The sequence below is a fragment of the Paramisgurnus dabryanus genome, chromosome 20, assembly GCF_030506205.2.
Source record: "Paramisgurnus dabryanus chromosome 20, PD_genome_1.1, whole genome shotgun sequence".
Lineage (NCBI taxonomy): Eukaryota > Metazoa > Chordata > Actinopteri > Cypriniformes > Cobitidae > Paramisgurnus > Paramisgurnus dabryanus.
Genome location: NC_133356.1, coordinates 27,491,859 through 27,780,216, shown reverse-complemented (window position 1 = coordinate 27,780,216; position 288,358 = coordinate 27,491,859). Strand labels below are relative to the sequence as shown.

The window sequence follows — 288,358 nt, the reverse complement described above, 5'->3', positions numbered from 1 at the left end:
GAGGTGTGAGGTGAAACACAAACACGCGAAAATTCTCAGGGCAGCCGCAAATGTCGAAATTTCAGTCAAAACCGTTCTATTTCACCATAAACAATCTGAAAACAGGGCTTTAAGTCTTAAATACCGAACTTGTCCTTTAAGAAAAAAGGCACAAAAGTTGTCACTGGGATGGTATCTTTTAAAAAGGTCCTAATATGTAAAATTTTTGTATAGACATATAACCTTGAGGTACCAGTATGTACCCCTAAGGTGCCAATGTGTGCTGTTGATGTACCAATATGCATCCTTTAGGTACAAAAGTGTACTTTCTGAAAAGGTACCGCACCAACTTTTGTACCTTTTTCTGAGAGAATAGAATAGAATGGCATTATTGTCAGTGAGTGCGTTTACATACATAAAATAAGTGGATAACTAATATAACTAACTATGTAGAATGACATCACTGCCTGTAGTACATATTCTCGTTCAAAAATCCGACGGGAAATCTAGTCTTAAGATATACTGTTGTATATTTTTTCTCATGTCTGCAATACGTGTAAATGTAACATGAGCTTTTACTTTCGCAGTTTCTCTGCCAACTGCTTGAGTCGAAAGCAGACTTTTATGCGCTACTTTGCGCTTACTTTCGCATGTGAAGTTAATCTTTCACACTTGGAGACATGCGCACATGAACAAAACTGTGAGAAAGTTGGTTAATGTGTTTACATGCAACGCAAAATCAGGATTATGATAAAAAAACCTACACGTGCCGGTTTTTGCTTACGCCGTTTATGGGTTTAAACAACGCTGTCTCACGATAATTTGTGTATATTTTACGAGTTGGCTAATTCCTATTAATTCATACGACTGCATTCATAAGTTTTTGCGATTTGCCTTGATCCCTGTTAGGGGTTCGGTTTTGTTGTTTTTTTTTCATGAGAATTTGGTATGGCAGGTGGGCGGGTATAATAGTGATATATTATTATTATTGCAATTGTTTCACCTACACTGTAAAAATAATTTGTTGGTTCAACTTAAATAAAGTAAGTTACCTGGTTGCCTTAAAATGTCCCTATAAAATATTAGCTAAATGTGTAGCGGATCTAGATCTAGAATCTAGAGGATTTTTTAGAATTTTAGAAAAGAACCGCCTTCACCAATTTTTTTTAAAAATGCTATTGCGCAACACTCCTGATTGACAAAGACCAATAGTCTTGATGATCCACCCGGAAAAAGAAAATCCTCCGCAATACCTTTAATTTAAAACAGTTTTGTCAACTAATATATTTAACCCTGGAGAACCCACGGGTCAAATCTGGCCAATGTTTATTAATGCTAAGAGAAGAGTTCTTGGGTTCTCCAGGGTTAAGTTGAATTAACTCAAACTTTTAAGGCATCCAGGTAACTTACTTTTTTAGGTTAAACCAACTTGTTATTTTTTTTAAGTAGATGGGAACCAAATTATAGAGGATTTAAAAAAAGGTATGGTGGAGTTAAATGCGTCCATCAAGTACTGATTGGATGGTTTGAAGTTGGGCCATGTTGCTAATCGCTGTGATCTTTTCCCGGACCCCGCCCACCTGCCATACCATATGACCGAAAGTAAAGAGAGATCGTTTTGAGGAGGAGAGAAGATTTGCATTTTTGATTTAAGATTATGATGGCACATGAATAAAAAAATAAAAAATAAAATTAAGCTTACAGATAAGTCATTTATTAAAAAAAACACACAATACTCCAAAACAAATGACATTTTTTCATTTTATTTTCATTGCGACTTTAAGTCTCCCGAGCTATGAAAAAGCAATATCAGAGCAATGATTTCCTCTATGAGTCCTGTAGCTGAATGAAAGGAGGTTGGATCTTGTCATAGACAGACATACAATACAGACAGAGGAAGGGTGCACGCGTTCGCCCCCAGAACTGTCGGCTACTGTTAATGGCAGAGATAAAGAAACAGATTCTCATCAGTCAGGCGTCTATAAAGACTCTGTTAGACTGGGAGAGAGCGAACACACAGCAGCATTAGAATGCATGGGTTGTTTGGCGTTCACATCCCAGTACCAGCTCACCAGTGGAACCGATGGGCAGTGACATCCTCGCATCCACACACAGACATTCACTTATCATCCCCCTCCTCTGCCTCGGCTTAAACAGACCAGCCTTTCTCACAACCTTCACACAATGGTCTGAGTGTACCAAACCCAATGGACAGATTGAATATGTGTGTGTGTTTGTGTGTGTGAAACAGAAAGGACATAAATGCAGATCTGGGTGTGCTTCTTGCAAACAAAACAAAGAAGGGCTTTTCACTTTCTCCAGACTTCTTTGAAATGCCTGGCGTGCTTTGGATTACAAACATGTATCTTTTTTTTTGTGTTGCCTGGCCATCCTTGCAGTGTGAGCCTTTGCCTGTGATTATTTTGATCTTTCCTACCGGAATGAAATCTTAATATTATGGCAATTATTTCACCTACACTGTAAATTAGTAATATTTGAGTAAAAAATTAGTTAACTCAAAAAAAGTTTTGTCAGCTAATATATTTAAGTTGAATTAACTAAATTTAAAGGGAATCAGGTAAGTTAAAGTAAAAAACAAAAATGTTATGTCATAACAAGTTGCCTACTACATTTTTGGGAACCGGGAGCTATTTGAGCATAGATCTGTTAACCAGACACATCAAACAGGTCAACATCATTTCTGCCTAAAGGGGAGATGGGAAGCACCGTTGGAATGGTATCACCCACTGCGGTAATCGCATGACTTTTAGGCTGTGGGTATGATCAGTGGGCGAGGGGAAGACGGGGGGCATTGTTTAGTTAAACAATAGCAAATTTTCAGATGCTTGTACAATCCCAAAGGAACAGATGTGAACAGTGCTTGGACTGTACTGTTGCATAGCAGAGCAAGGTCATGAGACAAAACAATGTTTTCACATGTTCTTACAGAGAGCAGACTCTCGTTTTGTATTCCTCGCTTCAAATTCAGCATTTCATAATCCGTCTGAAACTGCGGTTTTCCACAGAAAGGTTTCCACAATGAGAATTTTGTGTTTAATTTAGAATCATCCCTTTCCACCTCTTGCTTCTCTCTCACTCTCTCTCTCCCACATGATTGAAAGAAATCCCCCTCCTCAATTTCCCACTTTTAGGAGCCTAATCCCTCAGACACACAGCATGTGTAGCATCTCGATCGTTACACAAACCTTTAAAGCGGTTACTCTGTGTTTTGCACAGCCAGGGCTTCAGGCCCATTTAAAGAAAACAGGGAAATCAATATTTCTTATTAGGAATCCCTGCTGTTGTGCCTGAGGCGCTCCTTTCCTTCTACGTTTTCTTTCTGCTTTTTATTTTCTCACACTTTTACTTTGTTTTTTCTAAGCTTCTTTCTTTTGTGCCAATGAAGGAAATATTTATTATTTGGCCATGGTTATAATCTTAATGCTTCCCAAATATTGACGTGAGACCATGGGTTCCAGTTATGGACTGCAGTGTTTTACCTAATGTTAGCATCGAGCGCGGATACAATGCAGTCAATCTGCATGCAAAGCAATGTCGTGCATTGGAATACAAATCTTCTATTTAAATACAAATCCGACTGACTTCAGATCCTTCCTCGTTCTGATTCCCATTATGTTAGGCGTGCATAATTCAGTCCTGAAAGCCCTAAGTATGCCCAGGCGGAAACTGCAGACTTGTTTCGATTTTCTGTGCAGATTTTGAGAGGAAACACTTTAACGTGTTAAATCGAGGGAGCTATTGATAGTTTTGAAAACATCAGTTGAAAACCTCAAATTATTAAATATTTGTTAAACAAGGGGTTGTAGAATTTAACAGGGTTTGCAGACTTTTTAAGCTTTTAATCTGCTTAACTTTAACAATGTGTCCTGATTTTTGTTGTATTTAATTAAAACAATACAATAACAAATATCTAAACTAGCTGATTACATTTTTGGAGCAGCAAAAGCAAAACTTGTGATTTTACTATAAATATATAGAAAGGCCCAATTCAATTTATACCCCTTACTCATACACCTTCCCCTACCTCTCCATTAAGCACGTTCACGTGAAGGACTAGGGATTTCCCAATTCTCTTTTAGGTGGAGGGGTAGGTGAAGGGCAAGATAGCCCTTCAAACAAAGATTTTTCAGCACCTCACTTCAAACGAAAGGGTAAGAAATTTTCCAACATGGCTGCTCATACGATTATTATTCTTTTTTTTATTCAATTTATATTGGTACATTTAATCTTGTGTTCATATTTACAGTCATGTAATTAAAAGAAATGTTCCCGTTAAGTTTGCTAGAATTGACCACGTTACTAATTGCACAATAGGACAGCAACAAAGACAAATGTAACGTCCAGAACAAGATCACATTCTGTGTCCACTGGTCTGATTTTGTCCTTTTTCCCCTGGTCTGATAGGGTCCAGTTTCCCCATATACTGATCGCGTCCAGGTTCCCCTGGTCTGATAGCGTCCAGTTTCCTTTGGTCTGATAGCGTCCAGTTTCCCCTGATCTGATAGCGTCCAGTTTCCCCTGATCTGATTGCATTCAGTTTCCCTGGTCTGATCGCATCCAGTTTCCCTTGGTCTGATAGCGTCCAGTTTCCCCAAGTCTGATTGCGTCCTGGTTCCCCTGGTCTGATAGCGTCCAGTTTCCCCTGGTCTGATCGCATTCAGTTTTCCTGGTCTGATCGCATCCAGTTTCCCTTGGTCTGATAGCGTCCAGTTTCCCCAAGTCTGATAGCGTCCTGGTTCCCCTGGTCTGATAGCATCCAGTTTCCCCTGGTCTGATCGCATTCAGTTTCCCCTGGTCTGATAGTGTCCAGTTTACCCCAGTCTGATCGCATTCAGTTTCCCCTGGTCTGATAGTGTCCAGTTTACCCCAGTCTGATCGCATTCAGTTTCCCCTGGTCTGATCGCATCCATTTTCCCCTGGTTTCATAGCATCCAGTTTCCCCTGGTCTGATCGCTTCCAGTTCCCCTGGTCTGATAGCATCTAGTTTCCCACGGTCTTATTGCGTCCAGTTTCCACGGGTCTGATAGCGTCCAGTTTCCCCTGGTCTGACAGTGTCCAGTTTTCCCTGGTCTGATCATGTCCAGTTTCCCCTGGTCTGATAGTCTCCAGTTTCCCCTGGTCTTAATCGCATTCAGTTTCCACGGGTCTGATAGCGTCCAGTTTCCCCTGGTCTGACAGTGTCCAGTTTTCCCTGGTCTGATCATGTCCAGTTTCCCCTGGTCTGATAGTCTCCAGTTTCCCCTGGTCTTAATCGCATTCAGTTTCCTCTGGTCTGATTGCGTCCAGTTTCCCCTGGTCTAATCATGTCCAGTTTCCCCTGGTCTGATAGCGTCCAGTTTCCCCTGGTCTGATCGCATTAAGTTTCCCCAGGTCTGATTGCATCCAGTTTCCCCTGGTCTGATGACTTCCAGTGTCCCCAGGTATGATTGCGTCCTGGTTCCCCTGGTCTGATAGCGTCCAGTTTCCCCTGGTCTGATCACATTCAGTTTCCCCTGGTCTGATTGCATCCAGTTTCCCCTGGTCTGATAGCGTCTAGTTTCCTCCGATCTTATTGCGTCCAGTTTCCTCTGGTCTGATAGTATCCAGTTTACCCCAGTCTGATCTATCCCGGTTCCTCCCGGTCTGATCCCATTCTGGAGGCAGCTAACCAGGGAAAACTCCCTGTGCTTCAGATTGCCAGTCAACTACAGCAATTGCAAACAGACTGGGGAAACCGAAACATGAATAGATGGAGGGGGAAAGCATCAGAGGGATGTGTGGTGTGCTGCTTTTGGGCTTCCAGAGCCACTTTTAAGCTGTAACTAAACTTATATGACTACAGGTGAAGGCGGCATCTTTTAAATTTGTGATAAACATTGCATCTACTTTGATGTAGGACATATGATGTAGTGGCGTCTCATTTTTAGAAGAATATTTTTTACATCATCACAGGGTGAAAAGGGGAAGGGGTAGGCGTAGGGGTATAACATAGAATTGTAATTGGGCCTAAATGTTTCTTGACCATAGGAACTAGAGTTGGGAACCAGCAGGAACCATGTGATATGATATTACATTAATATTTAGGTTGTGGTGAAATAATATTGGTTTATGACTCTGTCCTCTTCCAAAAATGATACCATAGATCAGGAATGCCCAAGCTCAGTCCTGGAGGGCCAGTGTCCTACAGAGTTTAGCTCCAACCCTAATCGAACACACCTGAAGCCAATTAAGACCTGAAGGTCTTACTAAGGCCATTTCTCAATATGTGTTTTTGCCTGTACTTGTGTTCTTGTGGCATCAGTCGTGATTCAAGTACTGTTCCAAATCCAAGTTCACATCAAGTCAAGTTCACATAACATGTGTTCTTGATCTGCCCATTTTATCGAGGATGCATCAAAAGGTGACTTGTGCGGACTTATGACAGCCAAGTTTTCCAGAATGCATTTCACGTCAACGGTAATGGAACTGAAAACCTTCACAATATTTGAAATATTACTCTTTCTATGTCATAAAATGTAGTCTTAAAAGCTGTTCAATACATTAAAGCTACAAGCACATTCATGTGTTGCCTTAACCACATTTTCAAAACAAAAACAAGCAGGGTTTTTGCTTTTTATTTATTTTGTTTTATTGTTAAAATACATTAAAATTAGAATAGCCACGACTGCACGTATTGGTTAGACTGAATGATGACATAGAGTACTGCTGTTCCATTTGTGGTGTAATTGGACTCGCGTTCTCGGCAGTTCGTTCTTCTGAACTAAGAAGTGCGAACTAGGAAGGACAAATTTGGCAGTCTTGGTATTGAGAAACTAGAAACTTTCAGGCAGGTGTGCTAAGACAAGTTGGAGCTTAACTCTGCAGGACACCAGCCCTCCAGGACTGAGTTTGGGCACACGGAAACACAATATGTTGCCCTGAGGACATCTCTCACTTGGCTTTATCAGAGTACATATCTGTAACCACTTCCACAGATAATCTTTGGTCTAATGGCAACCCAACCTCTCTTCCGTCACGTAAGCAAAACCGCAACCGTTGAGTGCATGAAGTGTCCAGAGTTGCACACTTAAAATTTTCAGTCCATCATTTGGGTACTTAAAGTACACTTTCGTTTGTGGTATTTACAGCATGAACACACTACTTGCACTATTATCCTAGAAAATGGCGGAGAGTAGTGCATAAGTGTGCCATTTGGGACTGACTTAATTTTTCCTATATCCAGTTCTAGAATGTATACAATGCTTATTTAGTAAACACTCCTACGTGTCGTTTTTGAAGGAAATGACACACAACCTATACTGTCGTTGTGGATTGGAGGATATGAACATTTCTTATCCTCATGTTTAGTGTTTAGTTGTTAAAAATTTGATATTTGTTCCTATTTTATCTGCATTGCTTTGTGGAATTATATTCTCAACCTAATTCTTTTCTAATTTAGATCTATAATAAGAGATAATATGTATGTGTTGGTCGACTGTAATATTAAAGCATTTTTTTTACCTTCTCACAGACTCTCATTAATCTTCAAGTTCCTCTACATATTGGGGCAGTTTTCCAGACTAATTTAGATTAATCAAGGACTAGGTCTTACATTTAAGTAGTTTTTACTAAGAAACCTTACAAAAAACAATACTGTGCATCTTGGGACACAACAATGGCACTGATGTATGTTAAGATACGTCTTAAATTAAGGCACTTCAAACATGCATTTTTGTCTGGAACTAAAATAGCCCCTGTCCAGGAAACCACCCCATTATGTTAAAAATGTAACTAAAAAGAGAATAACTGAATTTTTTTTTTTTTGGGGGGGGGGGGGTAAATATTGCAATAGTATTTCTTCCCCCTGTACAACTGTGGGACCCCTTATTTAAAGAATGAAGTGTCTATTCAGGAACAGATTTCATGTGTGCCTTGATTTGTTAAAACTTGTCATGTGAGTTCAGAATGTTCCCAAGAGTCCAGCCGCGTCTGTTCTTGCATGTTCCTTAAATTTATTGCATCTTTGTATTGTAAAGGTGACGTGTGACTCTCCCAAGTGTGTGTCCCTAGCTATAGGCACGCTAAGTGCATTTAAAGGGAAAGCAGTGGTGATAGAGGCCCTGTCTGTTCCAGGGATAATTGGGTTGTTTCTTTTGTTTCCCCACAGGTTTCTCTCCCTCTCTTTCTCTATTTACTTAGTAAAAGAAAATTGTTTACTAGGGACAGCGGAGGGGGCACTGGAAGACGATTTGGGGGGGTACCAGCTTTTCATTGTGATTGATTGAGAGGGCCATGGGAAAGGGCCATTGGGATAATACACGAGTTTCACGGCCGTCCATTTCAGTGCCTGTTTTAAAGGCTGAGCCGATATTGTAAAGGCCAGCCAGAAAAAGACAAGCAAAGGCGCTAAGGGCTATTATTTGTAAATGGGCCAGTCATACATTGTTACATGATGTCCAGATTTAGTCAGTAAAACATATTGCTGTTGATGTTTAAAATGTTAATTTACTACTAAAGTTTTAAATATTTAAAATGCGCAAAGGGTTTAATGATCTCTATCTCTATATAAATAACTGTTTAGTAGGGTACACCCAAAATGAAACTTTTACTATTATTGACCCCTGATGTTGTTTTACCCATGTATACAGTGGTATAAAGTGGTATAAAGTGTTGACCCTATCCAGATTTCTTATGTTTTTGAATATTTGTCCAGCCCAGTCTCAGAAAATGATGTACCTATAGACACGTAATTTTTGTATTCTTATTTTTTATTCTTTTATTCTTTTGTGATAATGTCACAAATTTCCACATTTTTTCGTGATTGTATCACAAATTTCTGTTTCTGTGTCATTGTCACATATTGGGTACTCTGTTTTTCCTATTTTTTTTACCATTTTCGCTTCGGTATAGGGTTAGATTTGCATAAAATGACATCCTTACCCAAATCCATCTCTAACCCTAACGCCGGGCGAGAATGGTTTAAAAATTAGAAAATGTATAAACCAATACTTAAAGTGACATCCTAACGCAAACACGAAATCTTACCCCTTAACCGCAGTGACAATGGTATGTAAATAGGAAAAAGCAGTTGAGTAACCAATACGTGACAATGACACGTGCATCACGAAAAAACGTGGACATTCGTGACAGTATCACTTAAAAGAGTAAAAAAATTACATAATTTTGTGAGACTTGGTAGATTTGTCACACTTTAATGTTTGGGTCATCAAACTATTTTAAATATTACAAAAGTGTTTGCCCCCTAAACCTAATTACTGGTTGGGCCACCTTTAGAAGCAACAACTGCAGTCAAGCATTTGCGATAACTTGCAATGAGTCTGTTATAGCGCTGTGAAGGAATTTTGGCCCACTCATCTTTGCAGAATTGTTGTAATTTAGCCACACTGAAGGGTTTTCAAGCATGAACCGCCTTTTTAAGGTCATGCCACAGCATCTTAATAGGATTGAGTTCAGGACTTCGTCTAGGCCACTCCAAAGTCGTCACTTGTTTTTCTTCAGCCATTCAGAGGCGGACTTGCTGGTGTGTTTTGGATCATTGTCCTGCTGCAGAATTCAAGTTCGCTTTAGCTTGATGTCACGAAATGATGGCCGGACATTGAACTTCAGGATTTTTTGGTAGACGGCATGGCTTCATTTATCACAGCAAGTCAGCAGACAAAACAGCCACAAACCATTACACTACCACCACCATATTTCACTGTTGGTATGATGTTCTTTTTCTGAAATGCAGTGTTACTTTTAGATGCAATAGGACACACACCTTCCAAAAGGTTACACTTTTGTCTCATCAGTCCACAGAGTATTTTCCCAAAAGTTCATCAAGATGATTTCTGGCAAAACTGAGATGAGCCTTTACGTTTTTTTTTTTTTTTTTGCTCAGCAGCGTTTTTTGTCTTGGAACTCTGCCATGTAGACCTTTTTTTGCCGTCTCTTTCTTATGGTGGAATCATTAACACTGACATAAACTGAGGCAAGTGAGGCCTGCAGTTCTTTGGATGTTGTTGTGAGGTTTGTGACCTCTTAGTTGAGTCGTCACTGCGCTCTTAGGGTAATTTTGGTTGGCCGGCCACTCCTGGAAAGGTTCGCCACTGTTCCATGTTTCTGCCATTTGTGAATAATCCCAAAGCTTTAGAAATGGCTTTATAACCTTTTCCAGACTGATAGAGCTCAATAATTTTTTTTCTCATGTGTTTCTGAATATATTTGGATCTTGGCATGATGTGTAGTTTTTGAGGATCTTTTGGTCTGCTTCACTTTGTCAGGCAGGTCCTATTTAAGCGATTTCTTGATTGCGAACAGGTGTGGCTAGAGAAACTGAACCCAGGTGTGATAATCCACAGTTATGTTATACATTTGGTGCCAGGAAAGGATACTGCCCCCCATTGACAGCTTTTGTGCCTTTTCTGAGAGTGTACCTTATGAGGAACAGATTTATGTATAGGCTATTGACTGATAACCAGCTCTGCCATTGCATATCAATGGCATTCAGCATATGACTTTAAACACGGATTTCTAATGTGTGGAAAAAGATTAGCCTAAATATTCCACCTTAAATCTCTGCTGAAAATTTCAATTTATTCCCTTAATCAATAATGAAAACAGCTTGAATGTGGATGTCATATTCTGTTATCGATTATTAACAAGAAGAGTTTAAATTTGGTTAATAAAACATGCAGTTTATATTTTGTCTGTTCAATAACTGATATGCATATAGTAAAGTGCGTCTCTACCTTGGACTTCTTCATGATGTTACAGAGCATCTCCATCCGCAGTGCTACACCAAGCGTAATACGAGATGGTAATTACAGATAGACTTTCAGACCCATGGGAGAGAAAACACCTCGGGTCTCATTAGATCACTCACTGGCCCATCTCATCCCTTCAGCTTCACTTCCCTACCTTATCCTTTCTCATTCTGATGGTGTATTATATTCCTTATGATTATCTTTCTCCACCTTTGCTATTGCAATTCATTTCAAACCTTCATCTTTTCATCAATAATCTTAGTAAGGCACATTCACATTTTCTTATTTAGCATGATGTAAAAAGGAAAACCTTGCTCTATTGTTTCATGTGAACCAAATGCTTTATAATACTTAATACTGTTTAGAGAAATTTGTATTTGTGAAATATAAGGCAACATCCGCATCCAAATACACACATACGCTGGATAATATCACTATGTATATTGTGCAATGGTAAAAATGTATCAGTTGGGCTACATCAGGTTTATTTTTAAAGTAAGTTTCTGTATAGCCCATCAATAACAAGGCATGGTGCAACACTATAATGGGGTAAATTGTCAACTTTAAACTTCTATTTTAACAAAAAACTTAACGTACAACCACATTTATACATTTTTGTACAATTTGCTTTTGCCCCTGTGGAATTGGGGTTAGGGTGTTTTTGTACAATTCACTTTGTACGAAATCATACAAATTAGCCAACTCGTAAAGTATGTAAGATTTTTTTGTGAGATCAGGCTATATTACAACCCAACAGGTTGGGATTCTCATGATTTTGACCCAATGGTGGGTTAAAAATAAACTAGCATTTATTTTAGAGTTTAATTTGTGGATATTTTTTTTTAACCTTTTAATTCCAGGATTAAGTCTTTGACTATGTGTTTTTTTTTCAAAATCTAGGATGAAGTCCTTCACTTTAATGACAACAGTTAATCCATTTAGTTGCATTCAACTCTGTGTGAGATTGACAAGACCAAGGGCGTTTCATTGATCAAACCCCCTGATTGATTATTGATCAGTGGTTTGTGCTGAAAGACCAGTGAACCTACTGCCCTCAAGACAAGCTATCAGAGATACACACAAGAGGAGGCTTAGATGAGAAGAATCTGATCTCTGTTATCATTTCTGCCACTTGCACCTGAGGAGCGACGTCTGATTGTTGTGAATCCTCGGGATTTGAGTTGCATCACTCACCTCAAAATGTACAGGAAAAGACCGTCAGAGTTCACAGATGTGTCACTCAGAGAAAGGCTTGACCTTATTGGTTTGGTTAAAGGAGATCATCAAAACATTTTAAACATGAAAGAAATTAGATGAGATAAAAGTCTTATCATATTAGTGGCTTAATATTGCTCGTGGGCAATTCCCTGCAAATGTCAGCCTTACCATGAAAAAATTAACCTTAGCTCAGATGTCAATATTTGATGGTTCATGTGAGGATGTTTTTAAAGAGCCCGCATATTGCTAAAAAGAATGTTATTTGGTGTAATGCAATATATTTTGCGTGGTTTATAATAAAAAAACTTTATATAATCAACATGTTGATTTGTGCAAATCTCATTGTTCTGAAAATCGCAGTGTGCTCCAATTGGCCAGCCATCCAATGCATTGTGATTGAGCTGAATACCTCTAGCCAGTTACGGAAATGTGATGGTTTTTACAATACTTTATTTGGAAGATCAGCTCCCATCATGAGATAATATCCTCTTTACTTTCTTATCAATACAAGCCCAAATCTGATCCAGAAAATGCAGATGACCAAGCTGATCGATTAATATGGGATGAAATTAGACTCAAAATAATTAACAAATACACACATTTATCTGTGAACTTGAACATTACATGTATTTTACCATCCACGAGCAAATGTCTTGAGATTTGAATATGTGAAATTCAGAATTTAAATAAATGTGTGTGAATTTGTACAAATTGAAACATATATATGTAAATAAAAATGCTTTATTTTGTATTCAAATATCATAGTTTGCACATGCAAAAAAGAGATGTGCATTTTTTTATGAATTTGTTTTATTTATAATTATTTTGAATTTAATTTCAACCTATAGATTAAAGGGACAGTATGTAGGATTGTGGCCAAAACTGGTATTGCAATAACAAAACTTGTGGCTAAAACTGGTACTGCAATCACACAACTAGTGGCCAATACACAAAATGACAACATAAACATCAGTTGAGGGCTGCAACTCCACTTTTTAAATGACAATATCCTGGCCAGACCACTGTTGTCAGTGATATAAGTTTTTGAAATGAAAATTATTTTTTTAATGTCTAGTGACATATCAGGGCCATTTTATGATTAATTGATATAAATTTCTTACATACTGTTCCTTTAACTTTGTCAGCGCAGCTTGAGCAGAACGTAACAGATTGGAAAGGATACTAAAAAATTAAATCATGTCTGGGTTGGAGTATATACATATACTCATGTATATTAACTTACCTCAAGTAGACAATGTAGAGTGATATTTTACTGATGACTGGCATTAAACATTATCATCAAGGTTTATAGGAAAGTATACAAAAATGGTGTACTATACTGGTAACAAATACATTCTCTGTATTTGTTTAAATAAACTTTATTAAACTTTTTTGCCAAAACAACATGCCAGATGTTTGATATTCTATACATTAAGCAAAATCAACAGTGATGAAGATGTTTGATTTATTATTTTATTTCATATTTTTCAGACGTCTAGTACATTTTCACTGACAGCCCAAAATTTGCTCTGATTTAGCCTAGACATCTGGGGCACGTTCAAGTTCAAAACGGTGCACAACGTTTTGCTACAGTTTCCGGGTTGAACGACATGTTTTCTGGAAATGGTGGACCATGCAGCATGATTTGAGATACGTTTTCTCTTGTTTGGTGGGTGTGTCAGCACTGCAGTCCAATCAGCAGCAACATGTAAATAAGCCACGCGGTACTTAAGAGACAGCTCACACAATGGGTTTATGTTCTTTCATTCAGGGGTGTGTTTCCCGAACAGCGACATAACTCTCTGCTGAACCATAGGACGATGCATAGTTGGAGAAACGAACTACCTTATCACGTTTCCTGAAAGCATAGTAACTTTGTCACACATTCGTCATTTGAACCATGTTGGTTTAACAATGATGATTGATGAATTGATGATGTCAAATTGGAGGTGAAGTACCAATTAATCTGTGCAAATCGATTTAATGTCAGATAACTGCTCTAAACAACATATAATATTGCATCGGAAGACTGATTTTGTTAAAATGATTTAGTTATCTGTTGTTTATTTTCAAGATAATTAATTCATGCGCAAGATCACTTTTATATCACTCCTCCCAGCTTAAATAAGGATGTTTATATGATCATTTTAACATGAAGCTCCAGAAAAATATGTGTAATATGTTTGTAAATCCATTCTCATGCAAAATTATACTGAATAGTACAACAATTTAGGCAAAAAGGTTTTCACAAGCAATTCGTTGTGTTCATGTCCCGAACGAAGCCTGTTGAGTGCTCTTTGAAACAAGCTTGGGAAACATTTCGTTTCAAAGGACAAACTGACCTACATGCCCGTATAAGCCATACTGAAAGCCTCAAAAGCAAACCCTTTAGCTAAGGTAAGTTTAAGTCTTTACTGTACTGTGATTGAATTGTTGGGACATTCTGCAGCATAAATACAAAGAATGAAATATTACTGTCAGAACAGTTTGCACCGCTCTTGATAAACCTCTCTCTGGTGCAGACAGCCAGAGGCAATGTGATTGTTCAAAGGCAAAAAAAAAGACGACTCTGAGCCCTCAGCCTGTCTCCAGAGAGAAGCGTGACATACTCGGTTTGAAAACCAGGCGAGGTTTAACCGATAGATAGACAAATCATAATGCGCATCCGTTTCAATTGCAGGTCACACAAGATCAAAGTCAAACCTGCTTCATTCATCTCTTTGAAAAACACAACAACACACACATACACGTGGGTCGCCAAATTTTGGTCCAGTCAAAAAACCTGTGTGTGTGTATATGTGTTTTTTAGAAAGCTTTGCGGGACTGATAGAAAGGGCTATTAAGCTACACTGGGGAAACATGTTTACCTGCTGTCAGCGTTGCAGTATACATAGATCATTGTCATTGAAATGAGAAGCAACAACAATCAAACAGAAAAGGTAATTACATTTTACCTTTCGGTGAGATGGAATTGATTCAGTTAGCCAGGGAACATCAGAGGGAATCAGAGCGCCTGTTCAAGATTCGATGATGAAGATCACTTTTAATGCACTCTGACAGCCCAATGAATTGGGAGCCGAGCATCACGGCCCTGTCTAAAATGGAAAGGGAAAAGAAAAATATATAAACAAATCTCTCTTTAATCAGGCCACAGTTGGTGACTTATACACACAGACAAGAAGCTTCCCTTTTTGTTGACAAAAATGCCAGGAAAAACGCCTTACAGTATATGAGCCCTGGAGACAGAATGTACTGCAACAAATAAACCACCATCATAATGCCAAATATATATTTTAGGTAAGATGTGGTAATATCAAAAAATCTGTTTTCATTTGTTGTTGTCCCCCATCACTACACCAAGTGTACAAACGTAAACAAATTTTTTTTTAAATGTAGTTTTGGCAAAATTCCACTTGTAAGTGAGCATAACTAAGCTCTCTGAAGAGCAGTGGCGGCTCGTGACTCCTCATCCGAGGGGCGCGAATTCAAAATAAGTGTTCGGAGTATCATGTGTGTGGTTCCCTTTTCCATAATATGTGTCCTGCATGTTTAGAGATCATGTGTGCATCACGTGTTTTGTCAAAATAAGTGCCTGCTGCACACGCATCAAAACCGTTTATGATAAAAGAGACGCTCATGTTACAAAAGACACTCCCTTAACATTAAACTCTGATTACGCATGAGATTATGCGAGTATCTGGCAAACGCGAGCGTCTCTTTTATCATAAACCCCTTGACGCGTCTGCAGCAGGCACTTATTTTGGCAGGACACGTGATGCACATACGATCTCTCAAAACCCAGAACACATATTTTGAAATTACGTACCACACACATGACGGGCTACATACATGTTGTGACGAACTTCGCATCGTGCGCCCTCAGAAAAAGAAGTCACCGGCCGCCACTGCTGAAGAGCATGACACACTCACTCTGAAGTGCACTTGACATGAGTATAAAGAAAGCATGGTGTATTTTTGGTACACTACACTAAAGTCATAGCCTGACGTTGTCATACTCAATTCTAGGCAGAATTTGAGTCTGATACCACTCCATTTGGCTATGATTATGAGGCGTGTCTCAACCGAAAAATGCCTCTGCACTCAATTGGATAGACCTATGACCAATCAGAGCAACGGAGTGTGTGACGTATGTTGAAATGACGTCTTTTGCAGCCTGACCGAACTGCTAGTTATTTCGCTACAATGACACTAACATCGTGTTTATACGAAGTCTGATTTAGCGAACGTACATCAACACCTACTATGTTTACAACATTTAATTTATATTACAACATTAAGTATTTACTAAGTCATACAGTAAGACTATCTCTTACCATTTGTACATTAGGTGAACTTCATCCACGACGATGCCCATTACGTTGGCTTGAAAAATATCGGAGCCTAGCATGTCCCTCCACTTATTCAGCAGACACAATTCTGGGGTTCCGAAAAGAAGCTGGCAACAACCGCTAATTATATCCAACTCGTCGTCCACGCTGAGTTTCATCGCCGTGATACCCATTTCAGTTGCTTCTTTAACTTGGTCCTCCATAAGTGCAACCAAATTTTGCCGAATCCCGTACGAAGGACGGCAAAAACATATTTTTGATCAACCGTTGATCGCGTTTCTCTGTTCCTCTTTTAAAATCAATGCTCTGTCGATATCTTTTAGAACAGACTCAATGTCAGAATCCACACATCTGAATTCTACAGCGGCAGCCATTTTGTTGTAAATAGATTCAACACACGCGCTCTTTGGTGACGTGGTTGATTACTGTTGATCATCTGTCCATCATCGTATAAAGCCCGCCCTGACAATTTGATTGGTCGACCAGCTTTGGGTCTCGCATAGTAGCTCCTCAACGGAGAAACCCCAGACCGATCTTCCAGTCCTCAAAATGTTGTGGGTTGGGCTAAGATCGGCTGGCACCCAGGCTACTAAAGTCATACTTTACTTTTAAAAATCAAAAGTTGTCCTGCTGATATAACAACAAAATTTATGCTGTTGTGGCAAATTTGTTGTATTTTAATTTGTGTACTCTACTGCATTTAGTAAAAACAAACAAACATGATATATATATATAAGTAATATACTGTATATCCTGTACTTGCTCAGTGGTAGAGCTTTGTGTTAACAATGCAAAAGGTCATGGGTTCAATCATGACATAACTATAAGCGGCAAAAAATATGGACATAGTGTCTGTGACGTCACTCGTAGGTTTGTGAAGAGCTTTATTAAAGCCAATAGTAGGCGGTGCCTGCCGTCGCCATCTTGGCCGCGAATCACTCGCGAATAACTAAAAATGTGTAAAGAGGCGGACATGGATGAAGCTGAAGTGGCTGGTTGCTGAAACCACGCCTGCCAAGCTAGACTATAATGACAGTAGTGACAGTTCACCCATCACTCAAGTGGCCACGCCCTTAATTATGCAGAACTTTAAGGCTTAATATTTTTTAAACGGATGAGTTACAAAAAAATTCACCCCCTCACAGTTATCATGAAGAGTAAAATTTGCTACCAAAAACTCTTTATGTACCAGACTGTAAACATATTTATTTCTGCGTTTATTTTTGCCTATTTTAACATAGAGGTCTATGGGAATTGACTCCCTTTTGGCCTATTGGCCCACCAATGAATTGCAGTTTAAGTCACTTCTGTATTAATTTCATCAGAGAGATCGGAAGGTTGCCCCTCGCAAGGAACACACAAACTGATAAAAATACCTTGTATACCTTGTAGTGCACTGTACAGTAAGCCGCTTTGGATAAAAGTGTCTGCCAAATGCATAAATGTAAATGTAAATCATGCGAGGCAGTATGTCCAAATTCATAGTATTTAAAAAGCAGCATGTAAAAAGTTTTCTGATGATGACATACCGTATTGATTACGGCTAGATTTTTAAGTTTGCATTCAATGCACACTATTATACTGTGAGGCCATAGGAGAAGAAGCCTTCACCTTCAAAAAAGTTATCAAGAAGATATCAAAAAAAATGTATGGCTTGTGATTTGATTGAACACATAATACATTTCGCTCATAGTTATTGTGATTATGCATAAATCAAAGGAAATATGGGTCATATGACAATCAAAACATGGCACATACAGCATGCGCCATAGTCTGCTTGTGAACCCAGAATAAAATCGTTTGTTTTGTTTTCTTATTATGAAGTGTTCTCGTCACTTCATAATATTATTATTGAACTACTGATTGCACATGGACCTTTTTGGCAATGCTAATCATTCTTTTTTGGGCTTGATTTTGACAATCAAATTGCAGTATGAGACAGTCACAAGCCGGTTTCCATCAAAAATATCTAAAAAAGTGTTCTGAAGAAAATTGAAGGACTTTGTGGTTTAGAACGACACAGGGGTAAGAGATTTATGATAAAATTATAATTTTGGGGTGAAGTAACCCTTTAACTACCAGAGTGAACGCTACATCATCTCATTAATATTCATAAGCCTGGCTGATAAGTTTAACATGTCCCTTGGCATCAGACAATGGCACCAGTTTTAAAATGTAATGTAAGTGTGAATTATGAATGATCTTTTTACAAACTCATTCTCTAACAACAACAGACGTTACGATGGTGTCATTCGATGGGCAATACAGACCGTACCATTCATATTCTCATGAGCAGTCGTTTGTGCAGAGGATTTCTAAATGAGGCCAGTGGTAAACACAGTGAGCTAACAGCACATTGACATCCGTCTCACGTACAACGAGAGGAACATTCAGCCTGGGCCAAACAGCAACGGCTCTGAGTTTGGATGTTGGCCTTTCTTCCTCAAGTCTTTCTATTCATGCATCAATCCATCCGTCCATCCTTTAATTTCCCAGATGTACTTTATGATCAGGCCAAAGTCTTTGGATAAACATTCGGAGAACACTAGATGTGATGGTTCCTCCTTTACAGACACTTGGTTTACTGAAACAAAATGTACAGAAGGCTGCATGCAGAAAAGATTGATTTCAATTTAAGCACTTTTAAGTGTTACGGAGAAGAAAGTGTCAACAGAGAACACTTGGCTTTACCATATACTGTGTGAGGCATTGCTGATTATTTTATTTAACCTGTAATCATTTTATTTAATCTCTCTTTTTGACGGTCAATTGTTGAAGTAATAAAACAAGCATATTTTATACACCAAGACTACGCAAACCCACACGAGAAGTCCACAAAAACGTGAATCCATAGAAAATATGCAGATATACGGTTTCTCTCGTGATGAACTCATTCAATCTCTCTCTCTCTCTCTCTCTCTCTCTCTCTCTCTCTCTCTCTCTCTCTCTCTCTCTCCTCTGGGCACAGCTGATTCTATACAGTCTGTAGTGATAGCATCAGCCGTGCGTGTTTTGACTGGCTGTGTGTGTTGTCTATGTCTATTCTCTTCTTATCTCTGATGGCTTTCCGCGCAGGGTGGCGCGGCCTGCGGAGAGACAGAGCGCTGTCGGAGTGTTGTCATTTACAGAAGCAGTGCATCGCAGGCCCAATGCAATTTTCCCACGTGCTGAAGGCGATCCATCAGCTGCTAAATCTACAACAGCTAATGGAAAAGGAGAAAAGGGTACGACAGAATTTAGGGGGAAATACATAAACGACAAGAACGAAAGGGATAGATGGGAGTTTATAAAGATAAACTGTTTTCCTGGTGTAAAGGAAGGGCAGCGTGCTTAGACACAGATGGGATGCTTTTAAGGAAGACATCTTTTTCGCTACAGCAACAGTTCATAGTGACTGACAAGCTACCGAAAGGACCACGAAAAATATTACCGTATTTTCCGGACTATAAGTCACACTTTTTTCATAGTTTGGCTGGTCTTGCGATTTATATTCAGGTGTGACTTACACTCACCTAAAGGATTATTAGGAACACCATACTAATACTGTGTTAGACCCCCCTTTCGCCTTCAAAACTGCCTTAATTCTATGTGCCCTTGATTTTTTAGAAATGTTGGCCCATATTTATAGGATAGCATCATGCAGTTGATGGAGATTTGTGGGATGCACATCCAGGTCACGAAGCTCCCGTTCCACCACATCCCAAAGATGCTCTATTGGGTTGAGATCTGGTGACTGTGGGGGCCATTTTAGTACAGTGAACTCATTGTCATGTTCAAGAAACCAATTTAAAATCATTCAAGCTTTGTGACATGATGCATTATCCTGCTGGAAGCAGCCATCAGAGGATGGATACTTGGTGGTCATAAAGGGATGGACATGGTCAGAAACAATGATCAGGTAGGCCGTGGCATTTAAACGATGCCCAATTGGCACTAAGGGGCCTAAAGTGTGCCATGAAAACATCCCCCACACCATTACACCATCACCAGCCTGCACAGTGGTAAAAAGGCATGATGGATCCATGTTCTCATTCTGTTTACGCCATATTCTGAATTTACCATCTGAACGAAATTCTGGTGAGCTCGTGCAAATTGTAGCCTCTTTGTCCTATTTGTAATGGAGATGAGTGGTACCCGGTGGGGTCTTCTGCTGTTGTAGCCCATCCACCTCAAGGTTGTGCGTGTTGTGGCTTCACAAATGCTTTGCTGCATACCTCAGTTGTAACAAGTGGTTATTTCAGTCAAAGTTGCTCTTTTATCAGTTTGAATCAGTCGGCCCATTCTCCTCTGACCTCTAGCATCAACAAGGCATTTTCGCCCACAGGACTGTCGCATACTGGATGTTTTTCCTTTGTAAACCCTAGAAATGGTTGTGTGTGAAAATCCTAGTAACTGAGCAGATTGTGAAATACTCAGACCAGCCCGTCTGGCACCAACAACCATGCCACGCTCAAAATTGCTTAAATCACATTTCTTTCCAATTCTGACGTTCAGTTTGGAGTTCAGCAGATTGTCTTGACCAGGACCACACCCCTAAATGCATTGAAGCAACTGCCATGTGATTGGTTGATTAGATAATTGCATTAATGAGAGATTGAACAGGCGTTCCTAATCCTTTAGGTGAGTGTATATGTCAAAATTATTTCATATGAACCAAGAAACAACATTACCGTCTACAGCCGAGAGACTCCGCTCTATGCTGCTCCTGTATTTTGGAACTTGATTTGGTTTGTCATGTTAATTTAGCATATTCAGCCTCTCATGTATGTTCTGTATGTTATTGTTTAAAATGTAAATAACTGTTTATGTTACTTTAACATCTACAGACATCTATTCAGCCTGCTGTTCTTTGCTTTTGTTTAGTTGAAAAACTTGCCTTTCCAGATTATATGTCTGTTCTTTGGCTTGGATTTTTGAAATCTTTTTCTAAATAAATGCAACGTATAGTCCAGTGTAACTTCTATATTTTTTCCTCTTCAAAACGCATTTTTGACTGATTGACTTATACTCCGGAGCGTCTTATAGTCCGGAAAATACGGTATGTAACAGCTTGTCACGACACACACAAGAACCAATGAGATTTTAAAAGTTATCGACAAGCCGTCATTTTTGATTCAGGCGCTGACTCTACATGCATCTGTGTGTCGCATACCGTAAAACTTCAAATAATAGCCGGGTCCCAAATAGACGCCTGTCTCTTTTAGACGCCTGGTGTGACGACAGGTTTGGGTAAATAAACGCCTGTCTCAAATAAAGGCCTGGTCTGTTTTTTAGTTTCGGGTTGTATTTAATCTTCTAAAACCCGTCAGATAGTCTGTTTAAGACAGTTCTATGGTGCAGATTACACACGCTAAAGTTTTGATTACCGGTAGATGTCACGTGAAAGACGCAGTCGTTCCATTACTCATCACTATGACAACACAACGAGCTTCGTCGCCAGGATTGAGGTGATGATGACAGTAGCGAAGAGGCAATCGGGAGTCGGGACTTTTCCCTTTGGGCCAGTAGTGTTTTGAGGCCGCTGATAATAGCCGGGCTTTCAGTCTTTTGTCATGCATGCACTCCCGCCACACATTGTATTTCTCGCGCGGAAACACTATTTATCATATTTAATATGCTGCAGCGCCAAAATGTATCTGGCCGCACTGCTCTCTCTCTCTCTATCAAGCCCGTCTTCCCTAGAGTTCTAGTCGAGCGAGCCAATACAAAAAAAGAGAAAGAGGCTACACAATAGCCAATCAGAAAATAGCACTGTTGTATCTGGGTAAGATTTCACGCAACAACCAATAAAAAAAACATATCCTTGTTTGCTATATTTATACTGCCAATAATTTAAGACTGTTGTTATTACACAAACTAATTTGTTAAACACATTCAAATTAAAAATAAAACGTAATATGTGGTAACCTCCTGATGTCATGCTGGAACAATTAAATTAAAAGCCTGTCTCTTATAGACGCCTGTCTCTTTTAGACGCCTGGTGTGATGATAGGTTTGGGAAAATAAAAGCCCGGGCTATTATTTGAAGTTTTACGGTAACTGAGGTTGTTAGGAGGCGTTCCTACTTCTGGTAGTCCTAGTAACATCTACAAATGAGGAACTGTCCTCTCAGTAAATGACGAAAGACGTGAACTCCACTGCTTCACTCTCATTGGTGGTCACTCCCGAAAGTCCTATAGAAATGTTCTCAACCTTGTCACATAGCTGGACATGCCCACTTCCTGCCGCCAACGGTCACTGGCTGCGTCTCAATCAGCTCTCTTGTTTAGTCATTAGCAGTAAGTGACCATTGACTTCCATAGTCAGAATAAAATATTTTGGAAGTATTGTGATAAATTACTAAGAAAATATTTTGATAAATGATGGTAAGCACACAGTTGACGGTACCCATTAAATTCCATCTTTTTTTTATTCCTATTATGGAAGTCTATGGGCACTTACTGCTGTGTGTTTACCATCATTTCTCAAAATATCTTCTTGGTAACACTTTATTTTACGACCCGCAAAGTACCGCGTAATTAAACCGAATTTACAGCGTACCTATTTGTAACAACAGAGTACCTCTACAGTACGTACTTGTAGTTATAAGGGAATAATATTTTAAGTTTGGGGTAATAAGGGGGTAAGAATATATGGAAAATTATTCTCTAAGTATTTCATAACTACAGTGTACCTATTGTAATATTACGTGGTATGTATGACTTACGTCTATGGGTAATATGGTCTATGTGTAATATGTTTTTTTTTTCATATTTGCTACTTACCTGATGAAGTGTTTTGAATAGCCTACAGTTGATGTCTACAAGCCACGTCGGCAAATAAAATATAACACACAATAAAAATAATAGCAACTTGTACCTCTTTGATCTGTATATGTATACAGGAGTTACCAGGTAACTCTTATATTTGCGGGCTGTAAACTAAAGTGGGGCTTATTCCCCGATTGTTCGGTGTATGTACCAGGTAACTCACATATTTGCGGGCTGTAAACTAAAGTGGTGCTTTGTTCACCTCTTGTTATAGGGTAAATACCATAAACATACAGAATATTGTTATTTTTATTTTAAAACAACTTATTTCAAAACATCTTTAAAACACTATAATTAAGCCAACACTTAATGTTTATTATCACATAACTTTTATTTAAAATAAAAAGTCATGACAATTTTTCATTGTTTTTGCGGCTTGGCCTCCTCTGTTGGTGTTCTTGTCCACTCGGATGATGAGTTGATGTCGTCTCACAAATGCTGTTCTGCATTACATATAAAAAACATAAATGAAAGCCTTCAGTAAATGTTTCTTCACTGTGCCTTGACAGAAACAGAGTTTTCTAAGCCAGTTACGTTTATAAATTTTAGGCTTACTTATGTGCTAGCTAACCGGCTACCGTTAGCTAACAACTTTCTTGAAAAACAGTGTTTGAAATGCGTGAGTCATGTATTAACAAAACCAGTCACCTTATCCAGCATGCGGAACCTGCTAACATCACTCGCAGCTGTACTCCACAGTGTAGAACGTTTTTAAAACCTCTTAAAGAAATTTCACCTCAGGATCGCGTTCCAGCAAACCTCCTGCAGACGACCGCGCGCTCTACACCTGCGCAGTAACCTACGCATGTAGTCGTCTTTTGCTTTAGCGGGAGCTGATATCTGCTGTTGTTTCATTCTGGTTTGCCATTTCATAAATTATATTTGGCTAAAATACTTGTGTTTACAGTAAATAAACTGCAAAGCACCACTTCAAATATGTCCGCGAATGTAGGAGTTTCCTGGTAAATAGGGAATAAGTTGCTATTTTTATTGTACTTACCTTAAAAAAAAGATAACCACATTAAATCAGCTGGACTTTTGTTATTAAAAGCAAGTAATATAGGCTACTAAAATAAAAGTGATATGCTGTTATATTTATTTGCCGATGTGGCTCGTAGACATTGACTGTATACAACATTCAGTAGTCAATATGAAAAATTCACAATAAAAAATAAATAAAACATAATTTCCCCATAGACTTGACTAAGTCATACATACCACGTAATATTACAATAGGTACCCTGTTGTTATAAAATACTTAGAGTATAAATAATTTATAATTCTTCATATTCTTACCCCCTTATTACCCCAAACTTAAAATATTATTCCCTTATACCTACAGGTTACCTACCCTGTTGTTACAAATAGGTACGCTGTAAATTCGGTTTAATTACGCGGTACTTTGCGGGTCGTAAAATAAAGTGTTACCATCTTCTTTTGTGTTCATCAGAAAAAAGAAATTCATACAGGTTAAGAACAACATGAGGACGAGGAAATGATGACACAGTTTTCATTTTAAAGTGAACTATCCTTTTCAATATTTAAAGTGTTTGTCGAGGGTTTTTGTGTTTATCTTTTTGAAAGTCAATATGCATCTAATCTAGCTAAGTCAAGTAAAATTACTCAAATTAAAGTCATTTTAGGATGCCAAAGTCAAGTTTAATCATATAAAATGTATTTTACCAACAGCAAATTGTGGCCAGTGAAAATGCTGAGTGGCTAGTAACCTGGAAAACAGCTAGCCACTTTGGCTGGTGAGCAAAAAAGTTCATGTCAAGGCCTGGATGTATGTGCTTACTGGAGTTTTAACGTGTTTAAAATGACATGATTTTAAAGGGGACAGAGAATGAAAAAACATTTTAACCTTGTCTTTGTTGAATAATGGTGGTCTACCCGCATTCACAAACATACAAAAAGTGCTAAACATGCTAAACATCTCAGTCTCAGAGAAATTCCTCTTTTAGAAATGTCAGCCAGAAAACGGCCCAATCTGAAAAACTGATGCTTATGACATCACAGGCATCTCACTGCCCCTCCACTTTAAAATAATTGGCTACATTTTTTGATTGGCAGCAAAGTCAGCCAATCAGTAATGAGATTGCAAGTTAAGCCAGTAGGGGGAGCAATTAGGTGCAAAACCTGAGAGAGGTTTTTAGGAAGCTTCTAAGGCATTACAGACCCAAACAACAAAATTTTTTGTCTACATGTCACATCACAGAACAAGGATAAATACCCAGTTCAATCATTCTATGTCACCTTTAATATAACATTATAAATTTGTGTTCAACTCTTAATAGATCTGGTTTGGTATTAGGAGTTTAAAATATATATTTTCATATTTAATTTTCATCTTTTTAAGCTTACAAACAGAGCACAATGTGTGAAGGAAACACATATAAGACTTTTTCTCTGTCTTTATCAAGTCATCGAAGCCTTAGATGAAAAGACTTAATCTGCTCAGTATCTCATGTGGGTTTTCATAGTCTCGCTTCAGTGATGCTTTTCTGTGGCCGACTGCTAACTTTCTTCACATCTCAAACTGGACTTAAGAAACTGTGACTTTTGGGCAACACGGGATGAAAAATAACTATTCTAGTTTTAGTGAAACTCTTTTTGTGATGGAAATTAATGCAACATAGGAAAAGTAGGACATAATGTTTATGTTCGGGTGAACTATTTTTAACTAGTTTTCTTAAAAACCTTTATATTTACATCATCCTCTTTTTTTGCTTTGAAGCAGGGTACACAGTGCAATCCCGATAATCCGCATGCATCACCATCACGTCTGAGGTGCGTCATCCGTCTGCAAAACTGTGATCTCATCGCCACCATCTCTCACGTCCAGACAGCTGAGAGGTTTTGTGTGGAGAGGAATGCAGAATGGCACAGTTCACCGCATGTGATAACACAAACAGGCCCAGGATGGAGAATGCAGATTTCTGGAGAGACTTTGAACACGGCTATCAAAACAACGCTGGGTGAATCTGGAGAGGAACACTTTACATTTATCAGTAGTTTGGATTCATATTGCATGTCCTTTGTAGGTTTCTCTTTTATAATAATTCGTAGGCTAGTATTGGACTGTAACACAAACACCAAATGGGGTTTGCTTAAGTACTTAAAAATGAGCATAATGTGGCTGACACCATGCCTGATCTTCAAGGTGTCTTTGTTATCTTTAAGCTTTTAGCTTCTTTCTTTTTTAAACCTGTAATGGATGACTGAATGGTAAGATCAAATCAATTCCCAAATTGTTCATTAAAATCCTCCTGTACACTTTTCATCCTTGCGAAAGTAAGCAGTTGACTTTTAGCACAAACTGCATAAAACATATTTAGATGAGCTTGTAGTTGCAGTTATGACAATTGTTTTTTAACAGTAAGAACCAAAAGGTGAGCTGTCAAATCTCAAAGTCATCTACACAAAACCACCCATAAATGTTTTCATCTCGTAGAGAAACGTTGTATCCATGCTGCGTTCCACTTCAAAGAATAGACAGACACGAAAAGACAAGAAAATAAATTGCTTGCGGTGCTCTCAGGGCCTGGAGGAGACATTGCTGTAGGAAGACCTACTGTCCCCATTTCTGACCTTCTAGCTGGCACATTTACTGTCTACCCTCATGTGCCCTTTCACGGAGATCAGAATAGAAACAAGTCATTGTAAAGCAGAGGGATTGTTTGCAGTAACTGGTATCAGCCCCACCTATTATAGCTTTACTACTCAATTATTATGTCACAACCCTACAGCTATGGTCACATAATGTTCTTACTGTGCATACAGTACTGTATTTCTTATGGGTGATGGCTGAAGAACTATAATAAACGACCCTTAATATCTCAGAGCAAAGAGAATCATTCAAATTTTACAGGGATGAATATTTGAAGAGTTTGTTTCCAAAACACAATATATCCATTTTGGATAATTTGGGTACAAATGTTTTCTATACCAAGAAAGTGACAAGACGAAAACCACTATTTTCTGTTACAAACTTTCACATCGCATCTTTTGGTCATAATAACATTTAAAATTTAAATCCAAAATTTGATTTTCAAAGATTTATTATAAAAGCTGATTATTTTTTACGTTTTTTTTCCAAAGTGCTATAAATCTTTTGAACCAATATATAAATGAGTATTCATCCTTGCTATTTTTTAGTCATTTAGTTGACTAGTGGTATACACTGATTAAAAAAATAAACATTAATGGCATTAATCAAAACACTTACTTTGTCATATTAAGAACACTGTCATCGCTGCTGTCATCCTTGGGACATTGTCGCTGAACTTTTTTGACAGCGATCAGCTGTAAAATGTTTTGGTTCTGCCCAATTTTTGTTGACTTTGCGTAAAATAATGTAACGTTTTTCATAAGATCTCCTGGGGTCAATGAGAAGCTTCATGCTGTCGTGTGAGAACAAGCAACAGCCGGCATTTTCCGTCTTCTGAGTGCCTCTCGCATAAATTATTCGATTTTGATGGCTTACGTTTCTTTTCCGCCACAGAAAACCACCACAGGCTTATCAATGCCATCAACATTACTATTTTGTTTAAGTTTGTTTGTTGATCACAAAGTACAAAGTAGATGAGGAAAACTAGGACGCGTGGAATGGTGCGTTGTGATTTGTTGAGTGGATTTATTGCGTTCTGCAGAGAAGGAGAAGTGGCGTTTGTAGCGGTTTGAAAAGAAGGTAGAAAAGATGACAGAATAACACTGTGGATATCGGATTTTGCATACAGTAAAATGAAGAATTTACTTTTTAATATTGACCTGATACAATACTGATTTTGGCGGTAACTCATTTTTTTTAAAATGGCATTTATCACGTTTTGGAATCAAACTCTTCATTTTTTTGCGCTCTGATCTGCATTAAAGTGTTTTTTATTTTTTTATTTTTTAGGAATACACTTTTTGTTTTACACAACATTTCTTTGGATCAACTGTGCTCAACCCACCATGGACCCCAAGGATGGGCAAATGCAAAGCAATTTCAGTTCACTCTAAACTGAGTTGTTTTGGGGTTTTTTATTTAATAAAATGTTTAGATTAAATCTTGTCTGTTCTTGTGTAATCTCATAGTGGATTTGATTATGTGCTGTATATAACTGGTTTAGTTTCATGGTTGAAGTTCCAACAGTCTCCAAATTCCATTGTGAGAGTTGGTTAACACTCTTGTCTTATTATTAAATCCAATTAAAAAACGACATTGTAAAAAATGCATTAGAAGTTAAAACAATTTGGTTATGTAAATCAATTCAACTTACTATTTTAAGTTTAGACATAACATAATTTATAAAAACTATAAAATTGTTTAACTTAATTTGAAAAGTTAAAATAACATAAAAATGTAAGTTAATTTGATTTAATTTTTACAGTTACAATAATTTGCTATCCTGTCAGTGAAATACAGGATAAAGTCTCATAATGTGAGATTAGGAGAATCAAAGTTTGTTTTTTTACTCACTGATTTAACAACAGCCTCTTCCACACAGTAATTCCAGTAAATTACCATAAAATTACCAGAATTACTTTACCAGTAAATACACAATGTGCTGTTCACAGACACAACTTTCCTTCTTTTAAATGATAAGACGACTTTAACGCATCAGTACCATAGTACTGATAAACTCCATTTATCCTCCATGCGGCAAGGCAAATATGTACATCAAATGCACGCTGTCCGGATTTTTGGCCGAAGCTGTCAGTGTGTTCTGACATTGTACATGCCCATAACAGTAATCCTATTCAATGTTCACAAATAGCATCATAATTACTACACTGTAAAAATTGAAAGCTGCTACTTAAAAAACACATAAAAAATTAAATTTTATAAAATTAAATTTTCTCGCTTAAAGTTAAAAATAAATTTAAAATTACTTCAATTGGGAAAACCTAAAATATTTAAGCATTTTCAACTTAAATGTTTCACTTAAAGTAAACTTTACATTTTTAGGTGTTAACAATTAAATACATTTTTAAGTTGATCCAACTTTTACTTTTTACAGTGTGGTAATTACACAACTTTTATGGTCCCAGCAATATATCATTATTTTGGTCCCTCAAAGAACAATTGTTCACACATGATCTCTTAACGGTAATTTACCAGTAATTTTAATTGTATCATTTATATTCAAAGATTGCCATGCTGCTTCACATGGCTTATTGATTTTTCTGTACTTTGTTTCTATTCCATGTAAAGCTGCTTTGTAACAATGAACAACTGTAAAAGCACTATATAAATAAAATTGTATTAAATTAAGTAGAATTTTACAGTTACTGATATGTGAGAAGCAGCTGTTGATATCAATCTTTGAAATGATCTTACTCAGTCAATATTAAAGATATCAAGTTTATATTTTCAATGAATATTCTTAACATTATGTAGGTTGATTTTATTTAGAACATATATCACAAAAAAATGACAATACAAATATAGACAGGTTACTTCAATATATTGTCTTATGTTTCTTAAAAAAAAAAAAAAAAACTGTTACTTGTCTCACGCAGCTGCACACCAAAATTTTAAATTGGAAAAAATGTCTTTATAGAATATGAAATTTGGAGAATTTTTTGTGTCCTCCTTTCTTTTTATTAAACCAGTGACCCTGTGTAAGCAAAGGTGTCAACTTCTAAGGAATGTAGTGCGGGCAGCTGTTTATTCAGATGAGCAGACAGCTGTAATGAAATCTCTCTACAGAGGATTGAAATCATTTGCAAGTGTTGAAAGGGTTTGACCTTCAAGATCTTTCCTCCTGCACCAGACGTGATTTATGAAGGGCTGGCTGCCCACCGCACCAAGTTAACCTGCCTGTTGCCAGGGATTCCCCAGCATCTCAGCAGGAACGCTTGGCTTGGAGACATCTGAAGGTTTTCAGGTAATCTGAGGTCTGTCGCTGGAGACGTGACCTGGGGGAAGTTCGATCAAGAGGAAACATTCAGGTTCAGAAAGAGCAGAGACCCCACACATACCATGTACTTCCTTATGTGTGATGAAATATTGTGAAAACGTACAGACAAAAAAAAAAACACAACACATTGTGTTCGTCACTCAGACACTCAAGTGTCATAATTTGAAAGAAAATGTATTGAAAAATTAATGTACAGCCATAGTCTCACCATCAAATCCCTGACCGGTGATCATTATTGATCTTTTGAACCCTGATGGTCGGCACTTTGTATCAAAGCTACAAACACCAGGTTCTCAAAAATCCCCTGAAATCTGTATGTTTCTGTATCTGACATTGAATTGTACATGAAGGGTTGCTGATGCAATGTTAAAACCTATTGCATGAGGAAAGGTCTGCCTTACCCCCCAAAAAATGAGATTTGGAAGCTGTGTGTTCACAGCTTAGGAGATTTATTGACTTATTTTTTTGTTTTTGTATCAACTTTGATGTTGCACCTTAAACGCTATAAGAGACAAAAAATCTACAGCAGATGACTTTGGGTCGGATCCATGCCAAAGTCGCCAGCTCCTATGCAACATTGGAGTCGTATGCTTTCTGGGACATAGGGGTGGGCGATATGGAACAATATATCACGATAGGTTTAGGCAAAATCACGATTTCACGCTTTTATCAGCGTTCTTTTTCATGTTGTTTTTTTATTTTGCCATTACTGAGCCTTCGTACAGACATACTAAAGCCCCCATTTAAAAATGCAGTCCTACAAGCTAACAGAATATATGCGTGAAATGTGCACAGACAGTACGCGTACAACAGCGGGCAGTGTGTAATATCACTACGCCTGCTGCAGCCATGTTACAGCAGCAAAGTCCTTGATTATTATGCCAGAATGAGAGTATAGTTCCTAGCCATATCTGCCTAGAAAATCGCAACCTTAAATTTTCCGTCGGTCTTAGTACACGATGTAACTACAGAAGAGTCAAGTTTTAAATAGGAAAAATATTGAAACTCTTTGGTTATTTTTTAGCGCAATGCTAATGGTCTAATCAGATTCAATGAATTGAAATTTGGCTCCTCTTGTGATGTCAGAAGGGGATAATACCACCACTTAATCTGCTCTATTTTAGTGTAGAGATCAACTCATTGCATTTAAAACGACACACCCAAAACTGTTTTTGCTCACACCTACAAAGTGGCAATTTTAAAATACTATAATAAATTATCTGTGGGGTATTTTGAGCTGAAAATCCACATACATTCTCAAGGGACACCAAAGATTTATTTCACATTTTAAAAAATTTCCCCTTTAAGAGCATTCTCTTTAAATCTGAGCACATTGAGACATGGTTGAGATTCCTTTTGAGACTTTTGGGATTACTGGATTCTTTTTCTCATGAGACGTCTGCAAGTACACAGGAGACTTAATCAAAACTCTCCATTTGTTCTCCGTCCAACCTCACGGCAAGAGAACCAACTGAGACATTAAAGAGATCCCATTTGTAATTTTCCAGGCTGTTCTCCTCCGGTCTCTCTTGGATCACAGCGTGCCAGAGACGGCAAAAGAAGACTTCACGCATGGACAGCTACCGGATTAAGTCACTTTCTCACAGGAGCGCATTCGTCATTGTAATTAGCCTTAATCATGGGGGGGATGCGGGCTCTCCGAACGGGAGGGGGGATAGGGCTGCGTGAGGCGCTGAATGTGTCAGCAGTCGATTCATTGCCAGTTTTCATTTGAATTTGAATCTCCACAGTGGCCGACCGAAAAACAAAGATTCAGCGTTAAGATTCTTCTCGACTCGTACGCTCCCCTCCCAGTTTCATGAAGACTAGATTGTATTCTCTTTACTTGAATGACACATAGGGGCTCTATGCAATACTACTGCCAAAGGGGGTGAAGACTCAAACCACTGCCTTTCTGGCTTATACACTTACACACAATTCCCCGCTCAAAGGAGACCTTTCATATTGAACACGCACTCACAGAAAGCAATTCTGCATTTCCACCCATGTGATCATTCATCCGGGCAATGCAGTGATATTATTTCATTCTCTGTACTGTATTCAACAGGTCCGCCAGGCCGGTCGAAAATATGACTGCTCACACACGGTGTTTCTCGTGCATTCCCAATGATAATTATTCAGTGTTAAAACGATTAGAGTATCTGACAGGCTCGGGTTCGAGGAAACAGTGATTAATGGAGAACCTTGCAAGCTCCTATTTTAATAATTAATAGGATAACGTGATGATTGCGGCAAACTCCTTAATGTTATTACACTTGCAAATGAGATTTTTGACGTGAAAGAAACCAAAGCCTTCATTTGTGCTTCTGTCCAAGTAAATCATATTTTAAATGGTTCTTGCATAATTCATACAATCTGCTGAGAAAACACCTATGAAATATGGAGATTTTCCATATTAGATTTTGCATATTTTTTGTTCCTCACGTCTCCATTTTCATTTGAAGTTTAGGATGACACACACTTATATTAAAAATAAATGTGTTTTAAAGGTTCTTTACAGGGATGCCATAGAAAAACCATTGTTAGGCTATATATGTTTTTGGACACTATGGGTGTCATGCATCAGTGAAACACATTGAATTGCACCTATGGTTACTCTGCTCGGACACCTGTGTGAATTTTAGTGACGTCCTTGGCATCAGATGGTTAAATGCAAATGCAAAACTTTCAAAGTTAAGATAGTTTTATAAAAACCTTAATCATCATTTACTTGCAGATGATACTTGGATTGATATTTTGTTATCAAAAGCAATAAACTTCATGCATTTTAAATTTGTGGCTTAAGTGTCCAGATATGTTGTGCTCTGTGCGTGATGGAAATAAATTTTTTGATTGAAGTTACTGTCAAAGAGATGCATTCAATGCATAACAAATACTTGTTAGTGACCCCAGCAGCACCAGACTTACATCGCCATCTACTGGTGGGAGCTCTTTTGTACCCCAACACTTGAATTGAAGTTGAATCGCAGAATAAGCAAACAAATACAAGGCACTCACCACCAAATCCTTCAAACACCGATCAGTTGAAAATAACCCTGTGGTTGTTGTCATCCAGGAAATTTTCTTTGAAATAAGACGTTGAGTGTTCAAAGAGAGGACCACATTCTAGGGCAAATCACTGTTATTTGTTGCTTCGGAATGGCAAACTAGAGAGAAAAGCATCTTCTTCTTGGACGTTTATTAAAATTGTACCATCTGTGGCGTCAGGAAAAAATAAAAAATGTGAAAAACACATAAAAAAAAAACCAATAAATGCATATCCAAAGAAGAAAAGAACAACTGTGATCGTTGCAAACCAGCAGGTGCATGCATCACATAAAAGTGTTACTTTGATCCTATAACAGAAAATAGGCCTATACAGTCAAGGCCAGCAAAATTTGTTGATATTGATACATTTTGAGGAATGAATGTGCAGTAATTTTTATGAAAAAAGCATAGTGTAAATATACAGCTTTGTCTCTGAACTCTCAAAGTGCATCTGAAAAGTTTTCTTCTGGCTTTAAGAATTTAAGCACCTGTGGGTGAGGACTTTTAAGACCATCTTAGATTATGAAAAGCACCAGGAGTCCCATACTCATTCCATTCGTATAAATAAACATCTTACGCCTAACCTATAAAAAGCATCTATGCTATCTTTCTCCATACTGCATCTCACGAGCCTCTATCTCCCTATTTCCCTTTGGTATTATTATTTCACCTTTGCGCTGCCATTTAGTGAATATTGATGATGTGTCTGACGATGCTGTGCATGTGGCTTTGACCGGACGACATCAAGAGGATCTTGATTCATGCGGACAAATAAAAGCATCAAAGGCAACGTATTGATTTCATAGTCAGCCACTGCAGCAGACACACTGGCGAGACCTTTTTCCTTGTTTCCCTTGTTTTACATGAACTATAAAAATATGCCCAACTATAGCACGGAAACCACAGAGATGGTTGTCTTTGCTGAAGGCAGAGAAAGACATTACGCATTCAATTATTAATTGGACTGAAGTCAGATGCGCTGGCCTGCCGAGACATATGAATCAATGTCTGGTTTTGTGATGACGCGTGGCATTTGGGTTTCGCACAGGAGACAGGATGATGCGACCGAATGCTGTGTCCTTTTGCATTCCTAAAGTTTAGTTTACACCGTCAGCCTATATTATTCTGTTACTGAGGATTTGTATCTACAGCATAGACACAGGTCTCTTAAAAGGTATCAACGTGTGACTTGGAGGTTGACATGAGTGTTAAAGTGACAGTGAGACAAATACATCAACATTCACTCACCCACAGTTAAATCTCTGCCTTTATCACTTTTTCAATGGGTTTATGTGAGGGACAACACAAAAGAAAGGAATCAAGAATGTTTTAACTTCATTGTTTACACTTTGTTGTTGTTGCAAACCCATATATTGCTATTTGTTACATGCAGTGTTGGTTATAAGTTACATAAAAAGTCATTAATGTTGCATAAATGTGTTCCTGACGCTCAGGTACTGGAACTTAAGCATTAGCAATGCCAAAGTTCAATGGTTTGCCAAATGGTATGCGAAAATAAATGGCTTGAATACACTGTAAGTTGCACTCCAAAAAATAATAATGAATTGTGTCAACTGGTTCCACGCAATTTGTTTAAGTAACAAACAAAAGTTCAGTTTACAAAAGTTCAAGTAAACTTACCAAACCTTAGTAGTGTTATTGTACATGAAATATTTAATTAATGATGCGAAAAATATGAATAATGACATAATATAAACTCCACCCCTTTTAATTAGGATTATTTATTAATCCATTAATGATAGTGCAGCGGCTCAATAAACTAATCTGATAGACCGTTTTACTACAGCTTACTAAATATATCACAACATATTTAAAAATAAATATTACATTTAAAACCATTTGTTTGTTGCTGTTCTAAAAATATAGTTCATTGACTTATACTTGGCCACTTTTTACTCATGTACCTAAGGGTGCTACACTTTTGCAAGAGGGTGCCAGAACAACAATTACCCATAATGCAATGCAACATCATCAGCCAGTCTGTATTGGCTTATTTATTTGTTAATTTTATGCAACAATGTTATGTTGGCTGAACAAATAATTTTTAAGCAAAGCTGACAAGACACACTTTTTTGTTGAATTACCTCAATTGAATTAAGTTCACATTGTTAAATTTTTTGTGTGCTTTTAATATAAACGTCTGCCAAATGTGTAAATGAAATGTTTTTAATTGAATTAAAATTGACATTCAGTCAACATTGTATTGTATTGTTTCAACCGGAAAATTTGAAAGGAAAACACCACCGTTTTTCAATACTATGTTCTTACCTCAATTAGATTAATTAATATACCAAGCCCCTAAGGTGACATTAGAGTAAAAAAACTAAAGTTAAGTTTCATGTGCTTACGTAATAGTTTCACATGAGCACACAAAACTAAACTTTATTTAATTTTTGCTCCATGTTCCATTAGGGACTCTGTAGTACAGCACTGTACAGGGGATCATGAAAGTTACATGAGTAGTTACACGAGTAAGTATGGGGGCACAAAATAAAACGTGGCGATTTTTTAAGCGGAAAAAAGGGAACTATATTGTATGGTGGAGGAACACTTCGACCTCGGCGCGCAGTAACATCATCACTCCTACTCCCCTTATCGCTCAAACTTCCCTCAATATTACTGCGCCAGAGGTCAAAGTGATGCAAACTAAGTGCTCTTCCGCCATACAATATAGTTCTTATTTTTATCAACTTAAAAATTCGTCACGTTTTATTTTGTGCCACCATACTTACTCGTGTAACTACTCATGTAACAGTCTTTAAATAGGAAAAACATGGAAGTGTTTGGTGGCTTCTAAATTTATCCCTGTTTGGATCCTAAGGAATTAATGGGGCTAGGCTAAATGCTAACACATACACAACCGGGTGTGCCTCATAAGGCTTGAAAAGTGAAGCCGCTTGCTCTTTGATCGCCCCCTGGTGGCTGGTTGCAGTACAAGTCATAAACCCCACCCTCTCCATTCAAACGAATGGGACTCTGCTCTAAAAAAAAAAAATTTTACACTTCCAATAAAAGTTTCCGAAAGATGGTTTTGGTCCTTTCAGGTAGTTGATATCACGCTGATATATGTTCAATTGTTCTTTGTCAAAAATAAAGGTACAAAGCTGTCACTGGTGGAGTACCCTTAAAAAGAGGTCCTTATATGTACCATTAAGGTACAAATATGTATCTTTGAACTGCCAATATGTACCTTTAAGGTACTAATATTCACTTTTTGGGTACAAAGGTGTACCTTTTTGAAAGGGAACTGTCCCAGTGACAGCTTTTGTACCTTTATATGAGAGTGTAGTAAGTTGATGCTATAGAAACGGGGCGTGTCGTTATGAATGGCGTGGTTGAATTGGGCGCGCAAACGTTTGGGCATAAGTTTGATACCGCGGCTCCGCCTCTGGCTCCACGGACGATTCCATCTGCGCATGCCTTGGCTCCAAACTGAAGTTTTTACGTAACATGGCGGCGCCCATGGTCGGACATTTTTGGCTTCAATTCATTACAACGGAGGGAGGCGACGTCGGGTCTTCCATCTTTTTTACAGTCTATGTTCACAACACGCTGTACAAAGATGAAGTGCACACATTATAAAAAGGCAGGGATGTATTAATTCATCTAAGTTAAGATAAGAACATGGTAAAATATTGAAAAACTGAGGTATTTTCCTTTAATTGAATGAATTAACCATAGCCTTATATTCAGTATAGTTATAAAGTTGTGTACTGTGTTGTTGTTGTTGTTGTATAATGAGGGCAGGATTTATATGATAAAAAGATGTCAGTTGATTGTAGCTTAAATTCTGAATTGTCAAATTACATTTTGCCCTTGCTTCAGAGCAGAGAAGTGTGTCGGTGTGTCTTAATGTCAGCTTTAATCATCTGACCTGTTGTGGCCTTAAAGATGCAATTTGACATTAAATGTATAATTGCTGACCTTCACTGTCTTTAATGTGTTAATGAGAGTTAAAATGAACAGAGAAAAGAAATGTATTTGAATTTTTATTGGTCTGACATTTACATCATAGGCAGATGTTAGTCAATGTCAGTCTCCCCTTACGAAAAAGAAGTACACTTCAAGTTAATTTTATTAAGTATACTTAAGTAATGTTGGAGTATAGTTTTAAGTATACTTTATGTAGTAAGTGTACTAACATTTATGTTCTAGTAGTATACTTGTAAGTGTACTGCTTGAATACCGCTTGGGACTAAATTGGCCCACTTTTAGTATATAAAAGTATACTTCTAAGTGTACTATAAGTGTAAGAGTAGTCAACTTTAAGTGTACAACTAGTGCACAATTAGTTCTTCATTTGTAATGCAAGTGAACTCATGAGTATACTAGTAGTTTTCTAGACTTATACTTCAAGTGTGCATGCAAATATTCTGTTAGTGTACTCTTAGTAAACTCGAAGTTACTTATTGTGTGCTGCAGGTATACTTCCAAGTGTTCTTTTAATATACTTTTAGTTAACTAGTAGTTTACTAGTCATATACTTCAAGTGTACATGCAAGTGTTCTGTTAGTGTACTCTTAGTTAACTAGTAGGTTACTTATTATGTGCTGCAGGTATACTTCCAAGTGTTCTTTTAATATACTTTTAGTTAACTAGTAGTTTATTAGTCATATACTTCAAGTGTACATGCAGAAGTGTTCTGTTAGTGTACTCTTAGTAAACTAGTATGTAACTTATTGTATACTGCTTGTGTAACAAAGCACTTTGACACTGAGGATCCATCTGCAGGTTTTTATTAAACACACTCATATTCCAACAGGCAAGGTCACACAACAGCAAACACAGCAATGTAAGGCAGGCAAATCTCGTAGTCATGAAACAGGCAACATACTCATAAACCGGGTAAAACAAATAAAGATCAATAAATACAGATAGATAAGCAGGCAGGCAAACCACTCAGCAATGACAGCTGGTACAAATCAAGACTTTGCACTGACTGAATGTTTCCAGAGAGTTTATATAGGCTGTCCAATGAGTTTCAGGTGCAGATTAATCAGTCCAGGCATGCGGGATTATGGGAAATGGAGTCCAGAACAAAAGTTAATATTCAGGGGGTTCAGCCATATATATAGATATATATACAACCTCAAATCAGAAAAAGTTGGGACACTGTAGAAATTGTGAGTAAAAAAGGAATGGAATAATTTACAAATCTCATAAACGTATATTTTATTCACAATAGAATATAGATAACATATCAAATGTTGAAGTGAGACATTTTGAAATGTCATTCCAAATATTGTCTCAATTTGGATTTTATGAGAGCTACACATTCCAAAAAAAGTTGGGACAGGTAGCAATAAGAGTATAAAAGTTAAATGTACATAAGGAACAACTAAAGGACCAATTTGCAACTTAATTGGCAACATGATTGGGTATAAAACGTGTGGCAGTGCCTCTCAGAAGTCAAGATGGGCAGAGATAGTCTATATTCTATTGTGAATAAAATATAAATTTATGAGATTTGCAAATTATTCCATTCCTTTTTTACTCACAATTTCTACAGTGTCCACTGTAGTGTCCCAATATATATATATTTTTTTCTTTTTTTATTGTTTGATTATCTCACTGATAGCATACGAAAGATTTAGCTTCAAATTGAAAGTACAATTAAGGTATATGTCAGGTATAAAAATTAATACACAGGAACAATTTATTGTACTTTATATATAATATAAATATATATATATATTATAATATAAATTATATTTAATATATATATATATAGTATGATGTTAAGTTCACTTAAAGTAAAGTTGAGTAGTAAACTACTAGTTAACTAAAAGTATAGTAAAAGAATACTTGCAAGTAAACCTGCAGCACACAATTAATAACCTACTAGTTTACTAACACTAAAGATTCTCCATGAAGATAATACACATTTGTACTGTACACTACATATACTTTCAAAATTTACTTAAAATATACTGTTTCTAAAGGATGCTAAATAATGTATTTTATAAATATGCTGTCAGTGCATTATTATAATGATAACTTTAACAGATAAAGTATACCTAAAATAAACTTTAAAATAAGTTCAAATTAGTATACTTTAAAAATTGCACAGAACTTTAACTCCAAGTATATTTTTTTAAAGTATACTTTTAGAAAATATATTAAATTATAATTATTTTGAAATATATTAAAAGTTTAATTGTAAGCAAATATGTTGTAAGCATACTTTCAATATATTAAAAGTTGGTACATGCTAAGTTAAATATACTTGAAATACAATAAAGTATATTTATTTTTTACCAGGGCTATTCATATGGCTTTTTGCAGCTTTCTTGATGTAGCTTTCGTTGTTGCATTTTTACTTAATACTTTTAAGTATATGTCAGTAAACAAGTATAGGCCAAATATACTTAGACATTTCGGTCAGTATAGGTCAAGTATACTTTAGTACAATTTAAGTATATTTCTGAGAAGTACCTAAAGTACATTTTAGAGAGGTACATAAAAAGTAAACTGAAAGTATACTTTTTTATTTTAAGTTTAAAAGAAGTATACTTATAGCACACTTGAATTAACTTCTTTTTCGTAAGGGTCTCTTTCTGTATTCTCTGTTTAACCTGGACTCGACAAAGTGATTGAAATACATCTAAAAGATATCTTGCATCTGTGGGATCACAATCTTCCAAACTCTGAATAAACTGAATGTAACTGAATAGAAATAATCAATATCTGAATGACTAATAGAAATTAATTTCTAATTTTTGAGTACAAAGTACATCCTAACATATACTAGTTTACAGCATAATATGGCAGCTATAAAAAATTTCAACTTTAATCTTAACAAAGTTGTGATAAAAATTATCATAAATTGTCCCGATTTGTCACTTGTGCAGTACCATACAAAAGATCCTAATATGTAACATTTATGTACAGATATGTATATATTTGGTACCAATACAGTACACTTACGCAATGATTGCCAACAAAACAGACATTTGATGCAGGTTAACTTACTGCCTGCGACGCATGACTCGGTTGTTTTATCACTGGGACCGCACCATTTCAACAAAATCTAACGTTAAACAAACACACACGCACAACTTCGCTGCTACCATGGAAAAACAAACGCCATCCATTGTTCCCATAATCCTGGGTTCTTTATAAGATATACAAGCTTAATTCTTTCCCTGCAATTGACAAGTTATCTTGTCAATAAAGAGAAAACGCCTCCCTGCCAATGATGAGTTTTCAGGCCAATCAATACTCTGCTATGATCCACTAGGTACCCAACTTATAAAACACAAACTTTTGTGAAAATCATTTAATAATGCTGCTGCTGGCTGGCAACTTTGTTCAAAAATGCTGGCGGGGAAAGAGTTAATTTCCATTATAAACAAAAAAAACACACTTCTTTGGTAATGTTAATTTCGTTACTACTGGGTGCCCATATAAGGACTTCCACGGGTCTTCCAGCAATTCTGAAACCGAAATTCATTTTCATATGCTGGGACCCTAAAGAGAAAGGTCAAAGCAATGCAAAAACACAGAATAGCGACTGTAGAAAGCAAAATTTCGAAGATTTTGTTTAATTAAAAAAATTAATTTTAAGGTCCAAAAAGAAGACATGGATGTATGGTCACCCTACGTAAAAAAAATCACACCTCTCTTTAAAGGCACACAGTTTGATGTATTGTTCATGTCCAGACAGGTTAAGGTCACATCTTACCAGCCAGTTTCAACAAACTTGATTTTGGTTGGGGATGTGACACCTCCTGACTGTTTTCGCTACAATCTCATTCTCGTCTGTATGGGGACTGTCACACTCAATGATTAAGAATGGAAGAAGATGACAGACTAACTGACTATCTCTGACTTTTTTCCGATTTCATGCCACGTACTGCAAAGTCCCGTTTTGTCAGTAAATCAATGTGAAGTTCTTCAAAATAAGAACAGCAGTGAGAGCATAAACTCTCTGCATTTTAGGATGTTTGTAATGAAGTAACTGTACACTGTGAATGTGGGTAATTGTGTATGTTCAACATTAATGAAACAAAGATTTATTTTAAATCCACATTTAAATGCGTTTTGCTTAAAGATTACACATGGCAAACAATTGCCGTTTGCAATGTGGTTTTGTGTGCACTGAGGTAAATTTTGGATTTTATTCGGATTGTTGCACAGTACTCATTGGTTACTGCAATAAAAAGACCAATAAAATGAAATGATAATGTTAAACATGCTGTTCAATTGCCAGGTCCAGTAATCCAGAAGAAAGTTGAGTCGCTGAGGCTTTCAAGAGTAGGTTGCCAACAATTTAATGGCTAAAACCCTGACAAATATCTTCATAATACCTACAAGAGTTACTCTTAAACATAAACTTTTAAAGTGACTCAGTGGGTAGCACTGTTGCCTCACAGCGCAACAAAGCAAATTACTTCAACAGTAGATAAATGACTTTAATGTATTTTATTAAACTTTGCAACACAACAGAATGAATCAGTTAAGTGTGAATACTTTGTATATTCACTCTGGATCCCAATGAGAAAATGATTGTGATGGGAAATGATTTGTGTTGAAGCTAAAATTACTAGCATTCCTCAGGGATCTGCTTTTACTGGTTGCTTTTGTATGTTTGTCAGATAGCCGCTTTATTATTCAGAAAACAAAAGCAACCTGTACATGTTACAAAACTCGCTCTCTTTGCCATGAGCGAACACATTTATCCTGACAAACAGCGTGTGCAAGACACAAGCTCACCGGTGCACACACACATATGCAACAAAATTTCCAACATAACAAGTCCCTCGTCATGGATATGCGTGGTATATTTGTCACTTACAGCAACGGCCCTGCTGCCGTTTCCTGGATCCGAAGCAGATCTCTGACAGCTTGGAGATGATCCCGGTACCAATCTGGCCCATTCGTGCCAATGGGAAGCAGGCCAGGATGGCATCTGCGGAGGGGAAAAGCGACATTGCGACAACAGTTGGAGGAAGATGGAGGGACAGAACGAGCGACACAGCAGTTCCTCAGCATTGCCAGGGCTGTCAGACCATTAAAAAGCCAAATGATGATGAATGAGAGAGATCAGCCTGTCGGAAAAAGCCCCCCTGGCTGTCATCAGAGAGCTCCCCCACTCTCAATCCTCATTGTACTTTTTGAAGGGTTTTTCCTCCCGAATCATTCGCATCTCGATCCCAGACTCACCTCTCAGATACATGCTGATCGTGTTGATGATTGGGTGTCAGAAATTGAATTATCGCTTATGGCGATAACAGACGCGAACAAATGTTTTTTGTGGCTTTATCTGTTGGGACGTAAAAGAGCAGAAGAAATATTGAATGAAAGAGTGGGCTTGCATGGGACCTGTAAATCATGCACAGAAAATGGATAAGAGCTTCTAAATATGAGTGGGGCTTTCCAGAACAGAGGCTGAGAGCAAGTTATAATGAAAAGCTAAGAGAAATTGTTTAGGTGCTTTGAACTAAAGTGGTGGTCTGGGACAGAACTGCATGACTGTAATCTAGTAGAGATATTTATTGTACATAACTGTGAGCATTGAAGGGTCCAGGAGGACCTGCTGGTTTGTTTAATATAGTGGGAGGTTGCTATTAAGACTTCTGGATTTAACTGCTGCTTTCCATACCGTCGATCATTCAGTACTAATTGGTTGACTTGATTGTTTGGTGTGTCAGAGACTGCATTAGACTAGTTCAGATAATATAATTTAGTTTTTATTGATGACCATAGATCTGAGACTGGACGTGTCAGTACAGGTGTTCCTCAGGGCTCAATACTTGGCCCCTTGCTATTTAGTCTTTATATTTTTCCACTTGGTCAATTTTTAAGATCGCTTGGCTTTAACTAGTGTACCATATGCCGACAACACACAGATTTATATTCACTTTAACCCAGGTCAAGATTTAAAAATTTTCCATCTTTCACACTGCATTTCAGAAATTAAGTTATGGATGTCTGACAATTTCCTTTTTTTAATAGCTCCAAAATAGAAGTTATGCTTCTCGGCTCTTCCTATCAACTGCGCAGTGCTGGGTCATTAGATCTACTTGATGGTGCTGCTATGGTGCTCCAAATTGGAGTTATTTTTTATCCCACCCTGTCATTTGGGCCTTTTGTGCTGAATACTATAAAGACCTAATTTTTCCATCTAAGAAATATTGCTCGTATTTGACCAATATTCGGTTGCTGAAACGTTGATTAATTAATTTGTTTTCTCATGCAACGATTATTGCAAATCCCTTCTTATAAGACTTTCATTTTATATCAACAAACTTGCTGCAAGAATGCAAGAATATTGTCACACTGCAAAAAAATAACTTTTACTTATCATTTTTGTCTTGTTTTCAGTAAAAAAAAAATCTTAAATTAAGATTTATTTTCTTGATGAGCAAAATGACCTAGGAAAATCTAGTCTAGTTTTTAGACCAAAAATATATAATGTAAACAAATTTGTGCTTAAAACATGCAAAAAAAACTGCCAATGGAATATTTTTTTAACTTGAATAAAGTGTTTATGAAAAATTAAACTTATTTCAAGAAATTTTTTCTTATTCCATTGGCAGATAATTTTGCTTGTTTTAAGCACTACTTTAATTTAAGTTTATATTTTTGGTCTAAAAACTAGATTTATTTTCCAAGGTCATTTTGCTCATCAAGAAAATAAATCTTAATTTAAAAATTTTATTGACATTTTTACTGAAAACAAGACAAAGATACTAAGTAAGAAAGTCATTTTGTGCAGTGTAGTACTTACACTTCAAAAAATGCTTTTCAAGAAATAAATTCTTAGAATTTTTGTCTTGTTTTCATTACAAATCTCAAAAAAATCTTAAATTAAGATGCTTTTTCTTGATGAGCAAAACGACCCAAGAAAATAAGTCTGAACCCAAGAAAAAAAGTTTAGACCAAAAATCTAAAATTTAAGTGATTTTGTGCATAAAACAAGCATAAACATTTTTCTAAAACACTAAATTCAAGAAACATTTAAGAAAAATTAACTTACCCCATTGGCAGAATTTTTTGCTTGTTTTACGCACAAAATCACTTAAATTTGATATTTAAATCTAGAGGTTTTTGTTGGGTCATTTTGCTCATCAATAAAAAGCATCTTAATTTAAGAATTTTTAGATATTTCTACTAAAAAAAAGACAAAAATACTAAGAATTCTCTTGAAAATAATTTTTTGCAGTGTGTAAGGGACGTTTATTGCAATCCTCTTAAAGAAATCCCTTCCATCAGGGATTTCTACTCCCTCAGGGAAACCCTCACTTAAGGATTTTCATGCATCCGAGCACAGGTGTTCAAGTTACTTAAAAAAGTGAATTATTTGAAACAACATTCACTTCTGTATATTTCTTAGATGTGTCCACCCAATGCACCAAATGTAGAAATTGATGTGAAGAAGCAAAAGCGAAACAGCGAGTGAAGGGAACTCATATAACAATGAAAAACTACTTCAAGAAAACAAAACCTTTGGAAAAGGTCAAAGCCGGATAAGTGCAGTATAAAAGAAAGACAAAAGGTGAGACATGGGATGCTAGAAGCACACATCCTAAAGAGTCAGCTATGGTGAAGAAGCTCCATGCTGCGAGAGAGAACAGCTTTGCCCATGGCGACATCGATCCTCATATTGACCGAATCCTCTCGTACCTGCCTTTATCTTACTATACAGCTCAGTGAGGGTCTGACTCCCAGAGGAACAATGGCCATTGAGAGGACAAAGAGCCTGTGGCAGGCGAAACACGTCTCGGTTTATTCATCACCGATCAAAGGAGAACACCACAGATTACACTGACATTTAGTCTTTGACTCTACATATAGATGACACCTGCTGCAACAGATGTAGTCCTTTGTCATCTTCAGATATTTAGGTGAAGCAATATGACTCTTGTTGCAAGAGGTTTTTGTAAGATCTTATGCAGATCTTCTCTAGAAAAAGCAAAACAAAATGCCCTTTTAGAAATTCTGGGCTTTAATGCACAGCTCAGTGCAAGTACCATGCATCGCTTGGACATCCAAATGAAAAACATTAAGGTCAAGGTAAAGATACATGTGAGATTAAAACAAAACAATAGCCCTGGCCTTGATAAATTGCAAAAAACAAAAAAAAAAAAAAAAAAACACTTTACTGTCTCAGAATGCTCTTGGTAAATTTAAAGTCACCATGAAAATAAAATGAAAAACTGTAACTTGTTTTGGAATATTGTGGTATTTTTTAACAAATGATTATAAAGATTGGAAGAGCTAAATTTTCAAAAATATCTGAATATGTGTTTGTATTAGAAAGGATGGACATATGTAACTCGGATGGATTAAAAGTGACTAAATCATGGGGTCATTTTAATTTTTGGTCTAACTATCTCTTTAAGAGCCTTAATATACTTCAAGACAACAGTACAAAGCTTAATCAAAGATTATTTAACCTAGGTTAATCATAAACCAATTTTCTCTAAACCCGGTAAATATTGTAAGGTTATCTAAGGATTAAAGCATTAAAAACAGACTTCACTTCGTCGACTCTCTCTTACATGTCAACAGAGGTCACTAACTTAAATTACAACTCTTCACTCATTACAGCTATGACTTTGAGCTATTGATTTTCTTCTCAACCTCAGTACCTGAACCTGAATGAACTGTGGCAGTGCTGTAAGATTTGCTATTTATTCTCAATAAAGGAATAGTTTACCTCAAAAATTTAATTCTGTCTTTATTTACTCATCCTCAAGTTGTTACAAAATTGTAAATAAAATTATTTTTCTGCTGAAGTCAAATTAATATATTTTGAGGAATGTTTGTAATCAAACTATTTTGGAGCACCACTGACTTCCATAGCATTTTTTCCTGTCATAGGTGCTCCAAAACGGCATGATTACAAACATTCCTCAAAAAAAATCCTCCTTTGTGTTTAGCAAAACAAATTTATACCAAAACTTGAGGGGGAGTAAATGATGATCGAATTATCCTTTTTTTTGGGTGAACTACCCAGATTTGAGGAACTGATGTGTGGCTTTTACATGTAGAGATACTAAAAGGTAAATTCAGCAGTCTCTGCAAACATACTTCTTTTCTATGAAAATGATAATCATCTTAGATGGTCTCGTAGGAAAACTGAGTGCTTAGGGCTGCCTCGACCCACACTATTGTGCCCTTGAGAAAGGCACTTAACCTCAGGTTTCTCCAGGGGTCTCCTGTAATATCCTATGAGATGTCCCTGGAAATTGAACTTGTATGGTAAAAAGTGACAGAGACAAATTCTGCTGCCGCTGGTCATTTTGGCAATAAATAAAGATGATATAAATATATCTTTAATATATACTCTTAAAAATAAAGGTGCTTAAAAGGTTCTTTACAGCCATGCCATAGAAGAACCATTTTTGTGGTTCATTCAGTCAAAATTTCTTAGAAAAAAACCCCATTTCTTTTATATCTTTTTATCCATGGTTTCACAGGATGTGACCGAACATAACTTCTGGTCTCTGTTTATTAAATTATCTGACTAGTGGCTAAACTTGGGAACAAAAACCTGGTCGAAAATAACGAATGTTGACACGCGTCAAAACCGTTTATGATAAAAGAGACATTCACAAACACGCGCAAGACACTCCTTTAACAGGAAACTCTGATTACGCACAAGTTTATGTGAGTATCTGGCAAACGCGAGCGTCTCTTTTATCATAAACCCTTTAGACGCATCTGCAGCAGGCACTTATTTTGACAAGACAGTTATTTTGCTTGTTATCAGAAATAAACTGCTCTAAAAGGATTCTGCTGTTATTGATTTTTTGTGGAAGTTTACCGGAAGTTACACTTATTCCCGTTTGTTTATGTTGTCAGTGTATAAACCGTCTATACTTTGTCACTGCTAAGAAACTTTCGTGTAAACAAAAAGGGTTCAGCTATGGTAAAGTACCTTTAGTTTTGTAACTGTGAGCATTGTTCATGAACAAAGGAATAGATAAACTATTAATAATAAAATAAATAAAAAAGTTTATTTAAAAATGTGAACACATTTAAATGTTTCTGGCATTTTTACATCTCAATCATTTATTTTCTGACTTCTGCGATTTTTAAAAATGTTTGACATTTTACAACGCAAAACTACATCCTGAGCAACACGAATTATTGGGCAAATTATGTCACCTTTTATATTGACAGACATACAAATGATGGTTCTGAGAAAGGCACTTGTAGAGCCAACATTTCAAATGCTTCTATATTAAAACAAGATTATTGACAGCTATGTATTAGCTATGTGAGTCAGAAACGCACTAAAGGAACTAAAGTCTTACTGAAAAGTCTTTTAAGTTTCGGTCATTAGTCCTTTGACAGGATGCTTTGACAGGAAGCGACTAAATGAAAAACAAAACAACAAGAAAGTGCAAAAAGTGTATTAAGTGTAGGATTGATGTTTTATCTATATACTTCATCCTTCTCAGGTCCCATTTAACATGCACAAAATGACAGGATAGTTAGCTAACTGTCACACTCTTAGATCAGAATGCCAAGACTGATAGACAGTTCAGTTTTACACTGGTAAATGTGATGTTGTGCTGGCATTCATGTCACTTGAACGTCCATCTACACAGTCATTCCATCAGGAATTGAAATTGAGAACATGATTGTTTTTGGAGCACCTCAGGTGTAGTAAACAATATGAATATCACATGAGAGAAACATTTTTTACTCATATGAACGTAAAATCAAATTAACTTGTATTGTTATTAAAATGATCTGTTTTTCAATCAGCTATTCCTGGAAAATGAAACATCTTAAAAAATTCTCCCTTGAAGGAAAAGGCAAAATATTTTAATCTGTCATCTAGCTCATTAATATGCAAATTGAATCCTGTTTAGTCAGTCATTTTACCATGCGACTTAGGTTGTTATATGCCACATCATATTTGTAGAGATGTAGAAAACATAACATTGATGCCTTTTCAATTTGAATATTAATGAGGTTTAAATCATTTGCTGGTCTGATTTAGCAGGTTCTTGTATTTATTAAAGCGTACACAACAAACATTGCAATAAGAGAGATCTTTATACAAGGCATACAATCCTATTTGGAAAAGTTAAATGGCTCTATATTTGCATTTAATAATGCGATCTGATGACAGGGTAAATCAAACTATGCAATGAACTTCAGAGTTAAAGACCAAGTAAATTGTGACCAAGTAAAAAAACATATGAGAAGCAACAGTGGCGTAGCGTCTGGGCATGCAGGGTATGCACGTGCAAATGGGCCCGGGCCAATAGGGGGCCCGCCCCAGCTTTAAAAAAAAAAAAATTTTCAATTAAATTTTTATTTGTGGCTGCAATAAATATATTTTTGTATGCATATCATGTGTAGTGATTTCTCATTTCTCCATAATGTCTAATTTCTTTGTTATTTTTTGTTTGCGTTTATAATTTTTTTTGCACTGCGTGGCTGCTGTAGACTACTACGCCGTATTTTTTTACACTACGCATTGCCGCCCCCCCCAAAAAAAATGAAACACAGTGTGAGAGGTTACTATAGCGGCTATCTACCGTACATGAACATTAAGGATGGACAAATATAAACATAAAAGTGGGGCCTTAAAGAGAAAAAAGAATGCGGAGAAGTTAGTCACGAGTCAAAAACTACCCAAAACATTTAGTTTTTCTTTATTTAAATCTACCCTTTAAAGTAAAAAAGTAAAGTAAAAATATTTGACTACCTTATTAAAAGTATATGTTGTTAACAGACCTGCACTCCACAGCTAACAGTGCCAACGGGCAAGGTTGGGGGGGCTTTGGCTTAAGGGGGCCCGTACATTTTTTTTGCATATGGGCCCACGACTGACTTGCTACGCCACTGAGAAGCAACATGAGTTTTCAGTTGCTTGGATAGTGACTTTTCAAGGTTATGTAATGTGACAGTTTTTGGGACATTGTCTGTTTTTGGCGAGGCCAATGCTAATCTGGGAAACCATTCAGCTGTTTATATTTTTGCAAAATAGCAATTCTAAGACAGCAACTATGAAACAGTTTGATCCAAATGAAACCAATTTGGATGCATGTGACAACAAACAATACTGATCTGCTAAGGTTCATGACATTGTTGATGTTCAAATCTGTTTATGCTTTCAATTAAACTAGGATCTGCTAAATCTATGACAACTTCAAGATTAATGGTAAACCAATTAAAATGAATCACAAGTAGTTTTTTCACTTTTTCCAGCTGGGACATCCAATTGCAATTTTCTACATTCTGTTTTCAATTTTTAATAAAATAAAATTGAATATCAAATAAAATGTTTGCTTGTTTTTAATATTTTGCTAATTGCAAATGCCTTGAAAACAAACCTCGATATAGCAATAAACCCTGCACAGATAATTTGTATATTTGTCCAGGTAAACATGCAAAAAATTACTTTCTTACTAGTATTTTTTCTTTTTTTTTCAGTAGAAATATCTAACAATTCTTAAATTAAAATGATTTTTCTTAATGAGCAAAATCACCTAAGAAAATAAGTCTAGTTTTAGATAAAACTAGTGAGAAAAAAATCTTGAAATAAGTAAATTTTTTCTTAAACACTTTAGTAAATATTTTTGCTTTTTTTAAGGACACATTCACTTAAATTGTATATGTATTGTCAAAAATCTAGACTTATTTTTTTTTAGATAATTTGCTCATAAAGAAAATACATCTTGATTTAAGAATGAGTTATGCATCTGAGAACATTTTGTTTAGTCCCAGTGACAGCTTTTGTAGCTTTTCCTGACAGTGTATGTTGAACAGGGATTATATTAGAGGCTTTTTCACAATCATTAACCAAGAAAAATAAACCAGACCAAATCAATTTCAATTTTTTATGGTTCCTTAAGACAGTGAAATTAAAATTCCAAGCCTGAGATTAAAAGTTACTAGAAACAGAAGGTTATTGTACTCCATGCAGGTCATAATGCAATCAAAAGAATATTTTGCATTATTTTGCATTTTTTCGAACAAAAAGTCCCCCATTTACATTTGTACATCGGGCAGTCTTGTTTGATATATACGTTGACAATACTGCAACAACATGGAGTGGCCAATGCGGCAACGTATGGTTACAAGAGCAACACCGTAATACCTATTAAAAAATAAATTAATTATATTATAAATTAAAGTAAAAATACAGTATTTAGGCAAAACTACAATTAGACAAACCTATGCAGGGATTTTTTATTTTAGTTTAAAATAATCTATGATTCGAATGATTTGTTCAATTCTATACTCCAAACTACAATTAATTTACATTTTCTTTGCTATAACTGCTGAGTACACTGTAAAAAAATGCAGCACTAAATTAATACACCTTGGTTTTGCAAGTCAATTCAACCTTTAATTTTAAGTTTTGGCTTAAAAAAGTTGACATAACTTAAAAATTCAAGTTAAAATTGTTTAAATTTTTGCATATTTTTCTACAGTCTACATAAATAAAAAGTATAAAGCCACACAAGCACACATTCCACAAATTAAAGGATTATATATAAAAAAACATTCATTTAAAACGATTATTTTTATAAATTATAATATTTTCTATTTTCTATAAAAACGTATTTAATAGGGAAATTATAGAAAAAAAACTAAAAATAAATACAAACCAAATGCATAATTATGTTTTTTTTTAAAACTACGCTACAAATTCAGTCGTGTTGCAGGCACCTTTCCTAATCTCTTTGCACTTCTAATAACTTTATTTAATGTTTCTTTTAGCATCAGTACGCGCTATTTTTCTGTTATTTCCCTTTAAAAAAGACGCTTCTTTTTCTCCATCACATCAACTTCCTGTGTGACGTTTACCAAATCCGGAAATGTAGTTTTTACCATCTACTACTTACACGAAGACACATATGAACAATTACTCTTTATTCTGTAGCTGAAATAAGTTTCTAGAAATGAATTAAACCAATAGTTCGTCATTGTTATGATAAATCATCGACTTACCGCTGGAATGTTTATGTTGTAAGACTCCATTTCCCAGGAACCCCTTCGGTTTGTAGCCGCCGCACGGGTGCGAAATGACAACAAACAAGAAAGTCACACTGTAGTGAATCTCAGCAGAAGATATCACATCATGATCGGTAAGCAGTTGTTTATCTACGATACATTAGACGAAGACAGTCAGTATATACTATACTAAACCAGCAGTGTGCTTGTTTCTTACATTTTAAAGCAGCGCTGTACGTCATTTGACATTGAACCTACCTACGTTAAAGGTTTGACAGGTGTCACTGCCAGCACGTGTAACTTAGTCGTAGCTTAGTTTAGCAGGGTAAATAGGCTTTCACTTGAATTAGGCTATTTTTGTTTAGGGACAAGCTAGTATAGGACTCAACTAAATAGGAAGTGTGTTCTCAGAGGTTAATATATTACATTTCAGATGTTTGAATGTAATTTATTTTTTACAGCTAATTCAAATTAGCCTACTATTTAAAACTCTTATTAATAATTTCGTATCTTTTACAAAGTATGTTATTCCTCCTAGTTTTATTCTTCCCATGCAACCACCTGGTTTCCTATTGGTATGCAATACCCACCTTTCCTAATCCAGTCAATTCCTGATGGATACCACCATCATGTTTACCCTAGGGCTGGGCGGTATATCAAGTTTTGCTAATATATCAGTATTATTTCTGATATATTAGCAAATATATTGCTTATGGGACCATCTATATCCGTATGGTCTGATATAACCTTCCTTCTTTGCAACAGAAGCTCGGCACACATAAGATTTGCAACCAGTTTGCATGTTTTACAGCTGTACATTTTTAAACAAGGAGGAAATCCCTGTCTTAAATGTTTTAATAAAGGTGCTTGTAAATCACACATGAGGCTTTGACTTGCATGTAAACATTTATTCCACTATGTAATACAGAGATATGTTTCATATATTGCCGCTCATCCCAAAATTACAGAGATTTGGATCAATATCGCCCAGCCCTAGTCTGCCATACATTTCTGACTTTAAAGGTCTTTGAGATGTTTAATAATGTAGTTAATAGCTTATCAATAATCTTTCAATTCAAGACGGCTGGCCACTATACTTCATTGAGTAAATGTGAACAGACAAAACTCTCTTCCAATCAAATATCATGAACACTATTATTTATCATTTAACGTGATTAATCAGTGACTTTGACAACATGCATTTATTTTATTAAGTAAGTTTTGCAATAGGCTACACGACAAGTATGTCAAGCAGTGGTGCCTTTGAAGTGTCTTACAAACACATCGGTCCAGCAGAATGCACTTTATAATTGCAATTTGCACAATAATTGTTTGACCTTGATTATCTTGTTTTTGTAATTGTTTAAATCAAAAACTTAAATTGAAATTCAAAAATGATCAATTGCACAGGATAAATTCATATCAATGTTGAACCTGAAAAACAAATCGTTAGAGCTTCTCTTTTGAACTGCTCAGCTCTGAATAAGATGTATTGATTACGTCTTTTTAAATGTGTCAAGCATGTCGGTACGGAGCTCAGTGATTCCCCAGAGACAGGGATTTGGTATGAGTGAACTGACTGGCGCTTGTCTGGCAGGATGAGTATGAATCAAGCAGCACGCCTCCAGCCTCAGGCACAGCATCTATTGCTATTGTAACTATATCTGTGCCAATAGTCATGTCACGTAGGTCTGTATTTATATTGACTTGTCAGCGAGGATAACTACTCCACTCTTGTCTCGCAGAGCCAGAACATGTACAGGTCTACGAATTAATGTTTTTTTAAAGTGGGCTAAATCTTGTGCAGGAAAAATATTTTAAGTTACAATAACAATGTGTGACATGAATTTTTAATGCACTTAAATAATGCATTCTAACTAAAATATTGCATTATTTGTTTTTAGAATCAAAGCTGCAATCCTTAATGTCATTAAGTTAAAAAAACAAATGAACTGATCGACTGGCCAGAGACCATAATTTGCAGATTTTACACACATGCTCGGCGTTGACTAGTAACCAGACATCAGTCTCATGACTTTCTGATTGCGAGCTGGTCATTTTGTTGCCAGCGGTGCAAGCAATAACGTCACAAACACCTACAGCCGCATGTAAACATGATGTTGCATGATGTCGTTTTTCCAATGCTTAGTACCCCACGGGTCAGGTCAGGTCGTGTCAGCTCATTTTACTTTGGCTCGGTAAGCTTTTCCATTGAGTTTACAGTAGTATCACTTCGGAGTGGAAGGGATTATAGGCGTGTTGGTATATTGCACTGCCTACAGCTGTGACTTCATACAAGTGAGAGCGTTGTTGGAATGCTATACATCCCCATACATTTATTTATTTCTCAGTCTGCCACAAAATTAAATTTGACCACCATAAATAAATGTTTGCACATCACGTTTATCACTACCTCTGTCTCACATGACAGTTTCTGTACAAACACCTGTGGCATCAGTCGACGGGCTCCGCTGAGCCTCATTGCAAAAAAGTAGTGCATGCGGAGTGGACGTTCGTGTAGCGAATGTGCCGCCGCAAACCACAAGCCTGGAAAACCCTGGTATGGTGTTCCTGATTCTCAGCCTGTGGATGTTTTTCATCATTAAAAGTTTGGGAACTAATAACAAAGCACAGATGACAACAGGCTTGCTCGAGACAGTGTACGCATGAAGGTAAAGCTAATCTTGCAATTAGCAATGACGCTGGAAGTGACGATTCTTTCAGACCAATCAGTGATCAACAGTGTTTTCACATCACGTTTTAGTATAAGCTCTGCTCGTTTGTAACCCCAAAAAGTATCTGTACCCAGTTGAAAAGTCTCCAAAAGTGAGCTGACCCAACCCGACTCGTAGGGTACTACACAATGAAAGCCGAAGAAAAATAACTCCATCAGCCAAACTGAGTAGGTTGTACTTTTTCGACGTTACCTGAGTTGTTTAATCTTGTGTTATGTCAGACATGCAGCCTGTTATACAAGCTGATCCTGAAGCAGCAATCAATTTTATAACTCTAACATAAGATTAATGTCTGAGTGAGTCTAAGAACAATTTAGTTTGAGAGTTGTTTAAATGAAAGAAGATCCTATAATTTAAAGGAATATTCCACTTTCATAAAAACCCAGATGTCACCCAAGATGTTTATGTCTGTCTTTGTTCAGTCAAAAAGAAATTCAAAAAGGATTTTTCTCCATATAATGGACTTTTATTGACCTCAACAGTTAGCAGATTCAATGCAGTTTAAAATTGCAGTTTCAATGCAGCTTTAAAGGGCTCTAAACGATCCCAACCGAGGTCTTATCTAGCGAAATGATCGTCGTTTTCTCCAAAAATAAGTAATTTTTAACCACAACGTCTTGTCTTGCACTGGCCTTGTGATTAGAGCTGGGCAAAAATTGCCTGCGATTCTCATCAGTAAAGCCGGTTCATTGATTAGTCTTAAATCGCCATCATCAGAGAAGCTAGGCATTAAGCTTTTGCTTAGCTTCTTGAAATATGGCTTTGTGTAGTAAATGCCGTTCCATTTGAAAGCAGGTGATGGCGATTTGCTACTAATCACTGAACCGGCTTTACTGATGAGATACGCATGAGAATAGCAGGCGTTTTTTTGCCCAGCTCTACATTTTTGTTTGTGTATACTGTCAGTTATAGTTAAAGAAAACCAGAATCTATAAAAAAAATGTATTGGCTGGTCACACTTACCAAAAAACAAACAAAAAAACAAACAAAACGGAAATATGAATCAACCAAGAAAATTGGTGTTTCTCTGGTTAAATAATTAATACGTAAAAAAAAACTGTACCCCGATTCTGATAATCTCATAACTGCTGTTGTAAATGATTTATAATTTGCTTCGTCGGGTCGGATTTTGCGGGAAATATAACTTGAACTTATTGCGTCATTGTCACATCTGTAAACAGAAAGAAGGGGACCTGGCTAGGGCTGTCACGATTATGACATTTGACTGACGGTTAATTGTCTAAGAAATTGTGGCGATTATGACGATTAATTGTCTGTTTTATTGCTTTGACATTTAATTCTCATACATTTTTTTGTTTGTTCATTAAATAATGTTCACACATTGTTGTGATTATTTAAATTAAATATTTCGCAAGGTTTACCTGCCAGTAAATACTAATAAACATAACATATTTAAAAGTATTTAATGAATATATTTTTTAAAAACGGAAAATTCTTTATAATAAATAAACACAATAAAGTGTCTAAAAAATAACTGAAAATAAAAATGCTATCAAAATAAATTGACTATACCAGAAAAGGCCTCCACATTTCTGTAGTGGCTGCAAAAAATCAATTTCTTACAGATCCTTAACAATAGCATCCTTCACTTCCCTAAATTTGGAATTGCTGTTTTGGAAATGTGTGTTTTTCCTGGCAGTTCATACTGCTTATTAAAGTTTTGTAGCATTGGGTGTTTTTTAGAGAGATGTTCAATCATTGAGGTGATATGAAATCATCGCAATGAGGTCAAACAATTGCGATGAGACGATTATTTAATCATTGTGACAGCCCTAGACCCAGCTACGATATTGCATGTGTGTGCTGCTGCAGATGGTGAAGAGTTTGTAGCTTCTTCTCAAGTTGCTTAGAATTTTTACTTATGTAGATGGCAACGTAATCTCAAAAATTTTAAGTGACGATCATCTGGGCAATATAATGTAAACATGTCAGTGTATTACATCCTTACATCTGGGGGGATTATCTTTTGTTAAAGCAATACAACTCAAACTGTGGAGAGCATCTAATAAAAAAAAAGGAATTTTTGTGTATTTGACTTTTAGGATGTTTTTCTAACTATCATGTACTCCGCTCTGATGTGGTGATCGCAGACATCAGATTCATCCTCTCAGAGTAGCGGGGAGAAGCTCAGCGCACGTAGAGAAAATGACTCTGTAAATAACTGCAATTTTATGTTTCAAACAGAGATGCCAAAAGTTAAGGATTGCAGTTTTAACAGCTTGACATTAAAACTGTATATAGTTCAAGAAACAACATAAAGCTGAGTGACTCATTTTGTCTTATAATGTTTTTCATAAAAAGACATTTTTTAATTGTTTAGCCAAACGTATTTGGTGTGACATTTAAAATTCATTCATTGGTCTGACACTAAAAAGTTAAATTGTATTTAAGTACACTCAATTATGAATTCTGAAGTTACTTTATATCCTGTATTGTTGCCCCAAATGTTTCTTAAATGTCAGTTATCTCTGTATGAAAAAGTGAAGTGTCTGTTTTACTCTTTTGAGAGTCTTTTGTGAGACAGCTTTGAGCTAAGAGACGTGGTGCAGGCTGAAGATTTAGAAATAGAAACTCAGATAAAGCAGTTAGTTGAGTAAGTAAATAAGTCTGCTCTGTTATACCTTCTGCTGCTGTCCCTGCGCTGAACGCAAAGAGGTCTCTGTATAGCTATAGCTGACCCTTACCTCTGTCCCGTGACATATTTTGCAGCATCTCTCCTCCATCCCATTGCCTCTCATAAGAAGGGGGAGGGTACTCTGGGTTCAGACTAATATTCCAAGCTTGGAGCCCTCCCTTTGGACAGCACGCCAAATATGCTTTATTAGTTTATTTCATATTTGATTACATGTTAATGCAAACTCATGAAAGAGTATTCAGCACCATTGTAAATGTTTCGGGGTACAACATTTAAACATATTTATCTTTTTGATCACTTTTTATCCCACTGTTGATTGCCGATGACCATTCCGATATTTAGAAATCAGGGCAGCTGATGGCCGATATATGCAGTCATCTTGGCCGATACTGTTTGTTTGGATGCCGATTTTCTGTTTGCACATAATAATTAAAATGTCTTCATAATGAGCAGAAATTTTGTATAAATGTCACTATTCAAGCCAAAGTATTAAAAAAAGACGTTTTCTTTTAATATTCCAAAAATCACTATGACAGAAAAGAGAAATAATAAATGAAAACTGAGTAAACTTGTCCATATTTAAAGTTTTTCCATATTTTAAATAGTAAACAAACTCATCAAAACAACTACCCATTTCTGGTGTTTTTCTTTGTTGGGCACATCTTTTTCAGAAACTTTTTTTTAAATATTTATTTTGAAATAATAATAATTATGGCATTATATTTTATACATTTTTGTAATTGGAGCTTGTGATAATTATGTATTAGTTGCATCTTTAAACAAACAGTAATTCGGATTTTTGCATATTATAATATTTGAACTAAATAATCTTTATAATCTGAACTAAATGTCTGCGCAACACACAGCCATGGTTGCCAGCTTCACCTATCAAAACCATTCTAATGGACATTCAAAACTAACCCAAAAGCATCCCAATGACTATTCACAGTCCAAATACCAATAACTAATAAATGAAATCCTTTCATCTTAAAAACAACCCACAGAGAAGAGTTTAAACAGTAGCCAAATCTGAACTCGGAAAAAATCAGAGGACTTGGCAACCTCATCCAGCGCACAGCAGCTCTCGTTGAGTACACGCTTTACATCTGGATAAATGTACAAAGTTGAGTTGGAGAAAGTTGTTTGAATCAAAAAACGCTTTTGAAATTCAGGAGCCTCTCTGATTGGTGGTTCTCACGAGTTGCAATATCTACAATGCTTTGATGAATAAGTTAATTAAGGGGTGCTTCACTTTTTGCATGTAAAATCACATGGAAAATGCGACAGCGGCACTTTCCTCCTTCTTTTCCAACTTTTGGGCGCTCCAAGTTAATCGTTAGTGTTGTGACAAATAATCGTGCGCGTTTTCTCAATTAATGAATTTTAATGAATAACGGTAAAAATGCCGCAACATCCAAAGGCCAGAGGACGCTTTCATGCAGAAACTCCATTTGTGCCACAGAAGAAGAACCATTACTGTGCGTTTACACCAGCCGCAGTAGAGGTGGCAAAAACGCGCTAGTGTAGTTGGATGCTTGAACATTTGAGTTCCCTTTCAGTCGGTCACTACGACGTCACGTCGTGACCGACGAATTGGGAACCGCTCCGCGGGTGACCTATCTACTTCGAGAAACTATAAAAACGCCAATGAACTTGGCATGCAGGTATTTGCATAATGCCGGCGCCGCCCCGCCAGGTGCGTATATAAGCCGCAGGTGCACAATACCAAATTAGCTTTTTGCTTCGAAGCCGGCAGACATCTGCTCTCGAGAAGCGTATACTGATCTTCGTAGATCCCTGTTCTTGGAGGAAAAAGATCTCAGCTTGCTGAAGTTGGTTGGGCAAAGACACCTCAGCGGAGGCTCGCAGTGTTTTCTCCACCCTTTCTCTCTCTCTCTCTCTCTCTCTGTCTCTTTTAGGACTTGAGTTGAGTGAGTGCGTTTGCCTCTCCCTGTGTGTTTCACCAGCTCGCACAAAAAGAGTGATTTCCCTAAAAGAGCAGCACGTTTGAGCTTTGTGTCTTTTTAAAGACAGTCACTCATTCGTGTCACAGTCGGGTGCGTCTTTTTAAAGATGGCATTCCGCCCGTGTTCCGTTTCTGGATGCGGTGTGTTCATCGCCCCCCGGGATGGCCACGAGCGCTGTGTTTCGTGTCTGGGGCTCCAGCACGCAGAGGCAGCGTTGCGTGATAGTTCATGCTCCACTTGTGAGGGCATGACTATGGCGGATTTGCGGAGACGGGTGTCGTTTCTCCGGGAACGGCACCCGCCTTCCAAGTCTGGTGCTGCTAAGGGCGCAGCTACCAAACTTGCGAAGGATGACCTCCGTATAACGGTGCTGGGTCGGTCTGCTGGTTCGTCCAGCAGCTCCCAGCGCCCTGATCCGTTGCCAGCGGAGGTCCCGATGGAGACGAGCGGCCCGTGTTCTACGGTGTCCTCGCGCTCTGTCGAGCCTCCACCGGACGCGATGTCCACCGTAACGTCGGAGGGGGGGTTGTCAGCCTCGGATGTCGATCCAGATCCGCTCCCGCCTTCGGGTCGGGTTGCGGGTCCTGCGTTCGACCCCGAGATGGCAGCCATGCTCGCTCGGGCGGCGGCGGCGGTCGGCTTGGAGTGGACTGAACCTCCCCCACCTGAACCGTCCCGCCTCGATGATTGGTACTTCGGGGGTGCCAGGGCTTCTCAGTCCTCGCCCCCGGTGCCCTTCTTCCCCGAGGTACATGAAGAGCTGACGCGGTCGTGGAAAACCCCGTTTTCCGCCCGGAACCGGCCGTTTCAGCCTTCACCCCTCACCTCTCTCGAGGGTGGAGATGCCAGGGGGTATACTGGTATCCCGTCAGTGGAGCGGCCGGTCGCGATGCAGTTGTGTCCGGCCGGTGTCGCTTCCTCCTGGCGGGACCAGCCTACTCTCCCCTCACGGGCTTGTAAGCAGTCTTCGGCGCTGACCGGTGCTGCTTACAAAGCTTGTGGGGAGGCAGCCTCTGCCCTGCATGCCATGGCATTGCTGCAGGTTCATCAGGCTAAGGCTCTGAGGGACCTGCACGCGGGAGGTCACGACTCGGCGGAGTTCTCTGAACTGCGTGCGGCCACTGATCTGGCGCTTCGTGCGACCAAGGTCACCGCACGCGCCGTCGGGCGTGCGATGTCTACCCTGGTAGTCCAGGAACGCCATCTCTGGCTGTGTCTGGCGGACATGAAGGATGCTGATAAAACCCGGCTCCTGAATGCTCCGGTTTCCCAGACCGGCCTGTTCGGCGAGACGGTCGAGGAGTTTGCGCAGCAATTCTCCGCGGCCAAGAAGCAGACTGAGGCCATAGCTCAAATCATGCCACGTCGGAAGCGTCCTGCGCCTGCCCCATCCACGTCGGCGCCTCAGCCTGCTCCTCGCCGAGGGCGTCCTGCGGCGGCCGCCTCCGTTCCTCCCCGGGGCTCTTCTAAGAAGCGAGGAACCGGTCGTCAGCAGCCCGCCCCGCCCGCTCAGCCCGCTCCGAAGGGTGGAAAGAGGAGATCGAAGCGGCCCTGAGACGGGCGACCTAGAGATGGAGGGGATCGCTCTTCGGGAGATGGTGAAGGCACCACTCCCCCCACCGGAGGAGGGCCGGTTGGGGAATCTTTTGTTTCATTTTTCTGTTCCGCCGACTTTTCAGTCGGCACCCACAAATTCACAAAAAGAGCGAATTCCACTTCCATCTCTAGGTCTTCAGATAAGCGCCGGAGATACGAGCGGGCTCATAACCCCCCCTCGTTCTCCGACTCATCAGAGGAGAACGAGAGCGGCGCTCGGGCTCATAACCCCTCCGCGCTCTCCAACTTCTCAGGCGGTAGGAGACAGCTACGGGCTCATAACCCATCGTCTCCCTCCTCCTTCGCCAGAGGGTGCATCGAGTGGTGAGAGGTGTCTTCAGCAGAGCCTCCCTTACTCAACCACCCAGCAACGGACTCAGGTGAGTGTTATCACACACAACACTGCTGTCGGTGCGGCCGTTACGCACACACCGGCGATCACCTCCGTTGCGCCCGCCGCGGGTACACCGATCGTGCCTTTAGTCCCCCTCGCACGGTGTCTGGGGGCGTGGAAACAGCTTCCCAGCCCGTCGCGTTGGCTTTTACGCACGATTCGTCTCGGCTATGCGATCCAATTTGCCCGGCGTCCCCCCAAATTCTCCGGCGTTCGTTTCACTACGGTGAGAGCTGCCGATGCGCACGTCCTCCGTGCGGAGATCGCTGTCTTATTGGCGAAAGACGCGATCGAGCCGGTCCCTCCAGCCGAGATGAGGTCGGGGTTTTACAGCCCTTACTTTATTGTACCCAAGAAAAGCGGCGGCTTGCGACCGATCCTGGACCTGCGTTCGCTGAACCGTGCACTTCACAGAATGCCGTTCAAGATGCTGACGCCCAAGCGCATATTTCCATGCATTCGTCCAAACGATTGGTTCGCATCCATCGACCTGAAGGACGCGTACTTCCACGTATCGATTCTCCCCCGGCACAGGCCGTTTCTCCGCTTTGCGTTCGAGGGGCGAGCATACCAGTACAAAGTCCTCCCATTCGGGCTCTCTCTGTCTCCCCGTGTATTCACCAAAGTAGTGGAGGGGGCTTTAAAACCCCTGAGAGAGAAAGGTGTGCGCATTCTCGCGTATTTAGACGATTGGCTCATAATAGCTCAAACACGTCAGACGCTGTGCGATCACAGAGATTTAACTCTAAAACACCTCGCTCGTTTGGGTCTTCGGGTCAACTGGGAAAAGAGCAAGCTTTGCCCCGTGCAGAGAATCTCTTTTCTCGGGATGGAACTGGACTCGATCGATTTGACAGCTCGTCTAACAGAAGCGCGTGTACAGTCGATTCTGACTTGCCTGAATACATTCAAGAGCAAGAGCGCGGTCCCGCTGAAACAATTTCAGAAGCTCCTGGGGCATATGGCAGCAGCCGCAGCTGTAACTCCGCTCGGACTGCTTCATATGCGACCGCTTCAGCATTGGCTTCACGATCGAGTCCCGAGGAGAGCGTGGCTGCGCGGCATTCACCGTGTTATCATTACACCTGCGTGTCGTCGCACTTTCACTCCGTGGTCAGACCGTGCGTTTCTCCGAGCCGGTGTGCCTCTGAGACAGGTCTCCAGGCATGCAATAGTATGCACAGATGCTTCGGACACGGGGTGGGGGGCCACGTACGATGGGCTTGCGGCTTCGGGGGTCTGGACGGCACCCCAGCTGCATTGGCACATAAATTGCCGAGAAATGTGGGCTGTATATCTTGCGCTCGTCCGTTTCAGCAACGAGTTACAGGGCAAAGATGTATTAGTTCGCACAGACAACACTGCGACCGTGGCGTACATCAATCGTCAAGGCGGTTTACGCTCGCGTCACCTGTCGCATCTCGCCCGTCATCTCCTCACTTGGAGTCAGAAGAATTTGAGGTCTCTTCGTGCCATTTACATCCCGGGCGCGCTCAATGTAGAGGCGGATGCGCTCTCTCGGGCTGCGCGTCCCTGCGAATGGCGACTCCACCCCATTGCGGTTCAGCAGATTTGGAGACGTTTCGGCAAAGCGCAGATAGATCTGTTTGCTTCCCCAGAGACGACCCATTGTCGCCTGTTCTATTCACTAGCCGACGACTCGCTCGGCGTGGATGCATTGGCACACAGCTGGCCGCGAAACATGCGCAAATACGCGTTCCCTCCGGTGAGCCTCATTGCGCAAACCCTATGCAAAATCCGGGAGGACGAGGAGAGCGTGCTGTTGGTGGCACCGTATTGGACAACCAGGAGTTGGTTTCCAGAACTCTCTCTCCTCGCGACAGCCCCTCCTTGGAAGATTCCCCTGAGGAAGGACCTTCTTTCTCAACAAGAGGGCACATTATGGCACCCGCGCCCCGACCTGTGGAACCTCCATGTGTGGTCTCTGGACGGGGCACGGAGGATTTGAGTGATTTACCGCAAGAGGTATCTAACACTATTGCTGCAGTGCGAGCGCCGTCTACGAGACAGGCTTACGCGCTTAAATGGAACCTGTTTGTCGACTGGTGTTCTTCCCAAAGTGAAAACCCCCGAGAATGCCCGATTAGTGTTGTGCTTCTATATCTCCAGCGCCGTTTGGAGAATAGGCTGTCACCATCCACTATTAAAGTCGATATCGCTGCGATATCAGCTCACCATTCACCCGTAAACGGTAGAACAGTGGGTCAGCACGACCTGGTCATTAGATTTCTCAGAGGCGCTCGAAGACTGAATCCTTCGCGTCCTCCCTCTATTCCTCCTTGGGACCTGTCCTTGGTGCTGAAATCACTCCAGGAAGCCCCATTTGAGCCTCTGCATAGTGTGAGTGTTAAATTTCTTACTATGAAAACATTAACTCTCCTTGCTTTGGCTTCTGTTAAGAGGATAGGGGATATTCATGCATTTTCGGTCGACGAATCGTGCCTTCAGTTCGGGCCGGCTGCATCCAGCGTAACACTGAGACCCCGGCCCGGCTTTGTGCCCAAAGTTCCCACCACTCCTTTCAGAGATCAAGTGGTGAACCTCCAAGCGCTGCCTTTGGAGGAGGCAGACCCAGCCACGGCTTTGTTATGCCCTGTTCGTGCACTACGTGTGTATATAGACAGGACGCAAAGCTTTAGGACCTCAGACCAGCTCTTTATTTGTTTCGGTGGTCAGCAGAAAGGGAAAGCTGTCACCAAGCAGAGGATGTCCCATTGGATTGTGGATACTATAGCCTTGCATATCAAAAGCAGAATGTGCCTTGTCCGTTTAATTTACGTGCTCACTCTACACGCAGTGTGGCATCATCTTGGGCACTGGCTCGCGGTTCCTCGCTAACAGATATTTGTAGAGCTGCAGGCTGGGCGACACCTAATACGTTCACAAGATTCTATAGTGTTCGTGTCGAACCGGTTTCCACTTGGGTTCTTTCTACTAACTAGTTAAGAATGCCGAGGGTCGGCTCGTGTGTCGGCTTGGAGCCTCTATTTTGGTGCTGCACATCTGCACCAATATGGAAGGCCTTCGGGGCAAAAACGTCTAAAAAACTGTTTTTGCCTCTCCTCCACCGCCCTGATAGCTGGTGTTGCGGAGCATCCGCTGTCAACCTATCACTGATGTATTCTCTGTAAACCTGTGTAGGCTAGGCGTCCACATTTGTCCCCTACGTGGGGTTCATTTGTGTGTTACTCCGTGGGGTACTAATCCTCCACGTTTTCCTTAGCAGAGCCTGCTCTGCATCTCTCTGCATACTATGTTTTGTTCAGAGACTTTTTATGAGCAACCTATCGGTTGTTTCATATTTTTATGTCATCCATTCAACCTTCTTAGGGGATGGCTTCCGCAGTGTTCTAGCTCCGCTCAGTTTAGACGCTTCCCCAGTTCGCTGCTTCACTATCGTGGGTTGAGGAACAGGTAGTGACCGGCCTTCTGCATTTCGCCTTAGGTTCCGCCCCTTACGTGGAGGGCGGAGGGCTTTTACAGACACTGGAAGGGTTCAGCTGCAGTGGCGTTTTGGTAGGGATTCCCAATTCGTCGGTCACGACGTGACGTCGTAGTGACCGACTGAAAGGGAACGTCTCGGTTACGTATGTAACCCTCGTTCCCTGAAGGAAGGGAACGGAGACGTCACGTCCCGTCGCCACAGTTTGCTGTTCCATTGCTGTTTTCAGGCCGGGCACTGCTGCTCGGCTTCTCAGCAATAATATAGCTAATTTGGTATTGTGCACCTGCGGCTTATATACGCACCTGGCGGGGCGGCGCCGGCATTATGCAAATACCTGCATGCCAAGTTCATTGGCGTTTTTATAGTTTCTCGAAGTAGATAGGTCACCCGCGGAGCGGTTCCCAATTCGTCGGTCACGACGTGACGTCTCCGTTCCCTTCCTTCAGGGAACGAGGGTTACATACGTAACCGAGACGTTCACTCGTTTCATTCTCGCGTGAAAGCTGCGCGTGATTCGAGAAATTCACGCTGAAATTCGCATCATGGGAGGGGCTCCTGCGACTCAGCTGAGACTCCGCCACTCCACTCGCTTCCTGTAATCACGTCACTTCTACAGCAAGGTCCTTATTGGTTAACGCGGCACAGAAATTCGCGAAGTTCAGATTTTTGAATGCGCGCATTTCCCGCTGCAACGCTCAATTTGTGCGGAACGCTCCGCGCCATCCGTGCTGCAGGATGCCTTATCGCTTCTTTGCATTGACTTAACATGTAAATCATCCGCACTTGCTGCCTTTGCCGCGGCTGGTGTAAACGCAGCATTACAAACACTACTCCAGGAAATGTCTAGAGGCATATTTAAATCGCTGTTCTTCAGATTGAAAGAATATTTTGAATGATTGTGTTTGACGAGTTTTTAAATGTACATTGTAAACGACTTGGACTCGTAATGATTTTAGATTGATAAGGACTTCCTACTGATCAAAGACCTGTAGTACACACACAAGCTGCGCATGAAAAGGGTTAGGTACGTTTTCAGATCTCACGGATCTGTCTGTGCAGGACTGCGTGAAGTCAAACACAGCTTTCTTTTGTATGCATCAGATGGTCAGTTACAGACTCTGGATGACACCTAGGTTTGAAGTACTGTAACTGCCCTGGAGCAGATTTTATCCTGGAAAAACAACCACCACGCTAGTGCTTAAGGACTCTCACAATATGAGCTGACAAATAGACAAAGTAGTTAAAGATTGAATCGGGCTGGTTTTGCCATCCAATGTGGCTGAGATCCAAAACATGTGGCTTTAGACCTGTGCTGTCCTCTGGTGGAGATGAAGAAAGTCAGATTGACAGTAGATATCTGCCTAAAGTAAAAGTGATGGTCGGTTGGGTGCAAGAATATATGCTTATAAAATCAGTAAGAAAGAGAGAAAGAGAAATTTAGTGTCAAAGGGGAGAGCGAGAGAGAGAGAGAGAGAGAGAGAGCTCAGCGTGTTGGTCGTCTCCCGGGATAGGAGTTCAGAGGGACAGGATTATTTACTCTCTGTGTTTGGATTCCAAGGAGAGAATAAATTGCTATTGATTTTTGCAGTTAAGTGTCTTTCCTGCCTCTAGACTGTCTGTGGGCAAAGAATAATTTACTTTAATATGTATCCACATTCGTCATGGCTCTTTTTCCTCTATGTCCAAAGCGGAAGTTATCTTTGGCGTGGCACGCTTTGACTTATTCTCGCTGTCAGCGCCCAGAGACGCTGTGTGAGTGAATGATTTACTGTAAGTGATTCTGAATGCGTAAAGGAAAGATGGAGGAATTTGCAACTTTTAGAGGATTTGCATTATTCTGTTTATAAAACAAAATCATTCAAATTGGGTTACAGGCAGTGTGCACAGCCTGTGCTCAAATCCATTGAGGCTGCGGGTCACCATTTAAACTGAATAAGTAGGCTTACTGTATTTATTGCTAATGTTTAATCATAGACAGACAATTTCATAACTAATGTATTTACATTTAATATAGATGCCTAAAAAGTAAAACAAGATGAGTGGTCTTATGATTGATATAAAAAAATTAACATTTGGTTGATTTTTAGTACTGTAGCATGGTTGTAGTACATTGCGGTTCAGGGTTTCCCGCAGAAAATTTGTTATTTAAGATGGTAGGGTTGGGCGTGTGGGCGGGTCCGAGGGTGTGGCAATCAAAATAAAAATTACCTCTAATGGGAATAGCTGCGTGATGAAGTGAAACTAAAGGGTTAATAAACACAAACTAAAGCAGATGTTGTAGAACGTCTGCCGAATGATGATAGATACTAGAGCGCAAAAATGGTAAAAACTGATTATTTCCGACTATTAATTACATTATCTTAAAGGAGTGTAAGTACTGTAGCATGTTAATAATGCACATGAATAAAGTGAGCAAGAGCGCTCAACAGTTATATCTAATCAACAGGCACGTGAAACCTAGCTAACGGGTTGCTCAAACAACAAAATCACCAGCTAACTTACTTTAAATTTGCAACTAATACAATAACAGGCTTAAAAAACCCCAAAACACAACTCCACTTACAGTTCTCACGGACATGCGTTTTATCAACAGACCACGTGTTTATTTCATTTTGGTGTGAAGCATGTCCACGCTATTCTCCAAGATGTTTATCAACTGGCTAGTTATCCTCTAGACAGTGACGACCACGTCTTTTTCATTTCGGCCGTGTGGCGCGCGTCTCCGCTCGCGGTGTGAAGCAATTTTTTTTTTTTTGACGACCTAGTTAAGGCGGTAGGGTTTCCAAGCTTAGGCGGGCCACCCGAATTGAAATGTGCTGTGGGAAACCCTGCGGTTACTGTGACAGCCAAAACACATCGGCCTATTAGGGCTGTCACTTTTTATTCGATATTCGAATATGCATTCGAACATGACGTGAAATATCCGTATTCGAACTATAAATAAACCATCCGGTTTTTTAATTGCCATGTATAGCGAATTTTTTACAGTAAAACCTTGTAATAGGAAGGATGCTGATAGTGAGACCGACAACGGCAACTGTGCGCAAGAGAGGGAATCAAATGGGACCTAAATGAACCTCATGTGCATGTCAAGATAGAATTATAGTTTTTATATAAAATGACATATTGTTTATAGTGTTAAATATTATAGCAGAATAAAAAGCTTGTGTTAATACGTTCACATTATGAAATTAGCATGTATGAAGATAATTTCATCATGTTTACAACGCAATGTAAACTTTATATTAAACAACAACAGCATTTGTCTTGTAAACGGATTTGAAATGATCATGTGCTGACTGTTGCGCGTCACATTGACGACAAGTGAGCTCTGCTTAAAGCGGTAAGTTTAATTTCATCTCAAGTATCAAAGGGTTTGTGCTCTCTATCATTGAAAACGGGCAAGCAAACAGCACGCGCAGGGTTAATGTACTTGTGAATGACGGCTCACAAACGCGCGGGATAGGCTTTGTATGTGTGCTTGTCAATGACGGGCATTAAATCCGCGGAGTTTTCTGCCGAAATCTGCAGGCGCGAATTCCGTTTGCGTCTGCCTATATAGTCCTGCTGCTATTTAAGTTGTCACGTTATTGTTTGTAACTGTTCTGAATAATTTTTTTATATAGTTTGTTATAAGTTGATAACCTGCTGTTTCAAACATTAAGTAAAAAAGTAATCCAGACAACCCTGTTTATGACTGTCACTGTTAATAATTTTGTGATTGAACCTCCATTACGGTGGGTTTTTGATGCGCGTGAGGGGGCGCCTAGATATTCGAATATATTCTGATACATTGCATGATATTCGAAATCCGTTCGAATTTGATTTTTCTCAAAAGTGACAGCCCTACGGCTTATATGTAATTTAAATTTTAATTGTTTTTAAATTGTATTTGTTTCATGTTTTCAGTTCATAAGAAATGCTTTTTGATTACTGAAATTTTAATTCAACAATTAAAACCAGAATCACAGAATTTGAGAATAAAAAAATGTATGTGTAAAATGTTAGCTACAGGTCCTTGAATTCTTGCCTGGCTGTCAAACCTCTCCACACAGTTTTGATCCATGGTCATCATCTCCCCTCGTCTTTAACAAATCAAACATTTTATTTTGGACAAGGTATTTGTTTTAGAGATCAGTTTAGCCATTAGCCAGACCGGTAAATAAATACAGACCAGAAGTTCACATCGGTTCAGACGCGTAACTGCAACAAAGCTAGTGCGTCAGATGAAACGTCTATATTTATATCATCCAGCCACTTTTGCCATACAATTTTTACTGATGTTGGATACTTCAAATGCAACTTTGCATACAATGTTGAACAATAACAGCAAAATTGTGAAACAATGCCAGCTATCTTCGTTTTAGTTTTCCATCAGCAAAAATTCAGTTAATTTTCCACTGAACATGGAAATTCAGACTCATTTTCCATTTACACCTTTAAAACTTTTGGAGCTTTTTATAACCCAGTGACCTTTAAAGAGAACAAATTTGACGATTTACTGCCAGACTCTTTACTTCTTTTCAGGCTGCCAAGAGGGAATTCAAAAAGCATCTATTTTAATCACATATTACCATTCAGTAGTTCTTTTAGCTCTTTATCTAAGTCCTGATATGTCTTTTCAGTCATATTTCCGCTTATTGGTTCCACCCGAGGTACAGAAAGAGAAGAGACTTTGAGAAATCTGGGCTTTGGTGTGTACTGGCAGAAAGGAAATTGGTGTGTCAATCACAGAGTTTCATATCTCCGAGCTGGCTGTCAAGAGAATCAGAGAAATGGATGGAGACACTGAAAGTAAAGAGTGGCAATAAACAGCATAGGTTGGAGAAAGTGAGTAAAGCGATAGATACCACGGCACGGCTGTAAGTACCGGTATCTAATTACCTCGACACGTTCCAGAGCCGTGGTGAAATTGAACAGGATAATGACTGTACTGCTGTCAATCAATACTAGCTGCAGGGTCAGTGGACTTGCACGAAAATGTTTGTCGCCCGAGTTTAATGTCTATCATTAGGTTACTTTTAAGGGTCTATGAGGTTGTTTAAGTCTTGAATGCTGTCATTTCTGAGGATAATGGATTACTTGCGTCTGCGATAAATAACAGGCCTATAGAGGTTGGAACAAGATGCATATATTTTTGTACCGTGATTATTTAAGTATATCTGGAGACTTTATTTTCCTCCTAGGCACAAAGTATTCATTGATGGATGGGCAGTGTTTCTGAAACCCCTCAGGTTTGAATACGCGGCCTTGCTTCTGGTCTACATACTAAAATGGTTTTTTCTTTCATTGCACCCTTAGGACCCCATTCCCATTCTCTGAACACCTCACTTTGATCCATTTTCCTTGAATTAATGTTGTATTGTTTAGTCAATGATTAGACCTAGGAATAATTTCATGGTTCAGTTGTGCCGATGAGTGAATAGCCACCTGAACATACCGGGCGCCTTCTCTGAACGACCGGCTTTATAATTAAAAGTTGAGGATGGGGCCTGGAAAACAAATTCTGCCTGAAATTGGAATTGGTTACACAGACTCTTATGCAAATATGAGACGAAGGCAGCGATCGCAGCCTCGGGCCTAATATGAAGGATGCAAGCAGGACACAGGTGAAAAAACACTTGCTGGAAAATAACGGAATGAAAAAATCTACAGTGCATCGAAAATATAAGAGAAGCAAGAAAACCGATTCAATCTGTAACTCTTGGATTTAAAATAAAATTAAGTATATAAACACATTTAGCCTCTGTAAAATATAATACATGACTGATAACATAATTGCAGGTATATTTGGTGTCCAAATGTTTTTCAGCTTTTTTTAAATGGTTATATTTTTAACTATTTTTATAAATTGGTACTCATTGTAATGAATCACAAGATGTCACAGGCTATAACAATATAATATTTTATTAGTTTTTCTGATTAGGGAAGGGGTGTCAAACTCAAGGCCCCTCATTTTATCTGGGCCGCAAGAGCTTACAAATTATGTTACTTATGTGGACGAGAGCTTACAAATTATTTTATTTTTATTAGAAATGTTCTTTTTTGCAGGTTATTTCCTACAATGATTTTTTTAGCAGCCACCAAAACAAATTTTTGTCCCGCCAAAGTCTTTTTTGATAATGTAAGGTAATTATAGTTGTTGCGCAATACTGTGGCCGTGTCTCAATGCGAAGGCTGCTGCCTCTGGAGGTCGCATTTCTAGGCTGTATACATCATCAAGTCTTGTTTCAGAATATTAACAGTTATAAAGTTGACTTGTTATTCTTATTTAATAGTAAATTGTTTAATATGCTTATGACTTGCAAATGCAATGGTTAGTTTACTTAAATAAACCAGGCTTGATGACGTATGCAGCCTGCATATGCGACCTCCGCAGGCTGTAGCCTAGATTGAGAAACGGCTAGTATCTGCTCTTTCTTTCTCTCCCTCATGAAAACAGATACAGGATAGTAAAAGGTCGGAAGACCAAATCCTATCCAGCAAGGAAATGTTTTCCATCTCGTTTACAGAAATGTTTTGCGATGTCCAGCTGGGATTAGTTTACAATGTGTCTATTTCCGCTAAATGCAGAATGATGCTGATGTGGCCCAGGATGAAATTTAGTTTGTCACCCCTGGTTAAGGGCTGCTGTAGAAACATGACAACGACTTCCATATAAGGGGACCCGCGGTGTATGTAGGTAAAAACGCTCATTCTATGGTAATAAAAACAATACAGTTAAAGGCGCTTTAAGCGAATTGACGCGTTTTAGACCATAAAACATTTTTTGTTACATACAGCAAACATCTCCTCACTATCTGCTTGCTGCCTGTCCGCTGATCAAACTGTAAAAAAACGCGATCTCTGTAGACAGCCCAGGCTTCACAAACGGCAATAACAACATATTGGCCAAACCTAGCACCACAAAACAAAACAAAGTGTTCCAGCCAATAAACGACAAAAAGGATTTGGGGGTGGGGGTTGGGCGCGTTCATGAAAGCACGGAAGGGAGGGGGAGGGGGGGAGTTAGCTACGCTCCGTCTGTTTGAAAACAATTCAAACGTCAACAAAAACTAACGTCTCGCAGATTCGCTTAGAGCGCCTTTAATTGTGTAAAGTCTTTACACTATACACCACTGATAATATGCTTTAGTTATACTGCATTCTGTCAAGAGATCCTTCTAAAAGTTACACAATGCGCCTTTAATGCATTTGTTAACATAAGATTGAACAATACTTCTGCAGCACTTATGTATCTTTATATATCTTTGTTAATTTTAGTATTTACTAATAAGTTTTTTTTTACATATGATTATTAATTAATTGATGATTTATTATTGACGATTAATAGATTTTACATTGACATTTTGAAATTTACTTTCTGTGAAGCAGCTGCATGGTACATTCTAAGCATCCAAAACTAAACAATATTATGTAAACAACAAATAATTATATACCAAATGTATAATATAATATATAATTATATATATTATAATTATATACCAAATGAGGCAAGGGTGTATACAGGGTTTCCCACAGAAAATGTGTTAGTTAAGGTGGTAGGGTTGGGTGAGTGGGCGGGGCTGGGGCATGACAATCAAATACTTTTATTTCACTCTAAAAACAAACGGTGCTATATAGCACCAAAAATGGTTCTTTGCTCGTAATCATAGAAGAACAGTTTTTAGTGCCATATAGCACCAGTGAAGCACCTCTGTAGAACCATATGGGGGCCATTTAGCACCACTATAGCACCACATATGGTTCTACATAGCACTATGTGGTTCTACACAGGTGCTTCACCGGTGCTATATGGCACTAAAACTGTTCTTCTATGATTACGCGCAAAGAACCACTTTTGGTGCTTTTTAGCATCGTTTGTTTACTAGATTATTAATTAATTAAATGTTTTTACCTCTTAACACGAATAGCTGCGTGATGAAGTGAAACTAAAGGGTTAATAAACTCAAACTAAAGCAGATGTTGTAGAACGTCTGGCGAACGATGATAGATAGCGCAAAAATTGTAAAAACTGATTATTTCCCACTATTAATTACATTATCTTAAAGGAGTGTAACTACTGTACTGTAGCATGAAAATAATGCACATGAATAAAAGTGAGCAAGAGCGCTCAACAATTATATCTAATCAACAGGCACATGAAACCTAGCTAGCAGGTTGTTCAAACAACAAAATCACCAGCTAACTTCCTTTAAATTTGCAAGAACTATAGACTAATACAATAACAGGCTTAAATAACCCAAAACATAAGTCCACCTACAGTTCTCATGGACACGTGTTTTATCAACTGGCTATCCTCCAGTCATGACGGACCACGTCTTTATCTCATTTCGGCCATGTGACGCGCGTGCATGCTCGCAGTGTGAAGCGTGTCCGCGCTATACTGTGAGATTTTTATCAACTGGCTAGTTATTCTTCAGACAGTGATGGTCCGGACCACATCTTTCTCATTTCGGTGTGAAGCGCCCCCGCGCTGTTCTCCGAGATGCACTTGACAGACTTTTGTGCAGCAATTTTTTTTAATTTTTTTTTGGATGACATAGTTAAGGCGGTAGGATTTCCCAGCTTAGGCGGGCCGCCCGAACTGGAAAGTGCTGCGGGAAACCCTGCTGTTTAGTTACATTCAAGCTGTTTTAAAGCATGAAGAAATTACTGTGACAGGTAAATCTTTATATATGCTATTATAATGCTGAAAGATGCATAATTACTGGATAAAATTATCAACCACAGTGGGACTTTAACATTACAACCTTATTGTAAAGTGCTACCATTTCTGTTGTAGAGCTCTTATACTTTTCCATTTTTTTTCATGCTAAGATTGTTTCCTTTGATATGTATTTCTTTACTGTCAAGTACCTCTTTGTGATTATAAATGGCTCAGTGATGCAGGCCCTCAGGTGTCACAGACACAGGCTTAATCTCATTCCTTAATTATCACTGTTAATGATCTGCCTTTCCACCCAATCTGTGTCGCTGTGATTGGCCATGACAGACAGACAGTCACACTTTTGTGTCCAAAGCCATCAACACCATTCGGTCCGCCTGTCAGTTTGGGAGGTGATGTCACTAGATGCGAATCATTGATGTTTATGATGTGATTTGAGGAACTAGCCAGAAACGGATATCTTAGATCTTAGTGTATGAGATCATTATATCATTATAAAGTTTGACACTTTTTAATACTAGGTCAAAACCCAACTCATCCTCCGTCTGCTTATACCACTTTTCACAGTTTGCACAAAGTAGCTTTACAGAAAATGCACTTTGGCACAAAAACAGCAGGAATAAATTCTATAGAAATACTAAACAGACATTAAAATCTAACCATCCATCTTCAATCTAGGTAATACAAGAGGAAAGGATATTTGTTCTTGCTCACCTGATGAATGGTGCTCAGCAAAATCAATTTGTCCAGATACCTTTGGTCTTGTCCTCCAGCCCTCTCTGCCTTACCTAACCACCCCACTCTTTCCTCCATTTGGATGGATGGATAGCACCAAAAAATTGTTCTGTATCACCACCCCTATTGATTTGTGGCACAAACAAGCTGTCTATTTTTGACCATCATATCTTTGAAAGTAAAGAGGTGGAGAGTGAGAAAGCCTTACAGTAATATTTGTTCTCTTAATTGCTCAAATGGAGTTGTGGAATGGAAGAATCTATCTTCTTTATTGTTATGGTAGAGGAAATTAAAGGTACTGGAGTTGGCTATATTTTATGGTGCTTTTGTCAGTGTTGAAGCTTTGCTTTATTGCTAATCAATGGCAAACTGAGCCTACAGAGCCCAAAGAAAGTGGCCAGCAATGTCAGCCGATATTCCACATGTGTCTTTACAGTAAACACCTTCTTATTTTCATGAACATGCGTAATAGGTATGTGAAAAATTGCTTAACACATTACAACCAGCTGAAACATTTTAAGATCAGAGTCAACACACTTAAAAGTTAGTTCACTCAAAATGAAGGTTTTGCATTTAGTTGCCCCTCATGTAGCAAAGTCTTTGAGTTCGGAGAGCTTCTATTGAGATGACTGTGAATGCTAATGTCCATAAACCTCTTTGAGATGAATTAGTTCATCTCTCGCATTGAACAGTCAGGTAGACTATAAGTCGACCCTCATCGTTCCCTTCATAAATGCTTTTCCGATACCTCCAACCTTCTCGTCGTCTTCTTTTACCTCCTCATCTCTGTCTGGCTCCAGCACTAAACAGTCCCCAGACTCAATTTCTCTCATGAGCTGCAGTATAGAATTAAGCCAATCTGTCTTCATATTACTGCCTGTGTGCGGCCTAGATTGATCTGGCCGCCCGCCACTCCGGGCGAACACAAATCATTGCTGGTCATGAAACCTCGGTCGCCCCTCTTTTGATTGACAGTGTTCTGCGTCATCTATCTTGAACCCTTTTCTTCTCTCTGCTTTCTCGAAATTACAGTCTCGCCATGTTATCTGTAAATAACACACACTTCATTATAAGATGGCTGGCAGGTAAATTTTCTTTTTCCCGAGCTGCTAAATAGAGCAGTATTCTTAAGATTCAGAAAAGACTACATCTATAGATAATCAGAAACGCTGTGAAGAAAAGATGGAGTATGAATATAATTTTTTATATTTCATGCATTTTGCAGTTGTCTGCTAGGACCAAGTCACATTTTGCAATAAAATCCAAATGAATGGGAAGATTGATCATGTTCAGTAAATAAGTCTTTGATCAGGCCATTTAAATAACTGATGTGAAACATTTCAGTATTCAGTGAGAACAGCAGGAACACTGCAGGATTAAATAAGACTTCACATGATCTGCATATTTTTGCATTTTCCTGTTCGCTCTGCTCTTGGTAACATCTTAATATAAATTTGTTAGATGGTTCAAACCACATTTCCACTGTCATGGTCCCATGAAACCAGAACATGGGCTGTTTGGATAGCGAAAGTAATGTGAACTGTGCAGGGCTCTAATCTTAACATTTGAGAGGGGTGGCACTTGTGCCACTGGGACTTAATTTGGTAGCACCAGTCACGAATTGGGGCAAGAAAGAAACAAAAGCTGAAACTACATCTAAATGTGTTTAATGCATCAAAATGCATATTACCAATTAATACAGATAATTTCTTTTTTATGGAAAAGCCTTAGGATCTTTACCATACAGTACTTCTAATTAATACATCTTTTATAAAAAGTTAAACTTACCGTATGCTTCGAAATCTTTATTTTTTACGTCTTTTAACTAACTTTACTGATTAAAGGCAGTGTAACACATTTTGAAAAATGCTAACGGTAGCCGCCTAGCAATGAAATCCCGATCCCACCCTCAAGTCAAATCGCCATCTAAAGTCACGCCTCTTTCCAAACACATGAACATGCACAGATCAGACGGTCACATCTCATGTCTCATTCAGCAGTGAGAAAACTTTGCAGTATAAAGTCGAATAACACTTCCAAAATAACCAAATTGGTTTACATCAGAATTAGTTTAGCACACGTTCGGTTGTGTAGACGTAGTAACTATATCGTTACGCTAATCCGTAAACGAACACAAATTTCATAAGCAACACAATGTTTCATCAAAGTAGAATATCTGAATCCATCTCAGTACAAACATATCGCGTACCTACCTTACCAAAATAAACAGTGCAACGACCCTTTCAGACCCTTTGCCTCCTGTAGCTGTTTCATCTCGTGGTAAAGCAGTAAAGTTACAGATGTTAATTTGGGTTTTTGCTCTTGCTGATCCAGTCAGTTTTTGCTGTTGTTGTTATAAAAGATGTCTTTCATCGTGTGCCTCCTGTGTTGGTTGTCAATTCAGCAGAAAAGTTTGCTGTTCTCACTGTTTACAGACAGGAGGTGAGCACACGTGAACGCGCCGATGACGTATGGTGTCTGCGTGGACTCGCTGTGCGGTGGGCATTCAAATTACGCTTACGTATGAGGGACAAAAATGGAAACGTCCGTTCGGACCGAAATCTATGATTTGTTGAACATTTTTTGGTCCTACGCCTTTCACAGATGACATAAATTTCTACAAATACATTTAAACAACTTAACACAGTGATTGCTGTCAGGATGTGAGGAGACTTTTAACCAGCATAACAAAAAATGTTTCAGGATCAAATCTGTTACCCTACCTTTAAGTAAATATTTTATTCTCAATGTGTCAACTATAATAGCATTATATTATATAGACTAATGTCTTTGTTTTAAATGCACTTTACATTTAGCACTGTTGGACCTCAATGCCACATTACAGTCATGCAAAAATAATGCGTCACTTCTTCACAGATAGACGCTTCTGAGTATCCATCAATCATAAAAGGTATATCAGGGTCGAATCAGGATAATGCATGTTTTTGCTTTACATTGGCAGTGTGTGAAACCCAAGACAGCTGACTTGTTGCCTTGCTGCCTCATGAGGCAATGACTTCTGTGGCATGAAGGCAGCTCTGGGAAATGCATTCGGACAGCCTTCAGAGGCAGCGTAATGGAATTCAGTTTGAAATATAAACAGAGAACACCTTTGTAATAACTAATCTAGGGGTGGGCTGCGATTCTCATGCGTGTCTTATCATTAAAGCCGATTTCGTGAATAGTAATGAATCGCCATCACCTGCTTTCAAATGAAGTGGCATTCACTAGCCGTATTTCACACAGAAGATCATTCATCAAGATCATTCATAATTGTGGACAAATTGTCTTCAATCGTTGCCGAGCTTCTCTGTGAAATACGGCTCTGTGTAGTAAATGCCGCTCCATCTGAAAGCAGGTGATGGCGATTTACTACTAATCACCGAACCAGCTTTACTGATTAGATACGCATGACAATCACAGGCGATTCATTGCCCTCCCCTAAACAAGTCCTATATTTGAAAACTGCAATTTCAGTAAAAACTTATTTCTTTCTAGAAATACAATCAAAAGGTGTAAAAATATAGCTTTATTTGCACTAAATTTGTGCTCCAGATGCTTTCTTGGCCACGGTTTTATTTTTTAAACTTGACCAGGCTCGACCAATCACATTTCCCGCGTACACACGCGCATAGAATTGTGGGACAACAGAATGAAGGTATGTCAGGAGTCAGAAAGTACAGTAAACATCGGATTCAGACGTACCTTGATGCCTTCATGGCTTGAAATGCTGCCTCCGAAGGCAGCATTTTAGAGATTCCGGACGTAGCCATTGTGTCCACCACGAACCCAATAAATTGAGCTCACGTGTTGTCATTTTAGTACGCGGGTGTTTAGTTTTTCTTTTGAAGTATTTCGGAATTGTGAACGGCATCTAGCTTCCTCGTTTATCTCATCCTGCAGCATCTTACAGCATTGAGAGGGGCTGTTTCTCGTGTCATATGAAACTTATATGCTTTGTACTCTTCATGTGGAGCTTTGTAGTTTCGTTTCAAGTTTGAACAGTGTATGTGTTACTGCCCTGACCTAGCAAATTCTCCCAACTATACTGCACGGCGATGGCCTCACTTGTGCTTTACCGCTGGTGGGAGCGCCTGACTGTTCAGATAAAAGGTGGGAATTGAACGTGGGATGGGATGCATCAGGGGAGACACTGGATGAGCTATACTGTAGATGTAATCGCTTGTGTATTAGAACATTTCTGAGTTTTAGAAATAAAAAATATATACCAATCAGTTTTGCAAGTGGCACCAGTGCGACCGCTTAAAAAAATTAGTACCACCTGGAAAAAATATGGTCACAAAAAGTCTACAGCCCTGCTTTGACACTGTGGTATATCACGTTTCATTGTTGTGGTTGGCTTTTTGTGGCTTCAACGGTAGATGATGACTATAGAAACACCAAGGTTATGGGATGCAGGACCAGGCAGAATCCATGAGTTGTTTTTTGTTTCAGTTTGTTTAGTTTCATTTCCGTTTTGGTTTGCTTTGCTTAAATTTTTCTTTTGGGAATTGCACAGCCAGCCGGTTCTCATCACAGAATAAACCCTATCAGGGTAATGTGTTGTACACCCTAAAGGGGTTACCGGCTTGGTTGTACATTATCCCACCAATTACATGGCTAATTGCCACATGAGTAAATAATTGGGTAGAAAATACTGATTTAAAATATTTTATTAGCTCATTTGTAACAAATGCAAACCTTCCTCAAAAAAAAAAAAAAATTTCCTAGCAACAAGGGCATTTTCAAGCCGAGACATTACATGAGGAAAATAGAAGGAATTTGGTTTAATCATTTGTAAATAAAATTTCATACTTGCTATATTTCTATTGAATTGATTTGCATAAACTGGATCTGTCAAGATGACTCGAAGTGCCCGAATGAGGCTTTGATAGTAGTTTTAGCTGTTGTTTTAGGGGATAACACACCTTAGAAAGTTACATCTGACCAATCAGAATCAAGCATTTCAGAGAACCATGTATTAAACATGAATTGCAAAGTAACATTAAAAACTTCATAACTTTTTCTAAGTTTAGCAAACTTCATACTATTCAAAACTTTCTTGAGAACCACATTCAATCGGTGGTTCTCAAAATATCTGTAGCAGTACATTTGAAGATTCAGGTTGGATTGGTTCTAGATTTTGGCCTCTCTGTAATCCGGCCCACTGGCGCGGTGATGATTGCATTCTGTCAGTCTGGCTGTCTGACGAAAAACACTGACAGTCCAAGCACGTCGAGAGATGAGCTCAGAAAACTGACTCCTGCTGTGATGAAACATGACAAAGGGGGAATTTACTCATTTGTTATCCTCCTGGAAGGCAGACAAAACAAAGAGAGAGATTATGGAAATCAGCACGACGGCACACGTCACCCCCGACCTGCCCTGACTGTGGCTCCGCACTTAGCTCGGGCTTATCTTCGTCTCAGCTGTCAGTATGGTCATTGCTGTTCCTAACATAATCAGTGGAAAAGTCAGAATGAAAATAGACCGGTAGCCCAGACATTAAAGCTTGCACGGTAGTACTGCAAGAAGAAATCTAGCAGTAATGATGTGTTTAATATAAAGGAAGGATTGGATTTTATCACGGGTTGAACATGATGTACATTCTGTCATTGTCCCGTTTCCATAAAGGAACACTTCACAGTAAGGTACTATACAGTATGTGGGTGATTCTCACGAAAACTTGGTTTTAAAAATGTCAAGCATGAAAATGTAAAAATTGCTTAAATTTACTTTTTTTCCCACCAGACATTGAAAAACAAAGTCTGGAGTAAATGGGAACATTAATTTAAACACTTTTACTTATCATTTAACACTTTTTGTAACATAATTAAAAAAATTAGTCCTAAAAAATCTCATTACCGCAACAGTCAGAAAACATCAACACTGACATATTTTCAAAATGACATGACAAACCTGAAAGAACATAATTTGGAGATTCTGCACATGCATTTAAAATCAAAGTATTATGCTTCTATTAATTAAATTAACATTTAATAAGCATCTGTTGCGGTAATGATAATCAAAATGTCGTGTAAGCATTCTGACAAGACAATATTTCAAATTAACTGTAAAAAAATGATCTTACCTGGTAGCCATCTTGAAGTAACTGGTCCATGTGCTTGGTCACTCAAAATCAAACTTTATTAAAATTCTGTGCTTAAACTGTTCTCAAAAAGTGTTGCAGAGGATGAGAACATCAGGCATGGACACATCATTTTCCTAATCTTTCTTCATTATTATTATACATGAATATTCAGTAAATATTTTTTCTGTCATCTAAAGTAGTCTAGCAAAACATCCATTTATTTTTTTTCTAAATATTTTTGTGTTAATTTGATTAAATTACAACATAACGCATGTTCAAACACAGCTGGACACATTGCGGTAATGAGAATTTCAGCAGAAAATGAGATAAAATTGACAAATTATAAATTGTTATGTTGAAATCACACATTGTGCAAGGTAGAACACAGTATTGTGTTAATTCTGATGCTTTTTAATATTACTATATTACACATTTTATAGCTAAAATCATTAGTGCCGTGGTGTTTCAATGGTTTCGTGAGAATCACCCATGTGTGTCAAGCCCAAAAAGGACAAAAAATTCACCAAAATGTGAAGAAAGTTTAGCTTTGCATGGCAAACTGAAATATGGAAAATTATCTAAATAAGATTTCTGTATTCTGTATACTGTGAGGCTAAGTAAAAAATGACCACATTTTCATTATTCGGTAAACTGTTCCTTTATTTGTGTACTAAATCAGGCACAAAGCAAAGTAAAGATTGTTTCCTCTTCTAGGGCATCTAAGTGCACGCTTTTCCCTTGTCCTCTTCTCTAATATAAATTCTTGTATTTTTGGCCTGCTGCCGGTTCAATGTCATTTGTCTCCAAATGTGGTTGACAAAATGCCTTTATTAGAGAATGTCATGCTTTAACAACGAGCAATCACTCAACCTGCACTTAAAGAGCCAAACAAGAAGCTTAGCTTTCTGCCGTTTAGTGGCAATCAGTGCAAGTCTCGCCTCTTCTGTGTTCAAGTCAACAATATCACCAGATGCAATTTTCCTGGAAGAGTTATGGCTGGGTGATATTGAGTCTACATGGCCAAATCTTTCTCTTCCTGTCCTTTTCAGAGTGTTTGTTTGTTTTCGAAAGGAGAAAGAGAGATGAATTGTGCACCCAGCAGACAAATACAACCGTGGGTCCTGTTGTAGAGTTCTTAATATGTTTACGGTCACATACAGCTATTGATGTTTATTAGCAATAGTTACATTCTATTATCAAAGTGACTACCTTAAATTAAAAAATTCACAACCAAGTTTAGAATTTTTTGTCAGTTAAGTGAGCTTGACCACAGTAGTTGTCTGTAGCATCATACAATGTGATAGACTTGTTTATTAAAAGAAGTGATGTCAACGACGTGCGTTCAGAAAGCAGGTAGAGCAGCAACACTCTTAAAAATGCTGAGTTAAATTAATGCAGACATTGTTTATATTTGACCCAACAATGACCCAAGATTTTGGGTTGATACAATAGGTTAAATTACAACCTAACAGGTTGGGTTTATCCCTGTTTGACCCAACTCTGGGTTGTACAGCAATACTCTTGAGTTTGCCATGAAATTGCTTTTGGTGCTCATATGGCATTAAAAATAAAATATGTTCTAGCCATATCAGAGTTTTACAAGTTTACGACTTTTACGTCAAAATTTTCACTTTCTTGTTGTACAATGTCTGCGGTGTGTGTGGATTGAGGAGACTTGACACTAGAGAAAATGTCCTAACAATAAACTTTCATTAAAGTAACATGAAGAACAGGCAGACTCGCTTGGACACACACATACCCTATTGGAGACCGAAGAAAACTGGGAAAACAGGCAAACTTAAAGGATTACTCCACTTTCATAAAAAATCTGGATCATTTACTCATCCCATATCATCCGAGATGTTTATGTCTTTCTTTGTTCAGTTGAGAAGAAATTAAGTTTTTTGAGGAAAAACATTTCAGGATTTTTCTCCATATAGTGGACTTTAGTGGACATCAACAGTTTCAATGCAGTTTAAAATTACAGTTTCAGTGCTTCTTCAAAGGACTCTAAACGATCCTAACCGAGACATAAGGGTCTTATCTAGCAAAACTCAGAGAAATTGGAGAGTTCCTTCTCTGGCCTCCATCATATGGAAAAACAAACAATGGCAGCAACATCAGGAGAAAAATATAGTTAAGTGTCATACACTCGAAAAAATGCTGTTCTTTTCAACCCAGCCTTTGGTCAAAAAAGTGTGAACCCCACCCGCTGGGTTTTAATTTGACATACGCAGGGTTGCTTCAACCCAAAAACTGGGTTTGTCCCTTTTTAACCCAATGTCTGGTTGAAAATAACCCACCATTTTTTTGTGTGTAATAGTAGTGTCAACCTCATAATATTTTGGTTTACTAATTACATTTTTTATTATTATTGTGTATTTGGCTTTTGTCCATTTATACTACAAGTCTTAAAGGTAGGGTAACAGATTTGATCCTGAAACACTTTTTGTTATGCTGGTTAAAAGTCTCCTCACATCCTGATAGCAATCCCTGTGTTAAGTTGTTTAAATGTATTTGTAGAAATTTATGTCATCTGTGAAAGGCGTAGGACCAAAACAATTTTCAACAAATCATAGATTTCGGTCCGAACGGACGTTTCCATTTTTGTCCCTCATACGTAAGCGTAATTTGAATTCCCACCGCGTAGCGAGTCCACGCAGACACCATACGTCATTGGCGCGTTCACGTGCGCTCACCTCCTTAAGGCAAAATTAATGTGTACATAAATGAAAAAAACATTCAAAACAAATTCTTTAAGTTGTTGCAATATTTCAGAACACAACATCAGTTGTGGTACGACCTTGTGGTGTATTATTTTGCTATCATTCATTATTTACATCATTTATTTGTTTTTGTCACTATCGCTATTGTAAAGGGTGATGTTTATTGTATCACGAGAATAGAAAAGACATAAAATAATACACCTTCATATAGACAATACTCAATCCAGTCTCGTAAAATAAAGTGTAACACCTGTTACAGCCCTCAATCTCAAACATTAAGACTGTGTGAATGCAGCCAATGTGGATTTTTAACCATTTGATTTGTGCTGATCTTCTCATACATTGATGTTCTATTTCAGTGTTTCCCATACATAGGCTCTACTTGGGCGCTGCGCCCAGGTAAATTGCGACCCGCCCAGGTAAAAAAAATCACTTTACGAATTTCCGTATTTTCTGAACTCGACTAGATGACCCGTGTTTTGGAGAGAGAGAGAGAGAGAGAGAGAGAGAGAGAGAGAGAGAGAGAGAGAGAGCGCGAAAGAGAGAGCGCGAGAGAGAGGTGGGGGTCGGGTGACCGTGAAGATGATGCACGCGTCATAAACTCATCATCCAGCGCTGCAAACTGGATCAACTGCAGCAGCACATACGGAGCAGCCAGGGAACTACACTGCGACCAAAATGGTCGCATATGCTTATGTGCATATGTGTTTATAGCATCCAAGTTGGCTTCATTTTGCGTGCAAGCACGTTGTGTCTCTCCGGTTGAGCGTCCGTTCACGTGCTCTCTGTTTCTCAATGAATTGGGCGCGACGCGAAGCAACCTCAGTGTCACATTGTATCCTTTCATGTTTCTGAACTTGAGCAGAGTTTTACCATTAGAGGTCTTTCTTCACTGAGGACGCGGCACCCGTACGGTTCCGGGTTTATATTTTAAATGGTCAGATGGGTCCGGGTCGGTCCTAGTTCATTACTTCGGGTCCCAAGTCTGATTAATATTGTGTGTAAAACCCGAGTCCATCGGAGAACGGCCGTGAGCGCTACCGCACTAAAGCTCGAGTGCTGTTTTAGCCTGCCTCCGGTTTCTATGGCGATAGCAACTGGCTCTTGTCACGACCACGCGCCGCTTCATTTTCTTTATCCCATTTTTTTATAATCTTACTATTAATAGACAATATCTTTACTAAACTCTAAACAGTTTGCACAGAGATTGTAGCAAAAAGCAGGGCTAATACTGAATGAGCAAAGCTCTAGCTGACTCAGGATATAAAAAACGCAAAGCTGTAATGTAAAGTCTGTCATCGGGACAGCAAGTAGACTTGTAAATCTGAAATAATGAGTGGATTAAGCTTTTTTTAATCGGAAAAAGAGTAATAGAAAGCAGAAGCAGTAAAAGTGCCTATCTTATAGAAGTTATTAACATTATAACTAGGGCCGGGACTTTAACGCGTTAATTAAGATTAATTAATTACACAAAAATAACGCGTTAACATTTTTTAACGCATTTTAATCGCACTTATTTTTGCACCGCGGAACATTTCTCATGAGTTTCGGCGGACCGATTATACTGGAGCACCAACTAGCGTTCATGACTTCACAACAAACCACAGTGAACATGAACCAAGAGGCTGATGAGATCGCTTTGGTTGGCCCCGTGGATGGGAATTTTTTTTATAAAAAACGAACGGATGTAAGCGTCGATAAAAGCATGGTTGTGTGTAAGCTATGCAACAAGGAATTCACATATCACCGCAGCACATCGAGCATCTCAATGCAAAACATACAGCAGCTAGCGTGGACATTAGCCCGACTCCGGGCACAACGACTTATTCGGACGGGATTAGTTTTACATAGGGATGTGGGGTAAAGCAAGTTTTTATCAGAGCTTCTCGGTGATTTTAGTCCAGTCCGAATGCTCCATGTCAGTAATCATTACGGGCAATGTCAGTAAAGATTACGGCGTCTTTTACCTTCTGTAAAAAGGTCCGGAGAAATTACCTCAGGTAATACAAATCCAGTGCGAATAGACCAGCTGTAAATATACACGTAAATCGCGTCATTTCCTTTTAATTTGCGGGTTTCTTTTAAATATAAAAGCGCTTAAAGAAGCGTTTACTTGCGTTCTAGACGGAGAAACAAGTCAGTTACAAGTCAGTTTCTGAATAAAACACGACACAAACTTTAAAAAAAAAGTCAAATTTACTTCTCAGAGGCATGGAACTGTTTATGAAACTGACGTTCTCCCCAAACTGAAATTAAACACAGTGTTTCGCGTTTTCCTTGTCTGTGTCATGTTGTTTGCACATCTGATATCTGGAAGCAAGGTAACGTGCACGTGAAGACGAGAGGTGACGCGCTGCGCCAACGAGTTACCCCTCCCACTTCTGAATGTTTTACAGAGATTTCTAATCCCGTCCGAATTGACCATTAATATTACCGACGTCCTGTGGTAAAATTACATTACGCCATCTACCCCTGTAAAACCAATCCTGTCCGAATAGGGCTCAATAAACAATATTTTGTTGCTTAAGCTTATGTATTCAGTCATTATTATTCATGGTACACTCTAAGAACGAATGTGTTAAAAACAACACATTAGTGTTGATTCTGGGACAACACACTAACTGCGTCGTCCTGGAATCCACCCATCTCTGTGTTATTATTGAAACAACACATTTTGTGTTACTTTTAACACAACATGTGTTATACTTGAACACAAAATCAAGACAAAATGACTCATAATGTGTTAAAATTACACATAATGTGTTAAAAGCTTACAGCACAATGATGTGTATAAAATTAACACATCCTTTCTAAGAGTGTATACTAAAATCCATGTAAAAAATTACTTCTTAATGTTCTCAGGTCAAATATTTATATGCGATTAAAATGCGATTAATTTAGATTAATTAATTACAAAGCCTCTAATTAATTAGATTAATTTTTTTAATCGAGTCCCGGCCCTAATTATAACATCAGTCACAATTATAATCTATAGACCTGCACTGTCTATATAGGCTATAGTATACATAGTATTGTATATAATTGAGTTTGATAAAAGGGGTCATCAAATTGCTTCATATATCAGTGCAAAAACATAAAGTGTTTTCGTGGTGCTTTGACAAACAGTGTCAGCTTTGTTTATGGCAAAAAAAGTTTGGGGTGGTTAGATTAATGAACTATAATGTGAAATTAATATGAATGTTTTATAAATCAAAGTATTGTGTTGTGTCACACATTATTAGTTCTTTGTTACATGTATAGTAGACCATTTTTTGTCGGTGGATAATAATGATTGCCCTTTTCACCAGCTACCACCACAAGTAAATTTCAGATCTGTGGGAAACACTGTATATGTTATATTTCTTTTAAAGGGGCCCTTCCACATAAAACCGTTTTACTTGTATTTTTTGATATGTGTTAGGTCCATATGTGTTTGTGTTGTGTCGTGAATGTGAAAATTAACTTCCACCTCCTCTGTCAGCTCTAGCCACTGAAAAGAAATAAGCGGAGAAATCAGGTCAGTTTGAAAAGCTGATCAGTGTGACGTGGAATTGATCGAGGTCATTACTATTCATGAGCTCTCCAACTTGAGACCGCGCCCACATAATACGTGAAGTTCAGTGAGTTTTCATAACAAATTACAGCAAGGATGGCTGAACGTATTCGGGCCATTGTTTTTCGTCGAGAGACATCATTTCTATTAAACGAGGGAATCATAACAGTTGCTACATGTTTGGATGCTCAGAAGAACGGTGGATTTGAAGAGAGACTGCGATTAAAAAGCAATGTTCCTCTATAAATATTGGATCCGGGCAGAATGGCGCAGCTTATGTGAGTAAAACACTTTAGTACTATGTGTCACTATCAGTGGCGGCCGGAACTTCTCTTCCGAGGGACGCGATTCACGCGAATTCATGCTGCACACACGTCAAAAGTGTTTATGATAAAAGACACGTGTGTGTATGTGCGTGTTTGTGCGTGCGTGCGCGCGCTGCTACATGCACATCGAAAGGGTTTACGAAAAAAGACGTGTGTGTGTGTTTTTGGTGCGTGCGCGCGCTGCTACACCCGCATCCAAAGGGTTTATGATAAAAGACACGTGTATGTGCGTGCGTGGGTTTACGATAAAAGACATGCGTGTGTGTGTGTTCAAAGGGTTTATGATAAAATGTGTGTGTGTGTGTAAGAAAGACACCGTGTCTTCAAAGTCGTCAATGCAGCCCACCCATCAAAACGGATCATTTCTCTAACCAGCCTCAAAACCAGGGTACAAAATGGCCTATTACTTATTGCTTTTGATGTTTTTGGATGTAAAAACCATGCAAACGTCATGACTAGACCTCAGACAACAGTATAAAACAATAAAAAAAACGACAGAGGAAGGGCACCTTTAATTTAGTATGAATGAATATTTCATCATAAATAGTTATATTTTGGTGTAGTAAATAAACACCTTCACTTTATTCCTACAGTTTACTTTTACCATGATGCACAGTTTTATTGTGGGATTTCTTTCAGATCACTCATTTTTCGATTTCCGAGTTTATCTCTGCGCCTCTGGGGCTCCGAAAAGGTTGGCTCGTTTCAATTAAAATAATAAGCAGACATGATAACAAGAAAATTCCTTCTACACCAAATCACATTCATCTTAATGAAGAGAATTGTGGATTTTTAGGGAAGAGACCGTGTGGGCTGAATGTCAAGATGGATATTTGTTTTGTCCTCATCCCCTGTCCATCAAATTGTGTGTCCAGTTCGCTTTCACGTGAGGTCTGCTGCGACATTTGTTTGACTGCTCAGTTAAATTTATTTCATTCTGACTAGTGTCTTCTTGGCTGTGTCAAAATAGCCCTCTATACACTCATTCACTATTCCCTACATTAATCCACTGATATAGTTCACTCGAAGGATTGAATAAAAACAAGTGAGTGAGTTGGGACACTTGAGTTCGCCAGAAACCACGCAGTGCAGGCGCCATCTTTCGCCAAATGCGACAATTCATTCGGCGCAAATTTTGGTGGAAGAGTATTGGCTAGCTGTGAGTGTACATCGTTGGTTGTACACTCAATATTGCGGTTCATTTGTGAGTTGAATAAGTGCAGTCAATAATGTACTATGATTTTCGGACACTTTCTAGCTATTTCGGATACAGCCTTTGTTTTCTTTACCATATATCCTGTTAAAACAGCATATATTATATATACCATGTAAAAATATTTCAATTCCAGTTTTAACCTGTTTATACTGTATGTGCAGTATTTCAATACCCATTATCCTGTTTATATATGCCTTTTAAACTGTATCCTGTTTAATAGCTAATAGCCTGTATACCCTATCCAGTTTTCACTACCCTGTATCTGGGGTCTTCTCCAGCCGGTCCATTTAAAGAAATTTTGTCTGGACCTTGAAATATAGAAACCTTTTTGTAAATGACCACATAGTATAAAATAAACAGGTTTTGAACAAATATATTAAACCTATTTCCTTGTTTTATTTTTTCTCTTCTCTTAGTATATGTCCGGTTTAATTCCAGTCATGGGTTCCCGGTGGAGTTGGAACAGGGTGCGAGTGTAGCTGACCTGAAAGAGGCAGTGGGGCGTCTACAGGGCGTTGAACCCGGTCACCTGCGGGTGATTTTTGCTGGACGAGAGCTCTGCAGTGAATCAACACTTCAGGTGACCTCCTAGTCCTTTCATTTGTCTTTTTTCTCTCTCTTTTTAAATTCATGTTTTTGGATAATTAGATTTCTCTTCGTAAAATAAGAACATCTTGTCTTAGTGTGAGGGTCAAACCTGGTATTAGACTGAGACATCTTGTTATTAAAAAACTATTTATGTAGCAATCGCCCTTACATTTCTTGTAGTTTCTGAACTCTCTACTGCACAATGTAACCCTGAGGCAACACAATAGTCCCTTTCACACATACAGTACAGTCTTTACTGGTAATTTACTGGTAAATTGCAGTTAACAGGTCAATGTGTGAACAGAACCTTTCAGGTAAATCATTGCTGCCAATTCACCAGTAAGAGAGGTTGTAAGATTACCAGTAATTTACTGGTAACATTATGTGTGAACAAAAAATATAGATTACCGGCATTTATAATGGACAACGTCAGACTGCTCTGACAGCTTCGGGCCAATCATAACGTTTTGATACAGATGACGCGTTTACCCCCGCTCTGTTTATGGACGTTTCCACACACAAGTCACACTTAAAAGTCGGGAACACCTGAAGTTAACATCCATATTTCTTCACCAAAGTTGTTTAAAACAGCTTACCATCTATTTGCCGAATTGCTGATGTCCTTAGCATGGCCTCTGTGAAGCCTAATGTGCAAACAGTACTGTTGTTTAAGACGCAGGTTTCTTTGATGTCGCCTAAAGCAATGTTGTTTGGTCACGAGCAGCTTTGCGACCATCAGCGTTTGTCACAAATGTGAAAAAAACTAAATACGGCCTATGGATATGAAGTCATAAACCCGCCATTGTTTACAAATACAACACTGAACTCGCTGCGCGCCACAGGTAACTTCCCCTTTCTCTAAGTTTACCGGTATTTTGATACTGATGTTTGAATGACATCTTACTGGTAAAAAGACAGAACTTCACTGCGTGTGTTAACAGCACATTTTTGTATTTACTGTTCATTCTGGAAAATTCATGGTAATTTACCAAAATGACTGTGTGAAAGAGGCTATCATCTAATGATCCTGCGCAAGTGTGCGTTCTTGGGGTTCTGAGATGTGTTAAGTTGTGTTCGACTTATATACTGTGATATACTGAGCACATGGTGACAAAAACGATTGGCACGTCGTGCAAATGAGCGGTAAAATCTCGGTTGCGTAATTTGTTTTGTTGCGGGTGCCCTGCACTTACGAGTGTGAAGCCTACCTTTTATAGAAATGAATGAAAAGACGTTATAGGTTTTTCAGGTATCATAGACTTCGTATAGTCCAACAAAAAATCAAATCCAAATGATGTTGTGTGTCAGTAAATTGCATCAGAAACCTTTACTTTTCACATTCTGCTGTCAAATCGCTCTCAGTTATTGACACCAGCCGCAGGTTTTCATTCTTACTTGAATCAATATGCTTTATATTCACTTAAATTATAAAAGGAAATTATAGTGTTTCAATAAGAAATTAATTTACATGCATATTTCCCTCTGCATTGTGCAGTGAATTTACAGGAGCACAGATAAAACTGTCCTTAATTAAAATAGATTTAACCTGGAGTTGTGTTGTTTTTGTGTGTGTGTGTGTGTGTTTTGTTTGTGTTTGTTGTGACTAACAGGTTCTTTGCAAACGTTTAGCTCCAGGGTCTTACAGTATATTTGTGTTTCTCACAGTCAAACCCTGTAATGCTAAAATAAACTCATTCTTAATTTCACCTGTTTTATGTCTTACCACACTTACAAATATTTAACACATACATAAGTGAAGTTTTTTGGGGGTGGGGTTGTGGTAAATCCAATAAAAGAACAAAGTAGTAAGTACAACCCCTACAATATTTACATAATAATCATTTAGAAAACATGTATACTTTACACAACTATTGGTGATATGTCTGACGATCGTCGATTCATGATACTATCTTCTACCTGCCAGGTAGTGGTCCTCCAGAGGACTTTTCACAGTTCATTGAGTAGGTCCTTACGAAATGCAATTTCCCATTCACCATCTAGAAAAAGCAAGAGCTCCTCACTGAGTCCGTCCCGGAGCCAGAACTGGCCAGGATGTTCACCATGGGACTGGAGCCGATTGTCAAACTCCTTGAGGAGTGCAAAGCCAATCCCCACCCATATCCCTGCCCCTGGTCTCATTCCACAGCTACCTGTAATGGGTATGCTGGATGACCTGATCCTGATGTGTCTCTCCCACCCCTTCACTCCTGCTCTTTTCTGGTTCCGCCCTGTTTTAAATCTCCTGTACCCTCGCAGGTTCCACCCAGTCCTGAATCTTTGGTGCCCCTGTTGGTTCTGTCTAATCCCTAAATCTCCTTTGCTGGTTCTAGACTAGCTCCGTCCTGCTTTTTGGCTCGCTCCCTGCCTCCGTATCCACCAGGGGCTCCTCAGCTCCGGCCTCCTGACGCTTCCACTCAGCCTCGTGCCCCTTAGTTACAAACTCGGCTCTCTAGAGTGGATTCCCTGGCTGCTCCTCATTCCTCCGGGCCCATGACTCCTTCTCGCCCTGTCAGTGTTTCGGCTCCACCTTGGCTCTCTGCTACCTCTGCTCCTCTGTGGTCCATCATCCCGGAGGCTCCAACGTGCTCCCTTGCCCTTACTGCTCTACCTTGGTCTGTCGCTGCTCTATTTCCATTTATTTACAAATACAGTTTGCCTTTGCATTATTCCTTATATATACTCCTTTTTGACAATAGAAGTATTTAAACTGTTTTAATTTGCATGTAACTGCACCTCTTACAAAAGCATTGAGACACATTATAATCACAAAGTCACAAAATTTGTATGAAGCATAAAGTTACAAGCTACGTAGGGCCAAGTTGATCACTTCTGAGACTTAACATAGTCAGCAAGTTAGCAGCGTTTTGCAACACAACTTTTGTAATTTTTGTTTTAGATGTTGCCAGTCCCTTCTTGTCTGTGCTATTTCAGTTTCTGTCTTGTCTGTCATTTATTCACTGTCATTTCTTCCCACCGTGTGCGGTTTCGTTTTTTCAGCTCCATGCTGTTCTCAAATTTGTCTTCGCTTTTCTTATTTTTTGCTGTCTCTCTTGTATTCTTGTCTGACCCATTGTCTCTGTTATTGTCTCTCTGTTATTACCACTATTTTTCAAAGTGCTCTCCCCCTTTCTCTCTTTCTCGTCCTCTTTCCGTTGCACTCCTTTCTCCCTCTGAAGGAGCAATACAGATGAAGGACAGTGCTCTGAGGATTACCACATGCATTTAGTCTAAAGGACTGTACTTGTCTAAGAGAAAACATTGTGGCAGTTGTTTCCCGCCTCACGAGGAGCCAGCCACCATCTTATTTCAACCTCATGCTCCGTGTTTTTCGCCACACTTTCGCGACTAACAATGTGTTACTAAAATCTTGCGCATAGATAAAGGAATCGCTTACTAAAACCAACCCTTGACCCTTGTCGTCAAATTAATTTAAAATCAAATCACCTTTATTGTCACATCACCAACTGCAGCAGAAGTGCTGTGGTTAGTGAAATTTTTGTGAGCGTGCTCCGAACAGTGCAGATACAATTAGACATGCTAAAAATAATAATATATGTTAAGGGGCCCTATCTTGCACCCAGCGCAATTGACTTTGTCAGTGACGCATGTATCATTCGTATTTTGCGCCGGCGCACAGCGGGGTTTTTCCCTCCACAGATGCACGTCAGCAAACTAGGGAATGAACTTGCGCTCCCTGGGCGGTTCAGCGCAAAAAGGAGGCGTGTTCCGGCGCAAACCATCTGTTATGCTATTTTGCAGTTTCAAAAAACAATTGCGCTACTAACCAAAAAAAACTAGTCTAAAGTCAGTGGCGCGTTGCGCGTGGTTCATTATGCTATTTTAAGGGCGCATGCTTGACCATAATGTATAGCGTGCACAATGCGCACACACTTTGCTTATCTAATCTACACAGATGCAACAGTTATTTTTGCAAATCATAAATTGTTACACTTAAAAATATTAACACATGAGATAAGGGGAATCATAGTGGTGAGCATTGTGGTGATAGTTTTTATTTATTCTCATGCAAATAACGATTAAAATATTTTCATAACTTTGTTGTGTGGCTGTATTACGTTTATTTTATGTAAATAATAGTTAAAATGTTTTCATAAGAAACCTTAATGTATATGAACTTGATTTGTAAGAGTACTTTGGGGTTGGACCTTGCTTGCGTTTCTTGGGTCCGATTTCAAAGCCCCCAAACCCTTTCAGCGGTGAGGGTGGACGCAGCGATGTCCTCTGCTGGCGTTAAGTCCTGAGGCAGATCCACCTCCCGTTTCACGGCGTGCCCGATTTATGCTGGCAAGCGTGGGATTCCCCCGTACAAGGACGTCGGTCTCCTCGGCTGTGAACCGCTCCTGGCGTGCGCCTGGTAAATCCGTCATAATAATAGCAACCCGCCATGGAACTTGCGCCCTTGCGTTTAAAGGGAATGTTGGCTAGCGTTCTGATTGGTTTATTTGACGTTACGCCCAAACCACACCTATGAATAATGAACCTACTTCAGACCAACCCCTTATTGATTTGCGCCCGGCGCAAAAGTTATTTCTCACGCCGGGAAAATAGCAACAGCGCCCAAGATCCGCCCACAAACTCACTTGCGCGTTGCGCTTCGCACTTGCGTTTCAGATCGTTAAAATAGAGCCCAAGATGTTATTGTTGACACAGCATGAAATATACACAGTATACACTATGCATGGTCACAATTGGACACACATTTGAACATTCACAAAAAGTACAAAATAAACAAAAAAAGTAATATAAAAACTATACATGTGTAGTACATATAAGGCTGTGGGGTAGTGCAAATGAAAGATGGTGGCATGTAGATTATATTAAAGGTGACGTAGAATGTAAAACCTAGGCATATATGAATAATAAGAGTTACATGGTAACAAAGAGTATAGAAGCACAAGAGGGGAAACTCAATAGAACGTTCCATTGCATCACCAGCGCCCAGCAGCGAATCCACCATTTTGGAATGTAAGCGAATCGGGAGTCAACTAGAAGTAATGGCAATATCAGCTACTTTGTACATTAAAAGATCAAATTCAAATTGAATGATGATAACACAGAATAACATACAATCAGACCAGTGATCATTAATCCCTTTTTACAGCTTATTTTCAGATATTTAGACAAGTCTTCCACTTTTATATAGGCTAATTTTACATAGATACATACATACTGACATAAACTCATCCACACATAATATTTTGGCTCCATATACATACACATATACACACATATACATCTGAATTGCTCGAAATGGATTAAGTAAAAAAAACACAGCCACTGTCCAAAAGTGGCAATTATACTGTAGGATAACAGACAGAACAATGCATCATGTTCTATAAGATTATAATGTTTGTATCGGGATCCAGGGGATTAATATGTACAAAATATATTTCATACCTAGTGGAGTTGGTAAGTAATAATAGTAGTAAATGTGTAAAGTAGCATAAAATAGAATTACATAATAAAGCAAGAAAAAAATACCTCAAATGTGTATCTATTTAATGATTGGATTCCACAACTGATAACAACAACAAATCAACACACAAGACAATACAGCGTTTCATGTAGGTGTAGCAAGTGAACAAAATTTTAATTTAAGAAACTTACTATTGCGCTTCTGATTTGGCTGTGAGATTCGCTGAGAATGAATTGAGAATGAATTGGCTGTGAGAATTTTCATTCCAAAATGGCGGCCGCGCTACTGAAGTGCCACATAGTGACTGTTGCCAAAAACGAATGAGAGTTTCCCCTCTTGTGCTTCTATACTCTTTGATGGTAATGACATATTGTGAGCCTCAAACACGATTGTTTCCTCATTCTTAAGTAAACCTCACATGCCAAAACAGGAAAACAGGCCAATCTTAACATAACACCAACTGTGACGTTACAGTAGAGATGTACGCCCCAACCTAAATTAATTACAATGTTGTTACAATACTAAACACAAAGTGGCCGTCGTTGAGTTACCGCTATATGCTAATTAATACTATAAGTTAGCGAATAGGTTGAAGTTCTACTATTGACGTTACAATTACAGTTTTGCAGGTCCATACTCAAAAAAATACACAAAAACTTACCACTCAGAAACATCCATTATCAATCTCCAAACTATTATTAACTATTATTTTTCATAATCTGTATCTTCATCTGATACAGGCTCAAACATAAGGTCTGTTTACACACACAGAGCTTCTCAAAAGAGCCAATCAGAGCAGAGCTCAACATTATTATTCATGACCCTTTCAAATAAGGTAATAATAGACCATTTAATTCAGAGGCAAATCCTAGGGTTGTAAATAGACATGTTAAACATCTCTGGATAATTTTTGCACTTAATTAAGCCACATAACTTCTATGTTGATATCAGAGAACAATTTAACAGATTATTTTAATGCATTTTTGGCACCTTTAAAGTGCGTTGTGTGCTCCAGTATAGTTTAGTTGTTTGTTTTATGATGTGTAGTAAAATGCAGTGAATGGTGTGGGATATGTGTGGTGATTTATCAGTTGTAGCTGTTCAGGAGTCTGATGGATTGAGGAAAGAAACTGTCTCTCATTTCAGGGAAAATATCCTCATCGTCAGATCCCTACGCTGTGTCTTTTTCTGACACAAATCTTTTTTAGCTTTTCTAAACTCAGATTTCCCATTAATGCAGGCGAGTGATTCTCACAAAATCCAGATTTAGAAGGTGTCCAGAATCAGAATTTTTTTTAAAGCCCTTGAAGGCAATTTTAATGTCTGAACTTACTATAACCATTATTTTTAGAGGATTAAAAAAATATTTCCTATAGAATTATTTAAATTTTTTAGATTATCATTATCAAAAATTATCATTACCGCAACATGATATTACATTAAATATATGCATTTACAAACTCATGTTTCGGTAATGAGAACTAAAATGTTGTCTAGGTACTTTGACAAACAAAATTTCAACTTTTATCTGGAGAGAAAAAATAAGAACTGCTTACCTGGAGCCATCTTGAGTGTCACAGTCAATTATGTCCCTTCCAACTAATTTTTTTGTGAAAATGTTAGTTCCTTGAGGGCTTAAACAATGATTGAAAGTTGTTGCAGAGGATGAGAAAATTGGTCTTGGACACATTTATATTTCTTTTTAATGATCACCAAATACCACATGTTTCTTTACTGTAAATGTTTATAGTTTAACATTCACTGAAACTTTTTCTTTTTTAGATTTTTTAATTATAAATATTTCCATGTCACCCAGTCATTGACACGTTGCGGTAATGAAAATGGTCCCCTTAAATGTAAAAAAAAAAAAAAAACTAAATTTAAACTGCAAGCAGTGATGGAAGGGCCCTCACACACATGACACCGCCACGCCGTGGCATAAGAATTAAAGGGAACAGTAGTAGATAGGCATTTAAGCATGTAAACATAGGTGAACTATTTAAAAGTGTAGTATAATGTGCCACATTGCCTGTTGCTAATTACAAATTACAGCGAGGTAGCATCGTGTAAGATAGCATGAGAGAGAGAGAGAGAGAGAGAGTGAGTGAGCGAGCGAGTGTGTGTGTGTGTGTGTGTGTGTGTGTGTGTGTGTGAGTATGATTGACTACATGTAAATATTGGCACGTAGATGTGTTCAGTCCAGGACTCTTATTGATCATGTAAAATGTAGGGCAGATCTGACTTTGAATAATCAGTGTAAAACATGTTACTTCTTGTTGCCAGCAGGTGGCGCTATGGCCATAAGTGAATATTGGCATGTAGATGTGTTCAGTCCTGGACTCTTGTCAATTATGTAAAGTTTGGGACAGATCAGACATTGCATAATCATTGTAAACATGTCACTTCCTGTTGCCAGCTGGTGGCGCTATAACTATAAGCGACTATTGGCGTGTAGATGTGTTCAGTCCAGGACTCTTATCAATCATGTGGAGTTTGTGACTGATCAGACATTGCATAATTAGTGTAAACATGTCACTTCCTGTTGTCAGCTGGTGGCGCTATGACCATAAGTGACTATTGACATGAAGATGTGTTCAGTTCAGGACTCTTATCACTCATGTGAAGTTTGGAACAAACGACATTGCATAATCATTGTAAGCATGTCACTTCCTGTTGCCAGCTGGTGGCGCTATAACTATAAGTGACTATTGACATGAAGATGTGTTGAGTTCAGTACTCTTAGCAATCATGTGAAGTTTGGGACAAATCCGACATTGCATTATCATTGTAAACATGTTACTTCCTGTTACCAGCTGGTGGCGCTATGACCATAACTGACTATTGGAATCATAAGTGACTGTAGATGTATATAGATGCTATAGAGCCATTTTCCCACGCCTAATTCCAAAGCACACACCACATGTAAATTTTCATCACTCTTGACATCTGTGCAAAAGCTCATGAGTTTTCGAGTATGTTTAGGCCCTCTAAAGTCCCGCTGAAGTCGGAGAAGAAAAAAAAAATAATAATAACTCCTTGAAGAACAATAGGGTCCTCACACCCCGGTGTGCTCGGGCCCTAATTAGTTTGTATGATGTCATTTGAAATTATGTGCAAAATAGTTCATGAAGAGATGTTTGTAACTGTAAGCTTCTTATTTTGATAGCATCTACTTTTATATCAAAATGTTTCATGACACCTTATAAGTCTAATTTCGCGAGAATCACCCAGATGTCATATGGACCACTTTACGAAAGCCTACTCTAATGGTGCATTTTTGCAGCTTAACAGCTTGTGGTGACTAAACACTTTCTGTTTACAATATGTAATGTCATGTGTCAGATAGCCTTTACAATTTCACCTGTGTTGTGTTTCACAGAAGAAAGTTGGGACATCTTGAAGGTGACTAAGTGATGACAGAGTTTTTATTTTTGGTTGAATCATCCCTTTGACATTCTTCAAAATGAAACAGCATGTCATGGTGAAGGAGAGTCTTCCACATTGCCAAGATTTGTGACACATCCATATTTCAACTTTCAGTTTTAATAAAAAAAAAAAAGAAAGTCTGCTAATCAACAGTTGATATTCGGCTCACTACCCTGGCCCATCATTTCAACATGAAATGTAAGTGAATACTTTGTGTCCTGGTGCACAACACTGACCATAAATGACCTTGAGACAATGTCCAGACTCTCTTGGGCTGCTTATGATTCTGGATGAAAGGAAAATTGATTGTCTCCTTTGCTTTCAGAATTGAAATGCAGTCACTGACTGTCTTTAAAAAGTCAGGTCATTGCTAATGCACACCGTCCCTGTCTTTAAATGACTGACTTGTTGATTGGTTCTCCCGAGAGAGTGTCATAACTGAAAAAGGTTATATTTGTAAAATGAATGCACTTTCTGCTCATCGGCAAAACAGTATAGCTCTGTCCCCAAAGCTGGCAGATTTCAAAAATAAGATACATCAATAAAAGGTTAGCACCAACTTGGGATGTTTAAAACTACTGCTGCATCCCAATTTGTATCTATTCATCATAAATAGTTTTTAGAGAATTAGAATTATTGTGCTGCAGATTGTGTGGTATGTTGAAATGAGGATCCCTAAAGGGGACGTTTCACAAGACTGTTTTAAAATGTGAAATAAATCTTTGGTGTCCCCAGAGTACATATGTGCAGTTTTAGCAAAAATTTGCTGTTTTGGGGTGTGTCCTTTTAAATGCAAATGAGCTGATCTCTGCACTGTGCTATGATTGGATAGTGCAGATTGGGCGGCGGGGGGGGGGGGGGGCATTATCCCCTTCTGACATCCCAAGGGGAACCAAATTTCAATGAGCTATTTTTTCACATGCTTGCAAAGAATGGTTTACCAAAACTAAGTTACTGGGTTGACATTTTTTTAACATTTTCTTGGTTGGTAGAAATATTGGGACCCAATTATAGCACTTAAACATGGAAAAAGTCAGATTTTCATTATATGTCTCCTTTAAAGTACACAGAAGGTCTTCGCATTTTGGTAAAAGTTTAAAGTGTACATCCATGCAGACTCGAATGGCTGATATTATCCACAACTTATTAATGGTGAACTTTTCACCGTCAGAAAAGAAGGGACAAAAGCTATCACTGGGATGGTTCCTTTTTAAAGGCCCTAACATGTACCATTTAGGTCAGATATATACATTTGAGGTACAAATCTGTACTTTTAAGCTAAATGTTTACTTTTTTAAATGTGGGCCATGCACCCCAATGACAGTTTTTTGAGAGAAGTTACTAATGCAGTATTTCTTTCTAATAACAAGTTGTGTTTCTTGTTCATGTTTGTTAGTACTTTACAGGTTATTTTGTGCTGTAACACATCCTGAAGTTTGCCTTGTAAGAGTTTTTTTAAGAATAAAAGTAAAACGGGTTTAAATGTCAGGAGTTCCTGTTGGGATGAAAGTAATACTTGTTACCGCTGCTAATACTGTTGCATTATTTTAAAGGTCACGTTTTTTCTGATCCCATTTTTTAAACCCTAGTTGGTGTGTGATGTTGCTATAATAGCATAAATGATACCTGTAAAATAATAAAGCTCAAAGTTCACTGCCAGGCGATATATTTTCTTTAACAGAATTTCCCTTTCAAAGATACTGAGAACGGCCGGTTTGGACTACAGTCCTCTACTTCCTGCTTTAATGACTTCATTAGAAAAGTTTTTTGACTAAACTCCGCCCACAGGAATCTATCGAATCACAACACATTAAACAAACTACACAATCAGAGCTCGATACGTATTTCTGAAGGAGGGACTTCATAAAACAAGGAAGACATCAGCCTGTTTTTAGGACAGTGAAAACAGTGCTATAGAGATAAGTCAATTAAAAATAAACCACATTTTTTTACACGTGAAACATAAACACATTATATTGCACGCTGTAAACACAACGGGACCTTTAAGAATTTATTATATGCTCATTTAATTAAATTTTCATAGTGTTTATATGGTTGAACAATGTTTTTTCTCAACATTTCAAGTTTGTACTGTCGGATTGCTTTTGAAAGATTTGATGAAACTTAAATTAAAAATGAAAATGTAATTTAATAATTTTTTGCAAAGATAAAGGACAAAATATGTTTGCAGTTACATATAAACAAGGTTATAGTCATGTATATTTATTAAAAACAGTGTAACACAAGTGTAACACAAAAATCTTTCTTGTTCTGTTGTGTTACTTTCGTCCCAGATGACAGGGTCAAAATTATATATATATATGTACATATAACATTATCTTATAAAATTATGTTTTTCTGAAAAATGGCACTTTCGCCCCCACTCTCAAATATAAATGTAAGTTAGTTGTGCTTTACTAAATTAAAGACCCCCTATAACATTGCTTAAAACAACGTTATTTTGTTTATTTGCTGTAATACAATGTTTTGGTGTGGTTTTGGTTCAAAAAACTTATTTTCCACATACTGTACATCAGTTTACCCAATTATGGAAATTCAATCACTATTTTTTAAATTTTTTATTTAAAACACAAATTGAGGATGTATGAAGATTCTGTACGATATCTTTAACCATAACAGCATAAATGTTTGTGACTCAATTGAGGACAGCAGATTTGGGCAAACTGTTCCTTTAAATGCCCACTAAAGGACTTTTTAAGATTAATAGAGAAGTATCAGGCTTTGAACATGCTTACAATGCTTATCTTCAAGCAAAAAGGTTTTCGCCACATCCAGAGAAGTAATTTAAGAACCGTGTTTCTTAAATCAAATGAATCCTTCAGGAGTTGTTCAGTATTAAAGTGCTTATAATTGATACCTTTGTCATTTTACTGCCACATGCTTTTACCTTTATCTTATGGCTTTCACCGTGAGATACACGCTCTTTGTCAGCGCTGTGCTGTGATTGGCATGTTTATACTTTTACCTGCTTTTTCCTGCCAGTTTGAGGTGTGCACGCACGTGTGATTAGTTGAATTTGTGAGAGTACCTAAGACTGCAAAGTTTGAGCTTTTCTGTTATCAGACTTGAGTCAGAAATAAAACACAACAGGATGAAAGATCCTCTCATAATGGGCTTTTGAGACCGCATCACCACAGAATTACAATTCCTATCACCTGAACACAGTGATTCACACAAAAATTTTATGTGAGCAATTCTTACAGTACTTTGACATGAAGTATTGTGATATAAGAAATAGCAAGGCTGTTGCCAAGTGTGTGAGAGACCTAGACCGTAAAATAAATTATTTTTAATTAAGTGTGAAATACTGGCAGCTGCCAGACATTCACTGGTGAGGAGTTATGGGGTGAAATGGGCATTATGGTGTGAAACTTTGGTGTGAGTACTATATATTGTATAGGTCACAAGTTTGTTTTTAAACAATAAATTAATAAAACAATAAATGTGTTTAATCAAACCCTGAACTTTATTTAATTGTATTTCTGGATATGTCCTTTAAAACAACACATATAGCTTTAGCTGTAGTCTTTAAATGTATTGCCATATCAAATGTAATTTAAATTGTATATTTTTTTAAGATTAAGCTTATTTTATTTAGTTATATACATTAGTGGCTTCAAAACAGCTATTTCTACAAAGCAGCATTATTGCTCAGGACAAAAGATTCAAGGCACGTCAACATACAAAACATATGGAAACATCCTATTTTAAGCTTTTAGCATCATTTAAAGAGTGAAACTATTATGAAGCACAAAACAAATCCTGAAGCAGTAAAAACAACCTTAGCATGTCTTGTTTAAAGTCCCCCTGTTGTCATGTAACCAATCATATCAACACAATTGAATGCGTGAATCTGTAGTTCAAGTTTTAAATATTATGTATGGATTCCGCATAGTCTTGGTGCTAAAATGAAGCGCTTAAAAATGAGTGCTGCAAATGCTCAGTTCACGCATCCATTGTGTGAAACCAAACTTACAGTATCAGTTATGTGTCTGAAACTGACGAATGTAGCATCTATTAACATATACTTCTTGAATCTTTGGTTCAAGTTGGTGCGAAATAGTGGAGGCAGGGACTAATTCACATATTCATTTTTACAATATGGTCCATGCTGTGCGATTGAGTAGAGGCGGGGACTAATTTGCATATTCATACATCCGCGTATACTAAATGAGCCAAGTGTGTGCATGAAGAAATTACTGTGACAGGTAAAACTTATATATACTGTATAGGGCTGCAACTAACGATTATTTTAATAATCGATTAATCTGTCGATTATTTTTCCGATTAATCGATGAATCGGATAAAAAGAAACAAGAAAAGGATTAATTTCCAACCCCTTATTCAAAACAACTAAAATCTTTAGAAATTACACAAACATGTTGCTCCTTGAACATACCTGAGCTGTTAATAATAATAAAATAAAATAAAAATGGACTAACACAAAAAAATACACATTTATGCTTTACATCTGCCAAATATATAGACCTTTTTAAAATGCATTTCCCATCAAGAAGCCTCTCTTGATGGCATCAAAAAGGTAGTATACGAGTATACTCTCAGAAATAAAGGTACAAAAGTTGTCACTGGGACAGTACCCTTTCAAAAAGTGCATATTAGTACTTCAAAAGTACATATTGGCAGTTCAATGATACATATTTGTACCTAAATAGTACATATTAGGACCTTTTATAAAGGGTACTGCCCCAGTGACAGCTTTGTACCTTTATATTTGACTTCATGTGTTTTCTCTGATCGGATAGCTATCTCATTTGTTAAAACTGTTCCACTAACATTTGGCCACATAAATGCGTCTTGTGAAAACGGAAAATGCATCTTGTGAAAACGAAAAATGCGTCTTCTACTTCCCTGCAAAATGCAAATACACCATTCATTACTTCGCCTAAAAAAATTTAAGACGATGTTTATGCAAAAAATGCGGCATGTTGTACTGTATGTTGGGCCGGGCACGTGCGTATCCTTGCTCGCCATGATCTGAAGCGCGCAGTACAGAGCAGCAGGAGAGTGACGGCGCGGTACAGGTCCATGACGGGGAAAAGCGTTAATACAACTCTCTCTCAAAGTTTTACTCCGTTCACGCTTATAACTAAAGCTTTTTTTTTTATTATTAAACTTCTCTGCGTCACGCGACACAATGAATCGATTATGAAATTCGTTGCCAACTCTTTTAGTAATCAATTTTTATCGATTTAATCGATTCGTTGTTGCAGCCCTAATACTGTATGCTTTTATACAACAGTTCTTTCTGGTTCTCGAATTTGATTGGTTAAGAGCCCTTTTCAGCCATGCAATATTCTACTGATAACATAACAGTAACCGCTTCACTTGTCACCGTTTGTATCATTACGCCACCCAATCAGAAGTGATTATCCCTATGCCCTAATCCCTTCGAAGATCAGAGCTCTTGCATGTTAAACTTTCGAGGGAGAAGTGCAATAATGTCACATCGTGTGGACGATTAAAATGCACTTGCCAAATAAAGCAATGAAAACAATAATTTTCTCTTATTTGGGGCAACTGTTTACGCATCCCTCCTACTTGAAGTGCCCTTAAAAGGATGCAAAAATGCTGTTTGGAACTTGATTATTTTTGCATGACGTGACTTCTACTAATTTTAAAACTACACTTTGTGACCAAGAAACGGTAATATTAAGAAAGGGCTATTCAGTGTATTGAGTTATTATGACATTCAAAACAGCCGAAAGTGTTACCTGCCATTCTGAACTTCAGATCCGTGGCAGAAGAAAGTAGTTCCCCAACAAAGAGGCTTTAAAAATCACTCCGTTGTTGTTTTCTAGTTTTCTTTTTTTAAACGTGTGGTGTCGAACTGTATGAAAGCAATATCGCTCTCGGAGTTGTGTGATATAGCTCTATATCATCACGGCTGTGATTGCCTCCTCTACTCGACCTGCGGCCTCTGGCCTTATCACAGCCGTGATGATACTACTTACAGAAATGTAACTAATTGATTATGTAACAGGTTGTTTGCAGTGGTATGTTTTTCAGTAGTGTTGTTTGTCCTTTTCTGTGACAGGGCTGTGATCTCCCTGAACAAAGCACGGTTCACGTGGTTCTGCCGCCCTCCGGTTCAGCTCAGCGTTCTGAGCTGGTTTTACAGCGTAGACTGGACGATGGGGTGGCTAGCTTGACCAGACTCGACCTCAGTCCCTCTCGTCTGACCACTGCATCTGAAGGTCTGGCTTTTATTCTGGAGACAGATGCCTCCGGTCAAAGAAACCCCTCCAGGCATGCAGGTAACTTGTGTAGGACTGTGTTTGAGTATGTGTTTTTAATGTGTGTATGAATCTGTCCAACTATCAGTTTAAACAACCCAGCATTGGGTCATTTTAAACCCAGCGGTGTGTTATGACGAATGTTTACCCAGCCATGAGTTGAAACAACCCAGCATTTTTAGAGTGAAGATAAGTATATATTTTATATTTTTTGTATATTTCTGTTCATGGGGACTTTAAGATCAACCCTCACATACATAAATAAAAATATTAAATTATTCCTTAACTTATTCCTCAAGTCATCGTGATTAAAACTTGGTGCGGGCTGTTAGGACAGCCCAGTACAACCTCTGTAGCCAATCATATTTTATTAAAGGGGACGTTTCACAAGACTTTTTAAGATGTCAAATAAACCTTTGGTGTCCCCAGAGTACAAATGTGAAGTTCTAGCTCAAAATATCATATAGATCATTTATTATAGCATGTTAATATTGTCACTTTGCAAGTGTGAGCATAAATGTGCTGTTTTGGGTGTGTCCTTTAAAATGCAAATGAGCTGATCTCTGCACTAAATGTCAGTGGTGTGGTTGGATAGTGCGGTATTATCCCCTTCTGACATCACAAGGGGAGCCACATTTTAATTTAGCCACTATTTTTTAGAGACTTGTTTACCAAAACTAAGTTTCAGGGTTGATCTTTTTTATTACATTTTCGAGGTTGATAGAAGGTCACCAACCTTTTTGTGAGCAAGGGCTACCACAATGAATAAAACAGTTTGGATGGGTACTTTTTTGATATAGTATATTCAAAACTTTTTTGTTTTGCTTGTTGATTTTATTTCAGTTTACTTTTTAATATGTTTTATAATTGTTTAATATGTTAATATACATAAAAGAAGCCACGCTAATATAAAAAATATGTAATAAATGAATATTAAAATTGAGGCTATTTATACAATGTGCTTTGGCGGCCAACTCACAGACTCCGTGTGGACAACCTGTGTGCATGTCCTGTACCTGAAACAACCTTGGACAGTTTGTTTAGCACAATTAAAGCCATTTAAGAAAAAACTTTTAATTGTTGATTGAAATATTTTTGCCATTGTGATTTTAGCACACAAATTTTGAGATATTTGTCTTTCCCCATTTAAATAGACTGGACTTTTTAGTCTTGGATGACTGAAATAACTGCCCTGAGGTGGCTTCCCTAAAGGGATTTTGATAGTATCCACCTATTGGGTTTTTAAACCTACCTGTTATACCCAATATTTAGACATCACTATTCTCAACAAACCACAATTCCTTTGTGCAAACAGTATATTTTCCTTCTATTTAAGTACGCTTTACTGCCAAAGCCTTTTGTACCCTATTTCCAGCAGTAATATGCAGTTTTCAATAAAAAGACATGAATGGATTTGCAAGCACACAGGTTGGTGGGACGGATGCTGTCGTTTGCCACAATGGCACTGCTTTTACAAGCTGTCCTCTGCCCGCCCTTCCTATTCAACCTGACTCTGGCTGGCGGCCCGTTCGGTTACTTAGTCCAATCACACCGGCTCTTTCATCCAACCCTTCCCCTATAAAAGCATTAGCATAATGGAGGAATGCTGCAGAAATCATAAATAACAGGGTGCCTGTCTTATAAAACCCACTCTGTTCGATTTATTGTCTGCTGTGTCAAGGTACCATGTACCTTTTTGCTGCCCTATGCTTTTAGCTCTAATGAGAATGCAGCTCGCAGGTGTGTGTGTTCATGAGTGATTTAAAACGGAGTGGCGCAGACGAATAGGACAAGTCATCTTTAAACTAAATCATAAGCCAAGATGTCTGTATGTTCTTTTGTAGCTGATTGGGTGCGGAGCTTTTTGTCCTGGGATTGTGGCGGCTTGCTGAAGCATTAGCGCATCTGCTGCTCGATGCTGCGAGCAACCCACTTGTGGTTTCTCAAAACATCGGACAGCTGTAAGCTCAGGAGGATGAAAAGTGAGGGATCTAAATCAAAATCAACCAAAAGCTGCATTTATCAGGGCATGATGTTCCAGCCAAAAAAAAGAGTCTAAAAAATTGCTTGATTTAGAAATTCGTGATTTCAATCTTAAATATAATCTTACTCAGTATTTATTAAATATATTAAGGTTATATTTTCACAGAATGTTATTTGCTTTATTAGGATGATTGTATGTAGATAACAGTAAATAAAAAATACTTTAGCTAGGTTATTACAGACTAGGGGCCCTATTTTAACGATCTGAAACGCAAGTGCGAGTGCAAGTGAGTTTGTGGGCGGATCTTGGGCGCTGTTGCTATTTTCCCGGCGTAAGAAATAACTCTTGCGCCAGGCGCAAATTAATAAGGGGTTGGTCTGAAGTAGGTTCATTATTCATAGGTGTGGTTTGGGCGTAACCTCAAATAAACCAATCAGAACGCTATCCAACATTCCCTTTAAACGCAAGGGTGCAAGTTCCATGGCGGGTTGCTATTATTATGACGGATTTACCAGGCGTACGCCAGGAGCGGTTCACAGCCGAGGAGACCGACGTTCTTGTAAGAGCAGTCAAAGACAGAGAAGTTGTTTTGTATGGGGATGGGAGAAATCCGCCCAAATCAGCGTAGGTTAAACAGGTGTGAGAGGAAATAGCCACAATTGTCTCATCAGCTGGCATCCCCATCGTTGCGCCAAGCGCTACAATGATGTCAGGAGACGGGGGAATCCCAAGCTTGCCAGCATAAACCGGGCACGCCGTGTATCGGGAGGTGGATCTGCCTCTACACAGCACCTGACGCCAGCAGAGGACATCGCTGCGTCCACCCTCACCGCTGAAAGGGTTTGGGGGCTTTGAAATCGGACCCAAGAAACGCAAGCAAGGTCCAACCCCAAAGTACACTTACAAACAATGTTCATATACATTAAGGTTTCTTATGAAAACATTGTAATTATTATTTACTTAAAATAAACGTAATACAGCCACACAACAAACTTATGAAAATATTTTAATAAGTTATTTGCATGAGAATTTTTTAGCGCAGCCACACAATAATTAAAAACTATCACCACAATGCTCACCACTATGATTCCCCTTATCTCGTGTATTAATATTTTTTATTGTAGCAATTTATGATTTGCAAAAATAACTGTTGCATTTGTGTAGATTGGATGCAAAGTGTATGCGCGTTGTGCACGCTATACATTATGGTCAAGCATGCGCCCTTAAAATAGCATAATGAGCAACGCGCTATGCACCACTGACTTTAAATGTTTTTTTTTCTGGTCAGTGGCGCAATTGTTTTTTGAAACTGCAAAATAGCATCAGGGATGGTTTGTGCCGGAACACGCCTCTTTTTTTGCGCTGAACCGCCCAGGGAGCGCAAGTTCATTCGCTAGTTTGCCGACGTGCGTCTGTGGAGGGAAAAACCCGCTGTGCGCCGGTGCAAAATACGAATGATACATGCGTCACTGACAAAGTCAATTGCGCTGGGTGCAAGATAGGGCCCTAGGACACAATTGTTTCCAAACTGGTTTCCCAAGGATCTGTAGTGACACTTCTCTTACATTTGTCTCATTCATTTTCTTGAAGCAAAGATCACAATACAGTGTTACTGTAGCTCAGTTGGTAGAGCATTGGGTTGGCAACAAAGCGCATGGGTTCGATATCAGGCAACACACACAGATAAAATGTACAGCCTGAATGCACTGGATGAAAGTGCCTATGTTAATCTTAAGTGTTTTTCTTACAGAATCCAGAGTCCACAGCAGTTTTTATGTATTCTGTAAAACCATCTGCAAATCCATCCAGCCTGGAAAGCTACGAGTTCGCTGCAAAGACTGCAAACAGGGCACCCTCACACTCAGCAGGGTATGTACTGTACACACACTATACATTCAGTCTCACATGCCTGCATTTATGTACTAACAATGTCTAAACTGGTGAAATGTACTGTTGTACTATGTTTTGCATTATATAAGTTGCAAGTTTACAAACAACGCGTGACAGTAAGTTGGGCACGTTCAATATGTCTACACTGACAAATTTGCTATACTCGTGTTTGAAACAGAACAGAGAAAAGTTGAGAAAAAAAATAAAGCTGTCGATTGTTACGAATTTAAAAAATAATACAATTGTGAATGTCTGCAGGGAAGTCTGAAACTGGCTGAAAGTGCATCTGCAGACCCTCTACAATACATAAATGCATATCCAGTCTCATCATCTAATGATGAAATTTGGGGCATCAAAGTTTGATTTCAGTCATTGATTTTACATTTATTTCAGTATTTGACATGGTCTTACTCAGTTAATATTAAAGAGCACGTTATTTTTAACAACATTGCAACGTTCCCTCAAGTTTTATAACTAACAGTAGCCTAAAGTTAGAAGAAAAGAACAAAACCATGTCTCGCCACCCCAACACAGGCTGTCATAAGTACCCCCCTCCTTTCCGCATCTGGCAAGTTTTATCTTTCCGTTCCGTATGGACTTTCCATCCCATTGTGTGGGCAGCATTCCCACCTCTCTGCTTTCTGTTGCTGTTTGGGAAGACTGACTGACACTTTGCTGAGCCGCACCTGCCTTTTCTTCCCGCTCGCGGTGGTCTTCAGCGCAGAGAAGCTGTTTGTCCACTGTCCCTGAGCCAAGGCCGCCCAATTTCCATCCCAATCATGTGATGCGTCTGGCTCTTAACAGCCCTGGGCCTGGAATGAGTTCCAGTTCATCTCATCCAAATCTCTACAGAGAACTTTCTCCTAATATGAAAAGAAGCAGACAGCAAATTTTATACATTAGCTTTAAGAGCACTTAATGCGGGCCTTTGGTAATATTAAGCACTTGAAATAGATAGTTTTTTTGTATTATATTATTCAAATTGTAATGAAATTCCACTCAAAAGACAAAAAATGTTTCAGACAACATTTCTGACTTTGTGTATTATATACATGTACAATGATGTGTCGAGGTCAGATGTATGTTTTAAATTAACCTCTTTTCACAAATTTTGCCGTTTTAAAGTTAGGGCTGTGCAAAAAATCGACTGCGATTATCATGCGCGTGTCATCAGTAAAGCCGGTTCGGTGATTAGTATTAAATCGCCATCAGCTGCTTTCAGATGGAGCGGCATTTATTACACAGACCCGTAGTTCACCGAGAAGCTAGGCAAAATTGGGTTCATAATCGAGGAAAATCGATTCCGATTTTCTATGCGATTTTGCCTAGCTTCTCGGTGAACTACGGGTCTGCAGGGCTCAAAATTAACTTTTTTATTTGGTAGCACTGGTGCTCCCAACTTTAAAGAGTTAGGAGCACCAGCAAAAATTTAGGCGCATCCATCCAAAAATTAAAAAGCACCAAAACTACAATGTATATGTTAATAGATTTATTTTATTAAAAATAAAACGCCACCATGGCCAGCATTTAAAATTTGGTCTTCTATTTATTTTATTTTATTTTTTGCTGCATAGATTCCAAAATTAATACACAAATGCTGTTGAAATAGTATAGCAATAATAATTTAACAATTACAGGTAAAATGATTTAGATTACAATAGAAAATCTAGCAAACACGTAAAACACTGATTAACTGGGACATTACAAAAGTGACCTTAATATAGAAGGTTAATATATATATATTGGTATGGATAACTGCATTACCAGGATGCTATTACTACTAAATAGACAATGTTTTAAAAAAATACTATAAAAACATACCATCATTGTCGTGTTCCACATCAACATGGACCACAAGGATGTTTGTCAGATGTCCATTCACCAGCCATGCGCACATACACTATCAAACACTCTTTGACAGACAGGTCGGTGTCTCCATCAATAATGAACACATTTGTCATGACACTACTAGTGTTTTTGGCACTTTCGCCATGTTTAAACAAGGTCTGGCGCTTAAAATGTTTTGATTCCGCCACCAATGCCGTTTTACAAGATTTACAGTAAACACAGTAAGTTCGAGCCATTTTCATAGCGGAGACACACGTAATCTTTAAGCCACTCTCTCTGAAAGGTTTAACGTCAAGTCATATTTTCCGGTGGTGGAGTCGCATTTGAATCCGGATCGTCGTTATTAATTACAGTAGTAACATTGGCTGTAGTCGGCTCGTTCTCGTCATGCTCGGGGTTCGTCTTTCACTTTTCGCGCTTCACGTACCAACGTAGCACGGCAACAAGGAATGACTGACGCTCATATAAGCCAATCTGCGGTCTTCATTAAACGTAAGAACTTAATGGTGAAATTTGATTGGTTATGTAACGTTGGAGAGAACTGAACCTGGCAGAGCAGCACGCAGCATCACAATCTAAATCAAGTCGCACCACACAACAAAATGGGCAGTCGCACAAATGCTCCCAAATATATTTTAAGGTCGCACAGATTAAATTTCGGTCGCATATGCGACCAAAATAGTCGCAATTTCGAGCCCTGGGTCTGTGTAATAAATGCCGCTCCATCTGAAAGCAGCTGATGGCGATTTACTTCTAATCACGGAACCGCCTTTACTGATGACACGTGCATGATAATCGCAGTCGATTTTTTGCACAGCCCTAATTAAAGTTGTAAAACTGTATTTACCTAAGCATAGATGAATAATAAGAGTGCTGTACATGCTAATAACATATCATAAGCCTTAAACACGATTGTTTCCTCTTTATGTAAACTTTGTGCACGCAAGAGACTGCTGGAAAAAAGATCAATATCAACATAACACCAACAGTGACATTACAGTCAAGATACACGCCTCAACATTCAATTAATTACAATGTTATTACAATGCTAAAACAAATTTGTTACTGCTAGGTTAGCGCTATATGCTAGTTAATGATATATGCTAGCGTTTAGGCTGAAGTTCTACTATTCACGTTACAGTTACGTTTTGGAGGTCCATACTGAAAAAAAGAAACGTCCATTAACAATCTTTAAATAATTGATTATTCCTCAAATTCGATGTCTTCGTCTGATATAGGCTCAAACATAAGGCCTTCTTACACACACACAGAGCTACTCAAAAGAGCTGCTCTGTGAAACATCCAATCAGAGCAGAGCTCAACATTACTATTCATGACCCTTTCAAATAAGGTAATAATAGACCATTTTATTCTATGGGCAACTCCTAGGGTTGTTTATGGACATGTCCATCTCTGGATCATTTTTGCACTTAAAGCCACATACCTTCTGTGTAGACATCAGAGAACAATTTAACAGATTATTTTAATGTATTTTTTGGCACCTTTAAATTCCTGGTTGCTATGGATACAGTTATATGTGGTGCTGTTTCAGCCTCTCAAGACTTTAGTCACAATAGTTTAGAAATTAGGACAAAAGCATTGTTATGACAACTATAAGAAAATGCTTAATTTGTGACTTTTATTTTTCTCTTTTCGTTATGAAGTATCCTTACTTTATTCACACAGATCATGAATATCAGTGTTGGGAAAGTTCACTTTATACATTAACTAGTTCAGTTCACAGTTCACAAATTTTCACTTCATAGTTCATATTTCAAAATTTTGAACTTCACAGTTCCAAAAATGAACTAATTTATAGTTATTTTTCCCCATATTATTTTTTTTTAATTATTGCCATCATAGCCCATATAGAACCACAGACAGCAATCATTTGATCAGTTTTAACACTGAAACTAAATGCATCAGATTTCATGTTCATATCCAACTTTAAATCCTTATCCAACCAGGGTTTACATTAGCATTGACTGTCTTTTAATTTTTGTATTTGCTTGCACATACCTTAAAATGCTAGCCGAGTGCTTTAAGGGGGTTTTCTGGGCGAGAAGCGCTGTGAGGCGTCGTGTGTAGGACAACTCGCAGGTATTGCACACCGCACGTGCACGTTAAATAGCGTGAGGTTAGTAAGAGTCTATTTCAATATCCAGAATATACGTTAGCAGCCTATGTTAATCGTTAACGATTTAGGACAACTATGATGTTATTTAATGTCAAACTATGTGAGTGGCGCAGCAGGGATTTCAGCAGTCTCCAGTGCGTCACCTCCATGCTGCTCTTTGTTTTGATGACGCATGCAGCCGCGGGTGTTGCCAGATTGGGTGTTTTTTCTGCTACACATTAAGGCCTGTTTACAGTGTGTTTTAGCCAGGTTTTCGCCTGGAAGACTCTATAGAAATCTGGCACCCTATTGAACGACGTTAAACTGAAAAAGCGTGTCGTTCACAAGAACCAGAATGAACGAGTTCACCTTGTGTTCATCAGGCAGTAATACAGTACGTTCAGTTCACATTTGCCCAAAATATGAACAAGTTCATGAACTTTCGTACAATATACTCATTCAGGCACAACACTGATGAATATTAATTAGGCTGTGTGACATTCGCCAGCACTGATTTGCTGATGGCTGATGGAGTTTGTCTGTCCATTGTGAGATTACTGTTAACCGGCGGCACGTAACTTCAGCCTGCAGCCGAAAAATACACTGGCAGAGGCTTCTGCTTGCCACTGAAATCCGCTGTTTTATGAGCCAAAGAAAACGAAACCATTTCTAAACATGATTATCCAGCAGAAGGTGGTGGAGCATATTTTGTCATTTTTTTAAAGCAGTGAAGGTAAACACCACAAATCCAATTATTACACGCTCTTTCATAGCATCGTTAAGGTGCCAATTTGTTATTTTATGGCAATCTCTAGTGATGAAAAGTACATATTGTGTCTTTAATGTTTCACACAGAGGGCACTAAAGGTATTGTTCACCCAAAAAATTAAATTATGTCATAATTTTCCCACTCTCATGTTGTTACAAACCTTTATAAATTTCATTTTTGTGATGATCACGAAGGAAGATATTTCGAGGAATGTTTTTAACCAAACCGATCATGGGCCCCATTCACTTCTATAGTAGGAAAATAAAGGGAGTGAATGGGGCTGATGACTGGTTTGGTTACAAACATTCCTCAAAATATCTTCCTCCGTGTTCATCAAAACAAAGACATTTATAAAGGTTTGAAACAACATGAAGGGGAGTAAATGATGACAGAATTTTCATTTTTGGGTGAACTATCCCTTTAACATTTCACATTAAGTCTCAAGTCTCAAGTCTCAATTTATTTATAAAGCACGATTAAAAACAACTCCAGTTGACCAATGTGCTGTACAATGATATAATGACTAATAAAAAAAAAAATTGACATTAGTCAAAGTTGATGCTACTGCAAAAAAAAAAAAAAAAAATTCCAATACAAAATTTTTAAGATGACACGTATGCTCATTTACTTCAAACAGAGCCAAAGCAGCAATAGTTACATTTAATCCTAGACCATACATTTTAATACAACTTTTAGACTACATATTTAACTATTGTTTTGTACATGTATTTACAAGTAGGCTATTTTGTTGGGTACACTAAAATGCTGAGCTGTTTTAACCAATGGCTGGGTGAAATGTGGACATACTCAACACACTGATCTAAATTAACCTAGAAAATATTTGACCCAACCATAGGTTAAAAAAAACTGCATTTTGAGTTAAAACAACATGAACTTTGGGTTGAAATTAACCTATGCTGGGTTTTTTCAACTCAAAATGTTGGGTTGAATTAACTGATAGTTGGTCAAATATATACATTGTCCTTGTTCATTTAACCCAACCGTTGGGTTTCTCCATGTTTACCCAATTATGCGTTGCACAACCCAGCATTTTTTATTAGAGAGTAACTAAGTATGCTGTAAGTGCCATACTTTAAAATGAGTAACAACCATTTCTCAACCAAATAAAAACCTTTTAAACAACAAAGACGTGATGTTGTTGTTAACCACCAAACTCCACCCAAACACGTGGAATATTTGGTGTGTGTGCTTCAATCCTGTTTTCTCTGGATGCGTGCAGTGTTTGCTGTGCTTTTCTGGCTGTGTTTTCATTAACTTTAAATGTCTTTAATGAGCTGGGGGAACGCAAGCAAAGTCGACCAACCAGATGTTGGAATCAGTTGTGTATGTATCAGATAGGTACAAGAAAGTAGAATTCTCAGAGCTGGTTTGGAGACACAGCCCTGTTTGTTAAACAATAATGTAATTAAGGCTTTGTGAGAGCGCGATGTTCATTTTCCTCCATCGAGAAAAAACATCCAGAGAGGGTGGGGAGGTATGACTGATGCGAACAATGCGGGAGGTGTGTTCGTGAATAATTCATAGGCGTTTTTCTCATTAATCATTTACGTTTGCGGCGTGCGCGCGTGCGTTTGTTTTGAGCCAGCGTGCCAGGGGTCTGTGTGACCTTTCCTTGCTGTCTCTAAGCAGGTGTCTTTGTGTAATCTCCGGGCTCCTCCACCACGGCACGACGGTCTCATCCCTACGCCCTCCCTTTCTCTCGCCCCCTCCTGCTCCCCCTGTGGGCGAGTAATGATTTTCTTAACCTTTTCTCTTGCTTATTAAGGGCCCTGTCAGAATGTTTAAATGCTTATGCTAATCAGGCACGGTTGGAGTCGGGCGGGGGGCGGACGTTGTCCCAAAACAATTATGGATGGAGAGAGTGTCTTAATCTGGCAGAAGGACAAAAAAGTGTGTGCGAAGGAAGGAAAGGCGGCAGGTAGAGAATGAGACTGGCTGTTTTTAAAGCCACATTTATTCAGAATTGAGTCTGTCAGTATTTACTCGCAATTATGTCACTCCAAATTTTTTACGGAAGCACAAAAAGAAGAAATTAAACCTGGAACGTCAAGATTGAATGGAATTTAATTTTCATTTTAATTGAAAGTCATTTTTGATTTTCAATGAGTCATAATATTAACACAACTGGGATTTGAGAGACTTTCACTGAAGTAATGACGACAACAAAATTTTCAACCTACTCTCGCATCACTATTATGGACTACTTGTATGGTTCTTTTATTCTGCTTTTCAGAGGTTTAGAGATATTTTCGATAATACAATTCTAACTTTCTGTAAACTATTCCTAGATTATGAAAGTATTTTGGGGGTAAACAGAAGCGTGGGAGTTCTTGTAATGTTTCAAAGTCTTGTGTCTTTGATATATTTCTCTTTGAGTTGAACAGTTCTTCTCTCTTTGTCCTTACTCTGTTCCTCAAGCCTCGCTTGCCCTTTACTTGTCTTCCAATTACCATCATTCTCTTCATCTTTCTGTGACTGACGTATGTGTCGTCTCTCTGATCTGTGGTGTCTCCAGGGGCCGTGTTGCTGGGATGATGTGCTTCTCCCTAACAGGATTCATGGAGTTTGTCAGTCACAAGACTGCAATGGCAGAGTGGCGGTGAGATGGCAACTTTTGTTTATAATATTATATTCTCTATACTTTAGCTTCTTACCTGTTGGTCTGTTTTGATGATTTCAGATGATGTTGAGCAGCTGTCATCAGGTCAAAGGCTGCGTCCTACGGTGGTCGCATTTGTCGGCCACATAATATCATCGAGGTTGTCTTATTTCATAAAAGCAAACGTTACATTTCAAAGTGGAAAGGAAAAAACTGTGATTACACCTCAAATAAATGTTATTTTTTAAAATTTTCCTAAAATAATACGACATTGATGATGAAAGTAGCCAACAAATGCAACATCTGGGGGATGCAGCCTTCGAAATGAGAACTGGCTGGAAGACCAAAACCAGCTTAAAGGACTAGTTCACCACAAACTAACTCTTAGCACATATTTTACTCACCCTCAACCCATCCTAGGTGTATGACTTTTTCTTTCAGTAGGGGTGTAACAGATCACGAATCACAGTTCGGCTTGCATGTGATTCGCGGATATACCCAAACTTAAATTGGGAAAGTTGATCATTTGCACGTGTTTCAAAGGCTTGGAAATGTTAACATTCAAGTGATTTTTAACAATTTAACCACAAGAAGGTGCTAAAGTGAGCAGTTTTCTGTACGGACAACCACACATGCGATTGAATTTGTCCGGTCCAACTCAGACATGATCATATCTATGCACTGCAAAGATCAGAACTTTTGATGTGTAAACTAGAAAGAGTTGCACTACTGTGTCTTATACTGTAGTCGATTAAAATACAAAAAAATTTGGTGAATAGAGCAATGAAAAGCAACGTAATTTTCACTTTATGTGGAGTGACTGTTTGGGCCCTATTTTAACGATCTGAAACGCAAGGGCGAAGCACAATGCGCAAGTGACTTTGTGGGCGGATCTTGGGCGCTGTTGCTATTTTCCCGGCGGGAGAAATAACTCTTGCGCCGGGCGCAAATCAATAAGGGGTTGGTCTGAAGTAGGTTCACTATTCATAGGTGAGGTTTGGGCGTAACGTCAAATAAACCAATCAGAACGCTATTCAACATTCCCTTTAAACGCAAGGGCGCAAGTTCCATGGCGGGTTGCTATTATTATAACGGATTTACCAGGCACACGCCAGGAGCGGTTCACAGCCGAGGAGACCGACGTTCTTGTAAGAACTGTCAAAGAGAGAGAAGTTGTTTTGTATGGGGATGGGAGAAACCCCCCCAAATCAGCGTAGGTTAAACAGGCGTGAGAGGAAATAGCCACAATTGTCTCATAAGCTGGCATCCCCATCGTTGCGCCAAGCGCTACAATCATGTCAGGAGACGGGGAATCCCAAGCTTGCCAGCATAAATCGGGCACGCCGTGTAACGGGAGGTGGATCTGCCTCTACACATGACCTGACGCCAGCAGAGGACATCGCTGCGTCCACCCTCACCGCTGAAAGGGTTTGGGGGCTTTGAAATCGGACCCAAGAAATGCCAGCAAGGTCCAACCCCAAAGTACACTTACAAATCAAGTTCATATACATTAAGGTTTCTTATTAAAACATTTTCATTATTATTTACATAAAATAAACGTAATACAGCCACACATCAAACTTATGAAAATATTTTAATCGTTATTTGCATGAGAATTTTTTAACGCAGCCACACAATAAATAAAAACTATCACCACAATGCTCACCACTATGATTCCCCTTATCTCATGTGTTAATATTTTTTATTGTAACAATTTATGATTTGCAAAAATAACTGTTGCATCTGTGTAGATTAGATAAGCAAAGTGTGTGCGCGTTGTGCACGCTATACATTATGGTCAAGCATGCGCCCTTAAAATAGCATAATGAACCACGCGCAACGCGCCACTGACTTTAAACTAGTTTTTTTTTGGTCAGTGGCGCAATTGTTTTTTGAAACTGCAAAATAGCATCATGGATGGTTTGCGCCGCAACACGCCTCCTTTTTTTGTGCTGAACCGCCCAGGGAGCGCAAGTTCATTCGCTAGTTTGCCGACGTGCGTCTGTGGAGGGAAAAACCCGCTGTGCGCCGGTGCAAAATACGAATGATACATGCGTCACTGACAAAGTCGTTTGCGCTGGGTGCAAGATAGGGCCCTTTATGTCTTTTTCCTGGAATTTGCCCTCCGTCTGCGTGTGCTTTTATGTGCACTCAAAAATGCACACACGGAGAGACGCGTTTCAAAAAGCAAGCAAACATAAAAACTTTCTGTTCTTGACAGGATACATACAAAACAATTATCTCGAAAGAAAATATACCATTATTCTTTTTCTAATACAACATGTGTTTATGTCTTAAGCGTATGTATAGATTAGAGTAAAAAAACAGATCCAAGCTTATCTTAAGGAGTCGGTAACCTCAATTAACCTACTTAAGTCTGTGTCATTAATGTTAATCAAACAACCCAAGACAAAGAGAAAATCACTTATGTAGCTCTAAAATAATAATTGTATTTAATTTATACAATAAAGACAGCGTTTTTATTCATTTGATTCGATTTCTGTACCTAATGCCACTTTTAGACCTTACTTAATGTGCAACTTTCTTCTTTTTTATAAATGTTTGTAATTTCTTCTATTTAAGATTTTTCTACCCATTTTTTGCTAACCCAAAAAAACGTAATGGGATCAGAACTGTGAGTTTTGTGATCCGGTACACCCCATCTTTCAGCCAAACACAGTCAGAGTAGAATATTAAATAATATCATGGCTCTTTTCAGATTTATAATGGCATTGGATGTTACTCCAATTTTAAAGCATAACAAGGAGAGCAGAAAATAATAGGAAGAAGAAAGGAGAATGGAATCACTGCAGATTTGAACCCGCATCTTCAGTGTGAGCACCACAGCTCAAGGCATCTAAAGTATATGAGTTTACCACTACACTGCAAAAAATGTCTTTCTTTCTTAGTATTTTTGTCTTGTTTTCAGTACAAATATTTACAAATTCTAAAATCAAGATGTATTTTCTGACCTGAAAAATAAGTCTAGTTTTTAGACAAAAACACAACATTTAAGGGATTTTGGACAGCATTGTAGGCTGTGGCTTCATAAAAACAAAATAAAAACAAATAATTCTTCCGGCAAGTAATAAAGTTCATTACCCTAACTGTATTTCGTTTACAGTCACAGGTGTGCATTTATTGCCATTCCACATCTCTGAATGCTGCTGATCCAATGAAAATTTAAAGTCGTCAGCATTCATTTTATAAATCCACATTTTCAATGAAGACACAATATTTGTTGTGAATTTTATCCATCTGGTCTGTAAATTCACCGTTTTGCTTCGCAATAGTATGCACTTCCATTGCTTTGACCAGATCGGTAGGTGAGTAATACTTCCCTCATGCTGGAAATCCATAAAACACACTGTGGTCGAGCGGTTTTAGACTGTTAGCGGGGCATTGCAAGACGCTACATCTCATTTGTTCTCCTTGCAGGAGTTCTACCTGAAATGTGCTGCTCACCCCACCTGTGATAATGACACTTCGGTAGCTCTGGACTTGATCATGCCCAACACACGCAGCGTCCCCTGCATTGCCTGCACTGACATCATGTAAGTGTTATTTCTATGTGTTTACAGCTGTGTCTCGTTTCACAATCTCGTTGCATGATCCAGTTACAGTAAATAAAGGAAAAATATTTAAAAATTTGGAGTGATTCAAAAATAAAACGTGTTTTTCTGATTTAATTTAATGTGATCCTTTTGCTTTAAGAGTTATTTCAGTTACAGTTGTCAGCAGTGGCGCTTCCAGCTGGTATGATGTCCTAGGGTGAACCCCCCTTCAGCGCCCCCTAATCTCACCTAACCTAGTCTGATACCCTAAATGCATTTGTTGCACAATTTCAACTAACCCCGTGTTTCTGAGTGAAATGTGTTTTGGTGTTTGACACGGCACTGCGTTTGACATCAGCAAGTACCGCAAGAGCAATCCAAAAGCATTGAAAGCTGTTTGCCATCTCTTACAGTTCTTTAATGCCTTATGTATTAAAGGGATAGTTCACCCAAAAATTCTGTCATAATTTTCTCACTGTCCTGTTGTTACAAACCTGTATAAATAAATTTTTTGTGTTGAACACGAAGGAAAATATTTTAAAGGTGACATAGAATGATTGAACGGGGTATGTATCCTTGTTCTGTGATGTGACATGTAGACAAAAAAATTTTTGTTTGGCTCTGTAATGCCTTAGAAGCTTCCTAAAAACCTCTCTCAGCTCTATTAGGGTGGGGGGTTTTAAACAAGTGGTTTTGCACCTATTTGGCTCCCCCTACTGGCTTAACTTGCAATCTCATTACTGATTGGCTGACTTTGCTGCCTCTCTAAAAATGTAGCCAATTATTTTAAAGTGGAGGGGCAGTGAGATGCCTGTGATGTCATAAGCATCAGTTTTTCAGATTGGGCCGTTTTCTGGCTGACATTTCTAAAAGAGGAATTTCTATGAGACTGAGATGTTTAGCATGTCTAGCACTTTTTGTATGTTCGTGAATGCGGGTAGACTACCATTATTCAACAAAGACAAGGTAAAAATGTTTTTTTATTCTATGTCCCCTTTAAGGAATGTTTGTAACCAAACTGATCATGAGCCCCATTTACTTCCATAGTAAGATACAAGGATACTATGAAAGTGAATGGGGCTGATGGTTTGGATTCCTTAAAATATCTTGCTTTGTGTTAATCACAAAAAATAAATGTATACAGGTTTGTAACAACATAAGGGGTTAGTAAATAATGAGAGAATTTTCATTTTTGGGTGAACTATTCCTTTAAGTTGGACAATCAAGTGACCTCTCCGAGTGGTCGCATACTATAACTTGTATAAATTATTGACGTGTGGTTCAAATGAGCATTGAAAACTTTATCACGCATTTCGATTGGTTATTCGCAGGCACTCCATGCCAGCCCCTTTAAAATGTCACCCATCCATAAATCCACCACTGGTTGACAACAACCGACAGATATAAAAAGCAACTGGCTGGTCATAAACAACTAAGCACGCAACACATTAGATGTGAAAACCAACAATTGATACAAACACTGCGAAAAACAAGCTGCCCACCCAGTGTTCTCCTACTGTGCTACCCTTCATACGCTGATTCTTTTAGCGGGGCGGTCTTATGAAACTCTTTACCTGCTGCTGAGGCACAGAGGCGGACGGGCAGGCGCCTGGAGACACCAGACAATGGAGCCCAATCACCAAGAACCACCATTCAAATCAAGGGCTGATTGAAGTAGCACCGCAATTACCTTCCTGAGAAGGGCTTTGTTTTTCCACCGTCCTCCACTCTTCTCCGTCCACAGAAATCTCCTCCATTTGTTTAAAAGGGCACTGAGAAGGACAGGGTTAGTGTCTCACAATAGAGACAGAAGAGGGGTCAAAGCCGTGCAACACAGGGTGACTTACAGTCGAGTGAATCTGGGTCTGAGTGTGAAGGAGTTCTTGAGCAACCAGAAGGACATTGGAGGAGTGTGTTTTTCACACGCTTGAGGAGAATCTTCAAGGGGTTTTTGAACAACATATATAACATGATTGTCATTCAAAACCGTTTTGAAAGATGTGCAACATGATCTAAACCATCACAACTCGCCCCTCTGCATATCAACCATACGCTTATGGATGCATCCCTCTGTAGGGGTGGGTGGGGGATTACTTCATTTTGGTATTGCAGGCAAGCAAAAATAAGGTTTTTGAGAATCTCATGTTCTATCTACAGTGAGGAAAATAAGTATTTGAACACCCTGCTAGCTTAGAAATCATGGAGGGGTCTGAAATTGTCATCGTAGGTGCATGTCCACTGTGAGAGACATAATCTAAAAAAATCCAGAAATCACAATGTATGCTTTTTTAAACTATTTATTTGTATGATACAGCTGCACATAAGTCTTTGAACACCTGTCTATCAGCTAGACTTTCTGACCCTCAAAGACCTGTGTAAGATAATTTCCTAAATAAGATAGCACCTCCCCAAAGGACACTGCATGGGGGCAAAGTGAGTGCGCGGGAAAAGCCACTCTCCACGATTCACAGTGGACTTCCCACTGAGACACATTTGGGTTTCAAAGACACACCTTTAGGGTGTCATACATTTGTATTCTTTTCTCTAAAAGCAAACTGTATATGAAATGCTACATGCACAAAGAATCTAAAATCTGTATCTTATTTGTTTTCTATTGGAATGTCTCATTGCAAGTGGTTACAGGTCCCACTCATATAACAACAGAATTCAATGTTATGTGAAACTTCATTCAATGTTGATAGACACCTCCCTTTCTAAGCATAAACCAATCACCCACTGTATACAGATTAAGGACAGCCCTTAGTTTTACCAACAACCAATCAGTACCAAATTCCTATATGCCTTGTTCTCTGGTTATTTAAGGAGATGTGTAGAAGATTTAGGGGGACTTTCAATATCGAGAAATGCACCCCCATGATGCTGTCCTGGCACAGCATCATGTATTGTTATTTTACTTTGAGGAATCTGTAACCAGATCTTCATCTCATTACCAGGTATGCAATGGGTTTTTGTTTGATTTTCGTATTCGAATTGGAATGTAAATTGGCTTCTGAATTATGTTTTCTTACCTGGTTAATAAATTGTTACATTTGAATTCATTCTATCTTCTCTGTTTCATTAACTATTCTAAGTTACTACAGATATTACGAGATCCTTTATCACCATAAATCTACGACCGGGGTATAAATTCATGCTAATTGTCTATACCGATGAACTTAGAGGTTCAGCCATTACTTTACTATATGTGGACTATCAGATGATAAGTCAGGACCTCTGATCAGTATCTCTACTATAATTATAGTTTTGAGTTCTGTATTAAGTTGGATATAGTTGGCTGGGTTGCATGATATTTTCTAATGATAATTAAGGGCACGCCAGCATGGGGCAGTTGCTTCAACCATTTCCTCTGGTTACACGGATAGACTAATTATTTAACCCTAACTAAGTTGTGGGTAATTGTAATGATTATTCGAGGACTATATAAGTCAGGACCTCTGGTGCGGTTAAGTTTAATTATTTAACCCTAACTAAGTTGAGGGTAATTGTAATGATTATTCGAGGGCTATATAAGTCAGGACCTCTGGTGTGGTTGAGTTTATGGTTCAGAACCCGCACAACGGCCGGTGTGGGCTGATATGATATTGGTAATCGAATGAATGAGTCCAATGTTAACATGAGTAAATAGAATGGTCAAATGTTTATCCAAATTCCAAAATTACATCAATTTGATTCATATTACAATACGTTTTATATCTTTGGAGTCAGATTATAAAGTTGCGTAATGTTAAAACCGGAAGCACCGGAAAAGACCGAATGCGCTATAAACCGGCCATACCGTTTGGATTCCGTCGTTGGGCCAAGCGGATGGATGGGGTCATTTTTGGACCTCCTTACAAAGTGGTGATTCCCGGGACGTGATATTCAACCAGTGGAAATCTTATCAAAATGTACAAAGTACGACTGATTCGATCCCTGGAGAATAAGAGTCTTTTCATGGAGCTAAAGGTTTGAACTTCTTCTATTTCTTCAGCTGATGTGGTAAGTCAATCTTTTCTTTGCCTTTTAAAAATGTTTGAGGGAATGTTTTAAACATCCCACATTTATTAAATAGGTTGTAAATATACCTAATGTTAGACTGGAAATCAAATCCGGTGGGGCTTTAAGAATGAAATGAAACCACATTATTAGGAAATGCTGTGTGATGTTAAATGAAGAATGAATTGCTTTGCTCTGTTAAGATCTTTTGTTTACATGCCTACGGAAAACAAAAGATCGTCTTACATTGGAGTTAAATCATCCAAAATTTGTTCTGATTCTCAAACAAGGAAAACATCTAGAATCTAAATTTAAATCACCAAATTCTACACAATTGTTTTTGTTGTGACAGCAAATGCACAACCTAGAAAAGATAGCTAACAAACTTTAACAATTAAAAAATGATGTTGGATGATTTAAACTAATGCAATTAATGTGTTTGCATGTGAAAGGAGGACTTGGACAGTTGAGATGTGATAAGCTTACAGATAGGAAGGTTTTTAAATGCTGCATTTGTATGTAGATGTGATGTTTGACAATCAAGGGTAGCTATCTGTCTGCAGATCTACCATTTGTATGGATATGTAATGTTTGACTATCAAGGGTAGCTCTCCGGGGAGTCTACTGTATTCAAGGTTGTGAGTGAGCCTTCTAAAAGATCACTCTGGACTGAATGAGGATGAAATCAGGAAGTCATATTACAATTACAAACTTCACATTCAATGTATTCCTCCGTTGATGAGATACAATTAAACAAAATCTAAAATTGTTGCAGGAAAATATAATGTTTTTCTAGGCCAACACAAATGGTCTTATCTCTCACTGTGAGACACCCAACTGAGATGAAAGGGCTTACCCCCCACTCAGATAACGGGCTATCCATTGTTCCCAAGAGAGAACATTGTTTTTAAGAGAGACAATTGTCTGTAACCATATTTTTCCTTCTGTAAATCAATCTAAGTGTTATTTAAGAACTTGATAAACACCAGGACTGTTAAAAGTTCATGGCTTAGTCTTTCCCTATGAGTCTGTGAAAATTGTTTAAAGACAGTTTTGTACAGCTTTATAGAGATGTGAAAGGCCACAAAAATTTTAGTCTTGAAACTGTTGTAGGAATACATTAGCATGAACCAATGAAAATCTGTGCCTCACACCAGTCTGTCCAGGGCTGACACCTTTTCACATTCAAATATATTGATACAGGAACATCTTGCAAATTCAGACACACAAACATCAGTCTGGTAATCCTTAAGAGATCAGTAACAAATGTATTTTTAATTAATCCTGTTTTTAATATAATACAATCTACATTGTGATCAAGTTGCAATATCCATTATATTGTAATGGCCAAACAGGCCTCAGATGGTAAAATGTGGTTTATTACATGTATGTATACTATATGGAGTAACTTGCACAGGCCAAACTAACAGAATTGGTCCACCACCCAGTTTGTCAAGGAGCGGAGTACGCTGTCACGTGCCGCCATGTTTTAACACACAAAATTAATGTGACACTCATGATAGTGAACCAAATCTCCTTCACTGGAAATCTTTAACCCATTTTTTAATCTAATACAGAGGTCTATTTTAATCATTTGGTAACTAAACCTATGATAAATGCTGAACACATCAAACAAAAGAGTCCTTTTGGGTCAGAGATCTGAAGCAGTCAAAGGTGTGATGAGCTGATGAATTGCCCACAGGTCTGACTGAACTGAGCAACTTAAAATGAAGCCATTTGAGCTTATGGAAAAGTTCTCCAGCAGAAATGGAGTTTGAATGCTCACAGCAGACTGCAAGGGTTTATATGCTTTCACAGCTTAAAGTAATTTGCTGTCGGACTACACTGCAATAGCAGTAGTCAATAAAAAAAAACAACTCTGACCAAAGGATGTAAAGCTAATTTAATCTCTGAAAATAAATTTGCAAAATAATATGACAATGGTACATCTATTCCCTAATGACTGATCACCAAAAGGAGAAATTGTACCGCATGTCTTAATGCAAATTGCATAAAGGGTTAAAAACTAACTGCTTCTCTGTTTGTCTTTTTATCAGGTTGAAAGCTGTAAATCCTGGCCAGAGATGTCTGGCCACATGAAAGACAGCGAACCCTGCAGAAAAAACATTCTAGAAAACTGAGGATGGGTGCGAAGACATTCAAAGGCCATTTTACACCTCACTACACTATACCATCATGAATAGACATGGCCTCAAAATTTGCAACACTAATTGTTAGAGATAAAATCCACCCATCTTTCAGACAAACACTGACTGTACAGCACACACATTGACTAAAACAATCTCGTAACACATCTGGTATAGACGTAAAGACTATCCAGACATAAACACTACACACCACACAACATATTCCAAACTTAACACTACATTTAAAATCAACATTCTCCTGTTACACAAACAGGGACATCTAATCCAACACAAATTCTAAGTGATATCATTCACACCCATATTAGCAAAACTACAACATTCATAAGAAACTTACATGGCAAAGTCACACTTTGATGATTACGTTTCTAATTGCAATAACAAACTTACTGTCTAAATCTCAAATCAATAATCTGACTGTTGTTGTCATAAGTGAGGACCTGTTGGCGCCCTGATCCTCAACTTATCACTAAACAACAGCACAAACAATTTTCATGAATCAATCAAACCATTTACATCTCAACTCCTAATATCAAATGTGACTTAGCCGACATATCAGATACACACCTATATAAGTATTCACATATCTCTACACTCATACACCTACTTATACACGCAAACACATTGAAATCTGAGATTCTAAATCTTCAAATGTATGGACTATACATACACATTCACATACAGATACATATACACATAGGCACATACCTGCACACATAGAAATCTAACATGAGATTCTGAATCTTCAATTGTGCTCATGGACTCAACATGTTCTGAACATATTCTTAGTTAATCTTAGGCCTACAAGGTGCTTATATTAGAAAATTCAGAGTTCCCTCAACATTCATGATAGATGTGTGCATGGTATGATTACAACATTATGTGCTTATTATTATTATTATTATTATTATATATGGTCTACCATGCCCATACCTAAATCTATTGTAGCAATATTTTACTATCACGTTTATTGATACACCCTATGAGATGCATTACCAAATTTTACTTTAACATGTTCCGTTATTTTTTTTTTTTTACATGACCCAATATATGCATACCTGAATGTTATTTAACACTTTCTGGTTTTTATTTTTTTTTACTTTCACATGACCCAATATGCATACCTGAAGAAGGTTATTTTTACATTTTCTGGGTTTTATTTTCATACAATCTATAATATGCATACCTGAAGATCATTTTAACCATTCCTGGGTTTTATTTTCATACAATCTGCAACATGCATATCTCAAGGTTATTTTAACATTTTATTTTCTGGGTTTTATTTTTATAATATGCATACCTCAATGTTATGCATTGTTGTTTTAACCTGATCTTTTGCATCTTCTTCTTCAATATCCAGAGACCAAGTACATTTAAATTCAACTAAACTCCAAATACAACAGTGGGAAAGAACATTGGTAATTTTATAGATCAGATATATTTGACCTGGTGAGACCGTACCACTTGCACTTTCCACATCAAGGTATCATGTGCTATGTTTTTTATTTATCAGGGTACCCGCGGAGTCTTAAAAGTCTTGAAAAAGTATTGAATTTCATTTTCCCATATTAAGGCCTTAAAAGGTATTGAATTTCACCTCAAAGTCTTGAATTTTTCACGGAGGTCTTAATTTTTCAAATGATCAATAGATTTATATGCTGTTAATTCATATACAAAACTCACGTGCACGAAAACCACGTGCGAGCGATAGATACGATCGCAGAACACTATCCATGTTCGGAAAAGCATCTTAGCAAGCGCGCAGAACACTATTCGCGCGCGGGAAAGCATTCTTGCGTGTTCACAGAACACTATTCGCTCGCAGAAAAACGTCCTCCCGAGAGCGCACCTCTGTTCAAAGCGCACAAACACAGCCACGCGAGCAAAATAAAAAGTTAAGTAAAAAGGCTGGGATGATAAAGTAAAGGTTGGGAGACGCACTTGCTCGATCAAGTTGACTTTGGGACTGTGGGGGCGTGACAATGACGGGTGTCCAAGCACCTGTGATCGGTTGTTTGATTTAATCAGTGACACACACAATCTTCTGTTCCACAATGTCTCTAGTAAATCTAGATAGAGAAGACACGTTTTAATATGATCATTATGTCAAGAAGGTAATTTATATGTTAAACAAAAGTCTGTAATCCATGCAATAATAAGCTGCAAACAATAACACAAATTTGAAAGCTATTATGTTTTTTTTGTTTACTGTTTAATTAGATAATATCAACTTGCAATATATACTATAGGCTACATATTTACATTGTCACACTAAGTTAGCATTAGAAAACTTTAGTATGGTCCTGTATAAAGATTAACAGAAAGGATTAACAGAAATATATATATATATATATATATATATATATATATATATATATATATATATATATATATATATATATATATATATATATATATATGAGCTTGTGTCCAGTTTTTTGTTTGGTGCAGTGAACAGATTTCTTGTCTTTTTAGGGTCAAAATAGCATAACATTTTAATTTGTTGTTGTGTTTGAGGGGTTTTTGTTTCATTTGCCATAATATGGTTAATTTTGTTTGTCAGTATTGTTCTGGTTCAGATTATTACTGATGAGTGTTATTAGATGTTGTTATTATCTTAACTATATTAAACATAAAAAAAATTAATACCTTAAAATTGGTGTTATTGTTTGGTTTGCAGATTATTTCATGGATCAAACAAGGCTATTGTTTTAACGTAAATTACCTTCTCCGACATAATGGTCATATTAAAACGTGGCGGGCTGCACAAGATAAAGAGGAGGGCTGCATGTGGCCCCTGGCCCTCCAGTTGCCCATTCCTGATTTAGGGATTTTTAAATTTACAATAAATGTACATTTAAATCTATTTAATCTATTTGATTGTTGGTTTTGATTGTTGGGTAAAGATAAGGGTTAAGCCATTTGGGCCTTGGACTCAGCCTTTCAGAGGCATGTTGTCATGAATGTTCCAACACTTGTAAATAGTAATTATTTGAGGTATATTACGTTATTTAAAATGATTTATTCTACCCGAATGGGTGCGATGTAGGTATTAAATTTCATTTGAAGTGGTATTAAAAAGGTCTTAAAAAGCCTTGAATTTAGGTTTGACAATCCTGGGGGTACCCTGTTTATTTTATTTATGGTTTACCCTATGAATCTCTTGATAATGTTGCTGAGTCTATCAGTACTGATCAATGTTCAATCAATGAATGGTCCTTAAGATGTGCAGGTGTTTCACACAGTGATGTATTGTCAATGACATGATCCCCACCTGACGATGTCTGAAATCAGAGGAGATCACCGTTCAGAGGTGACAACTTTCTTCAAAGGGACAGAACGTCTAAAAACAGGTGGTTTTTTCGCAAAAGAATGGGACATTCATTGAACAAAGCACACAGGCCTTGGTTGACACACTGAACTTGAACACTACGAACACTACAGAGATTGGACACCACCAAGAGCTAACATCTTACTGTATGTTGATCTCATCGGGACTGTTATGTTCTCCGATATGATCAAGCGGCGGAGCTGTAAGATAATTTCCTAAATAAGATAGCACCTCCCCAAAGGACACTGCATGGGGGCAAAGTGAGTGCGCGGGAAAAGCCACTCTCCACGATTCACAGTGGACTTCCCACTGAGACACATTTGGGTTTCAAAGACACACCTTTAGGGTGTCATACATTTGTATTCTTTTCTCTAAAAGCAAACTGTATATGAAATGCTACATGCACAAAGAATCTAAAATCTGTATCTTATTTGTTTTCTATTGGAATGTCTCATTGCAAGTGGTTACAGGTCCCACTCATATAACAACAGAATTCAATGTTATGTGAAACTTCATTCAATGTTGATAGACACCTCCCTTTATAAGCATAAACCAATCACCCACTGTATACAGATTAAGGACAGCCCTTAGTTTTACCAACAACCAATCAGTACCAAATTCCTATATGCCTTGTTCTCTGGTTATTTAAGGAGATGTGTAGAAGATTTAGGGGGACTTTCAATATCGAGAAATGCACCCCCATGATGCTGTCCTGGCACAGCATCATGTATTGTTATTTTACTTTGAGGAATCTGTAACCAGATCTTCATCTCATTACCAGGTATGCAATGGGTTTTTGTTTGATTTTCGTATTCGAATTGGAATGTAAATTGGCTTCTGAATTATGTTTTCTTACCTGGTTAATAAATTGTTACATTTGAATTCATTCTATCTTCTCTGTTTCATTAACTATTCTAAGTTACTACAGATATTACGAGATCCTTTATCACCATAAATCTACGACCGGGGTATAAATTCATGCTAATTGTCTATACCGATGAACTTAGAGGTTCAGCCATTACTTTACTATATGTGGACTATCAGATGATAAGTCAGGACCTCTGATCAGTATCTCTACTATAATTATAGTTTTGAGTTCTGTATTAAGTTGGATATAGTTGGCTGGGTTGCATAATATTTTCTAATGATAATTAAGGGCACGCCAGCATGGGGCAGTTGCTTCAACCATTTCCTCTGGTTACACGGATAGACTAATTATTTAACCCTAACTAAGTTGTGGGTAATTGTAATGATTATTCGAGGACTATATAAGTCAGGACCTCTGGTGCGGTTAAGTTTAATTATTTAACCCTAACTAAGTTGAGGGTAATTGTAATGATTATTCGAGGGCTATATAAGTCAGGACCTCTGGTGTGGTTGAGTTTATGGTTCAGAACCCGCACAACGGCCGGTGTGGGCTGATATGATATTGGTAATCGAATGAATGAGTCCAATGTTAACATGAGTAAATAGAATGGTCAAATGTTTATCCAAATTCCAAAATTACATCAATTTGATTCATATTACAATACGTTTTATATCTTTGGAGTCAGATTATAAAGTTGCGTAATGTTAAAACCGGAAGCACCGGAAAAGACCGAATGCGCTATAAACCGGCCATACCGTTTGGATTCCGTCGTTGGGCCAAGCGGATGGATGGGGTCATTTTTGGACCTCCTTACACCTGTTAGTCTGCCTTAAAAATGTCCACCTCCACTTCATTTATTATCCTAAATTAGATGCACCTGTTAGCTGCATAAAGACACCTGTCCACCCCATACAATCAGTAAGAACCCAACTACTAACATGGCCAAGACCAAAGAGCTGTCCAAAGACACTAGAGACAAAATTGAACACCTCCACAAGGCTGGAAAGGGCTACGGGGAAATTGCCAAGCAGCTTGGTGAAAAAAGGTCCTCTGTTGGAGCAATCATTAGAAAATGGAAGAAGCTAAACATGACTGTCAATCTCCCTCAGACTGGGGCATCATGCAAGATCTCACCTTGTGGGGTCTCAACGATCCTAAGTAAGGTGAGAAATCAGCCCAGAACTACACGGGAGGAGCTGGTCAATGACCTGAAAAGAGCTGGGACCAGCGTTTCCAAGGTTACTGTTGGTAATACACTAAGATGTCATGGTTTCAAATCATGCATGGCACGGAAGGTTCCCCTGCTTAAACCCGCACATGTTCAGGCCCGTCTTAAGTTTGCCAATGACCATTTGGATGACCCAGAGGAGTCATGGGAGAAAGTCACGTGGTCAGATGAGACCGAAATAGAACTTTTTGGTCATAATTCCACTAAACGTGTTTAGAGGAAGAAGAATGATGAGCACCATCCCAAGAACAGGGTCGAGGCTGGGTCCTCCAACATGACAATGACCGGAAGCTCACAGCCAGGATAACCAAGGAGTGGCTCTGTAAGAAGCATATCAACTGACTGATGTAGAGAAGATCTGTGTGGAGGAGTTGGCCAAAATCCCTTCTGCAGTGTGTGCAAACCTGGTGAAAAACTACAAGAAACATTTGACATCTGTAATTGCAAACAAAGGCTACTGTCCTAAATATTAACATTGATTTTCTCAGTTGTTAAAATACTTATTTGCAGCTTTATCATACAAATAAATAGTTAAAAAATCATACATTATGATTTCTAGGTTTTATATATTTTTTAGATTATGTCTCTCACAGTGGACGTGCACCTACGGTGACAATTTCAGACCCCTCCATGATTTCTAAGTAGGAGAACTTGCAAAATAGCAGTTCAAATACTTATTTTCCTCAATGTATAATTCATTATGGTTGCGTTCGGTTTACAGATCTTTATGGGTCTACTTAGATCTGAAAAGCCGAGGTCCAATCTGAAACCCGAGCGGATTCGAGTCTAAAAGTTTCACGTGTGCCTCGGACATTGGTCGGGTATAATAATTGCATCATCGGTTTTCGGGTTATTTAAAATGAATGTGTTTTTGCCAAACGGACCCGAGATGACCGGAACTTGCGTGTGTGAATCAACTACTTTTCCTTGTCTCGGGTCGGGTCTTTCTTTAAAAAAGATTGACGCACATTGGGTTTGGGTAAAAAGTGATTCTTGTCATTCGGGACGGTTTTTTCTTTGGACCCGAGTTGACCTCTTCTTCGGTTTACAAACCTCACCACTAATTGCAGTCATGCCAAATAAAGTAACCAGAAAATATTAGTCCGCTGCTTTAATCTTGCTATCTGAGATCTGACCAGCAAGATTGTGCAATGAAAATTACTCTCAGTCAGAACAAATTTTGTCTGTGACTTTAAGCTTAGAAGTACATATTTTGCCAAATCCCTTTAGGGAATTTGGCACCAAAAACTATGCAGACAGTGCTAATAAACAGAAATATCAGCAGGTGCGACTCGTATTGAGCCAGCATTTACTCTTTTAGTGTGACCACCTCAATTACGGTCACTTTGAACTAGTTAGGAAAACACGTTTTTAACACTTAAAATATGATGCAATGCTGTGTAATGAGCTACCGTGCGTGTTTTCAGACATCACTGTGTTTTGCAGGAGTCCAGTTCTGGTGTTTCAGTGTGCCGAGCGTCACGTGATCTGCCTGGAGTGCTTCTATCTGTACTGTGTGACCAGACTGAACGAGCGACAGTTTATCCACGAGCCGCTGGTGGGCTACTCACTGCCCTGCGCAGGTAAACGTGCATTTAGTGCACACATTTGAATGGATATTCGCGTATGTGTGTGTGCGTTTCATACAAGAGTGTGTTTCTCGCTGTGTGCGCGTGCACGCTGTTTGGCAGTGATTGATGGTGCTGTGTTGGTGGCTGCAGTGAAAAGAAGATACTATCAAATTGTTCTCCTTCACTCACATACACACATACACTCTCTTTGAGCCCCCGCCGTGCCCTCGCTGGCCCACCACATCCGTTAATGCCACCCGGTAATGGGGCTCCGGGGAGAGGCATTGACCCCCCATCAGCCGGGACACCCTACCAATCTCTCACACTTTCGGTATCTACCTCTGTCCTGCATTCACACTTCCATCATTTGTCTTGCTGCCATTCTCCTCTGCTTGCTATTTTGACCATTTTTTGTCTCTTCTTTCCTGCTTTTACAACCCCCTGCAGAATCCTGTCCCCCTTGGACACAAAAAGGTAGCCTTTTATAATGCCGGATCAAAAACAGTGTTAGGCTTAAAGCACATTAACTTATCCAAAAATTACTAGTAGTTTAATTGTGTAATTACATTATATAAAATGTTTGAATCCAGAGAAAGTTGCCATTTTAACTAGAGATGTACCCGATATAAATAAAATTCCACCGATATCCGATTATTCGGAGCGATATCTGCCAAGGCCAAAACTTTGGTTGTTTTATTAAAGGCGGAGTGCACTATTTCTGAAAAACGCTTTGGAAAAGAGAGTCGGGCCGACTACCAAATCACACTTGTAGCCAATCAGCAGTAAGGGGCGTGTCTACTAACCGACTATCAAAAGAGGGTCCAGATTCTCTTGGGGAAGGAATGTGTTTGTTTAGGGGATTTCAAATGTCAACATTGGCTTTCAGAGATCATGCATCAATTTAATTTAACTAAATTAAATTGACATTTTCTTAAGGTTATTCATTGTCATAATGACCATTAATATTGAACATTAAACTACAGTAGTGATGTTTCTTAACATTTACTTTACACAGCGCTCAAATTCATTTCATTTTCCAGTTTTTTTTTTGATCAAGAGGATATATCAGCCGTGACTATCAGCTGATAGATGATAGTGAGAAAAATAGCCTGATTATTGGTTGATATATTGGTGCATCTCTAATTTCAACCAGTGTAACGTGCCTCCTTAATCCGCTGTTAATGGCATCATGTCTGTGTTATTTTTTGTTTCTGCTTTTTTTGCCATAGAAAGGTATGTTCGATTACATGCCGAGTTGTGCAGATCGAAGAAATAAATGTAGGGTTAACCGTCAGAAAAACATCTGTGTGTGTTTGAGATTTTTTCTTAAATTACACATGTGATTTTTAGGGGTGTAACGGTACGTGTATTCGAACCGGACCGTTTCGGTTCAGGGCTTTCGGCACGGTGCACGCGTGCACCGAAAGGCCGAATGCATTTTGTGTGCGCCTGTGCGGAACATAATACGTGCGTTTCCGCACGAACATATTAAGTGGCGGAAGTCTCCGCGTTCAGCGCAAGGCTGCGTCCGAAACCGCATACTGTATAGTAGGTACTGAATTAGATGAAGTACCTACTTAATTGCCGTTAAAACAGTAGGTACTGTATAGTATGAATCCTGGTAGTATGAATGAGATTCGGACGTACTACATCCGCCATCTTGCTACATCACGTGACATACGTCGTCATCACGTCATGTCATTTCAGCGCGAAAACAGCCGCGTGCCTCTTCTTCTTCGTTGGATAACTCCTCGTCCGGGGCATCATGGGATAGTGAAGCGTCCATCGTATGCACACTGCAAAATCTAACCGGAAGTAGTAGGTCATCCGGGTACTTTTCGCATACTGTTTTTTGAATACTATGTATTCGGACATACTACTCGCCTCGCCTACTGCTTTTCGCGTACTATATAGTATGTAGTAGGCGGTTTCGGACGCAGCACTAGTCTTCTGTCAAACATATAACATAATTCGGCCCGCAGAAAGATTTTTATTTACTTAGTTGTATATCCGTTTGATTATTGGTGTAAACGTTTACGTGTCATATCTAAAAGCGCATGTTAAACGCGTGTCAACGCGCTGCTTTGTTCTTTCAAAAGTGCGTGAGAGGATGCACGTCTTTCGTTGCTACGCATTCATGAGACGCGCTTTCTGTGACAGCGAGAATAAGGAATGCGTGATCAGATTTTTCATCTGCACATCACGTCAATCATATCATTGTCACAATGCGATCAGCTGGTCGGGACAGAGAAGAGCTGTAACCCGGGCTTACTCAGCTGCTACTCAGCTACGGAGGGGTTCGTTAGTAAAGTCACAGGCAGCTTACATTGATGACACAAGCAAAGATTAGGATAAACGTGCAAAAGATCAAAGATGGCTATGTATGCAGCTCACTAATCTCAAAATGAGTGTATAATAAGTATATCATCATGTTGCTTGCTATGCAGTTACACATAGAGCAGTAATATTATTTTTTATACAGAGATGGTACATAGCCAAATCAATACTGTGAGTTAAACAATCCAAAATAAATCAAAACAGAAAATTTTTGGTGGCAAAAATGTAGGCTAATAGTTCATTAATGTATTCAGGAATTGAATTTGTTAGTTCAAGGTTTTAGTAGAAAAAGTTTAAGAGAAGGTTAAGAAAAGAGTTACCTTCTGTTTTAAAATAATGTAAAAAAGAACTTTGCAGTAGTATTTTATTTATTATTTTTTCATTTTATATATATATTATATGTTATATTTTAATAAAAACTGTTTAAAAAAAAGTGTAAACAAATTGTAAAAAAAAGTTTATAGTAATAAACAACCTGCAGTTTAATGTTTGCATTTTTCCCTTACTGTACCGAAAATGAACCGAACCGTGGCTTCAAAACCGGGGTTCGCACCGAACCGTGATTTTTGCGTACCGTTACACCCCTAGTGATTTTAATGTACCCATTGCAGGACTGAGATTGGCTGCTTCACTTTAACTTAGGTTTTACGTATATAAGTAGAACAATGAGACTTTTAAGGAGAGATTCAGTGTTTTATGCTTCTTCTCTATCAGATTGGAAGTAACGAGTAACTAACTACTTGAGTAGTTTTTTCATCTATACTTTTTTTTACTCTTTCTCAAGTAAATCATTAGATTGATACTTTACCTTTACTTGAGTAATTTTTTGTATAAGTACTTGTATTTTTACTTGAGTACAGAATTTGGGTACTCTACCCACCTCTGCAAACATTAAAGGTAAAGTTCACTCGCAGTGATGTTTATATATTTGTTGTTATATATTTGTGAGGTTTGTGTGCGTATTTGCGTTGCTGTTGTGACAGCGTGTCTTTGGGGTCCATCTATCACCGTGTGTGTGGCTACAGACAGGAAAAGGTCAGACATCAGACTTAAATGCCATTTCCACTTTTAAACAACTTTCAACAGTCCAGTCAAAGCACGCTTGTCCTGAAGGCGCAGATGAAAGAAGCCGGCCACCTCCGCCAAATGTGAAGAAATGATCGGCTGCCGCAGATAAGCAGAGTCGTGCGTTTTTTCTCAGGAAATCGAGCAGATACCAAGCGTAACCTTAACCTTCTTTTGAAATGAGCTTTAACATAACACCATAATACATGTTGACCTCAAAGCCAGAAAATCTTCACTTAACATTTAGTCCAAAGCCTTCGCTGGTGGAAAGCGGGCAACTTCTTGTTTGGACAGGTATGGTGTGATATCACCTCTCTCTCGAGTCATTAGCAACGAGAACAAGTTGAATTTAAATGGGATAAGAATTATACTGACATTACTGCCAGTAAGGTTTCTCTGCTTAATTCATTAATGAATTGCTTCATTGCTTAAAATGAGTTATATCATGGGAAATTTACATTGCACGTGAAAGCAGCACTTTATGTTATTAGGTTAGAGCAGGGTTTTCTAAACTGGGGAATTGCAGGGGGTTCGTAAAACACGAACAAAGTTTTTCCCAACAAAAGGAGACATTTTATTTGTTTAATTTGCATGTCATGTGATTGTTACACTTAAAAAAATCACCAAAAGAAAAATACTACTGATAAAAACTTTAAAATTTATAAAAAAAAAAATTTAAACATGCAAATGTGCTATTGAAATATTTATTTAAAATCTTGGAAGGTACATCAAGTAAATAAATTAGCAAGAGGGGGTTCGGCTAACAAAAAAGTTTGAAAACCCCTGGGTTAGATCATTGAGACGGCACATGTAAACGGTGGCGTAGTGATATGAAGCAACATAAAATAATGGGCTATTCACAATGTTTTGTAACACTTAAAGGGATAGTTCTCCCAAAACAATTAATATTCTTTAAATGTTTTCACCATTATATCAATCCTGACCTATGACTTTCTTTCTCCTGTAGAACACAAAACAAGACATTTTGAAGAACATTGACATCAACCTCCATTGACTTTTAATTGTATAAACACAAACCTTTTTTAAAATTTCTCAAAATATCTTCTTTTGGGTTTGGCAGAGGAAAAAGTGATACACTCACCTAAAGGACTATTAGGAACACCATACTAATACTGTGTTTGACCCGCTTTCGCCTTCAGAACTGCCTTAATTATACGTGGCATTGATTCAACAAGGTGCTGAAAGGATTCTTTAGAAATGTTGGCCCATATTGATAGGATAGCATCTTGCAGTTGATGGAGATTTGTGGGATGCACATCCAGGGCACAAAGCTCCTGTTAGACCACATTACAAAGATGCTCTTTTGGGTTGAGATCTGGTGACTGTGGGGGCCATTTTAGTACAGTGAACTCATTGTCATGTTCAAGAAACCAATCTGAAATGATTCGAGCTTTGTGACATGGTGCATTATCCTGCTGGAAGTAGCCATCGGAGGATGGGTACATGGTGGTCATAAAGGGAAGGACATGGTCAGAAACAATGCTCAGGTAGGCCGTGGCATTTAAATGATGCCCAATTGGCACTAAGGGGCCTAAAGTGTGCCAAGAAAACATCCCCCACAACATTACACTACCAGCCTGCACAGTGGTAACAAGGCATGATGGATCCATGCTCTCATTCTGTTTACACCAGATTCTGACTCTAACATCTGAATGTCTCAACAGAAATTGAGACTCATCAGACCAGGCAATATTTTTCCAGTCTTCAACTGTCCAATTTTGGTGAGCTTGTGCAAATTGTAGCCTCTTTTTTCCTATTTGTAGTGGAGATGAGTGGTACCCGGTGGGGTCTTCTGCTGTTGTAGCCCATCCGCTTCAAGGTTGTGCGTGTTGTGGCTTCACAAATGCTTTGCTGCATACCTCGGTTATAATGAGTGGTTATTTCAGTCAAAGTTGCTCTTCTACAGCTTGAATCAGTCGGCCCATTCTCCTCTGACCTCTAGCATCAACAATGCATTTTCACCCGCAGGACTGCCGCATACTGGATGTTTTTCCCTTTTCACACCATTCTTTATAAACCCTAGATATGATTGTGCGTGGAAAATCCCAGTAACTGAGCAGATTGTGAAATACTCAGACCGGCCCGTCTGGCACCAACAACCATGCCATGCTCAAAATTGCTTAAATCACCTTTCTTTCCCATTCTGACATTCAGTTTGGAGTTCAGGAGATTGTCTTGACCAGGACCACACCCCTAAATGCATTGAAAAAGCAACTCTAGCTGCTGGCTTTTTTGAAAAATGCAGTGCTTCCATTGGAATTAATTGAAAACTTACGCCGCCCACGGGGGTAAAAGCTTTGGTGTGCACCCCCCTTAGGCAACCAATATAGTAATAAACACCAATATGTACCCATGTATATGTCACTGGAATATTTGAATATATTAAAAATGCCACGTTGGCCTTTTCACAATTGACTGACAGTTTGAATTGATTCACAGGAATAATATCAAGCTTTTTAATTCTAATGCCATTATCACTACTAAAGCATAATGCAAAGGTATTATTATAATACTAATATACAGACACACTTATATAAAAATATATACAGTATGTAATATGTCATTCCATACATGAATTCGCATACTACTGTATGCACAGAAAATACACTGCAAAGAGTATATAGTATGCTCTTCCAAAGTTATAAAACAAATGTACTTTTATAATTACTATTCAATAAATAACCCGGTTCTAACACGCACACACATACACATGCATGCTCCAATTCTCAATGTCAGTAAATGTGAATCAGTGTGGAGATGGTTGTGTGGTCACACTTATCAGACAGTGATATATACAAAGTTGCATGTTAACGGGGTTCAACCGCCCCGTGCCTGGTGCACTGCTAGATAAGGTGGAATTGCTGCAACACCTGTTGAAGGAACCTTGACATTTTATCAGCTCTGAAAAATATCCTTAAATACCACCGACTGCCTGGAGCTGCCAGCTACTCCTAACAACACTCAGAGAGTCGAAAAATCTAAAAAACAGCTGAAACTTCTTTGCTGGATTACTTTAGCAGTTCGCTCGGATCACTTTAGCTTGTGCGTGTCGGGACGACTGATGGTTCTTTAGGATAGATGTATATAATATAACAGATTAATGCTTCCACAGGGAGGTGCATTTAGCATGGAGATTATTGTGGAAATCCTGCTCCTGGCCTTATTAGTATTCATATAAGAATCAATGTCTTTGGTTGGCGTATAAATAATCTATGGTAGACTGCTATCTGGTTTAGATGGATAATCCTGGAACTTTGTGAACGATACATCAGTTTTCCTGTAGTAACGGCGTGATCTGTGTGAATTTATAGGCCTGTTGGGATTTTTATCAGCGCTTTGTTCTTGCCGTATGTCGGAATGTGTGCGTAAAGACCCACACCGCTGAAGCTATTATGGAAGCTTTTCTGGAAAGATTAATTTCCCTTCATACAAAGAGAGCAATCTTGTGAAAGTAATATAAACAATACAGGCATCCTGGATGAAGGACCTCGGCATTGAAAGGGAATCGGGAAGACAGAATGCCAGCAAAAGCAATCGTACAAAAAAAGATCACCATTCAAAACAGCAGTGTATTTTAAATGTGCATGCAACATAGAGAGTGCATGCACTCTTGTAAACAGGGCCTCAGTATGGAAACCTTAATTTTTTAATGAACGATCGTCAACGATAAACTTTTAGTTTAAAGATTCTCTCCAGCATAAATGTCTTCTTCAGCAATTGCTGTTTTGCCTATGATGCAGACAAACACTGGAACTAAAGTTGTACTCAATGGCCAATGCCATAGCTTGCAGTTTGCCTTTCTGCTTTTGGACAAATGAGTTACTGTACAGTTATTTTGTACATCAAGGGTCTTTTAATCATGCTCACCCACACTGTAGGTTAGCTGACTTTGAACTTGTGAAACTCAAAGGCAGACCTCTGCAGTGCTCGGTGCTTGTTGTTTGTGTTTTATCTATATTGTGATGAAGTTAGCGGGGTTTTAAGGGGACAACCCGTCTTATTAATAATAAAATATTAAAGAACTCCCCAAAATTCATGTCAGTAAACGATGAATGCAAAAGCAGATGTTTAATAGGATATTATAGGCATGCTGACCTGCATGGGCCTGAAATCTAGGCCCTAGCCTGAGATACTTAAGCCCCAGCCTGGCCCTTGCCCGACAGCTTATCAGAATTCTTGTTTTAAGTTTGACTTTTTTATTCTTCGTCGTTAGGAATCTGTGACCGGAGATATTCAGAGTTTTTTGCGATTGTTGCGGGCAAAAATCCTTGATCTTGCGGCACGTTCTTTTTTTTAATGCGATCGAATATGCGTGATATTTATGCAATTTTATGCGATGAAATTGCGGGAACTTGCAAAAACTGTTTGCAGCTTTTGGAGCTTTTCAATGTTCACATCACATAATCACGTCACTTCATACGGTTCCCATATTAGTGCATGTCACTGACAAAGCATACATACGCGTGCGTGTGTTTGTGAGTAATAAAAGTCTATGCTGTTTGCTGTGACGTTTTTATGAGAGAAAGCACAGACCATTTGATATTTCAACTTACCGTGGAGAAGTTAAGAAGATGTTAGTTGTCTATGTTGAATATGCTATGTGACGCGACGTGACGCTTGATCATTTCAAATCCATTTATAAAATAAAGATATATTGACATTGTGTTGTAAAACTAATGAAATTATCTTAATTTACGCTAAATGTATTATGAGAACCTATTAACACATTTCTTTTATTTTTACTGTAACACTGTAGACAGTAATATATGTATTTTATATACAAAACTCTATGATCGTGAAAGCACATTATCTTATATTTTGGTTCATGTTGGTTCAGTTTAATTCAGAGTATACCTTTAATAAAATATATATTTAAAATGTTTTAATCTGTATTTTGCATAAGAATTCTGCTTAAATTGCAAAAAATAATTCCTAACACAGATGTATTGGTTAATGTCTGGTTGTCATAACAAAGACATCTCAAACAATGTCATCTTTGCAATAAAAATGACATAATTAGCAAATGACACTTAATAACATTTTTCATAAACATGCATAAAAACTCCTTCATGTTCATAGCATGTGTTGTGTCATGTCAGTCAGAGGCGTCATGCCCATCGAAACTGAGAGGGCACGTGCCATTTTTGCCATTTCGATCGTGATTTGATCGTGTTACATTACTTTATTGTGGCGGCAGGCGCTGCAGTCGCTTCTAGATTCATCTTGGTACATCACCAAAGTTCGCCAGAGTTCACGGGGGCACGGAATCACACATGCTCACATATGAGGTAATATTTAATGCAAAAATTAGTTCCTCTTATAATTTTATCTTAACATATTTTTTTTAATCATTATTGAACATTTAAATCGATCACGTGGCTATAGTTTATGTAATTTTTGTTGTTTATATTCTTTATGGATTTAAAATTACATTAATTTCATAGGATAATGCAGTTGTTGTGCAAAATGCATTAATGAAACAATTAAACAAGTCATTAAACAAAAGTAAATAAACAAAACATCCCGTTTCAAATGTAAATATGATGCCAATATGTAATTATTCGGATTGAATAGTTTTTGATATAAAAGTTAGTCAATACTTTTATTTTGGAGGTTTTTGCATGAAGGCAGTGGTGTTCAGATTGTTAGAAATGAAGTGCCATGGAAAAGACTGAAAGCTCTATAATATTTCGTTTGATGTCTGTGTTTGCACAACTTTCTGTGAGCTGTGCACACTGTGCCCCCTTAAAAAAATGGTGCATGACGCCCCTGATGTCAGTCTTATGAACAACCCTTCAAGTATGTTAGTTTAATTGTTTATTATCAACAGACTTTAAAAAAAAAGCGGAGACAGGCTGCTTTGCTGCTCGCAGCGGGGTGCAGAAAAATAATGAAAAGAGCTATACAATCATAACAAAAATGAAACAAAATAAACATGCAGGTTGATATGCATCAAATCAAAAAATGATTGTATCCAACAGTTAAACTAAGGAAAAAGTACAATCTCAAACAAAAAGATTCTCAAACAAGAAAAAATGACACGCCTTACCTAAATATATGCCGTAGTCTATTACAGATTATGTCTTGGATGCTGTGTATATGGATATAAGTTAAACGTCTTCCTATGTTTGTTTTTCAGTCATCAATGTCTCAATGTTTCTTTTAATTAAATAAAAAAATATAAAAAATATTATTTAAATTGGCGCGAAGCCTGGCCATAGGGGTGTAAAAAAACTTGGGAACCGTCGGGCTCTGGCTGAAATGCAGGGCTCTAAGCCAGTTTTGCCGGGCTTACACTGACTTCACACGGACATTGAAGTGACACTGACACACAGTAACAAACGTGACCAAGTCTCAACACAAAAAAACTGGCACATGTCTAACTGTAGGAACTGATACTTATACCAAATACTTTCTGGGGTCAGGGTACATTTATAACACCCACATTAGGATAAAGAGCAGGCCATAACACAGCAGGCTTCTGAAGAGCATGAGATTAATAATAATGTGTCTGTGAAAGCATTCGGACTCTCAACAGTGAGACTTAAGGTAAGGTTAAAATAGAGATATTAAAAAGAAGGGAAAAGCTTTGTTCCAATCAGGCCTGTTACATTTTCTTTGTATAGATTTTGAGTTTGTTGAACTTTGGAGAACCTTATTAGGACACAATAGAAACTGTTTTAATGTACATAGGAGAGAAGTGACAATAGGGGTTTTAGTACAGTCTCTTACACACCAACTCAGGGCCCCAATTACTGACAAATTGAAGCTGACTCATTGACAGCAGGGCATTATGGGTTGGTTAATACTGGAGCTGTTGACGTGAAGTTCGTGGGCCTGATGGTCTAATGTTCAGCACCTGATACATTATGCAGAAACACCTCTGCTAATGCAACTTGTAAAATGTAACATGTGACTCCTGCTATGAAGGACTTTTGAAAGACTCATTTTAAGAATAATGTTGAATAGGTTTGGTTATGACTGGAAGTGTTTAAACTCAAAAATAAAACCTACAATATTGTAAATTAAACTCTTGACAACATGTGAATATTTACAGGAGCTTTATGTGCTTGTGCTCAAAGATAGGATTTTTAGTACTTTTCTCTTGAGATTTTTTAAATAAAATTCAGTAATTATCTGAATATTTTTGTATTTGCTCAGATATAGCGTACTTTTTTTAACCAAATAACTTCGGTGCCTAATAGATATAAAATGCAGTTTTATAAATTGTAATTAAATCTGCAATCTATAACTTTTTTGGTTAAAATATAAACACAAAACCGTTATTAGGAAATTACTTATCAGTGTTCAAAACTGCCTCCTTACCACAATTCACGACGGTAAGCTTCTAATGATTTATAAGTTAAAGGGACACAAGGCAGCATTTTTAATGTTGATAAATCATCTTCGTAAGTCGGTATATGGTTAAATGACTCATTACCGGACGAATGAAGACTCTCTCGCCCGCCCCTACCGTCTGTAAGTTCGCTGTATCCGACCCGGCGTCCTTCAGTCTCGCAAAGTCTCAGATATCGCGAGAAGCAGGATCACTTTACGGCAAACAACACAGAGACAGGCGAGTGAAACACGGCTAGTGATTGTTGCAAATGGCAGAGCCGGGGAAGAAGCAACGAAAACCCCTGACGGAAGATTCCAAGAAAAGGAATAGAGCTTCAGACCATATATATATACAGACACACACATATATATATTAGGATGACGATACGTGCCATTCTTCCCGGACGCGGATTTCGGGTGCGTCTTCTGGAAGTCATATTTGTTGACCGCATACGTCATAGAGGATTATTATTATTATTACAGAAAAGCAACAGTTACATTTTAAGGTAAGAATGAAACTACGATTGCATGTCTTATGTTTTTAACTGAATGGCGTGTGCAGTCAACAAATACGAATTCCGGAAGACCCACCGAAATTTTGTTAAATTCCTTGCGTAAATACACTCACCTAAAGGATTATTAGGAACACCATACTAATACTGTGTTTGAACCCCTTTCGCCTTCAGAACTGCCTTAATTCTACGTGGCATTGATTCAACAAGGTGCTGAAAGCATTCTTTAGAAATGTTGACCCATGTTGATAGGATAGCATCTTGCAGTTGATGGAGATTTGTGGGATGCACATCCAGGGAACGAAGCTCCCGTTCCAACACATCCCAAAGATGCTCTATTGGGATGAGATTTGGTGGCTGTGGGGCCCATTTTAGTACAGTGAACTCATTGTCATGTTCAAGAAATCAATTTGAAATGATTCAAGCTTTGTGACATGGTGCATTATCCTGCTGGAAGTAGCCATCAGAGGATGAGTACATGGTGGTCATAAAGGGATGAATATGGTCAAAAACAATGCTCAGGTAGGCCATGGCATTTAAACGATGACCAATTGGCACTAAGGGGCCTAAAGTGTGCCAAGAAACATCCCCCACACCATTACACCACCACCACCAGCCTGCACAGTGGTAACAAGGTATGATGGATCCATGTTCTCATTCTGTTTACGTCAAATTCTGACTTTACCATCTGAATGTTTCAACAAAAATCGAGACTCAGCAGACCAGGCAACATTTTTCCAGTCTCAACTGTCCAATTTTGGTCCTCTTTTTCCTTTTTGTAGTGGAGATGAGTGGTACCCGGTGGGGTCTTCTGCTGTTGTAGCCCATCCACCTTTCAGCTTTGCTGCATACCTCTGTAGTAACGAGTGGTTATTTCACTCAAAGTTGCTCTTCTATCAGCTTGAATCAGTCGGCCCATTCTCCTCTGACCTCTAGCATCAACAAGGCATTTTCGCCCACAGGACTGCAGCATACTGGATGTTTTTCCCTTTTCACATCATTCTTTGTAAACCCTAGAAATGGTTGTGCATGAAAATCCCAGTAACTGAGCAGATTGTGAAATACTCAGGGCAGTTTGGCACCAACAACGATGCTACGCTCAAAATTGCTTAAATAACCTTTCTTTCCCATTCTGACATTCAGTTTGGAGTTCAGGAGATTGGCTTAACCAGGACCACACCCCTAAATGCATTGAAGCAACTGCCATATGATTGGTTGATTAGATAATTGCATTAATGAGAAATTGAACTGGTGTTCCTAATAATCCTTTAGGTCAGTGTATATAAAAACTTTCTTTTGGTGAACTCTACTAGGAGATTTCCAATTCAAGTTTGTGTAAAAGTTTACAATCTTCCCCATTCAGTCAACAATGTCATTATAGCGGTGAGACAAACCTTTTCATTATAAATATTTGTGGTAAAGACTTTATTTGGACTTTTTTTAGATGTAGATTTTTTTTCTCAGATTTTCATCTCGGCCAAATATTGTCCTATCCAAACTATACCTCAATGAAAAGTATATTCATCTAGCTTTCAGATGAATAAAAAAAAAATGACCCATGTTTTGTGGTCCTGGGTCACACATACTTTAACAAGTATTTAAAATGAGAGATGTTGGTTTTCTGGTTGTTGATAAATAACAGCTGTGAATTATCACAACACGCTTAAGCAGCCACATCACAGAAAAATTAGTAAACAGCATGACAGCGACTTCCATGTAAGAGACCCGCTGTGTAATGTATGTAGATAAAAACGTCTCATTCTAAGGTAATAAAAACAATACAGTTCATTATGTCTTTATATACCACTGATAATATAGTTATGTATATGATATTGCATTTCTGTTAAGAGGTCCTTATAAAACGTTCACAATGCACCTTTAAAAGTTTTAACTGTAATTCAAAAGCATTACGGTTATTGCAGTATTCACACTGTTTGTGATATAGAGTTTTTAAACACAGAAAATAGCTGCAAACTGCAAAAGATACATGCAGAAAGGTTTAATGTTTGCCATTACTGAACATTTGTATAATTGTGTGTCTTACTGCATAAGCTATATGTCTGACATCATTGTTTCGTCATTACAGTGAAACGACTGCTCCATTAATCCTCATCACAGTCACACACACACACATACACACACACACACACACACACACACACACACACACACACACACACACACACACACACACACACACACACACACTCCTTAATAAAAGAGATCATTAGGAGATCATTAGTGGGTTGGAAATTTGTGCAAGAACAAGAAAAAAGACAAAACTGTTTTACTTCCACTAGCAGGGAGCAGACTGAGGTACAATCTGTCTGGGCTGCAGACTCCACCTGTCAGGGGAATTGGGAAAGTGTTGAGGCGTGTGTGTGTGTGTGTGTGTGTGTGTGTGTGTTTGTGGATGATGCACTTCACCTCTCTAATAGAGACGACAACCTTTTGTCACATCACACTGAAAGAAAGAGACCATGAGAGTTAGACAGTGTTTTAAGTGCAGACACTAGGAAACAATGCATCATCATGCCGGTCTATTATTGTTGTTACTGTATATCAACTATTGTAAATGATTGCACCTGTGCCGTTGGGGTTATTGTTTGTTTCTAATAATCGTACGTTTTTGTAAAGTTCACTTTGTACGACTTCATACACATGAGCCAACTCATAAAATGCAAACTAATTCCTGTGATGCCCCTAAAGGTCGCATGATATGAAAACAAACTCTGATTAGTCACATTATATGTCAGTCAAACATATATTCATTGTCTAAGTAGGCAGTTCTTGGTCAAATAAATGTAGAAACTAATGGCTAAAGTCTGAACTTATAAAGTTATAATTATCTGTAAGAGCAGAGGAGATTCACAAACGCAGTCTATTGAATCATAATTTAGTCCTTGTGTTCGATTGTTCTTATCTTTAATGGAGAGCACGAGTCCAGAATATATATATACAGACTTTTATGTTCTTTAAATACAAACACTCATTTCAGAGGAAATTTTCTTTCTCATTATTATCATGCTAAATTCAACAGCTCCTTTTGTCTGGTCAGTTGCCCTTCATGCTGAAGAAGGACATTAAAAATGAGATTTGGAGTCCCCTTTATCACCGCTGGACGGGGTGCCTGAGGCACAGAGAGCGAGGAGGGCCGGTGAAATATAGCGCGTCTATCTGCCGAGGAGACACTAACCACACTTTTATATGGGTATTGATTCACTGGTCCCTCTCTTTATGAAAAAGTCATTTTTTTGTTATCTGTTTCAGCGAGTTATTAAAGAGGAAATTGAGTTATAATTCTGATGGATTCTGTAACGTGTTTGGGTCGAGTTTGTTTTTCCTTTCCTTTTATATTGCTTTGTCTCAAATACTTCCTCGCCATAGCCTCAATGTTTCTCCAAAAGGGACCACTTCACCTGAAAAATTTACACTGCAAATCTTAATGCACAATTTTTTTCATCTTTTTCAAAAATGACTCTTATCCGATATCTGCATTTGGCAAATCAATTCAGGGTAGACATCCTGACCCGGAAACAGCTTAAACCAGTGATTTGCAAACTGGGGGCCCCGAGATTGTGCCAGGGGGCCCCAATTCTATGACATTTTATAAAATACATTAATTTATCATGAATTCTGTGTAATTAAGCCTTAAGCCTCAGAAAAATAGGCCTACTTACCAACAGCACTACACTATATATAAAATATATAATTATTAATATATACAGTGAGGAAAATAAGTATTTGAACACCCTGCTATTTTGCAAGTTCTCCAACTTAGAAATCATGGAGGGGTCTGAAATTGTCATCATAGGTGCATGTCCACTGTGAGAGACATAATAAAAAAAATCCAGAAATCACAATGTATGATTTTTTTACTATTTATTTGTATGAAACCGCTGCAAACAAGTATTTGAACACCTGAGAAAATCAGTGTTAATATTTGGTACAGTAGCCTTTGTACAGCAGCCTCGACATCTCTTCAATGCCCTAACTGAGGGAAGGAGGTTGTTCCCCAAAGTCTCGCAATACATGGCCCCGGTCATCCTCTCCTTAATACAGTTCAGTCGCCCTGTCCCATGTGCAGAAAAACACCCCCAAAGCATGATGCTACCACCCCCATACTTCACAGTAGGGATGGTGTTCTTGGGATGGTACTCATCATTCTTCTTCCTCCGAACACGTTTAGTGGAATTATGACCAAAAAGTTCTATTTTGGTCTCATCTGATCACATGTCTTTCTCCCATGACTACTCTGGATCATCCAATGGTCATTGGCAAACTTAAGACGGGCCTGGACATGTGCTGGTTTAAGCAGGGGAACCTTCCAAGCCATGCATGATTTCAAACCATGACGTCTTAGGGCGCACTCACACTATCCAAACCAAACCGCGCTCGGGCGTGTTTCACCCCCAAAAGCCTGGTTCGTTTGACTAGTGTGATCGCTCTGTACTGTGCCTGGCGCGGATTGGTTAATCGCTCCCTGGCCAGGTTGCAAAGGTGGGCTGGAGCGCGGTTCACTTGGGCTCAAGACGTCAAAGGTGAAGACGTCAGTTGCGCCACCACTCACCTTCATCTGCCTCCGTAAAAACCTTTTGATGTTACGTGAATGTCCGAGCTGCACACGTGACAGATCAACTAAGCAATATGATGACATGTGAGAGGGCTGTTTGTAATCGCGCACCAAACGATATATAAAAAACACAGACCTATCTTTACCGTGGGTTCCAGTGTTAAAAGAGCGCTTTACTTCCTGCTTTTCTCAAAACAATCGCATCTTAATGAGGAAAGCGCGCCCAGGCTCGGATCGATAAAAGTACAGTGCGAGTACGTGCATCTGGGGGAGTAGGGAGGGCTGACAATCACGCTGGGGCATGGTTTGGTTTGGATAGGACAATGTGAGTGCGCCCTAAGAGTGTTCGGCCTGGCTCAATGTCCCGCCCATTTTTACGATTGACAGCCTACATGCTGCTGCTACTACTGCAATTTTACTACAAATACAGCTTCTCAAATGGTCCTGCCCATAGACGGTAATAAAAGATAGATGACGCCTGTTCGCTCTCTTCCATTGGTGAAAAGTGAAGCCGCCAGTGTCCCGATGTGGCGCTGACATCTTGGGTCTTGAGTCTGCGCAGTAGCGATTTTGCGACCAGTCATGAGCAGTAGTGAGCAGGAATTAAAGCCTCAAATTCAAAACCCCGCCCTCGCTCTCGTAGAATGCGCATATCACAGCTGTCAATCATGACGTGACACCACTGTTTTTATATCATTAAATAACTAACTAAACACAAACTTATTTTAAAAACAAACATTTGAATTTACATCAGTGTGATAAAAACTACAGTAAATGACAGAAACCAGCTTCGGAAAAAAGATAATTGAAATGTAATTAATTTTTTTAGTTGGTCTCAAGTCCTATTGACTAACATGGGGAGGCGGGGTTTATGACCTATACTGGGACCAGTCACTGGGGGGCGATCGAGACGATTTGGCTCCACTTTTCAGGGCTTGTGCGGCACGCTTGGTCCTGCCTTATTAACCCAAACAATCTCACAAGCACAACGATAAATGTTTTATGATTATAAGCAACTGCTTTATCAGACAATAGTATCTAGTTACAGACCCATTTTAAATCGCTCCTCTGATTGAACACCAGTCAGCGAAGCCAACAATACAATAATGTGCTGTGTATTTCTCTGGGGCAGGTTATTTGAAAATTAATCTATCTATCTATGACACTAATACAGCCATTTCATTTTTCCATTTCATGACCCCTTTAAAAATAAATTGTTATTTTTGGGTAAACTGTCCGTATAAATAAAGCAGTAGACATTTCAATTTCCCAATGGCTGTTAACCAATTCACATACTGTACACTGCAATGAAAGCATGCTTTCTGACTAAAAACCTTTTAGGAGCCTTTAGTCGGTAATGGGGTAGCACACTGTTTGCTGTAGGATGCATAGTGTGTGAACAGAGACTCCATTTAACTGGCAGCTGATTTCCTTAAGTGAACCAATCCATACACAATCCCCATAAACTTCAGAAGGTTGTCCCTAAACATCGTCTTGGGCCCACTAAGCCCTCGTGCCCTTTTTCCAGCGGGGCTCAAACCCAATCTAGAACTGTGCTTTACTTTGCTACACTTCAAAAATCACCATATCAGTGAAGCATGACCATTTGATGTGTTTTTACTGTGGTGAAAACATGGTAAAACTAGAAAAACCCCAGTAAATGGTTAATAACAGTTAAAGCTGAACTTATAAAGTATAAATGTGTTAAAGAACAGTAAAATGTTTTCATACAAAACAACAAAGATAATTTATCAGTTATTTTTATGAATTTGTCTAAATTATGCTATAACAAGGATGTTTTATGAAAACAAAGTACAGTAATAATAATAGTTATTTTATAATATTATAATAGTTATTTTGTGTTATCAGGCAACTTTGTTGTCTCCTTTTTAGTGCGTAACACTACATTCACACGGGCCGTAAGCGTTAATGCTTCTGCCGCGAGCAATTGCAGTGACGTGACATTGACGGATCCACAACAGCTCGGTAACACATTATGTCACTCATTAAAAGTAAATGAGAAGCGTTACCGCTTATGCCCCGTGTGAATGTACCGTAAGTGTCAAGTTTTCAAATAACACCTGACTATATGTAAGGAATAATTAAAGAGGGGCCGTTGAATTGTAATAAAATAATGCACACCCAAGGTGGTTCGCTGTGCCGTTATACCACGGGTGGGTATTATTAATCAATACTTCAAAGGACCGGAGTCAATTATTCCGCTTATACCACAGTTACCAAAAATATTGCTCTGGTGCCTATTTTTAAAGGAATAGTCTACTCATTTTCAATATTAAAATATGTTATTACCTTAACTAAGAACTGTTGAATCATCCCTCTGTCATCTGTGTGTGTGCACGTAAGCGCTGGAGCGCGCTGCGACGCTACGATAGCATTTAGCTTAGCCCCATTCATTCAATGCTGCCATTTAGAGATAAAGTTAGAAGTGACCAAACACATCAACGTTTTTCCTATTTAAGACGAGTAGTTATACGAGCAAGTTTGGTGGTACAAAATAAAACGTAGCGCTTTTCTAAGCGGATTTAAAAGAGGAACTATATTGTATGGCGGAACAGCACTTTTGGGAGTACTTCGACTCGCCTGAAAAGTCCGCTCCCCTTCTCACTCTCATAATGGGAGAGGGAGGGTGTTACTGCGCCGAGTCGAAGTACTCCCAAAAGTGCTGTTCCGCCATACAATATAGTTCCTCTTTTAAATCCGCTTAGAAAAGCGCTACGTTTTATTTTGTACCACCAAACTTGCTCGTATAACTACTCGTCTTAAATAGGAAAAACGTTGATGTGTTTGGTCACTTCTAACTTTATCTCTAAATGGTACCATTGAATGAATGGGGCTAAGCTAAATGCTATCGTAGCATAGCAGCGCGCTCCAGCGCTTACGTGCACGCACACAGATGATAGAGGGATGATTCAACAGTTCTTAGTTAAGGTAATAACATATTTTAATATTGAAAATGAGTAGACTATTCCTTTAAGACATTTTAAAGGTTAGGTGTGCAGTTAATGAAAAATAATCAACACCCATGGAATATTTCTCAACCAATCAGAATAAAGCATTTAACAGACCCGTGGTATAAAATAATATAATATTACAGCAAGCGAGTCTGCTCACTAGTGACGTATTGGTTTCGCTTTGGTTTCATTAGATCCACAAGCCGGTAATGAGCACCATGCCACCCTCTGACCGAGCGTTCAGTGCCAGATATGTTGCCAGCCCAGGTGGAAAAGGGGTATATGTTACAACCTACCCTTTGGGCCTGAGTTTAATGTCCCCAAACTCTGTGAATTTTACCAGCTGACCCCAGGTTAGGTGCATTTCTTAATACAACCACAAGGCCTTGGACAGAATATTTTTAAAAGAAGGTCATTCATGTTATAGTTTTCAGAAATCGTGATAACCAGAGTTCAGTTCACTTATAAAGGTAAGCATATCAGAGAGAGAGAGAGAGAGTATATGCTGTCAGACAGCGCTGAAGTTTGCAAAGCCATTGTGTTTGGCCTGATGAGCTGGTGGTTTTCTGCACTGGAAGCGGTGTGAAAGTAATGCCTGGTAAAGGGTTTTGCCATCAGGAGAGGAGATAAGGTGTTCGCTCACTTTCTCCATTTCTTTCTCTCTCCCGGCTGCAGCGGCTTTAAAGTGCTTCAGCCTTTGAAGTGGAGGCAATTGGTTCTTGGTGCATGTATTGCCATGGAAACGATTTGACTCTGTCATCCACAAAGAACCCCTGTAATATGAGAGCATCTTTGGAGGATAGCTGGAGTCTGTCCTGTAGGTTAAAGAGGTGTCTGCAAGTTTCTGGCTGTACAAGCGAGTGGGTTTGTGAAGTGCAGGGTTATCATACAGGAAAAGTCAACATCTATTTATTTAGAATTGTTTAAATAGACATAAAAAATAAAATCAGATACTATATAAACTTAAAATAGTGTTTGAAAAACAAATATCACTTTTTTGTCTGTTTAGCATACCAGCAGATGATGGTGTGGCTTTTGATATAAGGCAAACAAATACTACATTTACGCAAATTATTCTGTTTTACATACCCTTTGTTTTTAGTATTGAGTTGCTTCATGTCATATTTATGGCTTATGTATATTTTGTTATGTTTATGGGGTGGTTTCTCGGAAAAGGCTTACGTCTCCCAGACTAAAATGCATGTTTGAGTTGTCTTCACTGAAAACAACTTGCACTGACGCATCTTAAAATATATCATTGTTTTGTCTAAAGATGTCCAGTCCAGTAATGATTTTTTGTAAGGTTATTAAAAATTACTTAAATGTACTAATACAGTATAACCAAGGTCTTGTCCTGCACAGCAAAATCTGGAACCTCAGAATAAATTTAAAAGAGAAAAATGTTCTTCAATGTATCATGCATTTAAGTGTTCATTAAATTAACATATATTAACATCCGAGACAACTAAAAAGCACATTCCCAATGTATAAATAAAGTACAGATATTTATAAATACAGCTTATTATGTGATGCTTCAGTACATACAAACAAGTTTGACTTCATTTCAATCCAAAAGCCATGTTGGTTTTCACATAATAACAGCAGAAAATGATGAACCAGTATCTGTAAGGAGGTGATATGATCCTCGCTCAGACCTTCAGACTGGATATTGAACTTTTCTGTTAATAAAACAAAATAAAAGGGAAAACAATTATTAAAAAACAACTAATAACTAAGAATAACACTGCAGAAACTAATATTTACAGAATACATCAGTTATACATTTATGTTTTGCACAAAATATATATTTTTTTAAAGCATTACTTAAAAATGTTTTTCATCTCATCATATCCACATGTACAGAGTCATTATATACAATAAATCCGTGAGGTAGCATTTAAAAAAAAAAACATTTAAAAACAGATGCATTTGTTTAAAGCAAAGCATTTATTTACTTACCAGGCTGCAGGTGAAGCAGCTCTTTGTGCCTTCTAACGTCTCATAATTAGTCCTCATTTATGTCCAAGAGACTCAATAATAATCTTTTACATTCAATCCTTTAATCTTTCATATTTAAATGCGTTTTTGTGCTGCTGCGCATTTATGTTTGTGATAAGCAAACCCGCGTTGTTGTCCCGTTTATAGGCGCATATTACTTATGCGCTCTTTAAATAACTAAAAACAGATTGTGCCATTGACTTTAGACTTTAGACCAGGTTTTTGTTGGTCAATGGCGTAGTCTATTTTAGTTAGCAACGCACCAACAATGCACCTGAACACAACTCGTTTTCAGACCAGAACACCCATGGGCGCAAAAGGGGGCGCAAATGCATTTGATATTTAAACAACGTGGGGCTAAACGTGAAAATGATAATTGCGCAGGGTGGAAACTAGCAAAAGACACTTGCGTTGCGTATTGCGCCGGGTGTAAGATAGAGCCCATGGGATTTAATGCTATTTAATACAATGAGTAAAAAGCAAATCTATCAGTTATGTGTCTGTATTGGGATGTCATGCTAAGTAATCGACTATTGGTATCAGCACAGAAATACGTATCGGTCCAAACCTAAAAGTAACCTTAGTGGAAGGATAGGACAAACTTACTTCATCAGAATAAAATATGTAGGTCATCCATCTCTATTTCTCACAGTTAGTTCAGTTTCTTTATCAGGAACTTGTTCCTCTGATACCGTTGGCAGTGTCTAACAAACTCAAATCAACACATTATGTCATACTTCCTCTAAAAGATGTGTCTCTTCTCTGTTATTGTATACAGGTATCTTGAAAAGTTTCTTTTTCAGACAATCAAACGTGCTTGTGTGTGCATGAAAGTGTGCAGATTTGTTCGACTGTACCTATTTCTTCCTGAAATAATCTCATTTTGTAGCCGGCTTGTGTTTGGCAGTTTCTGCGCTCTTATCCCAGGAGTCGCGCACTGTTCTCTGTGTCTCCGCTGTAGAAGGATTTGATTTGATAAAACCTCCACAGAATATCCACCATGCTCCTTGTTTACCTTCACTGACTCGTCTGCTACTTCAAAGCCGAACGTAGACAAGGCTGGGAACCGGGGAACTGGAGCAGGGGTTTGTGATTTTGTGTGTGATCTGGTGCTGTCAGTGGATCTGTCGGGTTATGTTTGTGTGTTAGAGATTAACTGATGGTCGTGGAAGGGCCTTAAGGAGTATGAAAGACTTTCTGAAGCTTCAATGGTTTTAGTTTTGAGTCAGAAGGGAAATGTGGCTGTAATTGAGGTCGTTTGTCAAAAGCCTGACCTTGTCTAGATTCAAGAGGAGAGTCAAAATATAAAGAACCTTATATGTAGAAGTGATAATGATCAGGTCAGATTTGTTTGATGGGATGGGATTTAACATTTTTATTTAAATCTTCATTTTATCTTGACTTTTAGAGCTGACAAACCCTCTTACGGTTTTAAACGGTACTTGGCCATTCAATGGTGGCAGACACATTTTAAAATGCTGGTCTTTCATTCAATATAATGGTGGTGCAGACTAGTTGTAAAATGAACCAAACAGGCAGTTGACATTTCGACTTTAAGGAAGGGGAGCAGGGTTTCCCGCAGGAAATTTGTAAGTTAAGGTGGTAGGGTTGGAAAATGAAAATATTAAAACTTAATTTTGAAGAGACTATGACAGAAAATCAACACATACTAGGTTATTAATGAATTAAATGTTTTAACAGATACCTCTAACGGGAATAGCTGCGTGATGAAGTGAAACTAAAGGGTTAATAAACACAAACTGAAGCAGATTTTGTTTTATCAACAGGCTATCCTCCAGACAGTGATGGCCACGTCTTTCTCATTTTGGCCGTGTGGCGCGCGTGCTTGCGTGAAGCGCATCCGGTCCGCGCTATTCTCCGAGATGCACTTGAGGGCCTTTTATGCAGCAAAAATTTTTTTGTACAATCTAGTTAAGGCAGTAGGGAGAATTTTATTGGACAAAAATTGTACAGAACCCTGCAAGCAAGATGAGTCATCAGTATTTTTGATGCCATTTTGCTTATTTTTGCATGTTTATTATGTTATTCAGAAGTACACTTTCATAAAAATGGCCTTAACGTCATCTAAAAGCCAACAGGCGCATTTTGTTTTCTTGAGTTTTGTAAAGGTTTAAACTATGGCTGTCACAATTAACGCGTTAATAATGCGTTAATGCAAATTAATTTTAACATCACTAATTTTATTAACCCAACGCACAATTTCTGTTTGACCCTTGGTCTAGATAAGTAAATGTGACCCGTGTTGTCCAAATTAATCAGAGGTTTAGCCCTTGTCTTGCAATCCCAATGCTCTAAATAGTCGTTGAACATCTAAAATTAGCTTTTTGTACGATTTCTAAGAGGTGTAGCTTAACCATTTATGGTTGTCCATGTACTTGTGTGTCTGAGATTTTGGTTTCGGTTTTAAAACTTGCAGGAATGAGAAAATAAAGTGCAGGATTTGCTTCATGTAAAAATAATTATTAAGAAAGATAATTCTTGTTTGGAATCTGAATCTGACTGATGTTAAAAGAGTTATTAAGAGGGACAAGACTCGATAATGATCTGCCTTGCGCTAACTGCCACATCTGATGCGCGTCCACACAAACGTGCAAGTGTGCGACCCCGGTATAAAGACACATAGACATAATTACAGTTTTAAAAATATCTGTTTTGACAATAATTCACGCAGATATATCTGTTATGTCTTAAGTCAACCAAAACAAGTTCAAAACGAAGCGCATGCTGTACCCTGATTGGTGGTTTGACGCATCACGTGTGCATCTAGTTTTTTTTTTGTGCGGCTTTAGTTTGCCCAGTTAAGTTTTTTTATCCACTGATAAATAAAAAGGAACGACCGATTTTTTAAAATGTAGTGGAGTAAAAAGTAAGATATTTGACTTTAAAATGTAGTAAAGTAAAAGTAAAAGTCTCCCAAAATAAAAGTACTTGAGTAAAGTACAGATACGCGAAAAAACTACACTGTAAAACTTTTCTGTAAATTTACAGCGAATTTCTAACAGTATTGTACTGTATTTTCAAAAAACAGTGTTAGACTGTATATTTACAAAATATTTACAGAATGTCTGTAAATGTACAGAATTGTCCTGTTTTCAGCATGCAAAATTCGTAATACAGAATAATACTGTAAAAGCATTGCATTGTGGGATTGATTTCCTTCGCGCTCAATATTTGAATGTAAGCAGAGCTAGTGCTTCGGAAGTTCGGACGCCCTTTATTTGTTAGGATTGGTTATTCATATAAACAACGACGATATGAAGACAACGCGTTCAACTTTTAATCTATAGCTGCCTGTGATGTGAAAACGTACACGGAACATTTAAAAGTTACTCGACGAAGCGGCAGACATGAGAGGATTATGCATGCAACAAGAAGACGGAGAGAATACAATGTGTCTGTGATGACGATAAACGAAGATTGACTGACTGTGCATCATTGACACGGTAAGACACTGTTGTTTTATTCGATTGCATTTCTGAACGGTTTGCACGAGTGGGCTATTTTTAGGAGCTGCGTTAAAGTCGCCATGAAACGGAAGTAGCGATTGCCTTATTTTCCCCGTGGTGACGTATATCCGAATGAAACGGCTTTTGAGATGAAATAAGGCAGGGCTGGATTTGAATTTGTCCATCGAGATCTGATTGGATCGTTTGAAGTTGGGTCGTGTTGCTAATTGCTAATCACTGCGATCTTCTCCCGGACCCCGCCCACCTGCCATACTTTTGACCGGAAGTGAAGAGAGATCGTTTTGAGGAGGGGAGGAGATTTGCATTTTTGATTAAAGATTATGAGCACACACGAATTTTTAAAAAATAATGAAGCTCACAGATAAGTCATTTGTTAATAATACCACACTATTAAAAATACATATATAGTTTTTCATTTCAATTTCATTGCGACTTTAAGTTACGCTAACTTGCTAGACTCTTAACAGACAGCACACGACACGTTGATAAAGATGTTTTTGTAACTTATCTGTCTGTTAATTCTTTTGTTTTTGACGACTAAACATGATAATGTGAATTGCCCTAAAACAACACAATGTTGCTGTCTGTCGGTGCGTTGTGATTTAGCTTAAGTTAGCTTGTAATACACGTAAAGAACTAAACATTTCAGCTTGTTCTCAAATATACACCAAGTTAAGTTACTTTGATATGAAAACGTTGTGGTTGTAGCCTGGATTCATCACAAATATAGTTTTATTTGTATTTTAAAGTTAATATAAGTGAAATGATGTCAGACTTATCTCAGATATTAAAGTTTAGTTAAATTGTAACCCCCACCTCCATTACTTCTTTGTCACGTCATTTAAAAGTGTTTGATTAACATATTTTTGCAATTATCACTCAAATTTGGTGATGTATAGTATATGTATGTAATATACTTCTATATACAGTACCACTCAAAAGTTTGAACTTACTTCCCATGTCCAAACTTTGGCCTGGTACTGTATACAGTACCAGTACAATATACTGTAGCATATTTGTATTGTCCTGTAATATACACATTTTAACCTAATATCTGTATTTGCATCGGTTGAGCTCAAGTTATGTTTAATAGTTATATTTGTAAATGGCTAAATAACATCACAAAAATAGAAACAAATTTTATTTTAAATATTTTATCTTTTTTGTTTTGGTCGATTTCAGGTCCGTCTCTAAGCAACCAGCGCTGGATGTTGAGCATGGACGGTCAGGTTGTGTGTGAAGGAGAGCAGCGCAACTTTGTCTCTGGTCTTGCAACGCTGATTGCCTCATTCTACAATTTTAACCTCCCGGATCTGGAAGCGGTGGCATGCACCCTTGGGTTTGTTCAGAGGTTAGATACACATTTCCCATTCATATGTTAAAATTACTGTTTTTACATATTGTGAAGGTCTGCATCAAGATGCAAAGCGTAAAACTGAAACTTCATATTTACATTAAATAAGTAAGTATGAACTGTATTCATCTGACCTCAGTTTTTCTCCGCTTACACTTTTGGCATGGTTTTTGTGCTGAAATACTGCCAAAAGCATTGCAAGTTTGCAAACACAATTTTATGAACGACAAATACAAATTAATTGCACAGAATCTGTCTCGGTGTGTAAAATAAACCACTTTTAATTGTGTAAATGACTTGTTGCATACAGAGGGTAGGGTGGCCATTTGTGAAAGTTCCGCCGGACACGTCCCGAACATGTTTTTGGGTGCTTTCTCCGGAAGTCGCGTTGCTCGAATGCATACGTCACAAAGGTCCTCACATTTCAGTTAAAATACATTAGAAAATTAAGATTTATTTCTTTTAAGATTGCTTTTCTGAAATTAAACCCAAAATATTAATCCTTGATGACGTATGCGGTCGACCGACACGACTTACGGAGAACGAACCCGAAAACATGTTCGGGACGTGTCCGGCGGAACTAGCACGAATGGCCACCCTAACAGAGGGTAAAACTATTTCCTGAAATAACCTGACATTAACAGTTTTGTCATAATTCTCTCACTCATTTGAGCTTGCTAGCGCGTGTGGAAAGGTGTGGCTATCAAATGAGGCTTTTAATGACTCGTTGTTTTCTCTTTTATGATTGGTTGAATAACGGCAGTAGTTGTCTCAGTATCCGGTAGCCCAGTAGATATTGAGTTATTTCAGGAAATTGTTTTATAAAAACTGGTTTATTTTACACACTAAGACAGATTCTGTGTGATTCATTTGTGTTTACCGTTCATAAAACTGTATTTTTGAAAGAATGCCACTGTTTGCACACTTGCAATGCTTTTTGCAGTATTTCAGCCCAAAAATCCATGCCAAACGTGTAAATGCAGAAAAACTGAGGTCAGATGAATACAGTTTATATTTATTTAGCCTAAATATGAAGTTTTACAAGACATGAATTACGCTTAAGATTAACAGTGCAATGTTGCCAAACCTTTTTCTTATGCCTGCAACTTGATTTTACACCTTTACAAAACAATGTCACCTTTATGCTTGTAATGTCACATTTCCATTTTGACCAGTGATTTGTTGTTTTTAACAGAACATTGATCTTCCCCCATTACTTCTGTTTAAACCAAATTATTCAATTAAATTGCACAATTATTAATACAGATTTATTTGTTGTTTTTTAATTACTGTGTAAAATAAGAAGACTTATTAAAAATGTTTTATCAACATAATAATAATTGTTCTTGTTTGTTTTCTGCTTTGCAGATGATTTCTCTACATCAACCTGGAACATGGATCAAAGATGAAGAAAGGGAAAAAGAACACTACAGTGAATCCACAGGTTTCCACTCTTCTTAGAAAACTTACAGACTTTAAATGCAATTTTGTTTAGACACTTCCACTATCCAGTGTAGTTGAATTAAAAGGAATTAAAGTTTCCTACATTGTTAATGATGTGCTGTTAATTGAAATACAAACGTACAGCTGGCATTTCATCCAATATGCTTATGTTAAAGAATTAATCCACTTTTAAAATGATGTAAAAAAAGAAAGTCAGGAGGGAAAATACAGTAAAGGATTAGTCCACTTTCTTAAAGGAGTAGTCCACTTTAAAGATGGGGTCCATTGACTTTTCATAGTAGGAAAAAAAGTAAATCTTTAAAGTGGACTACTCCTTTAATAAAAAATCCTGATAATTTACTTACCCCTAAGTCATCCAAAACGTTTATGTGTTTCTTTGTTCAGTCAAGAAGAAATTAATTTTTTGTTTTGTTTTTTTGAGTAACACATTCCAGAATGTTTCTCCATATAGTGGACTTTAATGGACCTCAACAGTTTACAGTGTAAATGCAGTTTAAAAGGGTGCATACAGCTTCAAAGGGCTCTAAACTAGGGCTGCATGATAAATCGCATGTGATTGTCATTGCGCATCTTGTAAGTAAAGCAGCATGTACTACACAAAGCCATAGATCACTGACAATCATGGCAAAATTTGCATTAATAATATGTATGCGATATGGCCCTACTTGTCAGCGAACTACGTCTCTGTCTAGTAAAAGCTGCTCCATCTGAAAGCAGGTGATGAGATGCGCATGACGATCGCATGTGATTTATCGTGCAGCCCTACTCTAAACTATCCAAACTGATGCATAAGGGTCTTAACCAGCAAAAATCATAACTTTCGGCAAGAAAAAAAATAGGCACTTTTAATCCACAACTTCTCATCTTGCACTAGCCGTGTGATGCGCCAACGTGACGTCATGTAATGCACAGTCATGTCAAAAGGTCACGCATCACAAATGTGAAACACACACTTGCAGACCATTTTAAACAACAAACTGACATAAAGATTAGTTATCATTCCACATACAACAACGTCTGAACGTTCCTCTTTCTCCACGCTTGTAAACACCGGGGCGGTAGTTTTGCATGCATCACGTGTGACCTTTCAACATGCTAAAGCATTACGCCAGATTGCGCTGGTGGGACACAAGGCTAGTGCAAGATGAGAAGTTATGGATTTATAGTACTTATTTTTTATTTTTCTCAATAAAAATGAGGATGGTTTGCTAGATAAGATCCTTATGTCTTGGTTGGGATCATTTAGAGCCCTTTAAAGCTGCATCAAAATAGCAAATTTTAAACTGCATTTAATCTGTAAACTATTGAGGTCCAGTAAAGTCTTTAAAATTGAGAAAAAGCATGGAGTGTTTTCCCTAAAAAACTTAATTTCTTATTGACTTAACAAAAAAAGACATCAACATTTTGGATGACATGTGGGTGAGTAAATTATCCAGATTTTTTATTAAGAAAGTAGAGTAATACTTTAATGTTTTTTCCCTCCTGACTTTCTTATTTTAAATCATTTAAAATATTTTGAAACATTTCCATTCTTTAAAAGTTAATAAGATCACTTGATTGTTAATGTTCTGATAATTCATAACTGTTCTGTCAACTGTTTATTAATTGTAATGCATACAGCTGACATTTCAGCAAACAATGTTTATGTAAATTTTATGGCCTTTGCTTTTAAAAAATAAAGTTTTATATTCTAAGAATTTTGTATTTGTGTATTATGTATTTAATTACCATTTGAGACTATTGTTACTGTTACACATATAATATAAATTCCTAATTTAAAAGTGGCATATCAGTAAAATACAGAATGGGTTATAGTTCTGTAAAAATACAGTAATTTGCTGGCAATATAGCTGCCTGTATGTAAATTTACAGTGTAAAGTTTTACAGTGTATACTGTAAAAATAAATAAATTACAGCGTTATACTGTATCTGACAATTACAGTGCAAGACTGTAAATGTTGTTTACAGTAGTGGTTCTGTAAAAATACAGTAAACGGCTGGCAACCCAGCTGCCAGTATTTTACTGTAAATTTACAGTGAAAAGTTTTACAGTGTACTTAAGTACAGTAACGAATTACATTTACTTCGTTACTGTCCACCACTGATCGCAAGTTACCTCATGACACGCATGCGATTAATCTAGATTCAATATTTTAATCGATTGACAGCTCTAGTTTAAGCCCCACATGGGAAAATACATTGTAATGAATTGATAGCTTACAATACTGTGACCTTGAGCAGATGCACTAAACCTTGAGCACTTTATCTTCGATTCCACCAGGGAGACTGCAAGAAAATGTTGCCATCATTTACTCATGTCATACCAACCCTATGTTACATTTGTTTTTCTTACAAACGCAAAAGATGTATTACATATGTCTGCATGAAGTGCATTTTCCATACAAGAAAAATAGATTATATGCTATCAAGCTCCAAAAAGTATAAATATAAAAAATATATCATCATAGTCAACTTGTGTGCTGTACTGCAGTTCTTCTGAAGTCATGTGATAGCTATGTGTCAGTACTTAATGATAATGTCTTGTGTTTAATGACACCTACAGTATAGACGTGTGTATATATCACTCCCATGTCTATTTTATATCTTATATGTTGATATTATGGGATCTATGAGTACTAATTTGTCTTATCATTTAGTTTTATTCATATACGGGTCTGATTTAGATGAGCCATCACTGCCTGCGGGCTTATTAGTGGCTCTGTTGGGTTATAACTGATTCACTGTACCGTTGATCTTTTTCGGTAAAGTCATATTTTCTCTTTATATTTCTCATATTCCTTTCCCATAAATGTCTTTTTTTAAACCACCAGCAGAGCCCTTTAGTGCTGCAGGCTGTATTAGCAGATCCAGGATCAGGTTTACCTGTGCATCAATATAGTGTGTGTGTGTGTGTGTGAAGGGGACCCTGATCCTTCACTATTTGCTTGAGGATTTAAAACCATCCCCATCATGTTTTCTGTGTAGTGCCTTTCTTTGAAATCACAAACAGATTTCTGGTAATCGAATGTTGATTTGGTTATTGACAGTTACATACCATGGGCCTGTTGAATGCTTTATTCTGATTGGTTGAGAAATGTTCCACGTGTGTTGATTTTTTTTGATAAACACACACCTAACCTGTCAAATGTCAAAAGTGCACATGATTTCCAGTTTGGAAACATAGGGAACATAGATGCTCACTGGTTTTTGTGTTGCATTATGGGAATTTTTAGGGAACGAATGTCCTAGTGCACTGGGAGGATTTTGCGATTGAGACAGCCCTTAAAATGGCAGACAGTAGAGCAGTTTTCAAATGAAAATTAAACAGTACAGACATATCGACATGTTGGAACCATTTTGGAACGACCCACATTACAGTTTTGCAAAATTTGCAAAGCAATTTTTGTGACTATAAAGGGATTTGATTGGACAACATGGCAAAAAGGCTGACATATTTGTCATATATAATTCATGTTCTTTTTTGGAAATGTCATGGCTTCCGACTGTGTTTCTCACATGTCGGTGGGTGAGGGGGGCAGGGGGTATTGATTATCTACACAATTAAGGATTCCTTAAGTACTTCGATTTTGATTGGGCTTTCAAATGCTAATTCAGGGATCTGGGCGTCTTGGGGAAACTCAGCACAATTGGGTCTTGATTTGTGGGATATATTGAAGTTAACAGAGTGTGTCAGACTTAACAAGGGTGACCTCTTGCATCTTAGCCATTTTCCCAAATATAAAAGAGAGAAAAAAGGGTAAAGCAACAAAGGGTTGTCAGAAGTGGGGTGTCAAACACACACCCCGCAACATCAATGACCTTGGCCTCTGTGCCTATCAAAGGCTATGAGGCTGTAGGCCTGAGATGATAGAGACTAGGTTATGAGTCCATGTCAGCAATCCAGAGCTGCCAAAATCGGCAGCCGGTGTGGCAATTTTAGTTAGTAGCTTGTTAGAACTAATACTCCAAACTTTCTTTTTCAAACTCTTAAAAAAGAGATTTCACAAGACTTTTTTAAGAGGTAAAATAAATCTTTGGTGTCCCCAGAGTACATATGTGAAGTTTTAGCTCAAAAATTATATAGATAATTTATTATAGCAAGTTAAAATTGCCACTTTGTAGGTGTGGGCATAAATTGTGCAGTTTTGGGTGTGTCATTTAAAATGCAAATGAGCTGATACCAGATTTTTTTCCCAATTGGTTAGTTCTGAACAGAAACAGTATTTTAATGTTTCCGGTTTTCGGTTCAACCCTAAAATTAACGCTCCTATACCCAGGGGCGCCGCTAGCAATTTTGGGCCCTATGAAAAAATAGGGGGTCCGGCCCCCCCATACCCATTTCATACCAAACATACAATCCAACCTACTGTAGCTATTCAAAATCTTTGTCTGTAATTTAATAATACAGAACTATTTATTTTGCTATTGTTTTGACCACAGTTATCAGTATTTATAAATACCTAAAATGTCTGCAGCTAAGATAATTAATTGTGCAATGCAAATTTAATTGAAAAATACAGTACATTAAATCAAATATTCAGAGAAAATGCAACATTCTTAAAGATTAAAGATAAATGTGACCATACCTGTGAAAACCCAGCTGAAGTATTTCTTTGTGATTTACTGTTTTCCACATAAAATCATCCTATATAATGTCAAGAACATTTGTGAAAATATAAACTTGATATCTTTAATGTTGACTGAGTAATGTCAGCGATTGAAATCATAGTGAAATTAATGCTTGAAATTAAACTGTGATGCTTTTTATCTCACAATAAGATTTGAGGCTTTAGTCTGATTTTCAGAGACAGTCTTAGTGACATACTGTATACTTGAGCTCTTACACACACGACATTGTAACATTTAAAAAACAACAATGCATCTTTTCTATGTACATTCTGCCTGAAATAAGACTGGGTCAACAATGCTTGACCAAAGCGGCGTGGTGAGCTTGAACCTGCTTACATCACGAGGCATTTTTTGGACCCAACATTCAATAGGAAAATTCAACTGCAGTAGCCACCGTTCAACCTGAAGAGGGCAGCACTCAGACGTTTTTACACCATATATTGTAGTATTGAAACACTTTATATCCAAATGTCAAAAAACTTACTAAAATCAATGAACAACACAAATAAAACCCCATTCTTACAGATCATTAACTAAAAAAAGTTGGTTTAGGGTTTAGTTACTCTTTAAGAAAACAGCTATACTGTTATTAAATGATTCTTCAGACTGTTTTTTAATCAACGGGGCTCTAAAATGAAATGAATGACAACTATAGCAGATTACAACATAGATTTCCATTGATTTCTTAACCCTGTTGCAAGTTGAGAAGCTTTAATATACATAATTTGACTAGTTTAGCGTTAGTTGCATTTCAGTTTTATCACAACCAACTCAATTTACGACTGCATAAAAATCCTTCCTTGGGATATTGCGTTACAAAACAAAACAGTGTGCACTCAAAAAAATTATTCAAGGCCTTCTTAGACATGACACATTAAAATTGTGTTCAATAAATGTAAAATACCTAATTAAGAGCAATAAGTATATATATTTAATTAGTATAACACAAAATAAATATTTACAATAAATTATTGATTTCTTTTTAATTGCGTTAACACAATTAGTTTGAGTTTGGGTTCTGGAAAAAGAATTTCCCAGCATGCTTTGCATGCAACTGCTTTTGGAGAGTCATTTTTTAAATTAAGTGTTATTTTATGCATTTTTAGGTAAAGAGAAAGACTTAATAGTGTTAAATGTCCGTTTATCCTATTGATTTAGAAGCGTTTGTGTTATATTTTTTCAAATTGTTTGGCATCGTGCAGAAGAGTGGCGCTTGTGGTTAGGTTGTGGGTGTGACATATTTCTCTCAATGAGCATTAACAGTGTTTATGCCTGTTTGGAGATCAGTCTCTTCTCAAATGCTCATCCAAATTATCATATGTTATTATTATAAGCATGCTAACATGTGCTTATGCTAATTAGTATGATATAAAAACGTTATATATAAAATAACAGAATTGAGTTCTTCAGACTACACTACATTGAGTTATTCAAAATACACTAAATTGAGTTAATCAGACTACACTAAATTGAGTTGAGGCAACTAATTGAGTATTGCCATTTACTTTAAATTGAGTTGGACCAACTCAATATATTTTAATTGTGTAAAGCAGTTTTTTATGAGTTAGGGGTACACATTCATATTGGATGGAAATCCTGCTCACAATTTTATTGAGTTAATCCAATGAATCATTTTTTTGAGTGTGTAACCGATCGCATTTCTAGTTTATGTTAATTAGCTTATACGGGCTACGTTAATTTAAACAGCTTATAAGGGCTGACTTCGCGTTAGAATCATAACACAAAACAAGGAACGTAAATCCCCTTGTGTTTTTTTAAACTGGGGTAAACAGAGCGAAGACTTTACAGTGGAAAGAAAACTGCATTGTATTGCTCCAGCGTCACATTGTGTAAACTGCATTTATAGTAAGGAAGTGCACATATGCAGATATCATAGGAAATAGCAGTAAATACACACACCTTGTTCCCTTCTGAAGTTCACGCGCACTGTGAGACCGTGGATTGAAGACGGCGGTATAACGCAGAGTAAAGACGGGGCGGAGCTAAGAGGGCTCAGCTTAAGGGGGTTGCGTGTATGGCACAGTCCTTGGCTGGGGCCCTCAAAAGTTCATAGACCCTTAGAATCGTCCTAACTGTTCCCCCCCTTACGGCGCCCCTGCCTATACCAGTTAAAACAAAAAAAGAAAGTTCCCGAACCGGTTAATAACGTTCCATGTCAGCTGTGGGACATAAAAATAAGTAGGCTGATCATTAGGACAATAAACTTAAATTATTAGTCTACATATTTTTCCTTAAGTTTCTATCTTGTCATCAAACATTAAAAAAGGCTACATTATGTAAGCGGCATAACTGTAATTCTGACATGCCTACATTTGTTGAGTGCACTTAAACACGTGCGCACACACAGACGGAGGACAAATTCCAAATGGCGCTTCGGGAAGAAGATGCAGCATAAACAGTCACTCCACATAAAGTGAAAATTACGTTGTTTTTCAGTGCTTTATTCACCAAATGTATTTAATGGACTACAGTTATGAGACACAGTAGCGCAACTCTTTCTCAATCAAGAGTTGTGATCTTTGAAGGGCATAGGGATAATCACGTTTGATTGGAGTTGGACCAGACACATTCAACGCATGTGCGTGCAGAAAATTGCTCACTTTAGCGCCTTTTTGCGGTTAAATTGTTTAAAATCACTTAAGTGTTCACATTTGCAAGCCTTTGAAACACGTGTAAATGATCAACTTTCACCCTATTTAAATTTGCGTATTAATCCGCAAATCGCATGCAAGCCGAACTGTGGGTTGTGATCTGTACGGATCACTGATCAACTGTGATCCATTACACCACTAAAAAGTAAAAAACAAACATCATGAGATACTTGGTAGCCTACGAAATGTACCTCGTATGATTGAGCATTAGAGACTTGGGCTACTTGCTGGTGGCAAGCTTCTCATTTCTTCAATGAGTCAACGATGACCGGAAGTGAACGTCACCGAGTCATATTAGACAGAATTCTTGTTGAAGAACGAAAAAATAATGCTATTAATCGGTTACCATTATTTTAAATAAATGATTCTGTTCCGGAACATATATTTTTTGAAAGTTTCTGGTTTCATTACTGTTCCTTGCAAAACATGAAAAGTTTCTGGTTTTCGTTTTCGTTTTCGTGCCGTGAACCGGTTCAAACTCTTGCTGGGGACCCAATTATAGCATTTAAACATAAAAAAGTCAGATTTTCATATATGTCCCCTTTAAAAAATCTTTATAGCTTCAGCTGTAAACAAACAGAACAAAGAAAGTCATCATTTTAGGTTAATGTAGTGAAGGAAAGAGGACCTAGTAACATTGTCTTAACATTCAAGGAAAGCATTCTGTGTGAACAAGAGGCAGAAACAATGCTGTAAGGGTCGTGCTGTAGTAAGGCATGCGTCATCGCAACACAAAGTTATGGTAACACAGGGATTTAAAAACAGATAAACAACACGAAATGTCGGCACACTGGACTGAAGCAGAGATCAGGGAGCTTGTCACTATCTGTACTGAAGCTGAGATCATTCACTAGCATGAAAAAACAGTGCATCGCGCGCTCCTTATGTGCGCGCTTGAGAGAGAAATAACGGATAATTAGCAAACTTTAGATGCTGTGAAAAAAACGAATCCCGGATTCAATTTCCGTGTATTTTTTTATAATCTTTGTGTGAAAAAGGCTACTATGTGGCTATCGTCGATCATTTGCAGCCCAGTATGGGGTTATGATGATGTGTTAATAAGGAAAATATAAGTGGTGGTTTAATGCATGAAGGTAAAGGCATGGATGGTTATGTCAGACGTAAGTCACATTTACATAGGCGAGGGTGTTATAGCCACCGGTGACTCAACTCCCTGTTGAGTTAATAGCTCCATCAACCTGAAATCAACTTAAAGTTGACTAATGCATTAAATTTCAAGTCTCCTAAAGCCAAATGTTAGCTTTTGAATTCCCCGAGAATCCCCCCCCCCCGTATCTGTCAGATATAATTTCTGTTTAAAAATGTTCAAACTTGGTGCATGAATGAACGCTTAATGTCATGTGGAAATTTTGTGTGGCTCAAAATTTCTCCTTTTCTGTTCCATGGTAGAAAAGTCACAATGGTTTAAAAGAACATTACGCTAGTTAAAGGTGCAATGTGGGACTTTTTAGGAGGGTCTTTTGACAGAAATGCAATACAATATACATTAGGTGTGTGCCATATCATACCGTTCACTATAATACCGGTATAATTTTTGACATAATAAAAATGTCATATCATGTTATCAATGATATAGCGATGTGATGACGTATGCCGCATTTACGTCGCCTTAACGCGCACGACAACAACACCTGAGAGCAAAGCAGCGTGGGGGAGATATTAGCAGCAGCCAAAAAGTTTCAGGCGTCAAAATCGCAAAATTCTGCCAAAGATAAAAAAATTCAACTCGAGCGAGAGCCGCAAATTCGCGTGAAACGCAAAATGCACAAAAAGCACCATTCGCGTGTACCGCGCACAATGCTCAATTCGCGCCTTTCGCATTGAAATCACTCGCGCTTCAAGCCTCTTCCGCGTTGGTGTAAACGCAGTATAATGACTCAACCGAGCATCGCTGTGCAAATTACTTTAGTTATTGTTCAAATGAAGTGTTAAGGAGTTGTGTCATATAGGGAAAACACTGTAACGCTGGATTTCCACCGACTGCAGAACGGCTGCGGATCTGCTGCGGAACGGTGGCGGAGTCAATCGGTTTCCATTCAAGTCAATGTGTGTATTTCCACTGACTGCGTTCCGAATCCGTCACAGCTCTGGCCATCTGCAGCCCTCTGGAACAAATAGGCAGAGCTTCTATTTTTGACGGATGCCGGACACTTCTGCAGGGTGGAGCCATGACTATATCGCGTGATCATACCTGAATTTGCGAGATCTCGTGTCATGATCTGGGCTGGTCCAGCAAAAAGTCATAATTTAACGTCATAATGGGCGGAGACAGAACTAGATATCGCGCGATCATCCGTGAACTTGCGAGACCTCATGGGTCCTCGTCACTTCAGCACACAGTCGCTCTGCAATAAATACGGAACTGATGGGTATTGGCGGACGACGGATCTGCAGCCGATCCGCAGTTGGTGGAAATCCAGGGTAACACTGTTATGACAGTAACTTACTTTTCTGACTTATTTAAATCCACAAAATGTTCACAAATGTTCACATTCTAGTTGTACTGATGCACGTTTACTTAATATTTAATTAGACAGATCTATCTTTTCTATTCATTTTCCATTAAATTATGCGATCTGATGAGTTTAAAGCTCTGTTTTAATCTGTTTGTTTCTTCAGCGACTGCCGCAAGGCGTGAGCACATTGTCCGCTACTGGGTCCTAAAGTACACCCGATTTCTCACAACATACAGACCATAGACACAGACAGATAACGTGCTGATTTCTCCTGTGTTTATATAAAAATCAGATTTTTTCACTTGTGTTTTATCTGAACAGGATTAACATTTATCTCATGACCCCAAATGTGCCATGATTAATGTTTATTTGATGTTTGTGCGATCAAAAGTGCACGTACATGTAAAATTATTTTCAAATTAAAATTTTTTATTGTTAGCTAATGATGTTACTGGGATCTGTGAAAATGACTGAAAATCTGTAGTAGTGTCATAGTGATGTATTCATACCATACCATTTCATCTCTAGTTTGTACTTTGTTTACATTTGACTCATGCTGTGTGATCGTGTCAGTTTTGCACTTTAATGCGGCTTCTGCCACCTTATGACAATGGATTTAAACTTTGAATGAGGTAGTCTGTCATCAATGACAGCTCATTGGATTGAAATTGCCCTTCCTTTTCCATAATTTCTTATACCCTCATAAATATCATTACTGCAAAAATTCTTAAATATCATGATATCATTTTGAGGCTGTATTGCCCACCCCTAATATACATAACTATATTATCAGTGGCATATAAAGACCTTACATAATGAACTATATTATTTTTATTACCTTAGAATGAGCTGTTTTATCTGCCGACTGTCGTCGTCATGTTTCTACAGTAGCCCCAAATGGACAAACCGTTCTACAGAGCGCGTTTTCTTTCTATGTTGTCTCAGATAACGACATGTTTGTCCTGTGGCGGCTACCGTTGCTTCTCATTGTGCTTCGAAATTGATGGGTGAGCCATGGACTGCAATTCACAATCTCACCACTAGATGCAGCAACGAAACCCACACTGAACCTTTAATGCAATTTATATTTTATTTTCAAATTTAAAATAGGTAAGTTTTTGGTCAACTTTCAAAAATTATTTCAGCGTATGCCTATTGTCTCCTGTGGAGAGATCTGCTTTTTTGGTGTGCAATACACGCTTTTATCTGTATACTGTGCATTACAACCGTAAGATCCACATTAAGCACCAAACTAACCCCCGTGGTTGGATTAAATTTAGAGTTGCTGCAGACCCGCTGGTTTCATTTCCCGAAATGTTTCTTGAGCGTGACTCAAACAGCTGCGTGGGTCAGCGGGAGACACTATACATTAAGCCGCCACCCTGCCGACAAACTGCGGATAGTAATTAAGTTATGGAAGCAGCTAAATGAGGCTTTAACAATCGTGCGAGGCTCGTCTTTGTAACTTCCCTCCTTCTCTCTGTGTGAACGAGTCTTTGAGCGTTCGGTCGGCGTGCGGAGGTCTTGGAAAGACTTAAAAAGAAGAGTGGGAGTTAACTTTGATCCTATTTTCCTTGTTCACATCGTTTGATGATTTTTGCGTGGGGATTTGAGCTTTCGAACTGCTTTATAGTATGACTAGTCAAATTGTTACAGGAACCAGACGTTTACGTGTTAAAACCAGAGACACTTGTCATGCCAAAGGTGGCCATTAGCAGGTGTCTCTATTAATTTTTGTTTTGTAAGTAAAATTGAATTGTGAAATGCTGTACAATTGATACATTTAATTGCAACAGAGGCTAAACAGATATTGTCTAGTCAAGCATGATATATACTGAAATGTAGAAGGTTTTTTTGTTGGTTTTTTGGCAGACGTTTTATCTTAGTTTTGCCTGGCAGATGGTATATCCTCCGGCGTGATTAAAATAATCAATTGCAGTATTTTTTCCTGACTTGTTCCCTCATTACTTTATATAATTTCCCTTTATCCTCGTGTCTGGCTGTTGCTCTTAAGTGTTGCTGTGACTCAGTTGTGCTAGCAGCCCATGGGTTCGATTCCCAAGAAATATGCATACTGATTAAATGCATAGCTTGGATAAAGGCGTGTGGTAAATACAATGTAAATCATGTGAGAAATATACTTTATAACAGATAAAGTATTATATTTAAGTGTAAAGAATTGGAATGAGACGGGACAGATCCAATGACCAGACCAAATCCATGTCATCCACTTGAGCACCACATCTCCATTGTGTCCAGATGTTGTGCGCTAACCACTGCGCTACAGTTTTGACTTTACGTAACTCTTTACATAAATGAGACGAGCTAGACTCAACTAGTCTCTCACCCTGTCTTTCACCCTGTCTCTCTGTGTCCTGAAAAGTTCAGCGCTCAGTATGCAACACTTCTTCATTGCCATGGTAACAACATGTCATCTTTCCTTAGTCTGTATCTTTAATTATTTTTAGACAAACGTAAGCCCTTTTTCCCTCTATAATTTTAATATTTGTTGGAAGACTGAGAGTCCCCAGGCGAGTCCGGTATGATTAGTGCGCTTTGACGACATTTGCATAAGAAAAGTGCGGCGGCGTTTGCGCTTGCGGCCCCAGAGGAAGATTAGCAACATTAGCATTCAGCAGCCCACAGGAGAGTGTGTGTGTGTGCTGGAGACTTCAACCACAGGTTACTAGTCTGTGACCTTTATAAGTTTATAAGCCGTACATTTTTTTAGAGATAACTCTAAGTGAGCCATTCTTACGTAGGTTGATTTCTTCCTGAAGTGTAAACAACGTAGCTCTGTGGTGCTTTCAGAACATTGCTGTGTTAGTTTTAAAGGGCACCTATTTCATTGCTAAAAAAACAACGTTTTTTTTTTGTGTATTTGGTATAATGCAATGTGTTTGCGTGGTTTATGGTTAATGTGGTTTATGGTTAAAAAAAACATTATTTTCCACATACCGTACATTTTTGTAGCTCCAAATTTCCCTCTTTTACTGAAACACACAGATTCATGTACAAAACTCACCTTTTTTATAAAAGCTCTGTGTCCCTGATTGGCCAGCTAATCTTTACGTTGTGATTGGTCTGAATACCTCTGACGTCAGTCGGAAATGTGATGCTCCTTACCATGTTTGAGCAGTGTTGCCAACTTGGCGACTTTGTCGCTATATTTAGCGACTTTTCAGACCCCTTTAGCGACTTATTTTCAAAAAAGCGACTAGCGACAAATCTAGCGACTTTTTCTGGCGTTGTTGGAGACTTTTGGAGACTTTTTACGTGACATTCACTCTTCTCAATGAGCAGCTAACGCTGCTTCTGTGGGCTCCACCCCCGTCCCAAAGCATTCACAGGCGGTCTAGTCCTCGCGCAGCAGAGCAGAGTCGCTCCCAGCTGCAGTCAGGGCAGGAGAAGTGGTTATCTATCCGCGTCCAGACAGCATAATCGTGCATGCGGGAAGCCGGAGCAGGCGGATCCTGCGATGGCTTACATTAATGGCGAGATGTAAATGTAAAATGGTATTTGAATAAAATGAATCACTGACTGTACATAAAATAAATGTACTAGAGGGAGCTGAGCAGCAGCACATTTAGAACAGACAAACTGTACGGAGCTGACGCGTTAATGGGCTATTAACCTACAAAACAACTTTTCCCATCATTTATCAGTGTATGTTTTGAAACTGGACTGTTTGGCCATATAACCATAACCATACACATATTTCGTTTTATGAGAACATAAGCAGATAAACAAACGAGAAAACATTTTCAAGCATTCACGTGTATTAAAATAACATTTTTGACAGTTCAGAGAGAAAGAGAAACGTGAAATAATGTAGTAAGCCAATGTAGTAAGAATGCAAATGCGACGTGATGACGTCACTGTTATGCAAATGACTCAATGACGTAATCTAGCGACATTTAGCGACTTTCCAAGCATGCTTTAGCTACTTTCCATTGAAAATAGTTGGCAACACTGTGTTTGAGAGATTCGCTCACAATGCAATGCTAACAGGAGTTAACTTACATGCTGTGAGTCCGAAGCGGGAGGAATTATGATAATGTCGGCCCCAGGAAGTAAACTGTTGCCTACAATCTGTGTATTGTAGTCCAAAAAAGAGTTTTACGCTGGAGACGATACGTCCCGTCATCGTTTAATTTAGGGTTTGTCCCTTTTGTATATCGTTAACATATACTAACACACACTTACACACCAAAGGAAATGTAAAATCGTGAATCAGATAATTAATGCTCTTTTATGGTCTGACCATAGACATACTGTAAATAGATGCTGTATTGGCCACTGAAATGTGGGTTAATGTCATCACCATTTTGGAGGCGGCAAGACTGCCATATACATGTAAACAATGTCTGCGTGTTTCTTCTGGATTATAAACATAGTAATTAGTAGTGATGCACCAATGTATCGGCCGCCGATATTTATCGGCCGATTTTTGATGAATTTAAAACCATCGGCATATCAGCAATAGCATGAGAAAGGCCGATACCGATTGTTTATTAGTCAACTGCATAAAGAATTTCATTATATGTAAAAAAAATGAGTTCATGTAAATTAATGTTGTTAATAAAATAAATGCTGAATAGCAAAAACCACCTTTGAAGGTTGTCATGCTGTCTTATATTTGTTTTAGCTTAATTTGTGCCTCTCTTATTATGTTGGTCAGTTGAATGTTAGTTAGATCAAATCCATGTTCAGTAAAAATAATTTGATGCAGAAATAAACTAGCTAATAGACCAACTGTATAGTATTGTATACAAGTGTTTAATATCGGTATCGGACAGAAGTTGTCTGTTTAAATCGGTATCGGCCCAAAAAAATCCTATCGATGCATCCCTAGTAATTAGAGATGCAACGATATAAAACAATTCACCAATACTGATAGATTATTCAGACTAATATCTGCCGACACTGATACTGATAGTTTGGTGGTTATATGAACTTGCATTAACTAAATTCTGAAGATTACATTTTCTGAAGTTTATTCATTCCTGTAATGACCATTAAAATTGAACATTAAACTAGTGATGTTTCTTTACATTTTCTACACAGAGAGCTCAAATTCATTGCATTTTCTTGTTTTCTTTTGATTCACAGGATATCGACCATGACAATCGGCTGTGTTTTTTAAGTATCACTGATAGTGTGAAAAATGCTTTTATCGACCGATACCGATTATTGGCAGAAATATCAGTGCATCTCTAATAGTAATGTTTACATTTCTAACCAATTTCAATGGTTTAAGTACAAAACCATTTCATTTTCACTTACTGTGGCCTCCCTAATATGGTTGCACCGGTGACCCATCGCAGCAACAGGCCAAAACATTCAGAGGCCACATTGTGTATTCTGTATCTGTAGACTTGATATGTCAATAGGACTAGATAGGACTCCACCAATGGCATGCCATCTCTTTTCTATGCAGACACGCCACCTCACATTGATCCGAAAAACAGATTCAAATTCACCTTATGTCAGTACCACAAACTCACAGTGTTTAAAGTCATAAAGAAATTGAAATTAAAAACTTTACATTTTTTAATGAAATATTGTAGTGATTTTTATAAATGACTTTTCTGTGCACTTCTCCTCAACCACTCTTCACTTCCTGTCACGAGGAATGGTCCAAGGGTGGGGCTATCAGACACATGTTTCTGCCTTGAAAAAGATTGAAGCAGTAAGCAACTTTCACTGATCCAATCAGTTCTCGATGGACAAAATCAAGTCTCACGCTAAATTTGATAACATTTCAGTTACTAGAGGCAGGCTCAAAAAGGGAGTCAATTCCCATAGACCCCCATGTTAAAATGCCCAACTTTACAGCAGAAAATAATATGTTTACAGTCTGGTAGAAAATGTGTTTTTGTATATAGCAACTTTTGCCCTTCATGACAACTATGAGGGGGATAAATTTTTTTGTAATTCATCTGTTTAAATTATATTAAGCCTTACGCTGCGTTCCGCGCGAATTGAGCGTTGCAGCGGGAAACGCGCGAGTTGAAAAATCTGAACTTCGGCGGATTTCCGCGCCGCATTAACCAATCAGGACCTTGCTGTAGTAGTGACGTGATTACAGGAAGCGAGCAGAGTGGCTGAGTCTCAGGGGAGTCTCAGAATTTCACGCGCGGGCTTCACGCGCGAATGAAGCGAGTGAACTCAAATGTTTAAGCATCCAACTACGCGCGAATAGAGCCTTTTTGACGCCTCTACCGCATAATTGTGCATAATTAAGGGCGTAGCCACCTGAGTGACAGTTGAACAGCCACTGTGATCACTAGAATCGAGCTGGGTGGGCGTGGCTTCAGCAACCAGCCACCTCAGCTTCACCCATGTCCCGCCTCTTTACCCATTTTCGGTTATCCGCGAGGGATGCACGGTGACACGCTGCCACAACGCCTACTTTAAGCTTCAAAAAAGCTCTTCACAAACCAATGAGTGACGTCACGGACACTACGTCCATATTTTTTACAGTCTATGGTCACTACTAGAGCAAGCTCCTGATTGGTAAATGTGGCGCGGATATCTTCCAAACACATGACGGGCTACATACATGTTGTGACGAACTTTGCATCGAGCGCCCTTGAAAAAATAAGTCACCGGCGGCCACTGTATTATATGTTTTGTGGTTGTGCAAGATTGACTTGACCTCTATATTTTCTTTTTTTTTTGAGCACATAAGTGAATCAGCAACAGACATCTGTGATGAGACATTTCTAAGCTCACCATTTTGAAAAGCATGTGTTTTGTACTATAGGCACTCAGACGTTAACAGCCTTTATCTGTGCATTCATCTATAGAGCTCACTTCATTTCTCTTAGTAATTTAAAATGCCACTCTTATGTGTATGCTTGTTCACAGAGAAGCCTGACTGTGTGTGCGTGTGCTGGTCTGTAAGCTGTATCACATACAGATGAGAGTCTGTCATTAGTCTCCTGAGAGATAATTGCTGTGTGGCAGAAATCTTTGGTCCAAGGTTTGTCTACAAAAGGGACCACATCATTACACCACGCTTGTTAGGGAAAAGGATAGGAGCGCCACTTTAGGGTCAGGGTCCTCGCACATTCATCTTTACTCATTTGCCGTTTATAATTATCATGTGTGGATATCAACGGCAAGTCGTTTTGGCGGACTGGGAATTTGAGGGATCTCTTTGATGATGTTCCTGTTAAGATGCGTCTCGTATCTTGTGGAAATTAGGCGGCTTGAATGAAAGGCCTCTCATCTGAGAGCGTGACCTTGAGGTGCGTTCAGCATCCCGAGTGGTGGGCTTTCCAAAAAGCTCCAGTCATTAGCGTTTGTATACATACGGGATACAGATTTTGATTTATGCATTTGTAGTTGACTGTTGCATTCCATGAAGATCTCATAGACTTTAAAAAATGCTGGGTTATTTTGAACCCAGCGTTGGGTTAATTTAATTTCAATTTAAGCTTCTTACTGTCATGCTACAGTAACTCTACTGCCTAAACTGTATTACTTTTCATTTTCTTTCTTTAGCTTGCTGTCCGGACTCTCTCATTAAAGAGATTCATCATTTTCGAGTCCTGGGAGATGAACAGGTAGGTTTGGGCTCACTTGCAGACACACGCATACACCTTTTAAACAACCTTTTCTGTCCTGGTGGATTCTTAGTTCATCCTGATTGTCAGATTGTCATTTAATTGGTCCGTCTGCCGTGCCCCTCGTGTCACTCACTAAGCCCTCCGCAAGCAACTAGACCTCTTTTACTTTATTCAAGACCATCACGCCAACCAACGCTCGCTATCAGTAGCGGGATCATCTCGAAAGGTTTCCTTGTTCCTCACCAACTTTTTGTCTTTGAAGTTTTCACACCAATTTGAGCTGTTATCTGACACCTTCGCAAAGCACCATTAGGGACGTTTCTGCAATTACGCTTCAGAACATACTGTTATGGCAAGTGGCCTCTCCTGACATCTGTAATACATTGCATGTATTTTCCAGCAGGAGTCTATTGGCCACAGGGAGATTTGATATTTTTGCCGGTGTGCCAGCTGTTGAAAACAAATAGTTAGACACCTTAAATAGATTGTAAGTTTAAGACATTAAATAAGTAATACAATTAAGTAAAAAAATGTATTGTTTTATACTTATATACGTTTTTACATTCAAAAACATCAAAAGCAATAGGTAGTAGGCTTATTTGTACCCTGTTTTTGAGGCCAGCTCAAGAAACAATCGGTTTTGATGGGCGGGCCGCATTGAAGACTGGAAGTGAACGCCCATTGCTATGATTGGATAACAGTTTTGCATAGTAAACTAGCTTTTACTTCTTCCATTATTACGCTTGAAGTTAAGATATTAAATGCAATAAAGAGGGCTTTCACACTAGACCCTGAGCATTTGAATATATTTCAGACGTTACTGCATACTGTATATAGGCGAGGAGTGCTTAAGGTCCGTTTACATTATAATGATAACTACATAAAATATAGTTTGAAAATTGTTTTATATTAAAGAGAATAACGGAGTTCACACCACAACTATAAAGATAAAGATACAATGAACGATATTGTTGGTATCACTTTCTCAGGGATTTTTTTCCCACCTGAACAACGATAAACCATTGACAGCCCTTGTTGACATTGTAAGGTTAAAAAGCATTCGATCCATATGTCTCACTCCAAACATTGCGTAAACTTTGAAGTAAGCATAAATTTACCCTGTAATTCTTGACATTTACATTTCACATTATTGATTTTGCCTAGTTTAATTTACTGGTGTTTGGATTTCAAATCACAAATGGTGAAAGTCGATATCAATGTCATAATACAACAAACAATAGTTTGCATTACAATATATGTAATACATTAAGTGGTGAATTATATACTGGCAATTGTTATGGGTCCTCAGTCCATCCCTGTTTTTTAGTATGAGCGTTACCAGCGATATGCAGCAGAGGAGTGTCTTCTTCAGATGGGAGGAGTTTTGTGCCCCGCTCCTGGATGTGGCGCTGGCATACTTCCTGTGGATGATGATGTCAGAAGAGTCTGCTGTGAGCTAAGCAATGGACTCGGCTGTGGGGTAAGACTTGCTTAACATCTTTCCGCTGACCTTAGAACAGCTCTTTATTATCAATTATTATTAATTTTTGATGTGTCTGACTATACAATGTCCAATTTCTTTCTGTTTTCCCTTCTTAATATGCATAAACAACCATCATCAAGCCATTCATACTTTTGTTCCCTGATAAATGTAATAAAACATTTGAGGCAGCACTGTTTACCCAGTGGCAGATGGTGCAAGTATATAGGAAATCAGATGAAAATTTGCCAATATGTCTTATAGTTAGTACGACATACTCATGTTTTCTCGTTCCTGTCCTCTTTCGCTTGCATATCCCACTCGTCCAATCACGGCACGATTAAATTGTAATTACCCCGCAATTTGCATGATGTTGTCTCATTAAAGATTAGGGTGCAGTTCAGCTGCTATTAGCATCAACTGATTATATGTTTGCAAACACAAACATCATCACTCCAGCAGGGTAAAGACTTCATATTTGAGAATCTGTCTGTTTCTGTCGATGAACGCCACAGATGACCTGCACCTCGTATCTTTCTGTTAACAGTAACAGAGAGTTTCAGCTATAGACAGACAGTAAACCGTTTCACATTTCAGCATGATCTCATGTATAATGTGCATTTGTTTTGAAAGAGTATTAAATATCACAGTGACATTATGATACACAGACCTCTGGTGGGGCAGAAAAAAGTTGAATAAAAAAGTAGAGGTGAGCGAGACACAAACTACTGTGGGGTTAATTGGATAACAGCTATTTTATGTAGTTACACAGTGCTGAGAAATCTGTGCTTTTTGCCTTTTTCTCTTATGGTCAGAAGACGATCTTCTGTGTATCTGTAAAAAAGTTTTGTGTAGTTTTTATTAAAGGGATAGTTCGGCCAAAAACGATATTAAACCCATGATTTACTCAACCCCAAGCTGTCCGAGTTCCATATGTCCATCGTTTTTCAGACAAACACATTTTCGGATATTTAAAAAAATATTTTAGATCTTTCAGTTGATTAAATGTAATGTTACGGGGTCCACCCATAGTCCACGACCTTCAAGTCCAAAAAAAGTGCGTCCATCCTTCACAAATTAAATCCAAACGGCTCCAAGATGATAAACAAAGGTCTTCTGAGGGTAACCCGCGCGGTGTTGTTGTAGAAATATCCATATTTAAAACTTTAGTAACGGTAATAAATACCTTCTGGTAGCGCCGTCATCTTAGTCGCGTCCGCATTCAGGAGAGAGTATTAGCGTAGTGTACGCACTTTTCTTAGTGACGTATGACAAATTCGGAGGGCGGGGGCACAGAGCAGCAGCAGAGTAGCCTCCGTAGGCTGCGTAAGCTCTCATCCTGAATGCGGACGCGACTAAGATGGCGGCGCTACCGGAAGGTAGTTATTTACATTAATAAAGTTTTAAATATGGATATTTCTACAACAACACCGTGCGGATTACCCTCAGAAGACCTTTGTTTATCATCCTAGACCCGTTTGGATTTAATTTGTGAAGGATGGACGCACTTTTTTTGGACTTGAAGGTCGTGGACTATGGGTGGACCCCGTAACATTACATTTAATCAACTGAAAGATCTAAAATATTTTCTAAAATATCAGAAAATGCAGATTTAGACAGATTTGTGAACAATATTTGAGACAAATAGGCCTTTTGTTTACATAGAAAAAGCCTTAGAACTTTGTTCAGCTCATAAAAAAACAAGGGCAAAAACAAAAGTGTTGCATTTATAATTTTGTTCAGTGTATATGCATTGATGAATAATAGAAAGATTGTTAGATTATGGATGGATGCATAGATGGATGGATGGATGGATGGATGGATGGATGGATGTCTGGATATCTATCTATTATAGACACACTGTAAAAAATATGCAGCATGAAGTTAAAACAATTTGGTTTTATTTTGGGATAAGTTGACATAACTTATAAAAACAAGTTGAAATTGTTGAAAACTTAATTTGTTATAATAGATGATTTGACAGAAATGCTGCATATTTTTTACAGTGCAGATGTACAAACAATACTCTCTATATCAGGGGTCTCCAACCTTTTTGTGAGCAAGTGCTACCATAATAGATACAAACATTCTGGAGGGCTACTTTTAATAGATTTTATTTTATTTTACTTGCTGATATATGTTTTATCATTGTTTAAAATATTAACATGCATAAAAGAAGCCAAGCTAATATAAAACACATAATAAATAAATATCAAAATTAAGGCTATAAATAGAATGTGCTTTGGCGGGCAACTCACAGACTCCATGCGGGCAACCTGTTGAACCAAAATGCGTTAGGTTTTGCCCCGCTCTCACTTTTAACTTGTTTTTACTGTAGAAACAGGTAATTTATAAAATAAATCACTGTGTTTGTCTGTCTGTTGTGTTGTTAAACTATTTTAATGATTTTCTCACCTTTAATTGGAATGTCTTACTAAATTGAGATCAGCAGTCGGTCAAAGAGCATTTCTTCATTACACTTGGATTTCACAAGTATTAACTTTAAAAAATGTCAGTTCAACTGTAAAAGTTAAGATGGGTAATGTTGCCTGTGTTTTTAGGAGTTGAGAAAGAGAGGGCAAAATGGTGTCAATCAAAATCATCATGCATTAAAACACCTTTTCGACATTTAATGAATGAATGATGATAAAAATTGCTAAATAATGTTAAAGAGTACATATTATGCCCATTTTTACAATATGTAATATAAGTATCAGGTGTGTCCAGAATGTTTCTGTGAAGTTTCAGCTCAAAATACCCACAGATCATTTATTATAGCATGCCCAAAATGCCCCTATTTGGGTTGGACCAAAAACGTTTGTGTGTGAACCTTTAAATGCAAATGAGCTATTGCTCTTCGCGCCCTTACCATAAGAGATGCTTTGGTTAAAACGGATCTAATTTCGCAAAGAGCCACAGAAAAAAAATCACAGAGGGCAGAAACTATGATAGTACAGGACTGTCAGTCAGCAGCTGTGGGCGGGGCTTTATCAGTATGATGTCACATTGCTAAGAGAATCAAATCATGTCTAATGAGAGTGCTTTGGTTTAATGGGAATTAAAAAGAAGGGGAGGATGGATATTTTTTCACACACTGCCAACACACATTTATGTTCAAAAAAGTGGATTTTGTGTAATTAAGAAGAAAATCATGTTGAATAGGCTTTATGCCCAGCTGCACTACTTCCTGAACTTCAGCCAGCTCCTTGTTTCCTGTCTGCCATTATTGGACAAACTGATTAATCCAAGTGTGCCTGACCTCAGTAGTCACAAACAAACTGATTAATCCAGGTGTGCCTGACGTCAGTAGTCACAACAACAATAATCAGACACACCTGGATTAATCAGTTTGTCCAATAATGGCAGACAGGAAACAAGGAGCTGGCTGAAGTTCAGGAAGTAGTGCAGCTGGGCATAAAGCCTATTCATGTTCAATGTTGATCAATGTTTTAAACTTTTTTTTTTTTACTTATATGGATAAAAGTGCTAGCTATCATCAAGATATGAATGCCTTATAAATTAGAATTGGGCTTATTTTAATTTTCCATATATACCATAAAAACATAACACAAAATTGTTATTAAATAATAACTAATACTCATTGTTAAGTAATACACCAGGTTGTGCTAAACCACAGAGCTGTCATTAAATGGCCTTTAACAAAAAACAAATTGAATGTTATTGTCAGAAAGGCTACAATACCATGATATTATAAATCTACATTATTTATGTTACAGCCGGTGAAGTAACCTGAAGACTCACAGTTAAGAGAAGCTGTAAGCTGCTCATTATCATTCACCTTTCAGCTATTCATTACAAGTCTGTTAATATTTTATTTTGTTTATTTTTAATGCTATTGGCAATGTCTAAAATGTATTGTTATTTATGCAAATTATAATGATTATCTTAAATATTAATTATATATATTTTTTACACATTTTGAGACAATAGGAACAGGGGTTTGAGCCCCCTAGCATCCCCCTGTGCTTGTCACTGAAATGTCATTAATTTAAAAAGTATTAAAAAGGTCCAAAATGTAGTCTTTCACATACTGAATGAGAGCTAATCTGTAAATCTAAGGTACAGTTTAAGACCTAAAGACTTCATATTAGTACCTTAAAAGTACTTACTGGTACAAAATGTATACACATCTGTACCAGTGTCTCAGTGACAGCTGGGGTACATATTTTGACCATTTCTTTATAACAGTTCAGGTATCGTTTCTGTAGAAGACTGTACAGTATTTCTGTGTTTGTATGTTCAATTAAGAATTTTGAGAGTTTGTCCTTTATCTTCTTACCATACCTGTTTTTAAAGTACAGTATCAGTTTGAGAGCACTGTGGCCGGTTTGTGACCAGGCAGGTTGACAGTGAAGCTGCGGTCAGTGTTGCATCTGTGAGCCACAGATAAAGCCTTTATTGCCGTTGGCGGTAATGAACCCTTGGCACCAGCAGACGTATACCAATGATGACACATATACACACACAGACACACACACACACAGAACAAAGAAAGAAGGTTTTTACACTCTCTGGATCTGAGGGACACCTCACAACCCACCTGTCCGACTTCACTTACAGAAAAATCAATATATGCCCTCTCTATATCTGCTCTACCATTTTACACTTCCTTTCTCTCTTTTGTTTAGGGGTTTAGGGGCTCTGTATCAGCAGCGCCGTGTGTTGAATAGTAGAGCTGATCTTGCTGTAAGCCGTTGGCGATAGAGCAATTTCTGCCAGATCTAACTGTGCCCTGTTCGCGTGTGTGTGTGTGTGTGTGTGTGTGTGTGTGTGTGTGTGTGTGTGTGTGTGTGTGTGTGTGTGTGTGTGTGTGTGTGTGTGTGTGTGTGTGTGTGTGTGTGTGTGCGTGCGTGCGTGCGTGCGTGTGTGTGTGTGGTTTGTGTGTAGAATCTTTTCTCACCATCTCGGGAGGAAAGATTACACCTGTCATTGGTGATGGAGAAAGATCTGGTGACCTTGGTAATGCTGGTGCCACACACTGTCAGATTTTGTGCTCATAGCTTAACTGGTAAGGTTCATTTTAAGTCAAAATTTAGAATAGGTGTATTGGCATACTAAAAAAGGTGTTTACATTGAAAAATAATAGAAAAAATTATACAAATAAATACATTTAAAAAAAATATTTGCAAATAAATAATAATAAATAAGTCTGTAATAAAAAAATCACATCCACTGATATAATGGACATTGCCAAACATAGAAATAATAAATACTGTATGCATATTTACAAACAAATCCATGTAAAAAAAGAATTGTTATTTATATGTATGTACAGTATACCTAAAGGGATCTTCTTGTTTAGTTACAGAATTGCAATAAAATAACAAATATTTTGTAAAAACTCATTAAAGGGACAGTTAACCCAAAAGTAGTATTCTGTCCTAGTTTACTTACCCTCATGTTGTTCCAATCCTGTATAAATTTCATTGTTTTGATGAACAGAAAGGATGATATTTGTAATCAAGCAGGAAACCAGAGCACCATCGACTTCCATAGTAGGAAAGAAAAATGCTATGCAAATACATTGTACAAAAAGGGTTTGGTTACAAACATCGCTCAAAATATCTTCCTTTGTGTTCAGCATAACAAATAAATTTATACACGTTTGTAACAACACAATGGTAAATAATGACAGAATATTCATTTTTGGGAGATCTATCCCTTTAAGGTTTGTTGAGGTTACATTTTTGAGCGTGAACTTTTAATGATACTTGGTTAAAAATGAACCAAAAATTGACTTCTTGTAGTTCTTTTTAATACTGTAATTTAAAGGACCTTAAAACTAGGAATTAATTTAAATTTTTAATAAATGTTGTTTATTGCTAGAAGATTGTAATAAAAAATGTGGTTACAAGGTTGCAAAACTTGTGAACCTCATATAAAATTTAACAAACTATTTGCAGGTTTCTGAAGATTCAACACTAACTTTTCAACTATTACAAGACCTGTACTGTAGCCTAAAGTCAGGAAACTAGATGTCATTTACGTGTAAACATAGAAAAAAGAGTTTGTATTTGCACCAGGTACAGGGACATCTAGCCAGGTGTCCAAAAGATGCTGTTATTGCCTTAAAAGTCCAGTGTGTAGATGTTAGCAGCATCTAGTGGTGAGATTGTGAATTGCAACTAACGGCTCAGTCCACAGCTCACCCCTCACTTTCGAAACACATAGTGAATGCCGTCACAGGACAAACACGTCATCAACTGATACAACGTAGTGACAATACACGCTCTGTAAAGCAGTTTGTCCATTTAGGGCTACTGTAGAAACATGGTGGCACGAAATGGCGACTTTTTCATGTAGGGTACCCGTGGTGTATGTTGATAAAACTGCTCAAGTTTACAAAAACAATACAGTTCATTATGTAAGGTCGTTTTACACCACTGATAATATACACTCACCTAAAGGATTATTAGGAACACCATACTAATACTGTGTTTGACCCCTTTTGCCTTCAGAACTGCCTTAATTCTACGTGGCATTGATTCAACAAGGTGCTGAAAGCATTCTTTAGAAATGTTGACCATAATGATAGGATAGCATCTTGCAGTTGATGTAGATTTGTGGGATGCACATCAAGGGCACGAAGCTCCCGTTCCACCACATCCCGAAGATGCTCGATTGGGTTGAGATCTGGTGACTGTAGGGGCCATTTTAGTACAGTGAACTCATTGTCATGTTCAAGAAACCAATCTGAAATGATTTGAGCTTTGTGACATGGTGCAATATCCTGCTGGAAGTAGCCATCAGAGGATGAGTACATGGTGGTCATAAAGGGATGGAGATGGTCAGAAACAATGCTCAGGTAGACCAAGGCATTTAAACGATGCCCAATTGGCACTAAGTGGCCTAAAGTGTGCCATGAAAACATCCCCCACACCATTACACCACCAGCCTGCACAATGGTAACAAGGCATGATGGATCCAGTTCTCATTCTATTTACGCCAAATTCCGACTCTACCATCTGAATGTCTCAGCAGAAATCAAGACTCATCAGACCAGGCAACATTTTTCCTTCCAGTCTTTAACTGTCCAATTTTGGTGAGCTTGTGCCAATTGTAGCCTCTTTTTCCTATTTGTAGTGGAGATGAGTGGTACCCGGTGGGGTCTTCTGCTGTTGTAGCCCATCCGCCTCAAGGTTGTGCGTGTTGTGGCTTCACAAATGCTTTGCTGCATACCTCGGTTGTAACAAGTGGTTATACCAACAACCATGCCACGCTCAAAATTACTTAAATCACCTTTCTTTCCCATTCTGACATTCAGTTTGGAGTTCAGGAGATTGTCTTGACCAGGACCACACCCCTAAATGCATTGAAGCAACTGCCATGTGATTGGTTGATTAGATAATTGCATGAATGAGAAATTGAACAGGTGTTTCTAATAATCCTTTAGGTGAGAGTAGTTATGTATATTATTTTTCTGTCAAGTGATCCTCATAAACGTAACACAGTGCACCTTTAAGTAAGTGTGTGTTTGTGAGAGATCAGTCTGGCAGATGATCAGAGACAGTATATTATTAATAGGCCAAGGCCAGGCATTGTCATGAGAAACTTGAAAATGGCAACCAGGGAATTTTTCTCATGATAAAAAACATCCTGCAAGCAGAGATTCAGGGTAGGCCTGATTATTAGAAACCAAAACCGGCTTGACAAATTGTAATCTCACATTTCTTTGAAAGTAAAGAAACTGAAACGGTTTGTTCAGGACTATGTGCGCCATTAATTTCACCCTAAGAAACGTCTCACGCTGTTCCACGCTCAGCGTTGAGCGCACCGTTCTTTTCTCAGACGCGGCGGGAAACGGCTGTGCTGGAGAAGGACACCAACCATGTGGGTAATAAACATGAATGGTGGCGCATCTAAAAGGGAACGAATGATAGCGGGGGTGAAAAAGTAGAAGGAAAGTGGCTGTCAGAAGAACTTTGTTTTCTCATCATTACAGAAGTGAGAGAAAACACAGAAGCATCTGTCTCCGAACCTTGAGAGGATCTGTCACGAGCAGCAGAAATAATAAAGCAGAGAGATGATGTGATGCTCCTCTTCTTCACAGTCTGGCTCTCTGAAGAAATACTAAATCAGTGGCGCTTCAAAGAAAAGGTGTATGCTAAACCCATGAGTGATAGTGCTTCACTTGTTAAAGCTCGATTTGATAAAGGTTATGGTGAAAGGCTGTCCCCTAGTGTTGGGTTTGATGCATGGGTGTGCAATATTGTTTCGGATCCTAAAGGAGATTGCAGCAAACTAAATCATTTTTTACCTGAAAGTTATGTATTCAAGATTTGGGAATTTGATTGGATTGCCAGGGGCTGAGGCATTTCTATGCTGCTAACTAACTAGTAGTGATGTGACTTTTGGAGGTTTTGTGAAATCACAAGGTGTCATGACAGCAGGTGTAGTTCATTACATTAAGTATGGACATGCTCCACTATTGTCTGAATACATGGTGTTTAGTTATTCTTTCTTGATTTTTTAATCTCCAGCTTAATTTAATAATGTGCATTACAGTTTGATAATGATACCTGTTTTGTTGTTTAGTTTGTGTTTTGCAGAAACTGTAAGGAAGAATATCACGAGGGAAGCTGCAGACAGAAGATGGCCACAGCAGAGGGAAATACCCTTCAGGTAAAAAAATCCCACACTTTTAATATGACTTCATAACATATGCATGGACACTTTTCAATTTATGTGGGCCAGCGATTTCATCAGTCATTCCACAAGGTGAAAATACTCACCGTCTGCTTAAATATTCCTTCTGTTCAGTTAAGGAGTGCAGAGATTATAGTTACAAAGTGTCATTCAAGGACAATGCCTACAAGTCATTCACAAATCACTTGATTCATAAAATAATTATGTAAAAGAAACAATTTTAGGATATTTGAGATAAAAGGTCCTTCTCTCTGTGTGTGTGCGTGCATGCGTGTGTGTGTTTTAGGGTTATATTGTAGATGAAGAAGCGGCACTTCGTGCTCGGTGGGAACAAGCCTCACAGGAGACTATAGACAAGACAACTCACCCATGCCCCAAATGCAAAGTTCCTGTGGAAAAAAATGGTAAGACGGTTTTCTGTTACCTACAGTTGTGGACAAAAATATTGGCACCCTTGGTAAATATGAGCAAAGAAAATTGTGAAAAGAAATATACAATGTTTCTCCTTTTGAGCTTATTTTTTTTTTAAATCACAAAAAAAATAATTTTTTATTGAAGTACAACAATTGAAATTGGGGTTGGGGATTACATTATTAAATAAATGTTTCTTACTCACCCTGGACACAATTATTTGCACCCTTAGAAATCTGTATGAGTGAAAAAATCTCTGAAATTCCCATTGAAATTAAAATAGCACACTAAGGTGACTAGAAACATCGTGTTTTCCAGTCATGACTTCCTGTTTCACAGGGCAATAAATATTAACAACACAAAGCCTATTCCCTTATATATTCATCACAATGGGCAAACCCAAAGACTACAGTTCTGATGTGCAGCAAAAGGTTGTTGAGCTACACAAAGTAGAAAGTGGCTTTAAGGAAATAGTTAAAGGTGCAGTGTGTAGATATTAGTGACTTCTAAAAAAGGCAACCAAAATAGACTACGCCATTGATTAACTTACACCTGGTCTAAAGTCAATGGCACAATATTGTTTTTGTTATTTAAGGAGCGCTTTATTAATATGCGCCTATAAATGGGACGACAAGGCGCGTTTGCTTATCACACACATGGATGCGCAGCAGCACACAAACATTTTTAAATATAAAAAATTAAAGGATTAAACAATTTTTTATGTCTCTTGGACATAAATTAGGACAGATTACAGGATTTAAGAAGGCGTAAAGAGGTGTTTCACCTGTAGCCTGGTAAGTAATTAAAAGTTTTGCTTTAAACAAATGCATATATTGCATTTATTTTTAAATGTTTATTTAAAATGCTACCCCACGAAATGAATTGTATGATGACTTTGTATCTCTGGATATGGTGAGATGCTTTTCAAAACACTCACGGCGCTGTCAGAGACTCCGAGTACTGAAACGTTTTGGCTCTCCACACGTTTGTAAATTCTTTATATCCTGTTTGTTACAAATAACGTTTTTCAAATAAAGTTACAAACAAACCTTTTCTTGCATATTTGTAAATTGTTATTTGACACTGATCATGTAGGCTATCCATACATTTACAGCAATAAAAACCTGCTCATTTTACTTTCAAAGGTTGTAATACAAAAATAATCTTAGTTTTTCAGTTTACAAACTCAGCCATCTAAATATGGAATTGGCATGGAGCGAGCACAACTTGCTTTTAAAGGGTATGGGAGATGAGACTGTCATTGGTTTATTGCACGTTACATCCAAAACACACCCATTATTATGAGAAAAGGAACAACCCTTTTAGACTGTGCGCTAGGTGCACAAACAATTGTTCCCGTCGTTAAATAAGCAAAAGTGGATCAGGAACAACCTTTTAGACTGTGCGGAATGTGCTTTAGACCATGCGCTTAGATGGTTAAAATAGAGACCATAGTCGTCTGAGACAACGTTGTAAAGAAACTGCTCTTGAGAGCAGTATTTCCCTTTTATGGCTACTGTAGAAACATGGCAGTCCAATATGGTGACTTACATGTAATGGGACCTGTGGTATATATAGATAGAAAGTCTCATTGTAAGGTAATAAAAACAATACAGTTCATTTTGTAAGGTCTTTATTCACCACTGATAATATAGTTATGTATTTTATATTGTATATTATAGTTAACAGATCCTCATAATTTTTACACACGGCACCTTTAACGATTGAAACATCTATGTCCATAATCAGGGGCATAATGAAGACGTTTAAATCAACTGGAGATGATGCAAAAATGCCTAAAAGAGGACGTGTGTCTATATCTTCTTAATGCTCAGCAAGTCATCATTTCAGTGGACAAAGACTCATTAAGGATCACAGATGGAGAACTTCAGAAACCTGTGAAATCTTGGGGTTCAGAAAGCTTCCTTGAAGGTCCTTGAAATCCTTGAAAGTTTGTGAATCTGGAGGAAAAACATTCAAGGCTCTGGGAAGTTTTTGAAAATATACATATATAGATACAGGTCATTGAAAGGGCTTGAATCTATTTTATGCAAGAAGTTTTCTGGAAAAAAAATCCATATTATTCCCTGTGTAGTGTAGGATAATATCATAAAAATTCTAGACTTTTTAAGCACACGTGCTTAATAAACTGTTCGCTTTAAATTTTTATATCTTCTGTATGCAAATGTTGATTCATACCAAAATGCTTTTTTGCATAGTTGTGTTTGACACATGAAAATGTCTAGGGTTACGTGTGTTGTAACTGTTGTTCCCTGAGAAGGGAACGAGACGCTGCGTCTCCCTTGCCATACTTCCTGCATCCCTGTAACGCCGTCTACTTCCTGGCTCCCGCGTCACCCTGTCTTTTTTGTTGGTTGAATTTGATATACACATTCAGACGCACTTACCCCTGGAAACGTCCCCAAAGTGTCACTGCAGTGACGCAGCGCAAGTTCCCTCGAAAGGGAACTGTAACAATGTATCTTAAAAGGTAACACAATGTAACCTTGCTCTCACTTGAAATGTGTCCCCACATTTAGTCCTTGAATTTGAGGGTATTGGACCTGGAAAGCCCTTGAAGGGTCCTTGAATTTTAAGTTAACTAAGGTGTGCGAACCCTGAAAAAAAATAAAGTAAAATAGCACCACAAGTAGTTTGGGACATAGTATAAGAAATCCTCTGCTCTCATGCAAAAACAAACTCCAGCATATTTATTTGCTGTACTGGAACTTCGAACAGGACTGGGTTCTGCGGCCATATGAAACAAAACAGAGTTTGTCCACACAAGGATTAAAAAGTGCTCCATTAAATATACCTCTGAATCTTTATTGTTGTGAACCTAGTCTTATTCAGATACATGGCTTCATGGATTATATCAAATACAAACAGATAAAAAGTCAAAACCTGACTTGCTCTGCTAGAAATCTTAGTATGGGTTGTGGTTAAATCTTGAAATCTGACTGGATTGAAGTGAAGAGAGACAGCAGCAACATTTGAAGGGTCTGTAGAGAGATATTCTGTATAGAGGAATAATCTAAGACCACTTGCCATGAATTCTTCAACCTCATCAGACATTATACAAGACTCAGAGCTGTTATCCTGCAAATGAAAGTGCCTAAGAGGATTAAATGAAGGGGGTCTATAATTGTGTCCAACGTCTATTTGAGAAAAACATTTTTATGATGTGATGTGTATCCCCCACTTCAAAGATTTTCATCAATGAAACATTGGATTTTTGTGATTTTTTTTTTCAAATGAAAGCTCAAAAGGAGAAACTGTAGATTTGTTTTCACAACTTTCTTTGCTCATATTTACCAAGGGTACCAATATTTTTTGTTTACAGCTGTAACTACTGTATAGTGTACTGATGGGTATGGTCAGAATAGCACTCTTATACCTGTCAACATTGGGATTTGAAAATAAGGGAAATTTCCAGAGCCCCAACACCACAACCCACAAGCACAAAAATGCCAATGGGGTAAGAAAAAATCTTGAAATAAGTTTACTTGTTTCTTAAACACTTAATTCAAGAAAAAAATGAATGTAACATTTTCATACCCCATTGGCAGATTAAACAAATTAAATGTTTACATGTAAACTGTACTGTTTTAATCTACAATCAGATTAAATTCAGTCGGAATGACACAATTTTACATTTGGTCAATTGAGACAATGTAAACATAGCCAGTGTAGTGTACAGTTGTAAAATGTATTCAAGTGATTTAAAAAACTATATTTTAAATACTATTTTAAAAATGCCAGACTATATACATGTACAGATTATGCAATAAGTAGTACATTAAAGGGATAGTTCACCCAAAAAATGAAAATTCTGTCATCGTTTACTCACTCTCATGTTGTTACAAACCTGTATACATTTTGTTGTTTTAATGAACACAAAGGAGCCCTATTTACTTCCATATTATTCTTTTTTTCCTACTATGGAAGTGAATGGGGTCCATGAACAATTTGGTTACAAAGACATTTAAACAGGTTTCTAACAACATGAGAGTGCATAAATGATTACAGTATGTTCATTTTTGGGTGAACTATCCCTTTAAGGTTTTATTAGAACATTCCCAGCTCACACATATTATTTTTTTTAAAAGAACAGTAACTCTTCTTATGTATCATTGGTTGATTTTCTTACTTTACTTTTTTTCACCTTTAACCTTAAAAGTTTAACACAAATGTGTCCTTATCTCCTAACAGTATAGATAAGGTTTCTCTTTTTTCTTTATGGTAGGTGGCTGTATGCACATGGTGTGTCCAAGGTCTCATTGTAGGTTCGAGTGGTGCTGGCTGTGTCGTGTGGAATGGAACAGGGAGTGTATGGGAAACCACTGGTTTGGATAAACCCAATAAGCTTTCACTATGAGTCCCAACTCACTCAGGGAATGAAGGTCTACAGTATGTGTGTTTTGAAAAGCACCAAATGGAAAACTTGCAGAGCACTATCAAATAGATATCAAGTTATGAGCCACATCACAGAAATGCTGCTGAAGTTCAAATGTAATTGTTGTACGTTGGTTATCAAAACTCAATGTGTAATAAAATGTTTTAACAGACCTGACTGAGAGTTATGTTTTTTAGGAGTCACATGATAATGTCACAATGTATTTACTAGTGAGAGATTTGTTGTTGTTATAGTGATAGTGTAGCAATAAATTGAATTACTTAATTGTGTTTACAACCCTGCTGTCATTTAGCAAATAATTTGTGACCGTGTCTGTAAAATCCAGGCTAAAGTCTTATAAATCTAATGATGAGATTAGGAGCATCAAAGTTTGATTTCACGTTGATTTCAAACTTTGACCTGAACTTAGTCAATAATATTAAAGATATCACGGTTATATTTTCACAGAATGTTCTTTACATTATATAGGATGATTGTAAAAACAATGCAGCATAAAGTTAAAACAACTTTGTTTTGCAATTTTTAAGTTTTGACTTGTGATAAGTTGACATATCTTAAAATTTTTAAAGGTGCCAAAGAAAGCATTAAAATAATATGTTAGATTGTCCTCTGATATTTACAAAGAAGGTATGTGTCTTTATTAAGTCCAAAAATTATCCAAAAATGTTTTTACACGCCCATTTACAACTCTAAGATTTGCCTTTAGAATTAAATGGTTTATTATTACCTTATTTGGACGGGTCCTGAATAATAATGTTAAGCTCTGCTCTGATTGGCTGTTTCACAGAGCAGTTCATTTTAGTAGCTCTGTGTTTGTGTAAACAGACCTTATGTTTGAGTGGTAAGTTTGTGTTTTTTCATTATAGACTTGCAAAATGTAACTGTAATGTCAATATTAGAACTTAGAGCTAGTTATGCCTAACTAGCATATAGCATTAACTAGCATGTAGTGCTAACTCAGCAGTCACAACTTTGTTTTTAGCATTGTAACAACATTGTATTTAATTTAATGTGTAATTTATTGTTGGGGTGTACATTTTGACTGTGACATCAAAGTTTGTGTTATGTTGACATTGGCCTGTTTTCCAGCGTGTTTTTTTTTTTTTTTTGCAAACATGAGGTTTACATAAGAAGGAGGAAACAATCACGTTTGAGGCTCACAATGTGTCATTTCCAGGGCTTTGAACCAGATTTTTTCCCAATTAGTTCTTTCGAACAGAAACAGTATTTTAACGTTTCCGGTTTTCGGTTCAACCCTAAAATTGACGTTCTTGAACCGGTTAGAACAAAAAAATAAAGGTCCCGAACCGGTTAATGACGTTTCATGTCAGCTGTGGGACATACAAATAAGTAGGCTGATCATTAGGACATTAAACTTAAAGGGAAACCAGGCAAGTCTGCGTATTATTTCTCTACGAGCTCCCTAGTGTCTGGAACACACTATTGTCCCTTCCCCCTCGCAACCCAGTTTATCAGCTTTTTTTCCAATTCAGTTATGTCTATCTAAGTTAGGTAAGTAATATTTCCTTTCCAACTGATTTTTTATTTTTATTGTGTTGTCATGCATAATAGTATTTTTAACGTGAACGACCGATATGAACGAGGCAAACTACTGCTTTCGTGTTTTGTTTTTTATTGGGAGAGTGGTCATGAGAATAATGTAATTATAAATAAATAAATATATATATAGACAAGCAAAGGGAAAACGTCATTCGTCCAGATGAACATATAGACCTTACTAATATAACTTTAGACAAATATTATCTTTCTACATCTATCTATATATCTATATATATTTATATATTAGGTCTGAAGCTCTTTTTCTTTTCTTGGAATCTTCCGTCAAGGGTTTTCGATGCTTCTTCCCCAGTTCTGCCATTTGCAACAATCGCTAGCCGTGTTTCGCTTGCCTGCCTCTGTGTTGTTTGCCGTAAAGTGATCCTGCTTCTCGCGATATCTGAGACTTTGCAAGACTGAAGGACACCGGGTCGGATACAGCGAACTTGCAAGTGGGGTATTATTCCAACAGACGGTAGGGGCGGGCGAGAGAGTCTTCATTCGTCCGGTAATGAGTCATTTAACCATATACCGACTTACGAAGATGATTTATTAACATAAAAATGCTGCCTTGTGTCCCTTTAAATTATTAGTCTAATTTTCCTTAAGTCTCTATCTTGTCATCAAACATTAATAAAGGCTACATTATGTAAGCGGCATAACTGTATTTCTGACATGTCTACATTTGTTTCAGCATTATACATGAATCAAGACAAGGATAATTTCTGCCATGTTGTTTTTTGGCAAACAACTTAAACGATTTTTTTTACTAGAAGAAGAATACTGTGGTGTTTCAAGATCATTTTGTTTGTATGTGTTGTTCGCTTGCTATTTAAAACGCGTCTCTCCATGAATGCACTTTTGAGTGCACTTAAACATGCGCGCGCACACAGACACACACACACACACAGAAGGAGGACGAATTCCAAACGGCGCTTCAGAAAGAAAATGCAGCATAAACAGTCGCTCCACATAAAATGAAAATGACGTAGTTGTATTTTAATGGACTACAGTTATGAGACACAGTAGCGCATCTCTCTCTTAAGTTTATACATCAAGAGTTCTGATCTTTGAAGGGCATAGGGATAATCACGTTTGATTGGGGTTGGACCGGACACATTAAAGCGCATGTGCGCCTGTGCGTATAGAAAATTGCTCACTTTAGCGCCTTTTGTGGTTAAATTGTTTAATATCACTTTAGTGTTAACATTTGCAAGCCTTTGAAACACGTGCAAATCATCAACTTTCACCTTATTTAAATTTGCATATCAATCCGCGAATTGCATGCGAGTTGAACTGTGGGTCATGATCTGTACGGATCACGGATCAACTGCGATCCGTTACACCACTAATTCATTTTTAAAAAAATCTTGAGATACTTGGCAGCCTACAATATTTACCTCTTATGATTGAGCATTAGAGACTTGCTGGTGGCAAGCTTCTCATTTCTCTGATGAGTCAAGGACGACCGGAAGTGAACTTCACCGAGTCATATTGCACAGAAATCTTGTCAAAGAACGAAAAAAAAAAACGGTATGAAACGGTTACCATTATTTTAAATAAACGATTCTGTTCCTAAACATATATATTTTTTTAAGTTTCTGGTTTCGTTTCAGTTCCTTGCAAAACATCAAAAGTTTCTGGTTTTCTTTTTCATTTTGTGAACCGGTTCAAAGCCTTGGTCATTACCATGTACAGAACTTATATTATTCATCTATGCCTACGTAAATACAGTTTTACATTCTATGGCACCTTTAAGTTAAAGTAACATAAAATATATGATGATCTCATATCATTTTTTACAGTTAAGAAAACGGTAAATTACAAGTATTTTGTTTCCTCTAAAAAGTCACACCAACCTGGACTGCCATGGGTTGCCCACTATACGGTTAGATGTTCATTAGAAACAGCAACTAGAAAAAGTCTGCACAAGTCTATCTGTGTATTCTCTGGTTTATATTTTTATATGGCAAGTAAGGTGATTAGCCTTAAAGGTCATTATCAGTATACATACAATCTGATAGGATATCATAATCACACTGTAAACTGAAGTCTGTGATTGGGTTACTGCAGCCTTAGTAAAAGATTGAGCTAAATGCTATCCCAGATTTATTACAGGGAGGGTGTAACTGAATGTCATAAGATGATGTTTAACACGCATGCTTTACGACTCACAGTACAAGTAACTGAGAAACAAATCATCCGACAATAGTCACAGCCTGCGATTGTTTTTAAATCTCTTCTGTCAGCATGTTGGACGTATACAAGTGAAGCTGTTTATTTGAAGCTTTGTGCTATATGGATTAGTTTAGGTTACTTTTATTTCTAGGGCTGCGAGTCGGATCTTCTTGCGTGTCATGAGTAAAGAGATAAACAGTATAGCCGGGTGCTCTCTTTTAAATACAGTAGGAGAATGAAGAGATTCAGTCAAGTTGGACTTCATGGACATGAGAACCTTGGGATTGAACTTACTGATGGAATCTCTAGTCAGGTGAGGATCCTCAATCTTTATTCAAATCTGTCACATTTCTCATCATAATTAGATGAAAAACTATCTTACCTGTGTGAATGGAGCTTAACTCTGAACTATCTGTGGTTTGCTGTTGGTTTGACTGTTTTGTGTCTTTGACTGTAGTCAGTAAGGTCCATTATTGGTTCACCAGCTTCTATGGCATCAGATGTGGGCCGGTCAGTCGCCAACCTGGCATCCTACGCGAGGGGCCGCTGGAAACATGTCGCCCGAAAGTGTGCAAAGAAAAAACCTACAGGTATTCACACTGACAAACTCTGGTTTTGAAAATTTTTTAATAAAATCTTCCATTGACTTTTCAAGCAAGAAGTACTTTGGCTGTACTATACTACACAGTGGTTGTATTGTAATATAGGCCTACTTTGATGTATACCATATTACCATATACCATATACTAAAATATATACCATACTCATATATAATGGTATTTACTGTACAAGGTACTTAAAGAGCACCTATTGTCCAACTCACGATTTTACATTTCCTTTGCTGTGTAAGTGTGTATTAGTACATATTAATGATACGCAAAAGCTAAATACTCCAAAGTAAACAACGACGCGAGTTATCGTCTCCAACGTAAATCTCTTTATTTGGACTACAACAAACACACGGATTGTAGGCAACCGTTTATTTCCTGGGATTGGTGATGTAGACAAGACCGGCATTATCATAATTCCTCCCACTTTGACTCACAGCCTGTAAGTTAACTCCGGTTAGCTTTCATTGTGAGCGAATCTTTCAAACATGGTAAGGAGCATCACATTTCCAGCTGATGTCAGAGGTATTCAGGCCAATCACAACGTACAGATTAGCTGACCAATCAGGGACACAAAGCATTTCAAATCCGTGCGTTTCAGGAAGAGAGTGAAATCTGAAGCTACAAAAATATACGATACGTAGAAAATAATGTGTTTTTAACCATAAACCATGCAAACACATTCTATTATACCAAATACACAAAATAACGTTGTTTAGCAATGAAATAGGTGCTCTTTAAAATTACTATAATGCTATCAAAACAAGTTAATCTTGATATTACCTTGGATGCATGTTAAAAACATGATGTGATGGTGTCATTGGTCTAAAAATGTAAAAATACCATGCTAAATATATTCAAACACCATTGGTGTTGTCATGTTTCCAAGTCTAACACCCACGAAAACACATTTAAATGTATATTTTGTTAGTTATACATCACTAAAATCAATGTTTCTTTAAGAGGAAAGTATTAGCAACAAATACAGAGGTCTAGCAATGGACGAAGATGCTATAGATGGACACGACAGCAAAAGCCAGCTCAATAAAAGATTACTGGATCATTTCCGAGCCCTTGCAACCAGCAACAAAGACACAGATGAGGTGACGCACCATGCTAGCCATGTTGTTGCTCCAACGTGGTGAACTTTGGTAGACGTGATGTCCAATTTGTGAATATCACACTGAGATGTTGATTTTGGCTGTTTCAGGTGGACCTTCAGTTTCTGAATGATGTCCTCACGAGTGGTGCCAGCCCCAACACAACAGATAAATACGGCCAAACAGCCCTGCACGAGGTTAATCTTTGACTTCTTACATAAGGCTTATGTGTTTATGGCATAAGTGCATTACGCAGGATCTGATATGCTTTGAGCTCAAATAAATATGCATAAAATGATCTGCTAATAGTTTTTTAAAAAAGTAAAAATTTTTATGCTTACAATGCCAAGGAAGTGAAAATATTATCTTATGTAAAATAATTACTTCAATTTTGCGTAGTCCATCTCTAAGTGCCTGTCAATGTAAAGGCAAAATTAAACGGAAAAATGTGTAGAGGGTTGGAGGGGACTCATGTACTTGGGGTGGGGGGTCCAAGGATGAAAGCTTGGGAACCACGGCACTATGAGATTGTTTCAGAATTGCTTTGAATATTTAAATTGTGTTTATTGTTAGATATCTCGAGCGTGGAATGTGGATGTGATGCGTTTTTTCTTGGAAAGAGGGGCGGATTTTCAAAGAGCGGATGGGTTTGGAGTTACACCCCTTCATGTAGCTGCTGCCCTGGATTATGAGGAGATGATGCAGTTCCTGATAGAAAGAGGAGGTGTGCTTATATGTTTTATATCCTCAGATAATATAAATGTTGTGAGTTCAAAACTAGATGCTATACAGTTTTGTTTAACTGATGAATGCTGTGTCTCTTATATCTCACTGCAGCTGATATTGAAGCTCGCACATACCAAGACAATCAGACTCCGCTACACTTTGCAGCTAAGAATGATGCTGTTGGAGCAGTCAGGCTGTTGCTGCAGAACGGGGCTGACATAGCTGTACAAGACTATAAAGGGAGAACACCACTACAGCTGGCAGCTAACTTTGGTAAGATTTTTCTAAATCTATAAAGACCAATCAGACCTCATCTCATTGTCCTCTCATGCTGACAGATGGACACATGTAATCAGTGTTGTAGAGCTTCTGCTTGGATGCTTGCTTTCAGATATTTTTATGAGTTGTTTATTATATACAGATCGAAGTGAGGCGGCGCGCTTGCTGCTGGGATTTGGAGCAGATGCTGGGGTGCAGGACTCTGATGGTCAGCTCTGTATCACTGCTATGATTGCTAAAATGACCCCTGTGGTGAGTGTTAAAGAAAGGTCAAATACTAAACAGTGTGCTCACAGAATACTTCATAGTCATTAAATAAAAATCCACCTGCTTATGTTACTTTGGTGGAGTTTTTTTTTACTGTAAATGTGCTCATGTAGTTGCATTTTTTATATTGTCATATTACACATTACCAGTGGTGGAAATGGCCAAGGCTGTATTTGGGTACATATAGTATTTTATATTTTTAAACCATATATGCACAAAATCCCATTTTATTTATGTTTGAAGCAAGCATAATGTTTGGAGGCCAATAAATAAAATTAATTTAGAAATTCTGTACATTTTAAACTGGAACTCCATCCCATCTTCGAATACACTCCATAGACTCCATAATGTCGAAAGTGCAGTATTTAAGGCATCGTTTTATTTTAAATATTAACTCTTTCCCCGCAGCATTTTTTTTTAAAGTTGCCAGTTAGCGCCAGCATTTTTTATGATTTTCACAAAAGTTAAATGCCTTCAAGAAAATAAATATATAAACATACAATAAATCAAATTAAAGAACAGACCCTCTGCTTTCAAACTAACAAAAAAGCAATAAAAAAAACAGGGAAAAATCTTCCTTTTCTTTTTATCAGCTCTCAAATATGGGTAGGTTTCTTCAAAAATACAAAATTTTGAGCAAAAAGCTGAGATTATTGCATTTTTGTAAGCGATTAGATTCAAAACACCACCGTTTTTCAATATTTTACTATGTTCTTACCTCAACTTAGATGAATTTATACAAAAAGGTATGAATTTAAAAGCCACCAAACACTTCCATGTTTTCCCTATTTAAAGACTGTTACATGAGTAGTTACACAAGTAAGTATGGTGGCACAAAATAAAACGTGATGGGTTTTTTATCGGATAAAAAATTTGTGCTAAAAAACTAAGTGCTTTTCCGCCATATAATTTACTTCTCATCTTTTATCCTCTAAAAAAATCAGCATGTTTTATTTTGTGCCACCATACTTACTCGTGTAACTCCTCATGTAACAGTCTTTAAATAGGGAAAACATGGAAGTGTTTGGTGGCTTCTAAATTCATCCCTTTTTTGATCCTAAGGAATGAATGGGGCTAGGCTAAATGCTAACACATTCACGACGCATTGTACAAAGATTAAGTGTACGCATTGAAAAAAGATAGGTATATTAATTCGTCTAAGTTGAGGTAAGAACATAGTCAAATACCATTTTCCTTTAATTCACAAGACAAATCTTGGGGACTCAATGGTGGGGAAAGAGTTAATAAACCTTAAACAGTTCGACAGTACTGCAGCTATAATAAAGAGTAAAATGAATATATAGAGTGCACTACATGATGATAATGTTGATCTCAACAGGCTGATCTGGCCATGAGTCAGTTTCATATGAAAGACAGAATGACCCGGAAGCAGTTCTATTACCTTCATCTCATAGAGCCACAGCCCATCAACATGAAAAATCCAAAACATTCTGATCCATCCTCTCCGGTACAGTCTACATTTCATAAGGGAATATTTCATATTATCATATCATATATGCGAACTGCCTGTGAAAATCCATCTAAAGTCATTTTTTTTACTGATTTACTGTTTTCTACATAATCATAATGTAAAGAACATTCTGTGAACATTTAACCTTGATATCTTTAATATTGACTGCCCTTGAGAAAATTAACCATGGTTTTGTTGTGGTAAAAGTGTAGTAACCATGTTTTTTATGTATTGATTACTATCAGCAAAACCATGGTTTTAATACACTTACCATGGTTTAACTATGGTTTTTAAAAACCATGGTTGTCAAAACCATGATTATTTTGTGGTTACCATGGTTTTACTACAGTAACAATGTTTTTTTAACTATAGTAAAACCATGGTTAATTTTCATAAGGCTAAGAAAGGTCATGTCAAAGGGAGACATTTTAGAAATTCTTAATAAGGCTTTATGCAGTTTACACTCTAAAAATTGCTGGGTTATTTTCAATCCAACGTTGCATCAAAAAGAAACAAACCCAGCCGGTGAGTTTAACATATTTGGGTTAAATTATTGTGCTAAAACCACTGATCTATATAAATGACTGGATTGCGCATAGAACGCTTAACGTAACAAAGTGAGGTGATTCAGGTGAAGCCAGCGCAGAGTTCGAGCGGCCATCTTGGTATACCCAACCGGCAGAGGGCGTCATTGACTTTTCATGATCTAAAATCAACCGGTTTACAGCGTATTAGTCACACAAGATTAATTTTTAGGATATGTGTAAATATCCTAAATTAATTGTTACTTTTGGTGTTATTTGCAATGTTTATATTTTAATTGGGCAGGATAAGGGATTTATAATAAAACTGCATCAGTGTCTGATGCATTCTGTTAATGACACGGATATAAATAAAGTGTTTTGACATTAAGCTACACGGTCAGCGTTATTTCTCTGAATAAGTTTAGGTAACTTGTAAAGATAACATAATTACAAGGATGGCAAATTATTGCATGCACATATGGTACAAAGCATGATTTATTTAGATTTCAGAATGAGCACTTTTGTCATTAATACTAAATATGCCGTGTGGTCTGTCTGCTGATCTGATACTGTAATAAAGATAAATGTATAATAACTGTTTAAAAAGCAAAATGTACAACTTTAAGTAAATAACTATTTACATGCTTTGGACGTTTGCGTTGTAATGTACAGGGAGACTTCAGATATAAAAACGGTGACTAGTAAAGTGATGTTTTATTATTAAAATCTGATAACGTCCATTAATTTAATAGAATGTTTGGGTATACCAACATGGCGGCATGGTGGCTTCAAAATTGTAACGTCATGCACAATCAAGTCATTTATAGATCAGTGGTTAAAACTATAACTCAGCATTTTTTTAAGTCTATACAAACAACATTTTTGTGTCATAATTTAGTAAAATCTGAAAACAAATTAATTTTCATATTGAAATTTCTATCTATTCCTTACATAAAGCTGTCATGGCTGGCTATACTGTATGTTTGGCCATATGGCTAAAAATATAGTGCAAAACTATCTGCTGCATAAAAAGTATTAAAAATTTATTTCTTTACAAGTGTTCAATAAACAAACACAACCTAGATATTTGAAATGACATGATGGTGGTGAGTAAATAATGACAGATTATTGTCATTAGAAGTGAAATCATTGTTTTTAAACATTTGTTTCCACCTGAGTGCTGCTGAATTGAATCTGTTTTCACAGTTGGAGTTAATTGTCAGTCAGGGTAAACTGGATCTCATCATGCATCCCGTGGTGCTAAAACTCATCACTGTCAAATGGAAGTTGTATGGCAGGTAAACGTCCAGAGTTGAATTTATAAACAAAAACAAGACACCAGCAGAAGTCAACATCAAATTTTTTTTCCTCTACAGAACGGGTGCCTGTATACTTTTGCTTCTCAACTTCCTATTTATTGTCTCCTGGACGACAGTCGCCATATCTGTGTCAGTAAGTCCAGAGGAAGGAGATCGCTATATTCTTCCTCGGGTAAGACCAAAAAAGGATAAACAAAGTACCTGGATCATTTTGGGAATTTTTTCCTTTACAACATGCAGCCACTCTAATATTGTAAAGGATGAAAATTCCTAACATGAATTCCCAGTTTTCACAGATACTACATATGTCCTAATCTGTTTGCTTATGATCAGCACGTGTACTGCTCTGTATAGGACTGGTGGCGTGTTTTGTTGGTGGTTTTGGCACTTGTGCTGACGATGACCGAGGTGTACAGGGAACTGATGGATATCGTACGATCACAAAGGAAACTCAAACACTGGCAGTGCTGGGCTGTACAGAAAGTCAATGATGACCTGAGCTGCTCTCATCCTATGTGGCCTGAGGTATCACGGCTAGTCCATTCATACACTCCGTTTCACTGGGTTATTTTCAACCTAGTGTCAAAACAGAAAGAGACTAACCCAACCATTGGGTTAAATATACCCAGAAAATGTTTAAATTTGACCCAGCAATGGGATAAAACAACCCAGCATTTTGGCACAACTCGGCATAGGTAAAATGACAACCCAATGCTGGGTTGGGTTCGTCGCTTTTTCACCCAACTCTGGGTTGATAGTAACACAGCATTTATTAAAGTGTAACTCTGAGAAAAATGAAAGATGAACTTATAATCGGAACTTAAACATTGTTCATAAACGTGTAGAGATAAAGGTAAATAGAGAAAGAGATAAAGAGATAAAGAGAAAGGTAAATAGAGAAAGATAGTAAGTCCGCTATTAGGACGTGAGATAATGGCGGAAGGGATGGGTTTTTAGCCGAGTCTTAAAGACAGCTACAGTGTCAGCAGATTGTGTCACGACCGGCAGATCATTCCACAGTTGTGGAACAGCTCCTGAGAAGGTACGCGCTAGTGGTTTTTTCCCGTTTTGAGATGGCACCATAAGCCGTCCCTCGGTGGCAGAGTTCAGGGATGGAGAGGGTACATAAGGCTCTATAAGTAAGTGAAGGTAAGGGGGTGCTGACCCAGTGGTGGTTTTAAAGGCCAGGAGCAGAGCCTTAAATTTGATGCGAGCTGCTATAGGAAGCCAGTGTAACTTGACAAAGAGAGGAGTGATGTGCACCCTCTTTGGGTCATTGAAGACCACTCTTGCTGCTGCGTTGCGTTCTAAATCATCTGTAGGGGTTTGGTCGTGCAGGCTGGAAGCCCTGCCAGTATTACATTGCAGTAGTCCAGCCTGGACAGGACAAGAGCTTGTACCAGGACCTGCATAGCGTGCTCGTTTAGGAAAGGTCTAATTTTCCTAATATTGTAGAGGATGAATCTACAAGAGCGAGCGGTGCTGGCAACATGCTCCGTGAAGCTAAGCCAATCATCAATGACCACTCCCAGGTTTTTGGCCGTCTCGGAAGGCATGATGTCGAGGAACCTAGCTGAATGGAAAGGTTGTGCTGAATCTTTGGTTCAGATGATATGACAAGCAGTTCTGTCTTTGCAAGGTTAAGCTGGAGATGGTGATCCTTCATCTAGAGCAGGGGTGTCAAACATGCGGCCCGCGGGCCGGATACGGCCCGCAAAGGTGTCCAATCCGGCCCGCGTGATGATTTATACAGTATTATTAAATATTAAATACATATTTTAAAAACCCTTTTAGGCGGGTGTCTAGTTCGTTTTTAATATGAGAGACTTGCGGAAAGCAGCAAAACGCGGAACATAGACTAAACACGGTGCCCAAAAATCTTGCCGTTTTATTGTTACCGCTCCGCTAAAGATCCACTGATTCTGGTAATCCACTTCGTGTTTTCTCGCCCGCTCTGCAGCATCTCTGTGTCCACTCTCTGCCTGGAGAGCGAAGATGACAGTTTCCGAAGTTTGTTGCATTAACAGGTAGATTCATTACATTATATCAGTTGTTAAACCGCATAATTAGTAATTTGTAAGTATGTTTATGTATTTCTTCCGGTAATGATTTGCTGTCAGTGTTCTAAAAGTGCTAACAACTTAGCAAGCTAACAAAACCAAAATATCCACATTCTTATTTACGTTACAATGCTTGTCTAATCGATTTAATGTTCCCGATCAGATCTAAGTTAATATAAACACTAAATTTGCTGTTGTTGGCACACTTTGTAGACAAAAAATACAAAAAACACCAATGCCTTCACAAAATAACGACAGAGAACTGAAAGAGAGGCTTTTAGCAGCAGTTCAACATTGCAAACATGCATTCAAAGCTCCATCAAGCCAGCAGGTACATCATATTGAATATTTAGCAGATTGTCACACTTTAATTCTTGTTATTATATTTCCCATTATAATCACTTGTCTAAGTTGATGCTAGTAATATAATACATAATATTTATAATACTTTATTAAAACCATAATAATAGTACCACCCCCTTAGTACCATTTTTGGTTTGGGCCACTGCCCCATCTAGCATTTTCTAAATGACTGTTCTCATTACAAATATATTCCAAAGAACAGTGAATGGTTTATAAATAATTTTGGCATTAAGGCAAAAGAAGTTAAATTAAAGCTTTTCAACCTATAAGGCCAGTGGATTTTGTACAGATGTAAATTTGTGGGTATAATATACAGTATGAGTGTGACCTTATGAAATCTAGTTTTCACAGAGCTGTGTGTTTCTCTGGTTTTCTTGCTAAACAAACTAATTAATTGGTTTGTTAAGTTAATTTTAACACAATTATCAGCACACTAAGGTTTAAAAAAATTATCCGGCCCGCACTTCATGCCGTTATTTACCATCCGGCCCACAGCCTAAAATGAGTTTGACACCCCTGATCTAGAGAGAGATGTCCCTCAGGCATGCCGAAATGCGGGCAGAAACCGTGGCATCATCAGGGTGGAACGACAAGTGGAGTTGAGTGTCGTCCGCATAGCAGTGGTAGGAAAAGCCATGTTTTCGGAAATGACAGAGCCCAGGGATGTCATGTATATCGAAAAGAGCAGCGGACCAAGCACAGAGCCTTGAGGCACCCCGTTATCATGAAAAAGCGGCAGATAGATCCAGAAAGAACAGCACAGATGATTTGGAAGCTGCCCTTGCCTGTCTTAGGGCTTCAATGACTGAGAGCAGCGCAGTCTCAGTGGAGTGACCGCTTTTTCAACCAGACTGATTGCTATTCAGGAGGTTATTTTGTGTGAAGAAAGAGGAGAGCTGGTTGAACACAATGCGTTCAAGAGTCTTGGCAATGAAGGGAAGAAGAGAAACGGGTCTGTAGTTCTCTAGCGTACAGTAGCAGGATTGAGTGTGGGTTTCTTCAGCAGCGGGGTTTGAGTCATTTATAATTTATCATCGTCAAACATAATCATTATACATGTTCTTTATAATCATGAAAATACCTGAAAAGGTTTGTAGAACAGTAATATAAATATCTTCTATAAGGGAACTCCACTTTTTTTGAAAATATGCCCATTTTGCAGCTGCCCTAGAGTTAAACATTTGATTTTTACCATTTGATTACAAATGAATTTGATTACGTTGTCGAAAGCACATTAATCAACGGACGTTGTTTTTAATTGTGCTACACACGTAAATTGTCATTGCTATTGATGATGACACAAGTGTACTGCGGTTCAGAACAAAATTTTATGATTATGACAGAGACCAGCGGCAGAAGACGGGAGGGAATCAATCAAACTTTGGTTCAGACCATGCAATTGAACCTAATATGAAACCACCCTTAAAACACTTTGTTCGATGATGTAATTTCCAATGAAACAGAAGTTTAGAGTCGGACTTAATTAATAGCTCCTCCCTCTTTTAAAATAGCCAATAGTGTTTAGTTTTCCTCAAAGCCTGGAAACTGATGAGTAGTTGAAGTGCAGAATGGTGTCATAAAAATCATTCATCCATATTAGAAAAAGTGAGATATATTGAATGCTTATTTGGGAATTTTGTCTATGTTTGTATATAGCACTAGTTTGTATATATTTTTAGGGCTTAGATATTTCATACTTAAAACCAATTTGGATTTCATTAGGACTTTCTAAGCTTTTTTTGAAAGCATTAGCAGACCTCGAATAAATGAAATAAGAAAATGAAAATGAGAAAAAAAATAACATGGACTGTATAAAGTGGATCTACTTAAAAATGTAAGTTTTATCAACTTAAATTTTTCACTTAAAGTGAGAAAATGTAATTATTTTTTTTAAGTACACTGTAAAAAAATTAGCTGTAATTATACAGCTGGTTGCCAGTAACTTACTGTAGAAGATAAAGACTGAAAATGTTTCATGTTCATTTAACTTTGAATAAACTGTTTCCAGTAAATAACATAAATGTAAAATTTACAAACAGCTAGTTGCCAGTTATACCCAGTAATACTGTAATTTCTACAGAAATTCTTTACAGTGCAGCTTTTACTCTTTACATTGTGTGTACTTTTATAGTCCTATTGTTGTGTTGCTGTACTTTAAACTCACGGTGTATAGATATTTTGCATATATATAGTTTACGTTTCTTTGTTTTTACATATTAAATAATTATTGAAATGTATTTGTCTATTGTATTATTCGTAATCTGCATCATGCCACCTATTGTTAATACAATAAAAACTTATTTTTAAACATGAACATCTCTTAAAAAATTTTATGATGATATGTATATTGTTATTTCTCAAAAGAAAATACTAAACAATATCTATATACTTATAACAATATACTAATCTTTTATTATAATACAGGAGCGCATTTACTTAGAAGGACAAATTAAGTTCATTCGAAACCTGAAAGGAACCTACTCTCAGGACCTCTGGTAATATTCCTCAAAACAAGCAATATAAAAGAGTGAGTATTGTGAATACTACAATACATGACTAAATCTGGTAATATGTCCCATGCAGGAATATCTTTGACTGGCTTGTGTATGTGTTGTTACTGGCAGTCCTGGGCATCCACTTTGCAGATGTATATCTGATGTCTAAGTCGCTTCGACAGAGCAGCCTTCGGCTGTTTGCGGTCTCCATTATTTTTCTCTGGTTGAGGCTGATGAAGCAGGTCCGAGCCTTCAGGTAACACCAGTTCTTCTGTAGGGACACCTGGCCAATATGGGTTACCATAGATACATATGATGCAAACCAATGACCCCAGGTATAATAACAACACACCGTAAATCTCCTAACTGCCTCAACACACGTACTATACCCAAAATGCCTGGAGCCAAACGCTACCACCTGGTCATTGGCCCAGATAACAATGCTCCTGTGTCTCTGGTTTCACTGAGACACCACAGGTGGCCTCTTTTTGTTACCATATAACCATGGTAACATACGCTAAATGTATGTTAAACACAAGGAAGCGGGGGTTTGTACAATACTGTATATGTACCAATACTGTATTACCCTTAAAATGATGCTGCTGTACATATGAAGGAATAGTACATATGGTTTCAAGCTTTATTGCCATTCTGCTACATGTGGGGACATACAAGAGAAACAAATGTTGTGCCTCACAGGACCATGATGCTAAATATTTAACATATACTATATGTTGGTCAAAAAATGGTCTCTATTTGTCACTGGGGTAAAAAAGTACACCTCATATTAGTACATCTGAGTTACTTCTGGCACCAAATGTATACATATCTATACCTAAATTGTACATATAGGGCATTTTTATACGGTACTGCCCTGGTGACAGTTTGGGACTGCTTTGCTTTTTTCCTCACTGTTTTAAATTGGGTTGGATTAAAGCATTTGCTAAATACCTACATTTATATATTTACTCTAGGGCTATGGGTCCCTTCATTGTTATGCTGGGAAAGATTGCAGGAGATGTGCTGCGTTTCCTCTTTTTGTATATCGAGATCTACATCCCATATGCATGTGCTTTCTGGATCATATTTGGAGGTACCATCACAAGGACTTTTATAATTTTGTAATAAAAGACATGAGAAATAAACCTTGATTTACTCTCAGGTTTATCTGTCGTGCCAAGTATGGAGACGGTCCCCCAACTTCTCTACAGCCTGTACCGTATTACTCTGGTGGATGAATATGAGTTCGATGCTATGTTGGGTGTGGATGCAGTCATGGCTTACCTGCTCTGTGGATCATTTCTGGCCCTGTCGGCTATTCTGTGTGTCAATTTGCTAATAGCTCTTCTTTCTGACACTTTTCAAAGGTAAATACAGAGACAAATGTATCTACATGGTGACACTTTTTAATGTTCATTCAGTCATTATTTACTTAGCCTTATACTTTCCTTAAAAAAGGAATGTTCAATTTGGGGTGTTACGTTTTATTTTAACTATGTCATCCTGGCCACCTGTGCTCATAGGGTGTATGACAACGCATTGGCCAATGCAGTGATGCAACAAGCGGCTATCATTTTGCAGATAGAAGAATCCATGCCTTTTCTGAGACGTTGCTATGACAACAAGTACATCCACCGCCGTTGTGCCCCGCTTGGTGAATACTATGATGATGATGTCACCACTGACCCAGATCACCACGCTGAGATGAAGAAACTTACAGAACAGATCAAGGTGTTTACAGTTATAGTATATTTCCCATCTCTCATCCTACAGTAAATCTACATTTGAATTGTAGTATTGCATGTGTTTCTAAAAACTTTGCATACTTTGCAGGACACTTTAGATGAATATCTGAACATCCAAAAACAGACAACATTTCATTTAGCCATAGAAGAAGCCACAAGGTAGGTTATAAAGGTCTTTGAACTTCAGACCTCTTGGATTATGTTTTTTTTTATATTACGATGTACAGTATAATCTGTTTGTGATGCACTTTCATACAGTGGAAGAGAGGCAACACATCCACAAGATGAGGAGCATCTTCAATCTCTTCACAGACTTGAGAGAGACCAGCAGAAGCACAGTCAGGACCTGAGCGAGCTGAAGTCTGAAGTGAAGGAACTTCACAGGTTGCTGCTCCAGCTGGTACAGGCCAAGACAAAATCGTGTTAAAGACTGATGCAAATACAGTGTTGTTCAGACAGACCACACTGAATATCTGGAAAGAAAGGACAGTAATTTCTATACTTTCAGTGCACAGAAGATGATTTCTGGGACATTCTTAAACCATCACATAAAATGCGATAAGATGGATCGTTAGGTTTTGTGCAAACTTCTGGAGTCAATGCCATGCATTTTGTACATTTTTGAAGGATTTCTTGACAGAAATGGAATATAATAGACATAACTATTATCGGTGGTGTACAAAGACCTTACACATAATAAAACGTAATGTTTTTATTACTTTAGAATGAGCCGTTTTTATCTACATACACATGGTCTCCTCACATGGAAGTTGGCGTCATGTTTCTACAGTAGCCCTAAACAGACAAACTGCTCTACAGAGCACATTTCGTCACTACTTTGTCTCCGATGATGACATGGTTGTCCTGTGGCGGCTACCATAGCTTCTCTATGCGTTTCGAAAGGAGGGGTGAACTGTTGGTTGCAATTGACAACCTCACCCTATGCTGCTAAAATCCTTTAACGCAAAAGGTGTCTATACAAAATAAAATTGTCATAGGTTAATTCTATAAAAAATATTTTAATAAAATCAATATGCTGATAAAGAAACGTTATTACAAAAAATGCATTAAAAATAATTGCACTTTATAATAAAGCAAATGTACAAAAGGTTATAAGTGCATTTTTGTAAGCATATACAGTACCTAAAGGATTATTAGGAACACCATACTAATACTGTGTTTGACCCCCTTTCGCATTCAGAACTGCCTTAATTCTACGTGGCATTGATTCAACAAGGTGCTGAAAGCATTCTTTAGAAATGTTGACCCATGTTGATAGGATAGCATCTTGCACTTGATTGAGATTTGTGGGATCCACATCCAGGGCATGAAGCTCCCGTTCCACCACATCCGGAAGATGCACTATTGGGTTGAGCAGAGGCGATTCTAGGGTCTATGGGGGCCCCAAGCAGAAAATTCCCTGTGTACAAGAAGTGTGCAATACTTCTATACAATATCCTTTGCCACTATTCTACAGTGCAATAGTTACTGCGAAAGATACATATAATCCTCATCATACCTAACATTATTAACATGTTTGGATGCATAAATGGCATAACATGTTTGGAAATAATGACAGCAGAGAAATATTTTCTACATTATACAATGATAGCAATGATTAATGACTTATTTTTACAAGAATATTTTTACAAGAATATTTTAAGAAACCAGTCATTTTATGACTGCTACTAAATAATCTCAGTCATAGTTACTGCTAGTGCTAACTGTTATGTAAGTTAGTGTCCTAGAGTTAAATATTAGTAAACTAAATATTAATTTCATATCTGAAAATACAGAACAGTATAACACATACATACATCTGTTGATTTTCTCAGCAACAATGCAATTCTACAGACTTGACAAAAGGTTTTCCTGAGATTTGTTTGATAATGTTTGAGACCTGACAGGGTGGGGTTGTAATTTGTCTTACCTCCCTTAATGAACTCATCATCTCTCATTTCTTCTTCCCTTTCCCTGCTTTGCACAAAACATTTCTGATGTATATCTACTGAAGCCAATAATGATCGAGTCAAAATAAGATTAGCATTGTTATTTAGAAACTTCCTTTACTCTCGTCATGTTTTCATAAGCTAACTCACTCGCGTGGCGTCTTTTGAATGCGGTTGTGCGCGAATGAACGCAAAGACGCGCGCGGACATGAATACGTGCGTGCACGCGTCATTGCGACTGCTTCGTCGCTTTTACAAGCGTAAATTGGGTAACTACATTGCATATAGATCCGTTTTTGCCGCGATTGTCTTTGTAAAGGATTGCACTAGTTAACTGTTAAAATTTACACTTGAGATTTACACCAGAAGATTTACACTTGGGCACGTGCCTGACTGGAGCTGGACCGGGCACATTAAACCACATGTGGGTACAGAGGGCTGCTCACTTTAGCGCCTTTTATATGCGGTTAAATTGTTTTAAATCACTTGAGTGTTATCATTTGGAAGCCTTTGAAACATGTGCAAATGATAAACTTTTCCTATTTAAATTTGCGTATTAATCTGGCAATCACATGCGAGCCAAACCGTGGGTTGTGATCCATACGGATCAACTGCGACATTACGACTGAACGATACAACGTCACCCATTCGCTACGTTCATTTTCAAAACTGGCCAAGTTAAAAAAACTAAAAAAAAACTGGCCAAGTTATCCACCTGGGTTGGATTTTGACTGGGCTAAGCCAATGTCAATCAACATTTCATCCAATCGGAATTTTGATATGCAGTCATGTTGTTCATCTACCGGGTGTAGCTGGCCATCCGAGAAACAAACTTGGGGGCCCTCTAGTGGCTCGGGGCTCCAAGCAGTTGCCTGCCTTGCCTGTTGACAAGGTGCGCCTCTGGGGTTGAGATCTGGTGACACTGGGGGCCATTTTAGTACAGTGACGGTGACCTCTAGCATCGAGGTATTTTCCCCCACAGGACAGCCACATACTGGATGTTTTTCCCTTTTCACCCCATTCTTTTTTTAAACCCTAGAAATGGTTGTGTGTGAAAATCCCAGTAACTGAGCAGATTGTGAAATACTCAGACCGGCCTGTCTGGCACCAACAACCATGCCACGCTCAAAATTGCTTAAATCACCTTTCTTTCCCATTCTGACATTCAGTTTGGAGTTCAGGAGATTGTCTTGACCAGGACCACACCCCTAAATGCATTGAATCAACTGCCATGTGATTGGTTGAGTAGATAATTGCATTAATGACAAATTGAACAGGTGTTCCTAATAATCCTTTAGGTGAGTGTATTTTGTTTGTAGTTATGTGTTGGTTTACAGTTATTAATGTGTTAAGTGTTTCACAACTAGTGGTGATGGCTAGAAACCCTTGGGGACAAAGCAGCCTGTAGTGGACAGAAAAACTTGCACATGAACCTCCAGAAGTCAGTGCTGAATCTGAGCCAAATTTTGCAACAAATAAGCTGTATGTTTAACAATGTTGGATCTTTTCCCACACAATGGAGTACAGTTTTGATTGACCGTTAATGTTCCACAAAAATAAGAAAGTCATACCAGTTTAAACCGTATGGCTGACTACAGTAATTACAGGTTTTCTTTTAATAATAAACTATTTCTTTGTTTAGCAGTTAACTGAAATGAAATGTCTGTAGAAAAGTTTTGATTTTGTTCTGTTTTACATCGTTTGTAACATACTAGCATCTATAATTTATTTGTATTATTCCTATTATTTAAATAATTGTGACGATTTGTTTAGTTTATGTATGTGTACAGGTGCTTTGTCAATATTTTATGCAAAACGAGCAGCCTGATGTCTTGTACTCTTTGGCTTTATTCCTTGTGTGGTGTTTTATTGTACCCTACTAATATAAATTTGGCAGGGTCGCATACTCTGGCCAAACACATGTGAGAGGGAGTGGTCTGTCACCATGACAACGACAGGACACTTTTCCATTAGTCAGCTGAAAGGTTTTCTGCTCGCAGGCGGAAGTATGGCGAGCGGCTGATTTCCGCTTCCCTCTCCGCTGCTGTTGCTGCTTCTGCTGGCCACTGAAGTAAAGATGGCGGCGGCCGAGACAGACAGTGAAGTACCGTGCGCTCGGTGTAGCGATTTCCTTCATTTCTCAGCAAAGGACACTGCTGCGGTAGGGGACAGTTTTATTAACATGATCAAAAGTGTCTCTTCTAATGAACAATATATAGTTGGGAGTGAATATCTTTGCGGGCGCGGTGATTTTAGTGTTTTTCTCGCTCCTTCAGCTCGGGTTGTTTTGCTCAGTATTTCCCTCATGCTAATGCGCTAACAGCTAGCCAGTGATATGTTAACACCTCAAGCTCCACAACACACACCTGACACTCGGTTTCCATACTTATTTCTATAATATAACTCAAAGATATATTAAAGTGCTTTTGTAACGGGTTGTTTTTCGCATCCGAGTTTTAGCTTAGACAAATTTGCTTTTTAAAGATTTGTTGGTTTTGAGAAGCCTGCGGAATAAACAACACTGGCTGCTTTGTTCATCATCTCTTGTTATGCAGGTGTTCACTCAGATATTGGGTTAGTTATTCTAGTTACATGGACAGCTTCCTTGGCAAACGATATAAATCGATTATGACAACCAGATAGTCAGGTTGAACTGGGGAATTGGGTAATAAAATCACAATCTCGGCTGCTATTGTTTTGAAGGCATCTGTGTAAGATATAAGTTATTTCTGGTTTCTCATGACTAAGGAGAATTTGACACCACTATGTCAGTAATTTAACAATTTATGTGGTTTACAAACAAAACATGAGATTTATACTCTTGTTATGTATGTTTGTTTTTATTCAAGCGCCTGATGTCTGTTGGTTTGCACTTTGCAAACTAAACATTAACTATGCCACTTCTCATAAAATGATTGTTTTTTATACCAAAAGTCAAAAGTTCTTGGATGTTAGCTTGTTTTAAACCTTGATATGTTACATATGTTAGATTTATATGTTAGATATATATTTCACATTCATACACTTGGCATTACGTTTTTAGTCAGATTTATTTAAAAAAACACTAAAGACAGGCACTGGATTGTGTTGCCTATATGCTTGTGCACTAAATCCAGGTTAGTGGGTCACTATAGAGACTTTATATGTGCTACAGACACAAAGAATGCCAAGTTCAGCTTACTCTTCAGTACCTAATCCCTGTTTCCGTTTGCATAATGTTGAAATGGTGGCAACATGTATGCCTTGACAAATTACAAATACATTGTTAAAAACTTTAAAGGTTCAAAGAATCAAACTTCGATTTAGACTTGTTTTTTACATCAGCTAGGCTGTTACTGTATTTATCCTTGCAATTAAAGATGTCAAAGTTTAACACTCTTTATATTTATCCTGTTTATAATAGTAACAGCGGATGCCTTTTAGTTATCATGGGAGTTTTAAAGTTGATTTTCAGCACTGGGAATAATCTGGCAACCAAAAATTTTCAGCTAAAAATAGCAAAAAGCAGAATATGAGGAAAGACTGATTAAATTGTACAAAACAGTAACGTTGTCAAATAGCATTCAGCGTAGTACTTCTGTGATAAATTTCATATTTTGAACATATAATGCAGAAAGAAATAATAAATAAAGAATTGTTATTGTAATCCACTGTTTAAAAGTAAGATTACAGATACCAGTAAGATTTCTGTCAAATGTTTAATAGACAGACTTATCAGTATAAGTTAGGAATGAGATCGTGTGGGTGCTTAAATCAAAATTGTGACCAATTTACAATTAATCATACATCCGTTTCTGGGTTTTATATTTTGAGGGTTCATGGTGCAACAGTTGAAACGTATCACCTGACGGATATTTTGCTGTTTTTTTATTATGCAAACTGCTTTAATGTTTACATTAGAAAACAAAGATATGGAGTAATGCCAAATACAATGTGACAGGTCAATACAAGAGAAGGAATAACTTTCATTAGGTGTTTACTGCAGTTTAGTTCTTTACAGTTAGAAACGTGCAGGATTAATATAGAAATTAACTATTTTTATTTATAATAACATGGTTTATTTGAAAATATAGGCTCAATGTTTTACAGTAAAAAATAGCCACCAGTCCTATGTTATTATAGTAAAAACCACACAAAAATCAACTAATGCAGTTATATAATATATAATACCTGACCACTATGATGTCTATTCACTATATTATGGTCGGTGTTCACTTTCAAATGACTGCAAAGAGATTTCTGAAATAAATAATATCATCAGATCTTTCTGTATCTAAAGTGAATACAGAGAAGATCAAAGTAAAAGCAAGCAGGTATTTCGGGGCTAAATAATAACGCGTAGTGTCTATAAAATCATTAATTTCAGTGTTTTTCTTGTTATAAATTAACGTTTAATGAATTGTATATAAAGCTTAGTTTTTTTTTTCATTTACAGTAACAATCACAAATTATTTGTCATTTCTCATTTGTCGTTTTTTTTTTTTTTGGTCATGACTGCTTTGACGCGCTATCTCCAAATTAAATAAAAACACTGAATTGTAGCCGGGGTTTCCACGGCAGGAACACCTTTGTTATTTTTTTAGGTTTAGTTATCAAAATGTTTTTTGTGTGATGTTTTGTAGATCGTGGCTTTAAAATGTTATGAGGAATAATTAAACAAATGTTGCCTTGCATTTTACCTAAAAAAATAATAATAATAAAAAAAAAATATATATATGTATATATGTATGTATGTATGTATGTATGTATGTATGTATTAGACAATTCTGATTCGAATATGTAAATCCTTAGTCGAGGACACCCCTACTATTCACATCTGACCTATTTTCTATTGTCAATTTCCATTTAAATGGTTTGTGTATTTGTTTCTAAAATATATAGGTTAGATACGCATCACAGTAATATATAGGGAATGTGTATTGTTTGTGTTTTTTAGGATAGCGGTGTCAGTACTTTTAAAATGGTACCGGTGACTAAACTGACATTTAAAAAAAAAATGACTTTGGATAAAGAACAGCTTTTTATAGAAAAAAAATCATTCTTCAAATTAAACGATATATTAAAAGCACACATTCATGTATAAATGTAAGTAAATACAAAACAAAACAAATTTACATAATGAATTTACATTAAAACCTAAGAAATATTTTAACACTAAATAACACAAAAAGTAACGCTTAATAAAGTGCATTTCACATGGTATGTGGCAAGTGGTGGAATTGACCCGTTGCAATTAAGCGGCCCCAAAATCTGTTTTTCGATTCGGTACGGTTCATACTGGCCATAAGCTACAGGTACATGTGGCATGGTTGTTGGGGTGACAGAATTTTCCCACCGGTTAATCAGCGCGTGACAAACCCGGTGATACCGGTTTCACCGGGTGGGAAGGGCTTATAAATGCACAGAAGTGCGCATTTTACTTTCACTTTTGAATTAGATGCAACTGTTGTTTAAATCCAGAGCTTGCGTACGCTGCCTTAAATCGCGTATGAATTTGCGTGCAAATGCGAGTGCAACAGCTGGTTTAAGTGCTTGAGTCAATGTGCGCAGGTACTTCTGACAGAAACCCGCCAATCCCAAGGAGGACAACCGGCTATTCCTCCATAAAGTGCTGCTTGAATGATGGGTTTATTATTATTCTTAATGAAAAACACAACAACAAAACGATCTCGCCTATATTAAACATCATATATATATCTTATAACAAAAACGAGTAAGCACGCGGCTTCTGCCATCGTCTGCTCACCGCAGTCTGACAGGAATAAATGAAATCTGACACCTGCAGCCGCTGCTCTGTGACGCGCGTTGAGCTCCGCAGAATTCAGGCAGCAGACACATTCAGTTCTTAGTTATTGCTCTCTCTTACGAAACTAAATGATTTAATTACAAGAAAATATCAAAACGATGGTGAAAGACATTGTCGCGGTGTGCAAGTGATCCAACCGGTGAGAGGCTGAAGCACCGGTAATCACCGTTTCACCAACTATTGCAACAAGCCTAGCATACTGGCACTGGATTTCGGTACCCAGCCCTAGTAATAAACAGATTATAAATCTTTAATCATGTTGGAAATGGGGGAAAATGAGTACTGATAAAAGCAAAAAAGAAAGAAGTGGGTTTCTGATATTCAGTCATAACAATTGACTAGAAAGTTTTTGTCTAATTTTACTCATCCATCCACAGAAATGGCTAGAGGTTGACAACCTGCTCAAAGAGGTGTACCAGCATTTGGCCTGCTTTGTCCCCAAAATCTACTGCCTAGGACCCAACCTGAACCCTCAGAATGAGGATCTGCTGGCCCAACTGTTGCTTCAAGGCCCGCTGGAGTGGTACCTTTGCGGAGAAGAGCCGACAGTGGGCTTGGCCAAGCTGGAACAGAGCAACCAGCCCTCGCAACTCTGTGGTCATGTTTTTAAAGTTGGAGAGCCAACGTATTCGTGCAGGTAGGGTGTTGTTTCACATCATGACTGCCAAAATATTTCACAATATGCTGCTTGTAGACATTTTGACTCAGATGTGAGTATACTAAACCTTCACAGCTGCTGGAAGTCTGGAAAGCTAAATCAGGTCAGGTTTGTTAGTTAAGTCTTTTAATCAAGATCACTGTAAGCCGGCAAATAGGCAGGAGGTGACCGAAGCATTTACTCAAGCAGATCTACTGTGCTTTTATTTTATGCATTATCACAGTTGTATTATAATACGATTACAGTCTGATCTGGCTGATGCAAATGTTATATGATGGATATTCTGCATTGTGAACCTCTAGCTTTTTACCAGATTCTACTGATCCAACTTCTCATCTACCCAATACATATTTTTGCATAGCTAATACCAATGCCATTTATACATTAGAAATTAAAATTCCTAATAATGCACACCTTTTATTTACTAAATATGAAGGGTTTATGTGACCGTTTAATTTAATTTCTCTTCAGAGACTGCGCAGCCGACCCAACCTGCGTGTTGTGTATGCAGTGCTTCCTGGGCAGCGTTCATAAAGAGCACCGCTACAGGGTAAGCGTAACCGAATGCATTTAAACTAGCACGCCATAGCCACATTCATTTAAGATTATGAAGTGCTTACTTGTGTGACGGACACAGAGAAAGTGTGAAAATACAGTAAGTTTTGAGCAGCAGGAGCTGGACACACCAGTGCCACGTGGCTCCCATGTGCTGTGAAGCATCTCGCTGCTAAATTATTCAGGGTTGTATTTCTGTCCACTATTGTCTACTCAAACAACCCTACTGAGTCAAAGAAGGAATACCTTTAGGCTTGACTAAAAAGATAATTTATACTTTATATGAAGGTAATGAGAAATGTTATTCACAGTGAAATTTTTGCTCGGTGTAGTATCCTGACGTGCACCTCCAAAATTGTAACAATGCGTCGGTTCTACTCGTACTGCAAGCGTTGTGATTACCCCCGAGTGTAAGGAGCTTTCCTTGCCATTAATGTTTCAATGACACACCTGCATGTCCTTTAATTAAAAGTTATGGCTAGTGCGGTTGCTGTGATATGCGTAAACATACCAACAATTTTTGCGAGAGGAAAAATTTGTTTTAGACAACATTGGTTAGTTGAATTGCTGCTATTTCACAAACATTCTTTTATCGACATTTAGAAAATATTGCACGTTTTTGCAGATCTGTCGTGGAAACCAGAATTGAGTAGCTCTGGTGTGTAGGACATCAGCTGTGAGCTGTCTTGTGCAGATGTCTTCGTGTTTAAGTGGTTGTTTTTGCTCTGTTTTCTCTGTAGATGACCACCTCAGGGGGAGGAGGCTTCTGTGACTGCGGTGATACAGAAGCCTGGAAGAAGGGCCCTTACTGTCAAAAACACGAGCCCAATATCAGTGACTCTTCACAGAAGGTATCTTCATCTCACTCACAAAGTCTTGACTGTAGAGATGGGAGTTTAAAAACTGGTTCTTTGGCTATTTGTTTCAGAAAAAATTTTTTTAGGGTGTACACTGTCTTTGAAGCCTACTGACTGTTTTTGAACTGAATGTGATGAAAATGGGTGATTTTCGCAAAATCCATATTTAGAATGTGTCCAGCATCAGAAATGTTAAAAAGCCCTTGAAGCCAATTTTTTGTGCATATAAGATTAAGGTTTGAACTAACTGTAACCATTATTTTTAGGGGATTTAAAAAATATTTCCTATAGAATTGTTTACATTTTTTTTACATTACCGCAACATGATATTACATTTACAAAATCATGTTTCGGTAATGAGAGCTAAAAGGTTCTCTAAGATTTTAACTTTTATCTGGAGAGAAAAAATAAGAAATGCTTACCTGGTAGCCATCTTGAGTGTCACAGTCATGTCCCTTCCAACAATTTTGTTTTTGAAAATGTTAGAAAAACAATGATTAAAAATTGTGCAGAGGATGAAAAAATTGGTCTTGGACACATTTATATTCCTTATTAATGTGTCTAAATTTACCAATTATCATCAAATACCACATGTTCTTTACTGTAAATGTTAATAGTATAACATGCACTGAAGCTTTTAATTTTTTAAGATTTTTTAATTATAAATATTTCCATGTCAAAAAAACCAAATCCAGTCATGGACACGTTGCGGCAATGAAAATTTTCCCCTTAAAGGAATATTCCATTTTCTTAAAAGAAAAATCCAGATAATTTACTCACCACCATGTCGTCCAAAATGTTGATGTCTTTCTTTGTTCAGTCGAGAAGAAATAGTTTTTTAAAGAAAACATTGCAGGATTTTTCTCATTTTAATGGACTTTAATAGACACCAACACTTAACACTTAGCTCAATACGTAACAGTTTTTTTTTCAACGGAGTTTCAAAGGACTCTAAACGGTCCCAAACGAGGCATAAGGGTCTTATCTAGCAAAACGATTGTCATTTTTGACAATAAAATAACAAATATACACTTTTAAAGCACAACTTCTCGTCTAGATTCAGTCCAGCGGGACCTAACGTAAATGCGTAGTGACGTAGGGAGGTCACGTGTTACATATATAAAACGCACATTTGCGGACCATTGTAAACAATAAACTGACACAAAGACATCAATTAGTATCAGTTGACATACAACAACGTCGGAACGGTCCTCTTTCTCAACACTTGTAAACACTGGGGCGGAGTTTCGTGTTCGTCCTCTGTGACCTCTTGACGTATTGCGTAGGGTCAGCTGACGCATCACGACCGGATCTAAACGAGAAGTTGTGCTTTAAACGTGTATATTTGTTATTTTTATTGTCAAAAATGACAATCGTTTTGCTAGATAAGACCCGTATGCCTCGTTTGGGATCATTTAGAGTCCTTTGAAACTCCGTTGAAAAAAACTGTTAAGTGTTGATTTAAGTGTTAATTGTTGGGGTCTATTAAAGTCCATTAAAATGAGAAAAATCCTGCAATGTTTTCCTCAAAAAACATAATTTTTTCTCGACTGAACAAAGAAAGACATCAACATTTTGGATGACATGGTGGTGAGTAAATTATCTGGATTTTTCTTTTAAGAAAATGGAATATTCCTTTAAATAAAAAAACAACAAAATTGTTTTGTATGATGTCATTTGAAATCATGTGTAAAATAGTACATGAAGAGAAGTTTGTAACTGTATGCTTCTTATTTTGATACCCTTACTTTGCATTTACTTTTTTTATCAAATTGTTTCATGACACCTCATAAGTCTAATTTCATGAGAATCACCCAAATACAGACTGGCATAGCACTGTAGATTCAATATCCTGTTCAAGTATTTTAATACAGAAATCAATATGATTTTAACCATGAAACGGTTCAGTTACCAACTCTACTAGACAGAAATATCTTTCACTACATAATCACATGAAAGGATCTTGGTTTTCAATATGCCTCAATGACTGGCGCAGACAGTATCAGAATTAAACTTCAACGTAATGTAACTTATTTCCTAGTGCCAACATGTTGTTAACCAAGTCATGGATATTAAGGATTAATATAACAATTGAATGGTTTAATTAGTCAGGAAATTTTAACTTCACTTTATTTCACAGGATCCATTGGCTAATCTGTCAGAACAGATGATCACCCGCACACGAAATGTATTTTCTATCATTCTCAAATACGCTGTGCACATGCTCACCTGGGAAAAAGAGGATGAGTTGCCAGAAGGCCTTGAACCACCGTAAGACACAAGCAAAGCTTATCCTGTGAAACATTATGCCTGTGCTGCCTGTTAGTATTTGTGCGTAACCCGCTTGTGTTTTTCTGAAGGGCGCGTGGAGACACATACTACTGCATGCTGTTCAATGACGAAGTGCACACGTACGAGCAGGTCATCTACACACTACAGAAAGCTGTGAACTGCACCCAGAAAGAGGCTGTTAGTTTCGCTACCACAGTGGACAGAGATGTAAGTGATCACCTGCCGTGAAAAAATACTAGTATCATGTGTAATTCACCCTAGAGCATATTTTGGTGTTGTTTACCTGCAGGTTTAAGGTTAACTGGTCTGTTTTTGCCTTAGTAGTGTATTGATTACTGTTTTTCACTGTTTTCAGGGCAGGAAGTCTGTTCGCTTTGGGGACTTCCAGTTCTGTGAACAGGCCAAATCTGTTATTGTGGTAAGTTCTCAGCAATCATAAATCGATTGGATTGTTCCTCTGTGGTTTTTACTGAAAAGACTTTTCTTTGGAGCATTTCACATCTGATCGAAATTATTTGCATTTAAGTGGTAATGAGTAATCTCCCTCAATTTACACAAGCAATGATGATGTAGGCAATATTTTAAGGCATCAAACACATTTCTGCCATAACCTGTGCTCATAGAAATGCCCTGGCAACCAACCACAACCCTTCAGCATTGTGATATATGACTTGCATCTCTAGAAAATCAAGTTTGTTTGTGAATTATTTTGAAATTATTGGACATGTTTTACAGAGGAACACAAGTCGGCAGACAAAGCCCCTACGGGTTCAGGTCATGCACTCCTCTGTGGTGGCCCATCAGTGTTTTGCTCTCAAAGCTCTCAACTGGCTCGGACAAATCATCAAATCCTCAGGTCTGTTTCTCCATCCTTCTTTTTCATTTTCTTTGTTGTTTGAGACTTTTGGTTGCTTGTAAATTAAAGTGTGTTACTGTCACTCAGCAGATGCTCTCAGGAGGATCTTGTGTCTGGTGGGTCTGCAGCAAGGACCGAATGGAGAAAACTCTTTAGTGGACACGCTCATGCTCTGTGACTCCAAAATGTGGAAAGGTGAATAAATGAGCGTGCTGACTCTTCTGAGATATTGCCTGTAGTTAAATGAATTTCAAAGTAATATAAGCTCAAATTTGATCTCAAGCCATTGTGATGTTACTTAACAATGATAGTTATGCCAAGTTCAGACTGCACGATTTTTGCCCTGATTTTGACTCACCGACAGGTTTTGAGAAATCGCCGTGAAATGCCCAAAATCACAGGCAAAGCAGTGTTTGTGCACACGAGTGACAATCACACAGTGTGAATGATCAAAAACGCGATCTGAGAGAATCGCCGACGAGTCGCCGACACCCATGAGATATTTGGCATGCTAAATATCTGGACCGGTCGGCGATTCAAAATCATGCCGTGTGAAATGTGTTTTGACTGAAAATAACATCAGCGATGACCTACAGCCAATTAGAGAGCAACATACAGGGCAGCTGGAAGTTCAGGGAGGAGTTATGAATTTACAGCCCATAATATCAGCAAGCATGGATTTGGTTAAGAAAGGGGCTTCTTTTCTTTTTATTTTTGCTACAAATGAGCGCACATGCAGTTTGTATGGCAAGCTTCTTGCGGGCTACCATTTTTAATAATAATAATCTGCAGTGTTACGTGAGAACTCCGGTCTCGCACGTGCGACCTCGCAGTTGTTTCCTTGTCACTTCTCGCGTGCATTTGGCTGTGAGACGTAGTTTGCGGACCGTGACAAAGTTGTCGGCGATGGTAAAGTCATGCCATGTGAAAACCACTGTCGCTGATCCGTTGTGCATTGTGAAAACAGCAGTGATTGAACGCTACCCCAGATAGTCATGCAGTATGAAAAGATGTGTGACCCGACTACTTGGAAAATCGTGCAGTCTGAACTCCATTAAATAAAAAGCCATTCAAAATGTTTTGAATTTGGGGGTGAAATATGATGTGTACATGTTCTTGACAGGTTCATTCTCTAAGCTCATGGTGGTAGATCTAATGGTTTACTTGACCTGTTTTACCTTTAGGAGCGAGAAATGTTTACCACCAGCTTTTCATGAGTAGTCTGCTTATGGATCCAAAGTACAAGAAACTTTTCGCCATTCAGTTTGCGAAGGTAAGACTTTCATTTACTGTGACACTGGGCATTTTTTTGATTTGACAATAAAAGAACTTAATGAATAAATGGAGCCCCAGAAAAGAAAACTGGTGCATTTACCCACATTACAGTTGCGTTTCCATTCTTTTGCATTCATACTGAGCCATGAAACAGATATTTGTGACCCTGTACCACAAAACCAGTGATATGGGTCATTTATTTTTTGTTTTAAATAAGCTTCCTATTAATGCATGTAATCTGAGGCTGCAAAAAAAGATGTCCAAATCCTTTATATTTGTCCAAGTCCTTAGTAACACACGTTACTTGTGATAGATAAATATTTTATATATTTATAATTTACAAAATATCTTCATGGAACATTATCTTAATTTAATACCCTTATGATTTTCGGCATTAAAAAATTTATTATTTTGATCCATACAATGTATTTTTGGGCAGTTGCTACAAATATACCTGTTAATGTTGTGGTTCACAGTGTTTCCTCTAGGATTTTTTTCAGCTGTGGCGGCAGGGGGCACCCATGAGGATTATAAATGTAAAAAAAATTAATGGAGAATATAGGCTACAGTAAACTAACTAACATGTATTTTTTTTATAATTTTCACGCTGTCATTTACTTTTCCTTATATTTATAGCATATTGCTTTTCTATGTTTGATCTAAACTGTATTTTCTTAAAAAAACGTTACACAGCTATATACGTAGTTCCGATATTTCATTGTAGTTTTAATGTAGTGTGCATTGCAAGTTCGTCCTCGTGTTTAGCGTACAGAGCTGTTACAAAGTCATGCAGTCCTGTTTGATAATCCGCACTGCTGTGATTGACAGAACAACCGACCAGTTATCCGACATCAGCAGCAATTTTATTTCACACCCGTACCATTTGACATAAAGACTGTGACCCCGAGCCGGTCACACCGCAAATCGCGCAGTTAAATATAAACCTTTACCGGTCTTCAGACAGATCTTAAACACAAATGAGCACGGGACATTTAAAAACGAGTCGAATTTTGGTCTTGGATGTTAGACCCGCATTTTACTCTTGTCTATTGAGTCCCTACCTGCATCTACAACACAAATGACATGCGAATAGCCTATTACACCCGTTAGATCAAATATTATGCGGTTCACCTGCGGGTACCCCGACCCTGCTGTTTCGTCTGAAAACAGATAAAACAGTCTCACCGTCTGCCTCAAGTTTCTATTACCAACGTTCTTCTCTTCCACGGGAATAATGTAAGTTTCCTTACAAACAGATTCGACTATTAATGTCTTGCAGTCGCATATAAGTAGTATTCAGTATTTAGCCTTTTGTTTTTGGACAAATATCTTATCATTTAATGTGAAACTTTGTGAGTGTCGATCTAAAGCACAGACGATTGACTGACAGCTGAGCGCTCAGCAGTGCGCTGCGCTTATAGCCTATACTGAATAACTAATGGCCCGATAAGTTTATAATATGAGCACAGTGATTCCAAATGAATGTCCAAAAAACTCGTAATATGTTAAATCAAAAGTTTAATAAAGTCTTTTCTCGCAGCCCTGCGCTGTGTTGGTGTAGATATGCGCCGGTGAACATCATATGCGTGATGACCTTGCAGCTTAAATTACCCTAAATTTATAGTCATAAAGATAAAAGTAAAACAACATTCGAAACTTCAAATTATGTATTTTTATTTGTGTAAACTCACAATAAGGAGAAAACCTTTTGCTTATTTATAATCATTAAAAACATGACGTGCTTTCTGCTGGTTTGGTTTTAGAGCGCGTCACAAAAAAAGAACAGAAACTCAAATACTTTTTTATTCGTTTTGTCAATTTAATAATTATTTAAGTGCAACATATTTCGTATAGGCTTATTTATTTTATTATTATTTCTCAAAACAGAAACGTAGCTTAATAATCCTCTGTTGATTTAAATCTATTTGTGCATGAAAAAAATAAAAAAACCCATGGAGGAAATTATGATATTTTAGGAGATTTATTTATAAATGAGTGAACAACGCAAATCCAGAAAGGAATTTATTTCTAGACAGCCAGTCTCGCAGAGCGGACATTTCGGTTGCTTTTTTGCGAGCTGACGCTGTGGGTTTTGTCTAGAAGGGATACAGCAAATGCCGAAAAGTTAAGGATTAGATTTAGAGGTAGGATTATTAGGATGAAAACAGCGGTTCTGGCTAAATTGGATACAAATACATCCTACAATCGTGTGAAATTTTGTGTTTAGAGTTGGGTTTGGTTAAAGGATTAGGATAAAACAGTGCTCATCCAACGAGATTTCGTTTGCTGTATCCCTTCTATCCACAACCGCAGGCGTGGCGGGGATGTTTTAGGAGTGGCGGGCCGCCACGGTTGAATGTATATAGCGGAAACACTGAACGGTTCATGGTCACATTTTAGTTATATTAATTAAAAAATATTTTGCATTGCCTGTGGGTTCATGTTCATACCTGCTGTAGTTTTAAGTAGTGGGTAATTTTGCATTATAGCAGGTAATAAAATTATTTTACACTCCGGCATTGGTGTGATAAACTGTATGCTGACTGTTGTTTTTAGACTCAATGCATTGCATAATAGGTTTCACATGAAAATGACATAGTGACATGTTGGCTTTAAAGGCGGGGTGCATGATCTCTGAAAGCCAATGTTGATATTTGAAATCACCTAAACAAACATGCTGCTATCCCAATAGAATCTGTACCTTCTGTTGATAGAACCGCCCCACACATACGCAACACGGGCAATGATGTTGGTTAGTAGACACGCCCCTTACTGCTGATGGGCTACAAGTTTGTTTTGGTACTCGCCCCGACTCCTTTTTCCAAAGTGTTTCAAAAATCATACACCCCGCCTTTAACCACAATAAATTTCAGCTTGTCTCTCACTCTGTAAAATCAAATAAATTAACATGAAGCTTTTTAACTTAAAACATTATGAAAAAAAAGGCTTTGTAGGGATGCACCGAATGTTCAGCAACTGTCCGTGTTCGGTTGAAATAAAGGAAACGACTGAATTTTATCGAACAATGAAGTTTTTGATGATGCAATTTAAGGGCAACCAGTGTACAGTGAAAGGTGCGCACAGTTTATAAATGCAGCAAACATGTTGGCAGTGTGGAAGCATTTTAAAGTGTTCAGAGAAAGATTTTTTTGCTATTTTAGAAAATGGTTTTGGTTGCTGAACATTAAGCATTTCTTAAAGGTATAGTTCACCTAAAAATGAAAATTCTGCCATTTACTCACCCTCAAGTTGTTACGAACCCGTATTAATATATTTATCTGCTGAATACAAATAAAGACCAAACAGATCTGGGGCACCATATCATTTTCGTTATGCATTATTTTATTTTGGTTGTTTAAAACACACAAAAAATTATCAGATTAATCGATCGATTAATCGCTAGATAAATCAATTATAAAAAGAATCGATAGCTGCACCCCTACTTTGTATCAGAGATGGGACCAAGTCACACATGTGCAAGTCTCAAGTAAGTCTCAAGTCTGAACCTTCAAGTCTCAAGTAAGTCCCAAGTATTTTTTTTCTTGGGCAAGTCAAGTCAAGTCGAGTCACAGGCTATGTCAAGTCAAGTCAAGTCAAGTTCTGTAGTAGGTCAAGTCAAGTCCAAGTCAAGTCACCTTATTATTGTAATTTTACCTGCAGAATCTGATCTTAATAAAGTGACAAGATATACAGTAAGTAACTATCAGTAAATTACAATAATTTGGATTTGCATTGTAAATACTCATGTTCAGTAAAATACATCTTGGAATCAAACAAAATTGTAACTTCATAAATTATTTAACAAATAAAACAAATAACAGCTTAACATCCAACAGACCCCTCTCTGAACACCTCCCTCTCTCTCAAACACAGTTCACGTACAACATTAAACTTTGTTACATTTCTCCTCTCTCTCTCTTTCTCTCTCTCTCTCTCAAACATGTGCCCAGAAAAAACGAGCGCGTCACACCTCTTCCGTTCGCGCGCCTAAATTTGAAATAACGAACTTGAGCGCACAAAAGACGCGACATGTGAACCGCCCCTAACATTGTAGAATCAAGTAATTTTTCTCTGTGTGTGTGTTCAGGTGGCAAACTTGAAAAAGAAGTATTCAAAAATAAGTATTTAAAAAATAAATCAAAATTTTTTTGCCCACACATGTCCCCAACACAGTATGCTACGTTACACAGGGCTACATTAGCTATTATTACCAGTGTTGGGCAAGTTACTTCCAAAGTGTAATACATTATATATTACAAATTACTGTCATTTGAAAGTAATTAGTTACATTACAATATTACTGACTCTGAACTGTAATGAGTTACACTACTTTTGCGTTACTTTTGAGTTACTTTCATCAAAATAACAGAAGTATGACTAGGCATTATAAAATGTTAAAATGCAGTTTATTGATGCTTATAAATCTAGAAGTTATGTGTTGGCCTTCGAGCTTTGAATAGGCACAGTGAAGACTTATGGCAAAAAAACAGTAACAATGACTGTCAGAGTCATAAACATAGACAAATGATCTGGTAAAAGTCTGGTAAATGATGGTAGACATACCAAACACAATAAAGCTAGAGCCCACTATAATGCAAACTATAGACTAATTACATTGCAAGACACGCAACCTCTTTTCATTTCTATTCTTTAATTCACTTTTAATTCAGATTCACAGCACAAACCTGGCATTCATTGGGTCGACACAACTTATCAAAAAGTGCTATTGGAGGATCAGGCCTCAAGGAAAACAGCTCATTTCAGTACAATATAAGGATTACATGCACTGTAAAAAATTTCCCTGTAAAATAACAGTAAAGAGCTGGCAGCAGAGACGCCAGCAGTATACTGTTATTTTTACGGTATTTATACGTAAAATGACTTTACGGTAGTAGTCTGTAAACCAGAAAAACTGTATTTTTCTGTTATTATATAATAACAGTAAAGAGCTGGCAGCAGAGACGCCAGCAGTATACCGTTATTTTTACGGTATTTATATGTAAAATTACTTTACGGTAGTAGTCTGTAAACCTGAAATACAGAATACTTTGGTAGTCACACTCTTATACACTTACATAACCTATACAGTAAAAAATAAATGCATATTTCTCTGATTTATTTGGAAACTAAAATAATATTGTTTAGGTTGTTACGCCTGTCTACAGTAAACTGTAAGAAGTTAAAGTAACAACCTAAACAATATTATTGTAATTTCCAAATAATCAGAGAAATATGCAGCATTTTTTACTGTATTAGAAATAACATAAATTTAGCAGTTTCCAAAAATTCTTCATTGATATTTAAAATATCAGTCTCCCAATGAACTTGCCCAATGAATTCCCAGGGCTAAAGACAATTGCTTAAGATATGCATTATTGTGATTATTATGCAAAATAAGCAACAAAAACTTCCAAATCAAACACCTTTATTTCAAAGAGCAATGTCAATGTCAACATGAATACAAAAAAGGAAAGAAAATAAATCCTGTTGGACAATGCTGAAAAAGCTTTCAAGTAAACAGAAACAGTAGTGTCTTGCTTTAGACTATGGCAATAAACTTACGTTCTTAAATTGCTCGTCAGAGACTGCCCCTATCTTACCAAATGTGAAGGGCATAACCTATAGTTTACTTTTAAGACATAAGTTTGAAAACATACCTAAGGCCATTTTGAAACTACTATAGTACAGTAGAACATTTTGTCAGGATGTATCAATAATATGCATAAAAAACATTAAGGATGAAACCGTAGGGTAGGCACCTGTGCCACTGCAAGCTAGACTTGCAGGTTACCTCTTAAAATTGTCCTGTGAGGTAGGCTTGTGTTTTTACATCTTAGTTCTTGTGGATCCAGAAGAGATGATCATCACTTTGGTAGCCGCTGTTCCTCTCTGCAGCATTATTTCAGTGCTGCCACTGTCAAAGAAAAAAAAACAATCATACTCATAAATAAACTAAACAATCACGAATGTACAGTATAAACTCCAAGCGAATGCTTACAGTATAAAGTTAAAAATACCAGTATAATTGTGGCAATGCCAGACTGTCAAAACAATGAGAAAAAGATTATATACACACCGATCTATATGAAGTTCCATTAAAAAGTCAAGGAGATTCTTCAGTAGCATGGCCACGTGTGTATTTGACTGCAGAAGACGACTTCTGGACGATCATACATTTTTTCTTAGAGACAATCTTGCCTGATGATTTTGGCATTTGTTCCTCTCTCTTGATTTATATCAATGAAGTGCCTAAATCAAAAGCAATTAATTGTTTTTTGTCTTCTTCATTGCACAAATTGAGTGGATTTAATGACATCAAATGGAATTATAATAAAGTCTATACCCTGTGTGTGTGTGTGTGTGTGTGTGTGTGTGTGTGTGTGTGTGTGTGTGTGTGTGTGTGTGTGTGTGTAGGTGTTGAGGCTTGAAATGTACAGTACTGATTCCATTTTATGCATAAAATACAAACACATTAACTTAATTGTATGTATCTATATAATGATGGCAGGAATTGAAGGGGTTTACCTCTGAATGAATTCCAGAGGGCAGGCTGTCTCATCTTGATACTGAAGGCTGAAAATGTAGTAGATTGCAAACATAGCAGCAAGTCCAATTGCGAATGTGGGTGTGATGCCCTCAGAGATGACACAGCCCTTAAAGGTGATCATCCAACCCTTAATTGTGACTTGCCTTGTTGCACTTAAAAAACTTAACAACATGGAAATACTTGTTACCTTGTGTAAACATTTGTAAACTCAAGATGAATGGCAGATAAGATACAATGCGTCTATCAATGAATCTAAATTAAATGTATATTACCAGGTATCAGGCGAGGACTTGCAGGAAGACTGAGAGTTGTCTCAATGTCAACTACAGTGGCAGACACCTGAAGGGAACAAATACATTATCCTTACCATAATAAGATTTTTAAGAAGAAAATTTATAAAAAGGACAATAATTAGTAAACACTCGGTGAAATGTAACCAAGAGGTGAACGAGGTAGGCTTCTCGCAGCTTCCTTTAAACCACAAAATAATTTACACCTCTCTTTTTACATATGTAGTAGTACTCCCACAAATTAGTACACACATTGCATTCACAAAGAGTCCAGAAAGACAATATTTTCACACCAATTTGGCGTTTAAAAAGAAAAATGCAAAGCCTTGACTATTCAACTTTAACCGAACTACAATTAGCTTCATTTTCTTGTTAACTGTTTGTAAAACACTTTTCATTAAAAGTCGACACAAACTAAATAAACTCACCAAAACCATCTTGGATAGTCGATGTTCAAATAATCCTATGGTTTGATTGAAATAAATTCTTTAATAAGTGTTGTTTCTCAAATTCAGAAGTAGCCTTCGGCTAACGTTACCAAAATTAAACAAAATACCACCCAAAAGTAATATTGTTTTGGCTATTCAAATCTAAGCCTCACTGTTAAATGACACGTTTAAATCCCTAGCAAGAGAAGCTTCTATCAGTTGATATCAAGCATTCTTGGCAATATGAATAAAAGTGATGCAAGACCCAATGAATTTGATGAAGAACACTTGACAATGTGCAGCACGTCATCTAAATTGTACGTCGTCTTCTGGAAAATCTCCTATCCAAATAATGGTTCCCAAAATTCCATCCAGGAGTTAATGACAAATTATTTCTGTATTTTTTTAAAGAAAATTGACCAAAAGCAATAGGCTAGCCTCAATTTATAAGACTAACATTGCTTAGCTTCTGACCGTGCTCCAAATTCCCCAGTCAACATGCATTTTCGAGAAAATACTGTATTGTCCTGTTATTTAAAACATCAACTTACTGTTTAGGGCCTCTGTCTTGTTGCTCCAATTTAAGCAGCCCACAATGCATTGCTAACTACAGTACTAAACTGTTTAACATGAAAACAGTATTTTAGTGTTGAAAATTGGCTGTAAATTTACAGCAATTGCTTACAGTGTGTAGACTAACATATAAAACATAGACAAACAGAGGAACACTGCTTTTTGCCAAACATTGCATATAGGCTCCCATACAAAGGCTGGTAAAAACTTTAAACAGTGATGTTTAAATATACTATTTAAATAACCATGTTTAAGTCTACATTAATGTTATGTTGTAGTTTAGGTTGCTGTTTGTAATAAAACTGTAGATAACATAGGAATAGCCTTGCAATCTATTGTGCATATGGACTGTAACCATAGCAACGTTAGCTTACCTTGTCATTGCTGATGTGGTGAAATGGATTTTACTGGCAAGACTTTTAAAAGTCTCTTTACTTCTGAGGTTCAAGCAGCACAGGAGACCGATAGAAACTTTCTGTTGCTTTTACTTAGTGCTCTCATTCGCAGAATTTTGCGTGTGCCGCGCTACCGGACCTGATTGCGACCACTTTAGTCAATGCTTATACAGCCGCGGACTTCCCAGATTCGGCTCTTTAAGAAACGCGTCAAATACAAAATTAAAGTAAAAATGAACATGCTGCATACAGCACCTGGAAACAGACATACGCTGCGTCCCAAACCGCCTACTTCCATACTATATAGTAGGCAAAGAGTACGAGAAGTAGGGCTTTTCGTCTACTATATAGTATGGAAGTATGCTGTTTGGGACGCAGCCATTACTATTTTACCCGCAGCTTTTTCCTGTGTGGATGCTGGTCATTCGCATTGGTCAAAAATAAAAAAAATAAAATAACACGTCTAATTTTGAAATGCATTGTTGTAACGCGCTCGTTACTAAGACTGTAACGAGTAAAATATTACTAAAATTTTATTAGTAATGCGTTATATTACTGCGTTACAGCAAAAACTAATATATTACTGTAATATATTATATTTTGTAATGCGTTACTCCCAACACTGATTATTACATTAGCTAACTACCAACTAACCAGATATTAACAAATTGACAAGCACTTACTGGGCATAATGGCTCTTTAAATGACGACCAAAATTGGAGGTTGCCTTCTGGCTGCTTGTGATTTTAATGTTGCATGTCTTGCAAAGCACTGTTCGTCTTTTGCAATCTTGTTGAAGCCAAAAGCGATTACCCTCCGTACCCCTCCGGCTGACATGTTGATATCTGATCTAAGTGGGCGTGGTGTGCGTAAGGTACGAAAGGGCATGACGAATGATAGTGTCTTGATTCAGTCATGACAACGCCATTCTCAGCCTGCGCTCCAGCTGGGTCAACTTTATTTTTTTAAATAATTTATATATTTTATATTTAAACTGAAAACATGATGTGATTAACACTCAAGTCATTCAAGTCATCGTGTCTCAAGTCAAGTCAAGTCCCGAGTCTTTAACTTCCAAGTCCGAGTCGAGTCTCAAGTATTTTATTTTTTGTCAAGTCAAGTCACAAGTCACAAAAATAGCGACTCGAGTCGACTCGAGTCCAAGTCACCAAGTCACAAGTCCCCATGTCTGCTTTGTATTATTTGTATTCAGCAGAACAAATACATTTAAACAAGATTGAAACAACATAAGGGTAAGTTAGTGATAGAATTTTCCTTTTTCGGTGATCTGTCCCTTAAGGTATTGCATTGGGATAAATGTTAAATCGATTTTTAATTCTTGTAAATTTCTGTTGTAAGTGCATTACACTAAACACAAGTTTAACTTTTTACAAACTGAGAGACAAGTCAGATTAATTTTTTTGTCATTAACAAGTAAATGGCACAGTTGGTGATGGAGATGTTATCTTACATTGTACATAACAGAGAATTTATGCAGCTCAACGAGCATTGATAGAATAAGCCAGATCTGCAATGATTTACTAAAACCTTTATAAATGTCCTCCTGTAGCGCTTAACGTTAAATAAAGCATCTCAGTATGTGCCCCTATCCCCATCCAGTAAATGATAAGAGCTGTAATAAGAGAGAAATACTATAATTTAGCAGTATTAATCTTGCTCTAGTAGTTGGTTCGCTGCCTATTGCAGTCCTCAGACCGTCCCTTTAGTGTCAGTTACTCTGTGACAGCAGGAAATCTGTCTGTACCAGCAGCACTCGAGTGTGACTGACAGGGTGTGCTGGCAGATATTCAAACCTTGGATCAAATTGCTCCGCTTAAGAAGTTCTTATAAAAACCAGGAGGTCAACTTTATCTCCCTCAGCTCCACCGCTCAGATAGTTAAAGATGCGTCTATACGATAGCCTAGTGCTTTCCCGTTCCCATAGCTGCTGTAAGTGCAAGGGGGGCGTAACTGCAGGGCAAGATGGCCCCTGACCTCTGACCTAGAAGGTGAATGTACCCCCTTCCCACTTCCCTTAGAATTACCGGCGCCTCCAGACAGATTTTATGGAGGACGATCACGAGCGTGTAGTGTCAGTGACATCTCTGTCAGTGCAGCTCTTCACCGCCCCTACTGTGGTGAGTACATTCAATCCCACACACCTCTCCTCTCTCTCCCGTCTCTCTCTCTCTCTCTCTCTCTCTCTGCCTCCCCTCACTGCTGCCTGCAGAACTATGAGCGCTTGCAGAGCGACTATGTGAAAGATGACCATGACCGGGAGTTCTCCATCACTGACCTCTCTGTGCAAATGTTCACCGTGCCTTCGCTGGTGAGTACATGCAGGGAGAGACGCCCTGCCAGGAGGAAGAGGACTTGTCATCGTTTTTGTTTTTGTCTGTTTTCTTCTCTTCCTCTCTTTGTTTTGCCTCTCTGGAAAGTGCAAATATTTCTCATACAAAGTAATGAACTTTAAATTCTGATATTTTGGGCTTGTATATACATGTGGATGACTTTAATATGCTTTTAATTCACAGTCTATTAAGTCATCACATACCTGCATGATTAAAACGCTGTCTGCAGTGTATTGCACTGTCCACATAAGCTATTGCTTTGAAAATAATTTCTCAGCTTTGCTCATTCTACTCTATCATCAATCCCACAATTCCCTGCACAAGCCTGCCGTCTTATTTCAATAGAGAATGAATTGTAAATCTCGCCACAGCTGTGAACATGCACTTTGCATGGTTACGTTACTAAAAGGTTGCTATTTGTTTTGTTGGTTTAACCCTAATAAAGATCATTAAAATACCAAACACCATAAGATGACACTTCACCTATGCTTGAGAATTTAAATGCAAAAGCATTGCTTGTCACTCGGTACATTCACACGGGACAGAAGCGTTAACGCTTGACGGAAGGCTTTTCTGAATCATATCCAACAGCCAATCACAGTGGCCACTACACATGCTCTGGTCTTCCATAAACGTAATTGGCTGGCTTTGCCTAGCTTATTTGCATAAGGCAATCTGATTGGCTGACGCATGCGTTGCTGCTTGAAAAGTAGTGAAATGTTCAACTTCTGCCGCGAACAATAGCAGTGACGCGGTGCTAATCTTGACGTCACCAATTAAAAGTGAATGGGAAGTGTTAACGCTTATGCCCCATGTGAACGTACCGTTAATATTCCAGATACAAACATGTTTAGTCTGTTTTGACAAGCTGTTTACAGCTGTGGCCGGGTCTTTTCTGTTTTCTGTATCTCTGGACTCTCACTCTTTCCTAACCGTCTCTCAGGCTCGGATGCTGATAACAGAGGAGAACCTGATGACCACCATCATTCAAACTTTCGTGGACCACCTCAGGCACAGAGACATCCAGGGCCGCTTTCAGTTTGAACGTTACACTGCACAACAAGCCTTCAAATTCCGCCGAGTCCAGAGCCTTATAGGAGACCTCAAGTAAGATCTGGAAAGCTTGGCTTCATTCAGCAGAACGTTTGACATCCAGCAACAACTCTAACACTTTGTATATTTAGACTGTTCATGTTCAGTTTTTGTAAATGTCATCATGATCTTGTTGTCTTTGCTTGCAGGTATGTCCTGATCAGCCGTCCAACAGAATGGTCAGACCAGCTCAGGGAGAAGTTTCTGGAAGGTTTTGAAGCTTTTTTGGAGCTGCTAAAATGCATGCAGGTAACTATCTGAACCTGTGACTATGTGCAGAAAACCTGAAATATTCCCTTAGGGCAAACTGTTGAAACTTCGTGTATGTTTTGATCTTCGCTCTGAATCTGATTTCTATCAAGAGTCCTTCACAAAAACGCAGTTATCTCAGCTTTTTGCTCAAATTTTTGTATTTTTGAAGAAACCTACCCATATTTGAGAGGTGATAAAAAGAGAAAATATGAATTAAACTTTTTTTAAGCGGAGGGTCTGTTCTTTCATTTTGATTTATTGTATGTTTATATATTTAAAGAAGAACATTTTCTGAAAGGCATTAAACTTTTGTGTAAAAAATGCTGGCTCTGGCTGGTGGGGAAATAGTTAATATCTGTAGCAAAGGTTGCTTTCACATTACAGTTTTTGATTTGGAGCCATTCCTGTTTGTTTCTAGAATTTGATTTCTTTGTTTGCTGTAGTAGCAGTTTTTCACTTGATGACTTACCGGCTACCAACATACTGCATCTGAGGTTGCTTTAAAAGATTGTTTGAGCTAAAAATTGTGTGAACTTTAGTGATTTGTTTGAAATCTTTCACTTGTGTTTAGTGTTGGGCGATATGCCCCATTTTGAGATCCTCCTATCGTCAGCCTATAAGATCGGCAATGCACGATAGTATCGGGGGCGGGAGTTTAGTCATTTATTTATTTGTTCATTTTTTACTCATTATGACAAGTCACTTGATTGATGGACAAAAAAAAATTTTCATGACCGCCACCTTCTTAAAACTGATGCCATTATTGAAATTTCCTCTGTGCCAGGGAGCGGGAACAACACTCGCTAGTTTTAACCCTCTACGTGCTAACAACCTCTTTAGTGCAAGGAAATGTCAGAGCTAGGGCTGCTCAATTATGGGATAAATCATAATCCTGATTATTTAACATGATTACTTAATCACTGTAAAAACACACACACAATTCAATGCATTTGTTTAGTGCTGTGGCAGAAGGCTACATGTGTCAAGCAGTGGTGCTCTCAGAGGTCCCTTAAAACACATCAGTCCAGCGGAACGCGATTTATATTTTAAACACGAGGGATGTATTGCCACAACTCCTTTAAATGCATGTCATAAAGAGGATTACTATGTAGAGATTCTGACTTCGGACAGAGCGCAGCTCTCTGCACATACGCAAGAGTGAGAGAGGCGCCAATATGCAGCAGGTTATATTTTAAACAAAAGGGATAAATTGCCTCAGTTCGCATGAAACTCATAAAACTAAACAAATACATAAGGATTACTACTATAGTTTATGTTCAGACTTCAGACAGATGCAAGAGCACGTGCACGTGAGACAGAGAGAAGCGCAGCTGCTCGTGAAGCACTGGATTTATTTCTGGTGCTAGAAGGAGTCCACGACGCGCTCATTAATTACAGGTGCGTGCAAGAAGGAATCCTCTCTCTACAAGCTCTCTCGCGTAAAGTGAAGCCCACAAACCCTCATGCGAGGAAAATCATGCAATGTGCATGTTCACGTGAAAATATGATGATAATAATAATAATAACCATCGCCAAATATCATCATGAAAGCCTGCTTTTGCAGATATGAATGAAGATTGTCGATACACTATACTATCATCTATCGGCACAACTCTACTAGGGCTGGGCAAAAAAATCGATTTTTCTATTAATCGTTTTTTAAAACGTGGTCGATTTTTTTCATATTTATTTCCACAAACATTGAATGGAGGAATGGAAGCATTTTAGATTTTGCAAGCAAGATGTGTTGTGGCTTTTAATTTCTTTTTATTAATTACCCACTTGTAAACTGCTGTTCACTGTTCTTTTTTATTAATATAGTATTTGTATTAAATCTATATTCATTGAGCTGAATCGAGAATCAAGTATAAAAACCTACCTGAGAACCAGAATCGAAAATTTAATCGAGAATCGGAATCGATTTGATAGCTTGTGAATCGAAATCGAATCGATCTGGAACATCTGAATCGATACCCAGCCCTAAACTCTACTAGTGTTATCAATTATACAAATCTGCTTTTCTTTAATGTTTTGCATTTCTTACAATGGGTCCATGGTAGACACATCCAGGTGTCTTTCTGTCTGTAATGAATCCAAAGGCTGCAATATAAAAAAAAACATTTTGTCTTTCAAGGTCAATAACTAGCATGTACCAACACATGTATTTGGTTATGTCGAAGTTTAAAGGGCACATATTATACCCAATTTTACAACATGTAATATAAGTCTCAGGTGTCCCTAGAATGTATCTGTGAAGGTTCAGCTCAAAATACCCTACAAATCATTTTTTATAGCATGTCCAAAAATGTGCTGTTTTCATGTGTGTACCTTTAAATGCAAATGAGATACAGCTCAACGTTCCCTCAACCAACAGACAGTGAGCGCTTTAATGTTAAAAATAGATCTGATTTATGTGCAATACAGTCTAAGACAATAGCATCTTAGCTGCATTAGCGCTACAAGGTGCTAACAAACACATTTAGAAAACTTTTGGGTAAAATTATCCAGTCGGTGAGTGGCCATGGCAGTGGGGGGTGGCTTTATCAATGTGATGTCATATTAACAATAGAATCAAAACTAATGAGACTGCTTTGGTTTAATAGGGATTAAAAAAAGGATTTGGTGTATTTGTTTCATTGTAGGGTGGTTGTGTTCACGCACTGCCAACACACAAACACCTTGTAAAAGGGAATTTGTGCTCTTTAATGGAGAAAAGAGAGGTGTAAGGGGGTTTCCCTCTGGTTTAAACCAAACATTTGAGCCGGACGTAAAATCACCTTTTTTATGTGTTTTTATTGCAGGGAATGGACCCAGTAGTCCGTCAGGTGGGGCAGCACATAGAGATGGAGCCTGAATGGGAGGCAGCGTTTACTTTACAAATGAAGCTCACACACATCATCTCAATGATGCAGGAATGGTGTGCCAATGATGTGAGTGACAGATCAAGAATCAGTTTGTGTTGTGTATATTACCCATAATGCAATGTGCAGCTGGAATGAACTCTATTGTTGGTCTTGCTGCAGGAGAAAGTGCTGATTGAAGCTTATAAGAAGTGCCTGAGCGCGCTGACTCACTGCCACAGTGGTTTTACAGACGGGGAACAGCCCATAACCCTCAGCATGTGCGGCCACTCCGTAGACACCATCCGCTACTGCGTTTCTCAGGAGAAAGTCAGCATACACCTGCCTGTGTCACGCCTTTTAGCAGGTGACACTGACACACAAACATGCTATCAATACCCAGTAACTAATACATAGCTACTAATACACTACTTCTAATTATATAATAACGAGTGATTTTTCTCTCCCATAAGGTTTACATGCTCTGCTGAGCAAAACAGAAGTTGCCTATCGGTTCCCTGAGCTGCTGCCTCTGGTAGGTTTGAGGGTTTTAGTCTTCCTGATCATTTTATGCTTTCACAGACCGTATTGGCACTTTTTGAGACTTCTTTTTCCTACTAAAGAGTGAACTGAGTCCACCCATGTTGATCGAGCATCCGCTCCGCTGCCTAGTGCTCTGTGCGCAGGTGCATGCTGGGATGTGGAGAAGAAACGGCTTCTCATTGGTCAATCAGGCAAGAAGTTTTTGCTTTTGTTTCATTCTAATAATGGTGACAGTTTTTTAAAGAATTGATTAATATTGTAAACCGTGCTTTCACATTAAATCAATTAAAATGTGTTTTTTTATTATTATAGATTTATTATTATCACAATGTGAAGTGCCGGGTGGAGATGTTTGATAAAGATCTCGTCATGCTTCAGGTCAGTAGCTTTCACGTACCTCTGAAATTTCACTAATAATGCATTTCTATATAAAGAAAAATTTAATTTTTACTACATTTAAAGCAACCTGTATTGTAAGCTTCCCCTGTTTCACTGTGAGATTTTTATTTTCTTGTCCTTTGTTGATTTATGTGGTAGTGGGAAGGCCAAAATGTCGAAATTTCAAGGGTACATACCATAAAAATCTGACTTTCTCCATGTTTAAGTGCTGTAATTGGGTCCCCAGTGCTTCTATCAATCGAGAAAATGTGAAAAAAGATCAACACAGTAATTTTGTATTGGTAAACCATTCTCTGAAAGCATGTGGAAAAAAATAGGTAATTGAAATTTGGCTCCCCTTGTGATGTCAGAAGGGGATAATTCCACCCCTAATCTGCACTATTCAACCACGCCGCTGCCATTTAGTGCAGAGATCAGCTCATTGCATATTAAAAGACACACCCAAAACGGCACATTTTTGCTCACAACTACAAAGTTCCAATTTTAACATGTTATAATAAATGATTTATATGGATTTTGAGCTAAAACTTCACATATGTACTCTGAAGAGACCAAAGATTTATTTGACATCCTAAAAAGTCTTGTGAAATGTACCCCGTAAAGATACATTACTGTGGTCATTGGTAAATCGCTTTGGATTAAAGCCTCGGATAAATGATAATATGTAAATGTTGTTTTTGGGATAGGCCGGAGCTTCCATGATGGATCCAAACCACTTCCTGATGATCGTGCTGAGTCGTTTTGAGCTCTATCATATCTTCAGCTCAGCAGACTGCAGGAAGAGATACGGCAGAGAAAATATCAACAAGGTCTTCTTACCATGCACCTTCTTCATTTCTGTTTAAAGAGCTATCTCTGTCTTCAGACACTCTTTGATTACTGTTGCTGATGATGCATGTGTGTCTATTTGTATCAGGATGTGGTTCAGCAGAACAACACACTAATCGAAGAGATGCTGCATCTGGTCATTATGGTTGTGGGTAAGTGCTGATCATCCTTCAACCTGCTGCTGCATTGTTATATGTGTCTGTCAAATTAAATGGCGATAAAAAAATGATGCATGACTTTGTTGTTTTTTCCTCAGGTGAGCGATACATTGCTGGTGTTGGTCAAGTGGAGAGTTATGATGAGATAAAGCGAGAGATCATTCACCAGCTGTGCATTCGGCCTATGGCCCACAGTGAGCTGGTCAAAGCCCTGCCAGAGAACGTAAGTCAACCCTCAGAGCAAACTGTTAAGGTCCTGACACTGCTGCTTATTGCTTTTATCTTAGATCTGTCTAATTTTGGGAAGTACTTGTTGAATAATTCACATTTTTAACCACAGATTAGTGTTTTTAGGCCTGATGTAAAGCAGGGTCCATAAGGGCACACGCTCACATCATACTTAACTGGACCGAACCGAGTCCCCACTCCCCCGCTCGTCTGACTCTGCACTCACACTACATTTTATGATCCATACCCAATTATGCTTACGTATAAAATATTGCATAAGACATCCAGATGGCTTACAGAATGCTGGAAGATATGCACGATGAGTTCATCATAATTATGAATTTATGACTTATTAGGTGTGTTTGAAATCATGTGCACGATGTAGATTGTTTGGCATATGACATTAAATAACCAAGAGAGAGAATTAAAAGCATATTAAGGGCAATCTGCTCTCCAATCACTATTGAGCTGCTTTAATGTCATAAACCGATCGGTCTGCACAGTGCGCATGATGTCAAATACACCTTTGTTGTATAGGCTCGTTTGGGAAACTGCGACATGCGGCTTTATGTATTTGTGCAGCACATATCAGAGTGTTTTATAGCGACAGCAACCCGAACAGTACCCGAGCCCACATCTGCAAAACATACCCAGGTTTTCTTTAGGGTACTGCACCCTGTTATAGTATGGAGCATTCACACTAGCCAAACGAACCATACTTTGGGATACAATTTACTCCAGTATGGTTTACATAATTTGAGAACACCCTAAAACTCCCTTTAACTATATATATATATATATATATATATATATATATAGAGGAGAGTGGGGCACAACGCTTTTTGGTTTTGGCTCAATCAGTTTGATTTAATTATATTTTTACACAAGCAACACACACATCTTTGCTACAAATGAACATTTTGAAGTTTGTTTCTATTATTTACCATTCTTGGACAATTACACCAAACGTGACAGAAGTGCAAACGTTACAACTTACCCCATAGGTGGGGTTAATTGTAACAGGTAGGGGGTTAGTTGTAACACTTACTAAAAATTAAGTTTGCATGCAAATATTTCAATACTATTTTGTCTATATTCCTGAAGTGGATATTGTTTATATATCCGTCTATAATAGACGGGTATCTACACTATTCATCCCTCATTTAACCATAGTTCAATTATAAATGGATACAAATGTGTAAATATGTGAGAAAAATTATGACCCAGTCTGTAATAATCATACTACAGTTTAAAATCAATTTCTGAGATAATGAGCATCAAAGTCTGATTTTAGTTATTCATTTCATTATGATTTCAATCTTTGACGTGACCTTATTCAATCATTATTAAAGATATGAACAAAAATAAATTTGACACACGATTTTTGATAAAACGGTTGTTCTGAAACTTAAACTGATCTCAGGTCAGAGAAACGGCCGGTCCTGTCACAGACGGCACTCTGGTGATTGAGTTTAGCTGAAGGCACGTGCTGTTTTTTGTTTCCTATGTAAAGAGCAGCTTGTGTGGTGTCTCCTTCCTCTGCCATGCTATCTTTTAACTGGCCATAGCTAGCGAAGTTAGAGGAGGTTGACTTGCAGCACTCAACACACGTGTGTTTTTTTTTTTTTTCGCTTGGCAAGCAGAACGAACGTGACATGGGGGCGTATCGGCATCGACGATTCAATTTTTTAATTTGAAGTTCGAGGTTGTGACTTAATTTCGGTCGATTTCGATTTAAAATCGAAATCGTGACACTCTTAGTTGTGTGTAATAGTTGTGCCTGTCTAATCAATAGTACAGCATCTAAAAAACCATTGGACCCTGTGGACCAAAGTAACTTCAGTCAATGTCAAGATTTCCATTTTTATAGAAAGTGCTGTACCATATTGTATTTTTCCTTGTTTTCATGGCTTTTCTTTTTCTTAGGCTGTGGAATAATTTACCACCCTGCAATTGGTCCTCTTTTATTATTAATTCATTTGAATCTCATCTAAAAACTCGCTTTTGTTTTGGGCCATACAGACTATATTTCATTCTCACTTGCTGTGCAGATTTCTGTGTCTTAGGGCAAAGATCCATCTTTTTTAAATGTTAGAACAAAATGATTTTTTGCCGTTCAGTTCTGTTAATGATTCTGGAACATCTGCCATCTACCACCGACATGGTTAGAACATCATAAAAAATTTGCATAAAATATACAATATACAGATGGTTTCTAGAACCAGGATTGTTCATTTTCTTAACATTCCCCTTGCTGATCTTGAACATCTTATGCATGATAATACCTAAAAGTATTGATTTATCTCCCAAAGTTCCAGTTTAGGTATGGTACCTACCAGAGTAGTTCTTTTTCTATGTGGCTTGACTGCCACCCAGTGGTAATTTTTATGTAATTTAGAAAGTCAATTCAACAGCACTGAATAATCACGATCTCTGTGTTTTGGCTACAGGAGAATAAGGAGACTGGCATGGAGAGAGTCATTGATCATGTGGCTTTGTTTAAGTATGTGTCCTTTATGAATAAGTGTGGTTCATGTTATTGGATTGACCTTTGTGTGTAATCCGGTATGATTTGTGTGGGATAGGAAGCCTGGTGTGACAGGCAGAGGACTTTATAAACTCAGACCAGAGTGTGCCAAGATGTTCAATCTCTACTTCAATCATTACTCCAGAGCTGACCAGTCTAAGGTAACACTGCCGCCTGCACTGTACTTCACAAAGCACAATTGTTCAGTTTTAAAGGGGACATTTCCAAAACTTTAAGTTGTAAAATAAATCTTTGCTGTCCCCAAGGTACATATGTGAAATTTTAGCTTAAAATACCATTTATTTGTTATAGCATGCAAAAATTGCCACTTTGTATGTGTAAGCAAAAATGTGCGGTTTTTTTGGGGGGTGTGTCCTCTTATATGCAAATAAGCTGATGTAATGCAAACACTGATCATCATGATGGTGGTTGGTTGAAAAAAATAATTTGTGCTGTCAATTATTCATTCTCTCGCTCTCTCTATTTCTCTCTCTGTCTCTCTCTTTCTCATAATATGTCCATTTTAACACTTTCCCCGCCAGCGTTTTTGTTTTTTTTTAAGTTGCCTTTTATGTATGATTTTCACAAAAGTTTGCCTTCCAGAAAATGTTCTTCTATAAATATATAAACATACGGGCCATTGAATTATAAGAAAATAATGCACACCCAAGGTGCAATGCGGCACGACGCGAAGCGGTATACCACGGGTACCACAAACGTTGCTCTGGTGCCTATTATTAAGATATTTGACAAGTTAGGTGTGCGGTTATCAGAAATTAATGCATACCCACGGAACATTTCTCAGCCACTCAGAATACAGCATTCAACAGACCTGTGGTATAAATCAAATGAAAGAACACACCCTCTGCTTTCAAACAAAAAAATTTTTATCCTACCTTTTATTTGTTCTCTATTTATCACCTCTTGTATATCGGTAGGTTTCTTCAAAAATACACAATTTTGAGCAAAAAGCTGAGAAAAACTCGTCATTGGCAGGGAAGCGTTTTCTCTTTATTGATGAGATGGCAGGAAAAAGTTAAACCAGTGGTAAATGTTTGCTTGTTGCGGTTTAGGCTGAAGAGGCTCAAAGAAAGATTAAGAGGCAAAACGGAGAAGATTCAGGTAATATGTTCTTCTGCAATATCCATTTATAATGCATTATTATCTTAGACTGCAAAAAATTACTTTCTTACTTAGTATTTTTGTCTTGTTTTCAGTACAAATATCTAATCAGGATGTATTTTCTTGATGAGCAAAATGAAATGTCTAGTTTTTTTTCTCACCCCATTGTCAGATATTGTCTAATATATTTATATATATTTATATTAAAAACATTACATTTCACCACAATTTCACTTAAATTTTATATTTAGTTTTGTCTTAAAACTAGACTGCTAATCAAGAAAATACATCTTGATTTAATAAATTTTTTATGAAATTTGTACTGAAAACAAGACAAAAATACTGAGTAAGAAAGTAATGTTTTCCAGTGTAGGTGTCAAATTCTGAGTATGTCATGATATCAATGTTTGCCCACCGATTACATGTACATCAATCAGGGTAGCGCATAATACATTTGTCATGCTTTCATACCAGCCTGCTTTAGGTGTGAATTAAATGTTTTTTTCTTTCAGTTTTGCCTCCACCAGTTCCTCCTCATTTCTGTCCATTGTTCGGCAGTCTGGTAAACATCCTCCAGTGTGATGTACTTCTAGGGATTCTGGGAGCTGTACTGCAGTGGGCTATGGAACCCAGTGGAGGACACTGGTCCGAGTCCATGCTACAGAGGGTATGATTGTGACTGCCTGTGTGTGTGCGTGCGTGCGTGCGTGCGTGCGTGCGTGCGTGCGTGCGTGTGTGCGTGAGGGTTTTCACAATTGACGAGATCTGTCTGAATCCCATTCTTCTGTACTGTCTGACTCCAACAGGTGCTGCATCTTCTGGGCATGGGTCTTGTAGAAGAGCAGCAACATCTCACTGGCAGCACAGAAGATGGCATCAGCTTTAACTTTACTCTTAAGATCTCCAGTAAGGCTCACTTTTGTCTCACGTACACGCTTTCCAAATCTGTATCAGACAGTTGAATTAATCTCTTTCTTGTAGGACCAGGTGAGGCTCCTGGAAACACTCCCAGTATTTTAGCATTACTGGAAACCCTGCAGAACGCTCCTCACCTGGAGGTGCACAAGGACATGATTCGCTGGATTCTCAAGGTAAAGCAAATCACTGTCTAATCATCAAACCACCTGTCATGGAAATACAGATTGGGTTCAACCATAACCGAAATCTCGTGAGATGTTGGCGTTAGTGTTAGGTTTGGGGGTAGGATAAATGCTCATCTGGTGAGATTTCATGAGATTTTGTCCGTTGTTGTATCCCTTCCACCTATACCATTTTCTAACTGTCCACTAGGTGGCAGCAGACATTTAGCTAATGTCTTTAAAGAGTTTATGGTTCATTATATTAATGAAATAATAAATATATTTCTTTAATATAATGGAAAATGTTGTCGTGGCAAGGACTGTTGCCAGTTTACAAGTTACTAGGATTGTTATGCTATCAAAATTTCACTTATTGAAAAGTTTTCCAATACTTTATTCCAATTATGACACCACAGCAAAAACACTGTTAAATAAACAAACTCTTTAGAAAGTTAATATGACTTTAATGTGTGTTTTTAGTTAGGTAATATTTTATTTTGCTGACCTAATGTACCTGATAAATTAAAAAGAAACATCCCAAGCGAAGTACAAATGACAAATAAACAGTGGTGGCCGTGACTGCTCTTCCGAGGGGTGCAAATTCAAAATAAGTGTTTGTGTGTTGCGCGTGTTTTAAAAATATGTGTTTGTTGCGTCATGTGAACCATGTGCATCACGTGTTTTCTCAAAATAAGTGCCTGCTGCACACGCTTCAAAGCAGTTTATGATAAAAGAGACGCTCACGTTCACAAAATACACGCAAGACACTTCCTTAACACTAAACTCTGATTACGCATGAGATTATGCGAGTATCTGGCAAACCCGAGCGTCTCTTTTATCATAAACCCTTTAGACTCGTCTGCAGCAGACACTTATATTGACAAGACACGTGATGCACATAGGTTCACTATGTGCCTATGCGCCGAACAAATATTTTGAAATTACGAACAACAAACATGATGGGCTACATACATGTTGTGACGAACTTCACATAGTGCGCCCTCGAAAAAAGAAGTCACTGGCAGCCACTGCAAATAAATGATGTAAAATGCAGAAAACCTTAATGAAAACCTTGCATATGACTTCATTACACAGGATATTTTGTAACGGTTGCATACATGTATGTTTGCAGACGGTGGCTAACATTAAAACCACACGTGAGTGCACAGCGAGTGCATCCCCTGCTGACAGCTCAGGACACAGTCAAGAGGAGGTGAGACCAGTAAACACAAAACGCTCACATTATGAGCCACTGATGTCAGAATATCACCTCACCGGCTGTGTGTCTGTGTGTAGACGGTGCGGGATAAAGATAAGGCGGAGCGGAAGAGGAAAGCAGAGATGGCACGGCTTCGGAGAGAGAAGATCATGGCTCAGATGTCAGAGATGCAGAGACACTTCATCAATGAAAACAAAGACCTCTTCCAGCAGAGCCTGGAGGAGCTGGACGCCACCACGTCAACCTCACTTGAGCACAGGTCTGTGTGTGCAAGTCTAGCTTAGTTTATATTATTTTACGTCATTAACTCTACACTTTCATACTTATGAGTCATAAAATGGGAAAGAATCACAAAACTAGTTTTTATATTCTGACCTCTGATTCTCTGTTTCTTCTGTAGCCCCAGTACGTGTGATAGTACGCTAGTGTGTGTGGGTCCGAGGCGGTGGCGTGCCAGCGCAAGTGACAGGAGGCAGGTTGTGACGTGTATCCTGTGCCAGGAGGAACAGGAGATCAGGGTTGACGGCAAAGCTATGGTCCTTGCTGCTTTTGTCCAGCGCTCCACAGTTATGTCCAAGAACCGCAAAAGACCTACATACAACCCCGGTTAGAATCATCTTAATAAATGAAACATCTGCTTATTTGTCCGGTCTGTTTTGTAAATGTCATTGTGTGTGTTTGTTTGACAGATAAGTATGACCCTCTCTTCATGCACCCGGACCTGTCATTTGGCACACACACGGGCAGCTGTGGACACATCATGCACTCGCACTGCTGGCAGAGGTAAAACCATGAGCAAACCAGCTAGTTCCACATGTTGACAAACATCCTGGTTCAATACCAATCACATAACAATGAGCATGCTTTCTTGTTGAATATGTCAGTATACATTATAATAGCCTCAAGTAGAGCATAAGTAGGCTATGTCAAATGAGGCAAAACTTGATTTTTTTAATACTAAACTATGGCTCTTACTTAGTATTTTTGTCTTGTTTTCAGTACAAATATCTAAACATTCTTAAATCAAGATGTATTTTTTTTCTGTGTTTCATGCGCAGCTTGTGCGTGTACTATGGCGTTTTGGTCAGTTTAGGTCAATCTAAAATCATTATGAGAGTCGGTGTCGTTTATAACGTGCATTTAAAAATGCAACACTCGTTAAACAAAATCATTCAAAATATTCTTTATTATCATGAAAATACCTGAAACAATTTGAAGAACGGCGATATGAATATTCCTGTAGACATTTCCTGGAATAGGGTTTGTAATGCTACTTCTTCTGTGGCACAAAGGGAGTTTCTGCACGAGCGCGCCCCCTGGCTTTTAGATGTGGCAACATCTCAGCGTAATTCATTCAAATTCATTCATTGAGAAAATGTGCATAGCCCTGCCTGAAATCTTATTGTTGCATTCCACAGTTGCTGGGTTTCCTTTACACTGATTTTATGTGCATTTTTAAAGGGCCACTTCAACCATTTGCATTAAGCTTTGTATAGTTAGAAACCAGTCATGTTTTTGAATGGTCGTGCATCATTTCCTCAGTTTCCCCTGAGACAGGAGAAATACAGATTTAGGTGTTGCACTTCCTTCTTTCAATGATGTAAAAATCATCATTTTGCATCATTGAAAGAAGGAAGTCCTATATCTTTGTAGAGGGGGTGAGACTACAAACACCCCTTTTCTCTGTCAAATAGGCACCAAATTCTAAATTCAAGTTACATTTCGACTACAAATATGATCCCCTTTAAAAAAGATTAATGTTTCCATTGGTGAAATGCTCCTTTAAGTAATGCATAAGAAATGAGAAATGGAAATGCCAAATTTTGTATAAAAAATTAATTTGCAGAAACGTTTTACGCTTGCTTGAGGTGGTTTTTGACTTATGCAAAAAAGAGTAAATGCAATGGAAATGCATTTGGCTAATGAATTCTGATGTAGTGAACATTAGACCCACGTGACTGATCGTCTCTAGCTGTATCAGCTGACGTTGTCTTTCTCATATATGCGTCTCGCTGTCATTTCAATGCTCTTGCTGATAGTGCCTGCATCAAAAATTCAGCATATCTTTTTTGTGCACCGTATTTATTTTGACAATCACAAGCTGCACCGCTAGTAAATTTACTTGTAACTAAATGCAGTCCTGTCTGCATTTTCTAAGCTTGCCTTGTTTTATTTACTGTTGGTTACTAAAGCCCTTTTCACACAGACATTCCGTAAAATACACGGGAAAGGCATCCTGGATTTTTCCGGAATCCTTAGATTTTTTGTTCATTCACACTGACATGAGTACCCGGCATCTGATGGTCCCAGAAAGACACGTGACATGTTGAAAGTCCCGCCCTCTCTTCTACGCAGCGTCTGAAGTTTGCAAATTATATATTATTTCTCTCTCCAGAAACAACTCGCATGCATTTGTTTATGATAAGACTATAAAGGAGCGTGTGAATGCACAGTTCTATTCTGGTGAATGATCTCAGCTTCAAAGTGGATATTTGACAAGCTCCCTGATCTCTGCTTTAATACAGTTTTCAGACATTTCTCATTGTGATTGTTTATATGCATTTAATACCCGCATTTTGAGGAGCTGAGCGATATATCTCGTTGGGATGACACGCAGGTATTTTCATTTATTATAGCTCAAATGAGCACGTGACGCGATATTCTTTTATGCTGCTGAATGATCTCAGTTTCAGCGCAGTAAGTGACGAGCTAACTTACCTGATATCTGCTTCAGTCCAGTTTGCTGACATTTCTCGTAGTGAATGTTGTAAATCCCTCGTTTTAAAGAGTTGAACCAACTTCATGTTGCCATGACACGCGCGTCATCACTACGGCATGTTTACGTTCATTGTTTATGCGTCTCATTTATCATTTCCTGATAACTGCTTCAATCTAGTTTGCAACATTTCTCGTGTTGAATGTTTATATGCATGTTATCTCTCGTTTTAAGGAGCTGAACCATAACTTTTGTTGTGATGACGCGTGCGTCCTCACTACGACACGCCCATTGCGGCATTCTTTCGGCTTCTTGTTCACACAGAGGGTTTTCCGTGTATCTGACTAGGTCCTCTTTCCGGCAACGATCCCAGAAGATTAACGGAACGAGTTTGTGTTTACACAGACGCTTGTCTGGCAATTTTACGGGTATATTCTGGGACCAAAGGTCTGTGTGAATGGGATTTATGTTACCAATACCACCATAATTAGTTCAAAAACCTTGAACATTTTTTGTTTATCATTTGCGAATTTTAAAACCCAGCTAGTGTTGTTAATTTCTATGTTGTATTATAATTGTGTGTAATGTCTCCCCCTGCAGGTATTTTGAAGCAGTGCAGGCTAAAGAGCAGCGCAGGCAACAAAGGCTCCGTGTTCACACCAGCTATGATGTGGAGAACGGGGAGTTTTTGTGTCCGCTCTGCGAATGTCTGAGTAACACGGTCATCCCACTACTGCCCCTCACTAAAACCACCTGCAGGTACTTCTCATCACACATGCTTCCAATTTTAGCACTCAGCTTAAACATGCAGCTGTAATTGTTCATTAGTGTGACACCTCACATACTGTTGAATGTCTCTCTGATCCTTTTTTGTGTTATCCTCATTAACATGACCTTAGCATTGTTATTATTACACACCTAGCATCATGCTAAGCACGTCATTAGTCTGTAATGTTTAGTTGGATGGATTTGAATGTGCATGTGTTTGTACGCAGCACTGAGCAGCCCGATCAGAGGCAGTGGGTGAACATCACCTCCCAGCAAATCAAAGCCCTGCATGCCGCACGCAAGAAGACCAGTGAGTAACCCCATCACTCAAACACATGATGCATGTGTCCATCTTCTCAGTAGATGTGATGATACATACTCATGATGTGTGTGCAGATGCTGAAGGTGTTGATGATGCAGACAGTGCTGAAGACTGTCATCCACCTGATGGTTTCAGACTGGACCACACTCCAAAGTAACTTTAAATTACACATAATATCTCGCTCAAAGTGTGCTTGTTGCCAGACGGTCTAACAAAAACTCTTATCTGTCAGGAATCCATACTCGGGCACCATAAAGGAGATGTTGACTACGTTTGGCACAGCCACGTATAAAGTCGGTCTTAAGGTCCATCCTAATGAGCAGGATGCCCGTGTGCCCATCATGTGCTGGGGCAGCTGTGCCTACACCATCCAGTCCATAGGTCAGTCTCTTTTTTGCCCATCACTATTAAAAATACCTAATCAGAGGGTATTTTAAATATTAATTGTTTCATTTGTCACACAGAGAGATTGTTGGTGGATGAAGAGAAGCCTTTGTTTGGAAGTTTACCATGCAGACAGGTACTCAAACTTGATATGAGAAGCTTATTTTGTTGTTTAATACATATCAAACAATATTTGTAACATCTGTGTGTATGTGTATAGAACGACTGCTTGAGCTCTCTGACTCGGTTCGGCTCGGCCTGCTGGACAGCCTCATCTCAAGCTGTTGTACACGGTCACTTTATCAGGCTTCTAGCAGGTGGGAATCAACACTACTTCTGCTAAACACACAAACCAGTCATTCTGTCATGATTGTGACGTTATGTGACCTTTCATGCATTGATCTGAATGTTTGTCTGCTGCAGCTCTTGTTCCTGATTCCCAGGTGGAGAATACCCCATGTATTCTGGACATAGACATGTTTCATATGCTGGTAAGTAAACACCAGAAAGTGTCGCATATAAAAGTGATTTTGCAGCAGATGCTGTACGTGCAAACACGTATGAACTCTGTGTGTTTGTGACAGGTGAGTCTGGTACTGTCCTATCCAGCGCTTCACTGCTTAGATTCCTCAGGGATGAGTGAAGATGCTGCACAACTGCATCTCCTGCACCTGGTCACCATTGCTCACATAGTGCAGATTCTTCTTACCTCCATACCAGGTCAGAGCCGCATCCTCTTCACAAGCAGTATTATGTTTATAACCACTTGACACAAAGCTTTTTTGGATTTATGTTGACTCCTGTGTGTCATCAGAGGAGGTACGGATGGAGCAGGAGAGTGGAGGAGCAGAGAGGGAGGAGGAAGAGAGCGTGTGTCTGCTCTACAATACTCTCAGGAGGCATCTGAGCAGGTGAGACACCACTGGTGCTTTGTTTTCTTTGTGGTTCTTTCTTGATCATGTTTTACCAAAATATAGAAATGGCATAGATTACATTTTAAGGTAAAATTCCACAAATTATATAAACAATGTATAATATAAAGAATAATCCCACAAAGAAAAAAATGTAAAGGTTGCATCGAAATTCTGGGCCGGAACTGAAAATTCTAGATTCACCAAAAACATAAAAGACTTTAAAATAACTTTTTTAAAGGTGCATTGTGTAACTTTTAGAAGGATCTAGAGCAAAGAGTGATTTTAATGAGAGATAAATTAGGTTACTGTAGCTTTAAGATGCGAGAGAGATCGCTCTGTTCTTGTGCGCTGAATGACAGGCGGTGTCTGTGCGTGCGCATCGGGTGTACGCGGAGAAGAGCAGCTTAGTGATGGGGACAACTGCACTATACTATACTATACTGTCAAAAAAGCAACGTCCTTCGGATGAGACGTTAAACCGAGGTCCTGACTCTCTGTGGTCATTAAAAATCCCAGGATGTCCTTTGAAAAGAGTAGGGGTGTGCCCCGGCATCCTGGCCAAACTTGCCCATTGGCCTACTAATCATCCCTCATACTAATTGGCTATATCACTCGGTCTCCTCTCCACTAATAAGCTGGTGTGTGGTGGGCGTTCTGGAGCAATATGGCTGCCGTCGCAACATCCAGGTGGATGCTGCACATTGGTGGTGGTTGAGGAGATTCCCCCATTCATATGTAAAGCGCTTTGAGTACTGAGAAAAGCGCTATATAAATGTAAGGAATTATAAAAAAAAAATGTAAGGAATTATATAAATTACACATATCTCTGTAAAGGCATAGAGGGAAATTTAAATTTGCACGTAGCACATAAGCAACGGTTGTAAAAATGCTCACATTAAGTAAAAATGGTCCCCAATTGCTGCTGCATTCAGGAGCCCTTTGATGACAAAAGTAAACTGATGAGATCGGCAAATTTAGCGAGTATCGATCGAGTCATTTAATGCCATGATAGAAGCATCTCCAATCACCTCGGCTACTTAGGACATTTTCCTGTAGGAGTAAACACAACCTACGCGTATAATGTAGGCATGGTTAAAAAAAAAATCCAGTGGTGCGCGTACAGTAGAATGAGATGTTTTTATCTACATACACTACGGGTCCCCTAACATGAAAGTCGCCATTTCACACCGCCATGTTTCCACTGGAGGTCTTCTCGGGTCCAAAGAAATGTACCCGACCAGAATCACTTGAACCCAACATGCATAAATAATTTTTTATAAAGAAAGACCAAACCCAAGACAAACCTAAGAAGATTAGACCTGAGTCTGACCCAACCCAGTGACAATTAGTGCAGTCTGCAGCCTGGCATGCACCAGTCAGACAACCAATTTGGCCCGCTGCTTCATTTATTTTGCAATTTGATTGCAACACCAAGGTAACCGCTAAAACATACATTTTTTTAATTGATTGACAGGTCTGACTCAACAAAAATTTACCTACCACTAGCCACACGATGTCGCAAGCACTCTTGGCAAACATAGGAGTGGTTTGAAAAGGACTCAATGCACACATGGAAGAGCGTTCTCCGGTCCGTTCGGCAAAAACACATTTATTTTAAATTACTTAAGACCCGATGCCGCTAATGTTATACCCGACCCGTGTCCGACTTGAATCTCAGTGGAAAAAGCTACAAACCTATCAAATAGAATAAAAAATGTAAAAAACACTGACGGGAGAGTCAGAGCGCGTTAATTTCTGTTTATATTTTAGACATCGTCGTCTTTTGGCAAAAACTGACAATGCAGCAAAAAGTTACGGTGCATCCTTAGTGATGAACATCTGCTTTATGCCAAATTTAATTGGGGTGTATGTACCCTGGATATGCCATTGTTATATTACACAAGAAAAGATCAACTAGACTTTAGATAATCTGATCTTTTTGCAGTACTAAAAGATGTGTGTGTGTTTCAGTGGTCTACATGAAGTGACCTCAGGCTGGCATCTGTGGCACTGTGTGAAAACGGGAATCCTGCCTTATCTGAGAGCAGCTGCACTGTTCTTCCACTATCTGAATGGAGCTCCGGCACCACCTGAGCTGCACGGTAAATGACTCTCAATTCTCATCTGCCATCAATTCGAACATAAAATAACTCTGAGTCACTGCTAACAATGGTCATGTGTTCAGCTGTAGGTGTGGGTGAATGGGAGGCTCTGTGTGGATACCTGTGTCTGCCCTCCAACCCGTTACAGCTCTACTACAACAACCTGGAGCTGCTAGAACCTCTACTGCAGGGGTAACTCTCTGTCCATCACTAACATTTCTGACTAAACTGTTGCTGCCTGTAGCTGAAATGGTCGAGCATTGCATTAATAACGCAAAGGTTGTGGGTTGAAGGGAGTACACATACTGATCAAATGTATAGCTTGAATGCAAGTTGTTTTGGAAGTGTCTGTCAGATGCATGTAAATGATTGATGGTTCATTGCAGGTGGTGCTCTCATCCAGGTGTGCTGCAGGCTCTTCAAAGCAGCACAGCTCTCATCAGGTCTGTCTGAAACTCTCAACAATCAAAGCTTTGTTTAAGCTGTCCTGCCCATTTTATACTTCTTGCTCTTGTTTCCTGTTTTAGATTTCCAAGAGAGTCCAATCATCTTATAGAGCTGCCAGAGGACTACAGCGCCCTCATCAACCAGGCCTCCAGCTTCACGTGAGTCACCTCTGTCTTTATATGACTATAAAACTCAGAACCTGCTGTTTGCTGACCATTAGTTTTACAGCCATGAAGCAGTTAATTATCTTATTTTCTGATGGTCGTGCAGGTGTCCTAAATCAGGTGGCGATAAGTCTCGTGCTCCTACACTGTGCCTGGTGTGCGGTGCCATGCTGTGCTCTCAGAGCTACTGCTGTCAGACAGAGCTGGAGGGGGACGACGTGGGAGCGTGCACTGCTCACACCTTTACATGCGGGGCCGGAGTCGGTATTTTCCTTAGGTTTGTGTGTGCTCCTGAATTCTGATTGGATACATTTGTAGTTTTTATAATTCTAACTACAGCTGGGAAAATAAGTATTTGACACATCAGCATTTTTATCAGTAAGGGGATTTCTAACTGGGCTATTGACACAAAATTGCCACCAGATGTAGCCATCAAGCCAAATATTAAATTCTTATGAAGATATCAGAACATTTAAGTATACAAGTTGAGTCATAATAAATAAAGTGAAATGACACAGGGAATAAATGTGTGAAATAGTTACTTTCCCCGCTGTATATTACTTAATGCCTTATTCAAGCAAGAAACCACTGCAGGCTGTATTTTACCCTGGTTAAGATGTTTTATGTTTCACTTTAGGCACAACATTTTCTACTTGAATGTCGTAATTTGATAATTTTTGTTTGTATGTGTCAGGGTGCGGGAGAGTCAGGTTCTGTTCCTGGCTGGTAAAACTAAGGGCTGTTTCTACGCTCCTCCATACCTAGATGACTATGGGGAAACAGACCAAGGGCTCAGGTATTACAAACACACCCACTGTCTCTCTTATTGCTTGTATTTTAAGCTGTAAAGGTTTAACGATGTGCGTTGTCTCTCCTAGACGGGGAAACCCTTTACACTTGTGCCAAGAGCGTTACAGAAAGATACAGAAACTGTGGCGTCAGCACAGCATCACAGAGGAGATCGGCCACGCCCAAGAGGCCAATCAGACTTTGGTGGGCATTGACTGGCAACACCTGTGAAGTCACGTGACACTTTTTCTCCTTTAAAGCGATAGTTTACCTGAAAATAAAATGTTATTATTTACTCAACATCATGTTACTCGCATGGTCTGTGGAACATGAGGGCAGATTTTTTTTTTGTATAATGTTGATGCTGCTTTTTCCATACAATGATCTTAAATGGTAACTGAAGCTGGCAGTCCATAACATTCTGCTTAACATCAATTTTACCGTTATGCAGAAATCAAAATATAACCGAATTTTCATTTTGAGGGTAAACTGTCCCATTACAACACATGAGGGGACCTGCACATCAGGGCTAGAGGTTGCCAAGGCATCACCAAGGCCTCTTGCTCTCCTCCACCCCTTTACTCATCTTTATGACAGTGGATGAATGCATGACGACTTGTTTCTTTTCTGGGGGAGTTTTTTTTTTTTCTTTTAAATGATATGAATGCATATTTAAAAAGATATATAACCAAGGTATTGAGCTGCTGCAACTATATGGGTTGCAACAAAAGTACTCTTCATAGGAATGCTATTTAATTTCTCTCTGCTACGAGTAATATTAAATTATTTTGAAGGTAGTTTAAGTATATTGAGAAGGTTCTCAGATGGCAGAAATTGATTTGTGGCACTGCCCTTTGAGCGTAAATGTCCAACCTTTTGCCATGCAGGGGTAGCGCCACCTGTAGGCTATACAGCATCCTGTCTCTATTTAAAATGCTGCAGTACTGTATGTTTTTCTTAGGCCACATAATTAATGTGCTCAGCAAAGTCCTTATAAAACAAGCCAATGCAAGGAAACTCCAAGAGCATGTGAATTTGTCTTTTGAGTGTCTGATTTATGTTTGTGTGTGTGTGTGTGTGTGTGTGTTTGAGAGACTGAGTATTTTTATGTATGTGTTTAGGCGGTATGTTTCTAATATGATGGATTTATACTGTGGTCAGTTTTTACAATTGTTTATTTCTCACGCTTTTTTGTGTGGTATTTGTGTTTTCTCGCGGAGTGTTTGTTGTATTTAATTGTTGGAAACATGCTTTCCATGAATTGAAGCGGCTATTCTTGTGCTTTTTTGGACATTTTGTTTTTTGACACTGCTGTCTCATTTGGGCAGTAGCGGTAATGGTTGCAGAAATGTACATCCTTGATTGGTTTTCAGCCACAGTTTCCTTTTAGACTGTCTTTTTGTCTTTGTTTTTTTTTTTATTGGCCTGAGACTTCAGTACTAAACAGTTTATTTCGGGTCAGATGTGCATACAAACACACACTGTTGCTTCTTTTTGATACTGGTTTTCATGCCTCAATCGATTCAGATTGAGCTCCTCTATTTAATGCAGTGGGTCGATTCTTTTAGACACTTCCAGTTGGTGCAGCAGTATATATCACATCACACACAGACTTGTTAATATGTGAATTCCTGTATAAATGGGGACTTGTACTATATTGTAAAACATTAATGGAATAAAAAAAGAAAAAAAAGATTTGTGTTGTTTGTCAATCAACTGCTTTAATACACTAAACGAGTCACATAAAAAGCATTATTGTAAGGGTAACTTAACTGGTAAGCTTATTGGCTATATGTAGGTGAATGTGTTACCCAGTTTATAGTAAATAACTCATTTTGCTGTTCTGTCCAAGTGCAGTTCTCATCCAGGAAGACTGGAATAAGGAGGATTACATTGGGATTTAAACCCAATGCCACTTCACTGTGTTAGAGTCTGAACTACCATATGATGATGGCACCAAATTCTAATCTTTAACCACGTATGTTTTTTTTTTCTGACAGTAACGGTTTGCCCAGTCGCTTTCCACAATATGGCCCAGGGCTGTGTTTCCTGATATTTATTGAACTTCCCTGCTGGCAAGACCAGCATATGTTGTGTTTAGGTGCTGGTTTGCTGGTGACCACCAGCATAAATTCCATGGTTTAGATGATAATGTCATGTTAAAGCATGAAATGCATGTATTATGAATCTGTGGATTCGAGTATAATGTGGGTTAAAAAATATATAATTTCGCACAGTGGGTATAAAATTTCGTAAAGTGTACCACGCAGACTTTTAAACGGCAAACGGGAAACAATGAAGGCATGAAAGGCATCCAGCTTACGTTAGCCAACTCTGCCATAAGTGCTGGAGAAGCACACAGCGTAAGCTTGACCGCGATCACTTCCTGCTACTCAATCTGGTTAAAGCTCCTTAATCTTTTATTTATTCTTCAACTGAACACCTTGTGAATTTGATTTTTTAAGGATAAAATCATATTTTCTTTCATGTCAAGATATTTCACTGGCTTCCACTGATCGGTACTGTATCTAGCAGTTACATGGCAATCTGCAATGCGGTTATGAGACTCTGAGAATTGAATTGAATCTTTATTGTCATTGTACATTGTATACAATGAAATTACATTGCATTCCCGGCCAGTGCATAATAAATATAATAAATAAAGAACGATCCAATCACGAGACGTCAAAAACATAAAAAACAAACGTATTGATTTGTTAACAATAAAAGTTGGAGGGTTTGGGGCAGGATCTGAAACAAGCCAATATTTAAACTTAATTTAAGCTTTTTCTCTGGCCAAGTTTAGGGTAGGGAGGCCCCTATTAACCAGCTGCCACTGATTCACTCACATTTTCCTCCAGCACTGTGAATGTTTAATGGATGTTTTACAAAAAAAGACACAAGAAACTAGAATTATCTTTGTGTTGTCAGCTTATGCACAGTGTGTTTTTCTATTGTTGTGACCTAGATGAGGATACATTTTATGGCAAATTACTGTAGAAAGGCAGTTTTTTTCCACTGTATATATCGTTTGTCTTTGTCACCTTTTGCACCCCGATGAGTGTGCACCCCTGCGTTTTGTCCCTACGGCCTTCCATATTGTATAAGGCTCAGCTCAGCTCAGCTGCTGCCTCTCAACGAAAGTGAAAGTAACGTTAACTGACGTATTTACCTCAAGAGGTCCTCGCTACGGTCGGCTGCGTGCCTGCGTCTGAGTATAGACGGTTTCATCGGACTCACGTGATACACGTCTGGATCCGAACCTTACTTCCGGTTTCGTTTTTTTAATTGTCTGAGTAGTTGCTAAACTGATCTCTTAAACAAATGCCTCGTCGAAAATAACAAATGTTTTGGTTTCCTAGGTAATCTACGTGTTGTTGTTTTGCTTGTTATATAAATACACTACGTTTAAAGAACTTTGTTGTTATTTATTCTTAGCGGAGTTTACCGGAAGTTACGTGCGGACCGCGACAGCGGCTTGTTTATGTTGTGACCGCTGAAACCATAGATAATAGGCTTGTTTGAGATGAGCAAATTCTGCGCAGAATCGATCACCGGTGATCAGCGCAAGATGCATTCCGGTTAGAAAAGTGTCCGACTTACGTCCGACTTGCTCTGATGTCACGCTGACGTGTACAAAATAACTCTCGCGATGGAGAGGCGGGCTCGTCGGATTCTACAGCCGAGCGCAGTTGCTCTCCACCGACTGCGTTGACGAAAAGCACGATGGGAAAAGACTTGCTGACGACACAGCTTAATGCTCATTTGCCCGGGAATGTCAGCTGATGACTTTTTAATTCTAAAAACTACACTTCCTGTAGTAGTTTTTATATTTATTCAACTTGTTCTTGACTTATGACATTTATATTATTAATAAATTCCTTTAAACTTTTGTATTGGTGTTGTATTATTTGTACTGTGTGCTGTTTATATTTCACACAGAAACGAATTTGGATTACGTCTAGACTTAGATAACATTTACTAAGAAGCCTTTTCCAATAATGAACAGTTCAGCTTTGTTGATTCTCCTTATAAACATCTTAATGTAAATGCATTTGTTGGTATTTCAGTTGCATCTATTTAATCCGCGATAAAATACGCGAACGCGATCTCTTCCATTGCTGACGTTTGCAGTCAACAACACAGCGAGATTCATGAATCGTCCGGCTTGCCTACACTTTTTTCACTCCTCCCCTCACTGCAGCCGGCTACTCTCGCCTATATTTCAGGCAAGGCAAGCTGCATCTCAAACAAGCCTAATGAGTGGAGCGTCGCCATCAGGAAACGTAACCGAGGAAATCTGTATATTATGCGGTAAGTTCCGAATTTCTTCATGTTACAGAGCAAATATACGAAAATAAACTGCTGTCTGTTCGGTTTCTGCGCTTCATGTATAGGACTTTTATCAAAACAAGAATATTATAATCCGATATTTTAAAGTGTATCTGAATTAGCACAAATGGTAGAATTTGCCTTCATGTTTTTTTTTTTAAGTAAAGCAAGTTAATTTAAATCTACTAATGGTTACATTATTTATATGCTGATGGTTTTTTATGCACTGCGACAAGCAATTATTGAAAGGTAACGGTTATTCGTGCAGGTGCATGCATAGATATGTATATAAAGGCTAGATGGCTCAAGGCGGAGTCAGCTGTGTCGTCACTTGGCGGCCATCTTAGGTCAGTGCTGCCATAGTGCTGCTCCCTGCTGCTGTGGACGGAAGGTGAGTGACATACGCCAACTAAAATGCTCGTAACTTGCTGAATTCTTGACGGATTTACAAACGGTTTGGTTTTTTACAAACGTTATTAACGTGGCTATAATTATGGATGCTTTAACATGTTTCATGAATTTTTTATTTATTTTTAGTATACGTATTCAGTGTCATAGGTACATCTTTGACGTTTATAACAAACCAATCCGTTTGAAAATCGGTAAAAAATTAAGCAAGTTATGGTCATTTAAAAGTACCTGCATCATTAAAACTCAATGCTACGAGTGGGCGAGCGCCCTGTCCTAAGATGGCCGCCAAAATGCGGACGTTCAACTCAATTGGCCATCAGCGCGGACGAGCCATCTATATCTATGGGTGCATGCGCATGATAGTTTAACTGACGAAGTGAATCATAAAATAATGACTAGCTGGGGACACTTCCGATTCGCAAAATAGTAACTTATCGGAAATGCCTCCTAGACCCCCAAAAATTCTGGCACCGGTATCAGCAAGTAACGTTAACGTGATTTTAACCCTTGTACCAATTCGATTTCCTTAAACAAAACATTTAGTTTTGCCTACTAGCTTTGATTAACTAAATCGGAACAAATTTCTTCTTCGCTGCTCTAAACACAGGAAGTTGCCAGAAGAAGCAATCACTTTTTAGAGCAGCGAAGAAGAAATGAAACGCGCTAGCTCAATAGTATATTCCTGCTGTTCGCAGTATTTCAGACTAGTTTAACGTCGACATGTCTCATATGACATGCAGCAATTTCGATTGGTGGCACAAGTATTAACAACTTTCAAACGAGTTAGTTAATATAGCATTTGAAGAAGCGTCACACGAAGAACACGATGATTACACAAAGGCAATGGCAGATCAGCTCTGCTTTATTACTCGGGTCTCTTATTTCACAACATCGTGGCTGCACTCAGTGTTTTTAAATGACCTTTTTTGTTCTTTTGTATTTTATTTTAGTTAACTAAATTATTTCTGGACTTTTAAGTTTAAAATAGATTATTTTCTTATATTATTCATATATTTTTAATATTCCTAGATTTATTTATTATTGCGCTCATGCGCTGTTTATTATACAGTTATTCTAAAACTAATTAGCCTTTCTGTTTACATTGCTAGATTTGTAACTGCATTTTAAGTTCTTTTTCACTTAAAAAATAAAGAATTTTACTGTATTATTAAATGTATTTCAGATAATAAACATACTCTAGTTCAGTGTATGTGTTTGTTCTTGTTTTATTAATGGATAAGTCTGAAGCACAAAGGGCTAGTAGTACATACAGCTGTACATATACACACACACACACACACACACACACACACACACACACACACACACGCAGGTATCGGATCTGTACCCTGTATCGGCTGATAACCTGAACCCAGGTTTTGGTAAGAAAATTGGTATCGGACCATCTCTAGGTCACATCTAATGATTTTCGAACAGATTATGAATGTAATTTGGTCATAAGATTTTATTTCTTTGTAAACACAAAATAATGAGAAGCAACAGCGTGCTATTAATACACAATATAGACTAAATGCCTTTTCGTCATTATGAAAAAGGACTATGCCTAGCTTAATCCTTTTATATTAGCTTATATTTAAGATAAAAAAAATTACCAAACGAAAAAAAATAAAAAAAATCATTTAGGCTTATTTAAATTTACAGAACCTCAATAAAAAAATAACAACAGAACGTATCAAATTCTTAATGAAATAAATATTAGCCAGTATATGTGCTATTATAACTGCACTTTGCAAAACTAATGCAATAAGAAAGACGGGCAGGGGAATTTTTCAGGAATACATTGATCTAAACGGAAAACCGTTAATAAAGAAAATGGAAAACCCCATTAATAAAGCAGATGGTGAAGAATAGAACATACTCCAGCAGCCCAGTCCACATATAAGGTTATCATGCTATTTACATATTTTTGCAATGATTAATCTTTATACCAATTTTATTCTCCTGTGTTTCTCCAGCCTTGGATAAACGTAATTGGCTAGTATCAGGTTTATTTGCATAAGGCAATCTGATTGGCTGACACCTGTGTTGGCGTTTGTAAAGTAGAGAACATTTTTACACCGACAGAACCATAATTCAGTTTGGCAACGCATGACGTCGCCCATCAAAGTAAATGAGAAGTGTTAACGCTGATGCCCTTTGTGAATAGAGCTTAAGAGTTTGTACCCCTGTGACTAGTCAAACCCCTGAACCCCTTTTCATACCCCTGTGACTAGTGAAATAAAGTTTACATTTATATTTTAGAACCATAGATTGTTAAAAATATGGACTCTGTGTCCGTGACGTCACCCATAGGTTTGTGAAGAGCTTTTTCAAAGCCAATAGTTGGCAGAGCCTGCCGGTGCCATCTTGGCCATCACCACACAATACCTTGAACATCACAAGGGGAGCCAAATTTCAATGACCTATTTTTTCACATGCTTGTGGAGAATTGTTTTCCAAAACAAGTTACTAGGTTGATCCTATTCACATTTTCTAGGTTGATAAAAGCACTGGGGACCCAATTATACTGTAGCACTTGAACATGGAAAATTTTAGATTTTCATGATATGTCCCCTTTAAAAAAATAAAATAAATGCTATTTTGTAATTGTGCTGCCATCCCAGTGTCTTAAGCTTTTGGTGAGGGACTGGTTATTCTTCTTATGTTAAAAAGTGAGGTATTTTTATGGATGAAATTTTGAATTGTGAAATTATATATTTTTTTCTAAATTTAAAAAAGATCAATAAAATCAAAGAATGCATATTTTTTATATTCTTGTTATGTGTTTTTCCTTTTAAAGCCTAAATATAAAAACCTTAGATCAGGAGGGAGAGGAGGGGAACACACCTCCAAAATGAGTTACTGTGAGGAGAGAATGCAGAAGGTCAAGAAGAAAGATGAGCATGATGCTTATCAGAGCCAAATGTCGAGAGGAGCATCTCCAGAATCCAGCTGTGTGTCGATGAAGAGTGATTACTCCATGTTGGAACCCATTGAACTCCGTAATAGAGTGACCTCTGACCCCAGGTACAGTAACACTAATCAGTAATTATTCAGTGTCTAGAGCAAAAGACTAAACAACAAACAGCAGACAGGTTTAAAATGCTATTCAATGTGATTTTCAGTACCACTAGCAAAAGAACGTCCAGAGGAGATTCTCCAGACCCCAGCTGTGTGTCTATGAAGAGTGATTGTTCCATGTTGGAACCCATTGAACTCAGTAATAGAGTGACCTCTGACCCCAGGTACAGTAGAACCCCATTCACACAGACCTCTGGTCCCAGAAAATACCCGTAAAATTGCCAGACAAGCGTCTGTGTGAACAAAAACTCGTTCCGTTAATCTTCTGGGATCGTTGCCGGAAAGAGGACCTAGTAAGATACGCGGGTAACCCTCTGTGTGAACACGAAATGCCATAAAGGGCGTGTCGAAGTGAGGACGCATGCGTCATCATCACAACACAAGTTATGGTTCAGCTCCTTACAACGAGAGATAACATGTATATAAACATTCACCACAAGAAATGTTGCAAACTAGATTGAAGCAGTTATCAGGAAATGATATATGAGACGCATAAACAATGACGCACGTGCCGTAGTGATGACGCGCGTGTCATGGCAACATGAAGTTTGTTCAACTCTTTAAAATGAGGGATTTACAACATTCACTACGAGAAATGTCAGCATACTAGACTAAAGCGGATATCAGGTAAGTTAGCTCGTTACTTACTGCGTTGAAACGGAGATCATTCAGCAGCATAAAAGAATATCGCGTCAGGTGCTCATTTGAGCTATAATAAACGAAAATACCTGCATGTCATCCCAACGAGATATATTGTTCAGCTCCTCAAAATGCGGGTTTTAAATGCATATAAACAATCACGATGAGAAATGTCTGAAAACTGGATTAAAGCAGAGATCAGGGAGCTCATCAAATATCCACTCTGAAGCTGAGATCATTCACCAGAATAGAACTGTGCATTCACGCGCTCCTTTGTAGTCTTATCATAAACAAATGCACGCGAGTTGTTTCTGGAGAGAGAAATAATAAATAATATGCAAACTTCAGACGCTGCGTAGAAGAGAGGGCGGGACTTTCAACATGTCACGTGTCTTTCCGGGACCATCAGATGCCGTGTAATCTTGGCAGTGTGAACGAACAAAAACTCTAACTATTCCGGAAAAATCCAAGATGCATTTTACGTGTATTTTACGGAATTTCTGTGTGAAAAGGGCTTTAGAAAGACATGTTACAGAATACAACACTTTCAAGAGCTTGGGACATTAGTTCAATCTACATATAGCAGGGGGTCTAATACACTTTGTATTTTGTCAGTATCACCAGGCGGAGAAGACACAGAGGTGCATCACCAGAGCCCAGCTATGTGTCAATGAAGAGCAACTGCTCCATGTTGGAACCCAGTGAACTTCGTGATAGAGTGACCTCTGACCCCAGGTACAGTGACACTAATCAGTAATTATTCAGTGTTTACTGCAGGAGTCTTCAACTACTCTTCTTAAAAATGTAAATATGATGCAGGCCAAACATTTACCCCTATTTTTGCCACTTATTTTTTTACTTTTCTTTTTTACTTGTACCTATTTATATACAGTACTGTGCAAAAGTCTTATGCCACTATGCCAGAATTAGATTTGTTGTTTTTGCAATGTTGTAGTGATCAAATATAGTCTATTTAATAGAATACATCCAAAAAATACAGGAAATGTGTATTTAGTATTAAAAACTGTATAAAAATGTAAACTGAGGTGTGAAGTTTTTAGGGTAAACTCCACTTCCACACGAGCAATAGCAAGAAACTGCAGGATCTCTTAAACCTAAATAAAATAAAATAAAATCCTAATTTCTAATTTTCAACTTCATTCTGCTCAGAAAAGCTCAATATGTGTTTAGTGCCAAGAAAGGGTCACACTAAGCATTGACAATGCCTAAAGAAGACATTTAGTCCTAAAAATGTATTCATTTATTTATTTTTTGTACGTATTTCCTCTATTTTCTGTTTGTATCTTAATAAAATCGATTGAAAAAAAATGGTGGACATTAAATTGTCTAAATCAACAAGTCTGGTGGTGGTGGCCTAAGACTTTTGCACAGTACTGTATATATTATATATGTAATATGATAACATACAATGTTTTTGTTACTTTTTGTTAAATGTCATATATTAAAAAACATTAAAAACAAAAAAGACGCACACTTCTTGTATCCAGTATTTTTCCATTTAATTACTGCAAACAATTGCAGTTTAACATTGCAAGAGCCAAATGTTAATAGTTCAACTATGAGCATTGAACAAAAAAGTGCAAGTGTAAATAATCAACATGTATTTTTGTATAGCACTAACTATAATGCAGAGCTCCTAAATTTATTTTGTTTATAACTGTTTAACTTTCATGAATTGTTACATTTTAAGTATTCACAACATATAGCCAGCCTTCTCCTAATGACTAAAATGGCACTTGATGTTTTCTTTTTTAATTTTTAAAAAATATATAGGCTATTAACCGCCTTTCTACTGTAAACGACATTCGGACACGACTGTCAGAGTTTGCCCCCTAGTGGCATGCCAAAATAGGAAAGAAGCTCATTCCAGCGCAAGAGCCTTCAATATATGAATATTCACCATAGTGGAATAAATAAATTAATGCAAATGAATGAAACAATAAAAAGCTATGCATATATGCTAAGTGTTACTAATAAAGTTAAAGAATTTTTTTTTTAAATTTTCACCTTGCACACAGTGTTTTGATTGGAGCACATTGAAATGCATCATTTCCAGTCTCCGTGTTGCATGCAGTTTAGTCACACAAGTTGAGTTTATGCAACCAAAGCAGATGGTTGGCACCCCATGCAGCACCTTTGTGACTCACATTCTGGTTTATTGGCCGCCATTTGTCATGTACAGGGAAAAGGCCTGCCACATTTGTGCCATGGGCCGCCAATTGACTAGCCCTGGTCTAGAGCAGAAGATGAACCAACAGCTTAAAATTAGCTTTTAAAAATATTTTCTAAATGATCTGTGGGGTATTTTTAACGGAAACTTCACAGACACATTCTAGGCACACCTGAGACCCATATTACATCTTGTAAAAATAGCCATAATATGTGCCCTTTAAATGTCATTTTCAGTATCACAGCAGAATCCATTTTTACAAGGTGTTTCAACATTACTGTGTGTTGGCAGTGTGCGTACACAACAACAACTTTTAACGCCCAGAGGAGCATCTTCAGAACCCAGTTGTGTGTCAATGAAGAGTGACGGATCTATGATGCAGCCCCCACAACTCACGGTGAATCCAGTGACCTCTGACCCCAGGTACAGTAAGAAAACCATTTTACAGGTTATAACACTTTCAAGAGCTTGGGACAATAGTTCAATCTACATATAGCACACAGATCTAAAACACTTTGTATTTTATCAGTATCACCAGCAAGATAGAACCCAGATCAGAATCTTTAGAACCCAGTTGTGTGTCAATGAAGAGTGACGGATCTATGATGCAGCCCCCACAACTCACTGATGCCCCATCAACCTCTGACCTCAGGTACGGTAAAGACTGGATCACACTGCCTCAACAAATTTTCAAAAAGTACTGATATTTTAATTTGGAATTGGATGGAGAACAGAACTGTTGTGAAGAAATGTGCATTCATGCTACACGATATGACACTAGTCTGAAAAAGATCAACAGGCATACAGCAGGTGAGTCTTAAAGACTAATTGTCTTTTATCACTATTAGCAGCAGGAAAAGTCCCAGTGGAGCTTCTTCAGAACCCAGTTGTGTGTCGATGAAGAGCAATCAGTCCATGTTGGATCCCATTGAACTCAGAAATAGAGAAGTGATTTTAAAACCCAGGTACAGTGAGAAAGCTGTCAAGTTGGGACAATTATATTTCAGGCTGTATATAGCAGACAGGTCTAAAACACTTTGTATTTTTCCAGTATTACCAGCAAGAAAGAATCCGAATCAGCATCTTCAGAACCCAGTTTTGTGTCAATGAAGAGTGACGGATCTATGATGCAGCCCCCACAACTCACTGTGAGTCCAGTGACCTCTGACCCCAGGTACAGTAAAATGGCCAATTATGCATTTGATGCACTTTTATGCAATTTACAGTGAATTTAATCTACACAGTACAACACTAACCAGAGATTGATTTACGACGTAGTGTCGTTAAAAGTACTGCTACTTCAGTATCAAGAATCCAGATTTTCTTACACTGAAATATGACAATTGTCTCATACTTTGCTCACCCTCATACCATGTTGTTTACGCTTGATACGCTTTAGCTATTATTTGAACTAAGGTAATTTACTTGTTTATTTATTTTGCTTGTTATCAGAAATGTTCTAATCTACAACCCCAAATCAGAAAAAGTTGGGACACTGTAGAAATTGTGAGTAAAAACGGAATGGAATAATTTACTAATCTCATAAACTTATATTTTATTTACAATAGAATATAAATAACATATCAAATGTTGAAAGTGATACATTTTAAAGTGTCATGCTAAATATTGTCTCATTTTGGATTTTATGAGAGCTACACATTCCAAAAAAAGTTAGGACAGGTGTACATATAAGGAACACCTTAAGGACTAATTTGCAACTTATTAGGACAATTGGCAACATGGTTGGGTATAAAAAAGCCTGTCAAGAGTGGCAGTGTCTGTCAGAAGTCAAGATGAGCAGAGAATCACTAATTCCCCCAATGCTGCGGCGAAAAATAGTTTTCTGAGTTTGAAATTATCATCATCTACAGAGCATAATATCATCCAAAGATTCAGAGAATCTGGAATAATCTCTGTGCGTAAGGGTCAAGGCCGGAAAACCATACTTGATGCCTGTGATCTTCGGGCCCTTAGACGGCACTGCATCACATACAGGAATGCTACTGTAATGGAAATCATAACATGGGCTCTGGAATACTTCCAGAAAACATTGTCGGTGAACATAATCCACCGTGTCATTCGCTGTTGCCAGCTAAAACTCTGTAGGTCAAACAAGAAGCCATATCTAAACATGATCCAGAAGCACAGGCGTTTTCCCTGAGCCAAGGCTCATTTAAAATGGACTTTGGCAAAGTGGAAAACTGTTCTGTGGTCAGACGAATCAAAATTTGAAGTTCGTTTTGGAAAACTGGGACGCCATTTCATCGGACTAAAGAGGACAAGGACATCCCAAGTTGTTATTAGCGCTAATTTCAGAAACCTGCATCTCTGATGGTTTGGGGTTGCATGAGTGCGTGTGGCATGGGCAGCTTACACATCTGGAAAGGCACCATCAATGCTGAAAGGTTTATCCAAGTTTTAGAGCAACATAGCTCCCATTCAGACGTCGTCTCTTTCAGGGAAGACCTTGCATTTTCCAACATGACAATGCCAGACCACATACTGCATCAATCACAACGTCAAGACTGCGTAGAAGAAGGATCTGAGTACTGAAATGGCCAGCCTGCTGTCCAGATCTGTCACCCACAGAAAGTTGAGCAACTAGAAGCCTGTTTTAGACAAGAATGGGACAACATTCCCATTCCTAAACATTGGTCCTCCTCCAGCTGTTCCTTATATGTACATTTAACTTTTCCGAACTCTTATTGCTACCTGTCCCAACTTTTTTGGAATGTGTAGCTCTCATGAAATCCAAAATGAGCCAATATTTGGCATGACATTTCAAAATGTCTCACTTTCAACATTTGATATGTTATTTATTTTCTGTTGTGAATAAACTTGAACTTCCTCAGCTGACGAAGGAAGAACAGTCTCTGCTGAGCCTTTTTCACAGTGGAGTCAATGTGATTGTCCCACATCAGGTATGGAGAGATGATGGTGCCCAGAAACCTGAATGACTCCACTGCCTCCACAGTGCTGTTTATGATGCTGAGTGGGGGGAGTACAGGGGGGTTTCTCCTAAAGTCCACTATCATCTCCACAGTTTTGAGGGTGTTCAGCTCCAGGTTGTTAAGACTGCACCAACAGCCAGCTGTTCACCAGTCTATAAGCAGACTCGTCTCTGTCCGGGATGAGGCAGATGTCTGTGGTGTCATCTGCAAACTTCAGGAGCTTGACAGAGGGATGTTTAGAGATGCAGTCATTTGTGTGGATGGAGAAGAGCAGTGGGGAGAGAACACAGCCCTGAGGAGCTCCAGTGCTGATGGTGAGGGTCCTGGATGTGTGTTTTCCCAGCCTGGTTAGCTGCTGCCTGTCTGTCAGAAAGCTGGTAATACACTGACAGATGGAGGTGGGTACAGAGAGCTGGGTCAGTTTATTCAGGAGGGTATCTGGGATTATAGTGTTGAAAGCTGAACCAAAGTCCACAAACAGGATCATTGCATATGTCCCTGGTTTGTCCAGATGTTGTAGGACATAATGCAGTCCCATACTGACTGCATCATCCACAGACCTGTTTGCTCTGCAGGGGTCCAGTGATGTTCTTCATTACCTGGTAATGGTTTTCAGGGCCTTCCACACTGATGCTGGGTCAGTAGCTGAAAGCTGGTGTTCTAGCTTCTTAGCATTGGTTCTCTTTGCTAGACTGATCTCCTTATTCAGGGTGTACTTGGCCTGTTTGTACAAGGCTTTGTCCCAGCCGCTGTTGACATCCTCTTTTCCCTGGCGAAGCTGTCTGAGTTTAGCATTAAACCAAGGTTTGTCATTGTTATATGATAAATGAGGCCCCATGGGAAGACACATGTCCTCACAGAAACTGATGTAAGACATCACAATCTCAGTGAGCTCGTCCAGATCAGTGGCTGCAGTCTCAAAAACACTCCAATCAGTGCAGTCGAAACAGGCTTGTAAAGCCTGCTCTGATTCACTGGTCCATTTCTTTACAGTTCTTTCCACAGGCTTAGCAGATTTGAGTTTCTGCTTGTAGGCTGGTAGAAGATGAACCAAACAGTGATCCAAGAGTCCCAAAGCTGGTCTGGAGAGTGGTATGCACCCTTTAAAGCAATGGTCCAGTTTGTTACTGTCCCTGGTGGGGCATGTGATGTGCTGTCTGTATTTAGGCAGTTCACGGGTGAGATTAGCTTTATTAAAATCACAGAGACTGATAATGAAAGTGATCCTAGTTCAGGAGGAATGTAAACACTCACCAGAATAAACAAAAAACTGCTGCGGTGAATAAAAAGGATTACAGTTAATGAATTGAGCCTCCAAATTAGGGCAGCACATCTCATTTAACACTGTCACGTCTATACACCAGCCTTCGTTGATATAAAACATAATCCACCATCTTTTGTTTTCTCCGATGACTCTGTGACACGATCCGCTCTGAACAGCTGGAAGGCCGGCAGATGAAGCGTGCTGTTTGGGCGGCTTCTTTCAGGCAGGTTTCTGTGAAGCAAAGTGCAGTGGAGTTTGAAAAGTACTTGCTTGTGTGGGTAAGGAGAAGCAGCTAGTCTGTTTTATTTGCCAGGGAGCGGAGATTCGCCAGATATGTCCTGATCCCCTGCTGTCGGAATTTCACGAGGGCGCCGGCGCGCTTTCCTCGTTTGCGTTGCTTGGAGCGCTTGTATGCGATCGCAGCTCCTCTGACTAGAATGTCCAGTAAAACAGTGTTCAAAAGTCGGTGTGTTGTAATTTGGTGTGTTGTGTCTGAAATCTAGGAGATCATCCCTAGTAAAGCTGATCAGAAAAAAGTTACTCAAAACAGGGCAAACAAACAAAACACAGTATCATAATTACCAAGACCCTACAAACCAAGCAGCCATCCGCAGCGCCATCTTGTTGTTAACAAGTTAATCACATTGTCTTTAGTGAATCTACCTTCACAATAAAAGTACGACAATGTTTTTGCAACAATATTTTATTTTGATATGAATTTAATGAAGTTCTGAACAGGCTTGTTTGAGGTGCACCTTGACTAACATTTATACAAGAGAAAACAACTAGAACTAGAAGATATGGCAACAAGCTTAAAATTGAGAAAAACGCAAAGGGCTACATATGGAAATACTTTAAATTGAAAGCAGATTGCAAAGAGGATAAGTGGTGTTGAGGTTTTGTGACAAAATGAGGAAACAATGAAGACCAACATTTTTAGTTCCTTCGATTTCAGGTTGTGACTGTTAAATCTAGACCCACTTACCTTCAGTGGGAGTTAACAGTTGTCAAGGTTATGGCTGTGTATCCCTGCGTCCAAAACCGCATACTGTGACAGTAAATACTACATTAGATTAAAGACACAATATGTACGATTATCTGAAAAAAAAATCCCATTTTAAATAATTGCTTGTTACTTACCATGGTGCATATCAGTGAAGTAATTTCCACGCTATTCTAGGATATCCACTTTTAGAACAAGTTAAAAAAATGCATCTTGCAAGCAGCTGTTGTGCCTTGCATCTTATTTATTATGATGGCAAAAATAATGTGATCAAACGTACAGGTAATGAAACATTTATTTATCAGCGAATTCCATGTGTCTTGACTTTCCTATTGTGCCTTCAGGTACCTACTTATTGGCCAAATCACATTATTATTGTATACCCCTTTGCCTAAATCTCTAGGTCTAACCCTTCCCTTTGTTTCTACGAAGAAGAAATAGCAACTTGTTGTGTATAATTTGAGAAGACCAGCAATGATGGAAGTAAATAAACAGCGACTTTTGTTGCAGTTTGAGTTAAATCACTCCTCAACTTGGCTCATCTTTGTTTTTTTGTAGCTACGGCGTAGAACCTACGCACGACTATAAATCACCCTTTACTCTTCACCCTTTACACACATGACTGTACTCCCCACACATTCCACCGACACCTTCAAGTTTGCCAATGATAAAACTGTAATCGGTCTCATCTCTTCGGGAGATAAGCATGATTTCATGCAGTGAATGTCTGTCAATGTGTCGTGTGTTGTGTTTCATATTTATATTGCTAATTCTTGGTTCAAAATTGTTATTGTTGTACTGATCACATAGGAATGCTCCCAGTTTTGTTGTACTGCGTGCAGTGACAATAAAGCTTCTATTCATCTGGATTTCTCCTTTTGTGGATTTTGTTATACTCATGAAGCCAGTTAAAACTGCTACTGAAGCAGACTGACCAAATTACCGGTGTGTTTTCTATTTTTCATTTTTGTGTTTTAGGTTAAGGGGGTTATGTGGGAAAAATGTTGTACTTTGAGTGCAGGTGTTCAAGCTCTTAACATTGTCCTACACTTGTGTAAAAAAAGTAAGGTTCAATAAGTTACACTAAGTTGAGGGATACGCTAAAAGATTTTTTTATGGTACCTCTACTCAGTAATTAAACATGCTTGTGAATGTGCTTATAAAATTGCTTATGAACATTTTTATCTAGTAATCATAATGCACTTCATAGTCAGTGTAAATATATGATGGTTTTCATTGGCAATTGTCATGACTCATGGTCATCTTTTCTTAGCAGTGGGGAGATCTGGTCGAATGCGTCCACCTGTCAGACCCTTATCAGACCAAACAGCATTGAATCAGACCTGCCGGATCAGACTGAACACCTGCACCAGGATTCTTATCAACCAGTAGATGATGTTCTGCAGAGAGTCAAAGACAAACACAAAACCATCATGAAAAACAAGTATGAGAGTTTATTTGAGGGAATCAAACGTCAAGGGAATCTAACCCTCCTGAACAGAATTTACACACAGCTCTACATCATAGAGGGAGAGATTGAAGGAGTGAATGAAGAACATGAGGTTTTACACATGGAGAAAAAGCCCAAAACACAAGACTTACAAGACACTTCAATCTATTGCAATAACATCTTTAAACCCTTACCCGAAGCACTTAATAAAAGAGAGAAAATTAAGAGTGTTCTTACCAAAGGCATCGCTGGAATCGGAAAAACAGTCTCCGTGCAGAAGTTCATTCTGGATTGGACCGAGGGAACAGCCAATCACGATGTGGATTTCATTTTTGTTCTTCCGTTTCGAGAGTTAAACTTGATTCGGGATGATCTGTATAGTTTTCACAAACTTCTGCTGGCCTTTTATCCTGAACTTAAAGATCTGGACTCAAAGATTTATGATGAGTGTAAAGTCGTGTTTATCTTTGATGGTCTGGATGAAAGCAGAATGGTGCTGATGTTTTCAGACACGAGTGAGAAAGTTTCTGATGTGACTGAGACTTCATCAGTGTCTGTGTTGATGTCAAACCTCATGAGAGGAGATCTGCTTCCCTCTGCTCTCATCTGGATCACCTCCAGACCAGCGGCAGCCAATCAGATCCCCTCCAAATACATCAACCGATTCACAGAAATCCAGGGATTTAATAATGACGCCCAAAAGGAGGAATATTTCAGGAAGAGAATCAGCGACTTGAATCAAGCCGAGAAAATCATCTCACACATTAGAAAAGCGAGAAGCCTCCACATCATGTGTCACATCCCAGTCTTCTGTTGGATCTCATCCACTGTGCTTCAAAACCTCCTGAAAGAAGACAACGAGAGAGCAGAAATCCCTAAAACTCTGTGTGAAATGTACATCCACTTTCTGCTGATTCAGACGAATATGAAGAATGAGAAGTATGATGAAAGAGATTCAGAGAAACTCCTGCAGTCCAACAGAGACTTGATTTTGAAACTGGCTGAAGTGGCATTCAAACAGCTAATGAAGGGTAATGTGATGTTTTATGAGGAAGATCTGAGAGAGTGTGGGATAGACATCAAAGATGCCTCACTGCATTCTGGGATTTGCACTGAGATCTTTAAGGAGGAATCTGTGATTCATCAGAGGAAAATCTACTGCTTCATACATCTAAGCTTTCAAGAGTTCCTTGCTGCTCTCTATGCGTTTTACTATTATAATGGCAAAATAACAGAGACTTCACAGTTTTTTGATGTTATTTATGTTTTATTGAAAGCAGCAGTAGATAAAGCTCTCAAGAGTGGAACCGGACACCTGGATCTTTTCCTGCGATTTCTGCTGGGCATCTCACTAGAGTCCAATCAGAGACTCTTACAGGATCTACTGACACACACGGTGGACACCTCAGAAACCATCAAGAAAATTACTACATATATCAAAGGCAGAATCAACGATGAGTGTGATTACTCAGCTGAAAGATCCATCAATTTGCTTTTGTGTCTGCTTGAAGTGAATGATCAGACTCTGTCCAAAGAGATTAAGGAGCGTGTGAGATCAGACAAACCCTCAAAGAAACTCTCTGCTACTCACTGTTCAACAATAGCCTACGTGATTCAGATGTCAGAGGAGGTGATGGATGTGTTTGATCCAAAGAAATACAACACAACACAGGAGGGCAGAAGACGACTCGTACCAGCTGTCAACAACTGTAGAAAAGCTCTGTGAGTATTACGCAAAAACTGTCATGGAATTAGTTTAATAGAAAGACAAAATTATATGTTTTTCTGTGTGGATTAAATTTGTAATCCTCAACTAGTATTTCCTATTCAGTACTTAGAACATTACTTCCCCCTGCAGTGGAGGTATGCTGTTCTGACAGTTATTCGATCCATGACCATAAAACCATAATGTAATTAATTTAACCACTACTATATTGTAAAATTATGTCATTTGAAAGTAGGCATTGCGGTCCACCCTGTGTCAAGTCCAGTCAGTTTAAAATTGCAGATGTAAAGTAGTGAGGGGATGCCACTTGTTACCAGTGATACGCGGGTTGATCCAAAATGAGCGGGTGCCTGCGGCCTCCCGTGGTTACAAGTCATCCAAAAAATTTTTTGAATCATATTCGGGTTGCGTTCGGTCGGGTCGTTTAAAATAATGATGCCAACAATTAACTATTTTAACCACGGGATTGGGGGGGCTGGGGTTGGTTTTACGGCTTTCCTTTCTTCTTTTTTGTTCTTGGCCAATCACATGCCTGATAGCTAGTGGTTTCACAATGCATATATGAGTTGTGCATTTGCAGCATTATTTTGATCAGCGCTGATGTTAAAGGTTTTATGTTTTCAAACTGCATTGTAGTATAACAGATCAAATGTACTGTAACTGTATTGTGTTTTAATTCCTTATTGTAGACTTGCTGACTGTAATCTCACAGTTCAGTCATGTGAAGTCATCGCTTCAGCTCTACAATCCTCAAATTCTCCTCTGAGAGAGCTGGACCTGACTAACAATGACCTGCGGGATTCAGGAGTGAAGATTATCTCTGATGCTCTCAAGAGCCCAAACTGTCAGCTAGAAATACTGAGGTATTTATCTCTATATACTGATTAATCAAAGTAAAATATACTACACAAATACTGTAAATACATGTTGGCGTGTGTGTTTTATAGGTTATCAGGTTGTATGGTGACAGATGAAGGTTGTTGTTATTTGGCTTCAGCTCTGAGTTCAAACCTGTCACACTTGAGAGAGCTGGATCTGACCTACAATCACCCACAACACTCAGGAGTTCAGCTGCTCTCTGATAAACTCAATCATCCAAACTACAAACTCAACAAACTCAAGTATGATCAACACTAATACTCTCTGATGTGGTTGTAAACCTGTATATGACTGTGTATGTGAAATAGTCTCAGTGGTTTAATGCTGTTAACATTTCTTTTTTTCTCTCTCTCTCACACTTTATTGTAGTTTGGACTATGGTGCGGAGAAGAGGATTAGACCAGGACTACAAAAATGTATTTTTATAACCACATACACACCCGCACACTGACCAGTAGCTCTGTTTCCATAATAAAGTTGCAAATTTGGATTATCCACAAAATGGGAATAACATATAAAAATGTGTGAATAAACCACTGTTTCCAAAGAGGACGAACAGGAGAAGCCACCGTATTTTTTATATACACTATATAATAATTTTATGCACCTTTTCAGAATACATGCATTCATGTGTTGATGTTTTCATCCAGCATTTTTTCAAAGCATTATCCCAATATTGTTTGATGCCCAGACCTAACATCATTATACAAGGTTTTGCTTTGTGTGTCATTTGTGTTAGCTAAATGGTGATCTCTTAATGTGGAGAAAGAGTCATGTGATTTTTAATGACGTTTGCAAGAACATCGCTTCCTGTTCTTTGAGCTTGTCTTGCTCCCTCACACAAAGGCCACCCCTCTCTATCTCTTTCATTTTCAACAGTTCTACACCATGTTGTTTTTTGCCCATCCTCTTCTTCTCCTCCATTCTGGCCTTCAACCATAGGCAACAGCACAGTCACTAGTCAGATGTTTTCTCATTGCATGACCAATCCAGGTCCATCTTCTCCTTCTCACTTTATCTTGGACTCTCTCAGTCTCTGCCAATTCCCTGACCCTCTCGTTAGTGACATGTTGCTGCCGGCGATTCCTTAGGATTCCCTTGAGGCATTTGTTCTGCAGGGTATCCAGTTTTGTTCTCATCCCCTTTGGTCAGCTTCCAAGTTTTATATCCATACAGTAGCGCAAATAGCACCAATGTCTTAAACAATGTCGCATTGGTCTTACTCTGGCATAAAATACTTTGTCCAGCTTGTTAAAAACTGCACTGACCAGAGCTTTTCTCCTCTGGATGTGAGCTGTGCAATTTCTGTCATGGGTTACATCGGCACCAAGGTATGTAAAGTTCTCCACCTCCTCCACGTCATTTTGCCCTACTTGCAGTGCACCTTTCTGCTTATTGTTCACCTTCATAACCTTGCACGTCTGAGCATTCAGTTTGAATCCAACCCTTCCTGCATTTTCTATCAGTCTTGTAGTCTTTGTCTGCTGCTGGTCAAATTCTGATGAGGGTAAGGCTATGTCATCACAACAGTACTTGAGGACCTAGACTTTGCAGAGGTTACATCTTATCGTATGCCTGGCTTGTTCTCTACTGTCTGCCTCATGACCCAGTCAGTGATCATAATGTCATGGAATCCTGACATGCAGCAGCCTTGCTTGACTCCGGTGATCACTGGGAATTCAGTTGTTTCCCCTTCGTCTATCACTGTGCACTAAAAGTCTTTGTATAGTGCCTCGACAATAACGATCAATTTACTTGGTATGCCATATTACTTCATAATCGCTCACAGGCTCCTTCTGTCAATGGAATCAAATGCCTTTTCAAAGTCCACAAAGTAAGTGTATATTGTGGCATTCCAATCCAGGATCTTTCGCTGGATGAGGATCTGATCAACACTGCTCCTTCCTGCTCAAAATCCAGCTTGCTCCTTCCGGAGGCATCCATCAACTTTGGATCAAAATCTTCCAAAGTACTTCGCTGGCTATCGCTAAGAGGGTAACCCCTCTCCTATTCCCGCAGTCTTGTAGGTTTCCTTTCTTTGGGATCTTGCAGATCAGTCCCTGTTTCCATCTTTCCTTGTGCCAGATATGGTCAAAAATTATTTGTTTTAGTTCTTCACAAGAACCGTTCACGTCTGCCTTGATCATCTCTGCTTTAACTTGGTCTATCCCTAGGGCATTGCCAGTAAGCATAGACTGGATTGCCTTCTTGATTTCCTGTTTGGTATGGGCTTCAACCAGAATCTGAAGAGTTTCTTTCCTCTCATTTTCTTTATCTTGAGTGGGTTATAGAGGCTGTTTCCCACTTAAAACTTCCTGGAAGTGCTCTTTTCACCTGTTCAATTACTCTTCCTTTCTATTTAGCTGTTTCCCATCTCTACTGTTAACTGCACAGCCGTCTTCTTATGATACTGACCTGTTAGTTGATTTACTATTTCATCAACTCTTTTTGCATTCCATTCTCAACTGTGCTTTGTTCCCTCTGCACCTTCTCTGTCATCCATCTTCTTTTGTCCTCTGTGACGTTCTTCTTGACTTTTTTTGTCCTTTTGCTTGTATGTTTCTTTCAGCCTGTCCTTGATTCTTTCAGAGTTTGTACTGTAGATTTCCCCTTTTATCTCTTTTCTCTCATCAATGAGCTGCCACGTTGCTTTACTAATCTATGGTTTACTCTTTTCCTATTCTGTAACCTAGGACTTCCTCTGCAGCACCAACATAGGCCGCCTTCTGCTGTTCCCACATTGTATTTATGTCCTCACTGTCCCCACTCTCCTCCTCTATTTTGGTCAGCTTGCATCTGACTGCATCAGTGTATTTCGTTTTGGTTTCTTCATCCTTCAGTCGTTCCTCATCCAGTCTTGGTTTGACTTTCTTCAGGTGTCTGTTGGTGCTGAGTCGTAGCCTGATTTTTGTTTTCACCAAATAATGTTCATTATTAACATCAGCATCTCTCTGCACTCTGGTGTCCAAAACAGAGGATCTCCACTGCCCGCTTATCATTAGGTGGTCAATTAGCTGTTTTTTCACCATTCCCTGCTTGTTTACTGACTAGTATGACATTGTCAACTTAATGCAGTTCCTCTTCTCCTGCATACAGCACTGTTTGTCCTGTTGCCATCCTCTGTCCGCCTGCTCCTGTCTCTCTGCACTCGCTGATCCCAAGCAGGTTCAGCTTGTACTGATCCATCTTTTTTTCAAAAGACTACGGAGTCAGTTGACATTGGCTTAACTTAGAACTCTCTTTCTATATGTTACATTATTATTACGCTTTTACGGTTTAATCTTAGCCATTTTGCTTCTTATGTTGTCCACCGATTTTTCTGTGAACATTCCAGTGCATGATGGAGAGTTCTTGTTTGGGTGTTACTATACTGTAGATGTCATTGGTCGTTGAGCTTCCTGAACGCTTTGACCCCAAGCCGTCATACTGCCATCACTGGCCATCGTACTAGCCTGCTGCCCAACGCCTCTAATACGAGACCCAGTGGTTTTCTCTTGCTTACATGTTTGTCTTTTAAAATAACCAATAGCGTTTCATTTATGGCACAGTCCAGCAAAGATGTACTTTAACCAAATGTAGAGGGCAGGAGGCTCTAGCATCTAAAGAACATTTGATTGGACAGGAAATTTGATGAGAAGTTGAAGTGTAGGGTAATGTCATTAAAGTTCTAGACTTTTTTAGCGCATGTGCCAAGCTGTAGGTTTTGAATGCTTATATCTTCTGTATGAGTTTTTTGTCAGTGTTTTAGACCATACCAGTTTATATTAATTCTTAAGCCTAACATATTTATACTTAAAGGAATTTTTTTTCTTTAAATCAATGTGGGCTTTAACCATTTGTTCTTCTGTTTAGATTTTTATGATGTCACAGTGGATCTAAACACAGTAAACCCTCTCCTCATGCTGTCTGATGAGAACCGAAAAATCAAACGAGTGGAAGAGCGCCAGCCATATCCTGATCATCAAGAGAGATTTGATGAAGTTACTCAGGTTTTGTGTAGAGAAAGTCTGACTGGACGCTATTACTGGGAGGCCGAATGGATTGGGAAGGAGATTGGAGTTTCAGTGGTTTATAAAGGTATCGGCAGGAAATTTCGGAGCGAGGAATGCTGGTTTGGATACAACAATAACTCCTGGAATCTTCACTGCACTAGCAAAAGTTACACTGCAAGTCATAATCAACAGCAGACAAATATCCCATCAACATCACCGCACTCTAATAGAGTAGGAGTTTATCTGGACTGGCCGGCCGGCATTCTTTCCTTCTACAGCGTCTCTGACACACACACACTCACACACTTACACACATTCAACACAACATTCACCGAACCTCTATACGCTGGATTTAGACTTTTTTATAACACCTCAGTGTTGCTGTGTAAAAATACTAGTTAACAATATCAAGTAATCATTATGTTCATATCTATTTTTCACATGTGAAGAATATTTAAGTCTAATTGTCAGGTGAGAAATGGGCAGGTACGTGGGCAGGTTTTCTATCACCAAGTCTCTTTACTGCGCCGGGAGAATGAAATAAGTGACACACACTCTAGGGTACAGATCTCAGTGTAGTGGAATCTCCTTTTATTCTTGTACAAAATTCAATGGAGGACTCTAGTTGAAAAGCAGAAAATCCTTCTATATTCATGTATGTAATTTGCACAGTGTTTGTAGTTTACTACTGTATACATTCATAAAAGATGGAAATTCTCTACATTTTGAAGTGGAACTCTGTTCCCCCTTGAAATTCACACAAGTGTGTGTGTGTATATATACAGTATTTGTGATTCTGGTCCCAAGGATAGAACTGCACTTTGAGTTTATGCATAGACGGTTTCAGCAGTAACAACATAAACAAACCGCTTTTGTGTAACACAGGTAACTTCCGGTAAACTTTGCTAAGAATCAGTAACAACAAAGTACTTTTAGAGTAGTTTATTGCTGATAACAAGCAAAATAAACAACAAGTAGATAACCTTTCATATTTCATAGCTAAAGCATATCAAAAATTACACTGTGCTATCGTTACTGTGTATAATGTATACAATGTTAAAGGTCCCATTCTTCCTGTGTTTTTAAAGCTTTGATTGTGTTTACAGTGCGCAATATAACACGTGTTAATGTTTAGTGTGTAAAAAAACTAAGTATTTTCACACAATGTACTTATCTCTATAGTGCTGTTTTCACGGTCCTAAAAACAGGCTGATGTCTTACTTGTTCTATGAAGTCCCTCCTTCAGAAATACGTAACGAGTTCTGATTTTGTAGTTTGTTTAGTGTGTTGTGATTCGACAGCAACTTAGCTTAGCCAGAGCTGTTTGAGCCAAAGCTGCCGACTGACGTATACCAGTGGGCAGAGTTTAGTCAAAAACTCTTTTATTGACGTCATTCAACCAGGAAGTAGAGGGTTGTAGTCCAAACCGTCCGTTCACTGTAGGCTTTGAAAGGGGACTTCTATTCAAGAAAATATATCGCCTGGCAGTGAACTTTTAGCTTTATCATTTTGCAGGTATTATTTATGATCTAACAGCAACATGACACACTAACTAAAGTTTGAAAAATGGGATCAGGAAGAACGTGACCGTGACCTTTAACTATACACTGGCTGCCAAATCTCCTTTCACATTGTGGTCATTCGTTATCGCCGTTTCCCGCTGTCTTTAGGAAATCAAAACATTTGTTATTTTTGATGAGGTATTTGTTTCAGAGTTCATTTTATCCACTAGTCAGACCATTAAACAAACTGAAACCGGAAGTAAAGTTCTGACCAAACGCGTAACTGCGACAACGCAGATGCATCCGATGGAACCGTCTATAAATGTTTTTTGTTTTTTAAGAGGAAAAGTTCCTTTTTTCACATCTTGAGATTTGTATTTGTTATTAATGTGTATTTATGCTGCATGGGGCAGTGAAGTCATTAAACATCATAGAGTAACTTTTCTGGTACTACTAACTCAAGTGATTAAGCCCTGTATAAAACGACTTTACTTTTTCCTGTGTAAATATTTTGTGTGTTGCTGCTGTGTCCTTGTTTATCAGATATTTATTCAAACATTTCTGTTTTTAAATTGTGCTTATATTTTTATTATAAAAAAATGCTCAATACATTTTCTGTCTATTTTCATATTACACATTTTTATTAAAGAATAAAAGAGTCTGCTGTAAGCCGTCTTTCTTCTCATGATAAAGTGTGTGGGGTCATGTTCATGTTTACCAAGTTAAATTAAAATATTTAAAATTTATTGTTCACTTATTGTGCAATGATAGAATTCTATTTACATAATTATGACTGATTGTTATTTTTTAGTTTATTTTACATCATATTTATATCCATGTTCTTGAAAAATGTTATTGGAGATATTGCAAATTTTGGAAAAATATGAACTTTAAACCAAATGACATGTAATGTTTATAGTAGAGCAATGGTCTTTAGTAAAAATAGTAGATATTTTTACTGCAATGTTCTCATTTTATGTATGGGCTCTTTTGTACGTCAGTAAATGTTTTTTTTAATCTTATTGTGACTTTATTTTTTTTTAAATAAATGTGCTATAAAAAGCTCAGAGCTAGTTTTGAAGAACTTTCGGTTCTCTTTTAGTCAAAGGTTTTAGTTTAATAAAACTTTCTGCACTACGACAGACCTCTTGTCAGACGTTCTCTAAATGTTATATGAGAATCATACAGTCCAAAAAAGAACGTTTTATGAACATTTATTTATTAGAGGGCTGATTGTAAACTTGAACACACATAACACAGTAATGTGAATTAATGTATCATCCCTAGGATACATTTACATCCATAGATAAAAAACCAACAAAGCATTATTGAAAGAAACCGTGTTTCTAGGTATGTTAGTATCTTTACAATCATAACCTATGTTGAAATAAACATCTGAATGATGACCTTTTTAAGAGTGCAGAATGTCACATGGGTACAAAAGGACACGAAATCAAAACAAACTCAAATACTTTCACTTTTTGTCCCTATCTAGATAAAACATTAAGCTCTTGAAGTTGAAACCTGTTCAACGAGATTCAGTATTTGCCACATACAGTAGTTTTCATGCCAAATATGACAAAGTTATCCGAGCTAATTTGATAAAGTCTAAAAAGAAAAAACTATAAAAGACACTAAAACTTTACACAACAGAAAATCAGTCTAAGGGTGCTTTCACATCTGTAGTTCGATTCATTTGGTCCGGACCAAAGGCAAAAAATGATACATTGTAGCCTTTTAGCAGTTTTGGTTCCTTTTCACACCACACTGATTGCTCTGGGGTCTCATTTATAAAGCGTGCCCACAAAACAGGGCTGGTGTGTACTCCTTTTTTCATGCAAAGGTTTTGATCTATAAAAAAACAAACTTGATGGGAGAATGGCCTTGCAGGGTGGGATCTGAGGATGATTCATGTACGCACACTTGTGGGTAATCTTAGATTTTTAAAGGATTTTTAAAGAAATTACTTTGTTTTATAAGTCTTGATATTTTTTGGCGTATGCAATTTTTGGCTTTTGTGCGTATGTAGACTTTTGGTAAGGTCGGCTTGTAAACAAAGTTTTATGCACTGCAAACGACGAAGCCACCAAATTTCTGAGGCTCCGCCCGCACCTCCTTGCAACTCCAGGTTTGTACGTGACCTGCCATTTTGCTAATGTTGCTAATAGAATCTGTCTACAAACACTTCCTCATCCCATAATGCACAGCGCAGCTGACTACGGCAGCTAGTTTAGTCCAAAAATTTGCAGTACTTTTTGTAGTTAGTTCTGTATGTTTGATCTCTGATCGTGTTCTCACCACAAACAAACCGCCCCAGAGTTTGTTTAAAAACGTATCAAGACCACCTCTTCAAGGAGATCTCGGTCTGTTTGTTTGGTTCGCTTTTGGTGCGCATCACAGTTCGATTGCTGGATTCTCACCTGCCCAAACAAACCGCACCAAGTGAGCTAGCGAACTCTGCTACGATTTAACCAAACTAAATAAATCTATTGTGACGATCAACTGGAAAGCTTCATGCTGCAGTGTACGCATAGCTGGGGGTTCAGTACAAAACTCACGATTGTCCCAATTTTGAATGGCTTGTTTGACTTTCATGCGGCGACGCAAGAACAGACGGATGACGTCAAGGTACCACGAGAGGGATTTGAGAAATCATACGAAGTTTTGAATCGCTCTCGAATCAGCACTTTGATGTCATCCATCTGTCAGTTGTTGCGGTGGGCATGGAGTCGAACAAGTTCATTGGTTCAGAACGTGTACCAAATTGGGGAAGTCACATGATTTCAGCAAACGAGGCTTCGTTACGTAATTTCTGTTTCGTAACTCCAATGGTTTACCATGTTGATCTCTACTGTGGTTTTACTAATTTAGGGTTTTATTATAAATGTTTATCAAATGAAATGTGTTTATTGTGTTTGCTGGTAATTTGAAGTTTTTTTCACAAGCGTGTCTGATGTTTCGAATGCTTTGAAACAGTTAATAAATTAGCGAAGCAATTGGTTCAACTGATTTAAGTTTCGAAAAGCTTCGTTTTCCCCATCAAGTCACCTCTGTTGAGATTTGAATGGCCAGAGAAAAATCTGTCCATTACAACAGCTACTGTGCATTTACTTTTTATCAGTCAACAACAGACATCTGATAACCATAAAAACAAACTGTGTTTTACATCAACACACAATCATGTTGAAATGCTTATATACAAATACTGAAAGATGGGCACCAAACTAAACTAAAATTGGTCACAAAAATGGTGACTTCACATTGTGTATTTTAACAATTCTGATTTTATTTCTCCTAACCAATTTTAGAAGAAACAAGTTGATTAAACAAAACGTAACTAAGAACTCCATCAAATCTGAGCTATGAGAGAGCAACACTTCATCCACATGTCTTCTGCAAACCTTGATAATGGAAACTGTTAGTCATTTTTCTGAAAAACAAAACTATTCTAAGAGTCAAGATTAAAAATGTGGGGGCATCTAATGCAAACACAGAGTTGAATTCGGGTGAAGACCAAATCCAGCACAAACAGGTTTAGTGAATGTTGTGTTGAAAGTGTGTAAGTGTGTGAGTGTGTGTGTGTCAGAGACGCTGAAGAATGACAGAGTACCGGCCGACCAGTCCAGATAAACTCCTACTCTATTAGAGGAAGGTAAAGACACAGGTAAGTCTGCGCTTATCGCATTGTGTACTACAGAGTAGACCCCATTTGTGCGGAATAAAATCCAGGAATTTGGATTATATCCTAAACAACTCTCATTACTGTTGCCCTTTCTCTTTAACTCTTTATATACCACTGATATATAAGCCACTCCGGTCCATTCAACCTCCCAGTAGCAGCGTCCTTTCAGATCCTCTTTACACAGAACATTACAATAATGATCAAATCTCTCCGGATGATCCGGATACGGCTGGTTATCTTTCACGCGTGTCACCGTTCGGTTTCCCTGAGACAGAAGGAGATCAAGACGTGCTGTATTTGAATCCAGTGTGAGATAACAGGAGTCTGTAGATGAGATAACAACACAAACATTCAGGATATGTAGAACTAAGAAGGTATGCATATATTGCTGATGTGTTTATTAAAACGTACATTTTTTCAGTCCTGGCGTAATTCGATTCTCTCCTCCATAATCCAACCTATAGACACACAAACACAAATACTGATGCATAGGAAAGAGATGTAAAGGTGTAAAGACATGAAATGATGTGGGGTATGTGAGTATTAGTGTTGATCATACGTGAGTTTGTTGAGTTTGTAGTTTGGATGATTGAGTTTATCAGAGAGCAGCTGAACTCCTGAGTGTTGTGGGTGATTGTAGGTCAGATCCAGCTCTCTCAGGTGTGACGGGTTTGAACTCAGAGCTGAAGCCAAATAACAACAACCTTCATCTGTCACCATACAACCTGATAACCTATAAAACACACACGCCAACATTTATTTACAGTATTCGTGTAGTATATTTTACTTTGATTAATTAGTATATAGAGATAAATACCTCAGTATTTCTAGCTGACAGTTTGGGCTCTTGAGAGCATCAGAGATGAGCTTCACTCCTGAATCCCGCAGGTCATTGTTAGTCAGGTCAAGCTCTCTCAGAGGAGAATTTGAGGATTGTAGAGCTGAAGCGATGACTTCACACGACTCAACTGTGAGATTACAGTCAGCAAGTCTAAAACAGAGTTAAAAAAAAAGTTTTTTGTTGAAAAAAGTTCATGATCTGTTGGTTTGAAACTATTTTAGCCTTATGTTACTTAGTCTACCCATAAAATATTAAGATTAGACAAATAACATGTGAATTATAATTTTTCTATTTCATTAATAGCTCAAAACCATAATTGGCTCTGGTATGTGGGGGCAATGCCCCCCTGCCCCCAAACTCCACTTCTAAACAGACGTTCCGGAGGAGCCTAAACACAGGCCTGTCAATCATCATTATGGGCGTATCAGGCAGCCTTCAGGCTTTATCTGCAAATCTTCCGGCATCCCTCCTCCTCCCCATCTCCTCCTTCACTGCTCTCTTTCTTCCTCCACGCAGTTCTGTTGTAGGGGGTTAAATTTAGGCCTCGAGCCCCGGGCTCAGGTTCGCTCTCTCTGAAGGTTCAGAGCTCAGGTGCATAGCTCCCTTCAAGGACAGCAAACCAAGTTTGTTTACCACTAAACATTAAGATCTGATTGTGCAGGTGAACTAGTGAACTATGATTTAAACCTGTACACAATGCTGTATTTTCATTTCATGCTCCTTTAACTGTGACATCATGTACTGTACTAATACACAGTGGCGGCTGGTGACTTCTCTTCTGAGGGGCGCAAATTCAAAATATGTGTTCGGAGTGTCATGTGTGTGGCTCGTCACTTCAAAATATTTGTTGGGAGTGTCTTGTGTGTTGATCGTCATTTCAAAATATTTGTTCGGTGTGTCATTTAACCCATGTGCATCATGCATCTTGTCAAAATATGTGCCTGCTGCACACGTGTCAAAGGGGTTTATGAAAAAAAAGACACATTCGCAAAATACTTGCAAGACACTAACTTAACACTGGGGTGGTGAAAGTGCAGTGGATAAGACACTCGCCTTTGGTGTGAGAGAACCGGGTTTGAATCCAATGTGACACACCATTGTGTCCATGAGCAAGATACTAAACCCCTAGTTGCTCCAGAGGCGTGCGACCTCTGACATATATAGCAATTGTAAGTCGCTTTGGATAAAAGTGTCAGCTAAATGAATAAGTAAGTAAGTAACACTAAACTCATGAGATTTAGCAAAAATCTTGCAACGCGAGAGTCACTTTTATCATAAACCCTGTAGACGTGTCTGCAGCAGGCACTTATTTTGACAAGAGATGCATGATGCACATGGTTCACATGAGGTGTTGAACACATGTTTTGACATGACGAGCTAGACACATGATGGGCTAAATACATTTGTGACAAGCTTCGCATCGTGCGCCCTCAAAAAAAAGAAGTCACCGGCCGCCACTGCTACAGTAATACGCAAGGATAACATGTAAAGTACTAAAAAGTCAAATATACACTCACAGAGCTTTTTTACAGTTGTTGACAGCTGGTATAAGTCGTCTTCTGCCCTCCTGTGTTGTGTTGTATTTCTTCGGATCAAACACATCCATCACTTCATCTGACATCTGAAGCACGTAGGCTATTGTTGAACAGTGAGCAGCAGAGAGTTTCTTTGAGGGTTTGTGTGATCTCACAAGCTCCTCAATCTCTCTGAACAGAGTCTGATCATTCACTTCAAGCAGACACAAAAACAAATTGATGGATCTTTCAGCTGAGATATGATCATTTTTAATTCGGTCTTTAATGTACTCTGTGGTTTCCCTAATGGTTTCTGAGGTGTCCACCGTGTGTGTCAGTAGATCCAGTAAGAGTCTCTGATTGGACTCCTGTGAGATGCCCAGCAGAAATCGAAGGAAAAGATCCAGATGTACAGTTTTACTGTTAAGAGCTTTATCTACTACACCTTTATAAAAGCTATCAACTAAATCAATAAACTGCAGTGTGTCAACATGTTTGGTTACTTGGCAGTAAAACACATAGAGAGCAGCGAGGAACTCTTGAAAGCTGAGATGTATGAAGCAGTAGATTTTCCTCTGATGAATCACAGATTCCTCCTTAAAGATCTCAGTGCAAATCCCAGAATCAATCAGTGAGGCGTCAGTGATGTCTATCCCACACTCTCTCAGATCTTCCTCATAAAACATCACATTACCCTTCATTAGCTGTTTGAATGCCACTTCAGCCAGTTTCAAAATCAAGTCTCTGTTGGACTGCAGGAGTTTCTCTGAATCTGTTTCATCATACTTCTCATTCTTCATTTTCGTCTGAATCAGCAGAAAGTGGATGTACATTTCACACATAGTTTTAGGGATTTCTACTCTCTCGTTGTCTTCTTTCAGGAGGTTTTGAAGAACAGTGGATGAGATCCAACAGAAGACTGGGATGTGACACATGATGTGGAGGCTTCTCGCTTTTCTAATGTGTGAGATGATTTTCTCGGCTTGATGCAAGTCGCTGATTCTCTTCCTGAAATATTCCTCCTTTTGGGCGTCATTATTAAATCCCTGGATTTCTGTGAATCGGTTGATGTATTTGGAGGGGATCTGATTGGCTGCCGCTGGTCTGGAGGTGATCCAGATGAGAGCAGAGGGAAGCAGATCTCCTCTCATGAGGTTTGACATCAAAACAGACACTGATGAAGTCTCAGTCACATCAGAAACTTTCTCGCTCGTGTCTGAAAACATCAGCGGCATTCTGCTTTCATCCAGACCATCAAAGATAAACACAACTTTAAACTCATCATAAATCTTTGAGTCCAGATCTTCAAGTTCAGGATAAAAGGCCAGCAGAAGTTTGTGAAAACTGTACTGATCATCTCGAATCAAGTTTAACTCTCGAAATGGAAGCACAAAAATGAAATCAACATCATGATTGGCTGTTCCCTCGGTCCAATCCAGAATTAACTTCTGCACGGAGACTGTTTTTCCAATTCCAGCAATACCTTTGGTAAGAACGCTCTTGATTTTCTCTTTATTATTTAGTTCTTCGGGTAAGGGTTTAAAGATGTCATTGCAGCAGATTGGAGTGTCGTGTGATTTGGGCTTTTTCTCCATGTGTAAAACCTCATGTTCTTCATTCCCTCTTTCAATCTTTCCCTCTATAATGTAGAGCTGTGTGTTTAGGAATGTTTGATTTGTTTGTAGTTTGATTCCCTTAAGTAAACTCTCATACTTGTTCTTCATAATGGTTTTGTGTTTGTCTTTGACATTCTGCAGAACATCATCTGCTGGATGATGAGAAACCTGCTGCAGGTCTTTAGTCTGATCCAGCAAATCTGATGCTGCAGTGTCCTCCTCCATCTCCTTCGTGTCCTCACTGGTCTTCTTAATCTTTATTAAAAGATTAAAATACAAATACCTGAAAATACAAAAATATAAAAAATCCAAATTCATACTTGCATTAAAATCTGAATGCTTCAATTTCACATCCTTCAAACATAATACGGTCAGTCTTCCAAAACCAGAAAAACAGGATGACAAGGCATAAAAGCAACTAGCCATGAAAAATCCAGTTTCAACTTTAATCAAAAGGGGAAGGTAAATATAAGCTTATATAAGGAAATATAAGCTAGCTTCTTCCTTCTCCTTTCTTGTTTTTTTTTTTTTCATTTCTTTTGAACATGTTGAGACTTTTTATTTGTTCATTTTCTGTTATAATATGTTTGCTTACTAATGATCATGTTCTGAAGAAGAAAAAAAGAAAATAATAAATTCATTCATTCATTCATCATAATTTCTGGATGTATTGTGAAAATTTCAGTCGAGTATCTGTTGAATTTTAATAAAAGCGAACCTCAGGGTTTACATAAAGTCACCCAACAGCAAATGTAAAGACCCATGAACGATGTGATTAAAAATAGGGTTTTTAAAAAAAGGCAATTTAAAAATTCCCCATTATACATAAAAACATTTTGTTGTTGAGAAATGACATTTGTATGCTTCTCGTTTTTTTCTACAGTAACGTTACTCAAGATCAGAAAACATTTTTTTGCTATTTTGATCTTGTTTTATCCCATTTCAATTTTGAGTAGCCTAAATAAAAACATTAGTTTCATTAGGCATTTGGCAGAAATGTTGTCAATAGAATGAAACAAAAATGATAATTCACAAAAGTGAACATTTTTCAACTCTATAGAAGACACAATTTCACCACTAACAACAATAATATATGTTGTATAATGATAATACCGACGTAGGTATTAAAAATATTATATAGGTAGGTATAGACCCTTTTACAGCTCACGTGATCAAATAGCCTGCGCGCGCATTTGGGCAACGGAAGTAGTGTTATTCCCCATTGGTTCTAACGTGGTAGCAACTCAGAACGTTTATTAAAACAGTTTCCCAGCATCAAATTGTCTGGTTGTTGCGTTTGGTTGCTCAAATATAATATACTAATATACGTATATATGTATCTGGCAACTTTATTTTTGGCCATCTGCTAACGTCTTCTATCCACTCCACTATAGTACACGGATCTGGTAGCTGTGTTGAAAATGTTGATAAAGTCAACTTTTTTAAAATAACTTACTGTTTGTGTTGCTTCACTGTTGATTCTTACGATACTTCCGTTGCCTAAATGCGCGCGCATACGCTGCCACGTCATCATTGTGTACAAACAGTAAAAGGGTCTATACTGTAAAATATTAACTCAATTCTTCGCTGTCTAAACACGTGGGCACGCGATTCGATCGACGTAAATATCAAAGTATCGCGAGAGCAAATCAAAAGCTGAGATGCTCGAGATCATGCAACGCGAAAATGTGGGAATGAGAAATAAAAAGGTTAAAATAAAGCATTGTTGCATAAGATTGCCATCTTTGTCTGGTCAAAGAAATGTGCAAAAATGCTCAGAACCGAGGACTGCGTAAACATGTCCATATGAAAATTGGCCATTTAATTTCGATATTGACATTTAACAATTAAACAATATTACACCAAAATAACAATGGAGTACATTTCATAGTTTTACTATAAAATCAAGTAAACTGCTTTAATGTGAAGTTAAAGGTTTCATTTTGTATTAAGTATTATACGTATTTTAGACTTACTGAGAAAGTCTCCATGAAATGTCGATTTCCTTTCCTTTCGTCAAGATTTTGCTTTCACTTTCTCAGCAATACGTACTGTAGATCCACCGAGTTTATCCATAATTTGTCCAACAGGGGGCACTGCTTACTTGTCAGTAAATTTCTTGCATTGCCAATATGGTTGGGTTAAATTAACCTAGAAATTCCTTTAAATTAACCAAATCTTTAACAACCTTTATTACAAGACATCTGGGAATGTCAACCTTTTTAAAAGCAATATATAAATAAGTAAAATAACAAAATGTAAAATAAATACATTATGTATTCTCCCTATTTTTTTTTTACAGTTAGCTGAACCAAACAACGTATGTGTGTATTTCCCATGATTAATAAACAAACAAAATTTTGCTTATTTGAAAATGGACCATTGAGCAAACAGTTTGTGCAGCTTAAACCTCACGCAGCGCTGCCCAGAATGATCAGCAGATGTACCGAGTGTGACACAGAAACACAAAACAGTCTGCTCAAGAATTGCTCTTGCAGTACTTTGATATCATACACTGGTTGGTCTGCGAAGTGTCATATGAGGGTAAACACACTAAATATATAGGCTACCGGTATGTATATAAAAATTCAACCCGCCAAAGTGGCTAGTGG

At 38.2% G+C, this 288,358-nt stretch overlaps 5 protein-coding genes and 1 long non-coding RNA gene across 14 annotated transcripts; 5 read left to right on the top strand and 1 right to left on the bottom strand.

The window, feature by feature from the left end:
* Window positions 1-50,906: 50,906 nt before the first annotated feature.
* On the top strand, window positions 50,907-190,411 carry prkn (parkin RBR E3 ubiquitin protein ligase). 2 transcript variants are annotated; one of them, XM_065251557.2, is made up of 12 exons: window positions 50,909-51,142; window positions 87,554-87,717; window positions 102,665-102,884; window positions 106,598-106,716; window positions 114,007-114,090; window positions 117,529-117,644; window positions 130,679-130,815; window positions 175,216-175,277; window positions 176,608-176,760; window positions 185,317-185,403; window positions 185,714-185,831; window positions 190,085-190,411. In XM_065251557.2, the coding sequence occupies exons 1-12, from the start codon at window positions 51,136-51,138 to the stop codon at window positions 190,192-190,194; spliced, it is 1,377 nt and encodes a 458-aa protein (XP_065107629.1). In that variant the 5' UTR covers window positions 50,909-51,135; the 3' UTR covers window positions 190,195-190,411. The 2 variants fall into 2 exon arrangements, with proteins under 2 accessions (XP_065107640.1, XP_065107629.1); XM_065251568.2 differs by lacking the exon at window positions 114,007-114,090 and having other exon boundaries at window positions 50,907-51,142.
* On the top strand, window positions 154,598-159,371 carry LOC135733193 (uncharacterized). The gene is made up of 3 exons (XR_010526909.2): window positions 154,598-155,083; window positions 156,290-156,458; window positions 157,830-159,371. It is a non-coding gene; the product is annotated as an uncharacterized lncRNA (long non-coding RNA).
* A 3,311-nt stretch (window positions 190,412-193,722) lies between the features above and the next one.
* On the top strand, window positions 193,723-208,621 carry LOC135733205 (uncharacterized). Of its 2 annotated transcripts, XM_065251579.1 has the most exons (18): window positions 193,723-194,303; window positions 194,448-194,580; window positions 195,562-195,701; window positions 195,809-195,895; window positions 196,272-196,422; window positions 196,536-196,697; window positions 196,846-196,955; window positions 198,310-198,438; window positions 200,172-200,263; window positions 200,342-200,456; window positions 200,639-200,809; window positions 205,132-205,202; window positions 205,291-205,458; window positions 206,177-206,295; window positions 206,365-206,569; window positions 206,726-206,933; window positions 207,036-207,106; window positions 207,206-208,621. In XM_065251579.1, exons 1-18 carry the CDS (start codon window positions 194,226-194,228, stop codon window positions 207,372-207,374), a joined length of 2,379 nt encoding a protein of 792 aa, XP_065107651.1. In that variant the 5' UTR covers window positions 193,723-194,225; the 3' UTR covers window positions 207,375-208,621. The 2 variants fall into 2 exon arrangements, with proteins under 2 accessions (XP_065107651.1, XP_065107658.1); XM_065251586.1 differs by lacking the exon at window positions 198,310-198,438.
* A 2,293-nt stretch (window positions 208,622-210,914) lies between these two features.
* ubr2 (ubiquitin protein ligase E3 component n-recognin 2) lies at window positions 210,915-254,359 on the top strand. 3 transcript variants are annotated; one of them, XM_065251615.2, is made up of 47 exons: window positions 210,915-211,057; window positions 215,080-215,339; window positions 215,832-215,910; window positions 216,656-216,766; window positions 218,913-219,043; window positions 219,133-219,271; window positions 219,420-219,482; window positions 219,800-219,920; window positions 220,011-220,115; window positions 221,105-221,193; window positions 231,659-231,757; window positions 232,723-232,886; window positions 233,021-233,120; window positions 235,925-236,053; window positions 236,147-236,330; window positions 236,437-236,498; window positions 236,587-236,697; window positions 236,819-236,884; window positions 237,592-237,714; window positions 237,822-237,885; window positions 237,990-238,114; window positions 240,570-240,622; window positions 240,705-240,807; window positions 241,720-241,768; window positions 242,281-242,435; window positions 242,575-242,674; window positions 242,750-242,859; window positions 243,980-244,060; window positions 244,144-244,325; window positions 244,467-244,672; window positions 244,756-244,849; window positions 247,383-247,541; window positions 247,778-247,860; window positions 247,947-248,025; window positions 248,105-248,253; window positions 248,337-248,392; window positions 248,477-248,573; window positions 248,680-248,747; window positions 248,841-248,976; window positions 249,071-249,167; window positions 251,142-251,272; window positions 251,362-251,464; window positions 251,659-251,715; window positions 251,800-251,877; window positions 251,990-252,160; window positions 252,578-252,679; window positions 252,762-254,359. In XM_065251615.2, the coding sequence occupies exons 1-47, from the start codon at window positions 210,974-210,976 to the stop codon at window positions 252,901-252,903; spliced, it is 5,250 nt and encodes a 1,749-aa protein (XP_065107687.1). In that variant the 5' UTR covers window positions 210,915-210,973; the 3' UTR covers window positions 252,904-254,359. The 3 variants fall into 3 exon arrangements, with proteins under 3 accessions (XP_065107687.1, XP_065107672.1, XP_065107680.1); XM_065251600.2 differs by having other exon boundaries at window positions 251,356-251,464; XM_065251608.2 differs by lacking the exon at window positions 231,659-231,757 and adding an exon at window positions 231,468-231,566 and having other exon boundaries at window positions 251,356-251,464.
* Window positions 254,360-255,894: 1,535 nt separating this feature from the next.
* On the top strand, window positions 255,895-278,008 carry LOC135733237 (protein NLRC3-like). Of its 4 annotated transcripts, none has more exons than XM_065251640.2 (13): window positions 255,895-256,986; window positions 260,216-260,442; window positions 260,541-260,660; window positions 261,751-261,870; window positions 263,618-263,749; window positions 263,856-263,978; window positions 264,178-264,291; window positions 264,378-264,500; window positions 269,818-271,716; window positions 272,410-272,583; window positions 272,668-272,841; window positions 272,969-273,015; window positions 276,452-278,008. In XM_065251640.2, exons 2-13 carry the CDS (start codon window positions 260,270-260,272, stop codon window positions 276,991-276,993), a joined length of 3,741 nt encoding a protein of 1,246 aa, XP_065107712.1. In that variant the 5' UTR covers window positions 255,895-256,986; window positions 260,216-260,269; the 3' UTR covers window positions 276,994-278,008. The 4 variants fall into 4 exon arrangements, with proteins under 4 accessions (XP_065107712.1, XP_065107704.1, XP_065107694.1 ...); XM_065251632.2 differs by having other exon boundaries at window positions 264,175-264,291; window positions 269,821-271,716; XM_065251622.2 differs by having other exon boundaries at window positions 264,175-264,291.
* A 153-nt stretch (window positions 278,009-278,161) lies between these two features.
* LOC135733253 (protein NLRC3-like) lies at window positions 278,162-287,872 on the bottom strand. Of its 2 annotated transcripts, none has more exons than XM_065251661.2 (6): window positions 287,723-287,872; window positions 284,134-286,029; window positions 282,593-282,766; window positions 282,335-282,508; window positions 282,187-282,233; window positions 278,162-282,099 (listed from the first exon to the last, which is right to left on the bottom strand). In XM_065251661.2, the coding sequence occupies exons 2-6, from the start codon at window positions 285,969-285,971 to the stop codon at window positions 281,573-281,575; spliced, it is 2,760 nt and encodes a 919-aa protein (XP_065107733.1). In that variant the 5' UTR covers window positions 285,972-286,029; window positions 287,723-287,872; the 3' UTR covers window positions 278,162-281,572. The 2 variants fall into 2 exon arrangements, with proteins under 2 accessions (XP_065107733.1, XP_065107725.1); XM_065251653.2 differs by having other exon boundaries at window positions 284,134-286,001; window positions 287,723-287,867.
* Between the last annotated feature and the right edge of the window lie 486 nt (window positions 287,873-288,358).

Excerpts from the sequence above, each read along its gene's own strand:
- prkn (XM_065251557.2), top strand. Across the intron at positions 87,718-102,664 it reads GCAGTGAATCAACACTTCAG|GGCTGTGATCTCCCTGAACA; the intron begins GTGACCTCCTAG and ends TTTCTGTGACAG. Across the intron at positions 175,278-176,607 it reads GAGTCCTGGGAGATGAACAG|TATGAGCGTTACCAGCGATA; the intron begins GTAGGTTTGGGC and ends CCTGTTTTTTAG.
- LOC135733205 (XM_065251579.1), top strand. The coding sequence starts at position 194,226 with ATGAAGAGATTCAGTCAAGTTGGACTTCATGGACATGAGAACCTTGGG. Across the intron at positions 196,698-196,845 it reads ACAGCTGGCAGCTAACTTTG|ATCGAAGTGAGGCGGCGCGC; the intron begins GTAAGATTTTTC and ends TATTATATACAG. Across the intron at positions 206,296-206,364 it reads TTTCTGGATCATATTTGGAG|GTTTATCTGTCGTGCCAAGT; the intron begins GTACCATCACAA and ends ATTTACTCTCAG.
- ubr2 (XM_065251600.2), top strand. The coding sequence starts at position 210,974 with ATGGCGGCGGCCGAGACAGACAGTGAAGTACCGTGCGCTCGGTGTAGC. Across the intron at positions 233,121-235,924 it reads AGCTGCTAAAATGCATGCAG|GGAATGGACCCAGTAGTCCG; the intron begins GTAACTATCTGA and ends TTTTTATTGCAG. Across the intron at positions 251,878-251,989 it reads AACCAGGCCTCCAGCTTCAC|GTGTCCTAAATCAGGTGGCG; the intron begins GTGAGTCACCTC and ends ATGGTCGTGCAG.
- LOC135733237 (XM_065251622.2), top strand. The coding sequence starts at position 260,270 with ATGAGTTACTGTGAGGAGAGAATGCAGAAGGTCAAGAAGAAAGATGAG. Across the intron at positions 272,584-272,667 it reads TGTCAGCTAGAAATACTGAG|GTTATCAGGTTGTATGGTGA; the intron begins GTATTTATCTCT and ends TGTGTTTTATAG. Across the intron at positions 273,016-276,451 it reads TAGACCAGGACTACAAAAAT|ATTTTTATGATGTCACAGTG; the intron begins GTATTTTTATAA and ends TCTTCTGTTTAG.
- LOC135733253 (XM_065251653.2), bottom strand. Across the intron at positions 282,234-282,334 it reads TACAAACTCAACAAACTCAC|GTTGGATTATGGAGGAGAGA; the intron begins GTATGATCAACA and ends GTGTGTCTATAG. Across the intron at positions 282,100-282,186 it reads TACGCCAGGACTGAAAAAAT|ACTCCTGTTATCTCACACTG; the intron begins GTACGTTTTAAT and ends TCTCATCTACAG.